The sequence below is a fragment of the Dendrobates tinctorius genome, unplaced genomic scaffold (genome assembly GCF_039654945.1).
Source record: "Dendrobates tinctorius isolate UK_male_01 unplaced genomic scaffold, ASM3965494v1 ptg000040l, whole genome shotgun sequence".
Classification (NCBI taxonomy): domain Eukaryota; kingdom Metazoa; phylum Chordata; class Amphibia; order Anura; family Dendrobatidae; genus Dendrobates; species Dendrobates tinctorius.
This window is the reverse complement of record NW_027361708.1, coordinates 21601876-21890233: the sequence shown is the minus strand read 5'-3', so window position 1 is coordinate 21890233 and position 288358 is coordinate 21601876. Positions and strand designations below refer to the sequence as shown.

General features: G+C 45.4%; 1 protein-coding gene and 1 long non-coding RNA gene across 4 annotated transcripts; one reads left to right on the top strand and one right to left on the bottom strand.

The window, feature by feature from the left end:
• Positions 1–93122: 93122 nt before the first annotated feature.
• Positions 93123–222168, bottom strand: WAPL (WAPL cohesin release factor). 3 transcript variants are annotated; one of them, XM_073574872.1, is made up of 20 exons: positions 221906–222168; positions 210100–210632; positions 201518–202579; positions 201367–201426; positions 183069–183178; positions 179800–179895; positions 178366–178515; positions 166853–166989; positions 163548–163659; positions 163152–163376; positions 160429–160540; positions 141833–141930; positions 138732–138808; positions 138436–138611; positions 138163–138278; positions 122190–122342; positions 112139–112346; positions 111157–111245; positions 110777–110872; positions 93123–100936 (listed from the first exon to the last, which is right to left on the bottom strand). In XM_073574872.1, the coding sequence occupies exons 2-20, from the start codon at positions 210608–210610 to the stop codon at positions 100871–100873; spliced, it is 3654 nt and encodes a 1217-aa protein (XP_073430973.1). In that variant the 5' UTR covers positions 210611–210632; positions 221906–222168; the 3' UTR covers positions 93123–100870. The 3 variants fall into 3 exon arrangements, with proteins under 3 accessions (XP_073430973.1, XP_073430972.1, XP_073430974.1); XM_073574871.1 differs by having other exon boundaries at positions 221932–222168; XM_073574873.1 differs by lacking the exon at positions 201367–201426 and having other exon boundaries at positions 221904–222168.
• Positions 222169–222287: 119 nt separating this feature from the next.
• LOC141088705 (uncharacterized) lies at positions 222288–285413 on the top strand. Its single transcript, XR_012232031.1, has 3 exons — positions 222288–222435; positions 249528–249657; positions 281914–285413. It is a non-coding gene; the product is annotated as an uncharacterized lncRNA (long non-coding RNA).
• Positions 285414–288358: the final 2945 nt, after the last annotated feature.

Genomic DNA, 288358 nt, shown 5'->3' with positions numbered 1-288358 from the left:
GTTCTGCTGTAGTTAATGACAGGTCGACTTGGCCTTGTGTTTTGGATCGTTGTCATGTTGGAACATCCAAGTACATCCCATGCGCAGCTTCCAGACTTATGAGTGCAAATTTGCCTCCAGTATTTGCTGATAACGTTCTGCATTTATCTTTCCTTCAACTTTGACTAAGTTTCCTGTGTGTCTACATGACAGAAAATATCCAAAAGTGACACTATTGTAAAAACTGCACCCCTCAAAGTGTTCAAAACCACATTCAAGAAGCTTATTTACCCTTCAGGTGCTTCGTAGGAAATAATGGAATATGGAAAGAAAGATTGAGCATTTAACTTTTTTTCACAAAAATTTTACTTTAGACACAAATGTATTTATTTTCACAAGGGTAACAGGAGAAAAAGGATTACAAAGTTTGTTGTGCACTTTCTTCTGAGCACGGTAATAATTAGTGGACGCCATGTCGAGTTTGGAAAACCTCTACTATGCCAAAACAGTGGATACCGCTCACAACTGACACCATTTTGGAAACCAGACCCCTCAGGGAACTTACCTAGATGAGTTGTAAGCACCTTGAACCCCAGGTGCCTCACAGAAGTTTATAACGTTGAGCTGTGAAACTAAAGAAATCACATTTTTCTACAAAAAAAATTTATCCCCAAATTTTGCATTTTCACAATCGTAATAGGAGAAATGTCACCAAGCCACAGCATAGCTTGGTAGGGAAGGAGCACCTTTTCACTTTTTGAATGCAAAATTTGCTGGAATAATTAGCAGACCTCATTTTGCGTTTCGAGAGCCGCTGACGTGCCTAAACAGTGGAAATCGGACAGACGTGACACCATTTTGGAAACTAGATTCCTCAGGAAACTTGTCTAGATGTGTGGTGAGTGTCTTTAACTCCCACGTGCTTCACAGAACTTTATAATATTGAGCCGAGAAAATAAAGAAATCATATATTTCTGCAAAAATGTTTTTTTTAGCCTCAAATTTTGTATTTTCACAAGGGTAACAGGAGAAATTGTACCATACAATTTGTTGTTCAATGTCTCCTGACAACTTAGATGCCCAATAAGTGGCCGAAAACTACTGTTTGCAGTGCTGGGAGTGATGCTGGCACGGAGTACCGGGTGTCACCTGTCAGAATCAGCTGACACCCGGCAGCAATCATCCACGCATAGCCTCCTATGCCCAGGAGATTGCCATGACGTATATATACTGCATCGGAAGGGAAGTACTGATTTTTATTTTTCCATTAATAGAGGAGGGTGAAGGCTTGTTTTGCATGGCAGGCTGACAGTTTTATTGATACCAATTTGAGGCACTTATAATATATTATTTTTTTTTGCATTATTTAGGTAGGTATGGTGATGGAGAAACCAAAATTCTGGTGTTTTTTTTCTCTTTACAGCACTTACTGATCAGGCTAATTAATTTTATATTCTGAAAGTTTAGACATTTATTTATTTTATTTGACAATACCAAATAAGTTGATTTTTTATTTATTTATTTTTTCTCACAAAATTAGAATATCATCAAAAATTCAATTTATTTCAGTACTTCAATGCAAGAGTCATTACAAACAGAGTGCGGTGCTAGATAATAACCCGGTCAGAAGGAGCGCAAAGAGAAGGGATGGTGGATTTAAAATCTTCTTTCATTGCATAGTCCACAACGCGTTTCGACAGAATCATCTGTCTTCCTCAGGTAGCAGTACGCAGATTACATAGGGGGCAGGTATTTAAAGGGGCAGTAGCCAATAGGAAATGGTAGGTGATTAATGAGTCATGACAATTAAAAACATAGTGAAATAAGGTAAAAAAAAAGATATATAAAAGATAAAGACAGTTACATAACAGATAAAAAACGAGCCATCACAAATTACTTAAAAACATATAAAAGAAATAAAATAAGATAAAATGCTTCATAATTTTAAAAGTCGTACCAGTGGTGCGAAATTTAAAATGTTGCACCCCATTCAAAATGGATGTGCAACAAAGGAATTTAGGGGTTCTACATGCAAAAAACCCTGGGTCGTGCAGACCTCGGGTGATTGGTGGGGGTGAATGTCTGACGGATTTAGTGCTCGGGGCCACAAAATTACGAAGGGTCCGGTTTTTCCTAAAAATTGTCCTGGGTTATGCCGGTATGTGGGCCGACATAACAGGATCATTCCTCAAAATAAACCAGTATTTCTTTATTAAATTACATATGGAGGCATGAGATTGATTAAAGGTAGTAATTAGGCTCCATTTCACCAAATCCACAGGTTCGGCCTTCTTTTGAGAATCAGTTTTATTTTTACTTCTATTTCTGATTTTCTCAATGCAATCTTTTTGTGAAAAATTGTTAGCCCTAGTAAAGGCATCCTTCAATAATTTTTTAGGATAACCCTTATCTATGAATCGGTCCTCCAAAATGTTGGCCTCTTTTAAAAAATCTATATCATTGGTACAATTCTTGCGTACTCTCCAATATTGCCCGTTGGCAATTTTCAAAATCCATTTAGGGAGATGGCCGCTGGAAAAGTTAAGAGAGCTATCAACATCTACGCTCTTGAAGTAAGTTGATGTTGAAATTTTGCCATGATGATCAACATTGATGATAAGATCCAAGAATTGGATGCCTGTGGTAGATGTATTGGAGGAAAACTTGAGACCTCAAGTATTGTGGTTCAGGGACTGAGTGAATTCATTTGCATCTGACTCCGAACCGGTCCAAATTATAAACAGGTCATCAATAAAACGTCTATATAAGGCTATCTTGCCAGCTGCCAGTGGGGACTGCACAATGAAAACTGACTCAAATGCCCCCATGAACAGATTAGCGTAACTGGGGGAGAATCTAATCCCCATTGCGCAGCCCCTCACCTGGCAGTAGCAGGTCTTCTCAAAGGAAAAGACATTATTATTGAGAACAAATAAGATAGCCTTCTCTAGAAATTCTTTCTGTAGGGAGGGTAAAAGATCATCAGTCGAAAGAAAGTGTTGGATCGCCTCCAAACCCAAATCATGGGGGATATTAGTATAAAGGGCCTGAACATCAAGAGTTATCAAAAGACAATTAGTCAAAGTGGGCAATGAGAGTAAAAGGTCGATTAAATGAGAAGAGTCCTTAAGATATGAGGGTAGATTTAAAACATGCTTTTGTAGAAATAAATCTACGTAATGAGAAAGATTGTGTCACGTCACCGTCAGACTCAGGGACTGCTGTTCCGACCTCGGCCACTGGGAGGCGCCTTGATTCGCTTGTGGGTGATTGTGGTGGCAGAGAAGGGGCTCCTGCGCAAGCATCTGGTGGGCGCAGGCTCTGCTCCTCTGTCAGTCATGAAAGGGGTTGGTGCATCGCCATCTGGCCTGGTTCTGGGGGCAGTCCAAATGAGGTCATCAGACTGTGAGCCTGTGAGGGATAGCCTTATCCTTCAAATACCTTGGGGCCTGTCTTGCAGGCCACCAGAGATAGTTTTGGTTTCCCCAGTTTGCTAGTGTGTTATTTGCTATTGCTGACTCTAACCTTAGCCTGTATTTTGACTCTGCTACTGCCTGCCGATTTTGAACCTCTGTTGCCCTCCTGGTTTAAGACTCTGACCTTGGCCTGGATTTTTACTCTGCTGCTTTCTGGTGACTGTCCTGCTCTGGTCCACTGCTCTTATACAGACAGTTACCTCCTGGGCTCTGCTGTAATTCCAGATCCCTGTATAGGGGTAAAGGGTCTAGGGGTTGCTTGGGGTGCTGTCTCAATTGCAGTCCAGACTCGCACCAGACGGACGTCACATTATCTCTGGCCCAAAAATCATTTTTATATATCCAGCGTATATATAAAAGCATTATCCCTGAACTTTTTTTTTTCTCTCCTGCCTCACTGCCCAAGCTGATTCTTTGGCTAAAAGCACCTGTTACCTGCTTCATTGCACAGCCTGTGGAGGAACACTCCCATTCTCCTACACAAACATGCTGCAGTCTGGAGACCTCAGGGAAAACGCTGGACATCAGAAGTCTTCACTCCCGGGACGTCAACCCCTGGGCAGTTCTGATCATGCCTGCCCCGGGGCCCAGGTACTTGTCGCAGATGTGGCTAAAGTATTTTTACCCATCTCTCTGTCATACCTTAAGAAATCTCTGTGTTTGGAGGCTTATGTGGATAGTGGTTCTGAAGGAAACTTCATGGATTTCCTGGTAGCAAGGAACCTTGGTGTACCACTGCTAAGGCTTAATGCCCATATTAAAACCACTCCAATTAATGGCACATCTATTGTCCAGGGTGGAGTAGAGTTTGTTACTGCAGACATAGCAATGTCAGTGGGGACATTACATGCTGAACATGTGTCATTTTTGGTGATTGATATAATTTATCAGCCGCAGTTATTCTGGGTATGCCATGGTTGCCTAAACATAATCCGGTCATAGACTGGCACCTTGGTGATATTGTGTGCTGGAGCCCACAGTGTCAGGACAAATGTATATCGCTATCGGTGAACCAAGTTAAAATCAAACCTCCCTTTGTACCTTAAGCATTTAGAGATTATGAGGATGTTTTTCCATAGTGGAATCAGAGAAATTACCCCCTCACAGAGGGTACGATTGCCCCATAGACTTGATACCGGATTCTCGTCTCCCAAAGGGGAGAATATTTAATCTCTCTGGTCCAGAGCATCAGGCCATGAAAGACTACATAGCAGACAGTTTACATAAGGGGTTTATTAGACCATCCTCCTCACCTGTTGGAGCTAGGTTCTTTTTTGTGGAAAAAAAATATGGTGGTCTCAGACCTTGCATTGATTACCGTGAGTTAAACGCAATCACTGTAAAAAAAACAGTATCCGCTTCCACTCATCCCTGATCTTTTTACTCAGCTGTTGGAAACCCGTTGGTTTACTAAGCTTGATCTCCGAGGAGCATATAATCTTGTCCGTATAAGAAAGAGATGAGTGGAAGACCGCGTTTAACACACCCCTTGGCCACTTTGAGTACCATGTAATGCCGTTCGGGCTCAGTAACGCACCTGCCGTGTTTCAGAATTTTGTGAACGATATCTTCAGAGACATCTGTGGAGTATATGTATATGTAGTCATTTATTTGGATGACATCCTGATTTACTCTACTGACCTTATGACGCATGTCCAACATGTCTGTTCTGTTCTCCAGAGATTTAGAGAACATTCTCTATTCGCCAAACTAGAGAAATGCGTTTTTATGGCTGATGAGGTACAGTTTCTGGGGTACATTGTCTCAGCTAAAGGGTTTCGCATGGATCCTGCCAAGATCCAACCCATTAAGGAATGGGTACAACCTAAGTCTCTTAAAGCGCTGCAGAGATTCTTAGGGTTCACTAACTATTATCGCAAATTTATTAAAGGGTTTTCGGAGATCGCCAAACCACTCACGGATTTGACCCGGAAAGGGGCGGATGTGGTTAATTGGAAGCCTGAGGCACTTCAGACATTTTCTGTTTTAAAGGAATGCTTCTCCCCTAACCTGATATTGGTGCAGCCTGATCTAGACCGCCCCATTATTGTAGAGGTTGATGCCTCTGAAGTTAGAGTAGGAGCAGTGCTATCGCAAGGCATGGCATCCCTCACTCAACTTCGTCCATGTGCCTTCTTTTCCAGAAAATTCTCTTCCACTGAGAGGAATTATGATATAGGGAATCGGGAATTGTTGACAAGAAAATGGGCCTTCGAGGAATGGCGCCACTTCCTCGAAGGTGCCAAACATAAGATCACCGTGATCACGGATCACAAGAACCTGACCTACTTGGAGTCAGCAAAAAGACTGAATCCTAGACAGGCAAGGTGGGCCTTGTTCTTCTCTAGATTTGATTTTGTGATCACTTTCCGACCAGGTACTAAGAATGTAAGGGCTGATGCCCTCTCGAAGTTTTTGCCCCTCACAGGTCGAGGACTCTGAAACAACTCCAATATTGGCCAACGGGATTGTTGTTTCGGCTGTGTCTTTGGATCTTCTGGAGGAGATCCGTAGATCCCCAGAACAAGCCCCTGACACTTCTCCTCCCCAAAAATTGTTTGTTCCGGCCACATTCCGCCTTCAAGTTCTGAAGGAATCGCATGATTCTGTCCTTGCAGGACATCCAGGTATCAACAACACCATCAGACTGGTGACCAGAAATTTTGGGTGGCCAACTATAGTAAAGGATTGTAAGGACTCTGTACTGGCTTGTGAAATCTGTGCTCGCACTAAATTTCCCCTTAATCGCCCTGCCGACTGGCTCCAGTCTTGCCTACCCCTGAGGGTCCGTGGACTCACATCTCCATGGACTTTATTACTGACCTACCGCTCTCAGAAGGGAAGACGTGTATCTGGGTGGTGGTGGATAGGTTCAGTAAGCAGTGTCATTTTGTTCCTCTGTCTGGACTACCTAATTCCAAAATCTTAAGCAAACTGTTCATTACTCATGTTGGAAGACTGCATGGTGCTCATGTGAATATTGTGTCCGACAGGGGTACCAAGTTCATTTAGAAATTTTGGAGGGCGTTCTGTAAACGGATTAGAATTGAATTGTCCTTCTCCTCTGCCTATCACCCTGAAAGCAATGGTCAAACCAAGCGCACCAACCAAGCTCTTGAACAGTATCTCCGTTGTTATGTGTCTGAGCATCAGTCCGATTGGGTGGAACATCTGCCGTTAGCAGAGTTCGCCCATAACAATCAGTACCAGGAGTCCATCAAGACTACCCCTTTTTTCTGTAATCATGGTCTGCACCCACGCTTTGGTTCATTTTCTGCTAAGATGTCAGAGCTCCCTGGGGTAGAAAGATCCATACATCAGTTAAAAATGATTTGGGCAGAAGTGAACATAAACTTAAAAGGGGCTCATACTAAACAAGCTTCGGCTGCTAACAGATGGTGATCCAAGGGGCCGCACCTGGGAGTTGGAGACAAAGTCTGGCTTTCTACCAGGAATATTAGGCTTAAAGTGCCATCCTCCAAACTAGGTCCCAGGTTCATTGGTCCGTATGAAATTATTGAGGTGATTAACCCAGTAGCCTTTCGTCTGAAACTCCCTCAGTCATTCAAACTGCCAAATGTTTTCCATAAGACCCTCCTCAAATTGTACCGCTCTCCAATTCATCCTGTCCAGTCCCCTCCTCCTCTAGTTTTGGTCGGGGGTGCCTTGGAATACGAAGTCCAGGGTATACTTGACTCCCGCTTAGTGAGAGGATCCGTGCAGTATCTGGTACACTGGAAGGGCTACGGTCCGGAGGAAAGGTCCTGGGTCCCTGCCGGTGACATTCATGCCAAGGGGTTGATCAGGAAATTTCACCTCCTTCACCCTAACAAACCAGTCGCCGTCAGACTCAGGGACTGCTGTTCCAGCCTCGGCCACTGGGAGGTGCCGGACTGTCACATCACCGTCAGACTCAGGGACTGCTGTTCCGGCCTCGGCCACTGGGAGGTGCCGGACTGTCACATCACCGTCAGATGCGGGGACGACTGTTCCTGCCTTGGCCACTGGGAGGCGCCGTGGTTTGCCCGTGGGTGATGGTGCTGGCAGAGAAGGGGCTCTTGCGCAGGCATCTGGTGGGCGCAGGCTCCGCTCCTCTGTCAGTCATGAAGGGGTTGGTGCATCGCCATCTGGCCTGGTTCTGGGGGCGGTCCAAATGAGGTCATCAGACTGTGAGCCTGTGAGGGATAGCCTTATCCTTCAAATACCTTGGGGCCTGTCTTTCAGGCCACCAGAGATAGTCTTGGTTTCCCCAGTTTGCTAGTGTGAGGCTAAGTGCACACGTACCGGAACTCTCGTGGAAATTACCGCGAGAATTCCGGAATTCCAGTCCGCGGGAAAATCGCATTTTAAATTCCCGCGATTTTCCAGCGGAAAAACTAGCATTTTGCAAGCGTATTTAGCTTGCAAAATGCTAGCGTTTTCCAAGCGATCTATAGCATCGCTTGGAGAACTGATTGACAGGTTGGTCACACTCATCAAACATAGTGTTTGACAAGTGTGACCAACTTTTTACTACTGAGGCCGCCTATGCGGCATCAATAGTAAAAGATAGAATGTAAAAAAAAAATAAAAAATACTGTTATTCTTACCTTCCGACGTCCCGCGCATCCGTTCCCAGTAATCCTTTGCGAAAATGCCCGCGATGACGTCCGTTCTCGCGGGATCGCGACGTCTCGCGGTCATTCGAGATGACGTCGTGCGAATGACCGCGAGACTTCGCGATCCCGCGAGATCGGACGCCATCGCAGGCATTTTCTCAAAGGATTACTGGGACCGGGAGCGTGGAGAGAAGCGAGAATGCTGCGCAGGACGTCGGAGGGTGAGAATAACAATATTTTTTATTTTATAATTCTATTTTTTACAGGGATATGGTACCCAAAGCCCGGAGGACAGTCTCCTCTCCTCCGGACCGTGGGTACCATCCGCAATTGTTCTGCTTACTTTCCGCATGTTGTGCACAGCCACATGCGGGAAGGAAGCGGAACAATGCATTCCTATGGGTGCGGGATCGCCTCGATTCCGCAAAATAATGAGCATGCTGCGTTTTTTACTGCGAAGCGATTCCGCCGCGGTAAAAACCGCAGCATTAGCACAGCATTGCGGAATCCCATAGGAATGCATGGGATGCTTATTTTTCGCGTTTTCGCGGCAAAATCGCGCGGTTAAAACCGCCGCGGAAACGCGAAAAAAACGCCACGTGTGAACTCAGCCTGACTCTGACCTTAGCCTGGATTTTGCGTCTGCTACTGCCTGCCGATTTTGTACCTCTGCTGCCCTCCCGGTTAATGACTCTGACTTTGGCCTGGATTTCGACTCTGCTTTAGCCTGCTGATTTTTGTACCTCTTCCGCCCGCCTGGTTTAGACTACGCTTTCGGCCCCGTTAATTTATCCCTTTCTGGCGACCGTCCTGCTCTCGTCCGTTGCTCTTATACAGACAGCTACCTCCTGGGCTCTGCTGTAATTCCAGATCCCTGTATAGGGGTAAAAAAGGTCTCAGGGTTGCTCGGGGTGCTGTCTCAATTGCAGTCCAGACTCGCACCAGACGGACGTCACAAATTGCAAGTGATGGACTTAATCCCTGAAATAATGGGGCGGCCGGGAGGGTTTATGGGGTCTTTATGGATCTTGGGTAAAAAAAAGGTAAGCTAAATTTGGAGATATTAAGAAATCTATACTCCTTCAAGTTTAAAATCCCAAGTGACCTGGCATCTTTAATAAATGTAGTATATTCCGAGAAAATGGAGGATAAAGGGTCATTTGCAAGTTTATCATAGTATTCGGAATCACTTAATAGCCTAAAACCCTAAAACCCTCATAGTTATAACGGTGTCTGTCCATAATGACATAATGCGTTTCTTATAATTATGTCTTTATTTGCTGTAAGGGAATGAAGCGCTATTTTTTCAGCAGGACATAGGTTAGAGGGTTCTTTTTTTACAAACAAAGTGATCTATTTCAAGTGTTTATTTTTGTTAATGTTGATGATTATGGCTTACAGCCAATGAAAACCCAAAAGTCATTATCTCAGTAAATTAGAAAACTTTATAACACCAGCTTGAAAAATTATTTTAAAATCTGAAATGTTGCCCTACTGAAATGAATGTTCAGTAAATGCACTCAATACTTGGTCGGGGCTCCTATTGAATCAATTACTGCATTAATGCGGCGTGGCATAGAGGCGATCAGCCTGTGGAACTGCTGAGGTGTTATGGAAGCCCAGGTTGCTTTGATAGCAGCCTTCAGCTCGTCTGCATTGTTGGGTCTGGCGTCTCTCATCTTCCTCTTGACAATACCCCATAGATTCTCTATGGGATTAAGGTCAGGCAAGTTTGCTGGCCAATCAAAGACAGTGATACTGTTGTTTTTAAACCAGGTATTGGTACTTTTGGCAGTGTGTACAGGTGCTGAGTCCTGCTGCAGAATGAAATTTCCATCTCCAAAAAGTTTGTTGGCAGAGGGAAGCATGAAGTGCTCTAAAATTTTCTCGTAGATGACTGTGCTGACTTTGGTCTTGATAAAGCACAGTGGATCAACACCAGCAGATGACGTTGCTCCCCAAACCATCACTGATTGTGGAGACTTCACACTACACCTCAAGCAGCTTGGATTGTGTGCCTCTCCACTTTTCCTTCAGACTCTAGGACCTTGATTTCCAAATGAAATGCAAAATTTACTTTTATTTGAAAACACCTTGGACCACTAAGCAACAGTCCAGTCCTTTTTTTCCTTGGACCAGTAAGATGTTTCTGGCATTGTCTATTGGTCATGAGTGGCTTGACACAAGGAATGCGACATGTGTAGCCCATGTCCTGGATACGTCTGTGTGTGGTGGCTCTTGAAGCAATCACTCCAGCAGCAGTCTACTCCTTGTGAATCTCCCCCAAATTGTTGAATGGCCTTTTCTTAACAATCCTTTCAAGGTTGCTGTTATCCCGGTTACTTGTGCACTTTTTTCTACCACACTTTTTCTTTCCACTCAACTTTCCATTTCCATTAATATGCTTGGATACAGCACTTTATGAACAGCCAGCTTCTTTAGCAATGACCTTTTGTGGCTTACCCTCCTTGTGGAGTGTGTCAATAACTAACAATACATCTGTCAAGTCAGCAGTCTTCCCCATGATTCTGGAGCCTTCTGAAACAGACTAAGGGACCATTCTAAACTCTTAGGAAGCCTTTGCAGATGTTTTTTGTTAATTATTCTAATTTACTGAGACAATGACTTTTGGGTTTTCATGGGCGGTAAGCCATAATCCTCAACATTAACAGAAATAAATACTTGAAATACATCACTCTGTTTGTAATGACTCTATATAATATATGAGTTTCACTTTTTGTATTGAAGAACTGAAATAAATTAACTTTTTGATGATATTCTAATTTTTTGAGAAGCACGTGTACACGTCATTTCAATATCACACATGCACTTTCAGACACCACTAATTAAAAGGCTTAACCAAGTGCAATTTAATTTTATTTTAACAGCAGACAAAAAGGCAGCAACACTTACCTGCCCAGATTATGGAACAAATGCACTACAGGATGCAGCCAGTGAGGGGTGTTCACACTGTGATGCATTGAGAGTGTGCTGGCCAGCCCGCCTAATAGAAAAGTAGGGGTGTGACTAATAGGCTGTGAACCAGACACTATGCAGTACCCTTGTGTGAACAATGCCCTATTCAACCATTTATTTTGCAATTGTATACTGGGCAGTCACCCCCTCCAGGAATGGGTAGGTGGAGATTGGCTGCTGATCCAGTGTTTTGCACCTGTGTTTCTAACATCTTGCTTTATGAGCTGGATGCACCCTGTAGTGCATTTGTCCCATGATCTGGGTAGGTAAGTGTTGCTGCCTTTTTGTCTGCTGTTTAAATTGAATTTTTGGAGACTTTTTGTCTTCTTTAGTGGCTTTGCTAATTAATGCAATTTAATTTTACTCAAATTTTACAAAAATCCATATTCTAGAGAATACAGATCTTTTGTAGTTTGCTCCTTGTGATTTCAGCAAAATGGAGGCTAGTTGTTGCAGCAATCTTGCTTAACAGTAGAAGGCTGGCAAATGGTTTAAAAGAAATAAAAAATAACACACAGCTCACCCATCTGGTCACCCGCACAGCTGCCTGCCTACTGTCCGTTCTTCTGCACCTTTGTCACGTCGGCTCTGTGGCCCAGTTTTCACTTTAGGCCTAGGTCTCTGGCCACGAGAAAGCCCCATAGTTCATTGCACATGTTCTAGGGCTTACTTGCAGCTGGAAGGAAGTGAACAACAGACCGTGACTTCCGGAAGCAGACCTGGGAGATCACTGCACATGCGTTTTTAACTCTAGTGCCTACTGCAGCCTGAAACACCGGCCTACAGTGAACATTGGGTAGGAAATGCGACATGACAGATGCACGAAGGATCAAACATTGGGCAGGGACCAGCTGGAGTGCACAGACAGGTAAGGGGTAAGGTGAATGTAAGTAGCGTTTTTTTTGTTTTTTACATCTTACATTTATTCTGGTCTGAGACTCCAAGCATAATTGGGACTTGAAAATTTCAGAGGATAACTTCTCTGCAAATCAAATTTCACTGTGCTATGTATGAACAGGTGAATTTGAATTTTACCAGACAAGCTCATCTCCAGTAGAGAGATACTTACAACACTTCCCTGAAGAGCAGCCATAAATGATTGTACAAACTGTTACTCAGACCTCAATAATGGAGCAACATCACTCCCATCACAGCTGTTTGACTGGCAGCTTCTGAAAGGAATAAAGTTCATTGCCACACTTTCTATAAGGCGGCCTGGCACCATCCTAATGCTATTAACCTGCAGATTAACCCTATATCATGTTATCTGACATGACAGGTTCCTTTTAAAAAAAACACAATTGGAAATTATATGTTTACACCATGTCTACACTATCCACTTTCTGCATTGCTCTGGTACATGGGAGCAACCATTATTTTATTACTTTAATTTATCAAAACTTTCCTACCAGTTATTGTCTACAGCTCATTATAGACCTATTTGTCTCCATAGTTACATACTGTAATGAAGACCTGCATAACCTGATTCTATACGCATGTATTTTGCTCTTCCATCTGTCTCCTCTCTTGCCATTGGTATGTGCAAAAGACAACGGGTAAAGATGGAAGACCATAACACAAGACTACCACTACCATGTACAAGTATTAAAGCACTGAGAACACAGTTGCAAAGGTGTACACAGCCAACATATCTTTTTACTAAGTGGCAAACTACATTATAATTAAGGAAAGTTTCCATATGATACAGGGCTGCAGATCCTGAAGTAGGGGAGCCAACAGTCAGAGACACCCTGACTCCTTGTGTAAAAGGCAGTTTATTACCATTTTTGTCTTTCAAGTCATTCAATAAATGACACTTATAGAGCTCAATTACTATATATTAGTCCTGTTATTCTGGGGTTAAAACTATATAGCATCAACTTAAGGTACTGTCACACTAAGCGATATCGCTAGCAATATCGCTATAACTTGTGACGTTATAGCGATATTGCTAGCGATATTGATGTGTCTCATACTTACCTACGACCCGCTCCCCCGCTGGTTATCACTGATCGCGCGAGAACGTCCTGGACCGTTTCTCGTCGTCAGCTTCCTGCGGCGCTTCCTGTGGAGAGACGAGCGACGAGCGTGGAGCCGGGCGGGAGGACGCAGGATCGCCTGGTGTGACAGGTAAGTAGCGACTCCCGTCCCCAGCGATGTCGCTGGTGAGATCTGCCTGTGTGGCAGCTCACTAGAGACCACTTAGCGATGTACCAGCGATCCTGAGGACGTCATATCGCTGGTTGGGATCGCTGGTACATCGCTAAGTGTGACAGTACCTTTAACGAAACAGGAATCCCAGTATAAAACTGCACAATAATGTATTACCATAAAAATATATAGAATCAAAGAAAAAGTATCTTTAATTTTGCTTTTCTGTACATTGTTCCACAAGGACACAAATTAAATAAGTAAAAAAAAGACTTAAAGAAATCAACAAAATCAAAACTTAAAATAAATTCCCTAAAATTACATTTTTTTTCTTTTTATACACTTGCAGCAGCAGAACAGTGAATGAATTACACCAGCCGGGTCAGGCAGTGAAACTGTAGCAGGTGTAGCAGGTTTCACAAAAATAAAGTAGCACATGGATTGAAAATGACCAAGGAGTAAATAGAGTTGGCTCTGTGCACATTGTACTGCTTTTGGCACTGGTGGCCATAATTCTCTTTTGAAACAGAAATTATACCCGCCTATTTCCCCGAAAAGAATAGATCACTACAGTGAGACAGGGTCAACATCAATTTATCTGCATAAGTCTTTGTCAGTGAAGATGTCAGGTTTTATCAGCCTAGATAAAGCATGTTTGATTTTGCTATTAGCTTGAATGGCTTTGTTTTTTACAATGCTAAGGCCAGGAGAGCTTACTTACAGATCTTCCTGTGACAATTTTGCCAACTTGTCAGTGGAAAAAATGCATCTTATACGAAAAATAAAGCACATATAAAAGTACACTAGTACCAGAGTTTATAGCCAGGTAACACAGTAACAAGGCAGAATAAATATGTACAATATATACCGTTATCAAATTTATTCCACCTACAGCCAAGCGTGCATGTATTGTCAACAAGTAACAAGTCGAGGATGGCTATTATACTCCCATAGCGGTACCTTTCCAGTGATGTAAGCATTGCTACTCTCATTGGGTTGATTGGCTCCAGCTCATTAAATAAATGATGTCAGATTGGTCGTCTTATCTGATGTCACTAACTGACTGCAGTGGTCACATGACGCAATAATTTCAAGTCACCTCCCTGGAACAACAGAACTGACATTGCTAGAACGGTGCCGCTGAGGGATATAGGTAATCATTGTTTTTAATTTCAATGATGTGTGAGCAAGTTGCAGGATGCAGTAACAGACCGGAGGCAGAGCAAGGGTTAATGTGGGATTTATTTTAACAGTGGATATTCCACGCAGGGAGGAAAGGGAACAAAACTGATTTGGGCAGGAATTGTTAACACGCAATGAAACAGGTGCAGGCAATTTAAAGGGAAAATTCAGTAATATAACACTTATCAGTCTGACGACGTAAGATTCTGAAATCCTGGATTCAAGCAGTGGCACCAAGGCAATAGTGCACGAGGGGTCCAGCGTCATCCTGAGGAAGAAGGCGCTCCGGGTCCTAGCAGTGACGGTGAATCCTCATTGTCTTGAAGAGGTCCTGGTGGCGACAGCGACTCCTCGCTGTCCTGACGGGGTCCTGGGTCCAAGAAACAAAGCTGAGGTACAGTCACAGTCTCTAACACTGCCAGAGTATGCTGTTACTCAGTAGATGCAAGTGGGTGTATCAGGATTCAGTTCACAGCGGGTCACCTGGCTTTCCGGTTGCAGCACGCATGCATCTATCTCCTGACAGAGAACTTTGTCAATCATAGTCTCTGGTATCAGCGTACACTTCGTTGATCTCCATCAGTAGTCTCTGGGTGAGGGTCTGAGGCCCCTAAAGCTTGGGCCTGCTCCGTTCTGTTGCACGAAGGTCGGAGCCCTGACTATGTCCTTCTGCACACTGCACATTCCTGCCAAGTCTCTCCCTCTTCTGACGCTGCAGCTCCTTTTGTATAGCCGCACCCCCTAACACTGAGTGCAAAGGTCGGTATGGGGTTTTTATCCTTCCCCTATGCAATTTGGGTGACAGCCCCGACAGTTCCGGACCTTCTCCTTACAGATGCATTGCTTAAGCAGTTGTTGTGCAGTAGTTGACACTCCCTTTAAAACATTATATTTCTTGATATGGTGCGTTAAATAAAATGTTTGAAAGCAAAGTTCCTTTTGGCAAGCTCTTTATATATCTAAAGTCATAGCGAGTGCATACATCTTGCATAAATGTTCTTTTCTAATGACAGAAACAAAAAAACAGAACTTTTCTTCAACTACATGTGGAGCCTGACTGGCTGCAATTAGCAAAATTATTTCTTACAACAAGTTTTAATTGAGAGATGTGTTTATCTTCTACCGTATCCTCTCCATGAAGTATTAATAAATCAAGAAAACTTTTCTCAGACACATCTCGCAATTAATGCTATAGTATGCCATACTGTAGCCATGCCACCACTTGCTGTGACTTTCTTTATTATAAAGCCGTCACCCTGATCAAATGGCCTGGATGGAAGACTACTCCAACCCCAGCCTTATATCTCCATAGATGCCAAAGTCACTTGTACTTGCCAGCTCTCCTGAATTATCTGAGAGGCTCCTGAGAAAAGGACCCATCAGTGGTTGCAGCAAACATTAGAAATTAAGATAATTTTCCTCCATTTCATTTGAAAGTGAACCTGCCATTTGTTTAATGCTGCCCAAACCACGAGCAAGATGAAATACAACCTGCCTGTAGCTAGGTAAAACACTCCCTGAAAGACTCAAATTTTTCAGAGAAAATATAATTTAATGAATCAGTTAGGGACTGGATAATTCCATCTCTGTCCTTGGACAACCTTTCTTGACCTTTTTAATCTCCGGCAGCAGTGCTGGAGAAGCTGGCTGGTGGCAATGTCAGACCACTCCAGTCTGCTGTGGTCCACAGCCAGTTTGGGCGCCATGAATCAGGTGACAAATTCCCTTTCAGCTTATGAGATATTTGGAAACACTCAGAATTACTTGTCTTCCTTTAGTATTTGTAGCACAATGTGCCTTTATCTTGGTTAACATTACTTTTATTTTAAGCAAGAACACATAACATAACTAGCCAGGACCTTTAACTGATTTGTGCTGGTTATGACTCAAAAGTATTACTACAAGGAGGGGGGATATTTATGGTTGACAAAATGGGAAGCTCCTCTGGGTGTTTAACCAAAGAGAATAAAATAAATCTGATTTGTGAATCAAACTCACCCATTTAAGTTTGTGGATCCCATTATATACTGTTACTTTTCTTTTTCACTCACTACTGTTTAGTAGAAGCTTGGGAAGCCTCTATCAGTGGTTTTTCTCATACAAGTTTGATGACATATGGATGCTAATAAATGGACACTTGGATCATAAAGAAAAATTGTATTAGCATACTAATGGAAGCGTTTTTTTTTTTTTTTTAGAGAAGAAAAACAACTAATGTTTGAATAAGATAAACAAATGAAACTTGTAATGAGATATACACTCACTGGCCACTTTATTAGGTACACCATGCTAGTAACGGGTTGGACCCCCTTTTGCCTTCAGAACTGCCTCAATTCTTCGTGGCAGAGATTCAACAAGGTGCTGGAAGCATTCCTCAGAGATTTTGGACCATATTGACATGATGGCATCACACAGTTGGCGCAGATTTGTCGGCTGCACATCCCTGATGCGAATCTCCCGTTCCACCACATCCCAAAGATGCTCTATTGGATTGAGATCTGGTGACTGAGGAGGCCATTTGAGTACAGTGAACTCATTGTCATGTTCAAGAAACCAATCTGAGATGAATCGAGCTTTATGACATGGCGCATTATCCTGCTGAAAGTAGCCATCAGATGCCTGTTCTTAGCTGAGAGGAGTGGTACCCAGTGTGGTCTTCTGCTGCTGTAGCCCATCTGCCTCAAAGTTCGACGCACTGTGCGTTCAGAGATGCTCTTCTGCCTACCTTGGTTGTAACGGGTGGCAATTTGAGTCACTGTTGCCTTTCTATCAGCTCGAACCAGTATGCCCATTCTCCTCTGACCTCTGGCATCAACAAGGCATTTCCGGCCACAGAACTGCCGCTCACTGGATTTTTTTTCTTTTTCGGACCATTCTCTGTAAACCCTAGAGATGGTTTTGCGTGAAAATCCCAGTAGATCAGCAGTTTCTGAAATACTCAGACCAGCCCTTCTGGCACCAACAATCATGCCACGTTCAAAGGCACTCAAATCACCTTTCTTCCCCATACTGATGCTCGGTTTGAACTGCAGGAGATTGTCTTGACCATGTCTACATGCCTAAATGCACTGAGTTGCCGCCATGTGATTGGCTGATTAGAAATTAAGTCTTAACACACAGTTGGACAGGTGTACCTAATAAAGTGGCCAGTGAGTGTATATTTACAGCATTAGCCAGCCCTTTACCAAGCCAAGCCTCCCCCAATAGTTTGAAATGCTATTGTCATCAGAGAGTGCTAGATCTACTATACGCTAATAGAGTGAGATTAAGGTTTTAACGCGCACACATATTTCAGCATGGAACTGTAAGCTGCTAAAAAGCCAGAGATTCCAGATGGATGACTACAAGTCCTTATGATGCTATCACCCTTATTTGAAATGAATTTACTAAGTATAGTCTGCATGAATGACTCATTCATGTTTGCACAAAACGCATTCATGATGTAACAAAGAGGCTTTTTTGTTCAAAAGTTACTTATTAAAAATGGTATACAAGGGTTGATAAACTGTAAACTGCTGCTAAAGTCCAATATAGGCTGATTTGCCATCCTACAATTCAGTCCACCATATTCTTTTACAATATTATCATATGAACATGAAACTGTATTGGAAGATAACATTCAGTATGACAGATTAACACTGTCCCATCTGAGAGTAACATGAAATAATGACAGAGACAATGATTCTATTGCTCAGTCACTTAAGACCCCAACACACATTGTACCAACTTAGGCCAATATCAACAGGTTCGTACGAGAGTCTAATGTGCATAGTTGATGAACAGGAAGAACTAAAAATCAATTTTGAATAGTTAATCTTTGTGTTCTCTAGATATTGGAGCAAAGCCAGGTAGAACTGGGTTGATCCTAGAACAGCAGATCTTGATTAGATGCACCTGTCTAGCTTGACTAAGAACAAGGACCTGTGGTCAACAGGTGTGTCAGTCTGCTGGATGTTGAGCAGAGTCAAGAGTGCTGATGGTGAGTCACCAGACAAAATGTGAGCTGTAGCTGCGAGATAGAGCCCCGTCACACATAGCGATCTCGCTAGCGAGATCGCTGCTGAGTCACAAGTTTTGTGACACAACAGCGATCTCACCAGCCTGCCGGTATCGCTGATCACTGCAAGAAACCTCTGGATATTTTTTTCGTCGCTGATCTCCCACTGGCCCTCACACATCGCTGCGTGTGACAGGCGGGAGACCAGCGAGCAGCTGGTAACTAATGTACTCATCGGGTATCCAAGGGACGCGCATCCCTTGGATAACAGATGTGTACGTTAGTTACCAGCGTGTTACAGGTGCCTCCACCTCACGCTGGGGACCAGGAGGCAGCAGGACGCCGCCAGGAGAGGCCGGGGATGCAGGCGCGCCCTCTGCTGGTGGAGGAGTGGAACAGCAGGCACACTTGTCTGCTGCTCCTGGGCTCGCTCCTCACCTCGGCGTCGGCATGCTGATCACTGGTGAATCTGTCTGTGTGACAGCTCACCAGCGATCACATACAGTTGTGGCCAAAAGTATTGACACCCCTGCAATTCTGTCAGATAATACTCAGTTTCTTCCTGAAAATGATTGCAAACACAAATTCTTTGGTATTATTATCTTCAATTAATTTGTCTTAAATGAAAAAACACAAAAAGAATTGTCCTAAAGCCAAATTGGATATAATTCCACACCAAACAAAAAAAAGAGGGTGGACAAAAGTATTGGCACTGTTCGAAAAATCATATGATGCTTCTCTAATTTGTGTAATTAACAGCACCTGTAACTTACCTGTGGCACCTAACAGGTGTTGGCAATAACTAAATCACACTTGCAGCCAGTTGACATGGATTAAAGTTGACTCAACCTCTGTCCTTGTGTGTACCACATTGAGCATGGAGAAAAGAAAGAAGACCAAAGAACTGTCTGAGGACTTGAGAAACCAAATTGTGAGGAAGCATGAGCAATCTCAAGGCTACAAGTCCATCTCCAAAGACCTGAATGTTCCTGTGTCTACCGTGCGCAATGTCATCAAGAAGTTTAAAGCTCATGGCACTGTGGCTAACCTCCCTAGATGTGGACGGAAAAGAAAAATTGACAAGAGATTTCAACGCAAGATTGTGTGGATGTTGGATAAAGAACCTCGACTAACATCCAAACAAGTTCAAGCTTCCCTGCAATCCGAGGGTACAACAGTGTCAACCCATACTATCCGTCAGCGTCTGAATGAAAAGGGACTGTATGGTAGGAGACCCAGGAAGACCCCACTTCTTACCCTGAGACATAAAAAAGCCAGGCTGGAGTTTGCCAAAACTTACCTGAAAAAGCCTAAAACATTTTGGAAGAATGTTCTCTGGTCAGATGAGACAAAAGTAGAGCTTTTTGGGCAAAGGCATCAACATAGAGTTTACAGGAGAAAAAAGAGGCATTCAAAGAAAAGAACATGGTCCCTACAGTCAAACATGGCGGAGGTTCCCTGATGTTTTGGGGTTGCTTTGCTGCCTCTGGCACTGGACTGCTTGACCGTGTGCATGGCATTATGAAGTCTGAAGACTACCAACAAATTTTGCAGCATAATGTAGGGCCCAGTGTGAGAAAGCTGGGTCTCCCTCAGTGGTCATGGGTCTTCCAGCAGGACAGTGACCCAAAACACACTTAAAAAAGCACTAGAAAATGGTTTGAGAGAAAGCACTGGAGACTTCTAAGGTGGCCAGCAATGAGTCCAGACCTAAATCCCATAGAACACCTGTGGAGAGATCTAAAAATGCCAGTTTGGAGAAGGCACCCTTCAAATATCAGGGACCTGGAGCAGTTTGGCAAAGAAGAATGGTCTAAAATTCCAGCAGAGCATTGTAAGAAACTCATTAATGGTTACCGGAAGCAGTTATTTTGACTAAAGGTTGTGCAACCAAGTATTAGGCTGAGGGTGCCAATACGTTTGTCTGGCCCATTTTTGGAGTTTTGTGTGAAATGATCAATGTTTTGCTTTTTGCTTTATTCTCTTTTGTGTTTTTTCATTTAAGACAAATTAAATGAAGATAATAATACCAAAGAATTTGTGATTGCAATCATTTTCAGGAAGAAACTGAGTATTATCTGACAGAATTGCAGGGGTGTCTATACTTTTGGCCACAACTGTAGCGACTTACCAGTGATCCTGACACGTTGATATCGTTGTCTGGTTCGCTGGTAAATCGCTATGTGTGACTCCAGCTTTAGACATGCCAATGTCTAACTCTGAATGGAGATTGCATGGGTCAGCTAGGCAAGATGAGCAACCTGTTTGTTGGAGCTGCAGAATACTGTGTGGAAGCTGCAGTCTGTTTAGTGTGAACTGTGCGCAGAGTTGAACACTTTTGTTTTGAGCTGGTAGTTGCTGAAGCTCAGGTTGAAGGGAACGCCGAGACTGGTGGGATCATGCCTCATCTGTGTATAAAGTTTGCTCTGGGAGAAAGAATTGTAATTTGTTCGTGTGCGCCCGCACTGACATATATGTCCCCGCTGAATGAATTATTTATTTGCTGTTATCACTTTGTGCCCAGAAGAGGCTGTTTTTGTTTTTTTCCCTTGGAGTTTTATGAAAGCAATAGTGGGCAATGAGACAGTACCACATCCTACGTCAACCATACAGCATACTACTGGGAGTTGCCAGTTATAATTTATGCTTGCTTTTGTTCAGTCCGGTTATTCAGCCTCTTTGATCCCTGTTTCATACCTTGACCCGTATTTAGACTGTCCTATTGTCTAATGATACTGTTCCAGTCCATGATCTTCTGGTATTGACACAGCTTTCTAACCATTCGTTCCTACTTGTGCCATTTGCCAGCAACCACTCCATGGACCAAACCCTTCAGTGTAAGTCCAGTACTCTCTGTACAGGGGTTAAAAAGTAGATGCCAGTGCACCCATTGGGATCTACTAAATGGAGCGTCTATCACAAAACCTGTCCATGGAAGACATATTCAGAGCTTCCAGCATTTCACTGACAGTGCTACCTGATAATTAATACAGAGATTGTCATGTTGATTCTTATTTTTTATGTGGCAAATGAATTACTTTTACAAGTTTTCAATCATGTTATTATTGCACTTTTTATTTTTACTTTGTTTTTTTAATCCACCTTCCAAAAGCCAATTCTTAACTTCATAACAGGTGAATGAGGGCTTGTATTTTGTCAAATAAATTACCTTTTTCAGTGGGACTCTGTAATGTTCTGAATAATGGCGGTGTTTGTAAATTTTTGCCATTGGTTTTTAGTTTTACAATTTCGATTTTGTGAATAAGCACCTTAATACTGACACATAGGCCTAAAAAAAAATTAGTCCACACTCTGACTTTCAGTATATTGTCAGTATTTTACATCAGCATCTGTTTACCAAAATCATGAGATGAACAATCAGAGAAAAAGTTTAATTGAAAGACGTCACCACTTCTGCCTTTTTCCCTCACTCCTGGTTTTTGCTTGCAAATACTGATGTAAAATACTGACCAAAAACTAAACATGTGAACATGGGCTTGATTGAACTTTATTTTATCAAATGCACACACTATATAAAAATCATTTTTAAAATGTGAACCATAAGACAATGATCACACATTGTGGCCAAACCAAAGTTTTTTTTGTTAAACTGCAGAAAAACAGTACATTTTTGGAACAAAGGCAGCGTAACCACAGCACGTGAAAGATACAGGGGGGAGAAATTCACTGCACACTCTTATTTCAGGTGATGCAAACTACTTTAATTTCAGTTAAGGCAGACATGTGCAAAATAGAAAGAGGCGCTGGGAGATGTGCGACGAGCAAATTGGACATGTAGACCCTTCCAGGGTCTTTTTAATAATGTCTCATTTACTGCAATGAGTGAGCTAAAAAATCTGAAGCACTTTTGCTGTGACTTTTAATTATGTAAAAAAGAAAAAAAACGCAACAACTTGAAACGCAATATGTGAATTGCAGCTTTGCTGGTCAATTTGCACGCATCATTGAATAAAATATTCATGTGCATAAATGCCAGCAAAAAAACTGCTGCAAAATATAGAATATAATCAATACATAAATATTAAGGTAATGAACAAACACAACACACAATACCACACAGCTAACAAGAAACAGCAGCATCCAGATAACAGAAGTCTTACAGTGGTGACCAAAAGTATTGACACCCCTGCAATTCTGTCAGATAATACTCAGTTTCTTCCTGAAAATGATTGAAAACACAAATTCTTTGGTATTATTATCTTCATTTAATTTGTCTTAAATGAAAAAACACAAAAGAGAGTGAAGCAAAAAGCAAAACATTGATCATTTCACACAAAACTCCAAAAATAGGCCAGACAAAAGTATTGGCACCCTCAGCCTAATACTTGGTTGCACAACCTTTAGCCAAAATAACTGCGACCAACCGCTTCCGGTAACCATCAATGAGTTTCTTACAATGCTCTGCTGGAATTTTAGACCATTCTTGTTTGGTAAACTGCTCCAAGTCCCTGATATTTGAAGGGTGCCTTCTCCAAACTGCCATTTTTAGATCTCTCCACAGGTGTTCTATGGGATTCAGGTCTGGACACCTTAGAAGTCTCCAGTGCTTTCTCTAAAACCATTTTTTAGTGCTTTTTGAAGTGTGTTTTTGGGTCATTGTCCTGCTGGAAGACCCATGACCTCTGAGGGAGACCCAGCTTTCTCACACTGGGCCCTACATTATGCTGCAAAATTTGTTGGTAGTCTTCTGACTTCATAATGCCATGCACACGGTCAAGCAGTCCAGTGTCAGAGGCAGCAAAGCAACCCCAAAACATCATGGAACCTCCGCCATGTTTGACTGTAGGGACCATGTTCTTTTCTTTGAATGCCTCTTTTTTTCTCCTGTAAACTCTATGTTGATGCCTTTGCCCAAAAAGCTCTACTTTTGTCTCATCTGACCAGAGAATATTCTTCCAAAACGTTTTAGGCTTTTTCAGGTAAGTTTTGGCAAACTCCAGCCTGGCTTTTTTATGTCTCGGGATAAGAAGTGGGGTCTTCCTGGGTCTCCTACCATACAGTCCCTTTTCATTCAGACGCCGACGGATAGTACGGGTTGACACTGTTGTACCCTTGGACTGCAGGGCAGCTTGAACTTGTTTGGATGTTAGTCGAGGTTCTTTATCCAACATCTGCACAATCTTGCGTTGAAATCTCTTGTCAATTTTTCTTTTCCGTCCACATCTAGGGAGGTTAGTCACAGTGCCATAGGCTTTAAACTTCATGATGACACTGCGCACGGTAGACACAGGAACATTCAGGTCTTTGGAGATAGACTTGTAGCCTTGAGATTGCTCATTCTTCCTCACAACCTGGTTTCTCAAGTCCTCAGACAGTTCTTTGGTCTTCTTTCTTTTCTCCATGCTCAATGTGGTACACACAAGGACACAGTACAGAGGTTGAGTCAACTTTAATCCATGTCAACTGGCTGCAAGTGTGATTTAGTTATTGCCAACACCTGTTAGGTGCCACAGGTAAGTTTCAGGTGCTGTTAATTACACAAATTAGAGAAGCATCACATGATTTTTCGAACAGTGCCAATACTTTTGTCTACCCTCTTTTTTTTGTTTGGTGTGGAATTATATCCAATTTGGCTTTAGGACAATTCTTTTTGTGTTTTTTCATTTAAGACAAATTAAATGAAGATAATAATACCAAAGAATTTGTGTTTGCAATCATTTTCAGAAAGAAACTGAGTATTATCTGACAGAATTGCAGGGGTGTCAATACTTTTGGCCACAACTGTATGTGTCAGTTTGGCATTTAGAATGAATTCTAACTTTGTTCTACCGGCCAATAAATTAATGGTAATAATTTTATTCAGCAGCAGCAAAATAACTCCAAATATACAGCAATGTCATTAGGAACTATCTTCAGTGTAAAGAAAAACAAGGAGTTGCGGAAGTAATGATATGGCCAGCACAAATCCATGCAGCATCCATGCAGCTCGGTTCCATTTAGAATGGAGTTCTTTCCTACAGCACCTTCCATTCTAGACCGTTCAGTGTTGAGGTGACTAGAATGAAGTTTCTGGAAAGAGAAACTCAAAGGAGCAACTCCATTGTACTGTAGGCAGTTCATCACTGAAACAATTAGAATGAAAGGGATTACAGGAGCTGCTTAAAGAAACTCAGTTCTAGTCATCTCACCACAAAACAGGCTGGTGTGGTTACTGCATGAGGATCCTATAACGTGGTCATAATGAGGAACAGTAATAAGTATTGTAATAGTCTTTTTTTTTCTTAAATATGAATGAAGCAGTAATGTAGGGTACTGAAAGTGTTAGCAGAAGAAATTGTAGAACCACTAGCCAGAATCTTTGAAAATTCCTGGAGAACAGGAGAAGTCCTAGAAGATTAGAGCAGGGAAAATGTTGTCCCTATCTGCAAAAAAGGAAAGAAGATGGAGCCAGGAAATTACAGGCCAGGCCTTACTTCTATACCAGGAGCGATTTTTTAACAAATAAACAGCGTGTATGTAAGTACTTGGATAAGAATAGAGTAGTTAACCAGTGCCAGCATGGGTTGGTAGAACACAAGTCATGTCAGACTAATCTAATTTCCTTCTATGTTGGAATCACTTACTGGGTGGATCAGGGAAATGCGGTAGATATAGTATATTTTGACTTCAGCAAAGCATTTGATAAGGTATCTACCCTTATTGAAAAAAAATGACCAAATGACTAAGTATAGCATTGACAAGGCTACACTTAGGTGGATTCATAAGTGGCTCAGTGATCATACTCAAAGAGTGGTGATAAATGGTGTTTCAAGTTTTATTATAGTTACATAGGTTTATAAAGACCTAGGTCCATCAAGTTCAACCTTTCTTCACCAATTGTTAATTTATTTTGTCACTAAATTAACAATGTTATGTGTATTGAGGAAATCATCCAACCCTTTTTTTAAAAGCTGTTATAGTGGCTGCTATTACTAACTCTTGTGGTAGGGCATTCCACATTCTGACTGCTCTAACTGTAAAAAACCCTTTCCTATTTAGCTGTTGGAGTCACCTTTCTTCCACATGTAATGAGTGCCCCCCTAGTCCTTAGTATGGTCCTTGGAAGGAATAAGTCATGTGCCATTGTTTTGTACTGGCCACACACATATTTATACATATAAATGCGATCCCATCTGAGATGTTTTTTTCTAAGCTAAACAAGCCCAACTTTTTCAACCTCTCATCCCTTGTAATGATCTAGTTGACCACCTTTGAACTGAGTGTCTAATTTCTTTTTTAATCAGATAGTTTTTATTAAAAGTTTTAGAAATGACAGGCATGTACAACTTACAACAACATGTTGTCAAACATTCCCTTCCCCCATAACACCCCCCTCCCTTTGTCCGATGGCATATGGACTGGTACATAGCGAATAAACCCAATTCCATCACACAACCATATCATATGAGAAATGACGATTAGCAACCGACAGGAGACCACCTCCAGGGCCCACTCATTAATCTAGGAGATTTGAGGCAGCCAGGCCGGGAACCTTCAACCATCCCTCCCATATTTTCCCAAAAATATGCGGCACACCCCTCCTGAGGTACACAAACTTTTCCCTATATAATATTTGGTTCAACCTATTAATGTATTCTTTTCTTGAGGGGATTTTGGCAGAAATCCAGTGATAAGCTATCAGCTTTCGGGTCACAAATAGCATTCTGGCCACAGCAATTTTAAGGTATTGATCCCCTCCCACCTCATCAACATAACCCAAAACACAAATCGTGGGGTCCCTGGGAATATCCTGTCCCGTGACCAAGTGTATAAGGCTAAGGACCACGATCCAGAATATTTGCAGGCAAGAGCATGTCCACATCATATGTAAAATGTCCGCATTATCCATCGTGCACCTGGGGCACCTCGAATCCAACCGTAACCCTCTACTGAACAACCATTCGGGAGACCTGTATGTCCTATAGAGGATATATAGCTGAGACAGGCGGCCAGGCTCACTAAGAGACAATCTGGGAATCATCTGTAGAATCGAGTCCCACTGTTCCGCTGATATCGTACCCAGCTGTTGTTCCCACTTTGTCAGTGCACCAATAGGATGCATTGACAGGACCTGTCCAAGTAAGCTACCATACACCATCGAAATCAGTCCCCTGGTGGACCCCTGCATACCAAGCCTATGGACAATGACGTCGTGGTGTACGGTTAGGTCAACTTTTTTGCTCTGCACCATATACGCGTGACGCAGCTGCAAATATTGATAAAACATAGAACGTTGGAGGGGAAATTCCCGTCCCAATTGCTCAAAAGTTTTAAAGACCCCTCCCTCCACCAGCTGCGACACCCACCATATGCCAATCCGCCTAGAGTGAGCAAAGCCTCTGAGCGTTTTCATGCATGGCAAATGCTGATTGTCCCATATGGGGGAGTACTTTGTAAGACCGTGTATTCCTCTCAGCTGCCTCAGCTTATCCCATACCCTAACCATTAGAAGCACCGTAGGGAACCTAAGTGCAAGGGATCGAAATCTACCCGACTCCAGACTCGACACCAGTGATCCCCGCCCCACTAGGAATTGAAGGATCTTCTGACCTCCCACCAAATCCACCAACTCGCCCTCCATTCCTCCCGCTACATGCTGGCATTGGGAAGACAGAAAATAAAGCCATGGGTTGGGCAACGCAAGTCCCCCCTCTTCTTTAGGTTTTTGCAAGTGTTCAAGTTTAATTCTCGCGCCTTGTTTCAGCCAGATGAGCTCTCTAAAAATCATATTAATTTTATGAAACCTGTTCTGGGGAAGCCAGACAGGGGAGTTATGGAGGACATATAAGAGTTGTGGCATAACTACCATCTTCAACAAATTCACTCTTCCCACAACAGAGAGGTGTAACTTTGCCCAGGCCTTAACCTTCTGTTTGATCCTGTCCAACAGCGGAACAAGATTTAGGCTCTCATAGTCTGTCAGCTTATTGGATATTCTTATGCCCAAATATTGGAGGGACGTTGCAACCGGCACACCTACCACACTGCAGGAGCTTGAGTCCAGTGGGAGGAGCGCAGACTTCTCCCAGTTAATAACCAGACCCGAGACCTCCCCAAATGCCCCAAGAAGTGTCATCGTGTTTTGTAATGATCTGTCCGCGTCCGCTAAAAATAATAACAGGTCATCCGCATATAATGCTACCTTCTCCTCATGCTCCCCATACCGGAATCCCTCTATGCCAGCATCCGATCTTATCCTCGAGGCCAATGGCTCCACCGCGAGAGCAAACAGCAGCGGGGATAAAGGGCATCCCTGCCTTGTTCCTCTATGAAGTGAAAAAGGGTCAGACAACTGACCATTAGCCCTCAGCCGAGCACTCGGCTCCGAGTACAAGAGCTTGACCCAGCCAATAAAGCCCGGGCCAAAGCCCATACAGTGAAGCGTCGCCCATAAATAGTCCCACTCCACACTATCAAATGCCTTAGCGGCGTCTAGGGACAGAACCACCCTCTTCCCGGCATTATCAGCCCTCACCTGCATATTCAGGTATAATCTCCTAATATTCATAGCCGTTGATTTGTTGGGCATAAACCCCGTCTGATCGGGGTGTATTAACACAGCTACTACTTTTGAGAGTCGAATGGCCAGGACCTTCGCTAAAAGTTTAATGTCTAGCGTCAACAGGGAGATGGGCCTATACGACGCGGGCAGAGTTGGATCCTTATCCTTCTTCAACAGCACGGCAATAACAGCTTCTCGCATAGACGGTGGGAGAACACCCCGTTCCAAACTATCATTAAACACTGTCAACAGAGCAGGGAGCAACACCGTTCTATACCGTTTGTACACCTCAGCTGGCAACCCATCTACCCCAGGTGCCTTACCATTGGACATGGTTCCCAGAGCCTCCTCCAACTCGTCCAGACTTAGAGGTCTATCTAGAAAGTGTCTGTCCTCAGGAGTCAGCCTTGGGAGATTGGCAGCCTCCAAAAAGGCCCTAGCATGTGAGGAATATAAGTCAGCATAAAAAGTCTCCAGAATTTTTAAAATCCCCGGTGCGTCAGTGAGTAGTCGCCCATTCACATCCTGAAGACCCGCTATAGTCGCAGACCCTCTCTGTGCCGATGTCACGACAGAAAGCAAATGCCCCACACTTTCCCCACTCTCAAAATATTGAGCAGATTGAAACAGCCGTTTTTGCGCCGCCGCCTCTAATGTCTGTTTGGTCACCTTTGACTGCGCCTCCCCCAACCGCTTCCGAGTGGCAGGTGTGCTCTGTGTTGCAAGGGCCCTTTCCGCATCTTCCAGTTCCCTGAATACAAGTTGTGATTTTGCCCCGGAGGCGGTCTTTATTTTAGAAATCTCTCGTATGTACATTCCCCTTAAGTACGCCTTTAAGGCCTCCCAGACGATCCCACTAGAAGTCGAGCCTCTATTAAAACTAAGATATTCCTGCAACTCAGGGATAAAGCCGTTATTCTTATCGATTATCTGCAACCAAAATGGGTTGAGGCGCCAGAGAGGTCTATCACTCCTCCTGTTCCCGCCCCCCCCGAGCATGACTGAAACAGGCGAATGATCAGATACCGTTCGCGCCAGATATTTAACCTCTAAAGTTTTTCCCAGCATAAGATCATCACCCAGGGCCAGATCGATGCGAGACAGGGAGGAGTGAGTAGAGGAGAAGCACGAGAATTGATGGACACCAGGGTTACGGCATCTCCACAAGTCGGTCAAAGCTATCTCCCGCACGAGCACCCCAAATGGCGTAAGATTACCTCCCAGCCTCAAAGGTTCATGGCTACCCCTGTCCCAGTGTGAATCCAGAATATTATTAAAATCTCCCACCACCATATGCGGAACCCCCGGAAAATCTCTCAGAATGGCAAGAACCTTATAGATAACTCTACTGCTATATGGCGGAGGTATATATATAGATATCAACACCAGTGGGGTAGAAAAGATTGTACAAGATAAAAGAACAAATTGCCCCTCTGTGTCCACCACCACCCGGTGACACTTAAATTGAGTCCTGGAGTGAGTCAATATACTAACCCCCCTAGAGTATTGGGAATGAGTAGAGTGAAAGCCCGCCTGTACCCATCTCTTATCCAGGATTCCCAGCGTCTCCTGTGTGAGATGCGTCTCCTGCAAACAAACAACCGCCGGCTTCTGGTCCGTTATGAAGGAGAATATGGCCTGTTGTTTTACCGGCGACTTTAACCCCCTGATATTCCAACTAAGTATCTTAAAGTCAGCCATTATCGTACCATAGCATATTGCCTACCATCTCCCCCCCAGCCGTACCATAGCCAATATTGAAATGTACAAGTATGCCAAAGGACATTTTGAACCTAATCCCTCCCCCCTCCCCCCAAAGAACACCCTCCAACAATTCCTTGGGCTGAACCAAGGGTGCAACAAGTAAGGGTGCTGTCGAACCCTTCCACCCCATTCAGCAGGCGCTTCAGTTCCTTTTCACTACCTGCATTTGACAGGATATAACCCCACAGCACTTTTGCATTTTTCCTTATCCGTATTCAGACCAAGGCCCCATAAGGACCACAAATTCTTAAAAAACAGCATATAACAGAGTAATATAAGAATAAACAAAAATATAACTTCTTAGGCAGTCCATTGCCTCAGGACCGCAGACTTCAACCGCAAGGCTCCATAATAACTGAGCGAGCCAAGATACCATCAGCCACATTCCTGCTCCTTCCCCTCCTTCCTCAACTGTCGCTCGTTAAGGTCCAACCAGTCCACGGCTTCCCTGGGGTCCAGAAAAAAGTGGATTTTATTCCAGGCCTCTACACGCAGTTTAGCCGGAAAAAACATGGAGTACTTGACGCCACAGGCTCTCAGACGCTTCTTGATGTCTGTGAACTTCGCTCTCATCGTCTGAACTTCCGGCGAAAAGTCCGGGTAAAAGGAGACTCTGGATCCTTCTATTGTAAGGTCAGGGTGTTCTCTTGAGTATCTAAGGATAACGTCTCTATCTCTATAATGGAGGATTTTAGCCAGCACAGGTCTTGGTGAATGACCAGGGGGGGGGGCCGAGTCGGGACTCTGTGTGCTCTTTCCACTGCATATAGGTGTGTTAGATTGTCCTCACCTACTTTTTCCTTAAGCCATGTTTCAATGAAGGCAGTAGGATTCTTTCCCTCACAGCGCTCAGGCATGCCCACAATACGAACATTATTCCTTCTGGATCTATTTTCAAGGTCGTCAGTTTTAGCCCAGACAGCTGCCATGTCCTTCTTGAGCTCTGTACAATGCTGTCCTGAGTCAGAGGCCGAATTCTCCACAGCACCCATACGTTTTTCCAGCTGGCTTGTTCTGTCTCTAACACTGTGCAGTTCATGTCGCACAGTCTGCATGGACTCCTGCAGAAAGCCCAGTTGTGTCAGGACATGTGAGATCGCAGTCCCACAGTGCACCACTGCCAGCATTACATCTTTGTTGGTGGGCTCGTCTGGAACTTGTAGTTGCAAGGCTGTGAGGTGCTGCTTATTTCTTTCCACCAGATCACTCCAGCTAGGCTCAGCTCCCTTCCCCCCCTGCACTCTGGCATGGGCAGCCTCCTCCTCCTCCCCCATTCCCGGGCTCATGTCCTCTGCCACAGTCTCCTGGTCCATATCAGAGTCCTGGAGAGACTCCTGCTCTGCCTCGGCCGTGCGGGCAAAGCACTGCAGCCTGGCCGCCACTGCCGTGTTCCTAGCCGCGCTGTCTTCTGCGGCCTCCACTAAGGCGCGCGCTGCGGCGGCGGCGCCATCTTGGCTCCCCGCTCCGGCCTCTCCTGCCACCCTTCTCTGACCTCTTTTCCCCATATCCTGGGGTGAAGCAGCGATCTCCGGTGCCCCGCGGTGTCTACCATCTCCGGTGCAGCCTCCAGGGGTTATACTAGCCGTGCTGTGGGGACGAAACGGCTGGATTAAGCAGGTATATGCGGGAGCTCAGCGGGCACACGTCTTCCTCACATGCCGCTCAGGCCACGCCCCCGGAGTGTCTAATTTCTGAATGTACTTTTCTAAATGTGGAGCTCAAAACTGGATCTCATATTCCAGATATGGCATCACAAACGATTTATAAAGGGGTAACAATACGTTGGGATTGCAGGATTTTATCTCTCTTTACATACAACTTAAAATCTTGTTTGCGTCTGCAGTTGCTGCTTGACATTGAGTACTACTGCTCAGCTAACCAGAATATCCAAGCCCTTCTCCTGTTCTGTAGTCCCAAGTATGGTCCCATGTAATGTATATGCAGCAATAGGATTACTCCGTCCCAGGTGCATTACTCTACATTTATCTAAGTCAAGTGTTTGCCCATTCAGACATCTTATCCAGATCATATTGTAATGTCAGGGTCAGATTTTAATATCCTACATAATTTGGTGTCATCAGCAAAGACTGACACTTTACTCTCAATCCCTTCCCAAAGGTCATTAATCAAGAGGTTAAAAAGAATGGGTCATAGCACACATCCCTGTGGTACCCCACTGCTGACTATATCCCATTTAGAGAATGTACCATTTATGATGACTCTTTGTGTCCTGTTATTTAGCCAATTCCTTACCCATCTGCGTATATAAGGCTATTATGTGGTACAGTATCAAATATCTTTTCAAAGTACAGATAAATCATATCAGCTGCAGTACCAACATTCAAGTTGAGTACCATAAGGGTACCGTTACACCTAGCGATGCACCAGCGATCCCGACTAGCGATATGATGTGGTCAGGATCGCTGGTGCATCGCTAGGTGGTTGCTAGTGAGCTGCCACACAGGCAGATCTCACCAGCGACATCGCTGGGGTCGGGGATCGCTATTTACCTGTCAGACGCGGCGATCCTGCGTCCTCCCGCCCGGCTCCACGCGTCGCTCGTCGGCGCCACAGGAAGCGCTGCAGGAAGTGGCCGACGAGGAATGGTCCAGGAGCTTCTCGCACGAACAGCGATAATCAGCGGGGGAGCCGGTCAGAGGTAAGTATCACATGCAGCGATATCGCTAGCAATATCGCTGCAACGTCACAAAATCGGTAACTTTACAGCGATATTGCTAGCGATATCGCAGTGTGTAACGGGGGCTTTAGACTCTGTCCTGGACCCAGTGTTGTTCAACATTTTTATAAATGATCTAGATAAGGGAACTGAAGGTAAACTAATCAAATTTGCAGATGATGTTAAGTTAAGAAGGTTAGCTAACAGTAGAGAAGACAGAGAAAGGATTCAGAAGGATGTAGATAAGCTTGAACAATGGGCACCAACTAATATAATGGTATTTAACAGGAAGAAATGCAAGATTCTACATTTGGGTAAGAAAAACGAAAATTACATCTACAGAATGGGAGGAATAGAACTAAGCAACAGCACGTGTGAAAATGACTTGGGTATACAAATAGATCACAGACTGCACATGAGTCAACAGTGTGATGCAGCAGCAAAAAAGGCACCACAGTTCTAAGATGTATTAAGAGAAGTATATAGTCCAGATTACATAAAGTAAATATCCCTCTCTACCCCTCCTTGGGCAGGCCTCATCTGAAATACTGTGTTCAGTTCTGGGCACCACATTTTAAAAAAGACATTGAATAACTGGAGCAAGTTCAGAGAAGAGCTACCAGATGGACTGCAAAATATGTTCTACGAGAAATGGCTAAAGGATCTGGGAATGTTTAGTTTGCTAAAAAGAAGGGTAAGAGAAGACTTAATAGCAGTCTACAAATATCTGAAGGGATTTCACAGTGTAGATGGATCATCCTTATTATCATATGCACATAAACACAAAAGAAGCAATAGAATGAAATAGGCAGCCACGAGAAGTTCTCCTTCAATCGAAGTCTTCAAACAAAGGCTGGACATATACCTGTCTGAGTTGGTTTATTGTATCCAACTCTGCATTGAGCAGGGGGTTGGAGATGATGACCCGTGAGATCCTTTCCAACATTCTATGAGATACACAGCATTTTGTAAAGACTTCATGGCTTATAACCCCTTCCCAACATTTGTAGTACATGTATGTCACGATCGGGAAGGACTTCCCAACCCATGCGGTACATGTACATCATGTCAATAATGCAACCACCGCGACCAATTGGAACATGATGCCTTTGTCCCGGGGGGGTGGAGATGCCATCCAGCAGCTACGATCGCTGTGATTAGCTGTTATATCCTAAACAGCCAATCTCGGAGTTGCTCAGTGTTTCAGACAATTAAATTGCCTGAAACACTGATTTCCAGTGATAGGATCGGTGCTGTAAGAGCACTAATCATAGGCTGGTGCCTGGCAACCACTGCGTCACCAGGGCCAGCTCTGATTGTTGCGATTGGTGATGACATCAATAGCACCCAACAGAGCGCACAGGCGTGCTGTGACCTTCAGGTGACCGCCCTGTACTTCCTCATTTTAGCTTGCGTTTTGTGTCTGTGCACCATGCTGGACCTTGTGGTACCATGGAAGCCTGTGGATTGCTGTTGCTGCTGCTACTTGCCTGTGTTCCTGCTTCTGCTGCTGCTGAAGAAGAAAGAGTTCCAGATCCCTCTGTAGGTGGGGGGGCAACCGACAGGGGGGTGGTCCGTTACTGGCCGCAGACAGACTCGAGACAGAGACAGGATTGTGTCCAACAGGTCTTCTTTATTGATCGCTCTCTCCACGACCCACAGCAGCTACGCGACAAACTCCACAGCCTCACTCAACAGCTGCTCGACAACCTCCGCAGCCTCACACCGCAGCTGCTCGACAATCTCCACAGCCTCACACAGTGGCTGCTCGACTCCGTACACAGGCCCGGGTACCTTTACTTTCTTTCGTTGGCAAATGGACGTCCCTCGCGGCTCCTTCACTGTGGCTGCCCTAGGCCTACCACTACAGCGTTTCACCAGTCTGAGTCCGTTCATTTTGTGGTACCCCACGCAGTCTCTGTCTGCGGCCCTTCCTGTCAGGGCCACCCCCATGACCTATTCCAGCTGTCAGTCCCTTCTGGAGCTTCTGCTCTGTTCTCTCTCCTCAGCAGACCTTGCTGTTTCCTGTGCTCCCCTTGCTGACTGACCTTTCCAGAACCTTCTCTCTACCTTTTATAACCTTCCCTTTCTGGTAACTCTGCCCCCCATGACTTGACAGTTTTCTTAGCCAATGGCTGATGTTTAGACCTATCCATACACTCTCCACTGCCCTCTAATGGTCAAACTCTACTATTACACCCTTTCTCTTTACCTCCAGCTGTTTTCCATCTCTCACTATAACAGTCCACCTACAATGCACTACACCCTTTACCCTCCTATTGCAGACAGGTCCGTCTGTCAGTCCACCTTCCCTACACCTCCATGATCCTTGCCTGATCTTTCCCTAATCCATCCTAATCTTTCTTCCCCTCTACCTCTCTCTGCTGCCGAGCGCTAATCATTAATTGGTTGCTGATCAGTATTTGATTGCTCAGTTTTTAGCAGTTTTTTTTTTTCGTGCATCCCGCAGCCGTCAAGCATTGATCAGTGATGCAATTCACTGATCAGCGTCTGTACTTGCTGGTTTCCAGGACTTTTTCATTCCTGCCCATTTTTCTCCCCCCTCCCACTGCCTTTGCACCACCTCCCTGCGTACATCCTGCAGCTGCTGAGCGCTGATCAGTAGTGATGCAAATCACTGGTCCGCACTTGTGCTCGCTGTTTTCCACAACTTTTGTTTTTCTCTAACTATTGTTTATCCCCCCACCCTTTGAACTACCACTGATTAGCACCTGTGCTTGTTTTTGGCAAGGACTTTTTTCCCCTCTCTATTTTGTTTTATCTCCTTTAATCTATAAGTATTTACCTTTGTTTTTTGAAGATGATACTCTTGCGTCCATTCTTAGTCCAGTATGTGCAATTGTGGCTAAAAGAGCTCCTTCAATAGGCAACAAACTTTCACGTAGTTTATTCAATAATTCTTCTAATCAGACATGGCTTAATTTCAAGGGTTTCTTTAGATGCGGTGCACAACGTTGTAAAACTTTCAAACATGCACATCAATGCACCGCTTTTCAAGATTCCCACAACTACCAAAATTACAGTATTAAACAATTTATTAAATGCAACACCGAAAATGTGATTTATATCATTAAATGCACTATTTGCAATATCATGCACATTGGATGCACCTCACGTAAATTAAAAATATGCGTTTTTGAACATGTAAATGTCATCCGTAATGTTAATCATATCGATCGTAATATCTCCTCTTCAGCGAAACATTTCATTACCACTCACCGACGTAACACATTTTTATTTCTTGACACGTGTTTGTTGTTAATCATGTCAGCTGTGTATTTAATCCCATGTTATTGTCATTTTGTACAACCTATGAGAAAGAACAGTCTTGTTCGAAACACATTGCTTGTTCTCCGTTCTGTCTGTCTTGGGACCTACTTTGCAAGACAGTTACTCCATGACAGTTAGTCAGGAGAGGAGTCAGGTAACCCACACTTTGCTGTAATTCCCTTGCCATCCACATTCACCGCCCCATCCCTCCCCCATCACCACTCATACACATCAGCCCCTCTATACTTTCCTCTCCCATGTACAGCTCCCATGCACTTCTCACCTTCCTGAAAAACCTCAGTCCATCTTGCCCAAACACATTCAACAAAAAAACTGCTAACATTTCAAATAACTACCTGCTCTTTATGTTCTTACTCCTACTGATTTCAGGGGACATCTCCCCCAACCCTGGTCCACCATCCTCCAACCTCAACCGCTACCCTACCCAATATCAAAACCAAAATAATCTAATTAACCCCTTTCTGCCATTAGACGTACTATCCCGTCCATGTGCCCTGGGACTTAATTCCCAAGGACGGGATAGTACGTCTAATGCGATCAGCGGCGCCCACGTGGTGAGCGCCACTGATCACGGCCGGGTGTCAGCTGATTATCACAGCTGACACCCGGCACAATGTGTCAGGGGCGGTCACAGACCGCCCCGACACGTTAACCCCTTGTACACTGCGATCAAACACGATCGCGGTGTACCGGGAGTTAAAGGGAAGCATCGGCAGGGAGGGGGCTCCCTCCGTGCTTCCCTGAGCCCCCCACGGCAGCGCAATGTGCAGCGCTGCTGCCGGGGGCTCTTTCTCTACAGGCCCCCGGATCCAAGATAGCGACGGGGGCCTTCGGGGGCCTGTAGGGAGCTGACTTCCTCACTGCCTGCAAAGCGCAGGCATGAGGAAGTCTGCAGAACTGCCTGTGACAGATTGCTGATCAGTCACAGTGATCTGTGATGTGACAGATCAGCGATCTGTCACAGGACAGTGATATCCCACCTGGGACTATGTAATAAAGTAAAAAAAAAAAAAAAAAAAAGTGTAAAAATAATTGCTAAATAAATTAGTAAAAAAAAAAAAAAAAATATTCCCCAATAAATTCATTTTTTGAAAATAAAAAAAAAAACAAAACAATAAAAGTACACATATTTGGTATTGCCGCGTCCGTAGTGACCCGCCCTATAAAACAGTACCATTAGTTAACCCCTGTAGCGAACCCCTTAAAAAATAAAAATAAAAAACAAAGCAAAAAATAATGATTTATTATCATACCACCGAACAAAAAGTGCAATAACACGCGATTAAAAAGACGCATATAAATATCCATGGTACCGCTGAAAACATCATCTTGTCCCGCAAAAAATGAGCCACAACACAGCATCATCTGCAAAAAAATAAAAAAGTTATAGCTCGCAGAATAAAGCGATGCAAAAATAATTATTTTTTATCTAAAATTGTTTTCATTGCAAAAAACCGACAAAACATAAAAAAACGACCTAAATGAGGTATCGCTGTAACCGTACCGACCCAAAGAATAAAACCGCTTTATCAATTTTACCGCACGCGGAACGGTGTAAACGCACCCCCCCAAAAGAAATTCATGAAACGCTGGTTTTTGTTCATTCTGCGTCCCAAAAATCAGATTAAAAAGCGATCAAAAAATGTCACGTGCCCAAAAATGGTACCAATAAAAACGTCAACTCGTCCCGCAAAGAATAAGACCTCACATGACTCGGTGGGTCAAAATACGGAAAAATTATAGCTCTCAATATGTGGTGATGCAAAAACTATTTTTACAATAAAAAGCTTCTTTTAGCGTGCGACAGCGGCCAAACATAAAAACCGCCATAAATAGTAACTCAAACCCCGCGTTATCACCCCCTTAGTTAGGGAAAAATAATAAAATTGAAAAAAAGTATTTATTTCCATTTTCCCATTAGGGTTAGGGTTAGGGCTAGGGTTAGGGTTAGGGCTAGGGTTAGGGCTAGGGTTGGGGCTAGGGTTAGGGTTAGGGGTGTGTTGGGGTTAGGGTTGGAGTTATAATTGGGGGGTTTCCACTGTTTGGGCACATCAGGTGCTCTCCAAATGCAACATGGTGTCTGATCTCAATTCCAGCTAATTCTGCGTTGAAAAAGTCAAACGGTGCTCCTTCCCTTCCAAGCTCTGCCATGCGCCCAAACAGTGTTTTACCCCCACATATAGGGTATCAGCATACTCAGGACAAATTGCAAACAACTTTTGGGATCCAATTTCTCTTGTTACCCTTAGGAAAATAAAAAATTGGGGGCAAAAATATTTTTGTGGAAAAAAATGATTTTTATTTTCACGCCCAGGCGTTATAAACTTCTGTGAAGCACTTGGGGGTTCAAAGTGCTCACCACACATCTAGATAAGTTCCGTGGGGGGTCTAGTTTCCAAAATGGGGTCACTTGTGGGGAGTTTCAATAGTTTAGGTACATCAGGGGCTCTCCAAGCGCACATGACACCCGCAGACCAATCCATCAAAGTCTGCATTCCAAAACGTCACTACTTCCCTTCCGAGCCCCGACATGTGCCCATACAGTAGTTTTCTCCCACATATGAGGTATCAGCGTACTCAGGACAAATTGGACAACAACGTTTGGGGTCCAATTTCTCCTGTTACCCTTGGGAAAATAAAAAAAGGGTACTAAAAGATGATGTTTGTTGAAAAAATACGATATTTTTATTTTCACACCCGGTCCTTATAAACTTCTGTGAAGCACTGGGGGGTCCAATTTCTCCTGTTACCCTTGGGAAAATAAAAAAATTGGAGGCTAATTGATCATGTTTGTGGAAAAAATACGATTTTTTTATTTTCATGCCTGGGCATTATATACTTCTGTGAAGCCCTTGGGGGTTCAAAGTTCTCACCACACATCTAGATAAGTTCCTTAGGGGGTCTAGTTTCCAAAATGGGGTCATTTGTGGGGGGTTTCCACTGTTTAGGTACATTACGGGCTCTCCAAAGGCAACATGACACCCGCAGACCATTCCATCAAAGTCTGCATTCCAAAACGTCAATACTTCCCTTCCGAGCCCCGACGTGTGCCCATACAGTAGTTTTCTCCCACATATGGGGTGTCAGCGTACTCAGGACAAATTGGACAACAACTTTTTGGGTCCAATTTATCCTGTTACCCTTGGGAAAATAAAAAAAATGGGTACTAAAAGATGATGTTTGTTGAAAAAATACGATATTTTTATTTTCACGCCCGGTCGTCATAAACTTCTGTGAAGCACTGGGGGGTTCAAAGTGCTCACCACACATCTAGATAAGTTCCTTAGGGGGTCTAGTTTCCAAAATGGGGTCACTTGTGGTGGGTTTCCACTGTTTAGGTACATCAGGGGCTCTCCAAAAGCAACATGACACCCGCAGACCATTCCATCAAAGTCTGCATTCCAAAACGTCACTACTTCCCTTCCGAGCCCCGACGTGTGTCCATACAGTAGTTTTCTCCCACATATGAGGTATCAGCGTACTCAGGACAAATTGGACAACAACTTTTGGGGTCCAATTTCTCCTTGTACCCTTGGGAAAATGAAAAAATTGGTGAATAAAAGATCATGTTTGTGGAAAAAATACGATTTTTGTATTTTCACGCACGGGCGTTATAAACTTCTGTGAAGCACTGGGGGGTTCAAAGTGCTCACCACACATCTAGATAAGTTCCTTGGGGGGTCTAGTTTCCAAAATGGTGTCATTTATGGGGGGTTTCTATTGTTTTGGTACATCAGGGGCTTTCCAAACGCGACATGGTGTCCGATCTCAATTCCAGCCAAAAACACCAAATGGCTCTGCTTCCCTTCCGAGCTCTGCCATGCGCCCAAATAGTAGTTTACCCCCACATGTGGGGTATCAGCGCACTCAGGACAAATTGCACAATATCTTTTAGGGTCCTGTTACCCTTGGAAAAATAAGAATTGAGGGTGAAAAGATCATTTTTGTGGAAAAAATATGATTTTTTAATTGTACGGCTGTATGTTATAAACTTCTGTGAAGCCCTTGTGGGTTCAAAGTTCTCACCACACATCTAGATAAGTTCCTTGGGGGGTCTAGTTTCCAAAATGGTGTCATTTGTGGGGGGTTTCTACTGTTTTGGTACATCAGGGGCTTTCCAAACGCGACATGGTGTCCGATCTCAATTCCAGCCAAAAACACCAAATGGCTCTGCTTCCCTTCTGAGCTCTGCCGTGCGCCCAAATAGTGGTTTACCCCCACATGTGGGGTATCAGCGCACTCAGGACAAATTGCACAATATCTTTTAGGGTCCTGTTACCCTTGGAAAAATAAGAATTGGGGGTGAAAAGATCATTTTTGTGGAAAAAATATGATTTTTTAATTGTACGGCTGTATGTTATAAACTTCTGTGAAGCCCTTGTAGGTTCAAAGTTCTCACCACATATCTAGATAAGTTCCTTGGGGGGTCTAGTTTCTAAAATATGGTCACTTGGGGGGGTTTCCACTGTTTAGGTACATCAGGGGCTCTCCAAACACGACATGGCGTCCGATCTCAATTCCAGCCAATTTTGCATTGAAAAAGTCAAATGGCGCTCTTTCCCTGCTGAGGTCTGCCATGCGCCGAAACAGTGGTTCCCCCCACATATCAGGTATCGGCGTACTCAGGACAAATTGCACAATAACTTTTGCAGTCCAATTTCTCCTGTTACCCTTGGTAAATTAAAAAAAATTGAACCTGAAGTATTTTTTTAGTAAAGAAAAGTTAAATGTTCATTTTTTTTTAAATATTCAAAAAATTCCTGTGATGCACCTAAAGGGTTAATAAACTTCTTGAATGTGGTTTTGAGCACCTTAAGGGGTGCAGTTTTTAGAATGGTGTCACTTTTGGGTATTTTCTATCATATAGACCCCTCAAAGTGGCTTCAAATGTGATGTGGTCCGTAAAAATAAAATGGTGTTGCAAAAATGAGAAATCGCTGGTCAACTTTTTTTTTAACCCTTATAACTTCCTAGCAAAAAAAATTTTTGGTTTCAAAATTGTGCTGATGTAAAGTAAATGTGGGAAATGTTACTTATTCAGTTTTTTGTGTGCTATATCTCTGTGATTTAAGGGCATAAAAATTCAAAGTTGGAAAATTGCGAAATTTTCAAAATTTTCACCAAATTTCCGTTTTTTTTCACAAATAAACGCAAGTTATTTGAATGAAATTTTACCACTAACATGAAGTACAATATGTCACAAGAAAACATTGTCAGAATCACTGGGATCCATGGAAGCGTTTCAGAGTTATTACCTCATAAAGGGACAGTGGTCAGAATTGTAAAAATTGGCCTGGTCATTAACGTGCAAACCACCCTTGGGGCTTAAGGGATTAATATTACTTTAACTCCTTCATCTTCATCTTTCAATTGTGCCCTATGGAATCCACGGTCTGTATGTAACAAGCTTCCATTCCTGCAAAAGTACTTTCTGAACAACTCTCTTAATCTGTTGGCCCTCACTGAAACCTGGATTCAGGATTCTGACACTGTCTCTCCTGCTGCCATTTCCTATGGTGGCTTACAATTCACTCAATCCCCGAGACCCACAAGCAGACCTGATGGTGGAGTCGGCATACTCCTGTTCCCACAATGCACTTTCCAGGTCATCCCCCCAGTTCCATCACTCTCATTCCCTTCTTTTGAGGTACATACCATCAAGCTCTCCGTCCCCTCTCCCTCAGAGTAGCGGTCATATACCGGCCCCCAGGCTCACCCACTTCCTTGATCACTTTTCAGCCTGGCTGCCGCACTTCATGTCCTCAGAACTACCATCTCTTATCCTGGGAGACTTCAACATCCCCATTAACAGCCCTACTTCCACATCTGCATCCCAGCTTCTATCACTAACCGCTAGAGTTGAGCGACTTTTGGTTTTTTAGGGTCGCGTTTCGTTTCGTGAAACCCGACTTTTCCAAAAGTCGGGTCGAGCAAGATCGTCCGATTATAGGGAAAAGTCGGGGTCGTCCCGAAACACGAAACCCAATGTAAGTCAATGGGGAATAAAAGTCGGCAGTGAGAGGAGGACAGGAAACACACCTACAGTGCCCATTTGAATGCCAAAAGCATCAATTCTTCTTACTTAAGCTTGTCAACCTTAATTAACTTCATAATACAAGTTACGCACTGAAAAATGGGGGTTATTTGGCTAAAGTTGTGGGGGGGGGGGGCTGGCTGCAGGTTTTCATGTGCCCTGGGCGAAAGAGCGCCCCTTTATCACATACCACAACTCATCATGCTCCGATACGGCAGAGAAATAGCGGTATAGTACAATGAAAAATACCTCACTTTTTACATCTCATGACGAGGCCCATCTATTTCTCCATACAGAATCATTGGTCCCATATAATGTTTGAAACAGTATATGATGAGCTCCACATAATGCTACAGTATATGTTGGTCCCCATGGATGAAGCTCCACTGTCTTATGGGCCCAAATAATGCTCCAAACATAATGGGCCCCATTTCTAATGCTCTAGTGTATAATGGGCCCTGTAAATGCTGCTCCAGTGTCTGATGTCCACCTTTGGAATGTTCCAGTGTATGGTGGGCCCCATCTATCATTCTCCAGAGTATAGTGCTCCCCAAAAATTGCTGTCCCAACATTGAAAACAATCAAATAAGTCTCCTCGCTAGGGAATCCCTGTACTTGTCTGGACTCCTCGTCGTCCCCATCTTCCATCTCACTGCACAGTATTTCAACTTTGCAAGTGCTGTGATCCTGGGCAAGCAGGGGGGGCCCACTCGTTGGCGACGGCACTGGCACAGGGCCCCTGATAGTACGGTGGTGTGTCTGATGGCGGGTGGGCCGAACCTGCACTTTCATCTGCAGCTTCCTCTTTGTCACCGTGTAAGATGGAACTGTATATGGGAAGGGTAACCTGAGTTTCATCAGGGTCAGATTCAGGTCGTGTAGCGTGCGAGGGGAATGTAGTGGTCTGGGTCAATGTACCAGCAGATTCATCGAGCAGTGGCTGGGCATCAGTACACTTGTGTCGCCCCCAGGAGTACGGTCGCCACAGTGGCATTACCTTCTTCCTAGGGAGTGTGATGTCATGCTTGGGAGCAACGAAGGATCTCTCTAGCAGGTTAACTGATTGGGCGGCGTTATTCCCACGAGTCATGACCCTCCAAACAGCGTTCATGAAGGCAAAGTGTTTGTTTTACGTGGGCAGTATGGTTGCAAAGCTGAACCTTAAAGGAATGTCCAGAAGGGCACCACCAGGAGTGGAGCCTACGGTTAAATTCGACTCCACCTGGGAAACCTCAACCATGCCAGCTACAGAACAGATGCACACATTGCAAGTTTAATTCCGTTAACGAACGAGACTCCGTCATGCCCCGCGGTCCGAGTCCGGCTTACTAGAGGGACACGTGAGGCTCTGGCACATGAGATTGGCCAATAACTGGTGTGTCATGCCCTTACATGTCCGTGGCTGCATGTGCGCTACACTGAAAAGGCCAGCGTTTGTCGCTTACAGGTGCAGATAACCCATTGAACAACGTTAGTGATGGGGATCACTGATTACAATTATTACCCGCGAACAATGATTTCCCAGTAAGTGCAGGTCAACCGCAGTTCCGGAATTAGGCCTAACCGTCATTCCTGAAAAAATGAAAAACTTACGTGTGCAAACCACAGGTGCTGTAGCTTGCTTAACAGCTCACCAGCCGTTCTCACGCCCAGTATGGATTACACATGATTGCACAAAGGTGAGAAAGGGTACCGTATCCCCAGATAACATGTATGGATAGCGTACACATTCAAAATATATGTCTATACATCAGGAGGCAGGCTCAGACGGTGTTAGGCCCAGTATGGATTGCACGTGATTGCACAAAGGTTAGAAAGGGTACAGTTTCCCCGGATAACATGTATGGATAGCGTACACATTCAAAATATATGTCTCAGGAGGCAGGCTCAGACGGTGTTAGGCCCAGTATGGATTGCACATGATTGCACAAAGGTTAGAAAGGGTACCGTTTCCCCGGATAACATGTATGGATAGCGTACACATTCAAAATATATGTCTCAGGAGGCAGGCTCAGACGGTGTTAGGCCCAGTATGGATTGCACGTGATTGCACAAAGGTTAGAAAGGGTACCGTTTCCCCGGATAACATGTATGGATAGCGTACACATTCAAAATATATGTCTATACATCAGGAGGCAGGCTCAGACGGTGTTAGGCCCAGTATGGATTGCACGTGATTGCACAAAGGTTAGAAAGGGTACCGTTTCCCCGGATAACATGTATGGATAGCGTACACATTCAAAATATGTCTATACATCAGGAGGCAGGCTCAGACGGTGTTAAGCCCAGTATGGATTGCACGTGATTGCACAAAGGTTAGAAAGGGTACCGTTTCCCCGGATAACATGTATGGATAGCGTACACATTCAAAATATATGTCTATACATCAGGAGGCAGGCTCAGACGGTGTTAGGCCCAGTATGGATTGCACGTGATTGAACAAAGGTTAGAAAGGGTACCGTATCCCCAGATAACATGTATGGATAGCGTACACATTCAAAATATATGTCTCAGGAGGCAGGCTCAGACGGTGTTAGGCCCAGTATGGATTGCACGTGATTGCACAAAGGTTAGAAAGGGTACCGTATCCCCAGATAACATGTATGGATAGCGTACACATTCAAAATATATGTCTCAGGAGGCAGGCTCAGACGGTGTTAGGCCCAGTATGGATTGCACGTGATTGCACAAAGGTTAGATAGGGTACCGTTTCCCCGGATAACATGTATGGATAGCGTACACATTCAAAATATATGTCTATACATCAGGAGGCAGGCTCAGACGGTGTTAGGCCCAGTATGGATTGCACGTGATTGCACAAAGGTTAGAAAGGGTACCGTTTCCCCGGATAACATGTATGGATAGCGTACACATTCAAAATATATGTCTATACATCAGGAGGCAGGCTCAGACGGTGTCAGGCACAGTATGGATTTGACGGCCCAGATTACACAGCGGAGGAGCAGGGAGAGGTAAAGATTGCAAATGCTGGGGCCCTGCCCAAGCAAGGGGGGCCCACTCGTGGGCGTCGGTACTGGCACTGGGCCCCTCATAGTACGGCGGTGTGTCTGACGGCGGGTGTGCACCACCACCGTCAGAGACACTTGATTGCACTATGAGGGACCCTGTGCCAGTGCCCGCGCCCAAGAGTCGGCCTACCCACCTGTCCAGGGCAACGGCACTCGCACCGTGTCGTGCGCTAGGTGGTGACCCCAGCCATGGGGGGGGAGGCAGCACAGTTAGGGAGTTTTAGAAAGTGGCATATGTTGATGTTGGACATTCAGCTGATGCAAAAGGCGAAATAGGTGAAGTCCCAGGAAGAGGTGGACCAAAGCAAGCCATTTTTCTGTCACCCTATGTGTCATCAGGGGAAGGTGGGACAAAATCCTTGGAAACCCATGCATGGTTCATTTTAATGAAGGTTAGATCATCCACATTTTGGGTTGACAGACGGGTCCTTTTTTCTGTCAGGATTGATCCAGCTGCACTGAAGACTCTTTCCGATAGCACACTTGCAGCTGGGCAAGCGAGCTCCTGTAAGGCATTTTGGGCCAATTCAGGCCAGGTGTCCAGTTTAGCGGCCCAATAGTCAAAGGGGAATGACCTGTGTGGGATGTGGGGATGTGACTCGCTCAGGTGCAGCGGGAGACAATCAGGAGACCGGTTCTTCCAAAGTTCATGAGGTTTATTTCTGTCATAAACCATAAAACAGCGTATCACCAAAAATAGCCTCTAGCTTAGGCAAACAAAACATAAACCTTTGTGGTTGCAGACTCAGACCGTGAGTCTCAGCACATGCTGGGAGGTGTAGTCCTCCCCACATACAGCTCCCTGGTTCAGGAGCAGGTCACATTATAAGGCTGTAGCCACACCCACGTTCCCAGCAGCTGACTGGTCACATGACTGTGACCTCACCACAGGTCCTTCAAACAAAAACAATAACAATATCTGGTATGCTTTACTTCTGCCTTACATTATGGAGATAAGCCATTTATGAGACACATATCTCCCATCAATTACACGACCCTTAGCCCTGCCACATACCTCCCCCCTCTGCCTAAAGCCGTGGGGCTTGGCACTTTCACCTACCAGGCAAGGGATTCTGGAGAGGGCATCGGCATTCCCATGTAGCTTCCCGGCCCTATGCTCTACATGGAAACTGAAGTCTTGTAGGGCTAAGAACCAGCGGGTGACCCTAGCATTCTTGCCCTTGGTTTCCCTCATCCACCTGAGTGGGGCATGGTTGGATATTAACCTAAACTTCCGTCCCACCAGGTAGTACCGTAATGTGTCCACTGCCCATTTTATGGCCAAACACTCCTTCTCTACAACTGAGTAATTTCTCTCACAAGAAGTCAACTTCCTACTCAAGTAGAGAACAGGATGCTCCTCCCCACGTATCTCTTGGGAAAGGACAGCTCCTACCCCGACATCTGAGGCATCTGTCTGGAGGACAAATTCACGTTTAAAGTCTGGGGCCACCAAAACGGGCTGCTTACAAAGAGCTCCCTTCATTTCTTGGAAGGCTGACTCTGCTTCTTCGGACCAGCTGACCATCACTGACTTTGTCCCTTTAGGCAGATCAGTTAGAGGTGCAGCCATTGTGGCGAAGTTTGGGATAAACCTCCTGTAATATCCCACAATCCCCAGGAAGGCTTTAACTTGCTTCTTTGACAGAGGTCTCGGCCATGTTTGAATTGCCTCCACTTTATTGATTTGTGGTTTGATCTCGCCACGCCCCACTACATATCCGAGGTACTTGGCTTCTTCTCTCCCCAAGGCACACTTCTTCGGGTTTATTGTAAACCCCGCCTCTCTTAGAGCGTCAAACACTGCTTGGACCTTTTCCAGGTGAGTCTCCCAGTCCGGGGTAAAGATGACGATATCATCCAGGTATGCGGCATCGTATAGCTTATGAGGTGCAAGGATTCTATCCATTGCCCTCTGGAAGGTTGCTGGAGCTCCCTGTAGGCCAAATGGCATCCGGACATACTGGAAGCACCCGTCTGGTGTGGAGAATGCCGTCTTCTCCTTGGCTTCCTGTGCCATGGGGATCTGCCAATATCCCTTGGTCAGATCCAAAGTGGTTATGTACCTGGCAGGTCCAAGTCTCTCGATGAGCTCATCAACGCGTGGCATGGGATAAGCGTCGAACTTGGAGACCTCATTCAGCTTCCGGTAATCGTTGCAGAACCTCCATTCACCATCAGGTTTTGGGACCAGGACAATCGGGCTCGACCAGCCGCTCTTGGATTCCTCAATGACCCCGAGCTTCAACATACGCTGCACCTCCTTGGAGATTACCTCTCGCCGGGCCTCAGGAATACGATATGGTTTCACGTTCACCCGCACATGTGGCTCGGTCAGAATTTCGTGCTCCACCACCTTCGTGCACCCCGGCAACTCTGAGAACAGGTCGCGGTTTTTCTGGAGTAACTCCTGGCACTGCTGCTTCTGGGCCTTCGATAGAGTCTCCGCTATGGTAACGGCTCCAACCTCCCCTTCTAGGTTGCCCAGCAAGCACGGAGTTACCGCTGGCTCTCTATCTTGCCACGGCTTGATAAGGTTAACATGGTAAACCTGGTATGGCTTCCGTCTTCCGGGTTGGTGGATCTTGTAGTTTACGTCTCCCAGTTTCTCCACCACCTCATATGGCCCTTGCCACTTGGCCAAGAACTTACTTTCCACCGTCGGTATTAGCACGAGAACTCGGTCTCCCGGATTGAACTGCCTCACTCTGGCTGACCGGTTGTAAACCCTGGCCTGAGCCTCTTGTGCCTGGCGGAGATGTTCTTTAACAATGGGCATCACCTTCGCAACCCTCTGCTGCATCAGTGCCACATGCTCAATGACGCTTCTGTGGGGGGTGACTTCGGCTTCCCAGGTTTCCTTGGCTATATCTAGGAGACCTCGCGGATGCCGGCCGTACAGAAGCTCGAAGGGGGAGAACCCCGTGGAGGCCTGGGGAACTTCACGGATAGAAAACAGTAAACACGGTAAGAGACAATCCCAGTCTCTACCATCTTCCTCTATGACTTTTCTCAGCATGCTCTTCAGGGTCTTGTTAAACCTCTCAACAAGGCCATCTGACTGTGGATGGTACACTGAAGTCCTCAGCTGGGAAATTTGCAAGACTCTGCACAATTCTCTCATCACCTTGCTCATAAAAGGTGTCCCCTGGTCGGTCAGGATCTCCTTCGGCAAACCCGTCCGGGAAAACACATGGACCAGCTCACGGGCTATACTCTTCGCAGAGGAGTTTCTCAGGGGAATGGCCTCAGGATACCGTGTGGCATAGTCCAGGATGACTAATATATACTGATGGCCCCGAGCTGATTTAACTAAGGGACCGACCAAGTCCATGGCAATTCTCTCAAATGGCACCTCAATAATGGGCAGTGGCACAAGAGGGTTCCGAAAATGAGATGTGGGGGCAGTTAACTGACATGTCGGGCAGGACCTGCAATAGTTTACTATTTCCCGGTGACACCCAGGCCAATAGAACCTCTGTACAATCCGTTCCTGGGTTTTTTCCACCCCCAGGTGTCCCCCCAAGATGTGTGAATGGGCCATGTCCAACACTTTTCGTCTATAGGGGCCTGGTACTATTAACTGCTCTGCCACCTCCTCCCTTATTTTCGTGACCCGGTACAACAATTCCCCACTCAACATAAAATGGGGAAACCTTGTGTCTGCTCCCGGCTCTTGTGCAACCCCATTAATGATGGTGACATTGTTAAAGGCTTCCCTTAGTGTGGGGTCCCTATGTTGGGCAGTCCCAAAATTCTCCCCAGCCACCCCTAACTCCGGGATGTCAGGTACAGGGGACCCTTCCTCTTCATCCCCAACAAGGACACATAAAGGGAACTCGTCTGCCTCTGGTGGTGGCGATACCTCAGTGGGGTGGATTGGTTCCCTGCTCTTGCTAGCACACTCAGAACCCATCCCCCACAGATCCCAAAACAGACAGAAATCCCGGCCAATAATTATGGGATGCAACAAGTCTCGAACAACGCCAACTTCATGCGACTCGGTGCCATGCGCCGTTTCAATCTTCACCCTAGCCATAGGGTAGTCCTTTGCATCGCCATGTATGCACCGAACACCAATCTTTTTACCCGGGAGTATGTTTAGAGGAAAACTGGCCCTCACAAGGGTCACCAAGCTCCCGGAGTCCAGAAGCGCCATTACTGCTCGACCGTTCACCTTCACGGGACACGCTTGTGGCCCCTTGTTAGGTAGCGAGTTCACACTGCAAGCTGGATATGCGTAGTATGAACTACGGCGTCCCATGCTGCAGTCCATCTGCTCGGTGGTCTGGGGACAACGGGCCGCTATATGTCCTGGCCCATGACACTTCCAGCAAATAACACCCGAGGGGACCTTGGGCACCGCCTCCCCCGCCCCTTTTGACCTTGGACGCACCACCCCTTTTTGTGACTCCGCCCCCTGCTGGGACCCCCAATATGGAATGGGCTGCTTCCCCAAGGAACCTTCCATCCCCTGGTATCTCTTGACCAGCCCATCCAGTTCATCAGCATTTTGGGGATCACCCTGGGCAACCCAAGTCTGTAGAGGTCTCGGCAGAGAATGCACAAACCGATCCATCACAACTCGCTCTACCATCTGTGCAGGGGAAGCCGACTCTGGCTGCAGCCATTTCTGGACCAGGTGCAACAGGTCAAACATTTGGGAGCGCGGGGGTTTGTCCCGGTGATAGGCCCAGCGATGAACTCGCTGTGCCCTGGTAGTCATTGTTACCCCCAAGCGTGCGAGAATTTCCGCTTTTAATTTGGGATACTCTCTGGCATCTTGTACCGTCAGGTCAAAGTACGCCTTCTGGGGCTCCCCCGTTAGGTAAGGGGCCAGTACCTCCGCCCACCGCTCTGGCTGAAGTTTTTCCCTCTCAGCCACCCTCTCAAACACAGTCAGGAAGGCCTCCACATCATCCTCAGGGGTCATTTTTTGTAATGCGTGTCTTACCGCCTTCTCGACGTCGGTGGCATCAGCCCGACCTGGGGTTGGGGCGCTCGTCCTGCCCTCCTGGATGGCGGTTGCCAGAAGCTGCATCTGCTGCCGTTGTTCCTGCTGGCTCTGCTGGAACTGCTGCCGCTGCTCCTGCTGGCTTTGCTGGATCTGCTGTAACAACAGCTTGTTGGTTTCCTGCTGCAGTGCCTGGGACTGGACCAGGTGTTTCATGAGGTCCTCCATGATTCCAGGCAATGCTTGTTGCCCCGCTGCAAACTTCACCCAGGACATGCAGCAACTGTCTCAAGTCTCTGCTGGGACCGCTGCCCGCATTCTCCACCAATTGTGGGGATGTGACTCGCTCAGGTGCAGCGGGAGACAATCAGGAGACCGGTTCTTCCAAAGTTCATGAGGTTTATTTCTGTCATAAACCATAAAACAGCGTATCACCAAAAATAGCCTCTAGCTTAGGCAAACAAAACATAAACCTTCGTGGTTGCAGACTCAGACCGCGAGTCTCAGCACATGCTGGGAGGTGTAGTCCTCCCCACATACAGCTCCCTGGTTCAGGAGCAGGTCACATTATAAGGCTGTAGCCACACCCACGTTCCCAGCAGCTGACTGGTCACATGACTGTGACCTCACCACAGGTCCTTCAAACAAAAACAATAACAATATCTGGTATGCTTTACTTCTGCCTTACATTATGGAGATAAGCCATTTATGAGACACATATCTCCCATCAATTACACGACCCTTAGCCCTGCCACAGGGAGAACATCGATATGGGAGGAAAAGTAGTTTGTAACCATAGTTGACAACTGCTGTCTCCTGTCACTTTCCATCGATGCAGTATTACCAGTTGTGTGAGCGGTATTTGAAAAAACAGTCCACAACATTGTCATGAAACCCCTGTCTCCAACGCCACTTCTGCTGTGTGCACCACGAACACCTCTGCCAAGCTGCCCCCGGCCCGTACGGCTCGTGTGAGAACCATCTCCGCTGCTGTGTGCTGGGAATGCCTCAAGCAACCGATTTACCAGAGTTGCTTGTTTATTAGCCAATATTAGGTCAAGGTTCTCCTGTGGCATGATGTTTTGTAATTTGCCTTTATAGCGTGGATCCAGGATGCTGGCCAACCAGTAGTCGTCATCGTTCATCATTTTGGCAATGCGGGGGTCCCTTTTTAGGATCCGCAAGGCATAATCTGACATGTGGGCCAATGTTCCCGGTGTCAATGATGCACTGCGAGTGCTGGGTGGAGGAGCACTTTCTGGCAAATCCACATCCCTCCAGTCACGCACAAACCCTGTACCAGACCTTGCCACGCCAACATTTTCACTTGCCCCACGAGATGCATCCTCCTCCCCTAAGTAATCATCCCCATCATCCTCCTCCTCCTCCTCCTCTTCTTCCTCCACCTCGTCCAGGAGAGGTCCCTGAGCAGACAATGGCTGAATGTCATCAAGGATTCCCTCCTCCTCTTCCTCCTCATCAACATTGGCTGCAGACGCCTGCTCCTTAAGGTGCGTCAAAGTTTGCATGAGCAGACGCATAAGTGGGATGCTCATGCTTAGGATGGCGTCGTCTGCGCTTACCAGCCGTGTGCATTCCTCAAAACACTGAAGGACTTTACAGAGGTCTTTCAGCTTCGACCACTGCACACCTGTCAACTCCATGTCTGCTCTCAAAGTGCCTGGCCGTGTATCCTCCCACAAATGCATTATTGCCTGCCTCTGCTCGCACAGCCGCTCCACCATGTGCAGGGTGGAGTTCCACCTTGTTGCAATGTCGATAATGAGGCGGTGGTTGGGAAGGTGGAGCAATCGCTGCAGCTTCTGCATACGAACGGAGTGTACAGGCGACCGGCGGATGTGCGCGCACAGTCTTCGCCCCTTCTGGAGCAGGGCTGTTAACTCCGGATAATTTTTGAGGAAGCACTGCCCCACCAGGTTCAAGGTGTGAGCCAAGCAAGGGATGTGGCTGAGTTTTGAAAGTGCTATGGCTGCCACAAAATTACGGCCGTTATCACTAACTACCTTGCCTGCCTCAAGATGTACACTGCCCAGCCATGACTCAATTTGTCGCTTCAAGTACTCGGCCAGCACCTCGGCGGTGTGTCTGTTGCCCAAACACATCATCTGCAACACAGCCTGCTGACGCTTTCCACTAGCTGCTCGATAGGGGGACACATCGTGTGCAACAGTGGCAGCTGCAGATGGAGTGCTCGTACGACAGCGCTCTGTGGACGAGCTTTCGCTTCTGGAGGAGGAGGAGGAGGGTCGAACGCCTACAGCCAACTGTTTCCTATACCGTGGGCTAGGCAGCACTGTCCCACCACCGCTGTCCCCTGTGGACCCTGCATCCACCACATTAACCCAGTGCGCAGTGATGGACACGTAACGGCCCTGGCCATGCCGACTGGACCATGCATCAGTTGTGAGGTGCACCTTTCCGCTCACTGACTGCTTGAGTGCATGGACAATGCGGTCTTTCACATGATGGTGGAGGGCTGGGATGGCTTTGCGAGAGAAGAAGTGGCGACTGGGTAGGTCATAGCGTGGTACTGCATAGGCCATGAGTTCGCGGAAAGCTGTGCTTTCCACCAACCGAAAGGGCATCATCTCAAACGAGATTAGTTTGGCAATGTGGGCGTTCAAACCCAGTGTACGCGGATGAGAGACTGAGTACTTTCTTGACCTACTCATAGTGTCTGGGAGGGTGAGCTGGACTTGAGAGCTGCATATGGTGGAAGTAGCGGTGGACAGGGCGGACTGAGAGAGGGTTGATGATGGTGATGGAGTTGGTGTTCTTTCTGATGGCCTAGAATCAGTCTTTTGTTGATATAACAGTGGGATTCCCTGACTGCTGTGGCCTTGCAACGACACCTCAACATTTGCTGCTGTGCTAACCGGTGGGCTTACAGTGGGGGAAACAATGTAGCGTTGCTGACTACCTTCGTTGTGATCAGTTGCACATGTGGCACTTGAGGTTTGGTGTTGTGTCCACGCTTGCAAGTGCATGCTGGTTAAATGTCTAAGCATGCAACTGGTATTCAAATTTTTCAGATTTTTCCCTCGGCTAAAGGTCTTTGCGCACTTCTTACAGATAACCTTGGCCTGATCATGAGGATTTTGTTCAAAAAAGTGCCACACTGCACTCTTCCTACTTTGGCAGACATTTTGCGGCCTAGCACGCTGTGATCTTTTGACCCTCTGGACAAGCTGTCCAGCAACTCTTTTGATGTTTGGAACCTGTCTTTGGAGTGCTCCGGGCCTGCCAGATAACAGCTGTTGCGATGTCGATGTCTGCTGTGGATGCTCCTCATCTGAGCTATTGGAAGCAGCACCCTCTTCCCCCAATGGATGCCAATCTGGGTCAACAACTGGGTCATCCATCACCTCCTCTTCTATGTCATGTGCACCTTCCTCTGTGTCACCGTGTATGGTGGTATAGTGTGCGGGAAGGGGCACCTGAGTCTCATCAGGGTCAGAATCTGGCTCTGTACACTGCGAGGACAATGTAGTGCTCTGAGTGAATGTACCAGCAGAATCATCCATCAGCGGCTGTGCATCAGTGCACTCCATGTCAGATTCATCTTGGCCTGGGTAATTCACCATTTCACTTGATAATCCAGGCATGGTATGTGAAAACAGCTCCATGGAGTAATCAGTAGTATGGCCTGCGTCATCCTTCAATCTTGGTTGGGGTGAAGGACACAAGGAAAGGTGTGGTTCATGAACATGAGCCTCCAATGACGACTCAGTGCTTTTACTTTTTACAACTGAAGAAGAGGAGGCGATAGAGCTGGAGGCTGAGTCAGCAATGTAAGACAAAACTTTTTCCTGATGCTCTGGCTTTAAAAGCGGTTTGCCAACTCCTAGAAAACTAAGCGTTCGAGGCCTTATGTAGCCAGACGATGACGCAGGCTCAACACCTCCTGCATTCGGTCCTATTTTGCTCTTGCCACTACCATCAGATCCACCACCAACACCATCATTACCAGCTGCCAACCCCCGCCCAATTCCACGGCCTCTTCCACCAGCCTTCCTCATTTTTGGTAGAAATGTAGACAAAATCCAACAAACTATATAGTAATGTAAAACAAGGTACAAGGTGTCTATAGGACAGGGGAGATTTTGAATTTCTGCAGACACTTGTGGACACTGGACACTTTTGGATTGTGTGAGGCCCACTGATATCTGAGCGCTATGTCACAGGCTCGATGGCACAGCTGTGACCAAAGTGACTAGAGGATAAGGGAGATTTTGAATCTCTGCACACACTTTTGGACACTGGACACTTTACGATTGTGTGAGGCACAATGAATATCTGAGCGCTATGTGACAGGCTCGATGGCACAGCTGCTGTGACCAAAGTGACTAGAGGATAAGGGAGATTTTGAATCTCTGCACACACTTTTGGACACTGGACACTTTTGGATTGTGTGAGGCCCACTGATATCTGAGCGCTATGTGACAGGCTCGATGGCACAGCTGTGACCAAAGTGACTAGAGGATAAGGGAGATTTTGAATCTCTGCACACACTTTTGGACACTGGACATTTTTGGATTGTGTGAGGCCCAATGAATATCTGAGCGCTATGTGACAGGCTCGATGGCACAGCTGCTGTGACCAAAGTGACTAGAGGATAAGGGAGATTTTGAATCTCTGCACACACTTTTGGACACTGGACACTTTTGGATTGTGTGAGGCCCACTGATATCTGAGCGCTATGTCACAGGCTCGATGGCACAGCTGTGACCAAAGTGACTAGAGGATAAGGGAGATTTTGAATCTCTGCACACACTTTTGGACACTGGACACTTTTGGATTGTGTGAGGCCCAATGAATATCTGAGCGCTATGTGACAGGCTCGATGGCACAGCTGTGACCAAAGTGACTAGAGGATAAGGGAGATTTTGAATCTCTGCACACACTTTTGGACACTGGACACTTTTGGATTGTGTGAGGCCCACTGATATCTGAGCGCTATGTCACAGGCTCGATGGCACAGCTGTGACCAAAGTGACTAGAGGATAAGGGAGATTTTGAATCTCTGCACACACTTTTGGACACTGGACACTTTTGGATTGTGTGAGGCCCAATGAATATCTGAGCGCTATGTGACAGGCTCGATGGCACAGCTGCTGTGACCAAAGTGACTAGAGGATAAGGGAGATTTTGAATCTCTGCACACACTTTTGGACACTGGACACTTTTGGATTGTGTGAGGCCCACTGATATCTGAGCGCTATGTGACAGGCTCGATGGCACAGCTGTGACCAAAGTGACTAGAGGATAAGGGAGATTTTGAATCTCTGCACACACTTTTGGACACTGGACACTTTTGGATTGTGTGAGGCCCAATGAATATCTGAGCGCTATGTGACAGGCTCGATGGCACAGCTGTGACAAAAGTGACTAGAGGATAAGGGAGATTGGATTGCTTTTAAAAAAGCAGTTTGCGGAGCAGTGGGTAAACAGCAATGCCAGCCTGTCAGGAAGCCTTAAAAGGCAGCCCAACAACCAACACCACTGATACACCACAATATAGCCTCCCCTTGCACTGCACACACAGTGACTGGTGTGTTGTGCAGGCCAAATCGCTAGCAGCAGAAGCAGTTTTTTTGTCTTCTTCCCTGCCTAACGCTCTCCCTACAGAATCAGCAGCAACCTCTCCCTATACTGAGATCGGCAGAAGTAAGATGGCGGTCGGCGTGCACGCCCTTTTATACCCCCTGTGTTGCCCACCAAAGCAAGCCAATCACTTGCATGCCCTTCTGAAAGATGGTGGTGACCCCTGCCTATGTCATCACGTTGCCCACAGTGTCCGTGGATCCTGATTGGCTGAAAAAGAGCGCAAAACAAACTTTTGAAACGCGACTTTGGCGCGTAAGTCACCGACCTCGTGGCCGACCTCATCCTAGGGTCGGGTTTCGTTTCATGAAACCCGACTTTGCCAAAAGTCGGCGACTTTTGAAATTTTTCGACCCGTTTCACTCAATTCTACTAACCACCTCTCTTGGCCTCTCACAGCTCTCAACCTCTGCGACACACAAAGACGGTAACACCCTTGACCTGGTTTTTGTCCGGCTTTGCTCAATATCCTACTTAAATAACTCACCACTTCCCCTCTCTGACCACAACATTCTCTCCTTCACCATCACAAATCCTCGCCCACCCCAGCACACTCCTACCTATCACACATTCAGAAATCTACAAGCCATTAACCCTCAAACACATTCAGACTCCCTACAATCTTTTCTGTCCCCAATCTCCTCTTTTTCCTGTCCTGATCTGGCTGTTCATCACTACAACAACACTCTTACAACCACCCTTGACCAGGCAGCGCCCCTCACCCTCAGAACCTCCAAACACAGAGTAAAACAGCCCTGGCTCACATTGCAAACTCAATTTCTCCAAAGATGCTCTAGGAGTGCTGAACTCCGATGGAGAAAAACCCGCACACCAGAAGACTTCATCCACTTCAAATTTATGCTAAGAACCTACAACTCTGCCCTTCGCCTCGCCAAACAGACCTACTTCACCAACCTGATCTCCTCTCTAGCCAACAACCCCAAGAAACTTTTTGACACCTATGACTCCCTCCTCAGGCCAAAAGGACAAGCTCCTATATCAGACATTTGTGCAAATGACCTGGCCTCCCATTTTATAGAGAAAATAGATAATATCCGTCAGGAAATCCGCTCCCAACCACCAAGTGCTGTGACTCACATCCCTTCCTGTATCTCCCCTGGCTCACTTTCCACATTTGATCCCATCACAGAAGAAGTCTCCAAACTCCTCTCCTTCTCGCCCAACTGCATGCACTACCGACCCCATTCCCTCACAACTCCTCCAGTCTCTCTCTCCAGTCATCACAACTCACCTAACTACAATCTTTAATCTCTCCCTCTCCTCAGGCATTTTCCCATCCTCCTTCAAACACTATCATTACTCCATTATTAAAGAAACCTGCTCTCGACCCATCCTGCACAAACAACTACAGACCAGTCTCCAATCTCCCCTTCATCTCTAAACTCTTGGAGCGCCTAGTCTACTGCCGCCTTACACGTTACCTCTACACTCACTCCCTCCTAGACCCTTCACAGTCTGGCTTCCGACCCCTACATTCAACTGAAACTGCACTCATCAAAGTGACCAATGACCTTCTGACAGCAAAACGTAACGGTGAACACTCTCTGCTCATTCTTCTCGACCTTTCTGCAGCTTTCGACACTGTTGACCACCGTCTCCAACTCCATAGGCTTCAGTCACTAGGCATTAAGGACACTGCTCTCTCCTGGTTCTCTTCCTATCTCTCTGACCGCTCCTTCAGTGTTTTGTTTGCTGGCTCCTCGTCATCTTCTTTTCCTCTCGCTGTCGGTGTACCTCAGGGCTCAGTCCTTGGCCCCCTTCTCTTCTCTCTCTACACGGCCCCAATTGGACAGACCATCAGCAGATTTGGCTTTCAGTACCATCTTTATGCTGATGATACACAACTATATACGTCATCCCCCGACCTTACCCCCGCTGTTCTACAGAGCGCCAGTGACTGCCTGTCCGCAGTCTCCAACGTCATGTCCGCTCTTTATCTGAAACTTAAACCTCTCAAAAACTGATCTTCTTCTGCTCCCGCCATCTACTAACCTCCCTAAATCTGACATTTCCCTCTCCATGGGTGGCACCATAAAAACACCCCGGCAGCAGGCACGCTGTCTGGGTGTTATGTTTGACACCAACCTCTCCTTGACATCCCATATACAATGTCTTGCCCGCTCTTGCCACCTACACCTAAAGAACATCTCCAGAATTCGCCCTTTCCTCACCATGGAAACAACAAAAACCCTCACTGTAGCATTGATCCACTTCCGCCTGGATTACTGCAACGCTCTATTAATTGGCCTCCCCGTTACTCGACTTTCCCCTCTCCAGTCCATACTTAATGCAGCAGCCAAGGTCATCTACCTGGCTAATTGGTACTCGGACGCGTCTGCTCTTCGCCAGTCCTTACATTGGCTGCCTATTCATTATAGGATCCAATTCAAAGTACTTGTTCTCAGCCACCAAGCTCTCCACAGTGCAGCACCCCCCTACTTCTCCTCCCTCATTTCTGTCTATCAGCCTAGCCGACTGCTGCGCTCTGCAAAAGACTTTCGACTAACCTCTGCACTAATCCGCACCTCCCACTCCCGACTCCAAGACTGTTCCCGCGCTGCGCCAATCCTCTGGAATGCTCTAACACAAGAAATTAGGACTATCCACACTCTGCACAGTTTTAGGCGCTCTCTCAATACACATCTATTCAGAGCAGCCTATCACGTTCACTAAGCAGTCATTTTATGTGCAAGTGTGAGTATGTAGCCCATTCACTATCTCTGTCCCCCAAGTTCTCAAGATGGCTGGACCATCATTGTAAATACATCATTGTAAATACACACCTGTACTTTGTATCTCCCCCACCTCATTGTAGATTGTAAGCTCTCACGAGCAGGGTCGTCTTATTTTACTTTAATTACTGTATTGTTAAAGTTGTTACTTATGACTTGTGTTTTGAAACTGTTAAACTGTAAAGCGCTGCAGAATATGTTGGCGCTACTGTATATAAAGATTATTATTATTATTATTATTATTACTTTTCCATCTTATTTTGGATGAAATAAAGATTTTCGAAGAATTTAACCAGGGGCTGCACACTTCTCCATTTTTTTCTTTTATTTACTTATTTGGTAAATGCATGTACAGTAAGCACTGCACTAATTATCTCACTGACATATTTCTCATTATCCTCAGGTGCCAGCTGGTGAATACTCTCATCAGCAGCAAGAGCAGGCATATGCTATCAGTGAGACCAGGCGTACGCTGATGACAGTAGTAGTCATCAGCCAACTCCTAACCGGCGGTAACTTTTTCACCGCTGGTCACAGCTGCTGGCTCACACTCTGTCACACAGAAGAAGCGCAGCTCTGTCACATAGATGACAGCATAGGAACTGCCAGATGTTTGAGCCCCCCATTTATTTGAATGGGCACGGGTTCGGGATCGAGTTCAGGTACTGCTCTGGTACACAAAGCAAACTTTTTTTATAACATTTGGCTCAACCTGTCAGACCTGAAAATTCAAAGATCCGCCCATCCCTACTAATAGCATGATAATATTTCAGTATAAACAAGCTACTATTCACCCAAGGAACAAGCAAAATGCTTGTTCATCAGGTGAAATCATCTTATGTGCAAAGCAAAAGATCATGTTTCTCAGCATCCAGTGTATACAGGAAACGCACTACTGAGATCAATGGCAGCCTCTTTGCCCTGAGCACTCTACTACAGATCTATCACAGATTGCTCAGTGGACATCTTTTACTTTGGTCTGCCGGTGTTTACAGGTTATTATACGGCCAACAATCGAAAAAAGTTTATCGATTTGTAGTCATGCAGAACCGCTGGTCAGTCCGTGTAAACGGATAATTAAGCCTTTTTCAGACACTCATTTCTAGGGTTTTAAAAAAAAAACGAATCAATTTCTATATGTGTGCTGGATCAGATTTTTATCCAGCTTTGTTGTATAGACTAGGACAGAATCTGTCAAGATAGGTCATTATCATTAATGGCTAGTGCTCCATGCTAACTGATGGAAAACTAGATAATGCCAAATAGTAACATATCCTCTGCTGTACTTCACTATACTGTCTATAGAGGCAATACAGAATGGAAGTGTGTAGAGATATTATGTTTGCCCCTCAGGGAAGTGACCAAAAATAAACTTCTATAGCTACAGGATTTTTTAAAACACCAACAATATTATTTATCTTCTGCAAGCTCAAATCTAATTAATGAGACTAAAATTAAATATAACTCCTTGCACATTTACTTTAACAATACTGAATTTTGACTTAGTTTCAGCTTTTGTTTTATACAGAAATAAAGCACAAAGACCAAGCTGCAGCTGCTCCGTCAGCTTGTGTAACGATAGTCTCTTCCAAGCAGCCATTACATTAGATATTAATACTAATAACCCACACATCTGCACACCCCTGAAAGCTCAGACGTAACTGGCAGTGTAAGTTACTGGCATGTGCAGTTTGTTTGTTTCAAGTTCTTATCCCTAAAGGGACCATTTGGCATCACTTGATTTGAGTCTGTTTGATCTCCACATTTGCTCATCCTTGGCTTTATGCTTGTTCAGCTTGTTAAGCAAATGAAGCCAACCTGTCAAAACCCCCTTATTTGCATCCAAAATAGATCTGCCACCAACAGAGCTTTATATCTGTGCCTAGCACAGTATAATCCCCCTAACGAACAGTAAATGAACTTCAGAAGTGACTGAAAGATGGCCTCTGGCTATATGCTTAGTTTCCAGGAATAGTCACATATAGCTATGACTATCACTAAAAGTTTTACCAATTTCACGTTTCACTGAATTAAAGATGAGTGGATCAGGTAAAAATTGAATTCACCTGTTCCTTTTTTTTCCCCCAGGAAATTCAATTCATGGATAAGCTATTCTCTGGGTATTTAATGTTTGTCATAATGCTCTGGGGTCTCACCAGATCCTAGTGCATAATAATGACAAGATATTTAAAATAAAAAAATTCTTACACTCTCCTCACCACTTACTTTTCCAGCCCCTGTGCACCTCACCACCATCCATCCAGGCCTCGGTGCATCTTCTGATCACCCTCCGCTAATGTTTAAATCCCCAGGCATCTCATGCTGGATTGGGCCTTCCGGCTTTATTGGGGCTGGGGGAGGCTATGCGCATGTGCATGCAAGGTCATGGCACGCATTGTGACCTTTTGTGTGCTTGTGTAGAACCTTCCCAGGTCCTCATTAAAGCCGATGATCCCACCCTAGCATGAAAGACCCAAGGAGATGAGCGTGAATGGAGGCCATCTGAACATGCAACGATTACCGTGTTGGTAACATAGAGGGGCAAGAAATGTAATTATTCAGATATTTTCTTAACATTTTCATGGTTCGGAAAAATGGTGACCAGTGGGTGGCATTTTGCAGATTCTCCACAGAGGCGTATTAAAAAATATCTGCGTTTAGGCATATACCATATGTTTTTTTGTAAAATTTAAACAGAATTTAATTCCACTCTAATATACAGTTGTGGCCAAAAATATTGACACCCCTGCAATTCTGTCAGATAATACTCAGTTTCTCCCTGAAAATGATTGAAAACACAAATTCTTTGGTATTATTATCTTCATTTAATTTGTCTTAAGTGGAAAAACACAGAAGAGAATGAAGCAAAAAGCAAAACATTGATCATTTCACACAAAACTCCAAAAATGGGCCAGACAAAAGTATTAGCACCCTCAGCCTAATACTTGGTTGCACAACCTTTAGCCAAAATAACTGCGACCAACAGCTTCCGGTAACCATCAATGAGTTTCTTACAATGCTCTGCTGGAATTTTAGACCATTGTTCTTTGGCAAACTACTCCAGGTCCCTGATGTTTGAAGGGTGCCTTCTCCAAACTGCCATTTTCAGATCTCTCCACAGGTGTTCTATGGGATTCAGGTCTGGACTCATTGCTGGCCACCTTAGAAGTCTCCAGTGCTTTCTCTCAAACCATTTTCTAGTGCTTTTTGAAGTGTGTTTTGGGTCATTGTCCTGCTGGAAGACCCATGACCCCTGAGGGAGACCCAGCTTTCTCACACTGGGCCCTACATTATGCTGCAAAATTTGTTGGTAGTCTTCAGACTTCATATGCCATGCACACGGTCAAGCAGTCCAGTGCCAGAGGCAGCAAAGCAACCCCAAAACATCAGGGAACCTCCGCCATGTTTGACTGTAGAGACTGTGTTCTTTTCTTTGAATGCCTCTTTTTTTCTCCCATAAACTCTATGTTGATGCCTTTGCCCAAAAAGCTCTACTTTTGTCTCATCTGACCAGAGAACATTCTTCCAAAACGTTTTAGGCTTTTTCAGGTAAGTTTTGGCAAACTCCAGCCTGGCTTTTTTATGTCTCAGGGTAAGAAGTCGGGTCTTCCTGGGTCTCCTACCATACAGTCCCTTTTCATTCAGATGCCGACGGATAGTACGGGTTGACACTGTTGTACCCTCGGACTGCAGGGCGGCTTGAACTTGTTTGGATGTTAGTCGAGGTTCTTTATCCAACATCTGCACAATCTTGCGTTGAAATCTCTTGTCAATTTTTCTTTTCCGTCCATATCTAGGGAGGTTAGCCACAGTGCCATGGGCTTTAAACTTCTTGATGACACTGCGCACGGTAGACACAGGAACATTCAGGTCTTTGGAGATGGACTTGTAGCCTTGAGATTGCTCATACTTCCTCACAATTTGGTTTGTCAAGTCTTCAGACAGTTCTTTGGTCTTCTTTCTTTTCTCCATGCTCAATGTGGTACACACAAGGACACAGGGCAGAGGTTGAGTCAACTTTAATCCATGTCACCTGGCTGCAAGTGTGATTTAGTTATTGCCAACACCTGTTAGGTGCCACAGGTAAGTTACAGGTGCTGTTAATTACACAAATTAGAGAAGCATCAAATGATTTTTCGAACAGTGCCAATACTTTTGTCCACCCTCTTTTTTATGTTTAGTGTGGAATTATATCCAATTTGGCTTTAGGACAATTCTTTTTGTGTTTTTTCATTTAAGACATATTAAATTAAGATAATAATAACAAAGAATTTGTGTTTGCAATCATTTTCAGGAAGAAACTGAGTATTATCTGACAGAATTGCAGGGGTGTCAATACTTTTGGCCACAACTGTATTCACTCATCTCTAATTTTATAACTTTAGTGGCAATTAGCCTTTGGGTTGTTCTCTTTCAAAATATTTGGGTATTCCCATTTCATCTATTGGAAAAACAGGGGTCTTGTGACAACCATTTGTCTTTAATTTTAAACAGTATTCTCATCTCAGGCACCAATGTGGTTCCCAGAGGTAGTTGGGTTAAGGAAACAGCTGAATTGACTGTACTCAGTAGCGTATCGCTAAGGCTAGGTTCACATTAGCATTTGAGTCCGCAGTGTATCATCCGCATCTGCAAAAGCATGTAAAAATGCAAGCAAACGCATGTTTACGCAGCACTTTTTATCCGCATCATCTTACTCATGATGTCAAAAAAAAGCTGCGTTTGCTTGCGTAAGTACTCTTTTTTGCATGCGTTTGGGTTGTTTATGCGCATGCGTTCGATATGGCATCAGACAAAAATGGGCATGTCTCATGGGATTTCTATTTACATTTTGAAAAATGCATGTTTATCGAACGCATGCGTATGCATGTCCTTGTGTACACATGCGTTCCCGTAGACAGTAATGCGTTTTTTTACCACTTCCAAAAATGGACACCGAAAAGCGACGCATGCATACACAGACGCATGCTAACTGATGCAACCGCATGTCCCTGCATACACCATGTTAAAGATAGGTACACATGACGCATGTAGATGAAACACTGTGCACTCAGACGCAAATGTGAAACCAGCCTAATAGCGGCAGGCCACGCGTCCGCTACGGGGCTGGTGAGTTAAGGGGACCCTGTGCCTCCACCATCTCCAGGGCCCACCCACCTGGGAACCCGCATCTTAGATATCGATACAGTTGAAAGCAATGATGGAAGATGGAGCCCTCAGCTTCTGAGCCTGAGCAGCAGGGGAGCAAGGAAAGGGGAGAATTTTTGTTTACTTTTTTTTGTAAATCAATTTGGACCATTATACTGTTTAGAGAGCTATGTGTGGGACCTAAAAGAGTTTGCAGGGCTATGTGGGGGCCAGTATACTGTTCGCAGGGCCGTGTGGCATTAATTATATAGTTTTCAGCGTAATGTGGGGGTCATTATACAGTTTTCAGTTCAGGGCTATATAGTGGCCATGATACAGTTTGCAGGGCTATGTGGAAACATTACATGAGAACTACATGGGGGATCTTTTTGAATTTGCATTACTGTATGGGAACTCTAAAACAGTTTTCAAGGTTATTTGTGGCTATTATACAGTTTGCGGGGCTATGTAGGGGCCATTATGCTATTTGGAGGGCTACGTGGAGGACATTATGCTGTTTGTAGGGCTATGGGTTACCAATATACTATTTGGATGGCTATGTGGGGGCTATTTTGCAGTTTGTAGGACTAGGTGGATGATATTATATTGTTTGATGAGCTATGTGGGATTCTTTATAATGTTTTGGGGGCTATTTGTGGGTCATTGTACTCTCTGGAGATTATGTGTGGGTAATTAGACTGTTTGGAGGGCTATGTGTGGGCCTTTATACTGTTTGGAAGGCTAGTGGCGTCCATTATACTATGTAAGTGTAGGGGGTGGACTGACCCATGGACATGTCTGAGATGGAAAGAATATGTAAAGGATGATGTGCACTATGCTTTATTGTATGTGTATGGTTATCAGCTAGGAATTAGTGCAGGACGACATGTAACCGGGTTTTGGCCATAAGATGGAGACAGAGAGCAGTGAGAAAAGGACTTAATAGTAGGCCTTAGGCTGGGGAAACTGCATAGTCATGGTGGGCGGAATTACGGGACTGAGAAGGGGATTTCCATAATGAGGAGATATAAGGCAGGAGGTTCCCAGGGAAGGACAGACACCCCAGAGGAAGAGAGAAGTGAGAAAGGAGAAAGACAGAAGAGAAAGAGACGGTGACCAGGAGAAGGGGGTGGCCCTGAGAGGAGAGCTGCAGGACGGGACAGCAGTGACTAACGGAGGCCTGGGGTACAGGACGGCTGGACAAGAGTGAGTAGGTGTTGCAGCAGACAGACTTGGACGGGGGAAGCGCTGTGGCCATGGGCCTAACGGCAGCCACAGTGAAGGAACCCAGGGGTCTTTTTGGACAGAAGCTGAAGGAAAGTGACAGGTACTCAGGCCAGGGAGCAGAAGCTGTTGTGTCTGCTGTGGATGTCAAGAGGACACCAAATAAAGTTTGGAGAGAACACCGTGAGCACAACTCAAGATGGTGCTAAGGTTAGGTTCCCAAACCGTTAAAGCAACAAATATGAACCTAGCACTCAACTTAAAGGTATTAGTAAGGCGGTTTATTGTAGTACACGAAAAAAGACGTTTCGGTCAATGTGACCTTCTTCAGTTACGTGTGGTTTATAGATTGTGTAGAGCTTATAGGCATCTATCAGAAAGGACGATGGTGCTTTAGGCATTGAGGAGAATGATCTCTCTAAGGTAATGAGCTTGTCAGTATATAAGAGAGGGGCGGACACCGCATCTGGAGGCACGTTTGCCCCTCTCTTATATACTGACAAGCTCATTACCTTAGAGAGATCATTCTCCTCAATGCCTAAAGCACCATCGTCCTTTCTGATAGATGCCTATAAGCTCTACACAATCTATATACCACATGTAACTGAAGAAGGTCACATTGACCGAAACGTCTTTTTTCATGTACTACAATAAACTGCCTTACAAATACCTTTAAGTTGAGTGCTAGGTTCATATTTGTTACCCAAAAAAATTTGGACCTGATTGAACGGATTTCTGCGTCTGTCTCCCATCTGTTCCAAAGCCGAAAGGGACCACCCCCTGGTCGACACACGTACCTACATAAGGAAAAAAATTCCAGTATCCACAGAAGGTAAAGATATTAAAACATGACTTAATAGTGACAGTAAAAATATCTAAGATCAAAAAAACATAAAAAATAAAATATGATACCGTGTTTGAGGGGCAGTTTTGTTAACGTCATACTTTTTGAGGGCCACGTAAAGGGTATCTTAATACATAGGAATTCTAAGGGGCTTTAATGGGAAGAATATTAATTTGTAAGGGCTGCAAAGTTGATAGATTCTCTTCTGTGACCACTGTGAATATTAATTTATTTATTTATTGTGTGTGGGGAGGGCCCAATTGGAACTTTGGCTATTGGCCACACAATCTCTATGTACACCCCTGACTGTACAATGCTGTTTCCGTATATTCACACAAACATTTCTGCTTTTCAGCAGTTTTTCATTCTTTTTATTAAAGAATTATTATATTGTACTATTAATTAATAATTATCTAAGCTTGTTGCAGTGAACTAGCAAACTTGACCCATTAGGGAACAAAGCATTCAATGTAGTGTGCGTAACTGCCAGAATAATTTTCCACTAAACTGAATCAAACATCAAAACGGAGGTTAAATGCTTAAAGGATGAAAAATGAATGATCCTTTTATCCAATTATGTAAATATACAATATACTTCTAACAGCTGAAACAGCGTATAGCTCGGAGGCAAAAAGACATGCAGCATACATCAGAAAGCCTTGAAAAACTTTCCCTTGATAAATGTCCCTATACTAAGAAAAAATAATACAAAGATTAAAATTAGTTCTCATATGAAAAAGTGGGGGCATACAAGAGTATCCAAAAACTGTTCAAATGGCAAGCTATCAAAAAGGTATATTATAGCATAAGCAACACTAATGCAAATCACTAAACACTTATTGCCTTAAAATAAACCTAAATAGCAATGTGGAAGACAAACCAATTATACACTCACTGGCCACTTTATTAGGTACACCTGTCCAACTGTGTGTTAAGACTTAATTTCTAATCAGCCAATCACATGGCGGCAACTCAGTGCATTTAGGCATGTAGACATGGTCAAGACAATCTCCTGCAGTTCAAACCGAGCATCAGTATGGGGAAGAAAGGTGATTTGAGTGCCTTTGAACGTGGCATGATTGTTGGTGCCAGAAGGGCTGGTCTGAGAATTTCAGAAACTGCTGATCTACTGGGATTTTCACGCACAACCATCTCTAGGGTTTACAGAGAATGGTCCGAAAAAGAAAAAAAATCCAGTGAGCGGCAGTTCTGTGGCCGGAAATGCCATGTTGATGCCAGAGGTCAGAGGAGAATGGGCAGACTGGTTCGAGCTGATAGAAAGGCAACAGTGACTCAAATTGCCACCCGTTACAACCAAGGTAGGCAGAAGAGCATCTCTGAACGCACAGTGCGTCGAACTTTGAGGCAGATGGGCTACAGCAGCAGAAGACCACACTGGGTACCACTCCTCTCAGCTAAGAACAGGAAACTGAGGCTACAATTTGCACAAGCTCATCGAAATTGGACAGTAGAAGATTGGAAAAACGTTGCCTGGTCTGATGAGTCTCGATTTCTGCTGCGACATTCGGATGGTAGGGTCAGAATTTGGCGTAAACAACATGAAAGCATGGATCCATCCTGCCTTGTATCAACGGTTCAGGCTGGTGGTGGTGGTGTCATGATGTGGGGAATTTTTTCTGGGCACTCTTTGGGCCCCTTGGTACCAATTGAGCATCGTTGCAACGCCACAGCCTACCTGAGTATTGTTGCTGACCATGTCCATCCCTTTATGACCACAATGTACCCAACATCTGATGGCTACTTTCAGCAGGATAATGCGCCATGTCATAAAGCTCGAATCATCTCAGATTGGTTTCTTGAACATGACAATGAGTTTACTGTACTCAAATGGCCTCCTCAGTCACCAGATCTCAATCCAATAGAGCATCTTTGGGATGTGGTGGAACGGGAGATTCGCATCAGGGATGTGCAGCCGACAAATCTGCGCCAACTGTGTGATGCCATCATGTCAATATGGTCCAAAATCTCTGAGGAATGCTTCCAGCACCTTGTTGAATCTCTGCCACGAAGAATTGAGGCAGTTCTGAAGGCAAAAGGGGGTCCAACCCCTTACTAGCATGGTGTACCTAATAAAGTGGCCAGTGAGTGTATATTGATATACCAAAAAAATTCCTCCCCAAAATAGCATGCACTATGTCACTACCAATGGCACACCAGTATGTTCACAATTACATTAGGTTATTCGACACCAAGACATGGTGGAGGATTTATCAGGATGGGCAGGAGGCTACAACTTCCAGGAAGGAACCGTCAACCTGAAATTCCTGGTACACAGCCACACAAAGTCATTCACATACAGGTCTGGACCTGGCACGCATTTACTGGCAATCAAACATTTATACTGTACTTGTCTCCCCTAACCCTGTATGGGACAGGTAATGGTGAAACAGGGCCAAATGGATGGGTATGCAGTACTTTAGAACTTGCGAAAACATTGCAGGTAGACACTTGTTCAACCACATTCCGATGCAACCCCGGCCACCAAAAACACCTAAAAAAGGAGGTCGGCTGTTGCCTTTCCACTTGGGTGGCCAGCAAATACAGAGTTATGAGATTCTCTAATTACTTAGTGGTGCAATTAAGATGGCACAAATAACCTCTCTGAAGGGCAGTGTACAAAGTTGAGATGCCTACCCCCTTCTCCCCTTCTGCAAATTGGGGCAGGGTCCTCCAAGTCAGACAAAAATACCAGAAAGGACCCTGTAGATACAGCAGAAGGGGAAATGTTTAGGCAGTTATCATGACAGTAATCTCCGCACTTTACAATCTCTCTGGATTGCCAATCCACAGTTGGATTATGCTTCACCAACCAGGGCAAACCCAGAACCATTGGAGTGTGGGGAACCTTCAAGACATAACAAGGGATTATTACATAATGCGAATACCCCCACCTTCAGTCTTACGTTATGAACAATTTGTGTCAGTGCTCTCTGTGCAAGAGGTGCTGAGTTGATGGAGCAAATAGGAATAGGTTTAGCCAAGTTACTGTAGAGCAGACAAAACCATGAGTTCTAGCAAACTCAGTATCCACCATACTGACTCCAGCTCCACTGTCTACAAACACAGAAATTTTTTCAGACCCACTCTCTAGCATCACCTCTCCTGTCAGGTCAAAATGAGACAAAAGCTCAAAGTTTCCAAGGGTTAATCATGTCTCTTCTTGCTTTGGGAATGCCGGACATGCCCCAATAAAATGTTCCTTCTTCCCTCAAACAAAACACACACCCTTTTTCTTGCAAATGTCAGGGAAACATGCAACGTGAATGCACCTCCCAACTGTATGGGTTCCTCTAAGTAAGCAAGTATAAGTTCACCCCCGGACCTTTCCTCCAAAACCTGTATCTTGTCCAGGAAAGAGGGTTCAGAAGCAGGTGGTCTTTCCCCCCTCTCCCTCAGGCATCTATCCACCTGAATAGCCAAGGAAATGACAGCCTCCAAAGACACAGGAGTTTCATACACTGCTAATGCATCCTTTTACCTTTCAATGAAGCCCTGAAGGAATTGGCTTCTGAGAGTCGGGTCATTCCATTTAGTATCAGTAGACCACCTGCAGAATTCAGAGCTATACTTCACTACTGACTGATTCACTTGCTGAATTCAACGCAGCCTGGATTCAGCCAAGGAAATACGGACAGTATCAAAATAGATCAGGGCTAGGGCCCTGTTAAAAATCTGCCACGGACTGCAGGCACATAGAATCCTGTGGTAGAGAAAACACCCAGGACTGAAGTTTCCCCTGCAACAGTGAAATAACAATTCCCACTCATTGTTCCTCATCTCCAGAGGATTAAGGACGCAGTTTAAAATCCAATTTGCATGCCTCCTTAAACACAAAAAGCTTGTCCCTATCCCCAGCAAATATGTCCGCCAGGGCAATTTTAGGTTCAAGCTGGACCCCCCCCTACCTACAACGTCCCCAACATTAGGAGCCTGCAACCGCTGCCATCGCTGCTGGATCTCAGAACGAAGGTCAGTCACCTCCTGTTACAACCACTGCAGCAGCTCTGCCAGCAAAGCAATGGGATCCATAAACCCAGCAAAAGGAGAAAAAAACCCAAACAGAAAAAAACACTTTTTTTTTCCTTTTTACAAATGTGAACACTGGGTGATAATGTCACACACAGTATAGGTCAGACTAAGTTCAACACAAAGGGAGAAGGGAAGGGGAACAAAACACTAGGGAAGGGGGGATTGGAGACCCCTAGACAGAACTAACGTCACCCTGTCTATCCTACCATCCCTATTATTGCCGAGCAGGATACCTAATCCCTTTGTGACCCTGGCGATAAGCCCTGCATCGGGAAGGACAGGATGAGTGCTAGTCAATCCCAGTAATACTAAAGACAGCACGGATAAATTAAACTAGTTTGCAAATCAAACAACTGAGACCTTCTACAGACAGATGCAGTGCAGTGGTCTGTACCCTCTGACACATCCGTGACATATATAAACTTACTGTGCCCTTTCTACCAACCTAAAAATAATCTTTGCCAGTAGTATGTGTATAGAAAGAAACAGGAAAAGCCTAGTGTTACTCTTCTTCCATAGATATTTTGACTGTTAATTGTTAGTTAAAATGTAGATTAAGCGATCAAAAGAAGTTTTGGTTTGTAGCTTGAAACATTACATCTATAGATGTTCTGTATAATAATTTGTAATCATTTTAGATGTTTAATTCTTTTGCACATTCTGACATAACTGTATGACAGAGTCACAGTGCGGGGGCATATAGAGGTATCTAGAGCCAAACTAGCTCCACAGCTGGCAGATGTCAGCTTTGTCTTCAACTGTCATCTGCCTGTTATAGCTACAGTTTATCCATGTAAATGCCGCTGTCAATCACTGACAGCAACATTTAAATGGGGCGATGCACTCATGCAAAGGCTCCCATCAGTCCCCCTGCAACATGACTGAAATTGCTAATGGATTACCAGGCATCTGGTGACATGGTGAAGGCTCATATTGCTGCCATGTTGGTCCTTCTAAGAAGCCAAAATTCTTGCTGGGTTTCATAGGAACATGTCAATTTAACTAGATATGCTGCTAGAAAAGTAAAAACAAAGTTTTAAGAAGCAAAAAAAAATATAAAAGTTGACATTAACCCTCCAGTTTAGTAATTAAAAAAATACATATATATTTTATAATGTCCATAAATATTTTATTTAACAAAATATAAAACAACAATAAGTGATTTAAACGTCATGTGCAAAATGGTATTGTAACGAATGGAAGCGGAGGCAGAGATGGTGAAGTTCACATTCGTTTTTTATTTTTAAAGCGGAACCTTGGGACCACGGTCCGGGGGGTTCCGAAGGGGGCGTGACTAGTGAGCCCCGGGTACCCATAGTAAAGTCCCTCAGAAAGGACCGGAATGGAATACCCAGAGGACACAGGTACTACCTCCAGTTAGACCCCGGACACGTGGCAGCTGTCCCAACGGGACCAAAAGGGATAACAGGAATAATAGCAGAGTCCGTAATGAGACGGGTCCTGGATCCGGGTAGTTGGTAGATAGCAGGCTCCAGAAACCTTGTCACAGTCCTCGGACTCGGTTGGCTGTTGGAGGAACGGGATGGCGTTTGCACAGATGATTGCCGAGATAGCCAGGGTTATCAGGATACAGATATTCTGTGGAGACAGCATGAGAGAAGGCACAGAGACTGCTATGCAGTGCATACAGATTAGTAACAGAACCGGATGTAGCAATGATTGATACTCGTTGCTCCAGCACTCTGCCTATGGAGGAGAGGCCAGAAATAGCAGCCAGTGTGCTGCCATTGGATAATTACCCATTTTGAAAAATGCACGCTGTCCCTTTAAGAAGCCAGGGGAGCGCGCGTGTGCCCTAATAGTTTTAGCTGAAGACCTGCAGACGGGATGCCAGGAGGTGGGGGAAGGGCAGAGAGCTGAACGCTGAGAAGCAGCATGGGACACACATGGAGCCGGCTGCTGCACAGGGACAGCGTGCAAGGCATGAGGTGAGTGCCCTGAATGGGGGGCAGAGGCAAACCGGGGTGCAGAGCCAGGACAGGGACCGGGTGTAACAGGTATCAGTAAAAAATTTCATAAAAGCGAGGAAAAAACAAGCCTCTAATCAGGTTCATTAATGGAAAAATAAAAAAAAAGTGATTAGTCACTGAAACTGGCCACAAAATTATTATTGTATACAAGTATTTAGTTTTTTTTTTTTCAATCATTAAAATAAATTTTAAAAAAACTTCCGAATTTGGTTTCACTGCAATAGTACTGATGTGGAGAATCATATTCTCAGGTAATTTTTACACAATGAATACCAAAAAACAATGGCAGACCTCTGTTTTCATACAATTTCACCACACATACTGAAAAACTGAGAAAAAAATCTCTATTACAACATTAATAGTAACCTGTCGCCAGCAAAAAGTGCCATTAACCTGTAGATATGGGGTTAATCTGCACATTAATAGCATTACTAACCTGCCCGGTGCATGCTCCTAGCCGACCACTGCGGGGAGAAAATGAACTTTATTCCTCCTGGTAGCGTTCGGTTTCAGTCAAGGGGGCGGTGCCAGCTCTGGTTCAGTCACTGCTGTTAGTATACGGAATGGCGCTGTAATAACACCTCCATCTCTGACTGACAATGACTCTGCATTGAGTCCGGCTGTCAGTCAGAGCCGGGGGCGTGCTTACAACTGCCTCTCTGTATACTCGGAGCAATGACTGAACCTGCATCGGTGCCGCCTCTGTCCATGACTGCTGGGGAGAATAAAGCTCATTTTCTCCCTGGAGTATTCAGCGAAGTGCAGGCGCCGGGCAGCTTAATAACACTATTAACCTGCAGATTAGGCTGGTTTCACATTCGCGCTTTTTAAGCGCACGCACGGCCGGGGGTAGCTCCGCCCCCGAGCCGGCTCTCTGCCCGGCGTGCCCGCCCCTTCCTTGTAGCGCCGCCTCCTAGCGCACAGCGGCGCCTGCGATCGGCGCACCCTATCTTTAGCATAGGGTGCGCAGATCGTGCGCAGGCCATGCGCTAGTTGCGCTTTGACCTGCGCTGCGCACTTTTGACGGTGCGCCGTGCGCGCCAAAATCAAACTTTTCGGATTTTGGCGCGCACGGCGCACCGTCAAAAGTACGCAGCGCAGGTCAAAGCGCAACTAGCGCACGATCTGCGCACCCTATGCTAAAGATAGGGTGCGCCGATCGCAGGCGCCGCTGTGCGCTAGGAGGCGCTACAAGGAAGGGGCGGGCACGCCGGGCAGAGAGCCGGCTCGGGGGCGGAGCTACCCCCGGCCGTGCGTGCGCTTAAAAAGCGCGAATGTGAAACCAGCCTTATACCCATATCTGCCAGTTAATAGAGCTTTTACTGGTGACAGGTTCCCTTTTAGCAAATTAAAACTTCACCTTGTCCCCCCAAAAAACAAGCCCTTTTATGACTACAACAATGGAAAAATTTAAAAAAGTTATTACTCTCGGTAAAGGAGGAAAATTAGCCCAAAGGGTTAAGAAAACACAAGGACTATTGTTGGACATTAGTTATTTCTTCATTTAAGTTTATACTTAGCTGTTGCAACCGTTTTCTTCCTACTCCACCAAGATGTGTGGGTCGGTGAGCTGAACTATTTTCTTTTTGCTTATTATACCATTAAAAAAAACATACCACATACAGTGGAATCTGCTACCAACTTTTAACCCCTTGACGACCAATGGACATATTTGTCCCATGGTTGTAAACTGCATCCAAAGCAGTTCAATAAACTTTCAGTCCTCAAAGGGAAAAGCACCTCCACCGTATGAAATACGACTTTATGAAGTCAAAATTATTATAGCTATCCAAATCCTTTTGACTCTTTGGGTAACTGATCCAATTAGACTGAAAGTTATCGGATTAATGTCTGTTTGATTCCTGGGGAGCATTAAATTCTCATTGAATGAACTTCTTTAATAATCCGGACTTTCTTTCTCAATGACACATTATCCACGCTTCCTCCCTTGATCTTCCATGCCTCTTCAGTTTTAACCTCTTTCACATATTCCCTCCACACGTGTTCTTTTATTTCCAGCTTGCCACTTTGATGAATCTTATTCGCGCTGCCAAATTATACACAAAAGAAATATTTGCAAGGTTTTTGCAAATATATATTTTTTTTTTACAAAATGAACCCAAAATATTTAAAAGGAACTATTCATTGCAAAGACACATTCAAGAGCAATGGCAAATCCTCTCTTAACACCAACCAGGTCAACCTTTCCACAATTGGCTCAAAGAATAAGCGACCATTGGGTTGCCTGGAATGTTTGGAAGGCAGAAACGACGGGGACACCTGCAACTATTAACAGAACGCAACACAAAAAGGAAAAATCAGAAGCTGATTTCAATATTTTCATTAAAGACTATGAGAATAGTTCCTTTGGGAAAACGGAAGAATGTAATTATGGCATGCAAGTCCAGAGAGATCATACATCTCATTTGTTTCCAGATCATTATACTGAATTTGCAGTGAAGACTTGTGATACATTAAAATTACAGACTGGATTTCCAAGGAGTCAAAAGAATCTTCTTTCAGCAAAGCTCAAGATGAACCGTCGACTGGCAGCTAACGCAAGGGAAAGGAGGAGGATGCTGGCACTGAATGTGGCATTCGATAGACTCAGAAGTGTCATTCCAATGAGTGAGAATGGAAAGAAGCTGTCGAAATCTGAAACACTCCAGATGGCAAAGATATACATCACTATGCTCAGCACCTTGATCCAGAGAAGAGCAAGTAGCAGTCCACAAGACGACAGACACAGGGAAAGCATGAGCTTGAAACTGTAAGTTATAGTTGGTAACTAAGAACTGTGCAAATGATATGACCACACAGTTAAGGAATTTGCTCAGAAGACCTTGTGGGGGCATCCCAACACATTAGGAGACCCCAATCAGAGGACAACAAAACATCCGGACTCCTTATCTATGAATTGGTCCAATATTTATGTTTCTCCCTCTCCCATAATCATAGTTCTGCTTCACGTCACTTGTCTCATCTATTGCATTTTTTCTGTGCTTTATTGTGCATAAATATGTGACTCTTCAGATTTTGTATTAGTCTATGCCTGATGAAGAGACCTGAGTAGTCTCAAAAGCTTGCAACTTGTTACCATCTTTTCAGTTAGCCATTAAAAGGTATCAACCACTGAGGACTCTCAATTCTGAATATTTTTCTATTTACTGGCTAACACGGTACAACAATATACATCTTTCCTGTAATGATATGACCAGTGTGCGATTTCTAAGTATAGCTATAAGTAGGACGTGGTGCATCTTTGTACTGTATATTTGTGTTTTGTTACTAATCTGATTTTTTTCATCATTGAATATTATGATTTTTAGACTGCTGATGCTCCACTCATTAGTTTATTTAGTCTGCTTCCAAAATATTAACCTGAAAGCTAAATAAATTCAAGTCTACAATTCAATGTGATTATTTTGAATATATTGGCACCTGTGAGCATCACACAAGTAGGGAACTAATTAGTGTTCGTGTAGACATAGCTTTTGGGCTGTGGTTTTTTAATGTGTGGCCAAGAACTAAATAACGAAAAAAAACCGTCTGGGAATTGCGGTTGTTCTGCTGTTGTCAATGATGAAACTCATGAAAACTAGTGAACCAAACCACAGTGACTGTTGGTAAAACCACGTGAGCTCGACTGTGTTAGTATGGAATGTTGTTCATTTAGTTGGTAACAGATATTCACTCTGTTTCAGCCATTGTTGCTGTGGTGTTGTGCCCATGGGTTTGTGTGGTCATCCACACTCCAGAGTCATGGGGACTTTGCATTGCAGTGTGGGCACTGTGGGGAACCAGGTCGCTCCCCTGCTGTTGCACCTCTTAATAAATTTGGCCCATATTTCAGCTGCTGTCCGCCACTGTATAAAATTCAGTCCAGTTGGGGACTGTATCGCACTTCTGTTATAATTTATGCTACTATTATAAAATTATGATCAACTTGAAATTTGTCCAGCACGTTTGGTCGTGCCCCCTCACTAATCTTTATGCACTTTTCAAAAAGTTGCCGGAGCTGGCCTGGACTAATGTAAAATTGCAAAATTTCCCACAATGTGCTTTTCAGCCATGTTTATGAAATGTCATATTTTGACATCCCTAGTGATATGACAAAATCTAGGCAACAAAACTTAACTATTAATTTCAACTACCACAAATGTATAATAGCGTGTACTGTCTGATAAAATTGTCATAAAATAGACTCCCAAAACGCATCGTAAAATGAAATAGGACTGACATACAAAAAGCCAGTAAATATAGATGTGGTTAAGTAAAAAGAAAGGAAATGAAGCAGCACAAGTTTCAAAAAATAATAGCATGCATCAGTCTACTGGTTACAGCCCAATAACAATAGCATCTACAAATAAAAGAAAGATAGGCAGCGCTGAGTAGAGGTATAAAAAGTGCAAAAAAAACAAACTTTTTGTCAATTCATGTGTGCAGTGGCAAAGTTTTGGTTCCAAAGTGCCTTTGTCAAGCGATTCATGTAGTGAAAAAGATATATATGTATATGTAAAGGTAAGCATAACAGCATGAAGCAATGAATCAATAAAGTGCATTTACAATATTATGGAGGATTATAATATCACCATGAAGCATAACGTGATGTAAAATATACATTGATACAGTGCAAAAACTACACATCATAACTAGAAAAGTATATATAAAGAGCATAACACTAATTTTTTTTTAAGCACAAACGCAGATCTACTATATAATTGTCTAATTCTGTCTGTCTGTAATGGAAATCCCACCTCGCTGATTGGTTGCGGCCTAACTGCCACGACCAATCAGCGACAGTTGCTTAGTCTTCAAGGCAACACAGCTGCATTGCTTATTGTACAGGCACATTACAGTCGTTAAAGGCATCGCTGCTGCATCGCTCATTATACAGGCACAGTCCTGTACATATTCTGGAGTACAATACAGTGGGGCAAAAAAGTATTTAGTCAGTCAGCAATAGTGCAAGTTCCACCACTTAAAAAGATGAGAGGCGTCTGTAATTTACATCATAGGTAGACCTCAACTATGGGAGACAAACTGAGAAAAAAAAATCCAGAAAATCACATTGTCTGTTTTTTTTTCATTTTATTTGCATATTATGGTGGAAAATAAGTATTTGGTCAGAAACAAAATTTCATCTCAATACTTTGTGATATATCCTTTGTTGGCAATGACAGAGGTCAAACGTTTTCTGTAAGTCTTCACAAGGTTGCCACACACTGTTGTTGGTATGTTGGCCCATTCCTCCATGCAGATCTCCTCTAGAGAAGTGATGTTTTTGGCTTTTCGCTTGGCAACACGGACTTTCAACTCCCTCCAAAGGTTTTCTATAGGGTTGAGATCTGGAGACTGGCTAGGCCACTCCAGGACCTTGAAATGCTTCTTACGAAGCCACTCCTTCGTTGCCCTGGCGGTGTGCTTTGGATCATTGTCATGTTGAAAGACCCAGCCACGTTTCATATTCAATGCCCTTGCTGATGGAAGGAGGTTTGCACTCAAAATCTCACGATACATGGCCCCATTCATTCTTTCATGTACCCGGATCAGTCGTCCTGGCCCCTTTGCAGAGAAACAGCCCCAAAGCATGATGTTTCCACCACCATGCTTTACAGTAGGTATGGTGTTTGATGGATGCAACTCAGTATTCTTTTTCCTCCAAACACGACAAGTTGTGTTTCTACCAAACAGTTCCAGTTTGGTTTCATCAGACCATAGGACATTCTCCCAAAACTCCTCTGGATCATCCAAATGCTCTCTAGCAAACTTCATTGCTCCCACAGTTGATTTCTTCACTCCAAGTTGGTTGGCTATTGCAGATTCAGTCTTCCCAGCCTGGTGCAGGGCTACAATTTTGTTTCTGGTGTCCTTTGACAGCTCTTTGGTCTTCACCATAGTGGAGTTTGGAGTCAGACTGTTTGAGGGTGTGCACAGGTGTCTTTTTATACTGATAACAAGTTTAAACAGGTGCCATTACTACAGGTAATGAGTGGAGGAAAGAGGAGACTCTTAAAGAAGAAGTTACAGGTCTGTGAGAGCCAGAAATCTTGATTGCTTGTTTCTGACCAAATACTTATTTTCCACCATAATATGCAAATAAAATGATAAAAAAACAGACAGTGATTTTCTGGATTTTTTTTTCTCAGTTTGTCTCCCATAGTTGAGGTCTACCTATGATGTAAATTACAGACGCCTCTCATCTTTTTAAGTGGTGGAACTTGCACTATTGCTGACTGACTAAATACTTTTTTGCCCCACTGTACATTAGGTAACAGCAGAACAGCGACTGCAGCTCTGGATGTAACTGGAGTACAATACATTAGGTAAGAGCAGAACAGTGTCTGCAGCTCTGGGTGTAACTTGAGTACAATACATTTCGTAAGATCTGAACAGTGACTGCAGCTCTGGCTGTAACAGGAGTATAATACATTAGGTAAGAGCAGAACGGTGACTGCAGCTCTGGGTGTAACTGGAGTACAATACATTAGGTAACAGCAGAACAGTGACTGCATCTCTGGCTGTAACTGGAGTACAATACATTGGGTAACAGCAGAACAGTGACAGCAGCTCTGGGTGTAGCAGGAGTATAATACACTAGATGGTGGCCCGATTCTATCGCATCGGGTATTCTAGAGTCTCTGTTAAAATAAAAAATAGTTATATACTCACCTTCCGACGGCCCCCGGATTCTGTCCCGCCTCTCACCACGCTCCCGGCATCTTCCGGTCCCAGTAACGCTTAGCAAGAAGGGCAGGAGATGACGTCACTCTCACGTGAGCGCGCCGTCATCAGCGGTGTTTCGCGCTAAGCATTACTGGGACCAGAAGATTCCGGGAACGTGGTGAGCGGAGAGAAAGAGTCCGGGGGCCGTCGGAAGGTGAGCATATCTCTGTTTTATTTTAACAGAGACTCTAGAATACCCGATGTGATAGAATCAGGCCACCATCTAGTGTATTATAATTAATAAAGTGGCTCACCAATCAAAAAAAAAAAAAAAGAAGAAACAATATATGAATGAGCCACCCACTGCAGTGTCTTAATAAGCTGTGAGACACACATTTTGCAGAAGAAGAAACTACACTTGTAGCAGGGAACCCATCTGAGGTGAGTTACACACCATCTCTGCGGCACATGCACGTACTATGATCCCAGTGTCGTCATAGTGTCAGGCAGGGCCGGGCTGGGACTAAAGATCAGCCCTGATGTTTGAAGGTGCTGAGGCCTACTTGTCCCATGGTGAATGTGTAATACCTTTGTACACTTGTAGATTACAAGAACATGACTACAGTTGTGGCCAAAAGTATTGACACCCCTGCAATTCTGTCAGATAATACTCAATTTCTTCCTGAAAATGATTGCACACACGAATTCTTTGGTATTATCTTAATTTAATTTGTCTTAAATGAAAAAACACAAAAAGAATTGTCCTAAAGCCAAATTGGATATAATTCCACACTAAACATAAAAAAGAGGGTGGACAAAAGTATTGGCACTGTTCAAAAAATCATGTGATGCTTCTCTAATTTGTGTAATTAGCAGCACCTGTAACTTACCTGTGGCACCTAACATGTGTTGGCAATAAGTAAATCACACTTGCAGCCAGTTGACATGGATTAAAGTTGACTCACCCTCTGTCCTGTGTCCTTGTGTGTACCACATTGAGCATGGAGAAAAGAAAGAAGACCAAAGGACTTGAGAAACCAAATTGTGAGGAAGCATGAGCAATCTCAAGGCTACAAGTCCATCTCCAAAGACCTGAATGTTCCTGTGTCTACCGTGCGCAGTGTCATCAAGAAGTTTAAAGCACATGGCACTGTGGCTAACCTCCCTAGATGTGGACGGAAAAGAAAAATTGACAAGAGATTTCAACACAAGATTGTGCGTATGTTGGATAAAGAACCTCGACTAACATCCAAACAAGTTCAAGCTGCCCTGCAGTCCGAGGGTACAACAGTGTCAACCCGTACTATCAGTCGGCGTCTGAATGAAAAGGGACTGTATGGTAAGAGACCCAGGAAGACCCCACTTCTTACCCCGAGACATAAAAAAGCCAGGCTGGAGTTTGCCAAAACTTACCTGAAAAAGCCTAAAATGTTTTGTAAGAATGTTCTCTGGTCAGATGAGACAAAAGTAGAGCTTTTTGGGCAAAGGCATCAACATAGAGTTTACAGGAGAAAAAAAAGAGGCAAAGAAAAGAACACGGTCCCTACAGTCAAACATGGCGGAGGTTCCCTGATGTTTTGGGGTTGCTTTGCTGCCTCTGGCACTGGACTGCTTGACCGTGTGCATGGCATTATGAAGTCTGAAGACTACCAACAAATTTTGCAGCATAATGTAGGGCCCAGTGTGAGAAAGCTGGGTCTCCCTCAGAGGTCATGGGTCTTCCAGCAGGACAATGACCCAAAACACACTTCAAAAAGCACTAGAAAATGGTTTGAGAGAAAGCACTGGAGACTTCTAAGGTGGCCAGCAATGAGTCTAGACCTGAATCCCATAGAACACCTGTGGAGAGATCTAAAAATGGCAGTTTGGAGAAGGCACCCTTGAAATATCAGGGACCTGGAGCAGTTTGCCAAAGAAGAATGGTCTAAAATTCCAGCAGGGCAATTTAAGAAACTCATTGATGGTTACCGGAAGCGGTTGGTCGCAGTTATTTTGGCTAAAGGTTGTGCAACCAAGTATTAGGCTGAGGGTATCAATACTTTTGTCTGGCCCATTTTTGGAGTTTTGTGTGAAATGATCAATGTTTTGCTTTTTGCTTCATTCTCTTTTGTGTTGTTTTATTTAAGACAAATTAAATGAAGATAATAATACCAAAGAATTTGTGTTTGCAATCACTTTCAGGAAGAAACTGAGTATTATCTGACAGAATTGCAGGGGTGTCAATACTTTTGGCCACAACTGTATATAACGTATAGTCACAGCTGCATCCAAGATTACAGCTGTCTGATTTATTGCTCTTAAGGGCCTGTCACACTAAGCGATATCGCTAGCAATATCGCTATAACTTGTGACGTTATAGTGATATTGCTAGCGATATCGCTGTGTGTAATACTTACCTACAACCCGCTCCCGCGCTGGTTATCGCTGGTCGCGCAAGAACGTCCAGGACTGTTTCTCGTCGTCAGCTTCCTGCTGTGACGACGAGCAACGCGTGGAGCCGGGCGGGAGGACGTAGGATCGCCTGGTGTGACAGGTAAGTAGCGACCCCAGACCCCAGCGATGTCGCTGGTGAGATATGCCTGTGTGGCAGCTCACTAGCGACCACTTAGCGATGCACCAGCGATCCTGACAGCGTCATATCGCTGGTCGGGATCGCTGGTATATCGCTAAGTGTGACAGTACCTTTAGTTGCATGACCCATTTTACATACAGAGGGTCACGTAAAGTAGATAAGGAAGAGGTTGCTGCTCTCTCCATAGTGCTGTGGCCTCTTCATATAGCTGATGGGCAGGGAAGCAAAGAGTCAGATTCCCTTTGAGCTAATATCGATGACCTATTCTACAGATAGGCGATCAATTTCAAGTCCTTGATGAGCTCTTTAAAGGTCAGAGTATTTAATAAAATATAATTGAATGTGAGCCACCCCAGAATCCAAAAAAATCTTTTTATTGTTTTACAAAGTATTAAATTAACGTTAAAAGCAGAACAGTTGCAAAGAAATATGTTTAGTGCAATGAAAATTAAAGCAGTGTTTTGTTTTTTTTATTTTACCATTATAGCAGTCACAGTAATCTATGATCCCTGACCCTAGTCTTGTACTCACCAGCCGCTGTCATCATCTGTTCTCAGGGCCGCTCCAGTAGGTCTGCAGCAGTTTATGACCTGCCAGATGTATACAGTGTTTGTTGGGTAAGCCGTAGGTCACTACTCAATGTAAGTCTATGAGAGCCAGAAGGAGGCCAGAACGGAGCTCTCATGGATTTACACTGAGATCTTGTTATCTTAACCTCTGTCTTACGGTCAGTTCAAAGTTTCGTTCAGAAGATGGCACCGTGGGAATGGAGCGGTGCCGGATAGAGCTGAAGATGGCGGCTGATAAGCGTAATACTAGGAGAAAAGAACTTCAGTAGCACCACTTCAGTGCTGAAAAAAAAGAAACACTTGAGTGATGCTTTAATGTAGCGTACCAATAGATATAACTGACATGTTATCTATTTTCAGCCAATACAATTGTGACAATACCAAATTTATATACCTTTATTATGTACAATTTTTTAATGAAATATTTTTTTTCTCACCGATTTCTGAGACCCATAGCTGTGTGTTTTTTTGGAGAGGGGAGGAATGGGGTCAGGAAGCTGTAGCTCTCACTGGTGCTAATTTTGAGAACATACCACTTACGGTATGTGCAAATTACATTTTTGGGGGCAAATCCTACCATGGAAGCTGTTATGAAAAATACTCAAATGAATGTATGCATTTCTAAAGGAAAAATGACTCACTGTGCACATGTTCAAGCTTTTGAGCATCTTTTAATCTTTTCAGGTTTCTAAAAGCACCAAGTGGTTAAAAGAAGTGATCGGTCCATTCCTCTGGTGTTTTCCACTCGGAAGATGCTCTTTACTTTACAAAGCAAGTGGAGTACAATAAGGAGGTTCAGAAGATGCCTTAACGTCTTTGATAGCATTTTACCACCACCTTTGCTTAAAAACTAAAGCGGTTTCCTCAATATTCAATGGTGTGAAGAAAAACACAAGGAAAATTACATTAAAAAAGTTGTGACAAAAAAACAAACAAAAAAGCACTTAATAAAACGAAGGTGGCCAAAACCATAGGAAAAATGCCCAGGAAACATCTGCAAAACTGTCATGGTCTGCCTGGAATTTCTGTTACGGTCATTCTAGGGTTAATCCTATGTGGCCTCTTTGGTTTGGGGAGGGCTACTGGTGCTATGCTTGTTGTCAGTGATACGTTAGTTCCTGGATGAGTAGCTGATCCTTGTATACCTGTGTATATTGTCTGCGTCTTGTACGATTGCTCTGTGTATGACCCGGTCTGTTTCACATTTGATATTCGTCTGCTGATTCTGTACTTTCTGTGTTACTCTTAGTTCTACCCCGGCTATGTCCCTGACTTCCCATCCGCCTGTTCCCCTGGTACCGCGTTGCTCTCTCTGGCTTCTGACTCCCGGCTTGCTTCTTACCACTCTATGTGTTACCCGCTTGTTACTGCGCTGCCCTCTAGTATGACCTCAGCTTTACTGACTATTATCCCAGCTCTGCTGGGTCCAACTATCCCTGCTAGGAGTTTGAGACCTAGCTCCGCCCCCAGTCACTCCCCCAGTGGTCACGTGTTTCAGGTCCTGTTCCTCCTGCAGCACACTTCCAGCTATGTTCACATTCCACTGCAGGAGTCCTCAGTTTTCCCCAGCACCTGTTTGGACATACGTACAGTCTCTGGTGGTGAGTCTGATACGGTGTCCATTACAAAAACAACATAAAAGATGGTTCAGGATAAAAATGCCATTGTTTTCAGCATCTTCAGCTTTAAAAATTGCTTAATGATGAGCTGAGATCTCAATCTGCACATGCGCCGCCTACGGAGCCATTTTATTGAAGACTGCTAGATGATCGATATGAACATGTGCCAATACCGGATCCATGTTACTGAAGTCCGTTGCAAGGTGAATGTGTGCAAGCGCCGCTCGCTGTTAGGGCCGCGTCGGTGCAAAATTTTAAAGAGTAACAAGATACTCACATCAGAGACAGCTTAGGGGCCAGAGCAAAGCAAAAAACCTTACCCAAAGTCCTCTCCCACAAGCCTGAACAACCAGGCTACAGATTTTTAGACAGAAGGTACCTATTAAACCAGTAGGACAGCGCCTTTATGCTCATACATTTAACTTTAACATCCCTGATCCTGATGACAGGTTCAACATTTTCTTCCTATTTTATTTCTCTAAAACCTAGGTGCGTCTCATTGTCCAGTGCGTCTTATAGTCCAAAAGTATTAAGTTACGTACCGGTAACGGTATTTTTTGGAAGCCCATGACAGCACCACGAGAGAGGGGATCCGCCCTTTAGGAACAGGAAACCTACAGATACAAAAAGGGCGGCACCTCTCCCACGCATCAGTTGGATTACAGAGCTTGAGAGGCTACCATGGTTAGTACACAACATATAATATATACAACCTATCTACCCTATTTACCAGAAATATTTTTATACCATCTCCCACATACAGTAAACTGTGGACAATCATCTAAAGGAGTGCACCCCTATATGTGAACAAGGGAGGGAACTAAGGGTGCTTTCATGGGCTTCCGAAAAATACCGTTACCAGTACGTAACTTAATACTTTATTCGGACTCCCATGACAGCACCACGAGAGAATTACAGAGATGTAAACTAACTTAGGGAGGGACTACAGCCTGCAGCACCCTTAGCCCAAAGGTGAGATCTGAGGAGGCACCCATGTCTAACCGGTAGTGGTTAAAAAAGGTGGAAGGAGATGACCAGGTGGCCACCTTACATATCTGATCAATTGACACTCCAGATCTTTCTGCCCAAGATGATGCCATGGCACGAGTGGAATGCGCCCTCAGGTTCTGCGGAGCCGGACCTCCACCTGCTGTGTAGGCAAGAGAGATAGCCTCCCTAATCCACCTTGCTAATGTGCGTTTCGATACCCTACAACCTTTCCTGGGACCTTGGAAGGATAGGAATAATGCATTCTCCTTCTTCCAAGGATCCGTGGCTGCTAAATATTTCAGTAAGCATCTCCTAATATCTAATGCCTGAAGTTTTTGCTCCTTAGGGTTGGTCGGATTAGGGAGGAAGGAAGGCAGAACTATCTCTTGTGTCCTGTGAAATTGTGATGCTACCTTGGGAAGGTATGCTGGATCTAGCCTTAGGATTACTCTATCCTGTAAGAACTCTGTGTAAGGGGGCAATCTGGAAAGTGCCTGTATGTCGCTCACTCTACGTGCGGATGTTTTCGCTACTAGAAATGCTGCCTTAAGAGATATAATCTTTAATGAGGCAGAATCCAAAGGTTCAAACGGACTTTCTGTCATGGCTGTAAGGACTAAGTTTAAGTCCCAAGGCACACATCTGTCTTTGTGTATGGGTCTCGATCTAGCCGCCGCTTTGATGAACCTTGCTACCCAATAGTTATTGGCAATATCACAGGTAAACAAGGCTCCTAAGGCTGAAACCTGTACTTTTAATGTACTTGTGGAGAGACCCAATTCGAGACCCTTCTGGAGAAACTCCAGAATATGTTTCGTGGGAATTCCGTCTCTGACATCAAACTGAAAGGTGGACAGGAATCGCTTCCAGGTCCTAGCATAGATGTTAGTGGTAGTCAGTTTTCTGCTTTTTAGGAGGGTATCAATTAAATTCTTGGAGAACCCTCTATGCTTTAATAGTGTCCTCTCAAACACCACGCCGTCAAATGGAGTCCCGCTACTTGCGGGTGGCTGACTGGCCCCTGGTAGAGGAGATCCGGAAGGTTTGGCAGTACCCAGGGATCGCATACCGACATGGTTCTCAACCATGCGAACCAGGTCCTCCTGGGCCAGAATGGGGCAATTAATGACTCTTGCCCGATCTTCCTTACTACCAGAGGTAGAAGATTTAATGGTAGGAAGGCGTATGCCAGAGAAAAGTTCCATCTTATCAGGAGGGCATCCACTGCCAGTGGATTTTCCCTGGGATTCAGAGAGCAGAACGATTTTTCTTTTCTGTTTTCTCTGGTGGCAAAGAGGTCTACCTCTGGCTGACCCCATCTGCTGACAATCTGGTGGTAAATATCCCTGTTCAAAGCCCATTCTCCTTGCTTTAGAGCCTTGCGGCTTAGAAAGTCTGCCTTCACGTTGTCTTTCCCTTTGATGTGGAGGGCTATTAAAGATAGAAAACTTTCCTCTGCTATCTGAAGGAGACGTTCTGCTATCCGCATCAGGGCGTTGGAGCGGGTTCCACCTTGGTGGTTGACATATGCTACCGCTACCTGGTTGTCCGAGAGTATCCTCACGTGATGGCCCTGTAGGTACATAATGAGTCTTTTGACTGCCCGCTCTATCGCCAATAGCTCTCTCTGGTTGGATGAGATCTCAGCATCAGAATCCCAATGTCCCTGTACCACTATGTTCCCCATATGGGCCCCCCAACCGAACGGACTAGCGTCTGTGGTTATAATACGGGTTATCTGCGTTACCCAGGGCACCCCTTAGGCTAGGTTCTTGTCATCGAGCCACCATCTAAGCGACGTAACAGCTGAGGGGCTTAGCAACACTCGACCCTGTAAGGAGCCTCCCAAGGCTCTGCTATTAACCAGGACGTCCTTCTGAAGGGCTCTAGTATGGAATTGTGCCCCCCTGACTGCTGGGATGCATGAGGTTAGAGAGCCTAACAGGGACATGGCCTGTCTGAGGGTCATAGAAGGATTATCAATCGCCCGAAGAACCTGCTGCTGTATGTTTTTCAATTTATCCAATGGTAATAGACACTGCTGAGTTTCTGAGTTTAATAGTAAGCCTAGAAACTTCTGTATCTTTAAGGGCTGGAGTCGGGATTTTCGTAGTTAAATATCCACCCGAGGTTTTCTAACCTTGATTTAGCTCTTTCTATCTGGGATATACAATGGCCCACTGATTTTCCCACAATCAAAAAATCATCTAAATATGGAACAATTAAGATGTCCACTTCCCGTAAATGAGCCATAACCTCGGCCACTATTTTTGTAAATACCCGGGGCGCTGCTGAGAGACCAAAGGGAAGGGCTCTATACTGATAATGACGGACTGTGCCGTCTACTGAAACTGCCACTCTCAGGTACTGCTGGAAATATGCATGGATAGGTACATGATAGTACGCATCTTTCAAATCTATGACTGCCATAAAACACCCTTTAAACAATATTTTTATTGTTGTATTGATGGACTCCATCTTAAAAGTACGATTAACCAAAAACTTATTAAGGGAACGTAGATTAATAATCGTCCTAAATGTCTTATCAGGTTTTTGGATCAGGAATAAGGGAGAGTAGAACCCTCTTCCTCTCTCAGAATCTGGAACCTCTATCAGGACGTTTTTCTGGCAAAGGCTTAAGACCTCCGCTTCTAAAGCTGCTTGTTCGAGGGGTGAAGATCTTAAAGGAGTTGATTTAAAGGTATCCCGCGGGACCTGGGTAAACTCCAATCTAAGCCCGGTGGATATTACCTTGCGCACCCAGTCACTATTTGTAATCTGTAACCATGCCGGGAGGAAGGATGACAGTCTACCCCCCACGGGAATTTCTAGTCATTGATTTTGTCTCTTTTGATCTCTCGACGAGCGTCTGAACATGTAGCCCGTACCTCTTCTCCTTCTATCTTCCCATCTGGGACGGTCTCTAATAGAAGAATTGCGCCTTCTCCCCTGACCGAATCTCCTTCTACCAAATGGACGTCGGTAGGACGCAGACCAGAGATTTGGGAATTTTTTCTTGTCGTCCCCAGCTTTCTTAAGCAGTTCGTCTAGGGCTGCGCCGAACAAATATTCACCTTCACACGGAATAGCACAGAGCTTCGCCCTGGACTGAATGTCCCCCTGCCAGCACTTCAGCCACAGGGCTCTACGAGCCGCATTAGAAAGACCTGCTGCCCTGGCGGCCATTCTTACTGCATCCGCTGAGGCATCTGCTAAGAATGCTGCTCCCTCTTGGATTGTTGGTAGGGCCCCAAGAATTGTTTGCCTCGATGTACCCTGTTTTAATTGTGACTCCAACTGGTCCAACCAGACCATCATGGACCTGGCCGTGCATGTTGATGCCATTGCTGGTCTTAAGGACCCGGCAGCCATTTCCCAGGTATTCTTAAGGAAGGTATCTGCCCTCCTGTCTAGGGGATCTTTAAGGGATCCCATGTCCTCAAATGGTAGCGAGGATCTTTTCGATGCCTTTGCAATGGCTGCATCTAATTTGGGGGCCTTGTCCCAAGTATTTACTGCCGGATCGTTGAAGGGATATCTGAGGGCTGGTGGTAGCGACCCTCTCTTATCCGTTTTTTTCCACTCTCTGTGGATCAGATCCTGGATCTTCTGATTTAATGGGAAGACTCTACGCTTCCTCTGCTCCAGGCCCCCGAACATGACATCCTGCATGGATAACTGGGGCTTAGGCTCCTCTACTTCCATTGTCCCTCTGACTGCTTTGACCAGCCTGTCTACTCGGTCAAGTGGCAGACAAAACCGCCCAGATTCCTCTTCTCCTGAGGACGAGGGAGATGAAGCCTGAGAGTCTCTACTTCTTCTCCATTCTGCCGAGGAATCGGACTCCACCGGGACCCCGCCCCTTGGACTTTCCGGCTGGGACAAAGACTTTAGGGTTTCCCTCATTTCTGCCCTATGTCCCTTAAACTCGCCGCTACCGCGGGCGACTCTTCGGCCACTGTCTGCTGAATACAGGGGGGCACAATTTTTTGGGGCATGAGTCAGGTAATGGGCATGCACAGAGCGCGCATTCCCTGTGTTTAGTTTTACTTGTAGCCTTCTTCCCCTAGAATAAAAAAAACACAGAAGGGGGGTCCCGTCACTGAGTGAACTTTCACGAAGATCACTTACCAGTGCCACAATCAAGTAGCGGAGAATGAGGGGGATTCTTCTCAGTCGATGCTCCTTGCCTAGAGTTTTTATGACTGGATTGGTCACTTCATCCTGCACGATCCTGTCACGGGACTCTTTCTTTTTCTGCTTGACCTGCCGAAGGTCATCCAGGGGCGGCAGTGATGCTTGTCACTGTTGCCACCGTTGCTGCTGCCGCTGCTCCTGATCGCTCTCCATTACTGCTCGCAATAATGTGGCAAAGGCAAGGCACCCTGCCAGGGTCCTGCCTATATACCCCTCCTCCGGACAGCAGTATTCCTGCCGCGCCCCTCCCCCCTTAATAGGGCTCCCTTCCCCAGCTGGCGCCGCACCTGGCCGGAGAGCCGACGCTCATCGGCGTTTTCGATGGGCGCCGCCATCTTGGTTTTCTCGCGCCTGCGCAGTGGCGCCGCTGACCCGGAAGCGCATCCTCCGCCCGCCCCCTGACGTCACCGCGACCCCGACGTGACCGGAAGTCACGCGGGACGCCCGGGCGCTCCGGAATGTAGCGAACCCCGGTCTCAGCACCCCGGCCCCCGATACCACCGCACTTGCGCCGCCGGAGTCGGGAGCCCCCGGGGGGGCATACTTACCGGCGGCGGCCTTACCCTGGAGATGGACCTCCTCCGGACGCCGCTCCCTGCTGCTTACGCCACCGCCGTGCCACCCATCCTGGGCCACCGTGGCATCCTCCAGGAGCTCCACACCAGGCCGAGGTAGGAGACCCCCTCGCTACCTGTCTCGGCCGGCCGGCCTGGGATCCGGTTCTCTGTAGGATCCCGTCCCCTCAGGAACAGGAAACCAACTCATGCGTGGGAGAGGTGCCGCCCTTTTTTTATCTGTAGGTTTCCTGTTCCTAAAGGGCGGATCCCCTCTCTCGTGGTGCTGTCATGGGAGTCCGAATAAATATACATTACATAGGAAATTAGGATAATTGTCACCTGTTTGGTATAATTGGTTACTCATACACTTAACTATAACCCCACAAAATCTGTGACTGTGTGCAAGTGTACCTGGAAGAATTTATGCTGTTTTGAAGGCAAAGTGTGGTCACACCAGATACTGATTTGACTTCTATTTCTATTTTATTCAGACACTTGCATTTTGTTAATTCAGAATAATAAACTATTAAATAGCGTTGTGTGGATTCATTTGGGGGACTTCGGTCCATTAGCCATGTCTGTAGTCTCTGTCCTCCAGATGGGAGCCTCACAAATCTCTTACCTTCCAGAATCCCCGTAACGGCTCTTGATTAGACAGGGCTCGCTTGACTGCATCTGTGTGTCACACCATAATAATGATGTTACACAAGCTCAAATAATCAATTTTCAGGGATCCCAGAATGTCAGAGATTCGTCTCTCAGTCAGCAGCCAAAGTCTACTGACCTTGCGGATGGACCAAAGTTCCATGAATTGATTCACCACTATTAACACTTCTATTTTTGAAAGTATTAGCAGCAAATTATATCCCCCAAAAACAAAAACGTTGCATTTTGAAATTCCAAGTACCCAAACATTCTTTTCCCTGACATCATCTGCCAAGGTCAAGTCGACAGGTCCCGTTGAAATTGGCAAGTTTGGTTGACTTTTCTCTAGTTCACAAGGGAACTGACGTCAACTGTAGGGGGATGGCTTATAATGAGAACAATTTGTTTTGCTAATTGGGGTCCATGACCATATTGTCCTGATTAGTAGTAGAGAGCTGGACAGGAAGCATTTTTTCAGGGACCTATAATGAAGCAGAGGGGTAGAAGAGAGGACACAAAGACATACAATGAACTGAGGAAAGAGGACACAGGAGAGAGACTGGTAATGAATTGATGAGCGGGGGAGAGGACACATGACATGGATTTCAAATTAATGGGGGGGTCAAAGGACACAGGATATGGACATGTACTGAATAGGGGGTAGGAGGAAAGATACAGAACAAGACTTTTTAATTAAATGGAGAGGTGACTAAGAGGACACAAGATAGTAACTTGCAATCAAATGTAGCTAGAAAGGAAGCAGGACATAGACTCTTAATGATATGTGGAGTGGGAGAGAAGGCGAGCAATTTGTAATGAATTGGGTGTGGGAGAGAACATAGGCCAGGAACTTGTTATTTGTGGCAAGAGAAGCAATGGAAAGGGACATATAATGTATTTGTTGAAGTTGAAGACACAGGATTTGAATTTTAAATGAATTGTTTGGGGAAAAAGAGTAAATAGCACAAGAATTTGTAACGAATTGGGGGGGGGGGGGGGAGTCAATGTGACTAATTTTTATTTATCGAGTGGTGGACAAATGACTAATTATAGTAAATGGGGAGCGCATCTCTGGTTTATCATTTTATATTTTGAACAGTGCTTGGCTGATTGTATATTATTGGTGTGTACATATTTGTATTCAGGGGAGCAGTATGGAGGATGTTTTTTATTCAGGAAGCAACTGTATATAATCAATAAATGTAATTTATTTTCAGGGCCATAATCAGTGTTGAAAAAACAAATTATGGCTAAGAGAAGATGTTACAGCAATACTACAGAAATCTTGAAAAGATAATCTGGTGAGAAGCCATGATGACTGGCGTTTGGGAAACACTGCTCTAAGGCTGGTTTCACACTTGCATCTTTTTGCGCTTTTTTTAGCGCAAAAAAATGCATGCGTTTTTTCCCCTATACTTTAACATGGGTGCGCATACACATGCGTTTGTACGCGTTTGTATGCATGCTTTTTTTGCAGTGTGCGCTCGGGCATCCTGTTGCATTTTTTGTGCGTCCGACTTGCCCCCAAAAACGCATGCGCACGCAATGCGTTTTTTTTTACAGCAAAACACCCATTAAAGTCTATGGGTGCGCATACGTGCGCATTGTAATGCGCACGTATGCACAAAAAAACATGCGTTTTTTTAAAAAAACACACCAAAACCCGCAAAAAAACGCACAAACGCATGATGCGTTTTTTTCATGCGTTTGTGTGCACAAAAAAAGCAAGTGTGAAAGTAGCCTAAAGCGTGCAGTTTCCAGCATTGAGTGACTTATGAATTTCCATTGCGTTGCACTTAACCCTTTAATGATCGTCGATACGCCTTCTAACGCGACTGAAAATGGCCTTAATCCTCAGCGCTGCTTTTACACAGTGCTGAAAATACAGTGAATTGCACCTCCCAGCAGGCAAAAATCCCACGAGTGATAACTGCATGTGATAACTGACACCCTGCACCTTTGACTCCACTGGTTTTGGAACCGATGGAGGCTGGGGCTCCATCTGGTTTTGCCCAAATTTTGCCTCTGATTGCTTATTTTCTGGCACCGCTTGGTTTATGCGCACCTGCAGTACATCTCTTCCTTCCTCACAGATTACACGCTGTGCCCGGACAAGACAACATCAGTTAGTACGTACAGAAAAAGAGACAGTCGCTCCATATCTGCACTTTGCCACAAACCCAAAAGTCATTATCGCAATAAATTAGAATACTTTATAAGACCAACTTGCAAAAATTATTTTAAATTGCGAAATGTTGGCCTACTGAAATGTATGTTCAGTAAATTAACTAAATACTTGGTCGGGGCTCCTTTTGCATCAATTACTGCATCAATGCGGTGTGGCATGGAGGCGATCAGCCTGTGGCACTGCTGAGGTGTTATGGAAGCCCAGGTGGTTGCTTTGATAGCAGCCTTCAGATCGTCTGCATTGTTGGGTCTGGTGTCTTTCATCTTCCTCTTGACAATACCCCCACTCTATGAGGTTAAGGTCAGGCGAGTTTGCTGGCCAATCAAGCACAGTGATACTGTTGTTTTTAAACCAAGTCCTGCCGGAGAATTAAATTTCCATCTCCAAAAAGCTTGTCGGCAGAGGGAAGCATGAAGTGCTCTAAAATTTCCTGGTAGACGACTGCGCTGACTTTAGTCTTGATAAAACACAGTGGACCTACACCAGCAGATGACATGGCTCCCCAAACCATCACTGATTGTGGACACTTCACACTAGACCTCAAGCAGCTTGGATTGTGCGCCTCTCCACTCTTCCTCCAGACTCTGGGACCTTGATTTCCAAATGAAATGGAAAATTTACTTTTATCTGAAAACAAGACCTTGGACCACTGAGCAACAGTCCAGTTCTTTTTCCCCTTGGGTGACAAACAGATGTGTGAAACAGGCCTTAAATGCTTAAGGAGTCTTTGCAGGTGTTTTTTGTTAATTATTCTAGTTTACTGAGATAATGACTTTTGGGTTTTCATTGGCTGTAAACCGTAATCATCATCATTAACAGAAATAAACACTGGAAATAGATCACTCTGTTTGTAATGACTCTATATATCAGTTTAACTTTTTGTATTGAAGAACTGAAATAAATTTACTTTTTGATGATATTCTAATATTGTGAGAAGCACCTGTATATGTGCAGCGGAATGCAGTATATGCTCATGCATCTATCCATATGTGTGTGCATACACATATCCACACCTTTCCTTGTGTTCTTTTTTTGCCTCTCTCCTCCTCAGGGATGTTTTCGTTTCTTCCCCTCTTTGGGGATATCTCAATGATTGCATCACTGTATTTTATACAATATTTTGATCTCCCCTGACATTAGGTACATATACAATTTTCTGTGATAACATACTGGCTTGTTTTTTCCTTAATTATGGAACTTATTATAAATTACAAGTTGTAATGATTGCTTTTTTTTCCATTGTTGAACAATGTAATTCTTCATTTGGATTATTGTATTTATATAAATGTATGTGTTATACCACCACCATAACATATTGAAGGTATTACATGTTTACAGTTAGGTCCATATATATTTGGACAGAGACATTTTTCTAATTTTGGTTCTATACATTACCACAATGAATTTTAAACAAAACAATTCAGATGCAGTTGAAGTACAGACTTACAGCTTTCATTTGAGGGTATCCACTTTTTATGATTTTAGCGCAAAAAGCATGCGTTTTTTCCCTATACTTTAACATGGGTGCGCATACACATGGGTTTGTATGCGCATGCGTTTTTTTTGTAGTGTGCGCTCGGGCGCACAAAATGCATCCTGTTGCCGGTTTCCAAGGTTTCCGCGGCTCCTGTATACCCGATGTTTACATTAGAAACCAGCGTCGCTGATCCTGATCGCTGGGGCTGTCTATGCGACAGCTCACCAGCGATCAGCCTAACAATGTCTCAGCGATCCCATCATGTCGGATCGTTGGGACATCGTTATGTGTAACGGGGGCTTTAGACGAGTAAAACAAAAACATTTTTTACTCACGTAAAAGGAAAGACTTGAAAAATAAGGCTGTGAAAGTAAGGAGTTAAAATAATGACAACAAATTAAGTACTGAAAGTAGCAATTTTATTTGAGTTAAAATTATTTACAAAAAAACCCAAAGACATACTTCATGAAACTGGTACAAACTTGATTTTATTTTCCTGCCATTGGCTTTTGCTCCAAAGATCACAGCTGAGAAATACTGTATAAAATAAAAATAGGATTGGATTCAGAAAAGTACTCTAACATTCTAGTCTCCAATGGCTTGTATTTACAGAAATATATACACCGGCAAAAAGAAAAAAAAATTGTTTCAAACGTAACTTGAAAGAAGGTTTTAACTACCCTTAAAGCAAAATCTTTCATGGGGATATTCAGCAAACCAAAGTTCGGCGATTAACAAAATGGTTCTCAGCTCAAACCTTCAAATCAGAGACTGCAGCTAGCATCAGCCAATGTGCCAGAGCACATCCTCAGAGTTCGGGCTCGGTCAGACGAGTGTATTCTATGTACGCCATGGGAAAATCGGCTAGCACATGCACAGCATACTGATCAATGGTCTTGAAGAAGGATGGTCAAATGAGAGAAAAAAAAAAAAAAAGGATCCCATACCGATAGTCTGTAGGGCATCCGATCTTTAGGATATATTGCAATTGTTAAAATAAGAAACTCTATTTGGTCTTGCATTTTTTTTTTAAATGTTGTTGTATAAAACGAATGCCAAACTAACATTGAAGGAATATGAACATGAAAATAGTTTTTTTTTTTTATTGGTGAAAATTGAGAGATTTTCCTACGCTCATCTGACCCGACTTGAAGAAAAATGTAAAGTATAAACAACTGAGTAAACACAAAGTGAACAGATTTACTGCTGTTGCTTAAAAGGCATCCATCCGCAGGATTCCACCCCAACTATATACATGCGGACGTAGCTCTTTCAAGTCCAGCAACATATATACATTGCCGGTCCCATTTCTCCATTACGTAAAAATCAGCATTTGAATGATATGTACATGAGGCTGAAGTGCTTTCATTGTGTGAAAGCTCTTCCCAAGCCTCAATCACTTTGGCTGTACTCCAGGTCTAGCATTGCCTCTGCTGTGTGACTTACAATGGAGGAGTGGTCGTCAGGTGGCAGTGTTTGGCAGGGAATAGAACTGGAGTGACAGAGGCATACGAAAAGCTTCTACAAACTGAGAGCACTTCAGCCTCATTTAAACTTGGTGTTCTCAGTAACAGAGGAATTAATCTGCCATGTAAAGCTACTGATGGTCTTGTCTTTGAAAGTGCTACATGTGCATATAAACAGTTTGGAGCGTGAGATCCTGTTGATGGATTCCCTTTAAGACAAGTTCAACCTTTTCTTACGCAGGTTAACATAAGTGGGCGCCCTCTGTCATGTCAGGTGAACATCTACACTAATAGCTTAGAATAAAATTTGTTTTGTTTGAATCAGAATGTGTTAAAGAAAAAAGTCCTTACATCGATGAACAAAAAAGGTTTAAAACTCCTCTAACAACCATGCCAAGCATTTAAGTGATTAATAGCCAAAAAAAAGAGAAGTCAACAGAGATGAAAATAGGAAAAAAAATGGTGAAAGGTTACAGGATTTTTAACCTACAGTCGAATAACTCAGAATTCGATTAAGGAATAAAATAAAATTTGATGCCAAAGACATTCATGTATTGCATGCATTAAAATGGCTCTTCGTCTCTGTATAGCTTGTGATAACATACAGGGGTGGTCCCGGATTACATGGCTGCTTTTCTTGTAGGAAATAGCGCCACCTGTGGCCATGGGTTGTATGAAGTGAATGGAGCAGAACTACAGCGAGTTGTCAGAATTAAGCTCTCTCTTAGGCCAGTTTCACACGTCAGTGTCTCCAGTATGTGCGAGGACAGTTTTCTCATGTACCGGAGACACTGACACACACAGACCCATTCAAAAGAATGGGTCTATGCACATGTCAGCGTGTTTTCATCCGTAAACACTGGTTGCAAAACGTGTCAAACATGCGCACACGGAGAACAGTGCACACTGTCCTCTGTGTACATGGACGGAAGTAGCGCTACTGTAAGCCGCTAGTCGCCGGTGGCAGGTGCTGAACGTGGCTGTCATCCATTCTCCCCTGCTCTACCGGCGAGCAGAGGGGAATGAATGAATGAAAAACTGACGTGCTGTGATCTCAGGACCATCGGAGAATGCAAGTTATGAGGTCATGGCAGTTCAGGCTCTGACACAGGACCGTCTGAGAATACAAGTGATGAGGTCACTGAGGTCACAGCAGATCAGTTTTTCATTCATTCTCCTCTGCTCGCACTGATCGTGGCAGAGCAGGGGAGAATGGATGACAGCGGCTTCAGCACCAGCCACTGGGGAACAACGGCTTACAGTAGCGCTACTTCCCCGGCGGCCGTCCGTGTGGTCCTCATAGGCACGCTGTTGCCACACGTAGTACACACACGGACACGTATATTTCTGGTACCGGTTATTCCGGTACCGGTAATATCAGGACGTGTAAAACTGACCTGAAAGTAACCATGTTTTTTCTAATTCAGGCATGACTCTACAATGAACCTGCTGCAATGTTGCCAAGAATGAAACCATTCTCACACAGGAGGCAAATGTCCAGTGAAAAACCCACAAAATAAAGTCAGCATTGCATATCAAGTGAATTATTAGTTGTACTGAATTTTTTGTTCTGCTTTGAGTGCCTCCGTTCAAGGATAAAGGTTGATGAGATTGTCTGAGAGAAAAGAAAGTCGGCTTATTTTTTCCAGAAATAGCACCACACATGTCCAAGGGCTGAGACTGGTACTGAAACTCCGCATCAATCAAGTGGTCCAGAGGGAAGTAACTGTACCTAACACAGAAACTACAGTAATGCAGAAGTTAAAGGGGTTTAGAAAAGGCTCAGAAAGGGCAAAGACTAAAATAATTAAGAAAAAAAACCTGAAGACTGACCAACAAATCCCTGTTGCTCCAGTACAGGGAATAGGTAAAGCCAGTAATTGCCTTTCATTTTTGGTTTACAAAATCTTGAATATTTAGCAAAATAAGAAAATAAAAATACTTGCATATTTTAATTTTCAGTCCTTCCCTAAATGCCATTTAAAAGAAAGACAAAGTATTGGATGGGATTTTGAACATGGACTATTATTAATGTAAACCATCCATCTTTGGGTCAGTATGTGCAAGCCAAAACCAGGAATAGGTGACAAATATACAAGTGGTGACGTTTCTATTATACTTTTCCTCTGATTGCTTTTGGCTTACAAATACTCATGTAAGAAACGCAAATACTGAACGTGTGAACATGGATGAATTGTGGAAATAAAAAAGGATTATGTTTTTGCATCTTTTGTTATAAAGTAGCTCCATTAGGGTCATCTACACATATTCAGGATTGTCAGGATTTCAGCCAAGAGTCGGCACCCAAATCCAGACCGAATCTGTCGATATTCCAGTTGATGCAAGCAAATGAGGTATTTCACCAAACTGCAATAGGGGTAATCTAAATGCAGAGCTGCTGCAATATCTTCAGGAAAAAATGTAAGTGTGCATTTTTCACTTGCCTACAGCAAAATTGACAAGTATGAATGAAGAATAAAGGAACACACCAGCAAAAAACCTCATACACCAAGTCATGCCGTGCCCTCTAGGGAGATCCACCAAAGAAGCCATGCTGCGCAGAGTAAGCGAAGAGCAACTTTACTGCCATATTCAGGCTCTTGTTCACACTTCTGTCAAAGGGATCTGGAGTGTTTTTGGAGTCACAAACGCAAAAACCCAAATAGCACCCATTAAAGAGTGCGACAGAATCTTCTGGAATACAACAGAAAATGAACTTGACTTCGCACAATTTTACACAGAAAGGGTGAACATCGCTTGTAGATAAATGTATGCCAGAAAGAAAACTTTTTTTTTTTTAGGCAAACTGGACCTCGGTGTTAATTTTGTAAACCGCTATGGAAAAATTAAAGATGTGATTTGATGTTGCTTTAAGCAACAAGCTCAGTTCTTGTTGGACTTCATAATTGAGACTCATACAACTGTGGCTTATTTCCTTGTGTATATGAATGAGTGAGATTTCCAGGCTGAAGTGCAGATTGACAAACCTTGAGTGTGTGTAAACTGCACACTGTCAAGATTCCACTATTATCAGCTCGTGTGATCCTCATGTGACAGCAAGAATGCATTCTGCATACCAGTGATCACTTACCGACGAACCTCTCATACACTTCATTCAATGGAACTCCGAGTAGAAAGAAGAGAAGCTAGTCTGCACGTGACAAAAATTAGACCAATCACATTCTAGAGGTCACCAGAACCAGTTACGCTGAAAAGAGTGAAAGACTGACAGTGTGTACACCACCGTCAGGATTCCATAATCTGCGTGTGTACTACATGAAATCTTCATTTGGTGGTCTGCCGTCAGAGACTGGAGATCTCTTAGAGAGTTCTCAGGATTATTTTTTGATTGCCTAAATTTTGAAAGAACAGAACTGAGCCATATTAATCTGCCCAATCACTCATGATGAACAATAAAGGTGCTGCTTTATTTTGCTGATCAATGTGTATTTCCTAATCCTTCCCTTATTATAGGCATACCCCAAGGATAAGCTAAGCAATCATTTATAATGGAATTTAATGCCCATTTCGGACGTCCAAAATGCCTGTAAGTTGGTCCCGTAAAATAGACCCTAGTGTACAACTTTATGATGTGATCTGGAAAAAGAGGTCTTATCGTATTTTATGCTGCGATAAGAAAAAAAAAAAAAAGCTTAAAAAAAAGATGCTTTACAACATCTTTTATCAAAGTTGGCCAAGTTAGAATCTTCGTTGTAGGTCCCAATACTATAGGAGGAATACCGTATTATTTGGACGGTAAGATGCACTTTAAAAAAAAAAAAAAATGTGTGACACTCAAGTCTGGAGGCAGCTTCCTATGATGAAGTTGATGAAGGAGAAGGCTAACACAGCGTCCTTCCCGATTAAAAGAACTTTGCTGCAATACAGTTAGCTTTCCTTCAACCCGAAGCTAATCAGTCTGATTGGTGCAGGGCAGGAGAGAAAGCTACCTGAACCTGCATAACACTAAAGATGCAAGGATGCCACAGATCTTGACTAGCCAAGGGCATTGCTGGAAGGAACTTAAAGATCTGATTGTGTATACACAGAGTGTGTGCTGCAGCAGAGGTGTGCGAGTGTGTATGGTCATGTACCAAAGCTGTGTGGGCGCTGCAGAGGGTACATCTGCAGCAGAGGTGTGAGAGCGCGTGTATGGTGATCTACCAAAGCTGTGTGCATGCACGCTGCAGAGTGTACATAATATGCCAGCTAGCTGTAAAGCAATATGTCAGCGTTTCTCTGTAGCATGTGCATTGAACACAAATCTGTTGCACCTCTATTGTAGACTAATGCATTAAAACAAGCGTTGACTCATCAACTGCTTTACAAAATTTTAAACTGGAAGGAAAAAGGTTTTTCCTTCATTTTCTGCAGTCTAAACTCTTATAGTAAGACGCGTCCTATAGTCTGAAAAATACAGTAGGCAGCAATTTCCCTCAATATATCAGGAGATCTGACAATGTATTTTAATACTACAATGATAAGCCGTTACCGGAGCAGCTGCTTTTTTCAGAGAAAAGTCAAATATTCATGTTCATGATGAAAAGACACCTGGAAAAGCACTATAGCAAACTAAAGAAATGCTAATAAGACAGGTCAATAGCAATATGTGCAACGTTTTCTTAATTATCATACTAATTCCATCAGAATTTAAGACTGTGGCGGGAAAAATAACCCCAATGACGTTTCGAATACGGAGAATAAATAAAAAAGTGACCACAAAGAAATAGGTTTCACCATCCTTTCCATGGTTGAAAAATTTTAAAGGTAAGGTTTCTCAGAATTGTGTGAATTAGGCCATGGCTTTGGAATAAGCCGAAACTCAGTCTAGACCTGTTTATGTACAAATGGACCAAGTCATTCCTTTTAAATAAAATGTGGGGGAAATTCCAACATGTATACAAAGCCGCTCTTTGGAAATTTAGACTTGCCTTCTTGCATCTCCAAAAGTATGAGAAACCTACATCCTCCATTTACTCTTTTTTTTCTGTAAAGAGTACAATCATGGGCAAGAGTGCAATATTTGTGGATTCTACAAATAGTCTCAAAATCAATATATCATATTAACATTTTTCACATAAATATTGCTAAGAAACGCAACCAAAAATGAATTTTATACACTTGAACTACATTGCTTCACTACCTTAATTGACTTTTTATTTTTTTTTTTTTTTTTTTTAGACAAAAGGCAGAGTTGCAGTTTGGCTGTTAACTATATGGCTTAAGTGCTCCTCATTACAAAGTCCTCCTGTAATGGGCAGCTGTACCCCAGCAGAGATTGGGAGTCATTCGTTATGCATACACAGTCTACAACAACAGCAGAACATTCATCCAAGATCTAAGTTCTTCTCAATGTTTAACCTCGCATACATGATCCTCACACCTCAAGTTATCAAAAACTCTCTTGCTCTGAGCGTGCAGGGACCTTTGCAAGTGGTGACGTTTCGTGTTATAGAGTGCCTGTTCTTTTCGCCTGTTGGCAAAAAGTTTAAGACATAACTGAAAGGTGCGACAAACTTGTGCATTTCAGCACAACGTTTAAGAGTCTGAAAATTGGGTTAGAGACCCTTTTGCGCGGCTGAAGGCATTTTTTTTCCTTGACACGCAAAGCTTTGCAGGTTATTGTGGCTGGTACAGAGGAACAAGGAAAAAAATGCTCCCTGAAAGTAAAGTAAGGGCACATGCCTTTTCATTTACATTAGTCCAAGATGACACCTGAGATGGACCAACTGAAAATAGAAAAATAGATCCAGACTGTGTCCATTTTGTACTTCTGAGCTTGGGACAATAGTATATCCTGACTAGCGCTCTGGCACACTCCATTCAGCCTACCTTTGCCTTCTGGCCGCCTACTATAACATTTGGTGCTGCACAGCTTTAAAAATTTGACAACAGAACTGCTTTAAAGGTATCCAATAAATCTTAAATTAAGAATAAATGGGGTGCAGGAGGGGGTTAAAGTGGATATATACAGAAAATACATTTCTGGAACAAAGTGTTATGATTGGAAGCATCTAGTACAAAAGAGTAAGCAAAATAGCCAAGGAACAATATCTGTTAACAGTATCCTTAAAAAGTTTTACATAACTCTTAACATTTTGGAAGCATTGAAAGCCTATCACAAAGCAAAAACTGGAAAAAAAAAAAAAAAAAAAAAAAAAAAAAAAAAAAAGGAAAAAGCAGCCTTCTGTCCAGAAATAACTCTCAAGCATTGTTTGGACTCACACCAGTTGAGATGGCATTGTACCTGGCTGGCATGTGATGCAGTACTTCCACAGTAAAACAGCAGTTGCACGATCAGCAGCAAATTAATCTTTGCAAGTTTACATTTCTTTCTTTTAACTGGCCATCATCGAACTTATCCAGAGGAAATAAATAAAAAAAACAATTTCACTCTGCACAGAACTCCAATGCTGTGATGAGTAAAACAGTCATGGTTTTATTCATCTATATAACTACTTCTGGCCCTTAGATTTCAAATCCTGCATCTTCGGCTGCAACCTGGTTGAAGTGGCAAACTCGAGCTCAAAAAGACGGCTAAAAGGGAGTCCCGCTTGCCGTTTCAATGTAAGTCGCACAGAAAATTGCGCTCAGTGCATCTTGATGGACTCTTAAACATGACTTGTTCCTTTTGTAGAAGGAGTTTATCCAGCATTATTAAGTTTGTCAATGTAGATACCTAGCAGTGTTCCAAATACTCAATCACTCTGGAGATTGACTTCTGCCCTGTTGTTCCCACTGCACACTAAAAAACAAAAGAAAGTAAAAACTAAAATTCTTACATTCAAAGTCAGAAGTTGAAAGCACAAAGATTGCCTACAAGCCTAATTCAAAGGCATATGAGGGTATGACTCTGTATACATTTCTGAATGGTACTGCAGTGACACGAGCTGATCTGGTGAGGTTACACACCGGCCAACATGTGAGCACGTCAAACTGTATGAATATTAACCATACCTGCTGATCGTGCACACGTCTCGCAAGTGTGAGGGACTGTAATGTTGTTGCAGGTAGCAATTACTTGACTTTTTTTTTTTGTTTGTTTTATTATGGGCTTAAAAACTTCATCCTGGATGAACTCTTTAAGTCTTATGTGATATTCTGAGCACATATGCTTCATATGCATTTGGCATCCATATTAGGCTTCTTTTACACTTACCGTTTTTTTTGCCGGCCGTATTGTTGGAATTTTTATGGACCACAAAAAAAACTTACGGATCGCAGTTTTTCATGTTTCTAAGGCTGGTTTCACACTAACTTTTTTTGCGCTGCGAGCGCATACATGCACATGCGCAATGCCCCTATGTTTAACATGGGTGCGCATTGTCTAGCGTTTGTATGCGTTTTTGTGAGCATGCGTTTTTTGCAGTGTGCGCCTATGCGTGCCGGACGCACCCTGTCGCATTTTTGGTGCGCCCAACCTGTGTGAAAAAAACGCATGCGCACGAAATGCGCAAAAAAAAAACCACATTATGCGCACGTCAGCGTTTAAAAACACATGCGTTTTTAGAGTCAAAATGGTTAACAGGCATGAGCAAAAAATAAGCAAACACATACAAAACGCTTGATGCGTTTTTGTATGCGTTTGCACTGCGCACGGAGCGCAGCGCAAAAAACGCTAGTGTGAAAGTAGCCTAATACTATGGAAATAGTATTGAAACAAAAAAACGGCGTTCGCAAAACCGGAAGTGATGGTGCACCGCAAAAACATCCAACTTCCGTTTGTTTTTGCGGCCCCATTGATTTTCAATGGAGGCCGTGTCCGTACACAGTGTGAAAGCTCAAGCAGGACCAATCTTTCTTCACGGCCGCAAACACGGCCCTCATGGCCATACGGCATACGCCGAACTGTGGAATTTTTTCGGGCCGATTATGCGGCCCCATAGAAATCTATTGGAGACGCAAAAACGGCCCGCAAAAACACTAAGTGTAAAAAACGCCTTAGAGGTTTCTTTTTTTTTGCTAACTATTGATGGAACAATAGTGATGAGCGAATGTGCTCAGATAAGGTGTTATTCGAGCATGCTTGGGTGCTAACCGGGTGTCTTCGGCATGCTCAAGAAATGTGTTTGAGTTCCTGCGCATGCATGGCTAGGGGCTTGTTTGTTAGGCAATCCCTAATCCAGACGCAGGGACTAACATATTTTTCAATCATGCCAAAGTCACTCTGTTAGCACCCGACCATGCTTGGAAAAAATGTTATCTGAGCACACATTCGCTCGTCACTATTGAACAACACTTAGGCAAAGAAATCAATTCTAATTTTAAATTATGAAAGAAAAAAAAACTGGGTTCTTGAAGTATTGCAAAAAGTGAAATTTTGCTCTCCGTTTTAAGATCCCAAACACCCACTTCACAGTCTTGAAAGGTTTTAACTCTTCAAATAGTGGAAGCAAAGTTTTCAGGATCATTATTTTAAAATCAAAGGATTTAATGGGCTGTAGTCTAACGGATAATTACAATGATAAAGTCCAGGTTTCACTGGAGATTAAACTTAAAGAAGCACGGTCGACAAAAATGTTAAGCCCCTAAACCTTTCCAAATTGGTCAGTAATGTAGTGCAGCTGTACTTAATTACTTACTAATTGCGGTCTTCACCAGTTTCCAGCTCTTATATCTGGCGGAGACCCAATGTAAACATTTAGTGAAGCTAAACAGCACAGCGCCATACAATGTGTAGTGGCCGCTGCCAGGTACTGCAGATCAGCACCTATTCTTTCTCTAGTTACCTTCCATGACAGCCATATCAGAGGATGTCTCCCCGCCCTAAAGTGGGACAGGAAATGCACAAGAGGTTAAATAACCCTCCCCTTCCTGCTACCTCCAGTGCTTTTCCTGTCCCCTATGGGGCATGAAGAGGTTCGATAGTGCTGCCGTGGTCGGCGACCGGAGGCACTATGTTGGTTACCTGAAGCCGGGCGGCCGACGGTCGGGCGCTCCGCTCTCCTCCATGTGATGGCTGCTCCTGTCTCCGTTTCGTCGAGACTTGGGACCCCTGTCAGCCTCTCCTGCGCCCCTTTGCGGGGTAAAGCGAGGCGGTGATGTGCGACCGGGGTCCTGTGAGAGCTCCCCGGCGTCCTCCTCCCCATGCGGCAGGCGCACCGAAAGTGACGGAGGGACCGGCGCCGAACTTCCGGTTTGGCCTCCCTCCTGCGTTCCCGGATGGAACGCTTATACGGCCGGTATGCCTGGGCCGCCATTAGCGTCTCGGGCCCCCGTAGTGGCTCTGACCCCCAGCGTCTCACTGACCGGCCGCTAAACAAGAGGCTGGACTGGGTCAAGGGGGCAGAGCCAACAACCCCGGACAGGGTGGGGGAACGGGACGGCCGCTGCAGACTCAACTACGAGGAGGGGTGATTACAATGACCCCCACCTGTGGACCAGGTTAGGAGGAGCACGGAACATGCTGATGGACCTCGGTTATTAAAAACCTGGTCTGGGTGCGTCCAGGTAAGGCCATTTCTGTACTGGTTACTGTGACAGAATATTTAGAAAATTAGGAAGGGGAAAGGGAAATTTGTGCTCACCAAAATAGTCCTGTAAGCCGGTCATGCCTAGGGATCAAATGGCTGACAACCATGTGTTGCAAACATGAAGCGAGAAGGAAGATCCGGCACTGGAGACTTAATAAAATCCACGATAAGTTTTATTCACATAATTTCATGATAAAACCATAAAGGGGAAAACAGACCCCCCACGCCTGACGCGTTTCGAACCTTACACCAGGTTCTTCCTCAGAGACATGAAACAAAACAGTTCACAAAATGATTATAAACATTCCTAATCAGCAGAGGGACTCCACATATGTGTATAATCAAAGAGGCAGACAACTAAGCCCTCAAATCACTGGTGGAGTCACTCCCTTGCAAGAAGAAAGAAAAAAAAAAAAAAAAAAAAAAGGAGAAGACCAATACAACAATGGACAAGACATAGAATAAATAAAAACATGTGCAATACACACGTATAAATGCATAAATACATAGCAACTATCAAATGACAAACAAAAAAAAAAAAAAAAAAAAAACCCCCCAAAAAACAGCAAAAATCTCAGCACTCAATAGAAATACATAAGATCATTTCTATAATTTAGACCTTGCGGATATCGTGCATCAAGCGCAAGTATCCAGAAGGCTTCCCGACAGTGTAGTAAATGTTCCCAGTCACCCCCTCTGGGGGGTTTCAATACCCGTTCTATTCCCTTAACTTTAAGACTGCATAAGTTACCCTTGTGTATTTCAAGGAAATGTTTGGACAAGCCAGACACATTCCTACGACTGGACATAGACTCTGGATTAGAAGCGGTGATGTGCTCACTTAGTCTCCTCTTCAGGCTGCGTGTGGTACAGCCAATGTAATATAAACTGCATAATGTGCACTCTGCCATATACACTAAGTGTGTGGTGTTAGTTCATGTAGGTTTTAATTTTGTAGGTTTGTTGTGTACTAAAATTAACAAATCTATCTGTAATATCCATATAGCGGCACAAATCACACAATTTTTCACCACACTTATAATTGCCCAAGTAATTTAACCACGTAGGTTTAGTGCAATCAGACAAATACAATGAGGGGGACAAAAAATGACTCAAATTTTTAGCTCTCTTTGGAACACACCTATGTCCACCAGCCAATATCTGCGATAAGACTGGATCTTGATGCAGTCTTATCGCAGATATTGGCTGGTGGACATAGGTGTGTTCCAAAGAGAGCTAAAAATTTGAGTCATTTTTTGTCCCCCTCATTGTATTTGTCTGATTGCACTAAACCTACGTGGTTAAATTACTTGGGCAATTATAAGTGTGGAGAAAAATTGTGTGGTTTGTGCCGCTATATGGATATTACAGATAGATTTGTTAATTTTAGTACACAACAAACCTACAAAATTAAAACCTACATGAACTGTAACACCACACACTTAGTGTATATGGCAGAGTGCACATTATGCAGTTTATATTACATTGGCTGTACCACACGCAGCCTAAAGAGGAGACTAAGTGAGCACATCACCGCTTCTAATCCAGAGTCTATGTCCAGTCGTAGGAATGTGTCTGGCTTGTCCAAACATTTCCTTGAAATACACAAGGGTAACTTATGCAGTCTTAAAGTTAAGGGAATAGAACGGGTATTGAAACCCCCCAGAGGGGGTGACTGGGAACATTTACTACACTGTCGGGAAGCCTTCTGGATACTTGCGCTTGATGCACGATATCCGCAAGGTCTAAATTATAGAAATGATCTTATGTATTTCTATTGAGTGCTGAGATTTTTGCTGTTTTTTTTTTTGGGGTTTTTTTTTTGTTTGTCATTTGATAGTTGCTATGTATTTATGCATTTATACGTGTGTATTGCACATGTTTTTATTTATTCTATGTCTTGTCCATTGTTGTATTGGTCTTTTCCTTTTTTTTTTTTTTTTTTTCTTCTTTCTTCTTGCAAGGGAGTGACTCCACCAGTGATTTGAGGGCTTAGTTGTCTGCCTCTTTGATTATACACATATGTGGAGTCCCTCTGCTGATTAGGAATGTTTATAATCATTTTGTGAACTGTTTTGTTTCATGTCTCTGAGGAAGAACCTGGTGTAAGGTTCGAAACGCGTCAGGCGTGGGGGGTCTGTTTTCCCCTTTATGGTTTTATCATGAAATTATGTGAATAAAACTTATCGTGGATTTTATTAAGTCTCCAGTGCCGGATCTTCCTTCTCTCTTCATGTTTACTGTGACAGACTGACCATGGACTGCGATAAGCCCTCACGATCTGCTTCTGCGGTGCCCAGCGTTCACCCTCCTACTTTAAGTAGCGGGGTGGGTCCCCCTTTATTCTGTCCAAGTGGTCCCTGAGGTGACTTAGTATGCCTTCTCTCTGTTTTAGGGAGACAAGGCCCCTGACCCTATAAAGAAACCGAGCCGCAAGTGTGTGTGTGTGTGTGATACCTCTAACTCAGAGGATGCATGGGAAAATGAGAGTTCACTTCCACCCCCAAACACGATAAAAAATACTACTTCTCGTCTGAGGACATGGGGGATTTAGTTAGTATGGTAAGGGGCACTATGGGATTGGAGGAGGAAGTGGAATGCTCTATTCAGGATGAAATGTTTGGGGGACTGAAGCCCAAAGACCAAAAGGGGTTTCCCATTCACGAAAACATCCGAAACCTGGTTATGCAGGAATGGGCCCTCCCCGAGAAAGGGCTTAGTGTCCCCTCAGATCTGAGGAATCGGTTTCCTTTAGAGGGAGACTGCACCCAGTGGGAGGTCCCTAAAGTGGACGTGCAGGTGTTCAGGGTGACAGAACGGCTCTTCCATTCGAAGATTCATCTCAGCTCAAGGATCGGAAAACGGAGAGCCTGCTCAGGAAATCCTGGGATGTCTCCACAACGCTGCTTAAGGCCAATATAGTCTCTACGTGTGTAGCCAGGTCCCTATTTCGCTGGCAGCGTACACTAGAAGACCACCTCACTCAAGGGACCTCCAGGGAATAAATCCTTGACTCTCTTCCCCTATTACAAAAAGCAACAGGGTTCCTAGCTGATGCTTCTGCGGAATCCATACGAGTAGCAGCAAAGTCTGCGGTCCTCTCCAACTCAGCCAGAAGAACACTGTGGCTGAAATCTTGGGGAGGAGACTTTACATCAAAAACAAAGCTCTGTGCGATTCCCTTCCAGCGGAATTATGTATTTGGCCCAACTCTGGAGGACATCCTGGAGAAAGCAACGGATAAGAAGAAATCGCTTCCAGAACAAAAGAAACGATTTTTTCGTCCCCCCCCGTGACCAGCCCTCCCAGAGAGATTTCAAAGGGAAGGGCAAAACGGGCCGGTGGAGTTATCCGAAAGGAGGTAAGGGCAGAAATATTCTGGCCCCCCAACAACAACCAAACCCTACTGACAAACAATGACAGTATTCCGGTCGGGGGCCGACACTTGAATTTCATAGATCAATGGCAGTCCATAACCTCAAACCAATGGGTTCTTCGCACCATTCGCGACGGACTGAGATCGGAATTCGAGAGTCCTCCCCCCTCAATGCCTGAGAATAACCTCCCTACAGGCGCACCTCCAAAGATCCTTGCTGTCAGACATAAAAACACTTCTGCAAGCAAGAGCGATCTCCCCAGTTCCACAACAGGAGATCGGCAGAGGCCACTACTCTCGCCTCTTCGTGATTGTAAAACCCTCAGGGAAGCACAGGGTTATAATAAACCTAAAGCCCTTGAACCGAGTGGTGAAGTACAGACGATTCAAGATAAAGTCGGTCAAAGTAGCAATCCCCCTCATAGGACAAAATTGGGTGATGGCCACTATAGACCTGAAGGACGCTTACTATCACGTCCCGATTCATCCAGACCACAGGAGATTTCTCAGGTTTGCGGTGTTCCAGGGGTCCCAGGTCAACCACTACCAGTTCAATGTCCTGCCGTTCGGGGTGTTATCAGCCCCTCGAGTGTTTACCAAGGTGATGGCAGAAGCAATGATGTTCATTCGCCAGCAGGGGATCTGCATTATCCCATACCTAGACGACCTTCTGATAATAGCTCCATCCATATCTCGCCTGAATCAGGACGTAGAGAATCTCTGGAAATTTTACAGTCCTTGTGCTGGATTCCCAACCTGGAAAAATCAGACCTTCATCCCTCTGCAAGGAAAAAGTTCTTGGGGATACTCCTGGACTCAGAAAAGCGAACATCTTTTCTACCCAGGGAACGACAGCTCGACCTCGTTCAGAGAGTCTCCAAGTTCAGAGACCAGAGGGCACCAACCCTGAGAGACTCAATGTCCATCCTAGGTTCGCTTACAGCATGCATCCAAGACATTTCCTGGGCTCAAGCCCATACTCGGATCCTTCAGTCATATGTACTCCGATGCTCAAAGAGATGTCAGAATACACTGACCAAGAGAACCCCTCTTCCAGTTCATGTGAAGGTGTCCCTCCTATGGTGGCTGAACTACCAGAATCTCCAGCGGGGTGTCAGCTGGGATCAGCTCCCCCTGAAAATCATCACCACAAACGCCAGTCAGAGAGGCTGGGGTGCTATAGTGGAGAAGTCACACTTCCAGGGGATATGGCCCCAGAGGTCAGAGCCAGCTACTCAAATGTGAGAGAACTGAAAGCTTTAGAAGAAGCGCTGAAGGGAGCGTCAACCCTTATCCAAAACCATCATGTACGTATCTACTCAGACAACATGACTACAGTGTCCTACATCCATCACCAAGGAGGCACAAAATCCTTCAACCTAAAATGGGTGGCTGCAAGAATTTTTTCTTGAACAGAGAAACATCTAAGGGCATTGGACAATATGGAGGCAGACTTCCTCAGCAGGAAGGATGTTCATCCTGGGGAATGGAGCCTAGACCAGACAGTTTTTTTCGTCTCTGGTGACAAGGTGGGGAAATCTCGATGTGGACCTTTTTGCCAGCGGTCAAAACGCAAAGGTGGAAACGTTTTTTTCCCTCAGTCCCATCGATGGAGCGTGGGAAGTAAGATGCCTTCTCCCATCCATGGCAGTTCGATCTGGCTTACGCCTTCCCCCCAATTCCCATGATAGCGAGAACACTGCAGAAGATACGGGCAGAGCAAGTCACTACAATCCTAGTAGCTCCCTTGTGGCCAGGGAGAAGTTGGTACTGAGCCCTACAAAACATGGCTCAGGAAGGTCCAATACTTCTGCCCCAGAGGGCCAATCTCCTTCACCAGGGCCCTCTACTGCACCCAGACACGCACAAAATGAACCTTGTGGCCTGGCTACTGAAGCCGGAATTCTAAGGGCTAAAGGCCTATCTGAAAAGGTAATCCAAACTCTACAGAAGAGTAGGAAACCAGTGACTTAACGCCATTTACGGGAAGGTTTGGAAGAAGTTCTCATCTTGGTGTTCCCCAAATGCTCCAGATCCCTTCCATCCAAGTATCACACAGATCTTAAGAGTTTCTTCAAGATGGCCTAGATCTGGGGCTCACACCTAGTACCTTAAAGTTCCAGGTGTCAGCCCTTAGTTCATTCTACGACGAAGATCTGGCAAACCATCGATGGATCAAGCGATTCATAACCTCAACATCTAGGATCCGTCCCAGACTCCGTAGTCAGGTCCCCCCGGGACTTGAACCTAGTCCTCAGGGGCTTGACCAGGGAGCCGTTTGAACCACTGCCTTCCACGACACTGAAAAACAACGCTAAAAACGGTGTTCCTGGTGGCAATTAATACCGCAAGGCACATAGGAGAATTGCAGGCACTTTCAATACAGGAGCCATATTTAACCATCACGGAGGACAGCATCATCCTGAGGTTGGATCCCTCCTTTATGCCTAAGGTAGTCTCAAACTTCCATAGGTTCCAAGACATTGTACTGCCTTCCTTCTGTGCAAACCCCTCCAACAGGAAAGAAGAAGCCTTTCACACCCTCGATGTCCGTAGAGTAGTTCTCTTCTACCGCCAGCAGACAGAGTTGGAGGATTGACCAGAATTTATTCATTCAAATTTCCGGTGGGAATAAAGGCAAAAAGGCAGCAAAAAATACAATCACGAATTGGATCAAGCAAGCTATCATCCTCACCTACGCGGTACAGAACGTTCCTCCTCCTACGTCTCTAAAAGCCCACTCTACTCGATCAGTATCAACATCGTGGGCAGAAAGAGGGAAAGCATCTTCTGAGCAGATATGCAGAGCCGCCACCTGGTCATCTATCCATACATTCACCAGACATTATAGACTAAATTTCAACAGGGATTTAACGTTTGGCAGACGTGTTCTGCAGGCTGTTGTCCCTCCCTAAGAAATTAGTTGTTGATATTCCTCCGATATGGCTGTCGTGGAAGGTGACTAGAGAAAATAGAATTAGTCCTACCGGTAATTCGGTTTCTAGTAACCTTCCACGACAGCACTATTTTCCCTCCCTATCTAATGCTTACTGGACGATTCCTGCTCTTTGGTGGTAACTATACATGCTAGTGTGTACAGAAAAACACTGGAGGTAGCAGGAAGGGGAGGGTTATTTAACCTCTTGTGCATTTCGTGTCCCCCTTTAGGGAGGGGAGACATCCTCCGATATGGTTGTCGTGGAAGGTTCCTAGAAACTGAATTACCGGTAAGACATTCTATTTTTTTATTTTTTTTTAAAGGAGTTGCGATTCTTATTTATCAAATAGGCGCTGATCTGCAGTACCCGGCAGCAGCTGCTACACATTGTACGGAGATGTACTGTTCAGCTCTACTGTTACATACAGTTGTTGAGTGCAGGTCATAACATTTGATAGGTGGGGAGACTGTCTGATAAGTCAAAAACATATGCCATGCTTTGACAACCCCTTTAAAAGTATGTTGAAGGGTGGAGAGTGCAACCATTTTTCTAATTTTGAGATGTAAGCTGTTTTTTGGTATGCATCTATTCAGACTAGTTCTTGATGTGCCGTAATTTTTTTTGTTATTTGAAGGGTGGAGAGGGTTTGGTACTAATAATGACTACAAAAGTTACAGGAATAATCAAGCGAAACTTAGACACAAGGATTATCAACCTACTTCTAAACTAGATGTACATAGGCAATTGCCAATATATCTAACAAGATGATGTGTTAAATAGGAAAATATGTTACTTACTGTAAGATTCATGAAACTGAGAAACTTCTTCAGCATCTCAGTCATTATTGAGAAGTCTCCATTGGGTAAATGACTCCGTACAGTAGTCACATTGATCTAAAAGACACCAATTGTTTTAAAAGAACTGCATCAGTACTGAGCTGAATACTAAACACCATTTGTGAAGCAAGGGATTATTTTCTAATTTATGCAATCGGAGATGAATGTTAGTGTATTGAACTGATGAAGTAAGAACTTCACAAGGACTCCAGTTCCCCTGATGAACTTTGATATTTGAATTAGCTTGCACACAAATAGGAGAAAATGGATGACATTCCTAGAGAACACAAGGATATACCATTACATGCACAAAAACGCTAGAAGTAGAATTATGCACTGACCGGACTTTCCTGACAGAGACAGCCCAAAAGCAAAGCTGTGTAGGAGGCAACGATGCAATCTTCCATGTGCTTGCCTGCATGCTGAAGAGCTGCAAGTAAAACATACCAGTAAGTGTTAGATTAAACTACAACCCAATGATAAAAAAAAAGCATAAACTGTATATACTCAAGTAAAAGCTGAGTTTTTCAGCACATTTTTTGTGGTGAAAAAGTCCCCTGAGCTTATACTCGAGCGAGGGTCCCAGAAGACGGAGAGGGAGCGGCAGCGGGTTACAAGAGGCAGGAGCCGGCTGCTGCGCCTTAAGCCTGTGCCTGCTGCTAAAGAGTAATGAATATTCAACTGCGCTCGCAGAGAATATTAATTTCTCTTTATCAGCACGCACACGTGATCGCCCCGCCACCTCAGCTGCTGGCATCAGAACAAGAGGCTGCGAGGGACCACAGGGACAGTAAGTAGAACGGTTTATTTTTTTATGTTTTTCTGATGGGGGCCATGCATACCAGGATATGGATGAGGGGACAATGCATACCAGGCCTACACTCGAGTCAATAAGTTTTCAAAGTTTTTCGTGGTAAAATTAGGTGCCTCGGCTTAAAATCGGGTTGGCTTATACTCGAGTATATACACTAGTTACATTGTCATCTAAAATTAAAAGGTGATTTAAAAACAATTTTTGGTTAATGGGGTAAAATTATATTAAATGGGTAATCTCAAGTTTGGAAGTTTTCCAGGGAATACAGTATAACTTGCTGGTCTTCGGCAATGCTCATAAGAATGCACAACGTCATATCCCAATGAACTCTTCCTGGCGATGGTGTTGGGGCCAGTAGAGAATGGGGGACAACACAAATAGATTCCATAAAATCTACTTTTATAGTCTAGTAAGGAGGTAAAACCTGGTTAGAAACAAGAGCGCAGATGTAACCTAAGATGTGTATTACACCACTGCTCTATAATGGTTTTCATATCAGTAGTTGTTACCTTTATTAAGGTCAAGTTCTTCTTCCTCTTCTTCCTTCTTTGGAGGTTCTTCTGTATTTGGACTCTTTTCTGCAGACACCCACTGGATCTCTCCTCCGGTCTCCTGCCACTCACCACTCTTGTCATGCTGCGCTGTAGGGACTTCTTTGATCAGCTCATCGGTCTGACTTTCCGCTAACAGAGCCGCTTTCTCTCTCTCCAAGAAAAGCTTAATAAGAGAATCATTACATCCATTAGTTTCATTTTTTAAGTTACAAACTACTAAATACTGCAAAAAAAAAAATAAAATTAAAAATTCCAAACTATTTCATGTTGACTCCGCTAGATCTACAAAGTAGGCCATTTATATGGATACACCTGGGTGGGCCATGTATATGGATACACCTAAATAAAACGGGAATGGTGATATCAACTTCCTGTTTGTGTCACATTAGTATATGGAAGGGGGAAAACTTTTCAAGATGGGTGGTGACCATGGCGGCCATTTTGAAGTCGGCCATTTTGGATGCAACTTTATAAATAGCCCACCCAGGTGTATCCATATAAATGACCCACCCTGTATTGTGCAAGAGCATGGTGTACAGAGTTCATTTTATTAGGTTATTTATTTGAATATACAGAAGTATTGGGACCAAATTATTCTTTGACAAAGGGGACATCTTAAACTTGTGATATATAAAACAAGTAATGTCACAGTTTACTTATTAGTTTGGATTTTGTTTACAGCGTGTTGGCCTAGCTTGTCGGCCACCTCTACAGTCTGAATGCTTGCAAGCTTTTTAGTGTTGCTCTGTACCTGACGGATAGCTGGATATAGCCAGCTTCAGAGCCAGGGTGCGCTGAAGACAAAGCTGCCTATGCCGATAACATCGGAGGAGGGCACAGTTCAGGTCAGCAGCACGACTATGCACCTGGTCCTGACTGTCAACTGGAGCTGTTTAAATGGCTAGTACAGAGACCCACAAAGAATACAATTAAGACTGGCATGCAGGAATAGATGGATTTTTGGTTCTTACCGTAAAATCTCTTTCTTGGAGCCTTCATTGGGGGACACAGAATACCATGGGTGTATGCTGATGCTGCTAGGAGGCTGACACTATGCAAAACAAGAACATTAGCTCCTCCCCGGCAGTATACACCCACCGACAGGCACTAGGCACCTCAGTTGGTGCAAAAGCAGTAGGAGAAGCAACGGAAACTCTCTAAACATATGTACCAACCCAACAGGGGACTCAAAGACCCAACACGGTACAATTTAAACAGGGAGGGTGCTGTGTCCCCCAATGAAGGCTCCAAGAAAGAGATTTTACGGTAAGAACCAAAAATCCATCTTTCTTTATCGCCTTATTGGGGGACACAGAATACCATGGGACGTTCCAAAGCAGTCCCAAGGGCGGGAACAGCAATAAGGAACGAAAGAACAGAAAAGGCTTAGGTCGGCCGGTGCGCCACCGCCGCCTGCAGAACCTTCCTACCAACAACCGCATCAGACGAGGCCTGGGTATGAACCCTGTAGAACCTCGCAAATGTGTGCAAGGACGACCAGGTCGCGGCCCTGCAAAGTTGCAGAGCCGAAGCCTGGTGTCGAACGGCCCACGAAGCTGCCACAGCCCGGGTGGAGTGAGCTCTCACTCCCGGAGAGGGCCGTTTTTCCTGAAGTCGGTATGCTTCCTGAATGGTAGAACGAATCCAGCGAGCAATCGTGGATTTGGATGCCGGAAGCCCTTTCCTGTGACCTTCAGAGATGACCAGCAATGAATCGGATTGACGAAGTGAAGCGGTCCTAGCGAGGTAGACACGCAAGGCTCTAACAACATCCAGCTTGTGGAGTGACCTCTCAAGAGGGTGAGAAGGAGCCGGACAAAACGATGGAAGAACGATATCCTCGTTGATGTGAAAGGAGGAAACCACCTTTGGCAGGAAGGAAGGAACGGGCCTGAGGACGACTTTATCCTGATGGAGCACCAGATAAGGAGAACGGCATGACAAGGCCGCTAACTCAGAAACTCTTCTGATGGATGTAATGGCGATCAAAAAGGTCACCTTCCATGACAAAAGCGACAAAGGAATGTCCTGGATGGGCTCAAACGGCGCCTTTTGGAGAGCGCCAAGAACGAGATTGAGATCCCACGGTTCTATTGGTGAATGATGAGGAGGAGCCACATGAGCGACTCCTTGGAGGAACGTCTTAACCTGCGGTAAGGAAGCGAGCTCTCTTTGAAAGAGGATAGACAAGGCAGAAACCTGGCCTTTCAGGGTACTGAGAGACAGACCCGAATCTAAGCCAGACTGGAGAAAACCCAGTATGGACGGGATGGAAAAAGCCATTGGAAAAACTTTTTTATCGTCGCACCAACGGAAAAAAGCCTTCCAACACCTGTGGTAAATGCGGGAAGAGGCTGGCTTCCTGGCTTTGATCATCGTCTGAATCACCTGACTGGAAAAACCTGATTCTCTTAGAATTGCGGCCTCAACGGCCATGCCGTTAAATTCAGAGACCGAGAATTCTCGTGGTAAAGGGGGCCTTGCGAGAGAAGATCCGGACGGACTGGAAGTCTCGAGGGAACGTCCGCGAGCATGTTCACCAGTTCCGCATACCAAGGCCGTCTCGGCCAGTCTGGAGCCACAAGAATTACTGGAACGCCTTCCGATTTTATCTTCTTGACCACTCTTGGGATCAAGGCAAGAGGTGGAAAAAGATAAGGGAGTTGGAACTGGGACCACGGAATTACTAGGGCATCGCAAGCGACGGCTAGAGGATCCCTGGACCTGGCTACGAAGCGCGGAACTTTGTGGTTCATCCGAGATGCCATAAGTCGACGTCCGGAGAACCCCAGCACTTGCATATCTGATCGAAGACTGAGGGATGGAGAGACCATTCGCCTGACGCTAGGCCTTGACGACTCAGAAAGTCGGCTGCCCAGTTTTCCACCCCTGGAATGTGCACGGCGGAGATTGCTGGGACGAAACGTTCCGCCCAGCGCAGAATCCTGGCCACTTCTGACATGACTTGGTGGCTGCGCGTGCCGCCCTGATGGTTTATGTACTCCACAGCCGTGGCGTTGTCCGACTGAATGCGGATCGGCTTGCCGACGAGAAGGGGTTGCCAGCGAAGAAGGGCCAGAAAGATTGCTCTGATCTCGAGCAGATTGATAGGAAGAAGAGCTTCCTGAGGGTTCCAGTGTCCTTGAGCCGTCCTCTGATGAAAAACCGCTCCCCAACCCAGGAGGCTGGCTTCGGTGGTGATGACTTGCCACCGAAGCGGGAGGAAGCACCTCCCTTGTAGGACTGATGTAGACATCGTCCACCAAGTGAGGGATTGCCTCACTTTGAGGGGGAGAAGGATTGGCCGGTCTAAGGACCTCGTCGTCTTGTCCCAGGCTGAAAGGAGGGACAGCTGAAGAGGACGAAGGTGGAACTGTGCAAAGGGCACTGCTTCCAAGGAAGCTACCATCTTCCCCAGAATTTTCATGCAGAATCGAAGGGGAATGGGCGTTGGTCGTTTGAGGGCTCGAATCCCTTTGAACAGAGCCGCAAATTTCTCCCTCGGAAGAAACACCCGGGCCAGGTTCGTGTCGAACTCCATGCCTAAAAAGGTTAGACGCTGAGTGGGGCTGAGGACGGACTTTTCTTTGTTGACTAACCATCCGAGACGGTCGAGAGTATCCAGAGTTATCTGAAGACTTAGGAGACAGTCTTGACGGGACGAGCCCTTGATTAAGAGATCGTCCAGATAAGGAATGATGAGAATCCCTCTGGATCGAAGGATGGCCATGACCGTCGCCATCACTTTCGTGAAAACACGGGGAGCGGAGGCTAGGCCGAAAGGGAGAGCCGTGAACTGGTAATGATCGTCCTGAATCGCAAATCTGAGATATTTCTGATGTTGCAAGCAAACAGGGATGTGAAGATAGGCATCCTGTATGTCCACAGAGCAGAGGAATTCTCCGGGTTCCATTGAGGCTATCACCGATCGAAGGGACTCCATTTTGAAGTGAAGAATCTTCACGTGGCGATTGAGCAATTTGAGGTCCAGGATTGGCCGCAGGGAACCGTCTTTCTTCGGGACTACGAAGAGGTTTGAGTAGAACCCTGAAAACCGTTCGTCTGAGGGAACGGGAACAATCACTCCGGCGGAAAGAAGGGAGGAGACGGCCTGAAAGAATCCTGGAATGTGGGACCGTTGTCTTGGAGGACGAGAAAGGAAAAAACGCCTGTCTGGCGGGGGAAGAAAATTCGATCTTGTAACCGGATGCGATGATTTCTCTGACCCAAGCGTCATCGACAACCGACAGCCAAGCGTCCACGAAAAAGGAAAGTCTGCCTCCCACCCTGGAAAAATTTCCAGGTGGGGGTGCCCCGTCACTTGGAGGCAAACCTACCGGAACGGGCACCTGAGGACCTGGAGTATTGTCCTCTAGATCTCCAGCGGGGAGCGGGTTTGTAAGAAGGTTTCTTCTGCTCTCGCTCCCTAGAAGCGGAAGGACGCTCTTGCTGGACAGATCTCTCTGTGGACGAGAACGGACGAAAGGGCCTAAAGGGCCGAAAACCCTTTCTATTAAAGAAGCGTCTTGGTCGAGACTGGGGGAGAGAAGTACTTTTACCCCCAGTGGCATCGGAAATTATTTGATCCAGTTTGGCCCCAAAGAGCCTAGAACCATGGAAGGGCAGATTGGTGAGCGACTTTTTGAGGTGGTATCCGCATTCCATGACTTTAGCCAAAGAACTCGGCGTACAGCTACTATATTGCTGTTAGCCCTAGCTACACAACCGGCCGCATCTAAGGAGGCGGCTAAAAGGTATTTACCCGCGTGATTAATTTGATCTGCCAGATCTGCCAGCTCGTCCTGGGGAGCTGCCGCTAAGATGCCCCTGCGAAGAATTTTTGCCCAAGCCGAAATGACTTTAGCTACCCAGGAGGAGGCGAAAATAGGGCAGAGGGAGGCACCGGAGGCCTCAAAGATAGACTTCGCCAAAGATTCTAACTGCCTGTCCGTCGGATCCTTAAGCGATGCACCGTCTGGAAGGGACAGAACTGTCTTAGAGGCTATGCGAGAAACGGGAGGGTCCACTTCAGGGGCTTTGGTCCATTTAGAAAGCAAATCAGCCTCAAATGGGTACAAAACATCCAAATACCTGCGGCCCGAAAAACGTTGCTCAGGGTGCTCCCAATGTTTGGCTAGAGTAGTATCAAACTCGTAGTGGTTTGGAAAAGTTTTAGATGGAGGTTTTGACCGTTTAAATGGGACAGAACATTCCTGAGGAAGGGGCTTGTCCTGCTTAATCTCCAGGGTTTGGAAGATGGCTGAAAGAAGAGTATCGACCATACTTCGTGTTTTAGACATGTCATCTGCTTCTGAACTAGATCCTGATTGTGGATCGTCGTCTGACCCAAGGTCGTCCACTGAAGGAGACGGACCCCTGGGTGAAGCAGACGGGCCTAGCGAACTGGAAGACGAGCACGATAGGAGACGCTTCCTGGACATCCTATTCGGCCTGTCCCTCTGAAGGTCGCGGTCAGGAGCGGACGACTCACCCTGAGAGGCGTTCGGAGCAGCGGTGGCTGAAGATAGCTGAGGCAAACGTTCTAGGACCTGGACCAGGGACTGAGAAACTTTGGTCAGATCGGATACCGACAGACATGGCTACGGCCCATTCTGGGAGAGGAGAAGTGCCCCCATCACGGGGATCTGTGTGCTCCTGAGAGGCCGACATAGCTGAAGGACTGCAGGACGGGCAGAAAGGAGATGGCTGACCTGAAGCCCACTTCCTTTTACAGCGCGCACAGGCGTAATGAGTAGCGGTGGGCCTGAAACAGAGATCCCCTGCAGGGTTGGGCATAAGGAAAACTGCGCTGAATGTCCGCGGAAATTGGGGAAAGAACTGCGGAGGAGGGCTAATATCTCTGCATAGAGCAGAGCCTACCTAGTTCCGGCGAGCAGCAGAAACGCTGAAGTGTCCCCCAAGCAGCGCAGAAAAGCAGGACCGAAGAACAGGAAATGCCTGATGAGGTGAGCGGTGGGCGGAGCTTAGCGGCTGAGCCACAATTGGAGCAGAGATGAAGGAAGGGGATGAGGAGCCCAGTGATGGGCTAAAAAAGGCGCGAGGAAAGCGCGCTCAGAAAGAGGAGGAGGCGCTCTGAGAGCGGGCAACAAAGTGAAAGTGAAAGTAAAAAACCAGCGCCGCAGCCCTGTGATTAAAACGCCCAGGAGGAGAAAAGAAAGTCCCTGTAATGGAGGTACTGGCGCGCAGGAGAGATGTGGGAAAACATGGCCAGCTATGAAAACAGGGAGTGAAAAACCCCTGTATTCAGCCTTGTAATATGAGTGGAGAGGCGCGTGGCTGGTGAGAGCGGCGCCCGACAGGCAGGGAGAGGGGCGGGAAATTCAAATCCTGGTGATGTCCAGTTACCCACCAATGTGCCCTTTGGGGATGCTGCGGGCTGGAGGGATCGTTCAGGCACCTACCTGAAGTCCCTGAAGAGGATGACCACAGGGGCCTCTCACTAGGGTAGTGGCCGCTGTCCTCTGTACCCGCTTTCTGTAGAAGACGGCATTAACCTCTTGATGGCGAGGGGAATCTTGCGATCGCCGTCTTCCTCTCAGCCCTGTCCCGAGAGAGGGGTGAGGAGGGGGATTTTTGGCAAGGACCAGCCACCTGTCCGCATCCCATAGCACCCGGAGGTGATATGGGACAAAGTCCTGCCATCGCACTGAGAGTTGCGATGTGGGATCACCACACTGCTCGCTCAGCCGCCTGATATGGGAAAGCAGAGTGAATTTTCACCCTGTTTCCCGACTTGAATCTGCAAAATAAAAGACAAGAGAATTAAAAAGTTCACACTAGAACACCTAAAGAAAGAAAAGGTTAATTGCGGATCTGGGAAGATCCCGGTCCGCCTCCTACAGACACTAAGCACAAACTGAGGTGCCTAGTGCCTGTCGGTGGGTGTATACTGCCGGGGAGGAGCTAATGTTCTTGTTTTGCATAGTGTCAGCCTCCTAGCAGCAGCAGCATACACCCATGGTATTCTGTGTCCCCCAATAAGGCGATAAGGAAAATATGCTACCAACTCATTAACCCACTTCACCCCTGAGCGTGTTTTCACCTTTTTTGACCAGTGTCACTTTATGAGGTAATAACTCTTCCACATATCCCAGTGATTCTGAGAACATATTTTTTCCTGACATTGCACTTTATATATTAGTGGTAATAATAACAATAATAATAATAATCTTTATGGTAAAATGGTAAATTTAGGTTGAAATATTTTGCATTTACTTGTGAAAATATCGGAATTTTGGTGAAAATTTTGCAATTTTCAAACCTTCAATTTTTATATACTTAAACCAATTGACCCATGTTGCACAAAATTTATGAACAACATTTCTCACGTCTACTTTACATCAGCATCGTTTTTGAAACACACCCGATACCTGCGGTTTTGGCTTACTCATTGCTTTCTATGGGTGAAAAAATGCTGCAAAAAGCACGGAAAAAATAACCCCGATAGAAGTGACATGCTGCATTTTGCAAAAACACAGCAGTTTTCCAAATCAGTAAGAGAAGAAAAACAACTGTATACATGAGATTTCTGAAATATCATAGCTTTTGCTAGTACTGTAAAACGCAGCAGATATGCAACATGTGAAAATGTCTGAACCTAGAAATACCCCGTATGTGGCTGTACAGTACTCCTCAGTCACATGGCGAGACTCGGGAGGGACAAAGCATAATTTGATTCTAAGAACAAATTATTGTAGAAGAGTTTGCAGACTCCATATAGAGAGCCCCTAGGTGGCAGAAGAGCAGAATACCCCCCTCATGTGACCCCATTTTCTGGGAATATATCTACAGGTGTAGTGACCATTTTGACTCCATGAGTATTTTCCAGAAACAAGCAGCAGTGGATGTTGCTGAGTGAAGACTGCAAATCTGCCATTGCAGTGCTCAGTACATTACGCCCAGCTCATGTTTCTGGAGACATGCACCTGTAAATTAGGCAGGCTTTCATCACTATTGAAATGCCAAACGTGGATGCCAAGTGCAGTTAAGGCACATTGTGGGGCTCTGAAGGGAGGAGTGTATTAAGATTTGGGAGCACAGAATTCGCTGGATTTTTTTTTTTTTTGGGGGGGGGGGGGGGATTTGCGAGGAGCCATCGCACTTTTCCAGAACCTTTGTACTACCAGTAACATAGAAGCCCCCTATATCTCCATGGATGGTTGTCAGACCTGAGCAGGAACTTGCATTTTTTGGGGGATTGAGTTGAAGCTTTTATTGCTAACATTTTACATAACATTTGGGATCACAATTATCCTGCACTCAACGCTGAGCACTTACATCAAGATCTAAATGACACGATTCAGGTAAAACCCCAGATCCATTCCCTATAGTCTGGCAGCAGAGTTACTCTGGGCTCCATCTGGCCTCTGTTCAGCGATGTCCTTTTCATAGGTGCACAAAACTGTGGCAGAAAGTCCATTTATGCACGCTTAAAAAAGACAAATACTGCCAGGTCACAGGCCAAACAGCATCCACAGTGCCTCCATCTGCCTCATTAAACTGAATCTTCCGCTGCAAGTTCTGTCTGAATCACGTATTTCAGAGGTTTACACGGAAACCCCATGTGAGAACTTAGTGTAGAGCAGAGGATGTGCGCCAAGCTTTACTGCAATCTTTGGGAGGCACAATGAACAGGTGAAAAATTGGTTTCATATTTTTTTATGCTGTTCCTCGTGCGGTATAAGTGATTAGGCAACTTTATTCTTTGGGCTGGTGTGCTTACAGCGATACCAGATTTATATAGTTTATGTTTGGCTGTTGTCACACAAAAAGGCGCTTTTTTTTTTTGCAAAGCAAAGTTTTTGCATCCCCATATTTTGAGCGTTATAATTTTTCTATATTTCTGCCAACAGGGCTTGTGCTTTGCGGAACGAGCTGTCTTTTTTTATTGGTAGCAATTTCAGTCACATAACGTTTTTGGATTCCTTTCTATTTCGTTTTTTGGGAGAACATTGATTGGTCAGTGCGATTACAGCGATATCACATTTATATGGCCGGGAGAACTACAATACCCAGAGAGATTAGCAAAATTAGGATTATTTAGTCTAGAAAAAAAACGACTGAGGGGCGATCTAATAACCATGTATAAGTATATAAGGGGACAAAACAAATATCTCTCCAAGGATCTATTTATACCAAGGAATGGTCACAAAAGGGCATTCTCTGCATCTGGAGGAGAGAAGGTTTTTCCACCAACATAGAAGAGGATTCTTTACTGTTAGGGCAGTGAGAATCTGGAATTCCTTGTCTGAGGAGGTGGTGATGGCGAACTTAGTCGAGGGGTTCAAGAGAGGCCTGGATTGCCTCTGGGGGCAGGCACTGGTACCCACGAGAGGTAATCTTTGCACTATTGTTCTTCAATAGTCCGATTTTTATTGCGTCAGTGTTTAGAAATCGTTTTATACCAAGAAATTTAACTATTGTCTGTTGACGCAAACTTATGTGTAGTATATTAGTCTATGCATTGCCTATGTAGAACGTGGTGGGTTTCCATTGCCATTTTTTTGTTTTCCCACTTTTTAAGTATTTTGTCTTTGTTCTGATTATTTTGTTAATAAAATTTTGTATTTTTAATGATTTATGGTTCCTGTGTACCTTTTTTCTTCTTTTGATTTACCAGAAATCTGGTGTAAAGACTTTGATGTATTGGGGCCGGAGAATTTCATTGCTGCATACACACCTCAGTTTAAAAACGGATTTGTGTGTCCAGCCAGTGAGGCTCCGAGAATGTCATTCTCATCCATTCTGCACAGAGGAAAACAGAAGACATACATTGCACTTCACTGTTTCATGCATTATTCACTGATCCATTGCTAAGAGTCAATGAATAATTAGCTCAGACAGTCTTCCAGTTTCACTTTTTAAATATGGAGAAAAAAACAAATGCAGCACAAGAAAAAACAGATGTAAAAATAGACACAGATGTGTGACTGTAGCCAAGTACTAATTTGGCCAAAAGCGGAGCTATAGAGTGAGCAGCTCTTACCTGAACCAATGCATGCACTGCACCAATGTGCCTGGTTTCTACGGTTAACTCTTCCCCCTCTCCAGAATCATACGATTGTATAGTCTCCATATTAACAAGGCAGTGCCGGTTTCTAGCACTGTACTCCACCAAGTTGATCAATAAACCCAAGCCCTGAAATTTTAAAGGAAACAAAGAAAAGTTAATTTGTAAGAATCTAACACTCCCCTTAAGCAAACAAATGCTGTTTTTGGATTATTTTACTACAAACTATGTATTTTACGTGATAAACATCGTACAAGGAGCGTTAACCATCTCCTAATCTTGGATATACTAGTACATTCTAATTGGAAAGATGATCCCACAAATGGACAGCACAATTATGGCAAAGCCTTGGTTTAAGTAACATCCTGAGCCACTGATTCCTACTTTTGTGGCATAATCAGGAATCCAATTTGACACCTCCAGCCTCACAGAAATTGACTTTTTCAAAGTGTTTTTCTCTGAGGATTTTGTAAATCTCATGGTGTCCCAGACAAATCTGGACGCTTGCCAATTTTTATCACAAAATCCCACTGCATTATTTTCCAACTGGACTCCTGTAGGCGCCGTAGAAATTATGATGTCTTGGGGCCTGGTTCTTCACATGGAGATAGTGAAGAAGACACAAATTTGGCAATGTTGGATTGTTGACTTTTTTTTTTTTACAACACTCGACTTTTCCCCATTGTTATGGCCCGGACACACTGAGGTCATCCACAAATTTTTGCATTACAATGATGATACAAAAAGTCCTCCCTGAGATGACCTCAACTTTGACCGACCTTTCAAAGTCCGGCCAGTCATCGACCAGTTCAGCAACAAGTTTGCTGATGTGTATGTTCCCCCATGGAGGAGTCACTAATACATTTCAAGGGGAGGCTTAAATTCAGGCAATACCTGCACAGTAAGAGAGCCAGGTATAGAAATAAGCGTTACAAACTAAGTGCCTCACGGTACACCCACAAGTTTAAGGTTTATGAAAGGATGGACACCTGGATTCAACTTCCTGAATGTCCCCCTGCTTCTAACAGAGTGGGAAAGTTGTGTGGGATTTGGTGCGGTTTCATGACTTTCATACTTACCTTGTGACATCTGTCATTCAGCTGTTCTCCCCTTCTGTTTGGTTTAAGGCACCTTTTTAGAACATTTGCATATGATTTTATGTTGAGACAATAAAATATTTATAAACTATATCCTTAAGGCTAAGTGCACACGTACTGGAACTCTCGTGGAAAATACAGCGAGAATTCCGGAATTCCAGTCCGCGGGAAAATCGCATTTTAAATTCCCGCGATTTTCCCGCGGAAAAACTAGCATTTTGCAAGCGTATTTAGCTTGCAAAATGCTAGCGTTTTCCAAGCAATCTGTAGCATCGCTTGGAGAACTGATTGACAGGTTGGTCACACTCATCAAACATAGTGTTTGACGAGTGTGACCAACTTTTTACTACTGAGGCCGCCTATGCAGCATCAGTAGTAAAAGATAGAATGTAAAAAAAAAAATAAAAAATGGTGTTATTCTTACCTTCCGACGTCCCGAGCAGCCGTTCCCAGTAATCCTTTGCGAAAATGCCCGTGATGACGTCCGTTCTCGCAGGATCGCGATGTGTCGCGGTCATTCGCGATGACGTCGCGCGAATGACCGCGAGACTTCGCGATCCCGCGAGAACGGACGCCATCGCGGGCATTTTCGCAAAGGACTACTGGGAACGAGAGCGTGAAGAGAAGCGGGAAGACTGCGCGGGACGTCGGAGGGTGAGAATAACAATATTTTTTTTTTTAAATTCTATTTTTTACAGGGATATGGTACCCAAAGCCCGGAGGACAGTCTCCTCTTCTCCGGACCGTGGGTACCATCCGCAAATGTTCTGCTTACTTTCCGCATGGTGTGCACAGCCACATGCGGGAAGTAAGCGGAACAATGCATTCCTATGGGTGCGGGATCGCCGCGATTCCGCAAATTAATGAGCATGCTGCGGTTTTTACCGCTAAGCGATTCCGCCGCGGTAAAAACCGCAGCATTAGCACAGCATTGCGGAATCCCATAGGAATGCATGGGATGCTTATTTTTCGCGTTTTCGCGGCAAAATCGCGCGGTTAAAACCGCCGCGGAAACGCGAAAAAAACGCCACGTGTGAACTCAGCCTTAAGAATTACACTTTCTAATCTACACACGGCTCATGTTGTGTGATCTCTTTGGTTTCTACTGTTATGGAATGTTGCCAAGCTTCTTTCTGGTGTATGACTATCAGGTATAATGTCATAAAAATTAAACACAATTACTTAGTTTTGAAAAATTTCCGTAAAAAAATTATATATATATATATATATATATATATATATATTTTCGGAACTTAACATAAACGATATCTAACTAAATTTACCGCTAACAAGGTATAATGTGTCAAAAAACCCGTCAGAAACACAGATTATAAGAAGACTTCTAAAGTCATTAAGTGACATGTTAATGACTTGAAAATTGCATGTCAGACAGGGGTTAAACACTGTCATTTCAGGTTAAGCATTCTGTTGAGTGTGTACGTACACGCAGAATAACTATTTTTGGCTATTAAAAGCCTTGTATCCTGCATTACTAAATAGTTTCCCCTCTGAAGGCTCCAACTACAATTTTTAGTGTTCTCTGAACTAGTGAGAGGAGACCACCTGCTGTAATAGCTCACACCCACCGTACACAGAGAGTGTAGCTGTGAACTCTACACTGCAGCAAGCTGAAGGGAACCTGTGCGCTCCAACACAACCCTAAAAACACCCACAATGCAACCTTTAATACACTTTCAAACAAGCTACTTTTAGCGGCCTATTCTTTTATAACCATAAAATTGTAGTTTGGTACAGAGAGTGACCAGTCAAGAGGGTACTGTTTTCCCCTGACTAATCATCCACTAATCATGTTATCACACCCCATGATTTGCAAAAGCAGTTTCACTATTGCTGAAACTGTTTGACGTCACTTGCGGGGGCAGTGCTGGTCTTTGCTTGCTCGTTCTATCTTTACACTCTCTTGCCGGCTCGTCACTTCTCATCAGAGACGGCGAGGGAGCACATTGTCACCCCACTGAGAATAAAAGCAGAGATATTCCTAGCAAATTATGCTAATAATAATCAAAAATAAGTATAAAGCCCCCGTTACACACTGCGATATCGCTAGCAATATCGCTGTAAAGTTACCGATTTTGTGACGTTGCAGCGATATTGCTACATGTGATACTTACCTCTGACCGGCTCCCCCGCTGATTATCGCTGTTCGTGCGAGAAGCTCCTGGACCATTCCTCGTCGGCCACTTCCTGCAGCGCTTCCTGTGGCACCGACGAGCGATGCGTGGAGCCGGGCGGGAGGACGCAGGATCGCCGCGTCTGACAGGTAAGTAAAGTTCCCTGTCCCCTGCGATGTCGCTTGTGAGATCTTCCTGAGTGGCAGCTCACTAGCGACCACCCAGCGATTCACCAGCGATCCTGACCGCGTCATATCGCTGGTCGGGATCGCTGGTGAGTCGCTAGGTGTAACGGTACCCTAAGTCCAGTGGGACAAAGTTTTCTAGCATCCAAATAGGACTGTATAAAAAGCTGTTCTACGCTACAAAAGAGAGAGGATATAAGAAGAGGCGTAACATGAACAATAAAACAGGATTTTTGGGTTGCTTACCGTAAAATCTGTTTCTCGGAGCCTTCATTGGGGGACACAGAGACCTTGGGTGTATGCTGCTGCCACTAGGAGGCTGACACTATGCACAAAAAAAGATAGCTCCTCCTCCGCAGTGTACACCCCACCGACCGGCAGAGAAATCCTCAGTTAGTGAGAAAGCAGTAGGAGAAGTAACAGAATAGGTTGACAACATAAACAACTCAACTGTAACCATTCAACCAAAGTAAGAACAGGAGCTGTAAGACATGGGAGGGTGCTGTGTCCCCCAATGAAGGCTCCGAGAAACAGATTTTACGGTAAGCAACCCAAAAATCCTGTTTTCTCGTTCGCCTTATTGGGGGACACAGAGACCTTGGGACGTCCCAAAGCAGTCCCTGGGGTGGGAAACAAACTTCCATCAGGCCAGCGGACTCACCACCGCGGCCTGCAGAATCCGTCTACCTAGGCTGGCGTCCGCCGAAGCGTAGGTGTAGAATTTCACAAACGTGTGAACCGATGACCATGTTGCAGCTTTGCAAAGCTGCAGTGCGGAAGCTCTGTGGCGCACCGCCCAGGAGGCACCCACTGCTCGAGTAGAGTGGGCCCTGATACCCGGAGGGGCTCCGCGACGCTTAACACGGTAAGCTTTCAGGATAGCCGATCTGATCCAGCGAGCAATGGTGGCTTTTGACGCCGGGTGACCTTTCCGCGCTCCATCAGGGATAATGAAAAGAGACTCTGTCTTTCGCAAGGAAGTCGTCCTAGACAGATAGACTCTTACCGCCCTAACCAGGTCCAGCTTGTTCAAGGACCGCTCTCGGGGATGAGTTGGATTCGGACAAAAGGACGGTAGCACGATATCCTCGTTGAGGTGAAACGAGGACACCACCTTCGGAAGGAACGAGGGCGGAGGCCGCAGAACTACCTTATCCTGGTGGAGAACCAGAAAGGGAGAGCGGCACGAAAGAGCTGCCAATTCCGACACGCTCCGGATGGAGGTGATGGCCACCAGAAAGGCTACCTTCCAAGAAAGGAGAGAAAGGGAAATATCCCTGAGGGGTTCAAAGGGCGGACCTTGCAGAACCTCAAGAACCAGATTAAGATCCCATGGATCCACGGGCACCCGGTACGGCGGGACCGTGTGAGCCACGCCCTGAAGAAAGGTCTTAACCTGAGGACGGGAAGCCAACGTTTTCTGAAACAGAATGGACAGCGCCGAAACTTGACCCTTCAGGGAACTGAGGGCAAGCCCCGCATCCAATCCTGCCTGAAGAAACGCTAGGACTGAAGGGAGCGAAAAGGACATGGGCGCGACGTCATTGGTCTCACACCAAGTGAAATAGGCCTTCCAAGTACGGTAGTAAATCTTGGAAGATGATGGCTTTCTGGCTCGGATCATGGTCTGAATTACCTGGTCGGAAAATCCTGCTCGTTTCAGAACCTCGGTCTCAACAGCCACGCCGTTAAATTGAGCGGCCGAGAATTGGGGTGGCAAATCGGACCCTGAGACAGCAGATCTGTTCTGTCTGGAAGCTTCCAGGGGGCGTCCGCGAGAAGGTTGACAATGTCCGCGAACCAAGACCTTCTGGGCCAATTCGGGGCGATGAGAATGACCGGAAGTCCTTCTGCCTTGATCTTCAAAAGCTTGGGAAGAAGAGGCAGAGGAGGGAACAGGTAGGGAAGTTCGAACTGGGACCAAGGAACGGCCAGGGCGTCGGCGCCCACTGCCAGAGGGTCCCGAGACCTGGACACGAATTGTGGGACTTTCCTGTTGAGGCGAGACGCCATGAGGTCTACATCCGGGGTTCCCCACCGAAGGCAGAGCAGATGAAACACTTCCGGATGTAGGGACCATTCTCCCGCCGCGAGACCCTCGCGGCTGAGAAAATCGGCGGCCCAGTTGTCTACGCCGGGAATGTGAACCGCGGAAATTGTCGGGACGGAAATCTCCGCCCAACGAAGAATCTTGGACACCTCCTCCAGGGCTGAAACACTCCGTGTTCCCCCTTGGCGGTTGACATATGCCACCGCTGTGGCGTTGTCTGTCTGAATCCGTACCGGCAGTCCCTTGAGGAGCCTTTCCCAGTGGACCAGAGCAAGATGGATCGCTCGAATCTCCAGAACGTTGATCGGTAGCGCTGATTGCCGATCCGACCATCGACCCTGAACAGTGTGGTTGCGGAACACAGCACCCCAACCGAGGAGACTGGCATCTGTGGTTACTATCTGCCAGTGAATGGGAAGGAAGGATCGGCCCGATAGAATGAGAGGTGACGACAACCACCAGTTGAGAGACCGCTTGATCCGGTAAGAAAGATGGACAGGGCGATCCAGGGACCGAGGCGACCTGTTCCACTTCGACAGAATGGCCTGCTGGAGAGGCCTGGCGTGAAATTGGGCAAAGGGAACTGCCTCTATCGCCGCGACCATCTTTCCCAGGACCCTCATGGCTGTACGGAGGGATGGGAATCGCGAGGTCTGCAGCGATCGTACTTCCTGCTGCAGAGAGAATCTTTTCTTGTGGGAGAAAGACCCTTGACCGACGAGTGTCGAACAGAAGACCTAGAAAGACCAGGCATTGGGTAGGAACCAGACAGGACTTTTTCCTGTTGACGATCCACCCGAAATTGGAAAGAGTGTCTAGGATGATTGACAAACTTTGGTGAGCCTGTTGGAATGAGGGAGCCTTGGTCAGAATATCGTCTAGGTAAGGGAAAAGAACGAGGCCTCTGACTCTCAACAAGGCCATCAACGCAGCCATGATCTTCGTGAAGACTCTGGGAGCGGTGGCAAGACCGAAGGGCAGTGCGACAAACTGGTAGTGGTGCTGTCGAATCGCAAAGCGCAGGAACTTCTGATGTCCGGAGAAAATTGGAACGTGTAAATAGGCATCTTGGATGTGTATTGAGCACATGAATTCCTGCTCCTCCATGGAGGCGATGACCGAGCGAAGCGACTCCATGCGGAAGTGGCGAAGGCGGACCCTTTTGTTGAGCAGCTTGAGATCCAAGATGGGTCGAACTGCGCCGTCTTTTTTCGGCACTACAAACAGGTTCGAGTAGAACCCCGTGAAGCGCTCTGATTCGGGAACGGGCACAATCACCCCGGAACTGAGGAGAGCGGCGATAGCTGTAGAGAACCCAGGGATCAAGGCTGGATCCTTTGGAGGCCGGGATTCGAAGAAACGATCCCGTGGGAGAGACACGAACTCTATCTTGTATCCTGAGGATACGACCTCCCTGACCCAGGCGTCCTCCACGGCGGCCAGCCAAACGTCCCTGAAGGAAAGAAGTCGACCTACCAATTGGAAAGGACCCTCGCGTGCCCGATGATAGTCATGCTGAAGTAGACCGTCCAGATCTAGATCTGGACGGTCTGCCCTGGGAGGAGTGGGGTCGCCAGGAAGGAGTGGGTCTGAAGGAAACTTTCCTTCTCTCCTGGCGAGCCTGCGGTCTCTGTTGGCTGGAGGAGTTGTCCGCCGTATTGAAACGGCGGAAAGTCCGAAAGGGTCGAAACTGACGCCTTAGTGGGGGTCTGCGAGGCTTGGACTGAGGGAGGAGTGAACTCGTGCCTCCGGTGGCGTCCTTAATAATCTGGTCCAATTGGGACCCAAAGAGGCGCACCCCCTGAAAAGGCAGGTTAGTGAGGGACTTTTTAGAAGACAAGTCCGCTTGCCATGCCTTTAGCCAAAGTGTACGTCGAATTGCAATAACGTTGCTTGACGCCTGAACTGCACAGGATGCAGCATCCATGGAAGGGGAGAGAAGATAGTCCCCAGCATGGGAGATCTGATTGGCGAGATTGGCCAAATACTCCGGTTGCGCCTTATCTAAGATGCCCTGCCGAAGGTCGTCTGCCCACGTGGCTATGGTCTTTGCTGTCCAGGATGAAGCAAAGATTGGACACACCGCCGCTGAAGCCGCTTCAAAGGCAGACTTCGCCAGGGATTCTATAATCCTGTCATTAGAATCCTTTAGGGACGCCACGCCTGAAAGCGGGAGAACCGTGTTATTGGATAGCCTGGACACGGGCGGATCGACCGAGGGAGAGGCCGACCAGTTGTCCGTGAGCTCCTTAGCAAATGGGTAGAGTATGCCGAGACGTTTTCCTCTTTGAAAGCGTCTGGTCGGATCCTCTCTTTCCTTGGTAAAAATTTTCCCAAACTGGGAATGGAAAGGAAAAACCCTGGAGGGAGTTTCTGCCCGTCTGAACGAAACCTCCTGATCTGAGGATTTCGCAGTGGAGTCAGCAATATCGAAGGTATGATGGATCGCAGCAATGAGGTCCTGCACTGTGACCTTCATGCTTGCATCCTGGTCTGAATCCAGCTCTAAAATCCCCTCAGATGACCTGTCCGAAAGCGCTTCCCCTGACTCGGGAGAGGAGGCCCGAGAGGGAGACTGGTGAGAAGGGCTATGCGGTGAGATGGGACTAGGAGAGGATTCCGGCTGGGAATCTTGCCTGGGTCTTTTGCGACTACCGCTGGCTGATTCAGATGGAACAATTTGGGGCCTGCTTGGCCCTGCTGAAGAGTCCAGGGGCAACTTATCAAGAACGGCCACCAGGGACTGAGACACCCTGGTGAGGTCTGCCACTGATTGAGATAGCGAGGAGGCCCAGCCAGGCATGGGGGGCTCACTCTCACCTGGGGCCGCAGATGGCTCCTGGACGGCGTCAGGCTGAATTGGATTGCTACAATCCAGGCAGAGGGGAGTGGACTGGCCTGAGGGAAGTTTGCGATTGCACGAAGAACATGCAAAGTACTTGACTAAAGTGCAGGGGGGGGCGGTAGAGCGGGTACGATCAGACTTAGACATAGTGAAAAGCTGAGGTAATGCCGGAAGGTTGGGGGACAGAGGGTGGAGAAGGGTCAGTCTGCAGTGCAGAGCTACTCACGGTCCGGTGTCCCCAGAAGCGATGCTCTGCGACCTGTCAGTGGATGCAGGTCAGCGCGAAATCCGGCCGACAGACCACCTGAAAAACCAGCTGGAGAAGATGCTGTCCAGTGAGGAGCTGGTGCCCGGCTAACAGGCTGGGAAAATGGCGCCGTCCTGAGAAAAAGCGCGCCTTAGGAGAGGAGGGAGGGCGGAGCACCACGCAGGGTTAACAATTCACCGCCCTCTAGCCAATAACAGGCTGGGCAGGTGAAGGACAGGCGGTGGGAGGGCCTGGGAAGAGCGGGAGAGAAGCCCGCTTAGAAGAAAGGGGCGGGGGGCGTGGCCGCGGCGCAGCGGTAGGCCCGAACTGAAGCCGGGGCCTAAATTAGTTGCGGCGGCCGCCTGTCAGCAGGGGGTCGGCGCGGAGGTCCGAAAAGGTGGGACGCCGCAGTCTCAAGTCGCTCCCCATGGGAAAAAACCCTGTTCCCAGAAAGGGGGGAAGGAAGGGGGGGGGGGGATGCCCAGCAACATTGAGCTGCCTATAGCCTTGTGGCGACTGCGAGCGACCGCAGCGCCTACCCCTGTGACCATTGAAGAGGTGACCGTCGGGAATGGGCAGCCAGGTAAATAAATATGAAGCCGGGGCCTAATACTCACCCATCCACGATCCGTTACCTGTCTGAAGAAGACTTGCGTCTCATCCAACCGACAGGCTCTGGTAGGCGAGTGGGAGGGAGACTGGCGACAAGGACCCCTGGAGTCGCTGGCACGTCTTGGTGTCGGCGTCCGTCTGGCTGGTCCTGCCGCGGAGAACTGCAAGGATACCGGGTGGCAGTACACGCCGTACTTGCAGACTCCATGTGGGAGTACAGATGTGACTTTTCACTCTGTATCCCTCCGTAGAACCTGAAAAGGAACGACGCACGACGAGGTAGATATGGGTCTAATAAAAGACCCGTGTCCACCTCCTACTGACACTAAGCTAAACTGAGGATTTCTCTGCCGGTCGGTGGGGTGTACACTGCGGAGGAGGAGCTATCTTTTTTTTGTGCATAGTGTCAGCCTCCTAGTGGCAGCAGCATACACCCAAGGTCTCTGTGTCCCCCAATAAGGCGAACGAGAAAATTACATTATTATGTCTTTTACGTAATTTAAAACACAAACGCCAATATAGTGTAAGGTGAAGAGTTAAAGAAAATAAGTGGCACCACAAGACGGAAGGCAAGAGCAAGATGTAATGCTAATAGACAATGTAGTCAAATAATGAAAATGCACAAATCAGTATCAACATAAATAAGACTTGGATCTAGAGACTAGAAAAAAACAAAACATAGGTTATTGACTATATTCCCATAACCCTCAAAATTACGGCTAAAGTGCCTGCAATACACATTGGATAGAACACTGGAACATAGATGTGAAGACCAAAGTATCCTACATTGATGTAATGAATATAATAAACATATCTTACCTCACACCATGCAATGGAGTCACTTCCCCTATGCGCGTTTCGGCGTCGTGCCTTCACCTTGCACCATATTGGCATTTTTTTAAACAATGTTTGTCTTTTAAATTATTTCTAATAAAATATTGTAATTTTATTGTTCATCTTACGCCTCTTCTTATATGCTCCCACTCAGAAGAATGTGCACTATGTGACAAGATCCTACTGACATCACGAAACAATCACTGACCTCAGGGAGACCAGTCAAAGAAAACACTGCGGCAGCCGACAAAGGCGCTCAATCAGTGAAATCCTAGGTGCAATGCTCCCTGGGAAATACAAATATGCAAATAAAGTCCGTGGAGCCTCATTTAAGAGTCTCAAACATGGGACTAGCCAGATCTTCCTCCAGGGAAGGACCCAGCCAAGGAGTGGCTCCTTTCGGAAACAACCATTACCACGATACTAAGTGGCCCTTTAAGTCAATATCCAGCTCTTTACGAGTTTACAGATATGACAAGGGAAATACCAAGGCCAGGTATCAATCCACAGACAGCTGTTTCGGGGTGTTGCCCCTCATCAGTGTGGAGTAGGATTCTGCCTAGGTGGGAGCAATGCCTAGTAGACCAACATCACGAAACAATCACTGACATCAGGGAGACCAGTCAAAGAAAACACTGCGGCAGCCTGGAGGAAGATCTGGCTAGTCCCGTGTTTGAGACTCTTAAATGAGGCTCCACGGACTTTATTTGCAAGATCCTACTGAGCATGTCAGAACTGGCAACCAACACATGCTTAAATATACAGATTCAATACTAAAAGTAAATATTAGTTTTGTACCACTCCTTTAAAAACCAAAACAACAACAACAAAAAAAACCTATATACCTGTTTGGCATTGCCGTAATTGTAGTGACGTGGATAATCATGTTAACAGCACAATAGACGTTGCAAAAAACAAAACCTAAAAATCCTATGCGCTTTCTACGCAATTTCACCACACTTGGAATTTTTTTCCTATTTTCCAGTACACTGAACGGTAAAATGAAAAGTAATCAAAACTACAACTCGTCATTCAATAGTCAAGCCCTCATATGGCAATGTGGATGAAAAAAACAAAACAAAAGTAATGGCTCTTCAAAGAGGAGAAAATACAGAAAATCCCTTGGAAGTTGATAAATTCCTTTATACATGCTTTTTCCTCTCACGGGGGGGGGGGGGGGGGGACGCAATTAATAAGTTTACTATGGTTTCATAAGATGGCTGCAGACATATCCGAAGCACAGACAAGTTTGGGTTGTGTCAGTACAGTAAGCTGCACACTTATGAGAGCCCTCCAGCCTTATAGTTCTGCTCGCTATGAAGAGACACAGGGGAGATGTGTGCACATCACAGCTCAGATACCATATCAGCTGCCTCCATACACAGCAGACATCAGAAGTGGTGAGGAGGAGGGCCGAGATAAAGGCTGCGGTGGGAGACATAGTTTGCTACTGCTACTAACCGCAGCATTTCTTGACCCTGTTAACGGTGAGTAAACGCTGCGGGTTGGACGCTGTGTACATCCGCAGTGCCTAACCCGCAATGGACAGATGTTACAGCATAGAGGATGGGATTTCAAGAAATCCCATGCCCACTATGCGTGCACCGATGCCTGCGAATTACCCGTGAAGATGGACATGCAGTGCGCCTTTCCAGAACGCAGCATGTCAATTTATCTTGCGGAGACGTGTATTGGACACGGTGATTCCGCACAGTTCAATGAACACAAGTGGAATCACCCGAGTTCAAAAGTCAGTGATTTGGACGCAGCAGCCTTAGAAAACGGTTTCCTACCGGGGCCTGCCTCTCAGCCCTCCTCCTCCATGACCCACACATTCACCACCAGCTTCACTTATGTCCCTCATAGCCATCACACAGTTCTGCAGCTCTCTGTCCTGACACAATCTCTCCAGCTATGCTCTGGATGGGCCATTATCATAAACCTAATAAACAGGAAGAGATTACCGTATATACAGCAATTAGAAGTATTTGTAATAATGTGTTTTCTTTTTTCCCCAATTAAGTCACTTTATTTCCCAGAAAAGCTCATTAATGCTTCCAAGCAGTTTTAATTCTGTAGCTTCATAGAAATATGATGCCTCAGAATAAAGTCCCCAACTGTAGCAGTGAAAACAGGCAAAATACTAAAGCGTTTAAAGGGCTGCTGAGACTGGACAACAATATGCAAACAAGAGAAGAAAAAAAACCGATGATCTCTCATTGTGTGCAAAACGGCAGTCATCCCTCTTATGCACCTGTACACTACTGCAACCAGGCAATAAAAACACGTATTATGGTAGAGAGTGCAGTGTTTCCCGCTTTGAAGCTTCATAAAACTGGACAGTTGAGAAGGATTATAGCCTGGTGACAAGCTAATTAAGCCTTGGTAACACTGGGAGGCTGTGTACCCGTTTTTTAAGCGTTTTTTTTCACATCTAAGCATTTTTACCAGCAAAAACGCTTAAAAATGCTTACAAGAAGCATCCCATTCATTTTAATGAATTCCGCACTTTTTGTGCATATTGATGCGTTTTTTTCAGCAAAAAAAACGCAGCATGCTCATTAATTTCGCGGAAAAATCTGCATTTGTAACTATATTCTATGAGACTGGGGATGCTCCGGAAAAAAACGCATAAAAAACGTGCAAAAAACGTGTTTCCTGGGAAGGAGTCCGGTTTTTAGTCATGAATATTCTGCATACGTGGGTACATAGCCTAAAGCAGAATGTATTCCTAGGTTTTGTTAACCCAGACAGGAAACATGTCACAAATCAAAAATCGATGCTCCTGTCATGTAATCACACCGATGGGTTGTCATGATAGCCGGGTGTCTGCAGAAGACCACCGTGCCTGTCATTATGATACTAAGAATGCCAGCTTCTGACCGGTGTTCACAGGAGATCGTAATTTCTGCTATGTGTAGCACAGGCGATTGGATGATCGCAGCTTTAAGTTTCCCAAGGAGACTACTCACAATACAGTGAAAAAGAAAAAAAACAAAACTTTAAAAACAAGAAAAAAAAAAAGCGAATTAGAAAAAAAGTTCAAACCACCCCCACTTTTGCTGCACTGTAAATAAAAGAATAATACTGTATATACTCGTGTATAAGCCGAGTTTTTCAGTACATTTTTTTTTCCAGCAAAGATCCCCTTCAGCATTTACACAAGTCAAAGTCCCACTTACTTGTTCTCCGCTGCAGCGCATGTGTTTCCGGATCTCTCCTGGTCATCTGCACGCACCTGCAGCCTCTGTCAGTGTTCCGGTGACTGCCGACAGGGCTGGTGAGCGGAGTTAGCACCGAGGCAAGTGCTGGGGTCTTGAGCAGGCAGGGACACTGGCAGGCAATGGGGGCCAGGTGCCTGTGCCGCCATTTGCTCAGGCCCCCCGTACTTGCAATATTCACCTCTCCCCATTCCACTGCTGCGATGTCTTCCGCGTCCTCTGACTGTGACGTTAAGGTCAGAGGGCGCGATGATGTGTTTAGTGTGCGCCCTCTGCCTGAACAGTCAGCGACGAGAGGCGAGTATTTCATTTCATTTTTTTGTTCATTATTTGGGCATCTTACAGGGCCCATCATAAACTTTATGGAGCATTATATGGGGTGTATATTGTATGGAACATCTTATGGGGCCCATCGTGACCTTTATGGAGCTTTATATGGGGCGTATTTTGTATGAAGCATCTTATGGGGCCCATCTTGAACTTTATGGAGCATTATATGGGGCCCATCTTGAACTTTATGGAGCATTATATGGGGCCCATCTTGAACTTTATGGAGCATATTATGGGGCGTATTTTGTATGGAGCATTTACCAGTAGCTGCTGCATTTCCCACTCTAGGCTTATACTCGAGTCAATAAGTTTTCCCAGTTTTTTGTGGTAAACTTCGTTGCATCGGTTTATACTCGGGTCTGCTTATACTCTTGTATATATGGTACACATATTTGGTATTGCTGCATTCAGAAAAATGCAATCAAAATCTAAAAGTAAATTACCGTATATACTCGGGTATAAACCGAGATTTTCAGCCCATTTTTTTGGGCTGAAAGTCCCCCTCTCGGCTTATACGCAAGTCATATACCGGGGGTCGGCCGGGGAGGGGGGAGTGTCAGAGATCATACTGACCCCCCCTGGTGCGGTCTCTTCAGCCCCCTGCTTGTACCATGTTCTCGGCGCTGCTGTTCTTCCTGCGTTCAGCGGTCACATGGTACCGCTCATTAAAGTCATGAATATGCGCATATACATGACTTTAATGAGCGGCACCATGTGACCGCTGAACGCAGGAAAAGCAATGGCGCCGAGAACATGGAACAAGCAGGAGGGTTGCAGAGACCTGCGTCAGGAGGGGATGAGTATGACAGGGTGAGCCATATTCACCTGTCCCCGTTCCACCACTGCGCATCGCTCTGCTGTCTTGCGTCCTCTGGCAGTGACGTTCAGGTCAGAGGGTGCGATGACAGTTAGTGCTCGCCCTCTGCCTGAACAGTCACTACAGAGCCGGCAACGCTGATGAGCAGCAGCGGCAGCATATGGGGCATAATCTATGGAGCATCATATAGGGCATAAACTATGGAGCATCTTATAGGGCATTTTATGGGGTTATAATCTATGGGGCATTCCATGGGGGTATAATCTATGGGGCATAATCTATAGAGCATCATATGGGGCATAATCTATAGAGAATCCTATGGGGCATCTTATGGGGGCATAATCTATGGAGCATCTTATGGGGCCATAACCTTTATGGAGCAGCATATGGGGCATATTATTCTATGGAGTATCTTATGGGGCCACTATTAACCTTTGTGCAGCATTACATTGGGTGTATTTTGTATGGAGCATCATATGGGGCCCATCATGAACTGTATGGCGCATTATATGGGGCATATTTTTTTGTATGGAGCATCCTATGGAGCCATCATGAATTGTATGGAGCATTATATGGGGCTCCTGATTCAATATGGATATTCAAAAACATTTAACAACTGATGTCTCAATTTTACTTTTATTGGGATCTATTTTTATTTTTGAAATGTACCAGTAACTGCTGCATTTTCCACCCTAGGCTTATACGCGAGTCAATAAGTTTTCCCAGTTTTTTTGTGGCAAAATTAGGGGGGGGTCGGCTTATACTCGGGTCAGCTTATACACGAGTATAAAAGGTAATCAGATCAGTAAATGGTTTAACGAGAAAAAAAAAACAAAAACGCCAGAATTACTTTTTTTGGACGCCACAACACTGCAATAAAAGGCGATCGAAACACTGTATGTACTTAGACATGGTATCAATAAAAACGTCAGCTCAGGACGCAAAAGATGCCAAAAAATGAAACCTCTATGGGTCTCTGAAAATTAGCGATAAACGCAAAAACTTTTTTTTTTTCATACAAATTTCGGAATTTTTTTTTCACAACTTAAAAACTATACATGTTTGGTATCTGCGTGCTCATACTGACCTGGATAATCATATTTCCAGATAAGTTTTAACATATAGTGAACATGTTAAATAAAAAAAAACAAAAAACAATTGTGGAATTGCACTTTTTTTTTGTTAATTTTCACCACACTTGATTTTTTTTCTTTCACATTTTCCAAGTACACTATATGGTAAAATTAATGGTGCCATTCAAAACTACAGCTCGTCCTGCTAAAAAAAGAAGCTCTCAAGGCTGTTACAGAAATATAATAAAAAAAAGTTATGGCTCTTGGAAGTAGGGGAGGAAAAAAATGAAAAAACAAAAAAAAGGGCAAATGGTCATTGCGTGAAGGAGGTTAAAAAAATATGTAAGCAAAATAAACGCACAACTACCCATTAGATTAACGCAGTCAGAAAAAGCTTAATTGCCACTTGTGTATTGTGCAATATGTCACAGATGCTTCAATATAATAAATTCTAAGTAATCCATTACAGCACTAATTTGCTGTTTCACTGATAGATAGAAACTTACCAAAACTCTAATGTCAAATCTCTGTTCTTGAGGTAGGTATTTTGGAACTTGAAGAACACAGTTCATTGCAGTGCTTATTAGATTGTCCTGCTCACCAGTCTTGGTGCTGCCCCATTCTGCAGAACACAAAAATATCATTAGCTTTATTACTGTAAAAACTACTTACCATCACACAGAGCGAGCGCCTACTAAGCACACGCACTACACTGTCAGCACTGTCACAGTGTCGCTCCTACAGCTCTCGTGATGGATGCAGATGGTGCGTGTTCATACCATTATCATGTGTTAAATTAAGCAGCACGCCAATGATGGCCCTCATACAGGACTCCACGGCTTTGCCAACGAGACCGCCCGTACTGTGGTGTATAAGCGACTTGTTGTAAGGAATGCAGATGCTCTCTTCAGCTCGGTTATATCTCTGGATGAACTCCTCACAGTGTCTAAGCGCTCTGCACAAAGAGAAAAGAAATCCTAATGCAATCACAAAACCCCCTTTCACGTAACACCCGACCCCACATGATCTCACTGGACATGGCAAATATGAGATGAAATGTAATAGGTGTACTTACTTTGCAGAGGAGACAATGAGCTGGGAGTCTTTGTATGCAATCAGGTAGCTCTGGTTTTCTGGATTATGTACAGTTACCTGAGAATAGCATAAAACATATCAATGAGGACCTGTCTAGCAAGTAGTAGTCTTTTTGAAAAACTTTAATGCATTGAAAAAAAAAAAAAAAAAAAAATATTGAGATATAAATGTGCAAAATGTAAAACACCAATACATAAGCAATAGTGCTAATAAGTGTCTTCGGCTTGCTCAAATATTATGATCGAGTCCCCACGGCTGCATGTCTCAACTGCTCAACAGCCGCAACACATGCAGGGATTTCCTAACCACCGGGCAATCCCTGCATGTCAACAGCCGCGACACATGCAGTCACAGGGACTCGAACATATTGTTCAAGCACGCAGAAGATACCCTTAGCACACGAACATGCCCGGATAACACCTTATATGAGCCAGCTCACCCATCATTAATAAGCAACATGGTTCCTTACTTCTTGGTAAAAGCAGAATTTCTCTACACTACACATTTTGTCAATGTGTTGGATTACTGGAAATATTAAGCCAGTGAAATTCACACATATATGTTTAAAGAAGTTCTCAGGTAATAGAAAAAAAAGAATATAGAACTAAAGGAAATGTCAAATAAATTTCTAAATACTTTTAATACACAAAAGAATATTTTGCCTAGACAATCAGTATTGTATTAAAATAGCTGCCACCTTGTTACACTAATACAAACCTGTTCTAGAAAATTAGGACAAGAGCCTGTGAGCATGTGCAGTAAGAAGCTCAGCCCCTTCATGTGTAGGAAGATGGGATACAGTGAATATTCTCATGTAATTCTGAAGACATGAGTGGTGCTGTGGTAAGAAGAGGCTGGTCATATTGCTATCTACCATGTGTATCTGATCTAATACTGGAGCTACCAGGAGTGCCGAGATAAGAAAAGGCCACTCACACTGATGTCCGCCATATCTATCTGATCTAATCCTCGAGATTCCATGGGTGCTGAGGTAAGAAGAGGTTGCTCACACTGCTGTCCACCCTGTATGTCTGATCTAATACTGGAGATACCATGGGTGCTGAGGTAAGAAGCTGCTCACAACGCTGTCCGCCACATCTATCTGATCTAATACTGGAGATACCAGAGTGGTGAGATAAGAAGAGGTTGCTCACACTGCTGTTCACCCTGTATTTTTGATCCAATACTGGAGATACCAGTTATGAAGAGGTAAGAAGAGAGGCTGCTCAGACTGCTGTCCACCCTGTATGTCTGATCTAATACTAGAGATACCAGGAGTGCTGAGGTAAGAAGAGACTGCTCACACTGCTGCCCAACCTGTCTGATCTAATACTGGAGATACCAGGGCTACTGAGGTAATTAGAGGCTGCTCACATTGCTGTCCACCATGTATATCTGATCTAATACTAGAGACACCAGGAATGCAGATAACAGATTAGTGGTTTGATTTGTGGGACTCCAGGTCAGTGGCACCTGGCAGCTAGACGGTAGGCCCACAAATCTTTTACCTTCCAGTGATCCCGATTCCAGCCACATGTCAATAACTGGACTGCTTGTTGTAATTGTGATATTTTTTTTTTATTGGAGGACTAGTATACATGCTGCAAGGTAGGGCAGCATATTCATAAGTTAGTATAAGCCCGGCCCCACCACTGATAGGCAGCTTTCTGTGTAAACTGTGAACAGGCAGAAAGCGGCCAATCAGTGGTGTGGATTGGATAATACAGAGCACAGCTTTCAGAGAACTGGTAGATCTACAACAGGTAAAATGCTTTAACAAAACTGCAGCAACCAGTAAAGTAAGTGACACATTGCAGGAAAAAGGGTCTCTGCTCCTACAGTATGCTGCTGTTAGGTGGAATAATAAAAACCTAGTGACAGATTTCTTTTAACCATATAAATATTTTGTCATTTGTGCTGTCACTGTCCATCATGCCCTGATAGAACTTTTCTGTACATTTCACTGTACACCAGTTATAAATCTTGTAATAATGAAACTTTATGAATAGAGCAGTAAAAGTGCAAAGCTTCTGGAGAACAATCTCAAAAAAATAGGAAGTTAAAGTAAACCTGAGTAAACCCAAATCCCTTTTCAATTTCCTGGATTAATGCTTTCATTTTCTTCACGTAATCATCAAGGGTGTATAGACATACAATATTAACATTAAAAGGGTCAATTCTAAAATTTTAGGGAACTTCACGTAGCCACATAGGAACATGCAAAATTGTGCCCGTATGGTGAGAATGAGAGTCTAGGGGCCCATGTTGATTTATTGGGGTCCAGAATGCACCAGCTGTAGACGTGGAGGAACAAAAACTTAAAGTAGGGCCATATAGAGCAAGTGAATTTTTCTAACCACCCATTGTGTGACTGCATGCCTGATATGCATTCCTTCTCTCCGCAGGCACAGCCAGAGGTCTCAAAGATCTTGGGCTACATTCACATGTGCATTTGTAGATTGTGTGACTATTCTGGTTCACCAACGAAAAAATGGAATTTATTTCCAAAGAGGGTCCGTTTCATAACTGATGCAAGTGGAAGCAGACAGCCCCATTAATTATTATGGGATCCGTCTGGGTTCAGTTGTGTGTCTGCATTTTGATTGGGAAACAAGAAAAAGTGCATCATGGAGAATTTTTTATTTTCCTCATTGTTCATCAATAACAAGACATCATCCAGCTTGTGACTATAACTCAAATGTTGAATCAGGAGTTCTTCATCACAGCTGTGTCCGGCGTAGCCTCAAACCCTACCTCCTAATTCAAGAATGACTGGAATTAGGAGGAAACTTACAAAAGTCGCCCATCCACAGACTAATGTTGGCCAAACTTGCCAACATCGACGAGTTTGATGACAGTCTAATGGGAAAGGGAGCCCCGAACAATTTATCGGCAGCAGAAATATCAAAATAGCTTGTCTGATTTCGTATTGTCCCTCAGATCCACTGACAGACACGTTTCCACGTTTGACCACCAAGTTTGGCATTTGTGCATCTTGGCAACAATATGAAACAAATTTTACAGAATTCACCAGATCCACACAACACACTGCTCATAATGCATTTATATAAAGTTACTTACACTCTCCAAAACTCTTAAGCATCTTTCAGCTCCCCACAAAACTGCAACTAATATTTCCTGATCTTCATCACTGTCGAGATGATTCACACATTCTTTAACTGTCAGGGAGAAAAATGTTACTGCTGTGTTCTAGTCAAGGACATGTAACATATCTATGTTTATGTCATAGCGCAATAGCAGAAGACATCAGTGGGTTTATGAAAACCAGAAAATGGGATTCTCCAGGTGCCATCCATGCCCCTTGGCTAAAAAGAATATATTCAAACAGGACAGATTAGTTGGAGAAATTTCTAGCCACTGAAAACCAGTCCCATCCATCTGTCATGCTGTTCTGTAAGCCTCGCTCAGATAAACACAACAGCTAAAGAAATCCTACATTAGGGATTATGCTATCTGTAGAGTGGGATATGGGGATATTGAGTGGAAGTGTTGGATACAAGCTGACATAATGCTGAAGGGTATGAGCACAACGCATCTCTATCAGGTGGACTCCGCCTGAAAAAGCGATAAAAAGCAACTATAGAGAATAGAGATAACGCACAGCAATGTGAAAGTGACATTGCTGTTCTCATGTTCGTTTTATTCACTTTTTATCTGCTTCAGGCTTAGGGTGCTTTCACACTGCGCTTTTCTCCACGTTCATGGGTCCCGTTGGGGATTGCATCCAAACCTCCCTGCAATACGGGATTCGGGACCATCGACTATAACAGTGCTGGCAGATTGACCTTGCCCTCTGATGTGCATCATTTTCGGGCGTATACGCCTACTGGAGGCAGACACTTCGACGTAGCAGACTGCACCTGAGTGTCCACCTCCAGTAGAAATAAAAGCACGAAAACTATGAGCGTCAGGGCACACGTTCGCTCTGTTGGCTCCATTATAGTATTTGGCCGCGTCAGGGAATGCATCCGAATCCCGTATTGAGGGGGGATTCAGACGCAATCCCCGACAGGAGACATGAACGAGGAGAAAAGCGCAATGTAAAAGCACCCCAACACAGGCTGATCCCACTTCAGATGTACATAAAACAATCAATAATAGACTGCTCTGTGTGCATAGGCTGACATTCTCAGCAGCACCACGCCAGTTTAAACAGCTCACCGATGAAAAAGCGCTTTGCTCGTTTGTTGGGGCATAAGCAACCAGTTTAGCCTGTATGATAAATCATAAAACACTATGTTCCTAAGAACCCTCAGTCATGATCATGCTGCATTATGTACAGTAAAGCATATTGTCTTCAATATCTGGTCAGTGGGACCCCATCTATCGGCAGCCCTTCTCATCAGCTGTAAATGTTGAAGAGGGTAATGCCCGCACATCAGTCTGATACTGATGGCATATTCTAAGCCTAAACCAATCATTTTTATAAGTCTGGATAATGGGATTTGTGTTTCTCACAGTAGAACCATTTTCTCATCTACTTCATTAGGGGATACTGGATACCATAGGGGGTATAGCACAAGGAGGCAGACAGTAAATAGTTACTGTTTGCTCCTCTCACCACCTATAGTCTCCATCTCATATTGCTCAAAATAGGTTATTAATTTGTTAAGCGGTCCTTCGCAATACACCGGCCAAGTTTTGTCCACTTTGGTAGAGTTTGCCATGACTGGCAGAAAACGGCCAAATCATGACATTTTTGCACAATTTTGAGGGGTGCAAAAGTTTAACAACATTTTAAGGTATTTCATGCCAGAAAACTTTTGAAAACGCTGACGAATTGGGCCCTAAGAGTTAATAAACTACATAGAATTAAAATGATCCAAATGACTGAAAAACAAAGATGTACCAAAAACCCAAATTACTGCTAACGAAATTCCTAATGTGTTAACCCTTTCATCCCGAAGCCTGTTTTCACCTTCCTGACAGGGCCAATTTTTACAATTCTGATCACTGTCACTTTATGAGGTCATAACTCTGGAACGCTGAAATAAATTCCACTGATTCGGAGAATGTTTTCTCGTGACATATTGCACTTCATGACAGTGTTAAAAATGTCTATGATATGACTTGCGTTTATTTGTGAAAAAATTGGAAATTTGGCCAAGAATTTTGCAATTTTCAAACTTTTAATTTTTGTGCCCTTAAATCAGACATTTATGTCACAAAAAATAGTTAATAAATAACATTTCCTACATGCCTACTTTACATCAGCACAAATTTTGAAAAAAAATTTGTTAGGAAGCTAAAAAGGCTAAAAGTTGACCAGCGATTTCTCATTTTTACAACAAAATGTACAAAGCTTTTTTTTATGGACCTCCTCACATTTGAAGTCACTTTGAGGGGTCTATATGATAGAAAATAGCAAAAAGTGACACCATTCTAAAAACTGCACAACTCAAGGTGCTCAAAACCACATTCAAGAAGTTTATTAACCCTTCAGATGCCTTACAGGAATTAATGGAATGTGAAAAGAAAAAAAACTTTTTCACCAAATTTTTTTATTTTTTTTTTACTTTCGCAAAGGTAACAGGAGAAAATGGACCAAACAATTTGTTGTGCAATTTCTCCTGAGCTTGCCCATGTACCATTTTTATTTACATTCGTCTTTTTGATTGCGCTTTATTGCACTTTTTGTTCAGCGGTATGATAAAGCATTGTTTTTTGGATCTTTTTTTACGGTGTTCACTGAAGGGGTTAAGTAGTGGGACAGTTTTATAGAGCGGATCATTATCGATGCGGCGAGACCAAATATGTACTTTTACTGCTTATTTTATTTACATAAACATTTTTAATGGAAAAATATTTTTCTTTTTTTGTTTGCTCTTTATTTGGAGATTTTTAAAAAAAAATAGGGATTTTTGTGTACTCACCGTAAAATCCTTTTCTCCGAGCCAATCATTGGTGGACACAGACAGTGGGTGTTATGCTGCTTGCCACTAGGAGGACACTAAGTAAACACAGAAAAGAGTTAACTCCTCCCTCCTCTGCAGTATACATCCTCTCGCTGGCTGGGAATTCCCAGTTCGGTGAAAAAAGCAGTAGGAGCATTAAACGAATGACAATAATCATAACTATCAAAACCTAAAAATGCTACAGTGAGCCAATAGGCCAAACAGGGTGGGTGCTGTGTCCCCCCAATGATTGGCTTGGAGAAAAGGATTTTACGATGAGTACACAAAAATCCCTATTTCTCCTACGCCTCATTGGGGGACACAGACAGTGGGACGTCCTAAAGCAGTCCCTGGGTGGGGAGCATACATCTGCCAATACCCCATGTACCACTGGCTTAACACTGGTACTGTCGATTGCAGGATGCATCTGCCAAGAGCTGCAACAACAGAGGCCTGAGCATGAATTTGGTAATGTTTTGTAAAGGTATGCAGGCTGGACTAAGTCGCTGCATTGCAGACAGGCCTGAGAATGAATTTGGTAATGTTTTGTAAAGGTATGCAGGCTGGACTAAGTCTCAGCGTTGAAGACCTGTTCTGCCGACGCCTGGTGCCGAATGGTCAAAGAGGCGCCCACTGAGCGGATAGAATGCGCCTGAATCCCTGCTGGGACAGGTGTGTCCAGGACACGGTAGGATTCCTGAATAGCCAAGCAAATCCACCTGGCTAGCGTGGTTTTTGAAGCGGCTAGACCCTTCCTATGCCCCTGTGGAAGTACGAACAGGGCATCTGTCCGTGAGATGTCCCGTCTCAGAGCCCTGACCACATCGAGGGTGTGGAAGGCCCTCTCAATGCAATGGACTACAGCCGGACAGAAGGAAGGCCAAACAATTTCTTCATTGAGATGAAAAGACGACCCGACTTTGGGCAGGAACGTCCTGACAGCTGCCTCGTCCTGATGAAAATTCAGGAATGGAGGACGGCAGGACAGGGCTGCTAATTCAGAATCTTGTGTAACTGACGTAATTGCCGCTAGAAAGACCGCCTTCCAAGACAGAATAGCTAGTGGTACGTCCTGCAGTGGTTCGAAAAGAGCATCCTGTAAGGTTCCGAGAACCAAGTTAAAGTCCCATGATTCCAATGGCAATTAAAATATAGAGGCACCACCTGGGAGACTCTCTGAATGAATGTCTTGATCTGAAGTCCAGTGGCAATTTTGCATTTGATTAGCATGGACAAGAATGATATCTGGCCCTTGAGCAAGTTAAGCGCGAGACCTGATGTTAATCCGGATTGTAGGAATTCCAATATGGAAAGAATAGAAAACACCAGTGGGGATCGACCATGGTCCTTGCACCACGAGAAGAAGGTTCTCCAGGTGCGGTGATAAGTGCGCATGGACACGAGCTTCATAACACTAATCATGGTGGAGATCACATCGGGGAAAAACAGCCTGTGCTAAAAACCAGGATTCAATGGCCACGCTGTCAAAGACAGGGCCCCGGAGTTCTGGTGGTAAATCGGGCCCTATGAGAGTAAATCCATGCGATCTGGAAGTCGCCAGGGAATGCCAGCGACTAGTTGTACTAGTTCTGCATACCATGGCCGGCGCGACCACTAGGATCACTGGTATTCCCTCTGCTCTAATTTTCTTGATGACCCTCGGGAGCAAGGGAAGAATGCATGGGAACCGGAGCCACGGCAGAACTAGGGTGTCCGCTCGGATGGCGCATGGTTCGCGCGATCGGGTAATGAATCGAGGAACCCTGTTGTTTAGACTTTAGGCCATATGATCCACATCCGGAGTCCCCCAGCGATGGCACATCTGTTGAAAAAACTTCCGGATGAAGAGACCACTCTCCTGAGGCAAGGTCTTGGCGACAGAGAAAAACCACCGCCCAATTGTCCACACCCGGGGTGTGGATTGCCGAGATGGGCGAATGGTTGGTCTTGGCCCATAGGAGGATGTGACTCACTTCGTGCATGTCCATCCTGCTCCGAGTACCCCCCTGACGGTTGATATACACCACAGCCGTGGCGTTGATGGATTGTATCCTGATGAGGTGACCTGCGAGGAGATGGTGGAAACTCAGAAGAGCTAATTTTATCGCTCGAATGTCCAAGATGTTTATGGGGAGACAGGACTCTCGAATTAACCAACGACCCTGTGCCGTGTGGTGACGAAGAAAAAAACGCACATCACAGCCTAGGAGACTGGCGTTGATGGTGATATACAAGGGTTAATGGTTTGCCTTTAAATGCCTTTAATTCTTCAATTGCCTTTTGCCTTTCATTACTAGAATTTATTCTTAGACGCAGCAGTTTTGCCTGTCTCCTCTTCAAGGAAACTATGCTTATCATCATATGTTCTCAATAGTCAGCCACAACGTGTTCTGGGTACATGGTAAACAAGGTATGACCCTGGGTAAACAGTGGGGGGCCACATGAGCTCCATAGAATTACATATTGTTGTAAATGGTATAAAAAAGATTGCCTTGTGTTTCATTACATCAGATAAAGTGATTTGCCCACGACCTGTGTGTGCAGTCTCCTTGGTCTCCAAGCGCATGTAAATTAAGGGTGTAAACTCCTAATTTGGCCTCACTGGTGATCTAGCATATCTGACTCTGGGTCAGAACGTAAACAGCTACGTACTGGGCGTACTGGGAGAAAGAACGTCCCTTAACTCAGGAAGGATTTCAGTGTCCCCAGCTTGGGGGGCTCGTCTGACCCGCAAGGACAGAAGGAACTGGTGGTCCAGGGAGAACAGGTTCTTGTCCCAAGTTAACAGCAACGCATGTTGTAAAGGGCAGAAATGGAACTGTGCGAATGGGACCGCTCCCTTCGCTGCTACCATGTTTCCAAGAACTATCGTGCTGAAAACGTATGGAGTGAGAAACCGGTAGGGAAATAGTTTGCGCTGCCTGTTGTAAGGCTCGGGCCTTTTCTGGAGTGAGAATGACAAACCCGCAGAAAGAGTCCAAGATCAATTCAAAAAGGAAATCTTCTGGACCAGTGTTGGGGAAGACTTTTCGAAGTTCATCTTCTGACCCAGGCGAGAAAGTGTATTAATTTACTGTGATATCCACGGATTTCTCGCAGGCTGGGAGGGATGGACCCTTGATCAGCAGGTCATCCAGATACTGCCGTACCACCACTCCCCGAGCGTGGAGAATGGCCATGAGAGCCGCCATGCCCTTGGTATAGACCCTGGGGGTGGTGGCGAGACCGAAGGGCAAGGCAACGAACTATAAGTGTTCTTCTCGAATTGCAAAACGCATGAACTGCTGGATGATAGGGACTCTCCCTTTTGCATGGAGGCGACACCGATCGGAGGAATTCCATTCGGAATCGCTGTACTTTGACAAACTGATTTAACAGCTTGAGGTCCAGTATGGACCGCATCGTTCCTTCCTTCTTTGGAACCACAAAGAAAGGTTTGAATAAAAAAACGCTGAACCATTCGTCTTGAGGGACCGGAAGGATGACTCCGTCCCTTTGCGGCGCATGAACGGCTCGAAGGAAGGCTGTGACTGAATGACAGCAGACGGCCGCCTACTTTGTCGGTGTCTGCCGGATACCACAAGTCATTGAGTAGAGGATCTATGGCAAGGTTCCCCAACTCCAGTCAAGGCCCACCAACAGGTCATGTTTTCAGGATTTCCTTAGTATTGCCAAGGTGATAATTGCATCACCTGTGCAATACAAAGGAAATCCTGAAAACATGATCTGTTGGTGGGCCTTGAGGACTGGAGTTGGGGAACCCTAATCAATGGGATCTGCTTCCTTAGATCCAGATGCTGTCGGCCTGGGTTTCCAAGAGTGGTTTAGTCTGTGAGAGACCTGGGAACCTCTGTCTCCACGCGAGGACCGACCTGATCCGGAAGAGAAGGTTGTGGAGGACCAGCTGGAGCTGTAGCGAAAAAGGTCGAAAAAACGAGTCGGCTGTTGATTCCAAAAACGGCCGGGCAGCCCCTTGTTGGGGAAGAAACCTACTCTTCCCCCCGGAAGTGTCAGAAATGAGCTGGTCTAGTTTCTTGACCAAACAGGCGACCAGTTTGATATGGCAGAGAGGTCTCTGGAGGCGGAATCTGCCCGCCAGTCGCATAGCCATAGGGCTCTTCTGGATGGAGACTGCATTAGCGGTTGCCTTAGCAGCGCAATTAGCAGCATCTAAAGAGGCGTCTACTGCAAAATCCCCTGCAATTATCTGCTTGGCGACACTGGTTGTCTCTGGCGGATTGCTATCTTGGAAGGCAGTAATTAAGACTTCTGCCCAAGTGGCCATTGCCTTAGCCACTCAAGTTGCCACGAAAGATGGGAAAAAAAGCCGCTCCTGAAGCTCCAAAAACTGAACTGGCGAGGTAGCCAATTTGACAATCAAAGGGGTTTCTGACTGAAGAACCCTCAGAAACGGATTGAAGCGTTTTAGGAGCAAGGCACAATACAGGAGGATCCACCGAGGGAGACTGTAACCAATCCTTCATTAGATCTGGAGTAAAGGGGTATTTAGCCTCAATAGGCTTTTGCCCTGTGAACAGCTTATGTGGTCGGTTCCTACGTTTCTAGACAATGTCCTTCAACTCCAGATGGCTGTGAAATACCCTGTGTGTACACGTTTAGTCTAAAGGCCCTTTTACATTTAGCGATGCACCAGCGATCCAACCAGCGATCCGACCCGGTCAGGATCGCTGGTGCATCGCTAAATGATCGCTAGTGAGCTTTCATACAGAAAGATCTCACAGCGATGCAGCAGCGACGCAGCGCACGATACTCACCTTTCACACACAGCGATACTGCGTCCTCCCGCCCGCCTCCATGCGTCGCTGGACGTCACAGCAGGAAGTCTCAGCAGGAAGCAGACGACGAGAAATGGAGCCGGACATTCTCGCGCGATCAGCGAAGGACAGCGGGGGGAGCCGGTCGCTGGTAAGTATCACACATAGCGATATCGCTAGCAATATCGCTATAACGTCACAAAACCAGTGACATTTTAGCGATATTGCTAGCGATATTGCTTAGTGTAAAACCCCCTTTAGAGATAATGTATTCCGGAGCAGGAATATTCTCGTTTAATGTCAGAAACTTGTTGACTGTCAGAGAATCAAGCGATTCATGGACACTTGGGGAATTCTGAGGTACTGACAGGTCAGAGTCGAATTCGGAGACATGTTCTCTGCCAACATTAGGAGAGGGAGAGCGAGAGACAAAACTCGCCGATGCTGAATCACGAGCGTGACTAGGGGACGTGTCATGGGTCCGCTTTCTAGAGACCTGAGGATCCCTTGAACGAGCATGGCCCCTGCTGGCGGATGGTTCCCGGCCACCGCCAAAGCCCTCCTCGGGTGGTAAAGACGCGTTCTGACTTAAAGGAGGATTCCCGGAGGAGTCTACAGCCTTAGTCAGTAACTCCACAGACCGTGACAAGGACGCAGCCCACTCAGGGGAACTAAACGCAGGGAGCACATTGCAGTGGCGGCGGTTGGCATTTTAGCACAAGCCGGGTCGCAATCCGTGCATAGCGGATTAGTCTGGGTACTGGGCAAGGCAGTCTTGCAATAGGTACCAGCGGTAGAGAACGCGGTGCGCTTCTTATTAGCCCCCCTTTTTTTTTTTGCTTCCTTAGACTGAGACATAGGGCCCGTGAAAGGGTTACAAGCAAAGCCTGGGCTGCAGCTGCAGGGAATGTGCAGCGGAGGGGTTAAGATTTTCTTTGAGAGCAGATGCAACTTACCCGCGGTCCTGACGTTGTGTCCCTGGGAGGAATATCGGTGGCCCTGTAGCATCACCAGGTGTTATCCCCGCAGCCGTCACAGAGCCCGAGGAACAGAGAAGGGGTTAAGGACAAGGCTCCCGAGACTAGCAAGGGCGCCTCTCGTACAGAACGAGAGGCGCCAAAGACGTGGGTGGCGGCGCTAACAGTGGGCGACGCTAGTAGGCCGAAAAGCCGGGGACTAAATTTTTGGGCATACCCGCGGCGAGCACCGGGTGAAGGGGGGAGCCGCGACGGGGCGCCGGTATGCCGCAGCTGAGACTCGGTCAGCACTTCTCCCAGGGACCAGGACCCGACCCCATACCTCCAATCCGATGCTCGCTCCGTCTGCGCTGTCTAGGAGCCTGCAGGTTTCATCCCATCTCAGATCCTGAGGTAAAAAAGCTCACGGGTGATGTAGCAGAGCCGGAGAGGTTGTTACAGGGGTATTGCTCAATCGATCCACCCTATGGGCAGGGGGACGGAGAGCTATGGGGCTGATTCAGGGCATCCGAAAAGCGCTGGTCAAATCTCCGTGCGCTTGCCCTCTTATCTGTGAGGGGTACCGGGACCCTAAGGGAACCATTGCCAGAAGAATCAGTTCCAGTTGTCGCAGGAAAGTGTACGGGGAGGTATACTCCGCGTGCTTGCCTGTTGTTGGGTCAGAGGAGAGCGGGCCATAGAAAGGAACCATCGCCCCCCTCACTCCGTTAATTAAAAAATAAAAATTTTAAAAAAAACTCAAAAAAAAAATAAAAACGGTGCGGTCTGAAGCCGGACCCAAATGCCTCCTACAGACACTAAGCAAGAACTGGGGAATTCCCAGCCAGCGAGAGGGTTTATACTGCAGGGGAGAAGTTAACTTTTTTCTGTGTTTACTTAGTGTCCTCCTAGTGGCAAGCAGCATAACACCCACTGTCTGTCTCCCAATGAGGTGTAGGAGAAAATATTTTTACACTTAATATTTTTTCTTTTTTCACTTTTTTTTACATTGTCCCAGGATGGGACATTACTGTTTACTGTATAGGATCAGATCACTGATCAGATGCGCTGCAATGATTCTGCACTGCAGAGCATCGGAGCAGCATCTGACAGGCAGGGAAGGAGGCGTCTCAGGTCCTGCTCTGAACCACCTTCCATGAAGGACCCCGCGACCATCTTGCGGCTGGAGGTCCCCATGGAGACCATCAGGACAATGTAATTCCATTGTGTTGTACAGATGGAAGCGCGTCAGGAAACCCATTCCCTGCGCGATGCTCCTCAATGTCACTTTCAATACGGACCGCAGATTCAGAGGGATTAAGGTTATGTGCCCACGTAGCGTTTTTCAAGCGTTTTTTTTCCTGAGCAGAAACGCATGCCCTTGCCAGGGAAAACGCATGTGCTTTTTGACACTCGTTTTTGACGCGATTGTCAAGCGTTTTGACATGCGTTTTCCTATGCGTTTTTGCAATTACAGTGTATGTATGCGGAATCGCATGCAATTCTGCACAATTAATGAACATGCTGCGTTTTTTCCGCTAAGCGTTTCCGCAGCGGAAAAAAACGCACCATTAGCACAACATGTGCGTTTTCCATTCTATTACATTAGATGCTTTTCTTAAGCATTTCCGCAGCAGAAACACTTGTCTAAAAGCGCTGCGGAAACGCTAAAAAAACGCAATGTGGGCACACAGCCTAAACGTCCACGATTGGTGCTAGCACAGATCGTGAGCATTGATATGGGGAGTCAGGGTGTCAACTCTCATATAGAGCTAACACCCACACCCAATCACCGCGGCGATCAGTGTGAGGCCATGTGATCGAGGCGCTGTACATATACTGCTGTTTGCGGGAACGCAGCTTCCTCAGAGAAGTATAGAAGTATATGTACGGCACATGTCGGGAAGGGGTTTAAAGAAACGCTAAGGCTATGTGCCCACGTAGCGTTTTTTAAACGCTCAGGAAACGGGTTCTCCTTCCCAGAAAACGCGCGTTTTTTTCCCGCAAAAAAACGCGCGGTTTTTCCCGCACGTCTTTTGGACTATAGGAGATAGCCAAAAACGCGGACCTAAGCGGAAATTAATGAACATGCTGTGTTTTTTACCGCTAAGCATTTCCTTAGCGGTAAAAAACGCATCCATTGCCACAAAAAGGCCAAAATGCATTTAAATGAATGGGATGCATCTTTTAAGCGTTTTTGAAGTGGTTTGACCCCGAAAAACGCATCAAAAACGCTTAAAAAAACGCTACGTGGGCACACAGCCTAAAGGGGAAGGTGTCTGCCACATGGACTGACTATTCAAATTGACTTGAGAATCGAAAAGGACAGGCTGTATTTACAGTGTGCTAGCAGTGGGGGCACGTCATTCTACGAACCCATTGGCGTACCTGTAACGTGTGCCAAGGGTCTTCTGACGACCCCTGTGCCTGTCATGACTATACTCCTAAGAAAGCCTGCCCGATGCTTGCGTTCATAGGAGACCATGATTTCTGCTATATGCAGCAATAGTATACTGTGGCATTGCTGTATATATGGTCAGAGGTTCAAATACAATGAAAAGAAATATGCTCAATAAATTATAAAACATTCAACTCACCCCTTAATTCCTCCATTAAAAAAGAGGTAAATAAAAAATTAAACATTTAGTATTGCTGTGTTCATAAGAGCGTGATCTATCAAAATTTGGAATTAATTCAATCGGGAAACTGAAGTGAGAGGGAAAAAAAATTCTAAATACCAGAATTGTGATTTGTAGGCCACCGCAACAACACAAAAACATAAGAGGTGATCAAAATACGGTATCTATCCAAAAATGATATTAATAAAACCATCGGCTCGGGACGCAACAAGCCCTCACATAACTCCATTTTCTGAAAATTGAAAACGTTACAGCACTCGAAAAAATGGCGTCAAAAGCATTTTTTTTTTTCAAACTTCTAAATTGTTTTTTTCACCACTTTAATAAAAACAAAAAGTAGGTTTGGTATCGCTGTAATCGTAATGACCTGGAGAATTATAGGGCCAGGTAATTTTTACAGTGAAATGACAACTGTAAATAAAATAAAAAAAAAAAAAAATAGTACATCTCACGATAAAATGTATATTGTCATGGAAAGTAAAAACAGAATGATCAAAAACAGAAAATCGCATAGTCGGGAATGGGTTTAAAAATACAACCAGGGCTGTGGAGTCGGAGTCGGAGTCGTGGAGTCGGAGTCGGTGCTCATTTTGGTGGAGTCGGAGTTGGAGTCGGTATAAAATGGACCGACTCCGACTCCTAAAATATATAATAAATTGGGTACAGTAGTTCAATGCAGAATGTGCTGAATATTTTTTCATAGGAATTTGGGAAGTTATGAAATGTCCTATAAATGACTGTTCTATTCCTGATCTAAGGCTACATTCACACACAGCGTTTTTCCTGTGTTTTTTGAGGATACGTTTTTCAGCTGCAAAAGCAGATCATCTTTTTAAAAAACTGCATCACCTGAAAGGTTTTTGAGCTAATAGATAATGTTTTCAATAGCAAAAGCAGATTAGAAATCTGCTCTATCTATCCATATCTGTCTATCCATATCGTATCTGTACCAAAAAGAATGAAAACCGGGTAGTACACCAATATATATTCTGTTCTATCTAAATATCTTGATTATTGGATCATAAAAATGATTAAATGTCTGAGGTTCACATTGTACTACAATAAATTTTTCACTTAAATATAAGCAATATGTGTAGGAGTCGGAGTCGGAGTCGTGGAGTCGGTGTAAGGGAAATTGAGGAGTCGGAGTCGCAGGTTTGGCTTACCGACTCCACAGCCCTACAACTACATCAAAGTCCTGGTAAAGTTATTGAGTAGAAAGGCATACGCTATATATTATCTCCGAAGTATAATAGAATTCCATTTTCTCCTTCGTCTCATTGGGGGACACAGGTACTGTGGGTGTATGCTACCGCCATCTGGAGGCTGACACTAAGTAAACAACACAAGGTTAGCTCCTCCGCCGCTGCATACACCCTTGGCCCGATTGCGGGCGGAAACCAGGTTTTATGCTTAGTGTCCTTTGGAGGCACATGTGTCTGGTTTTCTCCAGACTTTTTTTTTTTTCTCCTTTTTCTCTTCCATGAAGATAAGACAGGGGCGACGGACCCTATTTAAAGGGTGCGATCTCCCTAAACCAACAACGGGCGAGCACGTGTTGAGTATCGTCTCCACGCATCCTTCAGCGCAACGTGGGACATAGTATAGTTTCCCCTCAGACTTTTTTTTTTGCTATGAAGATTAGACAGGGGCAACGGATCCTATTGAAAGGGTCCGATTTCCCCAAACCATCAACGGGCGAGCACGTGCGAGTATCCCTCCACGTATCCTCTCCTGCGACGTGGGACACGATGCCGGACCTAGCCCTGACCACCCCTAGGTATTGAAACCATGGGCTGTACAGAGGCACAAGACTAGTCCGTGCGGCCCCCACTGCTCCACCAACGCTAGACGGCGGTGCTGCAAGGCGGCGGATGGTCCTTCTCCTCAGCCTTGTAAGGCGGATGGAGTTAGGGTGCCTGCACCGTCCTGGATCCCACCCCCCTGTCCCTTCTATCTGATCGGAGAAGTTGGCTGCCAGATGGTATGGATGAGATGGCCAGGGAGGGCCCTGTGGCGTCCAGAGGGTCGGAGCCCTTATCTTCAAGCGGTCAGCAGTAGCTGACAGGAGTCCCGGCATAGGCCCCCGCCTCTTCCCTTCCCCAGCCCCCCAGCAGTCCCTCACGCGTTACTGCAGCGGAGGCGGCACGCCGCGTCTGACGCCAGTAGGACACCGTCTCCAGCCTAAGCGGCGCCCCCGCAGCCACCCCCGTCGCGGCCTGGCATCAAAAATCCAGCCCGCGGCGTCGGCCAGTGGTAGGCCGCGGCCCGGAAGTCCCGCCCTCCTGGCGCGACGTCACTTCCGGTGGCCCGCCCTCTGGAGCCTGGGCGGACGCCGGATAAATTGAGGCCCCGACTTCGCTTCAGGGTAGGCCGCGACCAGGAAAGAGCTGTTGGGCCGCCATCAGCAGGACTGTGCACGGCAGGAGAGCACGTGTGGGGGACACAGGATCGGGTAAGTGCGCTGCGAGAGGCACGCTACGGCAGCCAGGGGTGCTCCCCCTCCCCCCACAGCCCCTAGCAGATTGAGGCTGGGCGGATACAATATGGCTGGAAAAGGGAAGATGCACACATTCCTATACACTGCATGCATCGCCTGTAGGGCCTCATTTCTGCGGGCGCAGAGCAATAAATTATGCGAAGCCTGCGACTCCGAACGCGCCCGGGAGCCCTCCCCTGCAACCGAGCCCAGGGATTCAAATCCTCCGGAATGGGCCTTATCGCCATCGCAGTCTATGGCGTCGCTTACAAAGGCGATCGAGTCTCTTCACGCCCCAGATAGGGGGCAAGGATAGTGGCTCGCCGATCTGGGAGGGGTCCTCCACCTCACAAGAACCTCCGGCCTGCAGGGGCCGCTCTCATTCCAGGCAGGCGCAAAAGAAACGAACCCACATGCCGTCTCCTGACCCATCCGGTGCTTCGGCATCTGTGAGTTCGGCATCACGCTCGCCTTCATCAGTTGTCGGGACTCAAACGAGCCCCTTGACCTAGATACCCCAGGGTGTGGGGAAACAGTTGACAGCCTCATTGATGCTGTTAATCAGACTCTGGGAGTTGAAGATGACGTCACCTTGGCCTCAGGCCATAAGGTATCCTTTAAGCGGGATAAGCGACCGCATAGAGTGTTTGGCTCTAACCCAGAGTTTGAGGACGTAGTGCAGCGTCACAGGGAACGGCCAGATAGGCGTTTCTCAGGACAGAAGACGATAGAGGCAAGATATCCGTTTGCTCCAGAGCTCTGTAAGAAATGAGCAGAATCCCCAGTAGTGGATCCACCAGTGTCACACTTGGCCTCGAAATCCTTGTTATCTGTACCTAGCGGTTCTTCTATCAAGGACCCCATTGATTGGCTCATAGAAAGTTTAGCGCGCTCAGTTTTTGAAGCATCAGGATCAGCACTCTCTCCCTCATTCGCGGCAACGTGGGTAGCCAAGGCCATGATGTCTTGGTCAGAATCATTGAACAATGTCTTGCACGATAGACACGCCTACAGAGGTATCAGAGATCGAGAGTCAAATCGCTATGGCTGGTGACTACTTAATCAACGATTCCTTGGATGCGGCCAATTGTGTGGCGCTTGCGGCCGCAAATGCGGTAGCCATTAGGAGGGCCCTATGGTTAAGGACATGGCGGGCCGATTCAATTTCCAAGAAGTCGTTGACTTCCCTGACTTATCAGGGTGGCCGCCTGTTCGGAGAAAAATTAGACCAACTAATCTCCTATGCTACAGGAGGAAAAAGCAGCTTCCTCCCGCAACGAAGGGTCAAGCAGCCGTTTCGCCAAGCTCAGGCACGGTTTCGGGCCTTTCGCAACCCCGAGTGGACGGCAGCGGCCAGCTCTGCCGCTCCAGGTCGCCCCAACCAGGATAGGGAGCGACAGGTCTCATATAGAGCCAACCCATTGGGCAGAAGGCAGGCTCGTCAGCCCAGGGAGAGCTTCAGCTAAATGACTCGGAGTACCTTTTAGGCGACATCAGCAGAGTAGGCGGCCGCCTGCTCCACTTTCGCCATGTCTGGGTCGCGGTAGCACACGACTCATGGGTGGCGGAATTGGTGTCCTCAGGGTACAAGATAGAGTTTATCAAATATCCCCCAAAACGATTTTTTCTGTCCCGACTTCCCAAAGTGGAGCCCCGGGCAAGGGCGTTACTAGGGGCCATCAATTCACTCCAGCGCAACAGTTATTGTTCCCGTACCAGAGCACGAGAAGGCTCAGGGGTTTTATTCCAATCTGTTCGCGGTCCCCAAAAAAGACAGGACAGTCAGGCCGGTGTTGGACCTGAAGCTCCTGAACAAGTTCATCAAGGTCAAACATTTCCGAATGGAATCTCTCCGTTCAGTTATATCGGCCATGGGCCAAGGAGAATACTTGGCCTCTATCGACATCCAGGATGCCTACCTGCACATCCCCATTTTTCCTCCGCACCAGAGGTTTCTGCGGTTCGCCATCAATGGCCGACATTTCCAATTTGCAGCACTGCCCTTCGGGCTAGCCACTGCCCCCAGAGTGTTCACAAAGGTAATGGCGGTCGTGATGGCCGTCTTCCACTCTCGGGGCATAGTCGTCTTACCATACTTGGACGACCTTTTGGTGAAGGGCCCCTCATTTTGGGCATGCGAGGAGAATGTCAGCATCACGCTGGATACCCTCTCCCGCTTGGTCAACAGGAAGAAGTCATCCCTTGTCCCAGCCCAGAGAATTTCCTTTTTAAGGATGATCTTCGACACCTCCAGAGGGTTGGTAATTCTCCCCCCAAGACAAAGCCCTAGCGCTCCGGCAAGGAGTCCAGAAGCTTCTATAGCCAGTTCCGCACACCATTTGGTTTGGGATGAGGGTACTAGGGAAGATGGTGGCAGCAATAGAAGCAATTCCGTCTGCCCAATTTCATCTTCGCCCCCTACAGCATGCCCTCTTGTCAGCCTGGGACAAGAACCCATTCACGCTCGATCATCAGTGATGGCTATCCTCGCAGGTCAGGCAGTCGCTAAGGTGGTGGACGATCAGGTCCTCCCTTCTTCAGGGGTAACCCTTTCCCCAGGATCAGTGGCTAGTGATCACAACCGACACCAGCCTCCTCAGCTGGGGAGCAGTGTTCCGCCACCACACGGCCCAGGGGAAATGGTGCAAAAGGAAGCACGGCTTCTGATCAACTTATTGGAAATAAGAGCGGTCCGGCGGGCACTGCAACATTTTCAGCATCTTCAAGCAGGACGTCCCATCCGGATTCAATCGGACAACGCTACGGCGGTAGCTTACGTAAATCATCAAGGGGTCATGCACAGCAGGGCAACCATGCGCAAGTTAGGACACGTGCTTTGTTGGGCCGAGAGAAACCATTCGGTAATATCGGCAGTCCATATCCCGGGCGTGGAAAATTGGACGGCAGACTTCCTCAGCCGGCAGAATGTCACGTCGGGGGAATGGTCTCTGCACCCCGAGGTCTTCCAGCAGATTTGCCAACGTTGGGGAACACTGGATGTGGATCTGATGGCCTCCAGGATGAACACCAAGGTGCCCGTGTTCGTCGCTCGGGATCCAAGAGCGATCACCGTGGATGCGTTGGTTCTGCCATGGAACCAGTTTCGCCTTCCTTACTTGTTTCCCTCGCTGCCGCTGCTCTCGAGGGTCATCAAGAAGATCAAAACAGAAGGGGTTCCAGCAATTCTGCTGGCCCCAGACTGGCCCCGTCGGGCTTGGTACGCAGATCTAGTGAAGCTGCTCGCCGACATCCCATGGCGGCTACCAGAGCGCCCAGATCTACTGGCCCAGGGCCCGATCTTCCACCCGAACTCAGGGGCCCTGTGTTTGACGGCATGGCCGTTGAATCTTGGATTCTGACCCAGGCTGGGTTCAGCCGCAATGTAGTAGCTACAATGATTAGCGCCCGGAAGGCTACATCGGCGAAGATTTACCATCACACCTGGAAAGTCTTCTTTGCTTGGTGTCGAGATCGTTTTTCCCCACTGACATTTTCGATTCCCAACATCTTGGCCTTTCTCCAGTCAGGCCTAGACTCAGGTTTGGCCCCGAGCTCCCTTAGGAGGCAGATATCGGCGTTGTCCATCCTTTTCCAGCGAAGGATTGCTGCCAATATGCAAGTGAGGACTTTCGTCCAGGGAGTCTCCCACTTGGTACTGCCCTATAAGGTGCCCCTGGACATCTGGGACCTTAACCTGGTCCTGAATGTTCTGCAGGAAGTCCCTTTTGAACCACTACAAGATATTTCTTTGTCATACCTTTCCCGGAAAGTAGTGTTCTTGGTAGCGATAACTTCCTTTAGCCGAGTCTCTGAGATGGCGGCCTTGTCTTGCCGAGCACCGTTTCTCACCTTCTACAAGGATAAGGTGGTGCTCAGACCAGCGCCCCCCTTTCTGCCGAAGGTCGTGTCCTCTTTCCACATTAATGAGGAGATTGTCTTGCCCTCGTTTTGTCCAGCGCCAGCACATCACGTGGAAAAAGCTCTTCACACGTTAGACCTGGTGAGAGCTCTCAGGAGGTACGTGGCGTGGACGGCACCCTTTCGTCAGACGGACACGCTGTTCATGCTCCCCGAAGGGCGCAGGAAGGGACTCGCAGCCTCAAAATCGACCATAGCCAGATGGTCTAACTATTCAGGAGGCCTACCGCATCAGGAGTGCCCCGGTTCCAGCAGGGATCAGAGCACACTCTACTCGGGTAGTGGGCGCCTCTTGGGCGTTTCGGCACCAGGCTTCGACGGAACAGGTGTGCAAGGCAGCGACCTGGTCCAGCCTGCACACGTTTACTAAACATTACAGTGTCCATACTCCGGCTTCGTCAGATGCGAGCCTAGGTAGAAGGATTCTCCAAGCAGCGGTGGCACACCTTTAAACAGGAGGTGCATGTGGCTTGGATTGGTGAGTCAACTTCCCACCCAGGGACTGCTTTAGGACGTCCCATAGTACCTGTGTCCCCCAATGAGACGAAGGAGAAACATGGATTTTTGTGAAAACTCACCGTAAAATCCTTTTCTCTGAGACGCTCATTGGGGGACACACCACCCACCCTGTTAACCAAGTTAGCTCTGGTTTACTTAATGTGCATTTTTTGTTGATGTCAGGGTGGATCTTTTCCAGACATATTGTTATCTGCATTTAGGGCTGTTTTTCGTTATTCTCCTACTGCTTTTGCACTAAATTGGTTTCCGCCCGCAATCGGGGCGAGGGTGTATGCGGTGGAGGAGGAGCTAACCTTGTGTTGTTTACTTAGTGTCAGCCTCCAGATAGCGGTAGCATACACCCACAATACCTGTGTCCCGACAGTACCTGTGTCCCCCAATGAGCGTCTCGGAGAAAAGGATTTTACGGTGAGTTCTCACAAAACTCCATGTTTCTGTAACTTGGTTTCTCTACCCAATCATTTTATCAAACATACCTTTATCTACAATATGGTCCAGTCCGCCTAAAAGTCTAAGCTCTTCTTTAAACCAATCTCCTGCACGCTTGGAGGTCAAAGATAACAAAGTCTCCATAGCTAGATGGCCAGTCTGAAAAGCAAGAATAAAGATTATATACCTAAAATATAAACTAACCTATAGCAGACGCTCATCATGGTGGCTTACAGAATGTAATATTCATCATAAGCGATCACTACCAACAACCAACTGGGTAGAAACACACCAGCTATGATGCTTCATGATGTGTATATTTAAGTGTTAGATTGCGTAGGTGTAAAAGGTTTCCTTTTTTTGGGATTTCTGGAGAACAAGCCTTCCTGGAGACTTGTTCTTCCGAAAAGAGGGAATAATAGGAAGCATTTAAGGAAAACAGGATGGATGAACACAGAACTTAAGCACATGTTAAAAAGGATGAAAGAAATGTTTATAAAATGGAAAGAGGGAGGCATATCTAAAGAAGACTATAATGCTGTCTGCAGAGGCTGCAGGGCACGAATCAGATTATCTAAAGCTGACAATGAATTGAGGCTTTTAAGAGACATCAAAAGCAATAATAAAGAATTTTGGGCATATGTCAAAAGTAAAAGAAAAGTCAAAGATGCTATAGGATTTTTACAGGATGAAAATGATGAAATGGTAAGACAGGATGTTGAGAAGGCCGAACTTTTAAATTCCTATTTTGCATCTGTTTTCTCTCAGAAAGGAAATGTAACATCAACTGTTCTTCACTGTCCTATTAAGGGAATAGAAGAATCCAGGATATCAATAAGCAGAAAGCTAGTGAGGGAACACTTAGCTAAACTAAATGAATTCAAGTCTCCAGGTCCAGATGAATTACACCCCAGAGTTCTGAAGGAGATAGCAGAAGAAATTTTTGAACCCCTCTCCATAATCTTTGAAAATTCGTGGAGAACAGAAGAAGTCCCAGAAGACTGGAGAAGAGAAAATGTTGTTCCTATCTTCAAAAAGGGGAAGAAGGTGGACCCAGGCAACTATAGGCCGGTGAGTCTGACTTCTATACCAGGAAAGATCTTTGAACAAATTATTAAACAACATGTATGTCAATACCTGGATAAGAATGAAGTGATTAAACAGAGTCAGCATGGGTTTGTAACTAATAAGTCATGTCAGACTAACTTAATTTCCTTCTATGACGGAATCACTGATTGGGTGGATCAAGGAAATGCTGTAGATATAGTATATCTTGACTTCAGCAAAGCATTTGACAAAGCATCTCACACAATCCTTATTGAAAAAATTACTACGTATGGAATGGACAAGGCAACTGTTAGGTGGATTCATAAGTGGCTTAGTGATCGGACCCAAAGAGTGGTAGTAAATGGCTGCACATCCAGTCGGAAGAATGTCTCAAGTGGGGTACCACAGGGCTCTGTCCTGGGTCCTGTAATGTTCAACATCTTTATCAAAGATTTAGATGAAGGAATTGAGGGTCAACTGATTAAATTTGCTTATGACACAAAGCTAGGAGGGATAGCTAATACTAGAGAAGAGAGAGGATTCAGAAAGATATAAATATGGGCAGCACGGTGGCTCAGTGGTTAGCGCTGCAGCCTTGCAGCGCTGGGGTCCTGGGTTCGAATCCCACGAAGGACAACATCTGCAAGGAGTTTGTATGTTCTCCTCGTGTTTGCGTGGGTTTCCTCCGGGTACTCCGGTTTCATCCCACACTCCAAAGACATACTGACAGGGAATTTAGATTGTGAGCCCCATTGGGGACAGTGATAAAAAAAATGTGTGCAAACTGTAAAGCGCTGAGGAATGTTAGTGCTATATAAAAAAAATAAATAAAAATAAAAAGATATAAAACTGGAGCAGTGGGCAGTAACTAAAAGAATGTTTTTTAACAGGGAAAAATGCAAAGTACTACATCTGGGCAATAAAAATGAAAAAAGCATATACAGAATGGGAGGAATAGGGCTAAACAACAGCACTCCTATACTAATAGATCACAGACTGAATATGAGTCAACAGTGTGATGCAGCAGCAAAAAGGCAAATGCAATTCTAGGATGTATTAACAGAAGCATAGAGTCTAGATCACGTGAAGTCATTATTGCCCTCTACTCCTCTTTGGTCAGACCTCATCTGGAATACTGTGTCCAGTTTTGGGCACCACATTTTAAAAAAGACATCAGCAAACTAGAGCAAGTTCAGAAAAGAGTGACGGGTCTGCAAACCCTGTCTTATGATGAAAGGTTGCAGGATTTGGGAATGTTTAGCTTGCAGAAGAGAAGACTGAGAGACTTAATAGCTGTCTACAAATATCTCAAGGGCTGTCACATTGTAGAAGGATCTCATTTGCGCAAGGAAAGACTAGAAGCAATGGGATGAAACTGAATGGGAGGAGACACAGATTAGACATTAGAAAAAACTTTTTGACAGTTAGAGTGATCAATGAGTGGAACAGGCTGCCACGAGAGGTGGTGAGTTCTCCTTCAATAGAAGTCTTCAAACAGAGGGTGGACAGACATCTCTCTGGGATGATTTGGCAAATCCTGCTTTGAGCAGGGGGTTGGACCAGATAGCCCAGAAGGTCCCTTCCAACTCTACGATTCTATGAAATTCCATGAAACCTGACTGAACTGCTGTCAACTCTGTCTAGACCCAGACGTATGTGCAGCATATGGTGACTCCTATTAAACAGCAGCTAAATAGACTAACACAGCAAAGACACAGCTTACCGTGATGTTTTCCAAGTCTAGATGTTTGTTGTGCACGGTTTCACAGAGCTTCCTAATTTTCTCTTTTATTTTGTTCATATCTTTCTCATTCATATGCCTGGTGGTGGTATCTTGCTCCATTTCTAGAAGTCTGATCATAAGGTCTAGACTTGCTCGGTCGAGGTCCATGTTTAAGCGGTCTCTGCTGAGTATGTACATGAGTGCAGCGGTACAAAGTGCTAAATTCTGATGAGAGAATAATAATTCAAAATAAAAAAATAAAACTAACACACGTTAACAGCAGAATAGCACTAAACTCAACTATGGACTGTACCAGAGTCAGTGCTGCTGTGATTACTAGACAATTGCATCTACAGATGCATAGACTGGTTCAATGCTATCAATAAGCTAACATACCGGGTGATGCTGACTGTCATCCAGTGTTTTAAAGACCATGGCTACCATCCCATGTGCTCGCAGGTGCATTCGGAAACTTGGCATTGCACACTTAGTTGCCAAGCTGATAACACTGAAATAGAAGACATTTTGTATAAAAACACTTCTTAACCAATAATGTGATGTAAAGAAAATGGAATATGCCACTGCAATCTAAAGTGAAAAACATAAATCATAAAGCATGCCTTTTGTGATCGTGTAATAAAAGCAAAACTTAATCCAGTCATCATTATATATCACTTTTTAGGACCTCAATTAGAACGGCAAAGCAAAACAAGAGGGCCATATCCAATTACACCTTAAAAGGACACTATGAACGAAACACCACATTGCACATGTTGGAGAGCCAACTTATCAAAAGTCGATGGAAGGTATTGATTTCAGAGGATGCCACGTAATGCCCAATTTCCAGGGCAGAATTCAGCAACAAGCCAAATTGGAGATAGTAACTGATCGAGAAGGTAAAATATCAGCAGCGCACTCCCACCACATTTCTCTTCTCTTTCGCTATAGCTACAGCATTCTGTAATGCTGTAGATAAGCCCCCGATGTAACCTGAAAGATAAGAAAAAAAAAAGAGTTAGATTACACTCACTGGGGGGCTGTCCGGTCTTGAGCTGATTGGTGTAGCGGTCCGGTGCCTCCCTTCTTCTAACAGTGACATCTTCTTTGCTGCCTGTCGTGGCTATTGTGCAGGCGCACTGCTCTGCCCTGTTGAGTGCAGAGCAGAATACTGAAGTACGCAGGCACTGGATCTCTCCCAGCGCCTGCGCACTGCAAGACTCTGCTGCGTAGGAGCCACGACAGGCAGCAAAGAAGAAGACATCACCGTTAGAAGATGGGAGGCACCGGACGGGACGGCGACACCCATCAGACCGGACGCCAGGGTGAGTATAATCTAACTCTTTTTTTCTTATCTTTCAGGTCACATCGGGGGGGGGGGGGGGGGGGGGGGCTTATCTACGGCATTGCAGAATACTGTAGATAATCCCTTGATGTCGGTGCCAGCAGCTGATAGGCGAAAAATAGGGTGCTAGATTCCCTTTAAGTTATCACATACACATAAGAAGGGGATAAATGCTTGACCAGGGGAACTCTGAAGAGTTTAAGTAGGAATTGAGCAGCGTTAACGCATGTGCATGATCTGTCAATAGTAAACTAATTAACCCGAATAATAAAAGCCATAAAGAGAAAAATCCAAAAGCCAGATATGATGTTGTACTATGTCCCCTCACCCCCCAAAAAAAAGATCAAGAAAAATAAAAAAAAAAAAAAACTTTAAAAGTCTCAGAAAACAGAGAAAATTTATTTTTAACTCGTTTCCAATCACACTGAAAAAGAAAAAAAAAAAAAACGTACACAATTTGGGTATTGCTGTAATGCAATTATTGCAGTAGAAACATCCAAAAGAAATAAACCAACAAGCCATTATAGGGCTATGTCTAATGAAAGAAAATTATGGTTCTTAGAAGGAGAGGAAAAAAAAACAATGAAACGCAAAATAATGAAAAAACCCTCACGTAGTGGAGAAAGCGTTAATACTACATAGATTCCCACCTAGAACACATGGATAGAAGTATGTGGACATCTACACAGCCTTCACGGACATGCCATTGCAAAACCATAGAAATTTAAGAAGTTGTCTACTACTTGGACAACTTCTTGTAATACCCCTCGCTTGGCCCCCATAAAATAATAAAGTTAATACTCACCTCCCTCCCATGCTGGTGCCGTTCCTGGGGTGTCGGCACTCTCTGGGGCTCCCGTTCTATTACTGTGAAACGTGACGCTGGAGCCCAATCAGCACTGGCGTCACTGACCCTGCTTCCTGTCAAGTTGAGCAAGAAGAAAAAGTCAGAGCAGCTGCAGCCCGGACTTCATCTCCATGTTCGATTTGTCCGAAGGCAGGGACAGTGAAGCCTCCGCTGATTGCGTGCTGGAGTCACAACAACCCAACGAGAGACCTGGAGGGGAGAGAGTGCTGACAACGCGGGAACGGCGCTGGCAAGAGAGGCGAGTGTAAGCTTTATTTTATGGGGGGGGTCAAACATTTTGATCAATAAGGGGTTCTAGTAGCGGACAACCCCTTTAACAGGAACCCCTCTTGTAGCCATGGCGAGTCTTCCCATGAGATTCTGGCATCCGTCTGTAGGGATAGGACCCCATGCAGCTAATAGAGCACCTGTGAGGTCAGTCACTGATGTTGGAGAAGGATTGAATGGCATTCATTGTTAACACAGCAAAAAAGGGCAGCAGTATTTACCTGCCCAGGTCTCACAACTAATGCAGCAAACCCATGTAGTAAAGATGGCGGCAACACCAGTACAAAATACTGATGAGACAACCACTCACAACCTACCAATTCATGGAGGGGTTGATTGCTTAGTATTGGCTTCAGTAGCTTGCTGGTCACACACAGGTAATGCACATTGTCTGGCTAACAGCCTATCAGGGACACCCATACTATTAGATAAGGTGGACTGCCCAGAACTAAGTGCACCCCATGAGAACAGACATCTTAAAATGGTGGGCTTGGCTGCACCCTGAAAAATTATGTGCAAAAAATATACATATGAGGTATTGGTTGATATTCTGGCCAGATATGCAAGCTCGCAAACCCATATCAAGGGTTGTCACACTTGCGATTCCCAACACTAAAATTAGAAGCAAACCCACAAAAAGAGGAATAAAAAATCCTCTAAAAATTTTTGTGGTGTTAATGCGCGAATTTTTAGAGGATTTTTTTTATCACTTCTTTTGTGGCTTTGCTTTGAATTCTGGCATTCAGTGGTCCTAATATGCTCAGGCTGTCCTAGTTACTCCACAAATCACGTCTTTATGGACTTCACTTTGTCTTCAGATGACCAATCATACTGAACCAGGAAAAGGCAAACCTCTTCAGCAAGTATGATCAGGAGTCTAGTGGTACTGCTCTCCATAGTAGACCAGCCAGCGGTCAGCAGTGCAGTGACGTGCGGCGTCTTCAGCTCGATGGAGACTGATATTATGTAACTCTACAGTGACTTACGTAGTAAAGAAGCTGAAGTTTATGTGCCATACACTTCAGCACTCGGAGGCTTTTTCTGACTTCGCACAGTCTACTGGTCCTAGCTGAGCCATAACCTCTCGCATTTCACACTAGTAGCACTTACATTCTGTATGGGAACCAAATGATCAGTAGGAACACATATACATTGCCAGATTACTTACAATGTGTGTAACCCCAGAGAGCTGCCTGTATAATTCCAGTTGCAGCTTCATCTCACCTAAGGCATCTTGTGTTTATGGGTTGATTACTCTTCAATCCACTCAGCAGATACTCGATATCATCCGTAAACTCCTGATTTTCACCAAACTCCACCACATCATTGAAGTGCTTCACATGTTGGACAACTGTGTACAGCTGAAAGAAAATACATGTATAAGATTCTTGGTGCTGACCATAAGGATTGTAAAAATTCACTGTAGCTCACTCATTAAAGGGAACCGGTCAGCAGGATTGTGCACAGTAACCAGGTCGGCGCCATTATACTGATTATTACAATGATACCTTGGTTGAAGAAATCCGTCTTGTGGTTGTTTAATGTTTAATTTTCAGTTTATGAGTTTCTCGTGCTCTGGGGCAGCTTGTGGGGGAGGGGTTTTTACGTGGTTATCTGCTTACATATTCATCTGTATGGCTTATGACAGGTCTCTGATCCCTCAGGGACCTGCCCCCTATTTTACATACTGGATATATGTTTTGGACAAAAAAAAGGTTTCACATTCAGCAGGCAGGCGCTGTAGCATGACCGAATCTATAATTTCCATGTCATTATTTTAGTTGGTGGTACACATGTATTCAGAAAAAAATATATCTCTCAAAATGGCACTGGCCACGCTTGCAAAGTAGCGTCTATCGGCGATCCGATAGATACTACTGTGCAGGCACCGTCGCAGCCATTTTGTTAGAGGAAAAAAAAAATGGCCTCCACCAAGATGACGCCAATAGATGATACTGAGCAGGTGCCGCCAGTCACCTTGGTGGAAAACAGGATTTTGGGTACTCACAGTAAAATCTGTTTCACGGAGTCTTCATTGGGGGACACAGGAAACCATGGGTGTATGCTGCTGCCACTAGGAGGTTGACATTATGCAAAAAAAGAGTTAGCTCCTCCCCAGCAGTATATACCCACCAACTGGCAGAAAGCTAATCAGTTAGTGAGAAAGCAGTAGGAGAAGCAGAAAAACATAACAGAAGAAACTTAGCAGATGACAAGAGTCTGAAAACAACATTAAACAAGGGCGGGTGCGGTGTCCCCCAATGAAAACTCCGAGAAACAGATTTTACGGTGAGTACCCAAAATCCTGTTTTCTCTCTCATTTCATTGAGGGACACAGGAAACCATTGGACGTCCCAAAGCAGTCCCAAGTGTGGTTAGAACTATAGTACCCTCAAGTCAGAGCTCAGGCCACTGCAGCTTGCAGGACCTTTCTACCAAGGTTCGCATCTGATGAAGCATGAGTGTGAACCCTGTAGAACTTGGTGAAAGTATGAATTGAGGCCCATGTGGCAGCTTTGCAGAGCTGTGATGCCGACACCTGATGGCGAACTGCCCAAGAGGCCCCCACCGAACGCGTGGAGTGTGCTGTAATCCTCAGTGGACGTGCCCTACCTCTTAGACGGTAAGCTTCCAGAACGGTGGAGCGGATCCATCGAACAATGGTAGAACAGGTCGCAGGAAGGCCCCTTCGTGAACCCTCTGGGATAATGAACAGTGAATCTGAGCGACGGAAAGGCTCAGTCCTGGACAGATAAATGCATAGAGCTCTTACCAGATACAGATTGTGCAATGATTGCTCTCGGGGGTGAGACAGAGATGGACAAAAGGATGGGAGCACAATGTCCTCGTTCAGATGAAAACCGGAAACCAACTTGGGCAGAAAGGATGGGACAGGACGTAGGACCACCTTGTCCTGGTGAAAAATCATGTAAGGTGACCGACAAGAGAGCGCCACTAGATCAGAAACACATCCGATTGAAGTGATAGTAACTAGAAAAGCGACTTTCCAGGAAAGGAGTGTGGGAGAGATCTCATTAAGTGGTTCAAAAGGAGACTGCTGTAATACGTCGAGTACCAAATTAAGATCCCAGGTATCCACTGGAGGCTGGTAGGGAGGAACAGAGTAAGCAACTCCCTGGATGAAAGTCTTGAGCTGTCGGCGAAAAGCCATATTCTTTTGAAACAGTACTGACAGAGCCGAAACCTGTCCCTTAATAGTACTAAGTAACATACGGGACTATAGACCTGACTGTAGGAAGGACAAGATGGATGGGAGATGAAAACTCATCGGGGCGGTTTGGGGAACTTGACACCAATGGAAGTATGCTTTCCATGTTCTGTGGTAAATCCGGGAAGACGAAGGCTTCCTTGCTTTGATCATAGTTCCGATGACCTGGTCAGAGAAACCTACTGATCTCATAACCGCGGCTTCAACAGCCATGCCGTTGAATTGAGCGACAGAGCTCTGGTGGAAGAGGGGCCCCGGCGACAAAAGGTCTGGGCGATCCGGAAGTCTCCATGACGTGTCCGCTAGAAGGTTGACCAACTCAGCGTACCAGGGTCGTCGTGGCCAATCTGGGGCGATGAGGATGATGGGAATTCCCTCCACTTTGATCTTTTTGACCACCCTGTGGATTACTGGTAGGGGTGGAAATAGGTACGGAAGGGAGAACTATGCCCAAGATATCGCTAGCGCATCGAATCCGATTGCTAGCGGGTCGGGGGACCTGGACACAGACTGCGGTTGAGTCTGGATGCCATTAGGTTGACATCAGGAGTCCCCCATTTGAGGAAGATCCTGTGAAAGGCAGACTGGTTCAGAGACCATTCGCCTGCAGCAAGGCCTTCTCGGCTGAGAAAATCTGCCGCCCAATTGTCGACTCCTGTTACGTGCACCGCCGAGATTGCTGGAACATTCTGCTCAGCCCGGGACAAGATCTGAGCGACCTCCAACATCACTTTGCGACTTCGAGTTTCTCCTTGGTGGTTGATGTACGGGCGTTGTCGGACTGGACTCGAATCGAACATCCATGGAGGAGCTCCTGCCAATGTAGCAGGGAAAAAAATATTGCTCGGAGTTCCAGAATGTTGATGGGGAGGGAAGATTCGTGAGCTGACCACCGACCCTGGACCGTCAAGTCTTGGAATACTGCTCCCCAGCTGAGGAGACTGGCATCCGTCGTTACCATCTTCCAGTGAGGGCGAAGGAAGGACCTCCCGAGATGAATTGACTGTGAACGCTCCCACCATAGCAGATACTGTTTTATCCGTGGTGGGATTGAGACCACCCGATCCAGGGAGTGGATTGATTTGTCCCATCTTGACAGAAGGAAGAGCTGGAGAGGGCGCGTGTGAAACTGGGAAAATGGAACTGCTTCCATTGAAGCAACCATCTTGCCAAGTACGCTCAAGCAGAAGCGAAGGGAACCTCTGAGAGACCGAACTCCACGCATGAGAGCTAGGGATTATTCCTTAGGTAGAAAGACCCTTGCTTGAGCGGTGTTGAAGAGCACTCCCGAAAACATAAGTCGTTCGACCGGGCTCAGATAGGACTTTGCGGTGTTGACAATCCAACCCATCTGAGTGAGAGCGTCCAGGGCGATTTGCAGACTTTCCTGACATTCCACTGGCGTTGCGGCCTTGATGAAGATGTCATCTAAATAGGGAATGACTAGGATGCCCCTGCTGCGAAAGATGGCCATCACTGTCGCCATCACCTTGGTAAAAACTGAGGGCAGTGGCTAATCTGAACAGCAGTGCCGTGAACTGGAAGTGAAGCCCCTTGAATGGCGAAACGAAGTAATCTCTGGAGCGGGTGAAAGATGGGAATGTGCACGAAATGGATACCTGGCGTTGGCATTTCCCTTGTCATATCTGTAAACTCGTAAAGAGCTGGATATTGACTTAAAGGGCCACTTAATATGATGGTAATGGTGGTTTCCGAAAGGAGCCACTCACTCCTTGGCTGGGTCCTTCCCTGGAGGAAGATCTGGCTAGTCCCATGTTTGAGACTCTTAAATGAGGCTCCACGGACTTTATTTGCATATTCGTATTTCCCAGGGAGCAATGCACCTAGGATTTCACTGATTGAGCGCCTTTGCCGGCTGCCGCAGTGTTTTCTTTGACTGGTCTCCCTGAGGTCAGTGATTGTTTCGTGATATTTTGTAACCGTAGGAGACGACATCTGGTATCCAGGCATCGTCGAATATGGAAAGCCACTCGTCCCGAAACAGGAGGATATGACTGCCCACCCTGAAAGGCTTCCCAGATGGGGGCGACCCGTCATGCTGATGAGAATTTGCCGGTGCCTGACCAAGGGGGCCGGCGTTGGGTAGGTCTTGAGCGCCAGGTCGGAGCTGGCTTAAAGGAGGGTCCTTTCCTCTGTTGATGCACCGGAGACTTGTCCTGTCGAGGGTTACTGTTTGGTTGAAACCTCAGAAAGGAGCGAAAGGGAGCTGTGCGACTGGGCATATGTTTGTGGTAGAGACGTACTTTTCCCTCCAGTGGCAATGGAAATTATCTTGTCCAGCTCTTCTCCAAATAGGCAAGAACCGTGAAAGGGAAGACCTGTGAGGGACTTTTTTGAAGCGGAGTCCGTGTTCCAGGCTTTAAACCACAGAACCCTGTGGATAGAAATGATGTTGCCGGCTGCTATGGTTGAACAGGCGGCTGCAGCGAGCAAGGGACGCGGACAAAAGGTATTTTCCCACGTGGCCTATTTGGTCCGCCAGATCTGCTAGCTCGTCGGCTGGAGCCCCGGCAGCGATACCTTGGCTGAGATGCTTCATCCAGGCGGAGACAGCCTTGGCCACCTGAAGTAGCGGCGAAGGACGGGCAGAGGGAAAAACCCGCGGCCTCAAAGGCGGACTTAGCCAGAGACTCGATGAGTCTGTCAGAGGGCTCCTTTAAAGCGGAACTGTCCAACAGAGGAAGCAGAGTCTTTGTGGCCAGCCGGGAGACGGAAGGCGACACTGCCCACTTGTTAAACAGGTCAGATTGAAAAGGATACAGGACGCTCATGCGTTTTCTTCTCTGGAAATGCTTGTCTGGATGTTGCCATTCTACTGCGACGGTCCTGTTGAACTCATCGTGGTTGGCAAAGACACGGGAAGGGCGCTTTGTTTTCCTGAAAGACACAGTCTGTTCAGAAGGAGAGAACTCAGTCTTTTATATCAAGAGTCTCATTAATAGCGACAATTAAATTATCCACCACGTCACGCAATTTGGAGACCTGTGCTGAGTTCAGATCTGAATCTCACTCAGAATGGGGGTCTGAGGCTGGTTTCACATTTGCGTTTTTTAGCGCTGGAAAAAAACGCATATGTGCGCATGCGTTTTTTCCCCTATATTTAACATGGGTGCGCATACCTGCGCGCTTGTAAGCGCATGTATGCGATTTTCATGCGCTGCGTTTTTTTGGGGTGTGCGTTGGTATTTTCCAGACGCAGCATGTTGCATTTTTTGGCCCTGCAAAAAAGCGCATGCGCACATATGCGCACGTTTTGCGCTAAAAATGGCCATTATAGCCTATGGATGCGCATATGTGCGCACTGGCATGCTCATGTATGCGTTTTTTTGCATATGCGTTTTTTTTTTTTAACCATGGAATTTAGGGGTTTGGGTTAGAGTTAGGGTTAGTTAAGGGGGTTTAGGGTTAGGGGTTTGGGTCAGGGTTAGGGTTAAGTATGGTTTGGTTAAGGGTTAGGGTCAGGGTTAGGATTAGGGTTAAGTATGGTTTGGTTAAGGGTTAGGGTCAGGGTTAGGGTCAGGGTTAGGGTTAAGTATGGTTTTGTTAAGGGTTAGGGTCAGGGTTAGGGTCAGGATTAGGGTTAAGTATGGTTTGGTTAAGGGTTAGGGTCAGGGTTAGGGTTAAGTATGGTTTTGTTAAGGGTTAGGGTCAGGGTTAGGGTCAGGATTAGGGTTAAGTATGGTTTGGTTAAGGGTTAGGGTCAGGGTTAGGGTCAGGGTTAGGGTTAAGTATGGTTTTGTTAAGGGTTAGGGTCAGGGTTAGGGTCAGGATTAGGGTTAAGTATGGTTTGGTTAAGGGTTAGGGTCAGGGTTAGGGTTAAGTATGGTTTTGTTAAGGGTTAGGGTCAGGGTTAGGGTCAGGATTAGGGTTAAGTATGGTTTGGTTAAGGGTTAGGGTCAGGGTTATGGTCAGGGTCAGGGTTAAGTATGGTTTTGTTAAGGGTTAGGGTCAGGGTTAGGGTCAGGGTTAGGGTTAGTTAGGGTTTAGGGTTTGGGTTAGGGTTAAGTATGATTTGGTTAAGGGTTAGGGTCAGGGTTAGGGTTAGGGTCAGGGTTAGGGTCAGGGTTAGTAAAGTCATGGTTTGGGTTAGTGTGAGGGGCCACCTAATGTTGGAAAAAAACGCAAACGCGGTAAAAACGCACTAAAAACGCATACAAACGCATAAAAACGCTGCGTTTTTTTCATGCATGCTCATAAAAATGCTTGAAAAAAACGCAGCAGTTGTATGCTTTTGTATGCGTTTTTTCAATGCGTTTTTTTGCGGGAAAAACGCGCTGCAAAAAAAAGCAAGTGTGAAACTAGCCTGACTCTAGTGCCTCTGGAGCATCAGATGGAGGAGACAGGGAAGCTGGTGTCCTGGAAGGCAGTGATGGAGATGATGAGCTGGATGGTGGAGCAATGCAGGCACGCTTTTTTGAGGATCTGGACCTCCTGTAAGGAAAATCACTTTGGGTATGCGAGGGGTTAGTATCCGAAGCATCAAAGGGGGGTAGCTGAGACACGCCAGCAGGTGCAGGATTAGGAAGCCATTCCAGAACCGAGACCAAAGTGTGAGATACCTCACCCACTCAGGAGGGGGCGCACTCTCGTTGCGAGCAGTGGGGGACTCTTGGGAAGACATATTAGACAAGCTGCAATTCTGATAGAGAGGCGAGGTCTATCCAGAGGGTAACTTCTTATTGTAGGTGGAACATGCAAAGTGTACTACAATGGGAGGAGGGTGGGAGTGAGGCTCCCTACGGTAAGGCATAGAAAGAGAGAAGTACCATATGTGCCAGGGTCTACCTGCCAGAGATGAGACCCGACCCCCCAGTGACAGAGTGTACAGACCAGGATCCTGGTCGGAGCAAAGGACAGGGGAGCTGCAGGATATATAGGGTGGAGACCAGGGGCTGCTGGTAAGCTGCTGCTATGAGAAAAGGCTACAGAGCGTGCTGAAATCCAAGAACTGTGTGGCAGGCTGCAGCGACGTGGCAGGCTGCTGAGCGGCCTGGAAATGGCGTCCAATTGTGGGAGAAGCCTGAATGGCGTGAATATTTTGCGCTCTATGTGGCCGGAGGAAGGGGGGAGCAGGCGCCGGGATATGCTGAGGCGCGCTGCTGTGAAGAGAAACAGGGGGCGGGGAAGACTAAATTTACACTCTGGAGCTGCATGGGGATGGTACGGAAGACGCTGCGGGAGACCGAAGAGACACGAAAGAAGGAGCCCTAGAGAGGATATATGCTACTATTCCCTGGTCAGGACCCCTTAAATATGCTCGATATATTAGAGCATACTATTACATTTTTTTTTTTTTTTTTAATTGGAGACCCCGGCTGCCGCTTACATGTCCTGAAGAAACCACATCACTCTTCACAGAAACTGACGCTGGGAGATGCTGCAAGACGGACTTGCGTGCAGACCTCTGGACACCACCGGTAACCATAGGGTACTCTTGCTTTCACACCTCTGGGCCACTGAGATAACATCGGGGGCCACCAGGTACCGATTCAGTCTTCCTACCCCTGGGCAACCAGCTATGAAGGGCGGGCTGCGCAGGGGGGTATTGGCAAGGACCAGTCCCCATCTTCGGTCCTGCGGATGCCCCAAACACACTTGAAGTGTTAGGAGGCATGGGGTCCTGCCTGGCAGACACGAGATGGTACAGTAAGTGACAAAATCCCACACTGTGCTCCCGGTCTCTAGGGGGAGAAGCTAAAACTGTATTAGCTTTCTGCTTCTGCCAGTTGGTGGGTATACACTGCTGGGGAGGAGCTAACTTTTTTTGCATAATGTCAACCTCATAGTGGCAGAAGCATACACCCATGGTTTCCTGTGTCCCCCAATGAAGTGAGAGAGAAACAATTTTTTTGTCCTCTAGAAAAAAAAGAGCGGGAGTTGCTAGCGCGGCCGGCGCCATTTTGAGAGAGAACTTTTTTTTAATGTTTTCTCAATACATATATATCATCAAATAAAAATAATCATGCTACGTGACAATTTTTTTTCTTTTCTTAACATATTCAGTACGTAAAACAGGCAACAGGTCAGTGAGGGATCAGTGACCTGTCATAAGCCATACAGATGAATATGTAAGCAGAGCAATACATGAAGACCCCCCCACAGGCCGCCCCGGAGTGCGAGAATCTCATTAACTGAAATTTACAAATATAGATTAAACAACCACAAGACGGCTTTCATTAAGCAAGGTATTATTTTAATCAATTAATCCTGCTGACAGGTTCCTTTTAACAGCAATAGAGTAGTGTCATGCTTCTTATTCCTATGACAAAACCCCACTGTCTGGGATGTGAGCAAACATACTGGTATAAACCCAAACCAAAAAATTACTGACTGATGTCAGGCTGGCTAGTACGCTGTGTAGACAACCAATGTAAGGAGGCTGCCTTTACTACTGGGATGAAGACTTTTTCTGTATATAGATTTGAATAAAGCAGAGGTACATAATTTTACATAATGCCCTTTCAATCATTAATAAGGGTTAAATCATTTAGGTTTACATGTCTGCCCATTTCTGAGATGGACAAGAAAGGTGAAAATACTGATTACATGCTTAAAAAAAAATGAAAAGAAAAAGCACATTACATCTTCATAGTCCCATACCACGCCCGTCCTTATAGTCACAGATACAGAGCTAGCTTCCTAACTTTAATGTCAAAAAGTGAACTGTGTTGTGAATTCTCTCTCTGGCTTCCCTCTGGTGATTACTGAAGGTAGTGGAGCTGGTCAGATTGACAGAGGGGTTGCGACTAGAGTTGAGCGACTTTGGTCGGATCGGGTTTCATGAAACAAAATTTGTTTCAGATGAAACTGGTCCGACTAGGGCAAAAAAAAAGGAGTTTCGTCCGAAACCCGACCCCAATGCAAGTCGATGGGAAATAAAAGTCGGCATTGAGTGGATGAATGTCACCGCCCATATGTTACTGCACGTGCCAGTTTGTTTTGTCCCCTTTTATATAGGTCTCTTTTTGCTTTGCTTTCAGAATATACCAGAGTGCTGATATAGTGGGGGCGAAGTCGTGTGACTTCAGTGTTTTTGTGCATCAGACGTGTTGGCCTTTTTGAAGGCTTTTTTGCGTGATTGCAGACAGTGTCTTTCCTTTCCTGTCCTGCCTAGGCAGTGTGGGCCCCATCGTTTGCTCAGTCTATTTGTCTGCCTGCGTTTGTGTTTTCATCTTGTCTCACCGACAATATATGTTTGGGGCTATCTATTCCTTTGGGGTCTGCTCCGGGGCAGTTTAGATTTCCCCGTTCTTGCTTTAGGCTTAGTTAGCTCTCCGGCTGTGCCGAGGCGTCTATGATCATCGTAGGCACGCTCCACGGCTACTGCTAGTTGTGTGGACAGGATCAGGGGTCTGCATCCGCTTAGTTACCAACCTCTCTGGTTTTCTGTGGCTTAGGTTGAGCCTGCTATCCTCCTCGGTGCCCAATCATAACAGAACTGGCTCTTAAAGTGAAAGAAATAGAACTTGCTGATATTACCTCTGCAAAAGAGCATCGCCTTGGTCCCCATCATTAAAGCAACGAGGCAAGCTCAGGTGACCGTCATGAATTCCCGCACTTTATTATTATATGAGCAGAGGCTGGAGATCATCATCAGGTCTTATGCAGTAATACAACTTAATGCACTTTATCTTGCCAGAATCCACGATCATGACTCTGGTGTTTCTATTCTTGATGCACTTTATGGAATGCAGCTGTCAGAATTTACCATTGGGGTTGTGTTACAAATCATTAAGGAATTCGTAGCAGCGCTAGGTCTGCTGAAATGTAATTTTTTTTCCTTTTGTTCCAGCAACAATATGCAGAAAAAAAAACGAACTTCTTCCCAGGAAAACGTGCAGGTTTTTTTGCGTTTTGATCCACGTTTTTGCATGTTTTTTTCGCATTTTTCCCGCGCGAAATTCAAGCACTTTCCAAGCAATTTGAAGCATCGCTTGGAATGTGATTGACAAGTTGGTCTCGCGATAATGTAACAGTCGCTATTCCTCGCAAGATCGCTACAGCATCACAAGACCGCAACGTCATCAAAGGTCTCGCAAGGCATTACTGGGAACGGAAGCATCTGAGGCCCGGGAAGGCTGCGCGGGACACCGGAAGGTGAATATAACCCGATTTTTTACAGGGATATGGTTACCCAGGGCCTGGAAGACAGTCTCCTCCACACAGTGGGTACCATCCGCACATGAGCAGCTCACTTTGTGCATGGTGGGCATAGCCACATGCGGGAAGTAATCGGATCTCATGCATTCCTATGGGTGCGGAATCACAGCAATTCTTTTCGGAATTGCGGTGATTCCGCAAAAAGAATGAGCATGCTGCGTTTTTTTCCGCGATACGATTCCGCCGCGGAAAAATTCGCAGCATTAGCACAGCATGTGCAGAATGCCATAGGAATGCATGAATGCGTTCTGTGTTTAAGCGTTTTTGCGGGAAAAACGCTTAAAAATCGCAACGTGTCAGTCTTGCTAGCAGTTCTTTTAGGCTGGTCAGCTGATGCTTGTTGGTAACCACTCCCACCTACCTTTTAATAATCACATGACCCATCAGCTGATCGACAGTTCATCTTCTATGCAGACCAGCTAGGGGTGTGGAGTTCTCTTGTGACGATGGTGTTGCAGCTGTTTGAGTTCTTAGGATTTGTTTCCACGGTCAGTAAACGCTGTGGACTGGATGCTGCGTACAGCCACAGCGGCCAGATGTTACAGCATAGTGGACACCCACGGCAACCCTGCGTATATGCACATGCAGCACGTCATTCCATAAAGCAGCATGTCTATTTATCTTGCGGAGATGCTCCGCAAGATAAATATCTCAGTGCAGTGAATAGGATGCGGTGATTCCACATGGTTCAATGAACACATGCGGAATCACCGCGTGTACAAAAGCCGGCAGGACTTTGGACAGAGCGGACATGTGCTGCGTCCAAAGCGTTGCCGTTAAGGACCATGGAAACATACCCTTATTCATGGTGCGGTTTGATCTTTTGCTAGCATCTCCGCAAGAGAAATGGACATGCTGCCGTCCTGAAAGACACATCGCATGCCAGTGTCTGCGAGTGATCCGCAGGCGACTATGCACGCATAGTTAACATGGGATTTCTAGAAATCTCATCCACTATGCTGTCACAGCTTTCAGTTGTAGGTTTGACCCTGCATAAACACACAGCCTCAAACCGGCAGCAGTTCCTGATCATGGGCACATACCCTTAGGGTCATGATAAACTATTGTAGAGTGCAAGAATATCATGGTTCCATGGGTTATAAGTATTTCAATAAAGCAACAGTTTTAAAACTCAAATTTTTCCACTTTTATAATTTATCAATGTGGAAAAGGGACTACAGAGATGTAGCAGTCGCCAAAAGTGACGCCGATAATGCAGCAGTGTATTTTACATTAGCACATTGCCACTAATCGTACAGTGCGCTATATGCTCCCAAAAAACTGTCAAAAGGTGATCAGTGCAGAAAGGAAAGCAGAGAACACTCACCTCCTTGTGCTCCTTCCTGCATTTCAGCGCAGTTACAATGTCTTGATACGGCTGGGTCGGGATAGTCACAGTTTTAATAACTTTAGGAGGAGGAGCAGGTGCTTTGAAAACACCATCATCTTTTGGAGTTGAAGTCTCAGATGGCTTTGCCTGCAGACAGAGAAATAATACATACATAAAAAAGAGCAAATACAAACTATGAAAGTGGCAAATACAAGCACAAAACTAAAAGTATGGAGATTTTTTTGGGTGAGGCTGTAGTTAGACTGCTCCTTGCATGCCGACCGGTCACCCAGAGAGGCCAAAGCGGCGATGTCACTGGCTGTGCCTTTGCTATAGACAACATTTCAGAAGGGCACAAGGAGTAAAGTAATATTACTGGGGGACCAGTAACACCAGAGAATTAATCAGACTTGCCATTTTTTTAACTCTACTTGAGAGTTAAGAGCTCATATCTCTTGTTCTGAGGACACTCAAGACGAATAACCCTGATGAACACTTAATTAGGGGCAGTGACTTTTTAAGTTGACAAGTGATAAAGTCTTTCAGGATTTGATAAAATGAATCATAATTACATTGTATTACAAAAAGAAACCTAAGAGAGTAGTTACACCTAGCGATGCACCAGCGATCCCGACCAGCGATATGACGTGGTCAGGATCGCTGGTACATCGCTAGGTGGTCGCTAGTGAGCTGCCACACAGGCAGATCTCACCAGCGACATCGCAGGGGACGGGGATCGCTACTTACCTGTCAGACGTGGCGATCCTGCGTCCTCCCGCCCGGCTCCACGCGTCGCTCGTCGTCACAGCAGGAAGCGCCACAGGAAGTGGCCGACGAGGAATGGTCCAGGAGCTTCTCGTGCGATCAGCGATAACCAGCGGGGGAGCCGGTCGGAGGTAAGTATCACATGCAGCGATATCGCTAGTAATATCGCTGCAACGTCACAAAATCGGTGACTTTACAGCGATATTGCTAGCGATATCGCAGTGTGTAACGGGGGCTTAAGACTTCTCAGAAGCAGGCAAAAAGCAGAGAACTGCCAACAGATCAGCATTTTTTTGTGACTAATGAAGTGTGGATGGCGGAAGTGTCACCGGTCATGCCGAAAAGTCCTGGTCTCAGCTGTGATAAACCCAAAAGCTGCCAAGTGGTTCTACATGCACAAACCTCTTTCACTGAGGGGTGCTGAATGGAAAAGAGCAGTCTAGCAAAACAGGTCTTGACAGGTCTGACACTAGAAGCACTGGAATGCACACAGCTCTGGAAATTTCAAGTTATATTTGGATAAATGCCCGGTTAACTAACAGAAGACGCAAAAAAATGAACGACAGTGTCAAAACTGCAGAATGTACTGTAACTTGTTGAAGGCTTGATGACATAAGAACTCCCCCAATATCCCCCACACGCTTTCACAAGTTGGCCTTTACTTACAGGTGCAGACTGTACTTTGGACCCAGGCACAGAAGGAAGCTCTTCTGCCTCCGGATGGTTCCAGTGTCTCGCATTGTAGACCGCTTTTGTTGGAGACTAGGAACAGAGAATAATTACATAATGAAATACAGGCTTTTCTCTAATAGATGGTAAATGTGTATCAATTCACTAATAAATTCCTGGAATAAACCTCTGCAGAGCAAACCCCTTACTTTGATTCTGGAACCACAGCATGTGATTTCTACATAGGCCATAAAGATTCATAGACATTTTCCATATGTAGATTTGCTGCAGAATATTTTTCCTTGCTAATTTGCAGCCATGGAAAGGTGAAACAAACCCCTGATGCTCCTGTTGTAAAGGTGGCCTGGAGTGCCTTTAGGTATCTCTACCTGGTCCCTAGCAATAACATCTCATCACATGTTGCCACTGCAGCCCTCATGTGGGAATCCATCACCGGACATTTAGAGCAGGGTTCCCCAACTCCAGTCCTCAAGGCCCACCAACAGATCATGTTTTCAGGATTTCCTTAGTAATGCTCAGGTGATAATTGCTTCACCTGTGAAATACAAAGGAAATCCTGAAAACATGATCTGTTGGTGGGCCTTGAGGACTGGAGTTGGGGAACCCTGATTTAGAGGACCGTGCTACCATTACCGTGTTAGCGGAGTATGCAGGCTATTTTACATTTATCTGCATTTTCTTTATTCTGGATTTCAGTTTCCCAGAGCCAAGTGCATAACATTGAGGATTTGTTACTGATTTTCACAAACACAAGGCAGAGGACACATTTTCTACAGGATGTAATCCACACGTGGCATCAGATACAGAGACAGTTTTTCACTGGTGAGTTTTAGGTCTCACAACACACAGCAGTCTTTTACAGACATTAATAAAACATTTCTGATCTCCAGCTTGGGGGGTAAAATCATCCAAAGGACATTGTCAGGAAACAACTAGATGCCAAAGCCTATCCTGCAATTCCTGGGCAGGGTTTACATCAATGGGAAGGTACAATCTAAAAAGTTTAGCAGCAGTTAGTCATCATATAATGGGGTATTCTGGCATGACCAAAACTCAGGCGTGATAAATTGGAGTTATTAAGGTTGTGACACTCTCGCTGATCACTACAGGAATGGGGCAAAGGCAACTCACTGACTACGCACCAGTTTGTCACCTACAGACAGTATATGACTTAACTCCGGATTTCATTCATAGGGTAGATTGTCCGAGATGCAGTCACGTGGTCTCGCACAGCTGTTCCGCTAACTACAACTCACCACATCTAGTAGGTGCCTAAGAAAACGATATCTGATATGGGCGTGGAGGGAGGTGAATACTCTTTCCCTTAAGTAGCTGGCACATGTGACCGCCCAGCCGCTGGCACCGGAACAAGACGCTGCGAGGGAGTGTAGTAAAGGTAAGTAAGATGCTTTTTTTTTGTTTGTTTTTTATGCTTTTCTGATGGGGGCCACGCAGACCAGGCTGGACGCGAGGGGGGTCACGAATACCCAGCTTATACTCGAGTCAATAAGTTTTTCCATTTTTTTTTTGTGGCAAAATCAGATGCCTCGGCTTATACTCGAGTATATACAGAAATATTAAGTAGTGATGAGCAAAAGTGCCCGTGTAAGGTGTTATCCAAGCATACCAACAGTGTCTTCGACAAGCTCCCATAAATATGCATGTGTCCCCAGAGTCTGTTCAACAGCTGCAACACATGCAAGGATTGCTTAACAAATACAATCCATGTATATGTTGCAGCTGTCAAACAAGCAGGCACAGAGACAAACATTTTTTTCGAGTACGCCGAAGTCACTCTGTTAGCACACGAGCATGCTCCTAAGTTTTTGAAACCACAAAGAGACTTGGTATGAACATATACTCCTACTGACATTTGGGAGGGAGACGGAACCAATAAAGAGGATCTCAACAAATGTATTACTTTTCTAAGCCATTCACCGTACGGAACAAGTGACAATTTTATTCTTTGATACCAGCGATACCAGATTCATATGTTAGTTTTTGCTACTTTATTTCTACAAAGGAATTTAAAAAGATCTTTTTTTACATTGCCATATTTTGAGGGGTTACTACTTTTTTTTCCTCTTACTTTTTAGATAACAGCTGTGTGAAGCATTGTTTTTACAGAGAACTTGGACGTTTCTATTGGTTCCAATTAGAGCAACACAACATTTTTTTTTACTGTTTTTTATTCAGATTTTTCTTAATTTATTTTTAATAATTTTTTCTTAGCCCCACTATGGGACTTGCATATCTTCCACTTTGCTGACCTGATACAATGCAACACTCCTGTACTACAGGCAGCAAAGCTGTCAGAATTCCGCAGACAAACTGTTAAACCCTGCTTTTGGCAGGGCCGAAGTCCCTGAGGCCAGCCATCACTTGGCCTTAAGGTACTGTCACACTTAGCGATGCACCAGCGATCCCGACCAGCGCTATGACGCGGTCAGGATCGCTGGTGCATTGCTAAGTGGTCGCTAGTGAGCTGCCACACAGGCAGATCTCACCAGCGACATAGCAGGGGTCGGAGGTCATTACTTACCTGTCAGACGAGGCGATCCTGACGTCCTCCCGGCCGCCTCCTCGCGTCGCTCGTCGGCGCCACAGGAAGCCCAGCAGGAAGCTGACGACGAGAAACGGCCCAGGACGTTCTCGCGCGATCAGCGATAACCAGCGGGGGAGCCGGTCGGCGGTAAGTATCAGACATAGCGATATCGCTAGCGATATCGCTATAACGTCACAAAATCCAGTGACGTTATAGCGATATCGCTTAGTGTGACAGGCCTTAAGGCATGCCATAGCAACAATCCGTACCCAGCAATGGCCTTGAAGATGCCAATATAGATACCATGGTTGATACTGACATCTAAGGGGGTTAAACAACTGCAAATGGTGCTAGTACCAATCGGATAAATGTAGCATACTACCGCTGACACCCTCTCTATCTGCACCTGTAGGGGGCGCTTTACACTTATACCTCGGTGTTGTAAAACGGCACCACTAAGGAAAAATAAGGAGCATCAGCAATCATTAAAAGGCTAAAGCTCCAGCAAGCTCTGTCCCCTTTCTTTGCACATATTAATCTTCATATCCAATTTAAAGGGACTGAGCTCCAAAACCTGAAGAGTACATGAGGAAGCTTTTAACAAATCGACTGATGCTATGGCAGAATAGGTTATTTAACACAAGTTTTAAGAGCATTTATTATAATAAATAAAGCAAGAAATAAGCGCTAAAATATTTACCCGTTTTGGTCCACTGAATATTTTCCGGGCAGCATCCTTATTTTTGTCTCCTTGTCTACTAGCCGGTTTTTTAAAGACATCAGGTACAGCATATGGATCATCGAGAAAGTCTAAATCATTCATAAAAGGAAAGAACATTACAATCAGAAATAATATCACAGATCATTGAGAAAAATCAATAGTTTCCAGAAAAATCACATTTTCCACACAAACTTATTTGTTTTCACCATTTTGCCACAGATTACACTGAACTTTTGTTCTTTTTAACCCCATCCTGGAAAATGACGTAACCGTACATCAAGACCATTAATGCTTTCCTGCAATGCAACAAACCATTACTTCTCAGGCATGAGCTCAGAAGTTGTGCGATAGTGGGGGGATTCCAACAGTGTTTATTGGAGCAAGGAAAACTAACCATGAACTCTGTGCCTGCCATAACCCTCAGCCAGATTTCGCCAGGTGCGGGGGACATACAAGGTTACCGTCAGTCAAATAATGACATGTAGTACTGATTATTGTCTAACCTAAGTTGTCCGAAGTATTATCAAAGTAATAATTTAAGAAAATAAAAAATAATATATCACATGATTAAGTTCCCTTCCGGGACCAGTGAGTCTGGTAAAACAAAAACAAACAAAAAAAAAAAAAAAAAAGTGTGTCTCACAATATAGGTAGAATAAAAAAAGATTTTTACTTTTTTACTAAAAAAAAATGCATCTTGTGCAAAAATAGTTAAAAATAACCCCGCCCCCCCGAAAAAAAAAAGGAAAACCTTGATGTATAAAGATAAAAATTATACCCAGGAAGCCTTAATACAGATAAGGTGGAAGAAAATTGTGAAAAACTTCGTATTTACAAAATAATAAAGAGCTGAAAACTAGTTTCTGTACGGACCTACAGAATAGAATGCAAGAAAACTGTAGCAATTAAGGCTGCGTTCACAAGTTGCGCGTTTTCGCGGCGTTTTTTAACGCACGATTTTACCGTGAAAGCGCAACAGCATCCCATGTAATCCTATGGGATTCTGCAATGCTGCACTAATGCTGCGGATTTTCCCACGGCGGAATCGCATCGCGGAAAAATCCACAGCATGCTCATTATTTTGCGGAACCGCGGCGATTCCGCCCACATAGGAATACATTGTTCTGCTTACTTTCCGCATGTGGCTGTGCCCACCATGCGAAACGAAAGCAGAACATTTGCGGATGGTACCCACGGTCCGGAGGAGAGGAGACTGTCCTCCGGGCTCTGGGTACCATATCCCTGTAAAAAATAGAATTAAAATAAAAAAAAAAATAAAAATAAAAAAAGCGGGTTATATTCACCTTCCGACATCCCGCGCAGTGTCCCCAGGCTTCAGCGATACACGCGGCAGGTCCTGTTCCCAGTAATGCATTGTGATAATGACCTTTGCTGACGTTGTGGTCTCGCGATACTGTAGCGGTATTGTGAGACCGCGACGTCTTCAAAGGTCATTGCCGCAATGCATCACTGGGAAAAACTAGCATTTTGCAAGCATAATTAGCTTGCAGAATTGCTAGCTTTTTCCAAGCGATCTGTAGCATCGCTTGGAGAACTGATTGACAGGTTGGTCACACTCGTCAAACATAGTGTTTGACGAGTGTGACCAACTTTTTACTATTGAGGCTGCCTATGCGGCATCAATAGTAAAAGATAGGATGTAAAAAAACAATAAATAAAAAAAAAATATTGTTATTCTTACCTTACGGCGTCCCGCGCAGCCTTCCCGCTTCTCTCCACGCACCCGATCCCAGTAATCCTTTGAGAGAATTACCGCGATGACGTCCGTTCTCGCGGGATCGCGACCATTCGCGATGACGTGGCGTGAATGACCGCGAGACTTCGCGATCCCGTGAGAACGGACGTCATCGCTCACAAAGGCTTACTGGGACTGGGACCGGGAGCGTGGAGAGGCGCGGGAAGGCAGCGCGGGACGTCGGACGGGGAGAACAACAATATTTTTTATTTTAAATTCTATTTTTTACAGGGATATGGTACCCAAAGTCTGGAGGACAGTCTCCTCTCCTCCGGACCGTGGGTACCATCCTGCAAATGTTCTGCTTACTTTTCGCATGGTGTGCACAGCCACATGCAGAAAGTAAGCAGAACAATGCATTCCTATGGATGCGTGATCGCCGCGATTCCGCAAAATTAATGAGCATGCTGCGTTTTTTACCGCAAAGCGATTCCGCCGCGGTAAAAACCGCAGCATTAGCACAGCATTGCGGAATCCCATAGGAATGCATGGGATGCTTATTTTTCGCGTTTTCGCAGCAAAATCGCGCAGTTAAAACCGCTGCGAAAACGCGAAAAAACCGCCACGTGTGAACATAGCCTAAGCATTAAAAGGAATGGGTCAGCTAAAAAAAAAAAAAGATAGATATATATATATATCTCAACAATTGAAATAAAGCATTTTTTTTCTTTTAAACATTACATTTTATAATGATATAAAATATAAATTTTACATGTAAAGCGCCATGGAATAAATGGTGCAATAATAATGACGATAACAATGAATTAAAAAGGTTTGACATTTTCCACTTTTAAACACTAGGGGGAACAGCAACTAAAATTTGCCATGATAACCTAAGAGCGCTACTAACTCATTACGACTGCAGTAAATGTGGCTGGGATCTGCTCACATGTCTGATGTCACTCCTCCCTCCGCTTCTGGGCATTTACAAAAGGATAAGGGAGGAGGAGTTTAGGATAACGGTGCGGAGACATTTGCTGGTGACTGCAAAGTAAAACACATATGTAGACAGTGTCACCGAAGATGGCTGCCAGGGCTGAATGTGTAAGCTAGTGCTGCTCGCTGTATCGTGTGCGGAGATTCGTCTGGGGTCACAAAAGGATTACCCTCACGTTCAGTGGCTCAGTCAGGACTTATGTCCAAAGCCTTGTAAAACGGAATTTGGGAATATGCACCGACAGGTCACTCGCTATAATGATGCAGACGCAGTCAGTGTGCTCTGTCGTGCATCATTTTCGGCTGTATACGCCTAGTTGAGGAAGGCAGCAAGACGTAGTTAACTTGCTACGTTCTGCCTGATAAGGCCTGTTTCACACATCAGTTTTTCACCATCAGTCAAAATCTGCCGTTTTGGAAAAAAAACGGATCCGCCATTTTTCTTTTCGGATCCGTTTTTTCCCCCATTGACTTTCATTATCGGCGGATTTTGACTGATGGCCGTCCGTAGCATCCGCATGTTTGCGGATCCAACAATATTTTGGCGTCCGCTGACCTGACCGAACGGAGCATGTAACGTTTTTTCTCCCTCCGGATCCGCTATTCTGTGTTTTAACCCGCAATTCTGTCTGGCTGCTGGATAAAACTCTCTCTCTCTCTCTTTACCTCTCGAGCGAAATCCCCCACATCACGGCTGCTGCTCCCGTATGTCCATCGCAGCTATTCATCTCACGGCCCCGACATAGCCGGCTCCCGCGAGATCACGGCCGCTCCCGGAGAACACTACATCACCGGTATTTTTTTTTCATTTTTTCCCAGGCGCGGTTCCTTTAAATTTTCACAATCGGCAGATCCGTACATCCGCCGATCCTCTGCCACATGTTTCTGTCAGTCCGCCTGCGGATCAGTTTTCCGCTATTTTGGTGGATTTGGACTGACAGAAAAAACTGAAGTGTGAAAAAGGCCTAAGACACTTTTTGTGCAGAAAAATATGCTGCAAATACTCAACGTGTGCACATAGCCTAAAACTACTTCTCAGAAGCGCTGGATTTTACAGCAGATTCAAGTGACGTCGGTGCAACTAGTAAAATTAGAATTCTGTGCACGTAGATGCTCGTGACTGAAGGAAAACGAAGCACACCCCTATGACTAAACAAGAAGGTACGATCTTATATAAACTACCTTTTGGATATGATTACCGTGCTGTCTTAATGAAAAAAACGTGTTCGTGATGCACACTGCATCACTAACAACGCACTGGGGACAGTTTAGATACTAAAAATGGCATGACAGGTTCCCGTTAAGTAAGAGGCCACTCTAACCAAACAACATGAAGACCAAGGAGATCGCCAAACAAGTCAGGGACAAAGTGGTTGAGAAGCACAAGTCAGGGTTGGGTTAGAAAAAAAAATCTCAATCTCTGATGATCCCCTGGAGCACCATCAAATCCATTAACATTAAATAGAACATGGTACCATAACAAACCTGCCAGGAGACGGTCACCACCAAAACTCTCAGCCCAGGCATGGAAGGCATTAATCAGAGAGGCAGCATGGAGACCAAAAGGTAACCCTGAAGGAGCTGCAGAGTTCCCAAGTAAAGAATGGAGTATCTGTCCATACGACCACAATAAGCCATACTCTCTGTAGAGGTGGCCTTTATGGAAGCCTGCACAGAAAAAAGTCTTTACTTACCACAAAAATTGTAAGGCTCATTTTGAGTTTGCCAAAAGACAAGTGGGAGACTCCCCAAATCTATGGAGGATGGTGCTGTGGTCAGATGAGACAAAAATTTAAACTTTTTGGCCACCAAAGTAAATGACATGTCTGACGCCAAATCAACACAGCTCATCACTCTAATAACACAATACCCAAAGTAAAACATGGTGGTGGCAGCATCATGCTGTGGGGATATTTTTTGGCAGCATATACAGGGAAAATGGTTCTAGTCGAGAGGAAGATGGATGGTGCAAAATGAGGGCTGTGGAGTCGGAGTCGGTGCTCATTTTGGTGGAGTCGGAGTTGGAGTCGGTATAAAATGGACCGACTCCTAAAATATATAATAAATTGGGTACAGTAGTTCAATGCAGAATGTGCTGAATATTTTTTCATAGGAATTTGGGAAAGTTATGAAATGCCCTATAAATGGCTGTTCTATTCCTGATCTAAGGCTACATTCACACACAGCATTTTTGCTGCGTTTTTTGTGGATACGTTTTTTCAGCTGCAAAAGCCGATCAGATTTTTAAAAAACCGCATCACCTGAAAGGTTTTTGAGCTCATAGATAATGTTTTCAATATCAAAAGCAGATTAGAAATCTGCTCTATCCATTTATCCATATCTGTCTCCATATCTTATCTGTACCAAAAGAATGAAAGCTGGGTAGCACACAGACTAAGGGTGGTTTCACATTAGCGCTTTTTAAGCGCACGCACGGCCGGGGGTAGCTCCGCCCCCGAGCCGGCTCTCTGCCCGGCGTGCCCGCCCCTTGCTTGTAGCGCCGCCTCCTAGCGCACAGCGGCGCCTGCGATCGGCGCACCCTATCTTTTAGTTTGATTTTGGCGCGCACGGCGCACCGTCAAAAGTGCGCAGCGCAGGTCAAAGCGCAACTAGCGCACGGCCTGCGCACGATCTGCGCACCCTATGCTAAAGATAGGGTGCGCCGATCGCAGGCGCCGCTGTGCGCTAGGAGGCGGCGCTACAAGCAAGGGGCGGGCACGCCGGGCAGAGAGCCGGCTCGGGGGCGGAGCTACCCCCGTCCGTGCGTGCGCTTAAAAAGCGCTAATGTGAAACCACCCCAACACTTCCTGCCAGGCAAAGGAGGAGGAAAGAGCGTCTCAAACATCATTAACAAGATGTTTTGTAAGTGACAAAGTTACTGTAACAATGACAGCAGATATGTCTAAAAGACAGCTCATACAGCTTGTTGTGAAGGACGGTGTACCATTAACATTATTTGCACGACCAGCTTTTACAGCTCTTAATGGAGAAATGGCCCCCAAACTTGGTGTTTCTCTGGAAAGAGAAAGTGTTAGAAAATTAGTGATTGAAGAAGCCCTTAAACAAAAGGAAGATCTTAAAAAGACTCTCAAAAGACGCTTCATGTTTCTTAAAATGGATGCCTGCACACGTCACAGAGTGAACTATTTTGCCATCAATGTTCGATATGTTTGTGACAACAAAAATTGTTACCAACACGCTGGCAGTAAAAGATACTAAAGCTCATCACAGCAGCCAGTTTCTCCAGGCCTTAGTGGAAAAAGTTCTGCAAGACTACGAACTCAAAAAAGAACAGGTTCTTGCTATTGTAACGGACAACGCTTCAAACATAAGTACAATTACACTGATGAATGAGAGTAATGAACAACAGCTAGAGGAACATTTAGGATTCAGTATGTTTGAGATGGAAGGCCACAGTGCTGTTCATGTAACTGAGGAACAAACCGAAATATTACTACAGAAGAACAGCAAAATTATACTGTAGAAATAGATGATCTTGTTGAAGCTGCTTCAAAACATTTTCCTATTCATCACATGCGCTGTGTTGTGCACACGCTGCAGCTGGCAATAAGAGATAGTCTGCAAGAGGGACATGCTGGAAATCTGATTGGAAAAGTGAGGAAATTGGTTATTGCCGCCAGAACCCCTAAAATTGATTCCATCTTGAAGAGACGTGCTGGAAAAGGGCAATTGTGGATCAACTAAAACCGTTTCTTATAGATATGGCGAACCCTCAGGTAACCCTAAATGAAGGTCAATGGACACAGGTGGCTGAAATGAAGGAATTGCTTAAACACCCATTTACTGTGACTAAAAAAGCTGAGGATTTAACTCCTGGCATTTTCATGAGGGAGCGGAAGAACTTGCTATTTTGCGGTTTATTCGCAGATGGCATTTCTGCTTCAATGAAACGGAGAGAGACACAGCTATTGGAAAATAAAATTTTTCTGGCAGCTGTTTATGTGGACCCAAGTCATCGTATATTGCTTGATGATCAACAGCTTACTAAAGGAAAAGAAGCTCTGACTGAGGTAGCAGTTAGGAAGAGTGGCCTACAGGAGGCCTGCCAGGCGCAAGAGGACTCGGGTCCTGACAGCGCTACTGCTGCCATATCTTCATCCTCATCAGATGAGGAGTTTGACTTTGACAAGTATTTGTATGACATGGAGCAGGCAAAGCGTTGCCGCACAGAAAAAGATTTCACTCTGTCTTCTATAGCAAGCAGATTGACCATATTTCAGCAAAATGTTTCACTTGTTCTCAAAGAAATAGAAAAATTCAACCGTTCATCAAAACTGACTGGGCAGGAGGCAATTCCTTTATACCCGGAAATTGTTAGAGATGTTGCCCATGTGGTTACGGCTTTGCCTCCAACCCAAGTTACTGTAGAGAGGTTGTTCTCTAGCCTTAAAATTATTAGGTCAGATTTGAGGTCATCTATGAAGGAAGATCTGATGGAGGCAATTCTATTTCTTAGAACAAATTCATAGACTGCACAAATGTTATGTAGTATGTTTTTGTTGAAAACTGTTTCTTGCCACTTATAGTTTATTACATAGTGTTATATAGACACACACAATATATATTTATTCGATATTACATAGTGTATTACATGTTTACAATTTATTACAGTTTTTTGTGTTCTAAAGTTGTATTCCAATAAATATTATGTTCTATCTAAATATCTTGATTATTGTATTATAAAAATGATTTAATTTCTGATGTTCACATTGTACTAGAATAAATTTTTCACTTAAATATAAGCAATATATGTGGGAGTCGGAGTCGTGGAGTCGGTGTAAGGGAAATTGAGGAGTCAGAGTCGCAGGTTTGGCTTACCGACTCCACAGCCCTGATAGGGGCAGTGCACAAGGAGAAGGGGGCCTAGAACCAATCCTTGAGGAACCCCAACAGTAAGGGGAAGGTGAGAGGAGGAGGAACCGGCAAAAGATACAGTAAAGGAGCGGTCAGAGATAGGAGAACCAGGAGAGAACGGTGTCCTTGAGGCCAATGGAACGGAGGATAGTGAGGAGGAGCTGATGATCCACAGTGTCGAATGCTGCAGAGAGATCCAAGAGAATTATCATGGAGTAATGACCATTTGATTTAGCCGTTAGAAGATCATTAGAGACTTTAGTGAGGGCAGTTTCAGTAGAGTGTAAAGAGCGGAAACCGGATTGGAGAGGGTCGAGAAGAGTTATCAAAGAGATAGCGGATAAGACGGGAGTGGACCAGGCGTTCCAGGAGTTTAGAGATGAAGGGAAGATTAGAGACAGGTCTATAGTTAGCGGCACAGTTTTGGTTGAGGGATGGTTTTTTAAGTAGTGGATGTATGATGGCATGCTTAAATGAGGGAAAGATACCAGAAGAGAGTGGTTAAATATTTTAGTTAGGTGAGGGGTGACAGCAGGGGAAAGGGACTGGATGGGATGTGACGGAAATGGGTCACTGGTGCAAGTGGTTGGGCGAGAAGATGCAAGGAGCCTGCTTACTTCTTCTTCTGTGACTGGTTCAAAATCTGAGAGTGAGCTAGATGCAGTGGGGGAGGGGACAGTGCATGGTATGAGGTGATTGGGAGATAATTTCCTGTCGAATCTGGTCAATTTTTTATTTGACGTAATTGGCCAGATCGTCAGCTCGAAGCTCCGTGGTTGGGGCCTGTACTCTTGGGTTGAGTAGAGAATGAAAAGTGTCAAAGAGACGTTTCGGGTTATTGGACAGTGAGGTGATGAGGGTGTTGAAATAAGTTTGTTTGGAGAGGTGAAGGGCAGTGTTGTATGTTCTAAGCATAAACTTATAGTGGATGAAATCTTCATGTAGACTGGATTTTCTCCTCAGATGTTCGGCGCGCCTGGAGCACCGCTGCAGGAAACGTGTTTGCAGGGTGTGCCAGGGTTGTCGCCATCTGTGTTGTGGTGTTCTATTTATAGGGGGTGCAAATTCATCCAGGGCACTTTGAAGTGTTTCATTGTAATGCTTCAATGCAGAATCAGGACATGAGAGGGAGGAGATAGGGGCCAATGAAGACTGCAAGTTCTTCATAAGTTCCTGGGTGTTAATGGCCTGTATGTTTCTATAAGTATGGACAGTGGGGGTGACCTGAGCACCCTGGCAGTTCTTGATAGAGAATGAAAGAAGATTGTGGTCAGAGAGCGGGAGAGGGGAGTTTGCAAAATCATCCACTGCACAAAGCCGAGAGAAGACTAAGTCGAGGGAGTTTCCGTCTTCATGCGTTGGAGAATTAGTAAGCTGCGAAAGGCCAAACGAGGAGGTTAGAGATAAAAGGTGAGTAGCAGATGGGGAGAGGGGAAGAGAAATGGGGATGTTGAAATCTCCCATGACGAGGGTAGGGATGTCACAGGAGAAAAAATGTGGAAGCCAAGTGGCAAAATAATCCAGGAACTGATGGGAGGGGCCAGGAGGACGATACCCCACCGCCACTCACATGGAGAAGGGGGTGTAGAGTCTGACAGCATGGACGTCAAAAGAAGGGAAGACTAGTGAGGGTAGTTGAGGGATAACCTGAGAGGTACATTTTGGTGATAGGAGCAGACCAACGCCTCCACCTGCTCTACTGTCTCATCTTGGGGTATGAGCGAGCCAGTGATCGGATGTGGGTGCAAAGGAAAGCTCAGAGTCAAGTATGACCCCAAGACAGCAGGTATGTTGCTGGGGAGTAATAGTGGAACCACACACAAAAATGAAGAAAATAGAAAAAAATCCAGCTTCTCGTGAAGATAAAATTTCCAATTTTTATTCAAAGCTTTGATAAAGATCGTATGTAGCGATCGAAACGCGTCGCTTATGTCTCTCCTGTCTGAGCTGATGCTGTCCTGAGGAACAATTGTTTTATATCCATGCTGGAATAAAAATTGGAAATTTTATCTTCACGAGGAGCTGGATTTTTTCTATTTTAAGAAAATAAATTGCCAACAATGGAGAAATATTGATCATTTAATGGACACAGAATGGTTAGATTTTGGCAAGACAAGTTTTGTCGGCCACAGAAAGTAATGCGATATTCAAACAAATATACGTTGCATAACATTGGTGAATGAAGTTGTGGTGTTATTAGAGTCATATTTAATATTTTGTGTGACTTCCATGAGCTTGAAGGACTGCATCCATGCAGTTCAACAAAGATTCATACAATTTATTAATGAAGTCATCAGGAATAGCAGAGTTCATCTAGATTCTTTGGTTTCGTCTTCCAAGCTTCCTCTTTCATCCTACCACTAACAAGCTCAATGATGTTCATGTCTGGTTACTGGGCTGGCCAGTCCTTGAGCACCTTGATCTTTTTTTGCCTGGAGGAACTTTGTTGTAGAAATAGATGTATGAGATGGAGCACCATCCTGCTGCAGAATTTGACCCCTTTTATGATTTGGAATATGCTTAGCTACTTACCGGTAGCAATGTTTTTCAGGAGCCCATGACAGCACGACGAGAGAGGGGATCCGCCATTCAGGGACAGGAAACCTACAGACATAAAAAGGGCAGCCCTCTCTCCCGCCTCAGTTGGATTACAGGGCATGAGAGGACCTCACTGGTTAGTAGCAATTTATATATCTATACACATCCAAACTAAATATGCTTCACCCCCGGGACTAAGGCCTAACTCATGAAAGAAAGGTGCCAGTCCATACGTAAAAAAAGGGAGGGAATGCAAAGGTGCTGTCATGGGCTCCTGAAAAACACCGCTACCGGTAAGTAGCTAAGCATTTATTCTGTCGCCATGACAGCCCCACGAGAGATTTGCAGAGATAAAAAGAGCTTAGGGTGGGACAGCTGCCTCAAGCACCTTTCTCCCAAACGAGAGATTGGAGGAATCACGTAAATCCAATCTACAGAGGTTAAAGAACGTGGATGGAGAGGCCCACGTAGCTGCCTTACATGTCCTCAATGGATATTTCCGACCTTTCTGCCCAGGATGTTGCCACGGCCCGAGTGGAGTGTGCTCCTATACCTTCCGGGATTTCCGCACCACCTGTTGTATAAACCAAAGAAATTGCCTCCCTAATCCACCTGGCTGAAGTGTTTTTGGACACTCTAAGTCCTTTCTTAACTCCCTGAAAGGATACAAATAGAGAATTGTCTTTTCCACATGGATCTGCGGCCGAAACATAACTAAGGAGACACCTTCTTACATCTAGGGAATGAAGTTTTTTCCTCTGACCGGCTAGCAGGATTTGGGCAGAAGGAGGGAAGGACTCTCTCTAGTAATCTGTGAAACTCTGAAGCAACCTTGGGCAGATACAAGGGGTTTGGTTTTAGTACGACTCGGTTTTCCCTAAGCTGAGTATTCGGGGAAGTCTAGAGAGCCAGCAGATCACTAACCCTCCTAGCAGACGTTAGCGCAACCAGCAGGGCAGTTTTGAAGGATAGGATTCTAATGGGGGCAGAATCAATAGGCTCAAACGGGACTACTGTTAAAGCTGATAGCACCAGGTTCAGATCCCATGGAACTAGCTTCTTTTTAATGGTGGGCCTGGACCTAGCCGCTGCTTTTATGAATCTGGCTAGCCCGTAATTGCCTGCTAGATTACATTTGTATAGTGCCCCTAGGGTCAAAACATGGACTCTAAGCGTATTCGTAGCTAGACTCATCTCTAAGCCCTTCTGCATGAATTCCAATATCTGGTTAATGCAAATTGTATTGACCAACCTCCACCCCCGAGGTCGACAAGAATTTTTTCCCCAAATTCTGACATATTTGTTGTGGAAGGTTTTCTGCTTTTCAATAGGGTGTTGAGTAGCCCTCAAGAGAAGCCCTACCCACTCAGTAGTGCCCCTTCAAATTGCAAGCCGCTAAGTGCCGATTGGACACTCGCGGATGGAATACTGGATCTTGGGAGAGGAGATACGGGAGCTCCAGCAGAATCCATGGCAGAGTCACAGCCCTCTTCCTCAGCCAAGGAAACCAGTCTTCTGGGCCAGAATGGGGCTATCAGGATTATGCGAGCCCTGTCTTCTCGAATCTTCCCCAGAACTATCAGTATTAGATTCAGTGGGAGGGAAGGCGTAGGCCAGGCCGAAGATCCACGAGATTAGGAGCGCCCACTGCGTACGGGTTTTCTCTGGGATCCAAACAACAAAACTGATGTAGTTGTCTTTTTTGTTGGCAAAACAAGTCTATTTCTGGGGACCCCCACATGTGCACGATCTGTTTGAATATGGCCCCATTCATTATCCACTCGTTTGAGCTTGTTGCGGCTCAGGAAATCAGCCATGATATTGTGTTTCCCTTTTATATGGAGGGGTGTAAGGGCTAGTAAATGAACCTCGGCTATCTGATTGTCTGAGAGAAGCCTGACGTGTCGGCCCTGCAGGGACATAAGGAAACTACTTAGGGCCCGCTCCACAGCTAAAAGCTCTTTTAGATTAGACGAGTAATCTTGCTCAAATGGTGTCCATACCCTCTGGACCCACATATCCCCCATATGCGCTCCCCAGCTCCTGGGACTAGCATCTGTGGTTATGACTCAGGAGATGTGATTCACCCAGGAAACCCCTCTACGCAGGTATGGCATGTGTGTCCACCATCGTAGTGATTGTACTGATTCAGAGGATAATGTAAATTTTATCTCTAGGTGACCTTCTAGCCGACAAGTGTTGTGCCACACGTCCCACTGTAGGGTTCTGGTGTGGTATTGGGCCCAGAGAGCCGTGGGTATACATGAAGTGAGTGAGCCTAGTAGTGTCATTGCCCGCCTTAGAGTGACCAAACGGTTATGAATTGCCCTGAGTGTTTGTCGCGAAATACTGTCCACGTTTGGCTCCGGTAACCGACATTCTTGTATCTTGGAATCTAGGACAAGGCCAAGGAACTTCTGCACTTCCAGGGGCTGCAACCGTGATTTTTTTGAAATTTATAATCCATCCCAACTCTTGAAGGCTGGATATTACTTTTCCTAATTGTGCGGTGCAATGTGATTCCGCATGTCCCACAATTGGCAGATCGTCTAAATAAGGGGTCATAAGAATATCCTGTTCGTGTAAATGTGCCATAACTTCTGACATTATCTTAGTAAAAACTCGGGGTGCAACAGCAACCCCAAAGGGAAGTGCTTTGAATTGGAAATGGCTTACTATTCCACCTAATGAAACCGCTACTCTTAGAAACTGCTGGTGGTCTGCGTGTATCGGGATGAGATAGTAAGCGTCAATAAGGTCTAAGACCACCCGGAAACATCCATTGAATAATAGCTTTATGGCAGATTTAACTGACTCCATCTTGAAGGAGCGAATTAAAATAAATTTATTGAGGCCTTTGAGATTTATGATAGTACGGAAGGAGCCATCTGGCTTCTTTACCAAAAAAGAGGGGGGGGGGGGTAGAATCCCCTTTGTACCTCTGGAACTTCCACCAGGACTCCCATCTGCTGAATTTCCCGGACCTCAGACTCCAGCGCCACTTGTTCTGTAGATGAAGAACGAACGGGAGTCAAAATAAATATGTTATTAGGTGTTTTCTCAGAACTCAAATTTTAGCCCCATCTTAATGATGCTCCGAATCCAATGGCTATTTGAAATATTTGTCCAAACCAGATAGAAGTGTAAAAGCCTGCCTCCGACCTGGTCCGTCCGTCATTGCGGCCTTCTGCGGTCACGGGAGGAATTGAACATATATCCTCTACCTTTCCTCCTGCTGCTGTCGTATCTGGTTCTCTCCTTATTCGACCTTCTTCGGTCGAACCACCTTCTATTTGAGTCCCACCTGAATGGGGGTCTTCCCAAGTAAGGGAACCGTTTTTTGCCATCGCTCGCTTTTTCCAGTAACTCGTCTAGCACGGAGCCAAATAGATGTCCCCTTCACAAGGGACATTCCTGGCCAACACTTCAGCTCTAAGGCTCTGTGGGCAGCATTAGACCGGGCCGCCGATCTGGTCGCTAGTTTTACAGAGACCGCTGATGCGTCTGAAAGAAAACGCCGCTGCACACAGGATCATAGGAAGGGAGGATAACATATGTTCCCTAGGAACCTTGTCCTTGAGCTGTTCCTCTAGGCGGTCTAGTCACACCATCAGAGACCGGGTTGTACCTCCTTTTAAATGCTGGCGGAAGAAACCCTTTCTTTCGGGCTTTTTCCATTCCCGAGTAATCAGGGAATTTATTTTTATCAATGACTGGAAAGGATCTACGAGTCTTCCCGTCTAGTACTTAAACATAAGATCCTGCATTGATCTTTCTGACTGGGGCTCCTCAATCCCCATAGTACTGATCACTGCTTTCACCAGCCGATTTATCTGGTCGAGCGGGAAGCATGAGACCTCCGCTGGCCTCTGAAGACAACAAAGATGAAGGGGACGAATCTGATTTTATTACCAGAGTCGCTCCCTGAACCTGAAATCAGGAGCCCGCGTTATACCTTCGTAACCCGTCTTCCCTATGGTAGGGCTTTATCTGTACCCCTGTCTCCTGTCTCACCAACTACCTCAGAGTGGTGGTCAGGTCTGGAGTCTCTTCCGCTACTAAGTTCTGAATGCACAGTCTGCACAGCCTCTTCTCGTGGCCATCAGGGAGTGGAACCCCACACTCAGCACACTCCCTGTGTTTGGTTTTTGCAGAACCTAAAGGGAGACAATATATCGTCAAATGAACTTTCACCGAGATCACTTACCCACGGTCTGTGAGTGGTACCGTAATCTGAGGGGAGTCCTTCCCAGCCGATGATGTGTCTCTGTGGCCTGAGGACTTGCCGAACTTAGACTTCTGACTGGACTTAGCTCCTGTAAGGCGGTTACTGTCACTAGACCGCTGTTGGGAAGCTGATCCATAGGGCTTCTCAGAGAGAAGCTGCTGCGGGTGTACCCCGAATGCTGCTGCTGTTGTGCTGCGGTGAGTCCATTATATGGAATGGACCTGTCTGCGGGGGGTCCCCCTGGACACCATTGCAGCCCCTTTAAATAGCCAGCCTCCCCCAATGGTACCCACCCCGGCTGGGGCCAGCAGGCGAATCCAGGTGGCCTGCCCGGTACTGTAATGTGCGCTGGGAACGCCTCCTCCGCCCGCCCCCCCCAGATCGCGCCCTCGCAAGACGACGCCCGTTCACCGAGCCACATCCCCCCTGCAGGCGTCCGCCCGGCCTTGTGTAGCGGAAGAGAACCGGCGCCGCAGCCCCCACAGCGCACGCCTGGCCGCGTCATCAGGGGCCGCCCCCTTCCGTCGCGTTACTTCGGCCGCGACCTGACGGCGGCGGGCAGACGCAGACTGCAACCGCCGCCTCCACCACACAGCGAGAGCTCCGCACGGCCGTCAACACCCTCGAGAGGCAGGAGCACCCGCCCCGGACGCCGGCACAGACCCGAGGAAGAAAAAGGTCCCCCCCCCCCGCGTGTGTATACTCACCGGTACGCGCGGCCGATGGGCCCCTTAAAGCCAAACCCCCATGGAGGGTGCTTTGTCCAGCTGCCGCCTCACCAGCAGTCCCCCTGCCATGGGTGCCTCCAGGACACCGTACAGGCCGAAGCAGGGGCCCTCCCGCTGCCTGAGTCGACCAGCCAGGCCTGGGAACATCTTCAGTCTTCTGCAGGTATGTCTGAAGAGGCTTCCCTGTCAGGAACAGGAAACTAACTGAGGTGGGAGAGAGGGCCGCCCTTTTTATGTCTGTAGGTTTCCTGTCCCTGAAGGGCGGATCCCCTCTCTCTCGTGGTGCTGTCATGGCGACTGAATAAATAAGAGGTAGCTAATACTTCTTGATATTTTAGGCTATTGATTTTGCCTTCCATCTTGCAAATGTTTTGCACACCCCCATACTGAATGTAACCCCAGATCATGATCTTTCCACCACCAAATTTAACTGTTTTCTGGGTGTATTTTGGATCCATATGGGCTCCAGTAGGTCTCCTGCAGTATTTGCGGCGGCTTTGGTGTAATTCTACTGAAGAGAAAACCACCTTCTGCCACTTTTCCAGCGTCCATCTATTTAGCAGGCTGTGGGACTTTGCAAATGCCACACGGTTTTTTATTTGCCTTTTGTTTAGTGCTGGCTTCTGGGCACTGATTCGACCATGGAGGACATTTTGAGACAGAATCCTACAAACTGTTCTAGTTGACACAGGGACTTGAGGTGACCAGGCCTGTTGGAGCTCTGCTGCAGTGAAAGAGGGGCTTGCTTTGGATTTTCTAACCAACAAATGTTCCTCCTGAGCAGTTGTCTTGCAGGGTCTGCTGGATCTGGGCTTGTCAAACACATCTCCAGTCTCTTCGAATCTTTTTTTTGGTTCTTTGTACTTGACGCTGAGACACATTAAAGGTGCCAGCCACCTCTGCAGTGGATCTGGTATTAAGCTTCTTGATAATCCAGGTTTTGGTCGCAGGGTGGATTTTTGGCATGTTGTCAGAGCTCAAGTTGCAGCTCAAGTGAAGGTCTGGGGTGCTGGGTTTCTTTTTATACACACCCACTAATTAACCAATCATTTCCTGAGCACAGGTGAGGATGTAAACTAGGATTGGGTGCATTATAGGACCAGGCGATAAAACTTTTGTCTTGCCAAAATCTGACCATTGTGTGTCCAGTAAATGATCAATATTTCTGCATTGATGGCAATTTATTTTCTTAAGTTAAACTACATTTCGGAGGGTTTCAGCTTTCAAAAGAATAATTTATACAACCAATGGATGAATTTAACGTCAGGTTATAAGCTTTTATTTACATAACATGGATAAGCAACAACTTCTATCAGGGAGTGTATAGTAAGCGGCACAGTTTTGGTTGAGGGATTTTTGTAAAGTAATGGCTGTATGATGGAATGCTTAACTGTGGAGGGAAAGATATTGGAAGAGAGAGAGGTTGAATATTTTTGTTAGGTGAGCGGTGACAGCAGGGGAAAGGGACTGGAGGAGATATGATGGAATGGGGTCACTGGTGCAAGTGATCAGAGAGTGAGATATATGCAGTGGGGGAGGGAGGACAATGCATGGCATGAGGGAATTGGGAGATAATTTCCTGTCGGCTATGGACAATTTTTTCTTTGAAATAATTGGCCAGATCGTCAGCACGGAGATCTGAGGTTGGGGCCTGCACTCTTGGGTTGAGTAGGGAATGAAAAGTGCCAGATGTTTTGGGTTATTGGTTAGTGAGGTGATGAGGGTGTTGAAATAGGTTTGTTTGGAGAGGTGAAGAGCAGTGTTGTATGTTTTAAGCATAAACCTATAATGGATGAAATCTTTGGGTAGACTGGATTTTTTCCAGACGTTCTGCGCACCTGGAGCACCGCTGCAGGAAACGGGCAGGAAACTATACAAACCTGCAGGAAACAATATAATTTTCCTCTATGTTCATTGGAGGTCCATTAATATAGTAGGTTATACTGTTGCGAGGATGTTGGCTAAGTTGCAAATTATTCCATATTCAATAAAATTTGATATATGATGCTTAGTAAAAACAAAATTTGGTGGAGCTGGTCCTTTATTAAACAAATTGGCCACTGCTTGGACTTCTTCTGATACCCCACGCTTGGCCCCGATAAAACAATGAAGCTTATTCTCATCTCCTGTGCAGGCACCATTCCCGCAGTTTAGGCACTTGCTCTCCCCAGGGCTGCTGTTGTGACATGTGATGCCGACGCCAAATCAGCACTGGCGTTACTGTACCCGCCTCCTGTTGAATTGAGCAGGAAGAGGAAGTCCGAGACTAGCTGCAGACCGGACTTCCTATTCATGTCCTATTTGCCCAAAGGCAGGGACAGTGACGCCTGCGATGATAGAGCGTCGGTGTCACATGACACAACACGGCACAAGAGCCCCGGGGAGAGCGAGTGGCGACACTACTGGAGTGGCGCCAGCACAGGAGGTGAGTATAAGCTTACTTTATCGGCGCCAAACATTTTGATAAAGGGGCATGTCCTAGTACTGGACACCCACTTTAAAGCTGCTTATTCCTGGTAAAGAATACAGGGTATCGATTCCACTATGTGCATAAAGGTAGGAGGTAAAACTCAGCACCCCCCCCCAAGAGAAAGTGACATGTAGGGGATATTAAACACGCACTGCATGATAGATGTAGCAGATTCTACAAAAATTAAAAAATAAAAATAAACAGTGCACATGAGAGTTCTATAAATCCCATCCACTTTGGTGGAATTGTAAGACTTTTTTGCACAATGAAAATAGAAAACATCAAAAACTCATTGTGATAACATCAGATTTTCTGTTGTGCTTGTGTTCTGTGGGAACGTAAGGAAAAAGCTCTTCTGCTTCTGTGAAGTCACATAATTCATCTTGATGTAAATGAAACAAGTGCTTTCTTTCCAGGAATGTTCTGTACATCGAGACGCATACAAATAATGAATAGTGCAGCAGGGCGTATGGCTAACCAACCGCAGTCCATCCTTTAATGTGGAACTGTTACTACAAAGTGCATGTAGCAGTTTTCAATAATCTGGAGCAATACACAACTAATGTTAAATTTCCATTTCTCCAGATTTTTCACTTATGCTTCAATATGAAGCTAACCGTTTACTTAGAGGAGGATTATATGACCACTCACCCTTAAAAAAAATATATAGGAAAGAAGGATAACAGAAGAGCTGTAGCCCACCACCTTTCCATGGATGTGCGTATACCTACTAACGAGTCACTTACCTTGGGCTTGGTCAGGAAGAGGACTACAACTGTGGCTGCTTTGAGTGCCGAGTGGCTTCTCTGTAAAATGTTGTGCAAAACGTGCAGTTTTTGTTCATTAAATTTATACAAGGTCATTTTACATACATTATTTTAGTTTCCAAATACTTACCGATATCATTTGAAGACTGTATACTCTGCAAATTAGTAATGACTCCGAAGCTAGGAGAAATGGACTCTGATGGCATCATTATACCTTTAGCCTTCTTTTTTGATTTCCTCTCTCTAGGAGGCCATTCATCTTCATCCTCATCATCACTTTCACTCAAGTCATCAAACCCGAAATATTTAATTCTATAGCTTGATTGCCCAAAAGGTTTAGACCCACCATCACCACCAGTTCCATCATCCTGTTCGTCAAACCCAAAAAACTCCAACTTGGCATCCTTCTTAGATTTTGTATTTCCCGGGCGAAACCTTGTGGTGGTTTTCGCGGATGCCAAATCAGCTTTCTTTCGAAGACGCCCTGCCTCCCCTAAATCTGTAGAAGGGCTTGAAGTAAACTCATCCATACTCCGCTCCATGCTATCCTGTATGGTAACGTTACATACTGAGAGACACGATGGATGGAGCACGGTGTAATCTCTAGTCCGACCAGTGGGTCTAGTACCACTGCTTTTATTCACAGCATTCGCCTTGTCTGACGCACTGTTAGATTTGCCACTGTTATAACTTGAACCATCTAACAGTTTATCAAAATTTGAAGACCCCTGGGAAGATTTAGCTTTGTTAGACCTACAATATGTCCTACAGTTACCAAGCTTCACGCCGCCTTGGAGAACTTCTTCACTCATTTGCTCCTCAGGGTTGGCCAGTTGTTCGTTAGGCTGAATGTAGTCATCTTCATCCCTTGGACTACCTGCACCCAAACATAACTCAATCTCTGGGGTTTCTGAAATTTGTTGAGTCAGATCGTCCCAGTCAATCAATTCAAATTTCTGTGTTTCTCCAGTAAGAACTTTCTGTACTGGAAAATCTGATTTTTTTACAGAATCCAGATCCCAGTCATCTGTGTCAGTGGTGAAACTAGAGAGTATTGACTCCACAGGCTTTTTGCTACTGTTACAAGATTTTGAGGAAACTCCAAAATGTAGCAAATCAAAAGTTTTCTTGCTGTCATATTCACTCTGAGTGCTGAAATTATTTATGTCTTCTATGAAACTCTGTGCATTACCTGATGAAAAGGAAGACAAATCATGAAAAACAATAGATTTCAGAGTATGACTTTATACCCCTAGAGTTCTTTTGTTCCTATGGGGCCAAGGACTTAATAGTTAGTTGCTGACTTCCGGCCTGTGCTGCCCTATGCCGATCTCTCCCGGTTCAGTGCGGTCATGTACTGCTCCTGTCGGCAATTCTCCAGCTTCCTGGTAGCAACACCCCATCAACAGAGCAGAAGTCAACAGAGCAATTCTGTGTCGTCACAGGAAGCAGGAGAGTCGTCTACAGGAGAGGTCAGTGATTGCACCGAGCCAAGAGATCGGGGTACGGCAAAACAATCGTGCAGTTAACGGGGCTGTCACCCCATTTTTGGCCTATAACCTGCAGCCACCGCCATCAGGGGCTTATCTACAGCATTCTATAATGCCGTAGATAAGCCCCCGATGTAACCTGAAAGATAAGAAAAAAAGAGAGTTAGATTATACTCACCCTGGCGTTCGGGCCAGTCCAGCGCCTCCCATCTTCGCACAATGATGTCCTCCTCCTTGCTTCTCGCTCGGCTCCTGCACAGGCGTACTTTATCTGCCCTGTTGAGGGCAGAGTAAAGTACTGCAGTGCGCAGGCGCTGGGAAAGGTCAGAGAGTACGCCTGCGCCGGATCCGAGGGAGGAGCAAGGAGGAGGACATCATCGTATGAAGATGGGAGGCACCGGACCGCGACACCCACCGCACCCAACCACCCCCCCCCTCCCCCGGTTTCATTGCTGTATGCAGAATGCTGTAGTTAAGCCCCGGATGGCAGTGGCCGCAGCTTATAGGGCTAAAATGAGGTGACAGTTCCCTTTGACTACCTGCTGGCAACTTCTTAGTCAGAAAGGGATAAAAAAAAAAAAAAAAAAAAGTCGACCCCTTTAAAAAAAGGATTTATCACAATATTTTTTACTTTAAACTGTATATCTGTAAAAATGGGTAGAGGGGCTGCTAAATTATATTTTTTCTCACTATATAGCATTGGGGAGATGAGAGTATATTTAACCCCTTTCTGACATCAGACGTAATATTCTGTCCATGTGACCTGGGGCTATTTGACCAGGGATGAAATATTACGTCATCACGATCGGCCGCGCACACGGGGGCTGCACGGGCGATCGCCGCTGGGTGTCAGCTAATTCTGACAGCTGACACCTGGCACTGGGTGCCAGGAGAGGTCAGACCGCTTCCGGGACTTTAACCCCCGAAATGCTGTGATCGAACACAATCGCATCATTTCAGGAGCTGTCAGAGAACTGACAACCCCTCTGTCTTTGGATCAGAGACCTCGTGGGGTGACGCAGTGTTCCGATTGTGGCCATGATGACCCGATGTCATCATAACGACATCTGGGTCGCCAGAGGCAAGAAACTTGCTGATCATGCGCAGTGCATGATCAGCAAGTCCCGCTGTCAGTGCAGAGCTGACAGCTTCTATGGCATGGCGATGCTGATTCATCTCCATGCTATAGAAGCGATCAGCCTGCAAAAAATGATTGTCCCACAGTGGGACAAAGTAAAAAAGCTAGAAAAAACTAAAAAAAAAAAAAAAAAGTTTCCAAATAATTGTAAAAATATTTTTTTTAAAAAAAATCAACATATATTCTATCTCTAAATAAATATTTGAATGAAAAAAGAATCTAAAAGTACACATATTTGTTATTGTTGCGTCCGCAACAACCCAACCCTATAAAACTCTTCCACAGGTTAACCCCTTTAGTCAACACCATAAAAAAATAAAAAACAAGGCAAAAAAAAAAAAAAAACTTTATCATCATACCGCCGAACAAAAAGTGGAATAACATGCTATCAAAAAGGTGCTATCGGGGATCTCACCGCAGCTCAGCCCGGCTGGGAACGGAGCCTCAATAACCAGAGGTAACCACTATGACATCACCCCCGGTTACTGAAACCGCGTTCCCAGGAGCTTATTCACTAGTTTCTTAGCCTGGACGGTCGTATCTTGGCACCGTCCAGGTTTTAAACTAATTATCCCCCAGACATGGATTATGGAGTGGGACAGAACGACAGACAGGTATATTGTTTTTTAATATTAGTTTTATTACAGGAGAACTGCGTTTTATTTCTAACAAAAGACTTTACTCTGACTACATTTTTATTTACCATGTACCTATGGGATAAGTAATGCATAGGTGTCTTATAGACGGCTCTAAATTACTAAGCCATGGGCTTATTGTCTTCTGACAATACAAAGGTGACATCAACCCCACAAATATGAACCCCACTTGCCACCGCTACAGGGCAAGTGGGAAGAGCCGGACAAAGCGCCAGAATTGGTGCATCTAATAGAAGTTACTTTTATGGTCAGTTGTGGGCTGCTATTTTTAGGCTGGGGGGGGATCAATATCCATGGCCCCTTACCAGACTGAAAATACCTGCGTCCAGCTGCGAGCTTTAGCAAGGCTGGTGGTCACACAATTTTATTTATTTAAATAATTAAAAGAAAAAGCATCGGGACCCCTCTATTCTTGATAACCAACCTTGCTGATGCAGGCGGCGGCTGATGAATACACCCCATCAGTCACTCCTTCTGTCACTGTTATAAGCAGCATCAGGGGTAGGCTGATAGGAGTAATAGTCCCATCAGCCGCTGGCTGCTGTCTCTTTTATCACTTAAATGTAACTCATCATTCTCCCCTGCTCACACCAATCGCCGGCAGAGCAGGGAAGAATGATGAGAGCAGTGTTCAGCACCCGGCGCCGGGGAACATCGCTTACTGTAACGCTTCTTCCCCGGCACCGATGCATTGTCACAAGGAAGACATCAGTGCGTTATGAAAATGCACGTGTGCGGGACGTTTTGTGGCCCGTGATGACATTAACAAACCGACATGTCAGTTTTTCTTGCCCACGGACACACGGTCCGTAGAAACACACCGACATGTGCACAGACCCATTCACTTGAATAGGCAAATAGCGCTCCATTCCTCCTGAGTCTCTCCGTATGACTAAGTAGTATTGTACAGCCACATATGGGGTTTTGCCACGCTCAGTAAAAATTGTGGGACAAATTTTGGTGCCATTTTTACCCACTTCTTGTGTGAAAATGTAAAATCTTTGGCCAAAACAAAATTTTGGTGGTAAAAATGTAGTTATTTTGTCTTCAATGCCCAATGGTATAAAGTTCTGTGACACCCCCATGGTGTCAATATGATCACTGCACCCCTAGATGAATTCATTGAGAGATACAGTTCATAAAATGGGATCACCTATGGGGGGGGGGGGTTCTGCTGTTCTGACACCTCATGGGCTCTCCCAGTGCGTCATGGCACCTGCAAACCATAAGGCTATGTGTTCACATTGAGGAAATGCTACGGAAATGTCTGCATTTCCGCAGCTCCCCGACGCAAGTAAAACGCATGCGGAATTCCCATGCGTTTTCCTGCAAAACACAAGCATTTTGCAAGCGTTTTTAGCTTTTAGAATGCTTGCACTTTTTCAAGCAATTTGAAGCATCGCTTGGAAAAGTGAATGACAGGTTGGTCACACTTGTCAAGCATAGTGCTTGACAAGTGTGACCAACTTTTTACTATTGATGCTGCCTATGTAGCATAAATAGTAAAAGATAGAATGTTAAAAATTAAAAAAAAAAAAAAAAAAAAAAAAAAAGATATACTTGCCCTCCGTTGGCCCCCAGAATCCTCCCAGCCCTCGTGGCGCTGCCAGCAACTTCCGTTCCCAGGGATGCATTGCACGAATGACCTCTGAAGACGTAGCGGTCATTCGCACAATGCATCCCTGGGAACGGAAGTTGCCGGCAGCACGAGGGCCGGGAGGATTCTGGGGGTCGACGGAGGGCAACTATATCTCCATTTTTTTATTATTTTTAACAGGAATATGGTACCAGGGCATGGAGGAGAGTATCTGAAAAATGCTATTCTGACTTTATATGGGGAAAATAAACTGTTACCGTCCCCCCTTGGTTGAAGGGAAATTTATATATAAAGTTTAAAAATGTTTTAATTGGCCCGTCTGACCTTTTTACTGATGAATACAGTTTAATATAAAAAAAAAAAAAAAAAAAAAAAAAATTGTGAAAGGCTCCATTTAAGGTTAATAATGTTTATGTACTATTTAATTACATGGAAATTATTAAACTTCATCTAATCTAGAAAACTTCAAATAGCATCTTAGCATAAGTAGTAGGCATAATTGCCGCTGACACATAATGAGTCATGTTAGTTATAGGCATTTCCATGAACGGCCATGCTCTTTACTCATGCTCAGAACACGTTAACGTGAAGATAATAATTAGTTTTTAGGATTCAATGAAACATCCCAATAAACGGCTTATACTGCTATGGAGAAGATCACGGGTAGGAACTTTCTTAAAAAAAAACATCTATAGCTCACAGTCTACTTTTTAACCAGGTCTGGACCGGGCAATTTACCCTCAATTCCTAACCAGGGACACTTTTTTTTTTTATATACATGCAGTTTCAAGAGCCGTAGCATTTTTCTCACTTGGATATTCAACTAATTTTTACATACTTTTACATATTTTTTCAGATATACATGGGGCCTCAATGTTATGCTGTATTTCTACTCAATGGGCAAAATTCTGATATAAATGACTGAGAAGTTAGAAGATTTCCAAGCAACAATTTTTTTTGCTAATTTTGAAGTTTTCATGCCAGTTTTGCCCAACACTGCCAAAAACGAGAGCGCTGGGGCATTCCTTACAACACTGACTGGAGCAAGATTTGGGGTGCAGCACACGGAGGCGCACGCCACTCATCAGACGCTCCCAATTCAATAAGGGGCGTATCAACATAGCTTTTAGGGACAATTTTTTTTTTTTTCTAGCACACATTTGGGATTTACTAAAAATGCTGCACCGTTTGCCTTCTATAGCCGCATGGGGTATTGCTGGTTGCAGAAGGAGTTCACGGGAACCTGTCAGCGAATTTACGCTGCCCGAGTCAGACATTGGGCTATTACTGCCGCCACACAGATTCTACGCCATCAATGCTGCGGCATTTCGGACCATAAGACGCACCCCAATTTTCAGTAGGAAAATAGGGAAAAAAAAAAATAATGTGTCAAATGGGGGTCCGTCTTACAGTCCGAATTCAGCTTACTTGGGAAGGGATCCGGCACAGGTGGAGAAGTAGTCACAGGGGTCATTCAGTGGTCCAGGCTCGTGCGGTGGCGGCTCTGTGCTGGGGCAAGGGCAGCTGTGCTGGGGCAGCTGTGCTGGGGCAGGGGCAGCTGTGCTGGGGCAGGGGCAGGTGGGCTCTGCGGTGGTGGCAGCGGGCGGCGCTCTGCGTGCGGTGGTGGCAGCGGGCTGTGCTCCGCCGGCATTTCTTCGCAGCCCGGAGGCCTCCGCACTTCCCTTGCTGGCCGCCGCCATGTTGCGGTGGCCTCCGGGAGCATGGACGCCGGAAAGATGGCCGCCGGTCCGGGTACGGCGCATGCGCGGGATCAGATCTCGTCCCGAGATCTCGGGGGACGAGATTCAAATCTCGGCAACGAGATCTCGTCCCCAGAGATCTCGGGATGAGATCTGAAGCTGCGCATGCGCCGTCCCGGACCGGCAGCCATCTTTCTGGCGTCCATGCTCCCGAAGGCCACCGCAACATGGCGGCGGCCAGCAAGGGAGGTGCGGAGGCCTCCGGGCTGCGAAGAAATGCCGGCAGACCCGCCGCCCCTGCACCGAAGCACAGCCCGCTGCCACCACCGCACCGCAGAGCCCCGCCCGCTGCCACCAGCCAGAAGGTTAGGTACAGTGTATTGCGACCATAAGACGCACCCCCCACTTTCCCCCAAAATTTTTTGGGGAAAAAGTGCGTCTTATGGTCGGAAAAATACGGTACATCTTTTCTTTAATATCAGCATTACAGTATACTATATTTTAATTATTGCTCAACCCTCTAAGGAACGGGCGATTTTTCGCTTTCGTGTTTTCCTCTCCTTCCAAGGGCCATAACATTTTTGTATATTTCCACCTACATAGCCATAACAGGACTTGTTTTTTTGCGGGACGAGTTGTACTTTTGAATGACACCATTCATATTACCATATCATGTAATGAAAAAAATGGGAAAAAAAAAACCCAAGTAATGTGATATTATGAAAAAACATGCAAATTAACATTTGTTTTTTGGAGGGTTTTGTTTATTTGTATGGCGTTCATAATGCAGGAAGAGTCATCTGGAAATATATGATTTTCCAGATCAGATGGAGATTAACACACAGTGCTGTGCAAATTAATTGGGACAAAGCATTTTTTTAAGTAAAATCTTAAGTTGGCTCCCAGTCAGTGATTCAAACCAGTTTTAACTGCTTTGAACAGGTGTGAGTGCCTGTCCAAAGCAGCTAAAACTGGTTTGAATCACTGACTGAGAACCAACTTAAGATTTTACTTTAAAAAATGCTTTGTCCCAATTAATTTGCACAGCACTGTAGCTGATTGGTGATGGTAGCGGGTGGCGGACCCCCACTAATATAGATGACCTGCCCTGAAGTTAGCGACATCTTGTGATTACACAACTCCATTAAAGGTCAGGGAAAACGGTTAGACCTAGCCCTACAGTGTGTCATTGCAGGAGTTGGCTCGAGGAGCCTGCACTAGGGCTAGGCCTAGTGTCAGGGTTTTCAGTGACTCGAGATGGCCATACATATTAGAAAGAAGTAGGTTTATAGTTGGACAACCCATCACTGCATACACAACATACATACATATCAGTCCATATAGCCCAAACTAGCCTGGCAGATTTGATGAAACAACGAGGGAGAATCAATTCACTCTTTCTGGGAAAGTTCTTTTATGGACAAGTGATAACAACATTGTTCATTAGTAAATCTCACCCAGAAGAAAAGTAGTTTTAGCTGACATTTTCTGTTCTTTTATCAATCTTCAGCAACTATTTTGACTTTGTTATTTTCCAAGGAAGTGCTCGTGACCAATAAAATTAGCTAGAACAACTAGTATATCGCCAACATGGAAACTGGGACACTTGAGTAGAGCCCTTCATTTAAGTTCTCTATTAGATAAATCAGGGAACTGCCAAGAGTTCATGGTATAAAAAAAATTAGTCTACGCACACTAAGAAAGAAGCATTATGTAATACTAGAAATGAGGGTTCACAGGACACTCTAACTGATGCCTCATGGGTCGGAGTTGCTATACCAGACATAACCCATAGTCAGGGGTGGAGCTGTTTGTGAAAAGTAACAGCCATGATTTTCTAGTCCTCGACAACCCCTTAATTAAGCTGTTAGGAAAACCCACCTAAGGCTGGTTTCACATGTAGGACATTTGTGATCCGAATATGGACTATAATGTTGGGACCATCAATGAGTGTCCTGTTCTGAACTCAATGCATATAATGAGGCTGTTGCATTCAGGTCATGAAACCTGCAGCCGGCCAGGACATCATGTCCCATACTCCGACATGTGAAACCGACCGGCCTCAGCATTACAGAAGTTATCAAACAAGTTTTGACATATTTATGTCAGAAAACTATGAATACAAGATTACCTGTGATGGTTTTCTTAGGTGAGCTTAGATGTTTATTATCTTCAGTAATCTTGTTTACATTTTTTTCTTTCAATCCATGTAATGTATTGTCAAAAGAGACCAATTTGTATGACACAGTGGATTCTGATGCAATGGGATGATCCGTTCTGCTGTTTGCATCTAGCTCAGGGGTGATATTCTCCGATCCTGTTGCGCCAAAACGTTCTGGTGATTGTTGTGGGGCACTCTTAGGCTGCGAGATGTTTTTCGATGTCACTGGTTTTGACTCTTCATCGCTATCAAATCCAAAAGGATCCTCCGCCATGTCCTCATCGTCGTCAACTTTGGTTCGCTTTGGGAGGTCTGCAATATCTGGTTTGTGATTCTGCCTCTTCTGTCCTACTTTGGCCACAAATGTGGTCTCTCCCCATTTTGTACTAAGAGTGGTTCGCTTATTGGAGAACACTTCGTCAAACTTGGAGCTTCCATTTCCACCTTTGCGGCTGTACGTTTTCCCAAATCTGGATGTCATGTTGAAGCCTGTTTCATATTCTCTGTGGTCAAAGAAAAAACAAATGCTGGCATTAAAACTTTGAACATCAGAAAGTTACTATTAATAAGAATTCTTAATGAAGTCACGATTAGACATAATATAAAAACCACTGGCTGGGGAAGGGAGGAACATTGATCATCTTGTTACGATGGCATTGGCCAAGTTGTGGGATATTAGACAACAACTGAACAGGCAGTTCTGGAAGTCCATGTTGTTTGAAGCAGGAAGAATGGGCAAACATAAGGATCAAAGCAACTGTGAATAGAGCCAATTTGTGACAGATAAGGTCCCCATGTCCTCCAATCCACCAGGATTCAGCTGGGTGTGATTAAACTCTCTCCCTAACCAGCACTGTAAAACAATTAAAAAAGCATATATAACCTCCGCTTCTCCTATGCTAATGAGGGCTTTGAATAGTCGACGGGGCATTCGCTCCCCCAGACTAAGTCAGCCCTCTTTCCATGTTATCACACCCTTGTGGGCATGATGACAATTTGTACAAGCCAGTATCATCGCCAGCTTATGCAAATCTGCACACACATGCCACTCATTTCGGCAGCGTCACTATAAGTCTCTGAAACCGGGTGTATGCTTCCCCGCATCAGAGACGCGAACTGCGCATGACCAAAAGCCATCTTCTGAACTTCCGGACATGCGCAGTGCACGTCTATGAAGCCGGGAAGCATACACCCGGTTTCAGAGACGTAGAGTGACGCTGCCGAAATGAGCAGCGCGTGTGAGCAAATCTGCATAAGAGGCGATGATGCCGGCTTGTGCAAATTATGTTATCACGTCCACAAGTGCGTAGAAACATGGAAAGAGAACTGACTAGTCTGGAGCAACTAACGCCCCGTCGACTAGTCAAAGCCCTTACTGGCACCTAGGAAAAGATTTTTTAAAGCATTTAACTGAATTATATTAAAAGTTAAATGGAATCTGTCAGCAGGATCAACAGAAAAAGCTGAAGAAAATGATATCTTGATATTAACAATACAATGTCTTATCCCAAATTTGTAAAAGAGCTGTTTATGGAACAACATAGATCCCCCTGAATATCTGCCTCCAGAGTGTGTTATAAATGAAAGAGGACAGTACTGGAGTGAGAATGACTGATAGTCTGCTCTCCTCATCTACATGTCTCACACTGCTCACTTCTTCAGAGAGAGATTTTGTGTGCCAGAAAGGCTTTTGGGGTTAAATTAAACAAATAGAAATGATTCCGGACACGCTCAGTTGCAAAAAAACGGAATCCGGCGACGGATCCGTCTTTTGACGGACAGCGACAGATCCTGCGCCCATAGGCTTCCATTATAGCCAACGACGGATGGCACTGGATCCGTCGCTGTCCGACTTTTCGACGTACACAAAAAAATGTTCCTATGTCTGTTGTTTCCAGCCAACGGACACAGAATTTCCGACGGATCCGTTGAAAGACTGATGAAACGTGTGGTGATCCGTCGCAATCCGTCACTAATACGAGTCCATGAGAAAAAAACGGATCCAGCAGCATCATTTGCTGGATCCGTTTTTTTTTTCACAAAACAACGGATTGTGACTGATGGCAAAAAACTGATGTGTGAAGGAGGCCTTAGGAGAGTTGATCCTACTGACAGATTCTCTTTCACACTGGCTATAACAAAATACATGCTGACCCCTGTCCACTACCAAAAGTGGCTACCAGGGGCACATGAGCTTCAGCAGGGAAGGCTGGAGTAATGAAAGACAGTGTAGCATGATGAATAACTATTTACATGACTTGAATGACTGTGCATATCGATTATCTGGGCAAGAGGTGGCACCAGGATGAACTACAGGAAGACAGACTGATAAAGGCAGCGTGATGCTATGGGCAGTGGTCTACTCCATTCCTTAGTACTGCACAGGTCACAGAACCGATGGCAATGTCTGATGCTATGATAATAATTCCATCACCTGTGTAATACCAAGGGAATCCTGAAATATGTGGAGGGCTGTAGTTTGGGAAACACTGGTCTACTGGAAGACCTGGCACATTTATGCAGAGCAGTTAGTTACAAAATAGCCACCCCATTGTTACAGATCAAGGGCACACCATCATGTTAACAGTGGCTTCTTTCAGTAGAGTGACACTGACACTATAAAAAGGGCCCATGCATGGTGTGAAGGATATGACAAAAGAGCTCAAGGTGTTGAAGGTGTTGAGTTTGTCTCCAAATTGAAAGTTCTCAAAAGATTGAGCATCTGTCAGATGTAGTGAATAAACAAGTCAAATCCACAAATCCCCTCCTTACAACTTAAACATAAAGCTGTTGTTCCCCTTGGCAAGTAAACTCATGATGAAGGGGGCTGGCTCAGGTCAATATCCAAGTTACATGCCTTCTCGGTTACACAGCTGATGACAAGACAGAGAATGGGGCTGGCTTATGTAATGAACTAAGTGACCCTCTTCATGCACACCCGCACACACAGAGGGGAGAGTGTGTGGGAAGGGGGATCTCTGACAAAATTTGGAATTCAAGCCAAGAGGGTCTGCAGCCAGCACATAGGTGCACATTTCATACATAAGATTATTCCCAACATCCTTAAAAAAGCTGACAAATTGTTGTTCTGACTATTAAAAGTTAAGGCACGATATATTAGTAAGGTTAATTCACTTCAATTTGCAAAGATAGAGACAAGTTTTTATGTCCATTTTACTACACCTTTAAGGATCTAATTCTAAGGTCTTGTCGCCAGAACTTGCAGGGTTGCTGTTAGAGCTCTTGTGGAGCCCATGCCTTGATGGAAGGCAGCACAATAGGGCCCTGCAGAATATTAGGAGTGGATAGTAATATAAGGCTGATCGCCAAATGATTATCACATGATATCTATAGGCTGCTGTTAGCTCCTCCATAAGAAAATGAATAAGGCGAAGAATGCTTTATAGAGAACTTGACATGTAGCCGCCGCCATGCCCCGCTGTGCCCCTGCCGCATCCCAGCCCATTTCACTGGAGCTGGCCAAATCTGGCGTGAAAATGCCAAGTTGCAAAATTTATGACAAGCACCAAGCCAAACTAAAATATACATTTTTTATTTTTTTCTGTGTACACAGATTAACCACATAAAAAGATGACCTGTCCTATTCTTGTCGGTTATATGGACAAAAAAAAAGTGACCATTCAGGTGAATTGGTCTGTGAAAAGAAAGGCATATGACAGGAAAACTTGTCAGAGATGGTTAAAGAAAAACAGACCAAAAAGTGATCAAGTACAGTTTGAAGAACAGTCCGGTTCTTGGATGGAAATAACGTTTCAAACTCTGAAATAAACCTCTTGAGTTTGTCACGCTTGTCCTCATGCCCCATACTCAGCCCTTACCCATGTTCCCATGTTTGTCATACAGCAATACTGGGGATATTCTATTACTCGGGTTCAGGTCTCTTTCAGGTGTCAGTGTTTATTGCACATGTTCTATCCATGCCCGCACAGAAAAGAGAAGAACCCAAGATATATAGCCCAGCAGTCTGCACAGAGACCTGTCCTATTCTGATCCCATTTATAGATCAAAATTGTCCTTTTTAATTCAGTGGACCTTTAAAAAAAAAAAAAAAAAAACCAGACGGCTGCTGCAAAAATGGCGTCCGTGAGCGTAGTGTGGTCCCTTTTTTACTGTCTAATGGGTAAGAAAAGCTTAGAAAGCTTTATTTTTCGAATACAAATAAAAGGATGCCACAATGATAAAAATGTATGAAAACTGGATCCAACATGCTGATAAAAAGATGTTCTGTATATTATGCTACACATGAAACAGAAACTGATGTCTACAGAACTTCTAAATCAGTATACAGGAAATGTGTCATCTTTGCCTTTGTACAGGACATCAGGTAAAAGACAGTGCTGGTAATTCTTACAAAAAAAAAAAAAAAGAGAAAGCCCAGAGATCATTATCAGCACAATACATTTTCGTAGCACGCCCTTTATTGGAGAATTATCAGCTCATGTCATCTCCAGACCTGCACTCCGACTATCCTCCAGGGTGGTCTGTGTGTCAGGCTGGATGCACGCCTATAAACACACTAATCCTTACCTCACATTCTATACTGGGGCAAAGAAACATTTTCCCTGAACTCCTCCTCTCCAATGCAAAAAGCAACAAAGGGACATTCCCAGGTGCCTCTTAAGGCCCGGTTACACACAACAATATTGTGAATGATATCATTGCAACGTCACCAGTTTGGTGACGTTGGTGCGATGTAGAAACGACATCTTTGCGTGTGACACGTAGCAACGATCAATGATCAGTTGGCTGATCGTTAATCGTTGCCTAATGGTCTGGGCCATAAATCTATCGTTGGTCTCCCGCTGGGCAGCACACATCGCTGCATGTGACAGCGAGAGACCAATGATCAGCGAGCTCCCAGCGCCATATAGCAGACGCTGGGAGCTGGTATCCAGGGTAAATAGCGGGTAACTAAGCGGCGTGTGGCGCTTAGATACCCGCTGTTTACCCTGGATACCAGCATTCTCGCTGGTCCTGATCGCTGGTGAGTCTGCCTATGTGACAGCTCACCAGCGATCAGCTATGTCCCAGCAATCCCATCCACGTCGGATCGTTGGTGGGATCGCTGGGACATTGAAGCGTGTAACGGGGCCCTTACCTGAGAGCCTTCCAGACACGGCTCTGGCACTATCTAGAGTCGGACAGTAATCACTAATCCACTAAATGTATCTGTGACCACTGGGGGTCCGACCACCGGGAGATCTGCTGATCATGACAACGGTGGCTCAAAAAGCCTCAGTGTTAACGGGATGGAAGTCTGTAGGGGAGATCATCATGTTAAAGTCACTTTCTATAGGCCCAAAAGAAACAGCTGAGAATTTAGGAAAAATAATGCGTTATACTAAAAGTTAACCATAGATATTAGAAAAAGCTGTGCAAAGTGATAACTAATCTAATATATGTGGTATATACCAACTATAACAAGGAGGAAGGATTGTCACGCTGGATTTCAATGTGTCCGATCCTTTGCTATACCAGAAGTTAATGTTATACAGTATAGACCAAAAGTTTGGACACACCTTCTCATTCAAAGAGATTTCTTTATTTTCATGACTATGAAAATTGTAGATTCACTCTGAAGGCATCAAAACTATGAATTAACACATGTGGAATTATATAATTGACAAAAAAGTGTGAAACAACTGAAAATATGTCTTATATTCTAGGATCTTCAAAGTAGCCACCTTTTGCTTTGATTACTGCTTTGCACACTCTTGGCATTCTCTTGATGAGCTTCAAGAGGTAGTCACCAGAAATGGTCTGCCAACAGTCTTGAAGGAGTTCCCAGAGATGATTAGCACTTGCTGGCCCTTTTGCCTTCACTCTGCGATCCAGCTCACCCCAAACCATCTCGATTGGGTTCAGGTCTGGTGACTGTGGAGGCCAGGTCATCTGGCGTAGCACCCCATCACTCTCCTTCTTGGTCAAATAGCCCTTACACAGCCTGTTGGTGTGTTTGGGGTCATTGTCCTGTTGAAAAATAAATGATGGTCCAACTAAACACAAACCGGATGGAATAGCATGCCGCTGCAAGATGCTGTGGTAGCCATGCTGGTTCAGTATGCCTTCAATTTTGAATAAATCCCCAACAGTGTCAAAGCACCCCCACACCATCACACCTCCTCCTCCATGCTTCACGGTGGGAACCAGGCATGTAGAGTCCATCCGTTCACCTTTTCTGCGTCGCACAAAGACACGGCGGTTGGAACCAAAGATCTCAAATTTGGACTCATCAGACCAAAGCACAGATTTCCACTGGTCTAATGTCCATTCCTTGTGTTCTTTAGCCAAAACAAGTCTCTCCTGCTTGTTGCCTGTCCTTAGCAGTGGTTTCCTAGCAGCTATTTTACCATGAAGGCCTGCTGCACAAAGTCTCCTCCTAACAGTTGTTGTAGAGATGTGTCTGCTGCTAGAACTCTGTGTGGCATTGACCTGGTCTCCAATCTGAGCTGCTGTTAACCCGCGATTTCTGAGGCTGGTGACTCGGATGAACTTATCCTCCGCAACAGAGGTGACTCTTGGTCTTTTTTTCCTGGGGCGGTCTTCATGTGAGCCAGTTTCTTTGTAGCAGTTGATGGTTTTTGCCACTGCACTTGGGGACACATTCAAAGTTTTCCCAATTTTTCAGACTGACTGACCTTCATTTCTTAAACTAATGATGGCCACTCGTTTTTCTTTACTTAGCTGCTTTTTTCTTGCCATAATACAAATTCTAACAGTCTATTCAGTAGAACTATCAGCTGTGTATCCACCAGACTTCTGCAAAACACAACTGATGGTCCCAACCCCATTTATAAGGCAAGAAATCCCACTTATTAAACCTGACAGGGTACACCTGTGAAGTGAAAACCATTTCCGGTGACTACCTCTTGAAGCTCATCAAGAGAATGCCACGAGTGTGCAAAGCAATAACCTAGAATATAAGACATATTTCAGTTGTTTCACACTTTTTTGTTAATTATATAATTCCACATGTGTTAATTTATAGTTTTGATGCCTTCAGAGTGAATCTACAATTTTCATAGTAATGAAAATAAAGAAAACTCTTTGAATGAGGTGTGTCCAAACTTTTGGTCTGTACTGTATATGCATATAAGTTTGTGGAGCCACCAGCCAAATGTCTGTGTGTAGGGAAATACCATTACTTAGATACCAGAAATAACGAGCATCCACATGACACTTCATATAGCAACAAAGCTTCTCCTGGACCCTCATGCACACATGGATCAGACCAGCGCTCACATTTACATCTATGGGAGGCTACTCAGAGGATGTAGATATGGAGCATCTTCAGTCTTACTGCAAAGCTTCACTGCCAGGTAAAATACAAGACTGACAGGCGGCCATGAAAATGAAGGCCATTATGTAATAGGAATTATGGTTATGTTTTGTTTCCATATTATCAAGGTAATCATTCTTCATACCAAGGGCAGGGTCATCTCCCCTCTATATCAGTCTGTGATTGTTAGTTTGTTTACTCTAAGTGATATCTGTAATTTGTATGTAACCCCTTCTCATGTACAGCACCATGGAATGAATGGTGCTATATAAATAAATAATATTAATACCTTTATGTTGGTTTTACCTAAACAAAAATCATAAGCGACATTGGATATTGACATTTAAAGGGAACCCGTCGCTCGATTCATGCTGCCAGAACCACGGACAGCAGGAACCATACACTGGCTAGGGATATAAGATGGGAAAGCTTTACTCTGATACGCTGCCATGTTTTGGAGTAAACGTAGGCTGAAAAGATGGAGACTCGGGGCCTGGACGATTCAGTAAGGTGTTTGATGGCAGTTTTCTCACATAAAACATCTTAAGTTGTAATATCATTGCACAACTGGGAAGTTATGCAAAATATTGCGACATTTGACATCATGATGCCAGTTTTGGGCAGCTATGTCAAATGAGGCAGAGCATGGGCAGGATGATGCTATGCCTGCCGATCAAATTCATGGATTTAGTGATTTAAGGAGTCCAGAAATACACACCAGTCCCTGGCTGGAGTACACTTCCAGGCCAGGTAAGTGTGCCTAAATCATTAATCAGTGGGAACTTCTCAGTGAATTAGGCGCATTGTACTCCAAACAAGCCCCTTCACTCTGACTGACGTAAGCAACACCGAACTTAAAGGGAGTTCTTCAGCACATAATGACTGTTCAAACCAAGCATAGGTGCTCAGTGCACCCTTGGTGTAGGCTAAGGGTATGTGCACATGTTGCCGATTCTGATGTGGAATTTTCCATGCAGAGTTTGCTAAAACGGCAGGTAAAATGACCTGCATTTTACCTGCAGGTTTACTGTGAATTTTCTGCAGTTTTTGTGCGGATTTCCCCTGCGGATTCCTATAATAGAGCAGGTGTAAAAAAGCAGCTGATCGGCACAAAAGTAGTGACATGCTGCAGTTTTGAATTCGCAGCAAATCTGCACGGAAAAAAACGCAGCATGTGCACTGCGTTTTTTATTTCAATACACTAGAATGGTGCTGTACATCACTTGCAGTTCTGCTGCGTATCCGCAGGGCCAAATCCGCTGTGGATCCGCAGCAGAATCCGCAACGTGTTAACATACCTAAACAATTCAGTGAACCCAGAGACTTGTTTTCTCTCCATCTCTGCCCTTTTCTAGCTCTATAATGCCAGAACTGTCAATCAAGACACTGAGGTGTAAAGGTGCACCTAAAGGAAACCAGTCATGTAAAATAAAACTAGTAACCTGCAGATATGGAGTTAATCTGCAGGTTAATAGAATTCTTGACACCAGGCGACCCCACTGCCGGGAGAAAGTAAGACTTTATTTTGCCTGGCAGCCTCGCTATTTCAGTCAGAGGGGTGGCAACAGCACAGTTTCAATCACCGCTGAGTGCACAGAGAGGTGGCTGTACCTGCCCCTCCGGCACGGATTGACAGCTGGCCCTAATGCTGAGCCTGACGCAGCTACCTGCAGATTAACCCCACAGCTGTAGGTTTAGAGTGTTAGTTTAGATGACAGGTTCCCGTTAACTCTCTGGCCATGCCAAGATGTACTGAGTGCATGCACTTGGTTTAAACAGTCGTTCTGTTACAAAAGATTCCCTTTAATGAACCGTCCTCTGTCTTGGATGAGTAGTCCAAGGTAGGTCCCTGATTACTTGTCCAAATCCCGATCTACCTGATTCACAGGTCTCTACCATGTGTGTACAAAAGAATATTCAGTCGCAGGGCTATGGAGTTGGTATGAAAAGGTCCGACTCCTAAAATATATAATACATTGGGTTCAGTAGTAGAATGCAGGATGTGCTGTAAACGTTTTCATAAGACTTTGGGAAAGTTATGAAATGTCCTATAAATGTCTGTTCTGTTCCTGATCTAAGGATCTCTGCTTTTAGTCGAGATGTATCTGTGCTGCACTTTATGTACATGCTCAGTAGTGATCTGGAGTCGGAGCCGTCCACGGCCTTGGTCAGTCCACTGGAGTGGGATGAGGTAAGTTAGGGATGGCATTAGACTAGTCAGGTTTCTCATAGTCCCTGACCGGCTTTTCAAAATGTTTATTCTACAATGCTGCATTGTTTCCAGGTAAGAAATACGTGTGTGCAGTCACACAGCCAACCTCGTATTCAAGCTGCCCGGGGTTTAGGAGCAAGAATCTAATGGTAGGTTCCCTTTAGAACGCATGTCCCTGGTTAGGCAAAAGGTGTTTACAAAAGAGAATCTCTTTTGCTCCATGTCAAAAACAAACTCCTCTCCAATGACCACACTGATGGAAATGACCTGAAGATGAACAATTACCCAAACCAACGATCCCTTGTATTGAGTCACCAAGATGGCTGCTGTCAAAAACTTCACAGGTTCTCTGATCATAATGCATGCCATACAGATAAATGAAACTAGCCCAGCTGTACATGTAGTTTACTGCCAACCTAAAGCTGCGTAATAAAAACCATGATTGATGGCTGAAGCTGGTCGTACACATTAATAGAGTAATGTAATCTTTCAGGTTCCCAATACATTATAACCCATATCTCTGGGCTCCCCTGCGCCCATCACTCCTTCTCTGATGGCTTCAATGTGGACCATTCAGAGTCCTAGACCCTCAGATCTCCCAGATCATGGGTAACAGATTCCCAATAGTAGCACAAATACTACAAACACAAACCATAGCAATGTGGTAACCACGGATTGGCTTTATCATCCTTCCTACAATGCCCCCAGTTTCTACAAAAGCTCTGACCGTCCTGTGATTGACCATTCATTCCACATGTAGTGAAGGGATCAGCTGCTATTGGACTGAGCTCCAAGCAACCAAATAAAATGTATAAAGTACTGAGGAGCCATGCTGAGAAACTCAGCGGAACTAATCTTAGGCAGTGCATAAACCTCCCGCCACGTACCAACGCCACAGACAGCGTACAAGCATGCAGTACTAGCCACCAAAGCAGCAACAGCTGGAAGCCGTCAATGACGCACCCTGTACACTCGAGATTGTTGCCCAGCGTTGGCGCATGACATGCTTACGTGGGACAGTCACAAATCAGCTTCCGGTGACGAAGGCTGCCACCACTTTCTGCCCTATGCATGTCACGCCTGTCAGTATCATACACATACAGCCTGATGCACAGCGGATGCCTGGCTTTTGGGATTTGCTTTCTAGCCCACAGCCATGAGCTCACCATTCATTAGAACATTTACCAGCGGCCTCAGGGACCACACTGCTCGACATCCCAGTATGTACTGGTCTTTAACTGTAAGTTATAAGGAAAGGCCATAGTCCAAATAGTGAACCAAGGATCAAGCTGGCAGGTTACATCCCACCCAAAACAGAGACAGCTCACAACCTGGGGGCCACTGATAGCAGATGCCCATCCACCAAGTTACAAGTAACTCATCCTGTCTGATGGGCGGCAGATAAAAGGCAGAACAGTCATTTCAGCACTATTATATACAGTACACGCACAATGAGACCGGCATAACAAGCATGGCATCACCTTGTTATGTCTATAGGACAGGTGCAGTCCCATAGGGGAGTACCCTCTTATGACAGGGGTGGGCCACCCATCCACCTGACAGATAACTGTCCAAATGCTGGGACCTGCACCAGACAGATCAGGGCACATATCCCGCAGTGCACCCCCTCTTTCCCTCTGGGGAAGTTTCAGAGTGGCACTGGCAGTCTAATGTGCCTCGTTCTGCGGGTGCCGACGGTCAGATCCCAGTGTTCACAGATCTCTGTAGAGTGGATGGGTAATAACCTGTGTCTGTCTGTTCTGGGGTCCCCCTATCATAACCATTCTGGGGTCTCCTCAGAAATACATGGGCAGGCTGAGATCTGATCCCCTGCACTGGTGGCTGAAAACACCCAGATGTCACTGAATCGGGACACGTCCATGGTACAGAGGAAACGGAGAACATAAGGCCGTCAGAATTGTGGGACAGACGACGGTAACGTGAGGGCAGCTCTATCGTGATCTCGCTGCTCTGGTGACACCGGATGTGATGGCGACAAGAGCGCCGCCCGCACCATGGCGGGGGTCTCCCCAGCACCGCCGGCCCAGCGCTCTGCGGGAGCCTGAAGTTGGTCCCGAGGCCTCCGGAAAGTTTCCTGCTCCTCCGCAGGCCGCACTCAGCCGCAGAAAACTTCCGCACAACTCGGCCACGGGCGCTAGGCCGCACGGCTCCGGCCCACTGACACAGCCGAGGGAGAGCCGCGTCCCCCGGGAGCCAGGCATGCGGGCTCTGCCACCTCCAACCCACCGGGGGAGAACTCACACGCTCTAATCCCTGGGGCTCCACTCACAGCTCGGCGTCACTCTCCTCCGGCAGCCGGTCTCCCCGGGCCGCGTCCTCCTCCGCTCCCCGGCAGACGGGCGGCAAAAATAATAAAAATAAAACCCAGAAGAAATGTCCGGCTGTTATTATTTAAACAGGGCCCGGGAACATCCCTCCGCCATTTGCCCCCCTTCCGTCACTACGCTCACACAGCGCCCGGCCGGCCAATCAACGAGCGCCTTACTCAGCCACTAGCCAGCAGGGGCCAGTGCGCATGCGCTCCCAAGGGCGGCGACCATGTAGTGACGCATAACTACACGAAACCAATAGGCTGATCGCTAGTGCGGAAGTTGCGGGGCATTATGGGAACAGTAGTTTTCGCTAATGTTTCCATCTGTTGCCTATTCTACCGTATAGCCAGGAGTAAAGCGCGGAAGGATGTTAGGAGTCTATGGAGCCGTGCGATGCGGTCACAGCTGTGCAGTCACCGGGACGGGCTGTAATGGGAGTTGTCACAGCTGTGTGACAGGAGGTAAAGGACGTGGGGTCGGATGGGCTGATGTCCTCCGGGACTGTATGTATATAGACCATAGAGGAGGCGGGTCCATATACTGTAGGGGGCGACACTCGCGCACGTTTCAACAGTGGAAGCCTGCGAAGAGGGAGAAGTACAGCAGCGCCCACAATGAGGAGTGTCCTAGTGACGCTGCAGTGTTCTTCCTACACAGGGTGACGGCCCTTCATTATCCCACGCAGTCTGCTACTGTCACAGTATGATTCCCCCACACACAGCATAATTCCCCCCCCCCCCCACAGTCCCCCTCCCACACAGCATAATTCCCCCACAGTCCCCCTCCCACACAGCATAATTCCCCCACAGTCCCCCTCCCACACAGCATAATTCCCCCACAGTCCCCCCCCCACACAGCATAATTCCCCCACAGTCCCCCCCCCCACACAGCATAATTCCCCAACATCCCCCCCCACAGTCCCCACACACAGCATAATTCCCCCACAGTCCCCCCACACGGCATAATTCCCCCACAGTCCCCCCCCCACACAGCATAATTCCCCCACAGTCCCCCCCCCACACAGCATAATTCCCCCACAGTCCCCCCCCCACACAGCATAATTCCCCCACAGTCCCCACACACGGCATAATTCCCCCACAGTCCCCCCACACGGCATAATTCCCCCACAGTCCCCCCCCCCACACAGCATAATTCCCCCACAGTCCCCACACACGGCATAATTCCCCCACAGTCCCCACACACGGCATAATTCCCCCACAGTCCCCACACACGGCATAATTCCCCCACAGTCCCCCCCCCCACACACAGCATAATTCCCCCACAGACGTTATGATGCTTACAGTGTCCCGAACACACAGAATGATTCCTCCACACACAGCATAATTCCCCACACACGGCATAATTCCCCCACAGTCCCCACACACGGCATAATTCCCCAACATTCCCCCACAGTCCCCACACACGGCATAATTCCCCCACAGTCCCCACACACGGCATAATTCCCCCACAGTCCCCACACACGGCATAATTCCCCAACATTCCCCCACAGTCCCCACACACAGAGCATAATTCCCTCACAGTCTTGCCACACACAGCAGAATTCCCCCACAGTCTTGCCACACACAGCAGAATTCCCCCACAGTCTTGCCACACACAGCAGAATTCCCCCACAGTCTTGCCACACACACAGCAGAATTCCCCCACAGTCTTGCCACACACACAGCAGAATTCCCCCACAGTCTTGCCACACACACAGCAGAATTCCCCCACAGTCTTGCCACACACACAGCAGAATTCCCCCACAGTCTTGCCACACACACAGCAGAATTCCCCCACAGTCTTGCCACACACACAGCAGAATTCCCCCACAGTCTTGCCACACACAGCAGAATTCCCCCACAGTCTTGCCACACACACAGCAGAATTCCCCCACAGTCTTGCCACACACACAGCAGAATTCCCCCACAGTCTTGCCACACACACAGCAGAATTCCCCCACAGTCTTGCCACACACACAGCAGAATTCCCCCACAGTCTTGCCACACACACAGCAGAATTCCCCCACAGTCTTGCCACACACACAGCAGAATTCCCCCACAGTCTTGCCACACACACAGCAGAATTCCCCCACAGTCTTGCCACACACACAGCAGAATTCCCCCACAGTCTTGCCACACACACAGCAGAATTCCCCCACAGTCTTGCCACACACACAGCAGAATTCCCCCACAGTCTTGCCACACACACAGCAGAATTCCCCCACAGTCTTGCCACACACACAGCAGAATTCCCCCACAGTCTTGCCACACACACAGCAGAATTCCCCCACAGTCTTGCCACACACACAGCAGAATTCCCCCACAGTCTTGCCACACACACAGCAGAATTCCCCCACAGTCTTGCCACACACACAGCAGAATTCCCCCACAGTCTTGCCACACACACAGCAGAAATCCCCCACAGTCTTGCCACACACACAGCAGAAATCCCCCACAGTCTTGCCACACACACAGCAGAATTCCCCCACAGTCTTGCCACACACACAGCAGAATTCCCCCACAGTCTTGCCACACACACAGCAGAATTCCCCCACAGTCTTGCCACACACACAGCAGAATTCCCCCACAGTCTTGCCACACACACAGCAGAATTCCCCCACAGTCTTGCCACACACACAGCAGAATTCCCCCACAGTCTTGCCACACACACAGCAGAATTCCCCCACAGTCTTGCCACACACACAGCAGAATTCCCCCACAGTCTTGCCACACACACAGCAGAATTCCCCCACAGTCTTGCCACACACACAGCAGAATTCCCCCACAGTCTTGCCACACACACAGCAGAATTCCCCCACAGTCTTGCCACACACACAGCAGAATTCCCCCACAGTCTTGCCACACACACAGCAGAATTCCCCCACAGTCTTGCCACACACACAGCAGAATTCCCCCACAGTCTTGCCACACACACAGCAGAATTCCCCCACAGTCTTGCCACACACACAGCAGAATTCCCCCACAGTCTTGCCACACACACAGCAGAATTCCCCCACAGTCTTGCCACACACACAGCAGAATTCCCCCACAGTCTTGCCACACACACAGCAGAATTCCCCCACAGTCTTGCCACACACACAGCAGAATTCCCCCACAGTCTTGCCACACACACAGCAGAATTCCCCCACAGTCTTGCCACACACACAGCAGAATTCCCCCACAGTCTTGCCACACACACAGCAGAATTCCCCCACAGTCTTGCCACACACACAGCAGAATTCCCCCACAGTCTTGCCACACACACAGCAGAATTCCCCCACAGTCTTGCCACACACACAGCAGAATTCCCCCACAGTCTTGCCACACACACAGCAGAATTCCCCCACAGTCTTGCCACACACACAGCAGAATTCCCCCACAGTCTTGCCACACACACAGCAGAATTCCCCCACAGTCTTGCCACACACACAGCAGAATTCCCCCACAGTCTTGCCACACACACAGCAGAATTCCCCCACAGTCTTGCCACACACACAGCAGAATTCCCCCACAGTCTTGCCACACACACAGCAGAATTCCCCCACAGTCTTGCCACACACACAGCAGAATTCCCCCACAGTCTTGCCACACACACAGCAGAATTCCCCCACAGTCTTGCCACACACACAGCAGAATTCCCCCACAGTCTTGCCACACACACAGCAGAATTCCCCCACAGTCTTGCCACACACACAGCAGAATTCCCCCACAGTCTTGCCACACACACAGCAGAATTCCCCCACAGTCTTCCCACACACACAGCAGAATTCCCCCACACACAGCAGAATTCCCCCACACTCTCCCCACACACAGCAGAATTTCCCCACAGTCTCCTCACACATAGCATAATTTCCCCACAGTCTCCTCACACATAGCATAATTTCCCCACAGTCTCCCCACACACAGCATAATTTCCCCACACACAGCATAATTTCCCCACACTCTCCCCACACACAGCATAATTTCCCCACAGTCTCCCCACACACAGCAGAATTTCCCCACAGTCTCCCCACACACAGCAGAATTTCCCCACAGTCTCCCCACACACAGCAGAATTTCCCCACAGTCTCCCCACACACAGCAGAATTTCCCCACAGTCTCCCCACACACAGCAGAATTTCCCCACAGTCTCCCCACACACAGCAGAATTTCCCCACAGTCTCCCCACACACAGCAGAATTTCCCCACAGTCTCCCCACACACAGCAGAATTTCCCCACAGTCTCCCCACACACAGCAGAATTTCCCCACAGTCTCCCCACACACAGCAGAATTTCCCCACAGTCTCCCCACACACAGCAGAATTTCCCCACAGTCTCCCCACACACAGCAGAATTTCCCCACAGTCTCCCCACACACAGCAGAATTTCCCCACAGTCTCCCCACACCCAGAATAATTCCCCAGCATTCCCGCCACACACACCATAATTCCCTCACAGTCCCCACACACAGCATAATTCCCCCACAGTCCCCACACACAGCATAATTCCCCCACAGTCCCCACACACAGCATTATTCCCCCACAGTCCCCTGTTGTGAGTTCATTTTCCCCTTCGTCACTGGGGTCTGGTGAACTCCCTATTCTGGTGAAGGAAGGTAGTAAGCCTGATTATCAGGCACCTGAGTCTAATGAGGATGACTGGCTGAGTGGAGTCACAGACTGGATATAAGGCTGCCGACGCCCTTCTGCCCTGCGGGTGTTTTCTCTGTGGATTTCTTGGACTCCAGTCTGATTCCTGCTCCCTAAAGCTAAGTTTTCTGTTTTGGCTGTTAGCCTTTTGTTATGTTTTTTGTTTTCCTTGCTTTTCAGTATTCTGCCATCCCCTGCTGGGGTGAGCTGAATCTCCTTTTTCCTGTAGCTCTGTCTTCAGTATATTCCTGAGTGCTGACATAGCTTTTTGAAGCCTAGCGTCTTCAGGGCCTTTTTCACTGTCAGTTTGTTGGCTCTTATTTTCATAGGGTTTTTCACGGATTGCAGACAGCAGCCTTCCTGCCCTTTTCTATCAAGTTAGCTTGGGCCCCTCTTTGCTCAGTCTATCTTTCTGTCTGTGTTAGTATTTTCATCTTGCTTCACTGTCATTATATGTTGGGGGCTGCCTTTTGCTTTGGGGTCTGCTCTGGGGCAGTTTAGATTTCCCCTTTCTTTCTTTAGGCCTATTTAATTCTCCGGCTGTGATCGAGGGGTCTAGGGCATCGTAGGAACCCCCCACGGCTACTGCTAGTTGTGTTGATAGGTTCAGGGGTCTGCAATCCGATAGCTGCCAACTTCTCTGGTTTTCTGGACTTAGCTAGCATTTCTGTTTTTGCCTCCTACGGTGACTCAATCATAACAGTTCCCCCACAGTCCCCACACACACACACGGCATAATTTCCCCACAGTCCCCCCACACACACACACGGCATAATTTCCCCACAGTCCCCCCACACACACACACGGCATAATTTCCCCACAGTCCCCCCACACACACACACGGCATAATTTCCCCACAGTCCCCCCACACACACACACACACGGCATAATTTCCCCACAGTCCCCCCACACACACACACACACGGCATAATTTCCCCACAGTCCCCCCACACACACACACACACGGCATAATTTCCCCACAGTCCCCCCACACACACACACACACGGCATAATTTCCCCACAGTCCCCCCACACACACACACACGGCATAATTTCCCCACAGTCCCCCCACACACACACACACGGCATAATTTCCCCACAGTCCCCCCACACACACACACACGGCATAATTTCCCCACAGTCCCCCCACACACACACACACGGCATAATTTCCCCACAGTCCCCCCACACACACGGCATAATTTCCCCACAGTCCCCCCACACACACGGCATAATTTCCCCACAGTCCCCCCACACACACGGCATAATTTCCCCACAGTCCCCCCACACACACGGCATAATTTCCCCACAGTCCCCCCACACACACACACACGGCATAATTTCCCCACAGTCCCCCCACACACACACACACGGCATAATTTCCCCACAGTCCCCCCACACACACACACACGGCATAATTTCCCCACAGTCCCCCCACACACACACACACGGCATAATTTCCCCACAGTCCCCCCACACACACACACACGGCATAATTTCCCCACAGTCCCCCCACACACACACACACGGCATAATTTCCCCACAGTCCCCCCACACACACACACACGGCATAATTTCCCCACAGTCCCCCCACACACACACACACGGCATAATTTCCCCACAGTCCCCCCACACACACACACACGGCATAATTTCCCCACAGTCCCCCCACACACACACACACGGCATAATTTCCCCACAGTCCCCCCACACACACACACGGCATAATTTCCCCACAGTCCCCCCACACACACACACGGCATAATTTCCCCACAGTCCCCCCACACACACACACGGCATAATTTCCCCACACACACACATTATTATTATTTATTGTTCTATTATTATTTATTGTTCTAGCGCCATTTATTCCATGGCGCTTTACATGTGAGGAGCGGTATACATAAAAACAAGTACAATAATCTTAAACAATACAAGTCATAACTGGTACAGGAGGAGAGAGGACCCTGCCCGCGAGGGCTCACAATCTTCAAGGGATGGGTGATAATACAGGGTAGAGCTGGTCGTGCAGCGGTTTGGTCGATCGGTGGTTACTGCAGGTTATAGGCTTGTCGGAAGAGGTGGGTCTTCAGGCTCTTTTTGAAGGTTTCGATGGTAGGTGAGAGTCTGATATGTTGTGGTAGAGAGTTCCAGAGTAGGGGTGATGCGCGAGAGAAATCTTGTATGCGATTGTGGGAAGAGGAGATAAGACGGGAGTAGAGAAGGAGATCTTGTGAGGATCGGAGGTTGCATGCAGGAAAGTACCGGGAGACGAGGTCACAGATGTATGGAGGAGACAAGTTGTGGATGGCTTTGTATGTCATGGTTAGGGTTTTGTAATGGAGTCTCTGGGCAATTGGGAGCCAGTGAAGGGATTGACAGAGGGGAGAAGCTGGGGAATAGCGGGGGGACAGGTGGATTAGTCGGGCAGCTGAGTTTAGAATAGATTGGAGGGGTGCGAGAGTGTTTGAGGGGAGGCCACAGAGCATGAGGTTGCAGTAGTCAAGGCGAGAGATGATGAGGGCATGGACTAGGGTTTTTGCAGATTCTTGGGTGAGGAATGAACGGATGCGTGAAATATTTTTGAGTTGAAGTCGGCAGGAAGTGGAAAGGGTTTGGATATGTGGTTTGAAGGAGAGATCAGCGTCAAGGATTACTCCGAGGCAGCGAGCTTGTGGGACTGGGGAGAGTGGGCAGTTATTTACTGTAATTGATAGGTAGGTTCGTAGGGGGGGTCACGTGAGATGGGGGAAAGATGATGAATTCTGTTTTGTCCATGTTGAGTTTCAGATATCTAGTGGAGAAGAAGGATGAAATAGTGGACAGACATTGAGGGATTCTGGTTAGTAGGGAGGTGATATCTGGTCCAGAGATGTAGATCTGTGTGTCATCAGCATAAAGATGATACTGAAAGCCATGAGATTCTATGAGCTGTCCCAGGCCAAAGGTGTAAATAGAGAACTGCAGGGGCCCAAGGACTGAACCTTGTGGGACTCCGACAGATAGGGGGCGAGGTGAGGAGGTGGTGTGTGAGTGGGAGACGCTGAATGTCCGGTCTGTTAGGTATGATGAGATCCAGGAGAGGGCCAAGTCTGTGATGCCGAGGGATGAGAGGGTCTGTAATAATAGGGAATGGTCCACTGTGTCAAAGGCAGCCGACAGGTCCAGGAGGAGGAGGACAGAGTAGTGTCGCTTGCTCTTGGCAGTTAAGAGGTCATTGGTGACCTTAGTAAGGGCAGTTTCAGTGGAGTGGTGTGACCGGAAGCCAGATTGTAAGCGGTCGAAGAGGGAGCAAGAAGAGAGATGGGAGGACAGTTCAAGGTAGACGTGTTGTTCCAGTAGCTTGGAGGCGTATGGGAGAAGTGATATAGGGCGATAGCTAGATACAGAGGATGGGTCAAGAGAGGGCTTTTTGAGGATAGGTGTGATGGAGGCATGTTTAAAGCTTGAGGGGAAAACACCAGTTGTTAGTGATAGGTTGAAGAGATGGGTTAGGGTTGGGATGAAGACTGTGGTGAGGTTTGGGATGAAGTGGGATGGGATCGGGTCGAGTGCACAGGTGGTGAGATGTGATCTTGAGAGTAGAGTGGAGAGTCGATCTTCTGTAATGGTGGAGAAGTTGGTTTTGAAGGTGGAGGGCTGGGAAGTCGGGAGGAAGGGCTCTGGGGGTTGTTGACCAAAACTGTCCCTGATGTTATCAATTTTCTGCTTGAAAAATGAGGCAAAGTCTTCAGCTGAGATGAGTGGGGAGGGAGGAGGTGCTGGGGGGCGGAGGAGAGAATTGAAGGTGTTGAATAACTGTTTAGGGTTGTGAGACAGGGAGGATATGAGAGATGAGAAGTAGGTTTGTTTAGCTGTGGCGAGTGTGGTCTTGAAAGTAGTGAGGGACTGTTTGAATGCGATGAAGTGCTCGTTGGAGTGGGATCTTTTCCATCTGCGCTCAGCAGCCCTGGAAGCTCGCCTCAGCTCTTTGGTCAGGCTGGTGTGCCAGGGCTGTCTGTTGATTTTGCGAGTTTTGGTATGTGTAAGTGGGGCAGCGGATTCCAAAGCTACAGATATTGTGTATGGCATGGCATAATGTCCCCACACACACACGGCATAATTTCCCCACACACACACACACGGCATAATTTCCCCACACACACACACACGGCATAATTTCCCCACACACACACACACACACATGGCATAATTTCCCCCCACACACACATACATGGCATAATTTCCCCCCCCACACACACACACATGGCATAATTTCCCCACACACACACACACACACACACACGGCATAATTTCCCCACACACACACACACACACACATGGCATAATTTCCCCACACACACGGCATAATTTCCCCCCACACACACACACACGGCATAATTTCCCCACACACACACCCACACACACGGCATAATTTCCCCACACACACACGGCATAATTTCCCCACAGTCCCCACACACACACACGGCATAATTTCCCCACACACACACACATGGCATAATTTCCCCACACACACACACATGGCATAATTTCCCCACACACACACACATGGCATAATTTCCACACACACACACACATGGCATAATTTCCACACACACACACACATGGCATAATTTCCACACACACACACACACATGGCATAATTTCCACACACACACACACATGGCATAATTTCCACACACACACACACATGGCATAATTTCCCCACACACACACACACATGGCATAATTTCCCCACACACACACACACATGGCATAATTTCCCCACACACACACACACATGGCATAATTTCCCCACACACACACACACATGGCATAATTTCCCCACACACACACATGGCATAATTTCCCCACACACACACACACATGGCATAATTTCCCCACACACACACACACATGGCATAATTTCCCCACACACACATGGCATAATTTCCCCACACACACACACACATGGCATAATTTCCCCACACACACATGGCATAATTTCCCCACACACACACACACACACACACACACGGCATAATTTCCCCACACACACACACACGGCATAATTTCCCCACACACACACACACACACACACACACACACACACGGCATAATTTCCCCACACACACACACACACACACACGGCATAATTTCCCCACACACACACATGGCATAATTTCCCCACACACACACATGGCATAATTTCCCCACACACACACATGGCATAATTTCCCCACACACACACATGGCATAATTTCCCCACACACACACATGGCATAATTTCCCCACACACACACACACACATGGCATAATTTCCACACACACACACACACACACACACACACACACACACACGGCATAATTTCCACACACACACACACGGCATAATTTCCCCACACACACACACATGGCATAATTTCCCCACACACACACATGGCATAATTTCCCCACAGTCCCCACACACACGGCATAATTTCCCCACAGTCCCCACACACACGGCATAATTTCCCCACAGTCCCCACACACACGGCATAATTTCCCCACAGTCCCCACACACACGGCATAATTTCCCCACAGTCCCCACACACACGGCATAATTTCCCCACACACACACGGCATAATTTCCCCACACACACACGGCATAATTTCCCCACACACACACACACGGCATAATTTCCCCACACACACACACACACACACACGGCATAATTTCCCCACACACACACACACACACACGGCATAATTTCCCCACACACACACACACACACACGGCATAATTTCCCCACACACACACACACGGCATAATTTCCCCACACACACACACACGGCATAATTTCCCCACACACACACACACACACGGCATAATTTCCCCACACACACACACACACGGCATAATTTCCCCACACACACACACACACGGCATAATTTCCCCACACACACACACACACACACACACACACACGGCATAATTTCCACACACACACACACGGCATAATTTCCACACACACACACACACACACACACACACACACACACACACACGGCATAATTTCCACACACACACGGCATAATTTCCCCACACACACACACACACACGGCATAATTTCCCCACACACACACACACACACACACACACACACACACACACACACACACAGCATAATTTACACACACACACACAGCATAATTTCCACACACACACACACACACACACAGCATAATTTCCCCACACACACACACGGCATAATTTCCACACACACACACACGGCATAATTTTCACACACACACACACACGGCATAATTTCCACACACACACACACACACACACACACAGCATAATTTCCACACACACACACACACACACACACACACACGGCATAATTTCCTCACACACACACACACACACACACACACACGGCATAATTTCCCCACACACACACACACACACGGCATAATTTCCCCACACACACACACACACGGCATAATTTCCCCACACACACACACGGCATAATTTCCCCACACACGGCATAATTTCCCCACACACACACACACACACACACACACACACACACACACACACACACACACGGCATAATTTCCCCACACACACACACACACACGGCATAATTTCCCCACACACACACACACACACGGCATAATTTCCCCACACACACACACACGGCATAATTTCCCCACACACACGGCATAATTTCCCCACACACACGGCATAATTTCCACACACACACGGCATAATTTCCCCACACACACGGCATAATTTCCCCACACACACGGCATAATTTCCCCACACACACGGCATAATTTCCCCACACACACGGCATAATTTCCCCACACACACACACACACACGGAATAATTTCCCCACACACACGGCATAATTTCCACACACACACACACACACACACACACACACACACACACACACGGCATAATTTCCACACACACACACACACGGCATAATTTCCACACACACACACACGGCATAATTTCCACACACACACACATGGCATAATTTCCCCACACACACACATGGCATAATTTCCCCACACACACACACAGACTGCATAATTTCCCCACACACACACGGCATAATTTCCCCACAGTCCCCACACACGCGGCAAAGTTCACCCCCCTCAGTCCCCACACACAGCACAGTGAGAGCCAGAGAGGAGATCAAGGTGACAGTTGCATAGTGAGCGAAGAAATTGAGGTGATGGCATAGGCTGTGTTCACACACAGCGTTTTTTTAGCGGTTTTTACCGCGGTTTTCACTATAAAACCGCTAAAAATAAGCTGCACAGTCATTTCTATGCATTTTGCACTTTGTGTGCACATTGATGCGTTTTTTTTACCGCGAAAAAACCGCATCGCGGTAAAAACCGCAGCATGCACATTAATTTTGCGTTTTTTTTCCGCGGTTTAGGCTTCTCCCATGCTTTTAGAAACCGCTGCGGTAAAAAACGCATCAAAAACGCGCAAAAACCACCGCAGAAAAATAGGTGCAGTTTCTGGGAAGGGATTCAGGTTTTTGTGCAGAAATTTTCTGCAACGTGTGCACTTACCCATAGTGAGAGAGAAGCAATTCAGCCGAGAGCCATCAGCATGAATGGTTATGGTTCAGCTACAATCCCACTTGTATACGAATGCACTTCTTTATACTCTAAGACATAGGAGCAGCTGCGTGCACTGATATCTTCTGTGAGCTACTGCTAAAAGTAGCTTGTCGCTGCATGGGGAGATTGAAGAATTGTTTATGGCACAGCAGAACTGGTTTGCAGTGGTAGAGAAGTAGAATGTCACTAAATACAATTTGGGGAGAGTGATTCAATGACTTTATTCTTCAGATCGGTGCGATTACAGTGATACCAGGGTTTTGTTATGTTTGACTGCTGGCACAAACACAAAAATGCTTTTTTTTTTTTTTTTTTGCATCGCCATATTGAGAGATATAATTTTTCCATATTTAGGCTGACATAGTCATGTGATAGTTTTTGTGGGACAAGTTGACATTTTTATTGGTACCATTTTCAGTCACATGACATTTTTTGATAGCTTTCTATTCCGATTTTTGTGGAGGCAGATTGAACAAAAACTAGCAATTCAGGAATTGGTTTTTTTCCCCATTCTGCATGTGGTAAAATTGATAAGGCAGCTTTATTCTTCGGGTCAGTACCATTACAGCGATGCCACATTTTATAGCATTTTTTATGTTTTGCCACCTTTACACAATAAAAACTTTTTATAGAAAAATAATTATTTTTGCATCACTTTATTCTGCGAGCTATAACTTTTTTTATTTTTCCACTGATGGAGCTGTATGGCGGCTCGTTTTTTGAGAGACAAGATGGTAAAACACAGATAGCTGCTACTTGCGCAGGTGGGGCAGGAGACGTTTTAAAATTTATTTTTTTTTTTTTTACTATCTGACTATCATCAAGCACAGTTATTAGGACAGGAAATATGCACCTGCCTGCAGAAGGGTTTCTTTTTTCTTCAGTATGTACAGATATTCATTATGCAAACTAGGGGGCAGGTCAGTGAGGGATCAGTGACCTCTCAGCAATCTGCATTATGAATACCTAATCAGAGCACCACATGAAGACCCCCCCCACAGGCCGCCCCAGAGCACCAAAATCTCATTAACTCAAAACTGAAAATAAAGACTAAAACAATCACAAGACGGATTCCATCAACCAAGGTATCATTGTAATCAGTATAATGGTGCCAACCTGACACTGTGTGTAGGTTACTGTGCACAATCCTGCTGACAGGTTCTCAAGTGATTTCTTGATTGAGAACAGGGAAAGCAGTAATCAGGCCTCCGTGTGCCAAATAAATTTGAAAGTAGCTTCACAAAGATGTGGTAAATGGAGGACAGTATAGTCCTCCATACAGTATTATGGGAACCACATAGGGTTCCATAGAGAATAATGAGTCCCATATATTGCTCCATACAGAATAATGAACCCCATATATTGCTCCATACAGTATAATGAACCCCATATATTCCTCAGTACAGAATAATTGAGCCCCATATATTGCTCCATACATAATGGGCCCCATATATTGCTCCATACATAATGAGCTCCATATACTGTTCCATAAAGTACATGATGGGCCGTATATAATGCTCCATACAGAATGGGCCCCATATATTTCTCCATATATAATGGGCTCCATGTAATGTTCAATACATTATAGGATGGACACCATACAGTATAATGTGTTCCATACAATGCTCAATATAGCATATGATGGGCCCCATATATTGCTATATACAAAATGGGCCCCATATAATGTTCCATACAGAATAGGCCCCATATAATGACCCTTACAGTATGTGATGGGCCCTATATATTGCTCCAAACAGAATGGGCCCCATATAATGCTCCATATATTATGGGCCCTATATGATGGTCCCTATATATTACTCCAAACATAAGAAATGGAATACCTTTCCTTGCTGGCTGCTGCTCTGCTCCAAACTCCTCAGCATCGCCATCTTCTGGCTCTCTGCACTGTGACTGTTCAGGCAGACATGATGTAATTGCACCCTCTAAAACGTCACAATCAGGAGATGTGGAAAATGCCGCAGCGGAGGAACAGGGAGAGGTAAGTATTTCAAGTGCCAGGGCCCTGAGCAAGCGGCAGGGGGGCCCACTTGGGAGCACAGGTATCAGGTACCCATAGCTTGCCAGTGTCCCCGATGGCGAGTGGGCCCCCCCGCCTGCTCAAGGCTACGGCACTTGCCCGAGTGCGCTGAGTGCTGAACCGGCCCTGGGATGGGGGCAATCACTTTTTCACACATGGCCCTGTAAGGTTGGATTTCTTTTTCCCTTAATAATAAACAACTTCATTTAAAAACTGCATTTTGTGCTTATTTGTCTGATTTTTGTCTAATATTTAAATTTGATTATCTGAAACATTTAAGCGTGACAAACATGCAAAAGAATAAGAAATCAGGAACGGGGGCAAATACTTTTTTACACAACTGTGTTTCTTTCTTCCTATTTAACAAGTGGTTAAGTTCTGTGTTCATCCATCCTGGTCTCGTTAAATGCCTCCAACTCTTCGTTCTTTTTGGGATTGTCACCACTTGCGCATTTAGCATAATCTCCCACCCTTCTTGGACATTTCTGTCCTTTCGAACATCCAGCCAGTGCATGACTTAACTAACTCGGGCCTGCAGGACTGACAGGCTATAAAACATTGCAATACTTTATACCAGCGAACAGACTGCAAAAAGTGGAAGTGCCATAGTGGAACTAAGTAAAAAATAAAAAGTTCTAAATTTTTTTTTTTAATCACAATATAATAAAAAAAATTAAAATATATTGTACCTATAAATATAGATTTTTTTTTTTTTTTATAGAAAAAAAATTAAAAAAGTTACACATTTGTTATCTCCACGTCTGGAATGACCCGACCTATAAGGCTGTGTGCCCACATTGTGTTTTTTAAGCGATTTTCGGCGCAAAAACGCTTAAACTCATACTGAACGCACCACATGCATTCCTATGGCATTCCGCACATGCTGTGCTAATGATGCGTTTTCTCTGCGGCGGAATCGCATCGCGGAAAAAAATGCAGCATGTTCATTCTTTTTGCGGAATCGCCGTGATTCTGCAAAGAATTGCCGCGATACCCCACCCATAGGAATGCATGAGATCCGCTTACTTCCCGCATGTGGCTATGCCTACCATGCGCAAAGTGAGCGGCTCATGTGCGGATGGTACCCAGGGTCTGGAGGAGAGGAGATTCTCCTCCCGGCCCTGTGTACCATATCCCTGTAAAAAAAAGAATTAAAAATAAAAAATCGGGTTATATTCACCTTCTGGCGTCCCCCGCAGCCTTCCCGGGCCTCAGCGATGCTCGCGTTCCCAGTAATGCCTTGCAAGTCCTTTGATGATGTCACGGTCCCGCGATACTGTAGCGGTCCCTATTCCTCACGAGACCGCTACATTAACGCGAGACCTCATGTCATCAATGGTCTCGCAAGGCATTACTGGGAACGGGAGCATCGCTGAGGCCCGGAAAAAGGCTGCGCGGTACGTCGGAAGTGAGAATATCAGGATTTTTTATTTTTTTAGTATTTTTAACATTCTATCTTTTACTATTGATGCCGCATAGGCAGCATCAATAGTAAAAAGTTGGTCACACTTGTCAGACACTATGTTTGACGAGTGTGACCAACCTGTCAATTACATTCCAAGCGACGCTTCAAATCGCTTGGAAAGTGCTTGAATTCCGCACGCGAAAATCGCGGGAAAAACGTGATAACCACGAAAAAAATTGCGCGGAAAAAAACGCGCGTTTTCTGGGATGGAGTCCGGTTTCAGGTGTCGGGTTTTAAACGCTACGTGGGCACATAGCCTAAAACTGTCCGACTAGTTAACCCCTTCTTTGAACATCATAGAAAACAAAGTGAGGCAAAACACAATGCTTTAGTATCGTACCACTGAACAAAAAGAAATAAAACGCAATCAAAAAGACAAATGTAAATAAAAATGGTATATCTGAAATCGTCATCTTGTACCGCAAAAACAAGCTGCCATACAGTTCCATCAGTGGAAAAAAAAAGTTATAGTTCTCAAAATAAAGCAATGCAAAAATGATTATTTTTTTCTATAAAATATTTTTGTGTTAAAGCGCCAAAACACAAGGAATAAAGCTGCCTTATCAATTTTACCACATGCGGAACGGCATTAAAAAAAATCCTGAATTGTTGGCTTTTTTCATTTTGCCTCTCCTATGTCAGAATAGAAAGTCATCAAAAAATGTCATATGCCTGAAAATAGTACCAATAAATATGTCAATCGTCCCTCAAAAAACATGCCCTCACATGGCACTGTCAGCAGAAATATGGAAAAATTGTAGCTCTCAAAATTTGGTGATGCAAAAATTAGTTTTGCAATAAAAAGGATTTTTAGTGTGTGACAACAGCCAAACAGGAAAAAAAAACTATATAAATCTGGTATAGCTGTAATCACACCAATCCAAAGAATAAAGTCGTCTACTTATACTGCACAAGGAAAGGTGTAAAACATAAATAAAAACCAATTCTTCACCTGCTGTTGATTTTTTTCATTTTGCCTCCTAAAGATTACAGTAAGGCCCGGCTCACATTTATCCTGAACTCTACGCTGAGTGCTTACACCGGGATTCCTTGTAAATCTCTGAAATACATGATTCAGATGGCTCCCTCGATAGAAGATTCCCTATAATAAGGCAGATTGAGGCACTGTGGATGCTGTATGGCAGCCTGTGATGTGGAGCTGTCCGTCTTTTTAGGCGTGCGTGCATAAAAGAGTGATCGGCCACACTTTTGAGCATAACATACAACATACTGGTGATTACAACGAAATGGGGACTTCAATGGCAATTTTAACTCTGCAACATCCACTGCTCCAGTTCCAGAAACATAGTGTCAAAATCATCACTACACCTATAAATTCCCAAAGGGGTATAATTTCCAAACAGGTCACTTGAGGGGGGATTCCGCTCTTCTAGCACTTAGGGGCTCTGTATAAGGAGTCTGCAAACTATTCTAGTAAAAATAGTGCTCCATTCCTCCCGAGTCTTGCCATGTGGCTAAGCAGCACTGTACAGTCACATATGGGGTATTTCTGCATTCAGCAGAAATTGTGGAACAAATTTTGGTGCCATTTTTGACCCTTTCCCCTTGTGAAAATGTAAAATCTTGGACTAAAACTACATTTTTGTTGTAAAAATGTAAATTTATTTTTTCTTCAATGGTGTAAAATTCTGTGACACACCTGTGTTGTCAACATGATAATTGCACCCATAGATTAATTCATCGAGAAGTATAGTTTGTATAATGACGTCATTTATGGGGAGTTCTTCTGTTCTGGCACCTCAGGGACTCTGCCAATGTGACAAGGCACCCTCAAACCAATCCAGCAAAATCTGAACTCTAATATGGCGCTTCTTCCCTTCTGACCTTTCCACTGTTTTCCACCACATATGAGGTATCAGTGTACTCAGGAGAAATTGCACAACAATTTATGGGGTCTATATTGCCTTTTATCTTTGTGAAAATGAAAAATGTTTGACTTTTTTTAAATTTCCACGGCTCTACGTTATAAACATTTGTGAATCACCTGGGGATTCAAGGTGCTCACCACACATCTAGTTACATTCCTTGAGGGGGGTATAGTTTCCAAAATGGGATCACTTTTGGGAGGTTTCCACTGTATAGGCACATCACGGGCTCTCCAACCGCGATATGACAAATGTAGTTTATATCACTCCTTCCAAACAGTAGTTTCCCTCATATACTGGGTATCGGCATACCCAGGAGAAAATTCACAACAAACTTTGTTCCGTTTCACCTGTTGCACTTGTAAAAATCCAAAATTTGGGGCTAAAAAACATTTTTGTGGGAAAGATTGATTTTTTCCTATTTTCACTGTTCAATGTTATAAATGTCTGTGAAGCACCTGGGGGTTCAAGGTGCTCACCACACATCTAGATAAGTTCCCTGAGGGCTTGAGGTGCATAGTTTCCAAAATGGTATCACTTGTGGGCCGTTTACACTTTTTAGGCATATCATGGGCTCTCCAAACGTGACATGGTGTTCACTAGTCATTCCAGCAAACTTTGCATTCAAAAAGTCAAATGGCGCTTCTTCCCTTCCAAGCTGTGCCGTATTCTCAAACAGAGGTTTTCTGCACATATGGGGTATCAGCATGTACAGGAGAAATTGCACAGCAAATTTTGGGGTCCATTTTTACCCATTACCCTTGTGAAAATAAATACGGTAAGTTGGGTCTGAATTTAAATTTTGTGAGAAAAGTTAAATGTTAATGTTTTCCTTTCACATTCTATTAATTATTGTGAAGCACCTGAAGGTTTTAATAAGCTTCTTGAGTGTTGTTTTGAACACCATGACATGTGTCATTTTTAGAACGGTGTCACTTTTCAGTATTTCCTGTCTTATAGGCCTCTAAAAGTCACTTCAAATGTAATGTGGTTCTTAACCCCTTTCTGCCATATGACGTACTATCCCGTCCATGTGCCCTGGGACTTAATTCCCAAGGACAGGATAGTACATCATAGCGATCAGCGGCGCCCCCCCGGGGGGAGCGCCGCTGTTCCTGCCAGGTGTCAGCTGATTACAGCTGACACCCGGCACATTGACCCCTGGCACACTGCAATCAAACATGATTGCAGTGTACCGGGGGCATAGGAGAGGAGCGTGCAGGAAGGGGGCTCCCTCCGTGCTTCCCTGCGACCCTCGGAGCGACGCGATGTGCTGCGTCACTCCGAGGGTCTCCTCTCTGCAGGCCCCCGGATCCAATATGGCCGCGGGGGCCTGCAGAGAGGCAGCTTTCACAGGAAGCCTGCAGCAGCGCCTGTCAGATCAAAAAAAAATTCTCCATTTTTTTTTTTTTTTTTTTTTTTTTTTTTTTTTTTAGTAAATAAAAAAGAAAACGATAAAAATGCACATATTTATCGCCGCGTCCGTAACGAAGCGCCCTATAAAACTATCCCACTAGTTAACACCTTTAGTTAACCCCTTAAAAAACACGAAGCAAAAAACAATGCTTTATCATACCACCGAACAAGAAAGTGCAATAACGCGCGATCAAAAAAAAAAAAGAATATAAATAAACATGGTACCGCTGAAAACGTCATCTTGTCCCGCCAAAAAAAACCCACCATACAGCGTCATCAGCAAAAAAATAAAGTTATAGCTCGCAGAATAAAGCGATGCAAAAATAATTATTTTTTATATAAAATTGTTTTCATTGCATAAAAGTGCCAAACATAAAAAAAGACAAATGAGGTATCTCTGTCATCGTACTGACCCGAAGAATAAAACCGCTGTATCAATTTTACCACACGCGGAACGGTGTAAAATAAATTCATGAAACGCTGGTTTTTGTTCATTCTGCGTCCCAAAAATCGGAATAAAAAGCGATCAAAAAATGTCAAGTGCCCGAAAATGATACCAATAAAAACGTCAACTTGTCCCGCAAAAAATAAGACTTCACATGACTAGGTCAAAATATGGAAAAACTAAAGCTCTCAAAATGTGGCGATGCAAAAACATTTTTTTTTTTTTTTTTTAACAATAAAAAGCGTCTTTTAGCGTGCCACTGCTGCCAAACATAAAAACCCGCCATTAATAGTAAATCAAACCCCCCCTTTATCACCCCCTTAGGGTTAGGGTTGGAGATAGAATTGGGGGGTTTCCACTGTTTAATCACATCAGGGGCTCTCCAAACGCAACATGGCGTCTGATCTCAATTCCAGCTAATTCTGCGTTGAAAAAGTCAAACGGTGCTCCCAGGGGCTGGCTGGCAAATTTTAGCCTGGGGGGCAAGCACAATGCAGTGGCCCACTGTGACGTGGGCTGCTTCCCATCTTAAGGTTTGGTCTCCTGTAGTAGCACTTGAGTATAGCACATGTGCGACAGAGGTACACCTTCTAACAACCCATTTCATAAAAATGGTTGAGGAACAACAAGGGTGTGTGCACACGTTGCAGATTCTTCTGCAGATTTTTCTGCGCAGATTTGTCCAAATCTTATCTGCAGATTTAGTGCGGTTTGACACCTGTCATCGAATCTGCACAAAGAATTGACATGCTGCGGTTTTGAAACTGCAGCAAATCCGCGCAGAAAAATCTGCAACGTGTACACTGCGTTTTTCTTTTTACATAGACTAAAATGGTACTGTACAACGCAGCAGAATCCGCAACGTGTGCACACACTTTAAATACTTATCAATAGAAAAAGGCTCTGTTAGTGTATCACCACCAAAAACATAAGTGCTCAATTAAGCGTGTCAGCCAGGGGTCCACAACATATCATAAATTGATATGACATGTCAGTAGTTTATAGAATAAAAGAGCAATTTACATTTTACTCAAAAATACAAAGAGAAAAATCAGATGAACTGAATATTTGAAAGTGGTCTCTTGATTTTTGCCAGAGCTGTATATACTGTATATATATTCTTTACAATCAGCTATAGTGTGCTATGCGCTACAGTATTGAAGCACCCTCAGGGTTAGCATCCATTTGTTAAATAGGGATAATATTGGACGTGGACACCACTTACGGCAAGGCGCAGGCACTGGGCAGCAGGGACTGGAGTAGGAGTGGTACTCAGACTGGCCTGTGGGCTGTGGCACACTGTAACCTAGAGGGTCACAGCCACATTATAGAGGGTCACATATTACAGAGGTTGAAATCCACATTACAGAGTGTCACATCCACATTACAGAGCAGACCTCGGCAAAGTGCGACACGGGAGCCACATCTGGAACGAGACAGCTGTGAGGCTGGAAATCAGAGGTCCACGGGCTGCACGATGCCTGCCTGGCCTCTCGCTGTTTCCATGTGTGCCATGGCGCTGCTGACTCCTTTGGGGGAGGAGGGGCCTCCGGCCACTTCCTCCATCAGTGTGTGAAACAGCTGACACGATGAAATGACGTAATCGCGTCAGCTGTTTTCTCCGGAGAGTCCGCACATCGGAGGAAGGAGAGAAGCACAGTGACAGGGAACGGGATGAGGTCAGTATGTGGTGTTTTTTTTCCTTATGTGTATGGGCCATTTGGGTGGGCATGAAGAGGCTATGCTGATGACATGGTGCTGCACACCTGGGGTGGGTGACGACATGGTGCTGCACACCTGGGGTGGGTGACGACATGGTGCTGCACACCTGGGGTGGGTGACGACATGGTGCTGCACACCTGGGGTGGGTGACGACATGGTGCTGCACACCTGGGGTGGGTGACGACATGGTGCTGCACACCTGGGGTGACATGAGCGGGTCATATGGTGCTGCTGCTGCACATGGTGTATATAGTGAGGCTGTGTGGGGCTAATGCTGTATATATAGGGAGGCTGTGTGGGGCTCATGCAGTATATGGGGAGGCTGTGTGGGGCTCATGCCGCTTATGGGGTAGGCTGTGTGGGGCTCATGCAGTATATAGGGAGGCTGTGTGGGGCTAATGCAGTATATGGGGAGGCTGTGTGGGGCTCATGCAGTGTAGATGGGGAGGCTGTGTGGGGCTCATGCAGTGTAGATGGGGAGGCTGTGTGAGGCTCATGCAGTGTAGATGGGGAGGCTGTGTGGGGCTCATGCAGTGTAGATGGGGAGGCTGTGTGGGGCTCATGCAGTGTAGATGGGGAGGCTGTGTGGGGCTCATGCAGTGTAGATGGGGAGGCTGTGTGGGGCTCATGCAGTGTAGATGGGGAGGCTGTGTGGGGCTCATGCAGTGTAGATGGGGAGGCTGTGTGGGGCTCATGCAGTGTAGATGGGGAGGCTGTGTGGGGCTCATGCAGTGTAGATGGGGAGGCTGTGTGGGGCTCATGCAGTGTAGATGGGGAGGCTGTGTGGGGCTCATGCCGTATATAAGGGGCTGATGGGGGGCTTATACAATATACTGAAGGGGCTGTGCTCGGGTCCAAGTGATATATAGGGGGATGTTGGCATTCATAATTCTGCTCAATATACAATTCTGATGCAATTAATATTACTAAAATTATCAATAATATAATAATTATAAAATATCAATATTAATATTGAGAAGAATTAATTTTGGCCTGTTGGTTCGACCCTCCACGACAGTCATGGTCTCTCATGTGGCCCCTCAGGAAAATTAATTGCCCACCCCTGTTATAGAGGGTCACAACTACATTATAGTTGGTCACATCCTCATTACAGTGGGTCACATCCACAATATAGAGGGTCAGAAACACTATAGACGGTCACATCCACATTTTAGAGGGTCACATGATGTGGTCCTCTAAAATGTGGATGTGACCCTCTAAAATGTGGATGTGACCCTGTGTAAGGGGGATGTCGCCCTCTAAAATGTGGAGAAAGAACAGAGAAGGAGAGGAAAGAAAGAACAGAGAGAAAAAGAAAACAGAGAAAGATTAGAAAGAGAAAGAAAGAACAGAGTGAGAAAGGAAGAGGGGAAAGAAAGAACAGAGAGAAACAAACAGAAAAAGAAAGATTCTCTAAAGATACTATAGCAGACCGGCTCCCATTGTAATGCCCACCTGAGCCTCCCGGTGCAGGACATATCAAGGCCGACATCCCCGAGTCCAAGGCGATCCCGCTGTCCGCGCTGTTGTCGGAGGACACAGTGATGGATCTGAAGCATTCCCTGAAATGCCTCTATGGTTCCATCACAATCTCCTCCCGAAATTACACACGGCTCTGCTCCGCTCTGTACGCACATGACTCAGCTCCGTACACTTTCTACACACAGGGCTCTGCTCAATACACTTCGTACAAACGTGACTCCGCTCCGTACACATGCGGGTCTGCTCCATACACATGCGGCTCAACTCCGTACACACACGGCTCTGCTCCGCACTGTAAACACATGGCTCAGCTCTGTACACTTTCTCCACACGGCTCTGCTCAATACACCGCTCCGCACATCTCATACACATGTGGCTCCGCTCCATACACCCCGTACACACGCGGCTCAGCTCCATATACTTCCTACACACGGCTCCGCTCCGTACACCTCGTACACTCGCGGCTCCACTCCGTACACCCTGTACACACACGGCTCTGCTCCTGTCCGTACACACACGGCTCAGCTCCGTATACTTTCTACACACGCGGCTCCGCTCCGTACACCTCGTGCACACGCGGCTCCGCTCCGTACACCTCGTGCACACGCGGCTCCGCTCCGTACACCTCGTGCACACGCGGCTCCGCTCCGTACACCTCGTGCACACGCGGCTCCGCTCCGTACACCTCGTGCACACGCGGCGCCGCTCCGTACACCTCGTGCACACGCGGCGCCGCTCCGTACACCTCGTGCACACGCGGCGCCGCTCCGTACACCTCGTGCACACGCGGCGCCGCTCCGTACACCTCGTGCACACGCGGCGCCGCTCCGTACACCTCGTGCACACGCGGCGCCGCTCCGTACACCTCGTGCACACGCGGCGCCGCTCCGTACACCTCGTGCACACGCGGCGCCGCTCCGTACACCTTGTAAACCCCTCCTGACCTCAGACATACATTTGCCCTCATCCAGCACGATGACAAGCCGCACAGCAGAGTCCTCAGTCCTGCATACGCTGAGGGCTCTCATCATGTGACCCCCCTGACTCCTCCCCTCCTGTGACCTCATCACAGGTCCTGTGCACTGTACAGTGTACACAGAAAAGATTGAAGAACAACATAGTGGCTGGGCGCAGAATGTAACAGTGGGCCGCTCCCCCCCCCCCCAGCCAGTGTAGTAGCTACCTACTGCTCCACTTCTAGTGCATTTCTGGCTGCCACGGCAACGTGGTCTCAGCCTGCAGGCAGTGCAGTGACTGAGTCCCACCCACCGGCCCTGAGCTGTTTCTTCTGCTCTGTGTGTGGCCGCCCGCTCACTCTCCTCTCTACTACCGCAGGCCATGGCCATGTTTTCAATCATGTAATGGACACACTGATTACGGAGCGGGTGCTCCTTCCCTTCCAAGCTCTGCCATGCGCCCAAACAGTGGTTCACCCCCACATATGGGGTATCAGCCTACTCAGGACAAATTGCACAACAACTTTTGGGGTCCAATTTCTCCTGTTACCCTTGGGAAAATAAAAAATTGGGGGAAAAATATTTGTGGAAGAAAATATGATTTTTTTTATTTTTATGGCTCTACGTTATAAACTTCTGTGAAGCACTTGGGGGTTCAAAGTGCTCACCACACATCTAGATAAGTTCGTTGGTGGTTCTAGTTTTTAAAATGGGGTCACTTGTGGGGGGTTTCCACAGTTTAGGCACATCAGCGGCTCTCCAAATGCGACATGACACCTGTAGACCATTCCATCAAAGTCTGCATTCCAAAACGTCACTACTTCCCTTCCGAGCCCCGATGTTTGCCCATACAGTAGTTTTCTCTCACATATGGGGTATCAGCGTACTCAGGACAAATTGAACAACAACTTTTGGGGTCCAATTTCTCCTGTTACCGTTGGGAAAATAAAAAAATTGGGGACTAAAAGATCATGTTTGTGGAAAAATATGATTTTTTTTTTTTTATTTTCATGCCCGGGCATTATAAACTTCTGTGAAGCACTTGGGGGTTCAAAGTGCTCACCACACATCTAGATAAGTTCTTTGGGGGTCTAGTTTCCAAAATGGGGTCACTTGTGGGGGGTTTCCACTGTTCAGGCACATCAGAAGCTCTCCAAACGCGACATGGCGCCCGATCTCAATTCCAGCCAATTTTGTGTCAAACGGCACTCCTTCCCTTCTGAGCTCTGCCATGTGCCCAAACAGTGGTTTACCCCCACATGTGGGGTATTAGCGTACTCAGGACAAATTGCACAATAACTTTGGGGTCCTGTTTCCCTTGGGAAAATAAAAATTGGGTTGAAAAGATCATTTTTGTGGCAAAAATGATTTTTTAATTTTACTGCTGTACATTTTTAACTTATGTGAAGCCCTTGGGGGTTCAAAGTTCTGACCACACATCTAGATAAATTTCTTGGGGGTCTAGTTTCCAAAATGGTGTCATTTGTGGGGGGTTTCCACTGTTTAGGCACATCAAGGGCTCTCCAAACCTGACATGGTGTCCGATCTAAATTCCAGCCAATTTTCCATTGAAAAAGTCAAACGGCGCTTCTTCCCTTCTGAGCTCTGCCATGCGCCGAAACAGTGGTTCCCCCACATATCAGGTATCAGCATACTGAGGACAAATTGCACAATGACTTTTGCAGTCCAATTTCTCCTGTTGCCTTTGGTGAAATAAAAAAAAATTGGACCTGAAGTAATTTTTTTGTGAAAAAAAGTTAAATGTTCATTTTTTTAAACATTTAAAAAATTCTTGTGAAGCACCTGAAGGGTTAATATCTTGAATGTGGTTTTGAGCACCTTGAGGAGTGCAGTTTTTAGAATTGTGTCACTTTTGGGTATTTTCTATCATGTAGACCCCTCAAAATGACTTCAAATGTGATGTGGTCCCTAAAAAAAATGATGTTGTAAAAATGAGACATTGCTGATTAACTTTTAAACCCTTATAACTTCCTAATGAAAAAAATGTTGGTTCCAAAATTGTGCTGATGTAAAGTAAACATGTGGGAAATGTTACTTATTAAGTATATTGTGTGCCATATCTCTGTGATTTAAGGGCATAAACATTAAAAGTTGGAAAATTGCAAAATTTTCACCAAATTTCTGTTTTTTTCACAAATACACGCAAGTTATATGAATGAAATTTTACCACTATCATGAAGTACAATATGTCACGAGAAAACCGTGTCAGAATCACCAGGATCCATGGAAGCATTCCAGAGTTATTACCTCATAAAGGGACAGTGGCCAGAATTTTAAAAATTGGCCCGGTCATTAACATGCAAACCACCCTTAGGGGTAAAGGGGTTAAAAAAAAAAAAAAAACAAGAAATAGGTGCTGAAAAGATTTTGGAGGCAAAGATTTTTGGATGCAAAGAACTAGTTTTGATAAAGCAGCACAAGATTTTTGTATTATTACACCACCATAGGCTTATATATAGAAGTTTTTTTTATGAAAAGATACCTGCTATCAGAACCAAGTGAGTGTAGCTGGATTTAAAAAGTGCCTAAATCACCTCTTTATCCCCCCCAAAAAACACATATGAAGGAAGCTGCTAATAATTCTAATGCCCACTAGATGGCAAAACTTTATCAAAGGAGGTAAAATCCTAAGTGCTTACAAGTAGAGATGAGCGAATTTGTTTGGATTTTGTCCCCGAATCTGATTTTGAGATATTCGAGCCTTATTCGAACGATATTCATGCCGAATGTATGTCTTGTAATCTGTTCCGAACATATTCAGTAATTTCTACTCCCATTGACTCTAATGACGTTCGGCTATGTTCAACGAATTTTGCAAAAACAATATTCAAATCTCATCGTATTCGGAGCCGAATCCGAAAAAATTTGCTCATCTCTACAAGCAAGACAACCATGAGGTCTGTTTCCAAGTGCATGGGAGAAAATTGAAAGTTTGTTCTAAAGATAAGAAAAAATATATACATTTACGTAGCCATAGTAACTTGAAAGCATATGCTAAAAAAGGGCTCAAGATTGAACAATAAAGCCAAGGGTAAAGTAGATTTAATATACCTGTATGGTCTGCCACTTTGAAAGTTGATAAATCCATCTATGGTACTTTCTTTTTTTGACAACATTTTACTCAATTAACCACCTCTAAAGTTCTTTGTGACAATGTCAATCCCTCTGATCTTTAAGAGATGGGGATTGCATTTATGATTTTTTTTTTTAAATGGGAAGTGTTTTTAAAGTGGAGTCATCGGTGGCATTTTTGGCTTTTTCAATTTCCAAGCAATGTTCCCTCATCCTCACCTTAGTCTCCCTGCTGGTTAAACTAAAATAGATTTTTTTTTTTTTTTACAGGGACATTCAGTTTGTTAGATGACAACTTTATTTGTGCAAGTGATGTATTTTCAGATCTCATAGATTTTGGAACCGTCAAAATTCTTAAAACTCATTGGTTTCACCAAATTGGCACAAGCTTTACAAAGCCCACAGGAAAAGAATCCACTATTCTCACTGCGTATTTCATGGGTGCTTCCCTTAGGATCATAATGGCTATCAGCCAAGAGGTCTCAAAAATTGGGGACCGCTTTGCCACAATAGATGGTGTAGATGTTAACACTTTTTTTTAAAATGGGATCTGTGAGTACGATTTTTCAATGTCTTCCAATAATTTCTTTGAAATTGCCCCATTGATTGTGGGAATTGTTGATTATTCGTACCGGATTGGGAGTAGTTGATGAACTCAGTGATTGATTTTTATATAATAGAGAATTGTGCCTGGCATTTTTCGCTCTTTGGAAGTCTTTTTTGATGGTTTTGTGGCTATACCCTCTTTCTTTAAACCGTTCAGTGAGTTCTCTCGATTGAGCCTTGAATTCACTTTCTTCTGAACAGATTCTTCTCACTAACGCAGTGTGGGGTGTAGCACGCAAGCATCCCATAAGCAAAGCATCACAGAAGCTAAGCATCAAGAAAACGACAGTTATCCATGGCAAGGAATTAACATTCATCTCTCTTCACACAGGTAATCAACTGATCCACCCTGCATGTATTCACTCCATTCACTGTTAGCAAGCAGCCTGAATGGTACAACTCTCCACCTCTACTGGCTGTCATTTCTGCTGCAATATATCTGTCAGAGACACCGCACTACACTTGCTCATAGAGCCAGTGCACATGTCCTGAGTACAGAAGCAGTGCTAAGAGTTACCTGGGGAGCAGGGCAGCAGAGGTGACAAAGCGTGCTACAAGCTAATAGTGTCAGGGTCCAGTCAGCGCTGGAAAGTAAAGAGGCACGGGACCTGCGGACACTGAAAATGAGCAAGCTTGCACAGGACCTATGGTCATGTGACTGCAAGGGGGCGGGGCTTAGCGTCAGAGAAGCCAGAGAACTCAGATTATGGCAAAGCAGAAGTCATGCACAGTACAGTCCAGCAGACCAGCAAGGTACAGGAGGGATAAACAGATGGGAGGTCAGACAAAGCAAAAGGTCATACACAAGATATCAGTACAGTACCAGGGAGGAGACAGAGCGGATAATCAGGGCCAAGCAGAGATCAAAACCAAAAAGACATAGGAGGTACCAGGCAGAATCCAAAGCGATATCCAGGGAACAGACCGAGTCATACACAGAGAATCAAGTAACCAGAACACAGCACTAACACACTCGGGTCACCACACAATGCCAAGGGCGAAAGTTCAACTGACAGGGATGGGAGCATCCTGAGGCTATAAGAAGCCTCCCCAGAACCAGGTAGAGGCCACAATCATAGCCCCAGGTGTGCAGGTAATCCTGCACCGGGATCACAACCTTTAACCCCAGAAATGCCAGTCATCAGCACTGGTTCCAGACATTAACCCCACGTGTGCGAGTCAAACCCGCACTGAGATCATGACAATATCCAAATGGTAATCAACTGATCCACCCTGCATGTATTCACTCCACTGTTAGCAAGCAGCCTGAATGGTGCAACTCCCCACCTCTGCTGGCTGGCTGGCTGTCTTCTGCTGCTTTAACATTTTGCAACATATTTTAATGTGCCTGCTAAAGCTTTGGTATAATTCATTTGTTGCACTGTATTTAATACTTCTTTATATCCGTGACTGGGGCCTCTCTAGATCTTATCAGGTGGAAGGTACTATAGCATATAGATGCAGCCTGGTCTAGTGCCTTTGATCATCTAACCACCCCCTGGTGTGCTGGCCCCAGCTGCCAAATGATCCCAAACCAGCTCCCCCAATCCCTCTCTCCTGACCCTGTAGTGTGGCCTATATATGTAGTAGTTCCTAAGGGGAAGCACGCAGTGTGGGGTGCAGCACACAAGCATCCCATAAGCAAAGCATCAAAAAAACGGCAGTTAATCAGAGCAGGAGTCAGGTAACCCACACTTTGCGCTCCCCTTTAACCATGTGCTTTATTTCTATCCTCCTGTGCTCCCTTGCCATCCACCTTGACCACCCCATCGCCCCTCTATCACAACTCATGCACATCAACCCCTCTATACTTTCCTCTCCAATGTACAGCTCCTATGCACTCCTCACCTTCATGAGAAACCTCAGCCCATCTTGCCCAAACAGCGCAGAAAAAAAACTACTTACAATTCCAATGACTATTTTCTCTTTATCTTCCTACTCCTACTGATTTCAGGGGACATCTCCCCCAACCCTGGACCACCATCCCCCAACCTTAACCCCCTACCCTACCTCATATCGAAACCATAATAATCTTATTAATATTACTTGCACTCCCTCATCTCCATCTTTTAATTGTGCCCTCTGGAATCCACGGTCTGTTTGTAACAAGCTTCCTTTCCTGCACAACTTCTTTCTGAACAACTCTCTTAATCTGTTGGCCCTCTCTGAAACCTGGATTCAGAATTCTGACACTCTCTCCTGCTGCCATTTCCTGGTGGCTTACAATTTTCTCATTCCCCGAGACCCACAAACAGACATGGTGGTGGAGTCAGCATACTCCTGTCCCCACAATGCACTTTCCAGGTCATTCCCCCTGTTCCATCACTCATATTCCCTTCTTTTGAGGTCCACACCATCAGGCTCTTCCGTCCCCTCTCCCTCAGAGTAGCGGTCATCCCACCCACTTCCTTGACCACTTTTCAGACTGGCTGCAGCACTTCATGTCCTCAGAACTACCAACTATTATCCTGGGAGACTTCAACATCCCCATTAACAGCCCTACTTCCACATCTGCATCCTAGCTTCTATCACTAACCACCTCTCTAGGCCTCTTGCAGCATTCAACCTCTGAGACACACAAGGACGGTAACACCCTTGATCTGGTCTTTGTCAGGCTCTGTTCAATCTCCCACCTAAATAACTCACCGCTTCCACTCTCTGACCACAACATTCTCTCCTTCATGCTCACAAATCCTCGCCCACCCCAGCTTACTCCTACCTACCACACAGTCAGAAATCTACAAGCCATTAACCCTCAGACAATTTCAGACTCCCTACACTCATCACTGTCCCCAATCTCCTCTTTTTCCTGTCCGGATCTGGCTGTTCATCACTACAACAACACTCTTACAAGCACCCTTGACCAAGTAGCTCCCCTCACCCTCAGAACCTCCAAGCACAGAGTAAAACAGCCCTGGCTCACATCGCAATCTCAACTTCTCCAGCGATGCTCTAGGAGTGCTGAACGCCTATGGAGAAAAACCCGCACACCAGAAGACTTCATCCACTTCAAATTTATGTTAAGAACCTATAATGCTGCCCTTCACCTCGCCAAACAGACCTACTTCACCACCCTGATCTCACTAGCCAACAACCCCAAGAAACTTTTTGACACCTTTCACTCAGGCCGAAAGCACAAGCCCCTATCACAGACATTTGTGCTGTTGACCTGGCCTCCCACTTTACAGAAAAAATAGATAATATTCTTCAAGAAACCTGCTCCCAACCACCAAGTTCTGTGACTCCCATCTCTTCCTGCATCTCCCCTGGCTCACTTTCCACATTTGATCCTATCACAGAAGAAGTCGTCTCCAGACTCCTCTCTTCCTCTTGTCCGACCACATGCACTACCGACCCCATTCCCTCACATCTCCTCCAGTCGTCACAACTCGCCTAACTGCAATCTTTAATCTCTCCCTCTCGGGCATTTTCCCATCCTCCTTCAAACACGCCATCGTTACTCCATTACTAAAGAAACCCACTCTCGACCCATCCTGCACAAACTACAGACCAGTCTCCAATCTCCCCTTCATCTCTAAGCTTTAGGAGCGCCTAGTTTACTCCCGCCTTACCCGTTACCTCTCCACTCACTCCCTTCTAGACCCTTCACAGTCCAGCTTCCGCCCCTACATTCAACTGAAACTGCACTCATCAAAGTGACAAATGACCTTCTGACAGTAAAGCGTTATGGTGACCACTCTCTGCTCATTCTTCTCGACCTATCTGCAGCTTTCGACACGACCACCATCTCCTACTCTCTAGGATCCAATCACTAGGCATTAAGGACACTGCTCTCTCCTGTTTCTCTTCCTATCTTTCTGACCGCTCCTTCAGTGTTTTGTTCTCTGGCTCCATGTCATCTCCTCTTCCTCTCACTGTCGGGGTACCTCAGGGCTCAGTCCTTGGCCCCCTTCTCTTCTCTCTCTACACAGCCCCAATTGGACAGACCATCAGCAGATTTCACTTTCAGTATCATCTTTATGCTGATGACACACAACTATATACGTCATTCCCCGACCTTACCCCCGCTGTACTACTGAAAGCCAGTGACTGTCTGTCTGCAGTCTCCAACATCATGTCCGCTCTCTATCTGAAACTCAACCTCTTCAAAACTGAGCTACTTCTGCTCCCGCCATCTACTAACCTCCCTAAATCTGACATTTCCCTCTCTGTGGGTGGCACCACAATAACACCCCGGCAGCAGACGCGGTGTCTGGGTGTTAAGTTTGACACCAATCTCTCCTTCACATCCCATATACAATCTCTTGCCCGCTCTTGCCACTTACACCTAAAGGACATCTCTAAAATCCGCCCTTTTCTCACCATGGAAACAACAAAAACCCTCACTGTAGCATTGATCCACTCCCACCTGGATTACTGCAACGCTCTATTAATTGGCCTCCCCGTTACTAGACTATCCCTTCTCCAGTCCATACTTATTGCAGCAGCCAGGGTCATCTATCTGGCTAATCGGTACTCGGACACGTCCGCTCTTTACCAGTCCTTACATTGGCTTCCCATTCATTATAGGATCCAATTCAAAGTACTTGTTCTCACCCAGAAAGCTCTCCACAGTGCAGCACCCCCCTACATCTCCTCCCTCATTTCTGTCTATCGGCCTAACCGACCGCTGCGCTCTGCAAACGACTTTCAACTAACCTCTGCACTAATCCGTACCTCCCACTCCCGACTCCAAGACTTCTCCCGTGCTGCGCCAATCCTCTGGAATGCTCTACCCCAAGAAATTAGGACTATCCATAATTTGCATAGTTTCAGGCGCTCCCTCAAAACACATTTGTTCAGAGCGGCCTATCACATTCACTAATATAAGTCATTCTATGTGTAAGTGTGCATGTGTAGCCCATTCACTCCATCCATCCCTCACTCCCTCAAGATGGCTGGACCATCATTGGAAATACACCATTGTAAATACACACCTGTACTTTGTGTCTCCCCCACCTCATTGTAGATTGTTAGCTCTCACGAGCAGGGTCGTCTTATTTTGCTTTAATTATTGTATTGTTAACGTTGTTACTTATGACTTGTGTTTTGAAACTGTTAAACTGTAAAGCGCTGCGGAATCTGTTGGCGCTATATAAATAAGGATTATTATTATTCTCACCCTCAAAAATTGACCTATTGGAATCCCTTGGATTGTTGAATGAGGGTGTGAGGAGGTCACATGGAGTAGAGAGTTTGCTGCCGTGGGTTTCCTATACATTGTTGTAATCAATCTGCCATCTCGATCAGCTGTAATTAATCCAATAATTCAATGCATCTACTGTATTTATACGACAATTTTATGTTGAAATCTTTATTGTTTAAATGAGCCCCCCCGCAGCACTGGAGCCCCCCTGTAGTGCGAAAACAAAAATGACTATTTTGAGTGGCTATTTTGAGTCCATATTGAAATATATAGAATGAATTCTGTATATTACATAGCTGCATTTCTAGTTAGACATTAACAGTTAAAGACAAACAATACAGTGACACCATCTTGAGAACTGTTGTTTCACAAACAGTTCTATGTTTATCTATATTTGTTGTTTATCATTGTAAAACATTAAGGTTTACTTAATGTTTGTCTGTGGTAGTTTTATCTAAATCCATTGTGGCTTTTATATTCTGAGGGTTTACAACCCATTGTCTGATGATGCCATGTTATGTTAGTTTCATCCAACCTTGATAACTGGCCACTTGAGGGGTTTGATAAAACTAGTATTACACATAAGTGTAAATTTACTATATAAGACCAAAGAAACACGACTTAGGCAGAAGCAACAACTTGGACACCTGTACACATGTACAGTGTTGATACCTGCATAATTGGGGACGCCTATGCAGTGTTGTGAATCTCCCAGGGGTTCTCTGTCTTGGCGTTGCTTCTCTGATATTCCAGACGGATGATGTTTAAAAGCCTCTTGGTGATTGATGATGTGAGTATACTGTATATAGTTAACCTTTATATATACTTAATCATTATATGTATTCAATCTTTATATGTACTTAACCTTTGTATGTTAAAATACACAAGTGTATGCAATCATACTATCAATCATACTATTCCTTTAATTTTGTACCTTGAAATAAAATTGCGTTATATCGCAAGCAGTAGCCTTCTTTAAAGCCATATCCGAACCTTAGTGTTATAAACTTGGCAATACAACCCCACAACACCAGAGCCCCCCACAGCACAGGACACCCCTGCAGCACAGGACACCCCTGCAGCACAGGACACCCCTGCAGCACAGGACACCCCTGCAGCACAGGACACCCGCACACCCCCTCATCCCAGTCTGCGGTCTGCAGCAACGTTCCAATACTGCCTCCTCCAGCAGCGGTGCTGGGACCCCGCTTCAACGCAGCCACCACCCCCGGAAAGCAATAAGACACATGGATTATAAGAAGCACCACTATTTTATTAAAATAAGTTTTTTTCCTATTTTTCTCCTCAAAATTTGAGGTGCGTCTTGTAATCCGGAGCGTTTTATAATCCGAAAAATTCGGTATGTCAGCTTTCATTCACTTCAATAGGAGCCAAGCTGCTGTACCTAAGACAGAAGAGGGGACATTTATGCCGCAGACAGTATGCTGATTTTTCAGCATAGTAAAGCATCAATTCAATGATTTTTCTGCCAGGCGACATTTTGTTTTACATGTGATTGTCGGAACAATTTTCAGACTTTTCACATATACAAATAAAATTTGTTACAGAATAAAAATACAACATTAAATCTCCTTACCTGCTAATATTCTGAAAATAGACATCTGACATATGATCAAAATGACACTCATCACTATATGCACACAGGTATCTTCATGCAACTTGGAGCAAAGTGAAAGTTTTGGTAAATGTATAAAAATTGATGTTTCTCGTTGAAAATGAAGCCCAAACAGAAAATTAGATACACTACACCTTCTTTAGGATTGGTCCAATAACTAAAATATCCTTTTAATATACTAATCTTTATACCAGAACCAAATTTATAATTAGCTTTATTAAACAATATCTTAAACTATTCCCTATCTAGCTAATCCCTAAACACTAGAGTTGAGCGAAACGGGTCGGTCATATTCAAAAGTCGGCGACCTTTGCTGAAGTCGGGTTTCATGAAACGACCAGAGCGCCAAAGTCACGTTTCAAAAGATGCTTCCAGTGCCCTTTCTCAGCCAATGATGGAGGACGCACACTGTGGGCAAAGCGATGACATGGGCATCAGTCACCACCATCTTTGAGAAGGACATGCAAGTGATTTGCTTGCTTTGTGTGGCGTCACAGGGGCTATAAAAGGGCATGCACACCGACCGCCATCTTACTTCTGCTGATCTTAGCATAGGGAGAGCTGCTGCTGATTCTGTAGGGAAAAACTGCTTCTGCGTTAGGCAGGGAAAAACTGCTTCTGCTGTTAGCGATTTCCACTTATAACACAACACTTTGTGTGCAGTGACAGGGGAGGCTCTATTTTTGTGCATCAGCTCTGTTGGTTATTAGGCTGCCTTATAAGGCTCCCTGCATTGCTGTTTGCACACTACTGTGCATACTGCTTTTTTAAAAGCAAAAATACTTTTCTTCCTCTTTTCTGCACAGTTACCAAGCGTTCATTTTTCCACCATTTTGTGTGTGCAGCAGTCCTGCTTATTAGGCTGCCTGAGTCCATACTTGGACTGAGAGCATCATTGTCAGCGTCCTCAAATCTCTAGTGAGATCCAAATTCTCACAAATCCTATAGACACCCTCCACCTTGTCATACACCATCCAATTTCAGCCTGTTACATTGAGGTGTAATCTCTCCTGTGCCTGAGACAATAGTTCAGCGTCCTCAAATCTCTAGTGAGATCCAAATTCTCACCAATCCTATAGACCAGGGGTCCCCAACAACCGGTCCGCGGCCCAGGACCAGGCCATGGCAGTTCTGTTGCCGGTCCGTGGAGCCACGGCTCAGAATGCTGGACACAAGGGGAGCCGGTGGCTGTAGCACTGTAGTGACAGCTGCAACCGCTGGCTTCCAGAAGACATCGATATTCACCCTCAGTTCCTGCATCCCTGTCAGGCATGGCAGCTTCATCCAGTGCTCAGCGGTCACGTAGTACCGCTCATTAAGGTCATGAATATGGATGCAACTCCTCTCCCATAGGCATGGCATCCATATTCATGACCTTAATGAGTGGTACTACGTGACCGCTCTGCACAGGAAGAAGCTGACGCACCAGGATAGAGAGGCAGGGAAATTCAGCGATGGTGTGAGAGTAAGTAAGATGGGGAGGATGGGGGAGCCCAGCCATGCATACATGGATGGGAGCAGAGCCATGGATACGAGGGTGGGAGCGGAGCCATGGATACGAGGGTGGGAGCGGAGCCATGGATACGAGGGTGGGAGCGGAGCCATGGATACGAGGGTGGGAGCGGAGCCATGGATACGAGGGTGGGAGTGGAGCTATGTATACAAGGATGGGAGGATGGGAGCAGAGCCATGTATACAAGGTATAAAAGCAGAGCCATGTATACAAGGATGGGAGGGTGGGAGCGGAGCCATGTATACAGGCTATATGTATACATGTATATCCTGAGATTGCCACAAAAGCACTGAAAACTCTGCTTCCATTTCCAACATCCTATCTGTGTGAAACTGGATTTTCTGCAATGACAGCAGCAAAAACGAGATTACGGAGTAGACTGGACATAAGGAGCACACTTTGGGTGCCGCTGTCTCCCATCACCCCTAGATGGGACCATCTTGTTGCAGGAAAACAAGCCCAGTGCTCCCACTGATACAGGGAAACAAGCCCGGTACTCCCACTCATTTAAAACCTATGGTGAGTTGAGTCACATTCACATTATAAATGTTATAATTAAATGATAAGTATGCACTACTAAACTTCAACCTTTTTCATAGCTCCGCCCCTGCCACACCTCCATCCCCACCCTGCCGGGCCATGGAAGAATGGTCTTGCTTGAAGCCGGTCCCTGGTGAAAAAAAGGTTGGGGAACACTGCTATAGTGAGATCCAAATTCTCACCAATACTATAGACACCCTCCACCTTGTTATACACCATCCAATTTCAGCCTGTTACATTGAGGTGTAATCTCTCCTGGGCATGAGACAATAGTTCAGCGTCCTCAAATCTCTAGTGAGATTCAAATTCTCAACAATCCTATAGACACCCTCCACCTTGTCATACACCATCCAATTTCAGCCTGTTACATTGAGGTGTAATCTCTCCTGGGCCTGAGACAATAGTTCTGCGTCCTCAAATCTATAGTGAGATTCAAATTCTCACCAATAGTAGATACACCTACCTTGTTTTACAGTACCATATAGCTGTGGCATTTTGGGTACATTTTCACAAAAATGAGGAAGTATGGTGGAAGACGCCATGGAAGTGAACGGGGGTTGCCAGCTGGTCCCGATGGTGGTGGTGTTGCATCTGTTGGTAGTGGCAAAAGCACAATAGCACCTAAGGCAGGAGGTGTTGAGCCTGCGTCATCGTCTGGCTCCACAAGGCCTCAAAGGCTCTCTTTTCTGGGAGTAGGTAAACCACTTTTGAAGCCGGAGCTTCAGGAGCAAGTTTTGGCTTACATTGCTGACACAGCCTCCAGCTCTCTCACCTCCTCTTCTGAAGTTTCAAAAAATAAAAGCACTGAGTCGTCAGTGGAGGCTCCTGGTCAGGAACAACACCTTTCCTTGTATCCTTCACCCCTACCAAAAGTGAAGGATGTGGCAGGCCACACTACTGATTACTACATGGAGCTCTTTTCATATACCATGCCTGGGTTAGCAAGTCAAATCGTGAATTCCCCAGTCCAAGATGAATCTGACATGGAGTGTGGGTGGCCAGCCAGGGCAGTGGGGTTAATCGGTACCGGGTCGGTGTCTCAGAGGGATTTGTCACGTTGGTAGTGATGATGACCCATTCCGTGGCCCTGGGTGTCCATGCAAAGGGGTGAATAATGTTTATAGGTGAATGATGTGTGATGCCACCTGTGGGTTCTGATCAGATTGACCCGCGCTGCAGTGTCGCTTCACTGGGACAGATGTTGTGGTGCAGCTAAGATGTAGAAGCCCTGCACAGGTAGGGCCGTAGTCGCAGGGCAGATGAATGAGTTGGTAGATGATGTGCAGTGCAGGATGTAGCAGAGCTGTGCACCAGGCGCAGGAGGAAGATGACAGACACAGTTGTGCAGTTCCTTTACCTGTACTTGGTAAGTGCCGTCAAGGACCCAGAGTACAGATGGAGAAGGAGTTGGTCAGCCTGGAAGCAAATTTGGAATTCTCTCTGCAGATAGGTAGTGTGGCCTCCGTTGTAGCGCTTATCTGAGGTACTCGCAGTACTGAGTTCACTGAAGTTCCCCCTGTTGACTCTCTTTTGGAACTTTCTCATATGGCAGGCAGCCATAGCCTTTTCCTTCTGGCTCACACACGTTGCTGCTGGGGCCTCCGAGCCTTAGTTGGGAACGGAGCATTTACAGCTGCCACTTCCTCCGGTTTCTGCTGCAGGACCGTCAGTGTCCCTACAAACTCGGAGACCGGAATCCCGACCATGCGCTTCAGCTAGGAGTGAGCCTTAACTCTGCTCATCCTCCAGCTCCCCTTCACAGACTGCCCTAACTTACCTCCTCCCGACCACAGAGAGCAGCTCCTCAGCAGTCAGGTTCAGAGGTCTCCCTGCTGGCCTGGAGTGGGAACTGTGTTGTGTGTTGGTTTAACTGCTAGAGAGATCCTTCGTTGCTCCCAAGCATGACATCACACTCCCTAGGAGGTAGGTAATGCCACTCTGGCGACCGTACTCCTGGGGAGGCCACAAGTGCACTGATGCCCAGCCACTGCTAGATGATTCTGCTGGTACATTGACCCAGACCACTACATTCCCCTCGCACTCTACACAGCCAGACTCTGACCCTGATGAAACTCAGGTTCCCCTTCCCGCATACTATACCACCTTACACGGTGACAAAGAGGAAGGTGCAGATGAAAGTGCAGGTTCCTTGAGCAGGTGGGGGGGCTTACTCATGGACGACGGCCCTGGCACAGGACCCCTCATAGTACGCAAAAGTGTCTCTGCCGGTGGGAGGGCAAAAGTGGCTCTGCCGGTGGGAGGGCCCACCCGCCTTCAGACACCGCCGTACTATGAGGGGGCCTGTGCCAGTGCCGTCGCCAACGTGGGCCCCCCCTACTTGCTCAGGATCACAGCACTTGCAAAGTTGAAATACTTGCCTCTCCCTGCTCCACCACCGTGACATCTTCCGTGTTTCCAGACAGTGACATTCTGGTCAGAGAGCGCGATGACATCACGTCTGTACTCCCTCTGCCTAAACAGTCCAAGTGCAGTGAGATGGAAGATGAGGACAACGAGGAGTCCAGACTAGCACAGGGATTCCCTAGCGAGGAGACATTTGTTTTCAAGTTTGGGAGCAATTTTTGAGGAGCACTATACTCTGGTGAATGATATATGGGGCCCACCATACACTGGAGCATTCCAAAGGTGGACATCAGACACTGGAGCAGCATTTACAGGGCCCATTATGCACTGGAGCATAAGAAATGGGGCTCATTATATATGGATCATTATTTGGGCCCATAACACAGTGGAGCTTCATCCATGGGGACCAACATATACTGTAGCATTATGTGGAGCTCATCATATACTGTTTCAAACATTATATGGGACCAATGATTCTGTATGGAGAAATATACGGGCCTCATTACTCTGTATAGCGCACTATGCGGTGGTCATAATACTGTATGGAGTACTATACTGTCCGTTTTTGGAGCTATTGGAGAATTTAAAATGGATATCAGTCATGAGATGTAAGAAGTGAAGTATTTTTCATTGTACTATACCGCTATTTCTCTGCCGTATCAGAGGATCATGAATTGTGGCATGTGTTAAGAGCCCAGTGACACTCTTTGGCCCAGGGCCCACGAAAATCTGGAGCCAGTCCTACCCCCCCCCACAGCTTTAGCCAAATAACCCCCAGTTTTCAATGCCTAACTATTATTATAAAGTAAATTAAGGTTGACAAGCTTAAGTAATAAGAATTGATGTTTTTGGCATTAAAATGGGCATTGTAGGTGTGTTTCCTGTCCTCCACTCCCTGCTGACCTTGGTTCCCCGTAGACTTGCATTGGGTTTCGTGTTTCAGTCGGCCTTCGACTTTTCACGATAATCAGCCGATTTCGTTCAACCCGACTTGTGAGAGAGTCAGGTTTCATGAAACCCGACTCGACCTAAAAAAAGGCAAAGTCGCTCATCTCTACTAAACATGTGTTTTGCTTCACTTTCTGTACGGTTTCGTTTAAGAGGAGTCTCAAACGTGATGCTACAGGAAGCCGGGGCTGCTCTCACTCCCAAGGTCCATTACCCCTCCTGGTGTGGGGCGTCATGATGGCGCAGACGCTGCACTTACAAGTTTCTTTCTTCACCTATGCGCCTGTCCCCCGGTTGTCACTGTGCTGAAAGCTGGCGGATACAGGCACAGCGGAGGTAGTGATTTTTTTTTAATCAAATTGCTCCTTGCCAGGGAGCCAAGAGGTAGCTCCCAAGGTAGGTGTCTATCCTTGTCTACCTGTAGTCCTGGGTCTAAGCTATCTTGAGCCCTCCATGCACAGAAATGTTGTGCTTAGCTGATTGATCCTGTGTTCTCTATGAGAGAGACATGACTTAGCTCCCTATACAATAGTATCAGCCATAGATAATCCGACATACCGTATCCTTCTAACCCCCAACATCATCTGTCAAGGGAAGGTTGGGATGCTCATACTATATAGGTTGTCGCACAATCCTGCCAATATAAAACACAGTAAATCAATATGTAAACTGAGGGCATTCCACTGGGGGCCAAGGAGGATTTCAAGAAGTTTATTAGGAAGTTTTACAAATATTAGGGGCACTCTAAAATTTGAAAGTAGACAAAGCTTGCAAACCAGCTATTGGCTGTGTTCACACACAGCGTTTTTTTAGCTGTTTTTACCGTGGTTTTCACTATAAAACCGCTATAAAACCGCTAAAAATAAGCTGCACAGCCATTTCTATGCATTTTTGACTTTTTGTGCACATTGATGCGTTTTTTACCGCGAAAAAAACGCATCGCGCTAAAAAACGGATCATGCACATTAATTCTGCGGATTTTTCCGTGGTTTAGGCTTCTCCCATGCTTTTAGAAACCGCTGCGGAAAAAAACGCATCAAAACCGCGCAAAAAACGCCGCGGGAAAAATAGGTGCGGTTTCTGGGAAGGGATTCTGGTTTTTGAGCAGAAATTTTCTGCAACGTGTGCACTTAGCCTTAGTATTTTCCTGTGTGAGGAATCACCACGATCGGGGACATAATTGAAAACTGTTTGATCTACCAATATAATTCCTGTTTGCAAGGATAAATGCTCTGCATATGAATAACAATCAATTACATCATTTCAGATATCAGCATGTGACTATAATAATTCAGCTTGTGTCCTAAGTACCAGGGAGTAAAGGCTTCTTTCACACATCAGTTTTTTGGTGTCAGTCGCAATCCAGCAGTTTTGGAAAAAAAACGGATCCGTTGCCGGGAGTGAAAAACTGATGCGACGGATCCGTTTTCTTGCTGGATCCAACTGCCCTACTTGGTAATAATTGGAGCATGCTCAGTTTAAAAAAAAACTAATCCGTCGCTGGATTCTGTCATTTGACGGACAGTGACAGATCCTGCACCCATAGGCTTCCATTATAGCCAACAACGAACGGCGCTGGATCGACGGAGACAAAAAACGTTACTTTGTCCGTCGTCTCTGCCTGACGGACAAACAATTTCCGACGGATCCAGTGAACGACGGACCAAAAGTGAGGCAATCCATCGCTAATACAAGTCTATGAGAAAAAAACGGATCCAGCGGCATCAGTCGCAGGATCCGTTTTTTTTTTTTTTTTTTTCAAAAAACAACAGATTGCAACTGATGGAAACAAAACTGATGTGTGAATGGGGCCTAATAAGTACACCTGAAATTGAGCTTCAGTGGTCTACAGTGACATCTAGTGGCAAAATGCCACAGGTGCAAGAAAAAATGTACCAGATGTGGGTTTATCTAATGATGATAACACCAGAGAATACATGCTTCTTTTTGTTCACTCGTAAAAGTTGTTCTTATGTGTAAACAGTGCTGCTTGAAAGTTTGTGAACCTGTAAAACTTTCCATAATGTCTGTATAAATTTCACCTAAAACCACATCAGATTTTCACATAAATCATAAAAAAGTAAAAAAAAAATAGAACCAAGTAAAACAAATGAGTTATCAGTATTAGACGTTATCATTTTTTAAAAAAAATAATAAATGATTTAGTATCACACGTGTGTAAGTAGCAAAATTATATGAACCTTTGCTTTCAGTATCTAGTGTGACCACAGTGTGCATCTAAACATCTCCAGTATATATTGATCAGTTTCGCACATCGGGTGGAGGAATTTTAGCCCATTCCACCTTATAAAACATCTTCATCTCTGTTTTGTTAAGTTTTCTCCCATGAGTTACTCGCTGTAGGCCCTTACACAACATTTCTTTAGGATTATGGTCAGGACTTTGATTTGGCCGTTACAAACTTAAATTTTATTCTTCTTTAACCATTATTTTGTCGAACAATGTTTTGGGTTTTGTCTTGCTGCATAATCCACATTCTCTTCTGCTTCATCTCATGGATAGATGTCCTGACATTTTCCTTTAGGATTTTCTGATATAATTCACAATTCATTGTTTCATCAATGATGGCAAACCATCCTGGCAAAGGTGCAGCAAGACAATCATCACCACCGTGTGTCACAGGTGCTATGAGGTTTTTATGGTTTATAGGTGTGTGTGTGTGTGTGTATATATATCTATAATAATAAATGCCCTAACCAGCTTCCGGTTGTAACAACTTCCGTCCAGTTGTAACCGGTGACGTCACCACACACACACGCACATGTTAACCCTCAACACACCACACCGCCTCAACACACTCCTCTCACCTTTCACCTCCACTCATGTCCACTCACTCTTTCACTCCACATACGTTCCTTTCTCTCACTCCGTTTCTCATACTCACACCGTCATCGTCGCTGCCCCGACATCTTCCTCCGCCGCCGCGATCCAGGATCCAGACGTTCTCCAGGCCGCCGACATGTTCTTGCGGGACGCCATCTTGAATGTCGTGAAGTCCCGCGAGATTCAAGATGGCGTCGCCGCAACAATATGTCGCTGGCGTGGACGACATCGGGATCCAAAAAGATGGCGTCGGCGAAATCTCGTGAGATTACGCCGACGCCATTTTGGATCCCGATGTCGTCCATGCCAGCGACATGTTGTTGCAGCGACGCCATCTTGAATATCGCGGGACTTCACGACATCCAAGATGGCGTCCCGCAAGAATATGTCGCTGGCGTGGGCGACATCGGGATCCAAAATGGCGTCGGCGTAATCTCGCGAGATTTCGCCGACGCCATCTTTTTGGATCCCGATGTCGTCCACGCCAGCGACATGTTGTTGCGGCGACGCTATCTTGAATATCGCGGGATTTCACGAAATCCAAGATGGCGTCCCGCAAGAACATGTCAGCGGCCTGGAGAAAGTCTGGATCCTGGATCGTGGCGGCGGAGGAAGATGTCGGGGCAGCGACGATGACGGTGTGAGTATGAGAAACGGAGTGAGAGAAAGGAACGTATGTGGAGTGAAAGAGTGAGTGGACATGAGTAGAGGTGAAAGGTGAGAGGAGTGTGTGTTGAGGCGGTGTGGTGTGTTGAGGGTTAACATGGCAAGAGGTGTTAACGACGTCGGCCAAATCTCGCGAGATTTCGCCGACGCCATCATGCATTCGTGAAATTGCATCATTTACCTCACGCCGACTTGCTGTGCGGACGCTTGGCATTGCCTGTACCACCATAACTACTGCTGCCTTGGTCCTATGCCTGTTTACTGCCGGTGTCTAATTACTGGACCAATTTGCCTGTACCGCCATAACTACTGCTGCCTTGCTCCTCTGCCGGTGTCTAATTACAGGACCAATTTGCCTATACCGCCATAACTACTGCCTTTGTCCTCTGCCGGTGTCTAATTACAGGGCCAATTTGCCTATACTGCCATAACTACTGCTGCCTTTGTCCTCTGCCAGTGTCTAATTACAGGGCCAATTTGCCTCTATCGCCATAACTACTGCTGCCTTGCTTCTCTGCCGGTGTCTAATTACAGGGCCAATTTGCCTCTACCGCCATAACTACTGCTGCCTTGCTTCTCTGCCGGTGTCTAATTACAGGGCCAATTTGCCTCTACCGCCATAACTACTGCTGCCTTGCTCTTCTGCCGGTGTCTAATTACAGGGCCAATTTGCCTCTACCGCCATAACTACTGCTGCATTGCTCCTCTGCTGGTGTCTAATTACAGGGCCAATTTGCCAATACCGCCATAACTACTGCTGCCTTGCTCCTCTGCCGGTGTCTAATTACAGGGCCAATTTGCCTCTACCGCCATAAGTACTGCTGCGTTGGTCATCTGCCTGTTTACTGCCGGTGTCTAATTACAAGGCCAATTTGCCTCTACCGCCATAACTACTGCTGCCTTGCTTCTCTGCCGGTGTCTAATTACAGGGCCAATTTGCCTCTACCGCCATAACTACTGCTGCCTTGCTCTTCTGCCGGTGTCTAATTACAGGGCCAATTTGCCTCTACCGCCATAACTACTGCTGCATTGCTCCTCTGCTGGTGTCTAATTACAGGGCCAATTTGCCAATACCGCCATAACTACTGCTGCCTTGCTCCTCTGCCGGTGTCTAATTACAGGGCCAATTTGCCTCTACCGCCATAAGTACTGCTGCCTTGCTCCTCTGACTGTTCACTGCCTGTGTCTAATTACAGGGCCAATTTGCCTCTACCGCCATAACTACTGCTGCCTTGCTCCTCTGCCGGTGTCTAATTACAGGGCCAATTTGCCTCTACCGCCATAACTACTGCTGCCTTGCTCCTCTGCCGGTGTCTAATTACAGGGCCAATTTGCCTCTACCGCCATAACTACTGCTGCCTTGCTCCTCTGCCGGTGTCTAACTACAGGGCCAATTTGCCACTACCACTTCATAACTACTGCTGGGCAATTACAGGGTCAATTAGTATCTGTTTACTCTACAATACTCCAGGACGCCGTCTTCACTGCCAGATAACTGCCAAATAGACTCCTTTACCTGTGCCAACATGAGTCATAACAAAAAGTATGCCAATGCCAGTGAAAGGAAAGCAGCTTTAGCACTACGACAAAAACAACGCCGTGCTAATGAGACTCCTGAGGAAAAACACCATCGCCTTGAGAAGATTAAGGCTTATAAACGCCGTCGCCTCACACACGAATCCCCTAACTCTAAATCCATAAGATTGGCTGAAGAAGCCTCTGCACGCCGTCACCGCCGACAACAGACGGCCTCTTCCTCATCATTATTATTAGACTCACAACAGGATGCTTCCACATCAGCATGTGGAACAATTTACTGCTACACTTCATCCCATATGCCGTTCACTGACATAACTAATCAGCAATCTGTTTCTGCCCTATCAATACCACCATTCAATACCAACGCACAGTTTCTTCACATACAAGCTGCAGTTAGCCCGCAGAAAGTGCAACCAAGACAAATATACGTTGGTCTCAAAACTAGGCGAACCCCATCGGTTGGACATGCACTTCTACTACAACCTCACATTTTCACTAATGATGAAAATAGTATTACCGTACACAGCTGTGGTGACATGACCCATGTATGTGAGCATTGCGAAGCTTTGCATTTTGTAGCAGAGATACCTTCTGATAACAACTTTACGCTCTGCTGTCAGAAGGGTAAAGTCCATGTACCCATACTACAATATCCTGATGTCTTTACACGTTTTCTGAAAGGGCAAAGTGAATTTAGCAAAAGTTTCATGGATAATATTCGAAGTATTAACAGTTCCTTTGCTTTTGCCTCCATGGGTGCAAATATTTCACCACCTCCTGGATATGGCCCATACTGTTTCTGCATACATGGCCAGATCTATCATAGAACTGGAACACTACATCCCTCAGATGACCAGCAACGCGCATTTGCCCAACTTTACATTCTCGATACCACTACCGCAAACGAACAACGCTTACGATGTAAAGAAAATCAAAAATGTCATCCTACATTGATGAACATTATTGCCCTTCAAATCCAAACTATTAATCCTTTTGTGGAAGCTTATCAAATGTTACGTGATGTGGAAGAACAAGAAAAAATTAAATCTCTACAAAACGGAACTGTCATGCCAAACATCACTATGGCTATTAAACAAGATCGTACTCAAGACCCTCGACGCTACAATAATCCCACTGTCAGTGAAGTAGCAGTCGTGTTTCAAAATGACAATGGTGAGCCACCTTTCAATAGAGACATATTAATTCATTTAAAACCTGATCCCCATAACCCTTTAGCTCCAAAAACACAACAAATTAGTATTCTCCATAGCAATTTGGATGCCCTCCTCTATCCAATATTTTTCCCTTATGGAGACCAAGGATGGCATGATGGACTGAAACAACAAGGCAAAAGTTCGAGGAGGATCACTCAACTCCAATACTATTGCTATATGTTATCTGTCAGAAATTACTTTAATCCACTCCTCAATGGTGGTAAGCTAACACAGCATTATTTAGTAGATGCTTATGTCAAAATCGAAGCTAATCGCCTACATTACATCCGCAAACACCAAAAAGATTTAAAAGTGGAGGATTACTGCCTCCTTCAAGAACATCTACTCAAAAAATCGGTTCAAAAGGGCATCCCTATTGGGAAAACCGTCATTTTACCATCTTCTTTTGAAGGCAGTCCAAGAAACATGCAGCAGCGCTACCAGGATGCTATGGCTATTGTTACAAAGTATGGTCGACCAGATCTATTTATCACCATGACATGTAATCCTAAGTGGAATGAGATTACTACACATTTAGAACCGTGGCAGCGTGTTGAACACAGACCAGACTTGGTTGCACGTGTCTTTAAAATTAAACTGGAATCCCTCTTAAAAGACATTAGCAGTGGATTATTTGGAAACGTCACTGCAATGGTCCATGTCATTGAATTTCAGAAGCGTGGTCTCCCACACGCTCATATTTTAATTATTCTTGACAGCCTGTCTAAATTGCGGACATAGACAATATAGTCTGGGCTGAAATACCTGATGAAACAATCTACCCTCAGCTCCATAACATTGTTCTTCAACACATGATTCATGGTCCCTGTGGAGAACACAATCCTAATTCTCCCTGTATGGATCTTGGAAAGTGTAGCAAAGGTTTCCCAAAACAAAACCAACCATATACCATCAAAGAAAAGGATGGCTATCCCACTTACCGCAGACCCATTGGCAAAACATATGAACACCATTCTAAGACGATTGACAATTCATGGGTAGTTCCATATAACCCATTTTTACTCACCAAATACAAGTGCCATATTAATGTAGAAATATGTGCTTCCATTCAAAGTGTAAAATATTTATTTAAATACGTTTACAAAGGACATGACAAAGCCAACCTTGAAATTTCCCAAAATAACATCCAACATGATGAAACACACCAATTTACGGATACCAGATATGTTAGTGCACCTGAGGCTGCATGGCGGATATTTGCTTTTCCTATGCATAAACAATCTCATGCCATCATTCGCCTAGCCGTACATCTGCCTAATTCTCAACCACTCTATTTTCATGAGAATGACTCTGCAGACAACATCCATCAAAAGCTCAATTCCAATTCTACACTTATGGCGTATTTCAACCTTAATAAGATCGACCACAATGCACATAACTATTTCTACCACGAAATTCCAGAACACTACGTTTGGAAACAAGGCTCATGGGAACAAAGAAAACGAGGGGGTCTCACAGTTATTGGAAGAATGTATACTGTTAGTGTGAAAGACCAAGAACGCTATTATTTACGTTTGTTGTTACTGCATGTAAAAGCTGCTACCAGTTTTGACAGCATTAAAACCGTCAATGGAGTTATGCATGAAACCTTTAAGGATGCTGCGTTAGCACTTGGATTATTATTCGATGATAGCATCTGGAGACATACTTTAACAGATGCTTGCATTCTTAACATGCCTTCCCAACTTAGAGACATGTTTGCTTATATCTGTATTTTTGGCCCCCCCAGTAATCCACTTGAATTGTGGAATGAATTTAAGGACCATTTTTTACAAGACTATTGTCATACATACCACAGCAACACTGAAGAGTGTATCGATTGTGAAGGATATGCTATGAAAGATGTCCAAGATGTCCTCATAGTCCATGGAAAAACTTTTGCTGATTATAATTTACCACGCCCAGCAAAAAATATTAAACAACTCCTTAAACAATATGATAAGGATTATGAGTTAAAAAAAGCTGCAGAGATGAAAGAAACTCTTAATCAGGAGCAACTTTTTGCCTATGATGTCATTACTGAAGCTTTACAAAATAGCAGTTTAATACCAAAGTGCTTTTTTCTCGATGGACCTGGTGGCAGTGGAAAGACCTACCTATACCATCTACTTACACATCATTTAAGAGGACAAGGAGAAATTGTGTCACCTGCAGCAACTACAGGAATAGCATCTAACTTGATACAAGGAGGCCGAACAATCCACTCTCTATATGGCATACCTATTCCGATCAACGAAACATCTGTTTCCAGGATTAAAAACGATACAAATGCAGGAAAACATTTACAGAGTACAAAACTTTTTATTATTGATGAGTGCACTATGGTCCAAAAACATGCATTGAATGTGATAGATAGACTTCTACGTGACATCATGACAACAAATGTTGCTGAAAAAAATAAAACACCATTTGGAGGTAAAGTTATTGTTCTTGGAGGAGACTTCAGACAATGTCTTCCCGTCATCGCTCATGGAACAAGAATAGACATTGTAGATTCCTGCATTAAATATTCAGAACATTGGCAACATTTTACCAGACTACCGCAAACTAACAACATGCGCTCCACTGATCCTGAATACAGCACTTGGTTGCTTAAACTTGGAAATGGTGAGCTGTCTAATGAACATAACCTTGGAGAGGATGTCATTGAAATTCCTCCAGACATGCTTTGCACTGGCTCTATAGTAACCGAGATCTTTGGAGACCATATTTGCATTGATGTTAATGACCAACAAAGCCTCGACACTGCTGCATCACATGCTATACTATGTCCGAAAAATGATGACGTCGATTTTCTGAACTGTAAAGTAATGGATCGCATTAGTGGTGATTATACTGTATATACAAGTGATGATTCTGTCGATGCTGATGAGGCAGAGGAATGTGAAAACTACCTAGTTGAATTTTTAAACTCTCTGACACCATCAGGAATGCCATCACATCTCTTAAAACTTAAAATTGGCACCATTGTGATGCTATTAAGAAACCTAAACACCAAGAAAGGTCTCTGCAATGGCACTCGCCTCATTGTCATTGCCTTACTCCGCAACATCATACAGGCTAAAGTGATTACTGGCTCAGCTGAAGGAGACATTGTGTTTATTCCACGCATCGATTTGTGTCCTTCAGAAACTGGGTTACCTTTTAAATTAAAACGTCGACAGTTCCTCTAAAACCTGCTTTTGCTATGACCATTAACAAATCCCAAGGACAGACCCTCAATCGAGTTGGAATTTTTTTGCCCGAACCTGTATTTGCCCCTGGACAATTGTATGTTGCAACGTTAGGGTCAAAGTGGTGGATACACCACTTCAAGGACAATTGCTACCTAATAGCCCAAAAATCTTCACTAGAAATGTCGTTTACAAAAATGTCTTACTTTAAACTATTTAAGTTGGTCCTGGAATTGATAGATATATAGATATATAAATAATAGTTACATTCTAAATAGATATAGATAATAGACTTCTAAGACTTCTATACATAGCTTGATATATGTTATATATATATAAATATTTTAAGCAGATAGATATATCTTACACTAATTATCTCTTTCACATATATGTCATAGACATATTTAAATCCATAAAAATATACATAGGTATAGGTATATATAGATTAAAAAAAAAAGGCAAAAACAAAAAAAATTTAGACAAACATACGTAGATTTCAACTACATAGCTAACACATACCTACATAACTTAGGTAATAATTAATTTTTTATTTATTAATAGAGTACTATTATTTCAATAGCACTTTACATACATCAGTAATACTGTCCTTCTTGAGGCTCACTATGTAAATATCTTATCCACATAAAAACATAGGTGTGATACATCTATCTACTATAATAAATGCGCTAAGCAGCTTCCGGGTTATAACAACTTCCGTCCAGTAGTAACTGGTGATGTCACAGCACACCTCTTGCCATGTTAACCCTCAACACACCACTCCTCCTCAACACACTCCTGTCACCTTTCACTATCTCCACTAACGTCCAGTCGCAGGATTTTAGAATACTCAAGATGGCGTGGCCGCAAGAACATGTCGCCGGCGTGGACAACGTCGGGATTTAGGATGGCGCCGGTGGAAGAAGATGTCGGGGATCGTGGAGCAGCGATGATGACGGTGTGAGTATGAGAGACAGAGTGAGAGAAAGGGTCGTATGTGGAGTGAAAGAGTGAGTGGAGATGGTGAAAGGTGAGAGGAGTGTGTGTTGAGGCGGTGTGGTGTGTTCAGGAGGAGTGTGTGTTGAGGGTTCACATGGCAAGAGATGTGTCACTATCCTCCCGATGCGATAGCATCGGGCCTTAATCTACTATAATAAATGCGCTAAGCAGCTTCCAGGTTGTAACAACTTCCGTCCAGTTGTAACTGGTGACGTCACAGCACACCTCTTGCCATGTTAACCCTCAACACACCACTCCTCAACACACACTCCTCTCACCTTTCATTATCTCCACTAATGTCCACTCACAGGATTTCAGAATACTCAAGATGGCATGGCCGCAAGAACATGTCGCCGGCGTGGACAACGTCGGGATCCAGGATGGCGCCGGCGGAAGAAGATGTCGGGGATCATGGAGCAGCGACGATGACAGTGTGAGTATGAGAGACGGAGTGAGAAAAAGGGTCGTATGTGGAGTGAAAGAGTGAGTGGATGTGAGTGGAGATGGTGAAAGGTGAGAGGAGTGTATGTTGAGGAGATGTGTGTGTATTGAGGGTTATCATGGCAAGAGGTGTGTCACTATCCTCTCGATGCGATAGCATCGGGCCTTAATCTAGTGTATGTATGTATGTATATATATATATCTATATATCTATATATATATATATATATATATATATATATATATACACCTATATATATATATATATATATATCTATATATATATATCATTTTAAAAAAAAAAAACCTTGTAACAGAAAAAACAGCCTTTCTGGTTCAAAAGAAAGTAAACAGTTCATACACAGTCCTGCCCAGCACTTCTGGGACAACGCATGTGGCAGCTCTCATAGGAGCTTCAGTATAAAGACTTCCTTCCTCCACACAACACAGACAGAGGAAAAAAAACTGGCTGGACATTTAAATCCCTCCAACCACATTTTGGAGGTGGAGATATGGTGGGTAGGTGTCCCGCCCATCTCTGACCTACTCACCATAAAATATAACAACTGGATTGCTTTCGGCACATCATGCTGGAGAAAACACTTATGGCTTTCAGATCACTCAGGATAGCAACCTTTGTGACATATATCTCCCCTCATGTACGGCACCAGTGACTCTGTCACATATTCCCCTCTCTGCCAAAAGGATGGGGCTTTGGCACCTTTGGACACGAAACCGGGAATTCGGGAGAGGGCATCTGCATTCCCGTGTAGCTTCCCAGGCCTATGTTCTACGTGGAACCTGAAATCCTGGAGGTCTAAGAACCAAATAGTCACCCGGGCATTCTTACCCTGTTTCTCCCTTAACCATCTCAGAGGGGCACGATCGGACACGAGTTTGAACCTCTGACCTAGTAGATAATACCTCAATGTATCCACTACCCATTTTATGGCTAGACATTCTTTCTCCACAATGGCGTAATTTTTCTCTTATGAGGAGAGCTTCCAGCTCAGATATATATGATGGGATGCTCTTCCCCATTTATCTCCTGAGACAGCATGTCTCCCAACCCGGCTTCTGAGGCATCCATCTGTACCACAAACTCCTTGCTGAAGTTTGGTGCGACCAGAAGTGTATGTTTACACAGAGCCTGTTTCAGCTCCTGTAATGCCATCTCTGTGTCAGCAGTCCATTTAACTATGGTCGACTTAGTCAATGGTGCGGCGATTATAGCAAAACTTGGGATGAACTGCCGATAATATTCCACAATTCCAAGAAATGCCCTCACTTGCTTTTTGGAAAGCGGTTGCGCCCACTTCTGAATCAACTCGATCTTATTTACCTGCGGTTTAATTTTGCCCCTTCCAACGACATAGCTTAGGTACTTGACCTCTTCCTTCCCTATGGCACACTATTTTGGATTTATGGTGAACCCTGCACTTGTTAAAGCATCCAGAACCAACTGTGCCTTTGGCAGATGACTACCCTGTGAGATTCCCCTGATGATCATATTCTCTGGAACAGTCAAGTCTCTGCTATTCTAAAAAAATAAAGATTATTATTCTCACACTGAACTATGCTATGCCCAGCTGTGAGGGATTTGACCCCCCTTCCTCTTCTTAGCCTGTCAGCTGCAGCTTTGTATTCTCTCACTAGCAGCCTGTAACATGAGACCACTGGCTTCCTGCCTCATGGCAGGGGGTCCCTTTTGTCTCTTCTACCACTTGCAGCTACTTTCATAGACAATACTGGGGATCTAATCATTTGGTCATAAAATGCGGCATGTATATGGTAAAAACACAAAAACTACATTTCTGCGTTGTGCGCCAACCCATCTTCCTAGCCCATGTTTTTCATGGTCCAAGCACCAACAGAACCCGAGAAATGGATTTCTCTTGAACTGTGTGAAATAATTAGTCCATGTTTGGTCTTGAATTATCGCCAGCGACGAGCTGGAAAAGATGATGCTATATGCGCTTCTATACGCGGTACCCTCGGCGAGATCCGACTATTATCAGTGTTCAGAAGCAAAATTGCAACTTAGAGACAGGGGGAGGACCCGGATAACTCAGCCACTTCAGTGATGTTACTAGCCCAAAGCTATAAGGTATTGTCCCCTAACTGCCCATTCATTCTAGTCTGGGATGCAGTGCCAGTAGATCTGAAATGAGTGATGACATGTGGCTCTTCCTCCCCGCATGGTTCTGCCTGAAATGATCTAAGCAATATGTAAGTTATCTCTGCTTTTAAATCCCTTTTATTTGCAATCGTATTGTACATATTTTATTTGTCTCATCTTGTAAAAACCTTTTTATCTTCTGTGAACACTGCCCTTCTTTTGGGACTAAACTATAAGATTTATTAGTTCAGTCTCTTTGCTCTGTGACAAATTAATGCGCCTATAAGCTAATTACGCTACTGATTTGGGTTTGCTTTGAACCCCTCTATTAATTTTAAATATTAATCAGAGAAATCTGAAGCTGGTGGCAGCGAAGTGTGTTTTGGTTTTATAATTCCCTCGCTGCAGCGTGCCTAACTGCCAGTCCACAGTGAGCGGCCCGTCCGGCGACCAATTATCCCAGGTGTAGTTCCCTGACTGACCAGAGGATAAGGGGGGCACAAGAGAGCTGCAAGTTCCAAAGGGGAACTGGAAAATGGAATATACATAAATCCCGACAGCTTGTAACATGTTGTGGGATAACTAAAATAAACCCTCCCTGAGGTAAATTGTTAGGGCAAGACTAGCTTGCTGTTTTTTATAACATGGTGCCAGCGGTGGGATAACTAAGATAAGCCCCCTTTGCCTGTAATAGCCGTGTGCGGCAAAAGGTCACATCCCCTGGTCCGTGACATATTGGTGGTACCAGGTGGGATCGTGACATACCCCAATCGGGGCTAAAAACAGCAATATCATCGAGTTACCCTGCGGTATACTTCTAATGCGGAGCCAGGATCCTATCCATCGCCCTCTGGAAGATGGCTGGGGCCCCCTGCAAACCGAAGGGCATCCTGTTGTATTGAAAACACCCATCAGGGGTTGAGAAGGCTGTCTTCTCCTTGGCACTCTGGGCCATGGGAATCTGCCAATAGCCTTTCGTCAGGTCCAGGGTTGTAATGTAACTTGCGGGTCCAAGTCTCTCAATGAGTTAGTCCACACGAGGCATCTGGTATGCATCAAAACGACAGACTTCATTCAGATTGCGGTAGTTGTTGCAAAACCGCCACTCACCGTCCGGCTTCGGTATGAGGATCATGGGACTCGACCATTCACTTTTTGACTCCTGAGGTTTACCATCCTCTTCACCTCATTGGATATCACCTCTCTCAGTGCTTCTGGAATTCTATAGTGCTTGAGGTTCACCTTTACCTGCAGTTCTGTCAACACGTCATGCTCGACCACCTGCGTATGCCCTGGCAACTCTGAGAATAGGTCCCAGTTGAGCTGCAACAGCTCCCGACACTATAGGCTCTGGGCCGGCGTCAGAGTCTCTGCAATGGTGACATCGTCCATGGTGACTTTGGGACTGGCTCCCAGGCAAGGGGTGTCCAGTGATTCTCAGTCTCATCAGGGTTTTAGCAAGTTCACATGATAGACCTGGTGCGGCTTCCTTTGCCCCGGCTGGTGTACCTTTTAATTAACTTCACACACTTTTTCCAGCACCTTGTATGGGACTTGCCACTTGGCTAGGAACTTGCTCTCCATCATGGGGATATGCACCAGCACGCGGTCCCCTCGCTTGCCCTGCCTCAGCCTCACTGATTGGTTATACACCCTTGCCTGTGCTTTCTGTGCCTGAAGAAGATGCTCCTTCATGATGGGCATCACTTTCCCCATTCTCTCCTGCAGCTGGGTGACATGCTCAATGATGCTCCGGTGTGGCGTGACCTCAGCTTCCCATATTTCCTTGACGATGTCCAGGAGCCCTCGCAGATGTCGGCCACACATGGGGTCGAACGGCAAGAAGCCAGTAGAGGCCTGGGGAACTTTCCTGATGTAGAAGAGTGGAAACGGAAGCAGGTATTCCCAGTCTCGACCGACCTTCTCAATGACCTTTTTGAGCATGGGTTTCAAGGTTTTATTGAAGCATTCTACTAGTCCGTCGATCTGTGGATGGTACACTGAGGATCGCAGCTGGGCAATCTGGAGGACCCAACAGAGTTCTTTCATTACCTTGCTGATGAGGGCGCTTCCATATCTGTCAATCTCCTTCAGCAGGCCCGTCCTAGCAAAAATACGGACAAGTTCCCAGATGATACTTTAAACCAAAGAGATCCTTGGGATAATGCTTCAGGGTGCCGGGTCGCATAGTCCATCACCACTAGAATATATTTGTGCCCTTGCGCAGACTTAACTAGGGGACATACTAGGTCCATGGCAATTCGCTCGAACGCGATCTCTATTACCGGTAACGGGACCTGAAGACTTTGGAAGTGAGAAGAGGGAGCGGTTATCTGGCAGGTGATGCAAGACCTACAATAATTCAGGAACTACAGCCAATAGAACCTCTGCGATATTCTCTCCTGTGTTTTCTCCACCCCCACATGTCCCCCCAAAACATGTGAATGGGCCATGTCTAGCAGTCTCCGCTGGTATGGCCCTGCTCCACTATTTCATCTCCCCTCAAAGTAGTCACTTGATGCAACAATTCCCTATTGACTGGAAACTGTGGGTACCTGGTGTCAGCCCCCGGCTCTTGCGCAACCCCATCAATCACAGACACATTTTCAAAGGCCCCTTTTAGGGTAAGATCCTGCATTTAAGCAGTGCTGAAATTTTTCCCAGAAACCCCCAGCTCAGGAACCTTGGCCTCAATGGTCACCGGTTCGTAATCCTCACCAGCTAGGACACTCAAGGGGAACTCCTCCACTTCCGACTGTGACAGGGATTGATCAGGGTTGCGCTGGCTCATGCCTAAAACACTGGACACCCCTGCTTTCCCCCACAAGTCCCAAAACGGGCTGAAGTCCCGCCCGATTATCATGGGGTGTAGTAAGTCTCTGACTAACCCAACCTCATGGAACTCTGTTCCACGTCTCATTTTAATGAACACTCTAGCCACAGGGGTAGTCTTTGGCATCCCCATGGATACAGCAGACACCTACATGTTTCCCTGTGATCAACTGGCGCGGAAGCGTGGCCCTTATCAGGATCATCAAACTTCTGGAGTCCAAGAGTTCTGACACCAGTACTTCATTAATGGTCACGGGACATGACTGCAGACCCTTTCTGGGCTGACAGTCCACACTGCAGACTGGGTAGGCATAATATGAGCAGTGCCTGCCTAGGCTACAGTCCATCTGCCCGGAGGACACAGGGCAGGGGGCAACTATGTGTCCAGACCTGTTGCATTTCCAGAAGATCAGGTCTTTACCAGCAGTCTTTGGTAGCCCCTCAGCGGCTCCTGGGGACCTCAAACTCCCTCCAGTGGTGGCTCTGTTACCACTGTTTTGGGACTCAGGCTCCCACTGGGTACCCCAGTATGGAGATGTACCACCCCCCGGCTTCCTTAGGGACCTCTCGACCACGGGGTCCACCAAGTCATCCGCATTCTGTGGATCTCCCTGGGCAACTCAGGTCTGCACTGACCTGTGGAGGGAGTGAATAAAGTGGTCCATGACCACCCACTCGACCATCTGGGCTGGAGTGGAGGACTCCAGCTGCAACCATTTATGGACCAAATGCAACAAGTCCAAATATTTGTGAGCTGTGAGGTTTATTTTCATAATTAGCCTAGCGATGAACCCTATGGGCTCTGACAGATATAGTGACCCATTCAAACTCATTTGTGTTATCTTCCGTGAATGTTATCAGGACAAAATCACCAGGGCATGTGAACTTTTAATCAGGGTCATTTGCATGTTTTGGGTTGTCATTATGATTTAAAAAAAAGAAAACACAGTAGTTTGACAATAAATGACTTCACCCAACCACTAACCATGAGTGGAGAAAAAGTTTTGATGTTATCATTCATATTCTTTGAAAAAAGGCTAAGAAAGCAAAAATTCTGCCAGGGTATGTAAACCATTGAGCACAACTGTACATTGCTAGAAACCTTTGAAGCTCAAATTATTCAAACAGCAACCCTAGGCAGCTTTGCATTGAACATGCAGAAACATAGAGAACTGCACAATTTGCACCTAATCGCTTCCTAAATGATACTAACTATATATACTCACTATATATTTGTAAAAAGGATACAATAATGATATGGAACAGAGATGAATCGGTACATCTACTATCACTACATCCCCTGCCAAATAATAAATAATTATAATAATCTTTATATAGCGCCAACATATTCCACAGCGCTTTACAGCTGAACAGTTTCAAACTCAACAGTCATAAGTAATAACGTTAACAATAAATAATTAAAGCGAAATAAGACGACCCTGCTCGTGGGAGCTTACAATCTACAATGAGGTGGGGGCAATACAAAGCACAGGTTTGTATTTACAATGATAGTCCAGCCATCTTCAGGGGGTGGGGGATAGATGGAGATAGTGAATGGGTTACACACACACAAGCATAAAATGACTTTGATTACTGAATGTGATAGGCTGCTCTGAACAAATGTGTTTTGAGCGAGCGCCTAAAACTATGCAAATTGTGGATGGTCCTAATATCTTGGGGTAGAGCATTTCAGAGGATTGGCGCAGCACAGGAGAAGTCTTGGAGTCGGGAGTGGGAGGTACAGATTAGGGCAGAGGTTAGTCGAAAGTCATTTGCAGAGCGCAGTGGTCGGTTGGGCCGATAGACAGAAATGAGGGAGGAGATGTAAGATGAGTATGCCCTTACACACACGTTAAAGATATCTTCACACTCTATTTGTCTGCCAGCGCTCTTAAATATGTTTTTTTCTTGCAATTTTTCCAAGTTTTTAATGCTGTTTTTAATTAATTTATTTTAGTACATGCATTTTTGTCAGACTTTAGTTGTGTTTTTAGCATGACAAGTCATGTACTTCATTACTAATGTGATTCCTGATTACTAGTAGAATTCGTAGTGTTAAAAATGCAAGCGAACCACAGATCTCATTAGCAAATGTGTTTTTTTTAAAGGGGAAAAACGAGGCCTATGGATGAAAAATACCGCAAAGTGGCAATACCTATACCTAGATTATGTCATAACATAAATGTCACGGTCCTGTTAGGGTTGGCGTGCAGTCACCGCTGAGCAAGGACTCACCCACACTGCAGAGGGGCCCGGGGTCAGACACGGCTGGATAGTTCAGGCAAACAGGACCTGGAGAAGCTGAAGACAGTGAGCAGTGAAGGACCTACAGACATGTGACTGAAAGGGGGCAGGGCTTAGCGTCCTGCTGCCAGAGATAAGCAAAATACTATACAGGAATACTCAAAGTCAGACAAACCGGGTCATACACAGAGATAACAGTAAAGTACCAGGGTTGAGACAGAATGGATAGTCGGGGACAGGCAGTGGTCAAAGGCAAACAGACATAGAAGGTACCAAGCAGAATCCAACAAGCAGTGTCCAGAGAACAAGCAGAGTCGTACACCAAGTTATCAGGCTAGCAAGAACACAGCACAAACACACTCAGGGGTCAACACACTCTGCCAAGGGCGAAAGTATAACTGACGGGATAGGAGCTTCCTGAGGCCATAAGAAGCCTTCCCAGAACCAGGGAGAGGCCACAATAATGAGCCCCAGGTGTGCAGGTAAGCCTGCACTGGGATCTTAACCCCAGAAGTGCCAGACTTCAGCACTGGTTCCAGACCTTAACCCCATATGTGCGAGTCAAACCCGCACTGAGATCATGACAATAAAACAAACACTGCCTACATCATATTTTTCTTTAGTCTTCCAGCCAACTTTTGACTACAGTGTTATTTTTTCCTTAAAAAAAAGAGAAATGTGTATCAACCCAAACCAGTCAAATCAGAACTGCAGTCATGTATGCGATCCGGTCCAGCGCATCCCATCTTCTAACGGTGATGTCCTCTTCTTTGCCTCTCCCGGCATCTGTGCACTGCAGGACTCTGCTCTGCCCTCAATAGGGTAGAGCAGTGCGCCTGCGTAGGAGCCACCACTGGAATCAAAGAAGAGGATGTCACCGTTAGAAGTTGGGAGGCGCCGGACTGGACCGCGACACCCATTGGACCAAAACCAGACCCGGACCGCCCCTGGGTGAGTATAATATAACTCATTTTTCTTATCTTTCAGGTTACATCGGGGGCTTATCTACAGCATTACAGAATGCTGTAGATATACCCCTGATGGCGGTGCCTGCAGCTGATAGTCGAAAAAATAGGTGACAGAGTCCCTTTAAAGAGAAATTGAAAATGAATTGTGAAATTCTAAACAATGATGTTCCTACCATTCAACAATGGAGGAGAGCAGGGTGTCAAGAGGACACTTTCACAACCTTTAGGCTGAGTTCACACGTGGCGTTTTTTCGCGTTTCCGCGGCGGTTTTAACTGCGCAATTTTGCCGCAGAAACGTGAAAAATAAGCATCCCATGCATTCCTATGGGATTCCGCAGTGCTGTGCTAATGCTGTGGTGTTTACCGCGGCGGAATCGCTTTGCGGTAAAAAACGCAGCATGCTCATTAATTTCGCGGAATCACGGCGATCCCACACCCATAGGAATGCATTGTTCTGCTTACTTTCCGCATGTGGCTGTGCACACCATGCGAAAAGTAAACAGAACGTTTGCGGATGGTACCCACGGTCCGGAGGAGAGAAGACTGTCCTCCAGGCTTTGGGTACCATATCCCTGTAAAAAATAGAATTTAAAATAAAAAATATTGTTATTCTCACCTTCTGGTGTCCCGCGCAGCGTTCCCGCCTCGCTCCCGTTCCCAGTAAGCCTTTGCGAGTGATGATGTCCGTTCTCGTGGGATTGTGAAGTCTCGCGGTCATTCGCGCGACGTCATCGCGAATGACCGCGAGACGTCAAGATCCCGCGAGAACAGACATCATCGCGGTAATTGTCTCAAAGGATTACTGGGACCGGGAGCGTGGAGAGAGGTGGGAAGGCTGCGCGGGACGTCGGAAGGTGAGAATAACAATTTTTTTTTTTAATTATTTTTTACATTCTATCTTTTACTTTTGATGCCGTATAGGCGGCCTCAATAGTAAAAAGTTGGTCACACTCGTCAAACACTAGGACAAGTTGGCCACACTCGTCAAACAATCAGTTCTCCAAGCGATGCTCCAGATCTAATTCTGCAAGCTAATTACGCTTGCAAAATGCTAGTTTTTCCGCGGGAAAATCGCGGGAATTTAAAATGCGATTTTCCCGCGGAATGGAATTCCGGAATTCTTGCGGTAATTTCCGCGTGAGTTCCGCTATGTGTGAACCCAGCCTTAAAATGATTTTTGCACCCTAGTTTGTAAATGGAATATGACTAATGACGGTGGAAATATAATATAGATTATTCACACAGTCAACCTTAGCGAATGGTGTTTTACATGATTATATGCACATCAGCACAGTGAATAGTTTTCATCTCTTTTAGATCTAGCAAGTATTAACCAAGATAAATAAGTCTTATTTCACAATCTTTAACCTCTTGTTTTTAAGATGCAAAATGTGCACCTGATCAGCATACCAAGTAGAAAGCGCAAGCTAAAAGATGCTCCTAGTTAAATACACCAGCATGAGAAATCCCACAGAAGTTGGAAGGACTAATTAGAAGAACTGGACTTGGTCCAGAAAAGCAAGTGTTTGTAAAGAATAACAATTCTCGAACAGAAGGAGACATCACGGGACAAATTCCTTGGCAAATTTAAGCCATCTGGAAAACTCTGAATGCTATAAAATTCAGAAAATAAACATTATTTTCATTTTGTGATTATTTGTTTGACAAATTTATATTCCTGTTATGCATACCTGCAACTCTTGTGTAAATTTTTTTACTTACTTAAGATGATGAAAATGTTTAAAGAAATTGTGCAAATGTGGTAAGGAATGCTATACAACCTACAAACTAAGGCTTTCTCAATATTAGCCCCTTCATGACTGGGCGATTTTCAGTTTTCTTTTTTTCCTCTCCCTTCTCCCAAGAGCCATAACCTTTTTAATTTTTCCATCCACATAACCATATGAGGACTTGTTTTATGCAGGACGCGTTCTACTTTTGAATGACACCAATCATTTTTTTAATTTCCTGCTGTAAAGCGGGGAAAAAAACAATTTGCTTTGAAATTGCAAAAAAAAATGCAATTCTATTTTTTTTATTTACCACATTCACTACATGGTAAAACTCATCTGGTTATATGATTCTCCAAGTCAGTATGTTTACACAGGTTTTGATCATGTATAGTTCTTTTTTAAGTGGTGAAAAAAATTGGACATTTGTAAAAGAAAAATTTTTTGCTTGTGTTGCCATTTTCTGAGACCCAATACATTTAAAATTTTAGGGATATGTGGCTGGCTGTGTGAGTGCTTATTTTTTAGTGCTGAGCTGATATTTTTCCTGACACCATTTTGGATATTCTCATTACGCCGTTTACCAATCAGATTAAATTATTTTATATTTTGATAGATTGGACTTTTATGAAAGCAGCGATACCAAATATGATTTTTTTTTTTTTTTTTAATGGGGCAAAAGGAGGTTGATTTGAACATTATTTTTTTTTAGTGTTTTCATATTTTTAACACGTAGTATGCCGCTCCCGTGACACGACATGAAGCGGCCTACATCATATACCACAGACTAACACCTCGACGTTTCCCTAGTGATGTGATATCATAAGGTCCAAGGTCCAGACACGCCCCCTTAAACGGGGTTACGGCTAGACATCGGATATCATGCTGGCATATAGTTTAAGAGACGCTCACCTACACCACTTTGTGTAGCGCCATTTAGCTAGTGATGACAGTCGCCATTTCCATAGCGCTACATTCTTCCACATATAGTTCCCACAGAAATCCGGTAAGCCAGTATAACCTCTCACTTTGTTCCCACATCCTATTTACCTGGTTTCTTTTTCTTTTCTCTTCTCTCTGCTCATTACTCTTTCTTTGTTCAGTTTGTCTCTTTATAAGGCATGGTTTTCGCAGCGTCGTCTTACAGACTTAAATATATAAATGTTCATATATACACTACCGTTCAAAAGTTTAGGATCACTTAGAAATTTCCTTATTTTTTAAAGAAAAGCACAGTTTTTTCCAATGAAGCTAACATTAAATGATTCAGAAATACACTCTATACATTGTTAATGTGGTAAATGACTATTCTAGCTGCAAACATCTGGTTTGTAATGCAATATCACTCCAGTGTTCTTATGGTACTTTGTGTTTGCTAACTGTGTAAGATGGCTAATGGATGGTTAGAATACCCTTGAAAACCCTTGTGCAAGTATGTTAGCACAGCTGAAAACAGTTTGGCTGATTAGAGAAACTATAAACCTGACCTACCTTTGAGCTAGTTGAGAATCTGGAGCATTACATTTGTTGGTTTCATTAAACTCTCAAAATGGCCAGAAAAAAGAACTTTCATGTGAAATTCGAGTATATTCTTGTTCTTAGAAATGAAGGCTATTCCATGCGAGAAATTGCCAAGAAACTGAAGATTTCCTGCAACCTTGTGTACTACTCCCTTCGAGGAGAGAACAAACAGGCTCTAACCAGAGTAGAAAGAGAAGTGGGAGACCCCGCTGCACAACTAAGCAACAAGACAAGTACATTAGAGTCTGTAGTTTGAGAAATCGACACCTCACAGGTCCTCAACTGGCAGCTTCATTAAATAGTACACGCAAAACGCCAGTGTCAACAGTGACGAGGCGACTCGGGGATGCTGGCCTTCAGGGTAGAGTGGCAAAGAAAAAGCCATATCTGAGAATGGTTAATAAAAGGAAAAGATTAATATGGGCAAAAGAACACACACTGGACAGAGGAAGATTGGTAAAAAGTATTATGGGCAGACGAATTCAAGTTTGAGGTGTTTGGATCACACAGAAGAACATTTGTTAGATGCAGAACAACTGAAAAGATGCTGGAAGAGTGCCTGACGCCATCTGTCAAGCATGGTGGAAGTAATGTGATGGTCTGGGGTTGCTTTGGTGCTGGTAAAGTGGGAGATGTGTACAAGGTAAAAGGGATTTTGAATAAGTAAGGCTATCACTCCATTTTGCAACACCATGCCATACCCTGTGGACAGCGCTTGATTGGAACCAATTTCATCCTGCAACAAGACAATGACCCAAAGCACACCTCCAAATTATGCAAGCACTATTTAGGGAAGAAGCAGGTACCAGATCTCATCCCCATTGAGCTGCTGTGGGTGCAGCATGACTGTATGGTACGCAAAAAGTGCCCATCAAGCAAAACCGACTTGTGGGAGGGGCTTCTGGATGCATGGGGTGAAATTTCTCCAGATTAACTCCGCAAATTAACTGCTAGAATGCCAAAGGTCTGCAATACTGTAAGTGCTGCAAAGGGAGCATTCTTTGACGAAAGCGAAGTTTGAAGGAGAAAATGTATTATTTCAAATAAAAATCTTTTTTTCGAACATTGTCAATGTCTGGACTAGATTTTAAATTCATTTGGCAACTCATTTGATTGATAAAAGTATGAGTTTTCATGGAAAACACAAAATTGTGTGACCCCAAACTTTTGAATGGTAGTGTACATTTACCTCCTTACCAGGCACCTTTCCTGTTATTGTATGCTATGTTATTTTACTGATAGTGCTGCCATCCATTGTACATATTAGGAACTTGAACCTGCTGCTTTTTGCTTGTTACCTAAATATTAATATATCCATAAACCAGCACATATTTTCTGCGTTACCTATATCTATTCATCTTTCTGAATTAGGCCCTTTAGTCAGGGCTCATTTTCTTACAGATCCTTGGACCATAGCATCCATAGTATGTAGTACTGTATAGTGCTGTGCATTTGTTTATCTTGTAAAAATTATTTTGTTCTATATATTAACATGTAACTATTTTGCCACTTATACACGGTATTCTATGTCTCATACAGCAACATTCTGATGAAGGTCCGGATTCAGGGACAAAATGATAATTTACCTTATGTTTTTGGATTGCATGAATAAAATTTTCATCATATCATTAGTGTCAAGTCTTCATACACTTTTGTTACGGTTTGAACCCTACTTGGACATCATCTGATTCATGGAGTAAAGTACAGTGATTTGCAAAAGTATTCACCTCCCCCTTGACTTTTTACCAATTTTTTACATTACAATGCATGTTTCGAATTTTTATAGTCTGATTTGTGTGTGATACATCAGCGCTAAATAGTTTAACTTAGTGAAGTGTGTTCTGCCCTCTGATATAAGGCAGTCTGTCTTGTGTTAGGCTGGTTTCACATTTGCGTTTTTTAGCGCTGGAAAAAAACGCTAACCTGCGCATGCGTTTTTTCCCCTATATTTAACATGGGTGCGCATACCTGCGCGCTTGTAAGCGCATGTATGCGATTTTCATGCGCTGCGTTTTTTTGGGGTGTGCGATTGGATTTTCCAGACGCATCATGTTGCATTTTTTGGCCCTGCAAAAAAGCGCATGCGCACATATGCGCACGTTTTGCGCTAAAAATGGCCATTATAGCCTATGGATGCGCATATGTGCGCACTGGCATGCTCATGTAAGCGTTTTTTTGCATATGCGTTTTTTTTTTTTAACCATGGAATTTAGGGGTTTGAGTTAGAGTTAGGGTTAGTTAAGGGGGTTTAGGGTTAGGGTTAGGGTCAGGGTTAGGGTTGGGTTTTGGGTCAGGGTTAGGGTTTAGTATGGTTTGGTTAAGGGTTAGGGTCAGGATTAGGGTTAAGTATGGTTTTGTTAAGGGTTAGGGTCAGGGTTAGGGTCAGGGTTAGGGTCAGGGTTAGGGTTAAGTATGGTTTTGTTAAGGATTAGGGTCATGGTTAGGGTCAGGATTAGGGTTAAGTATGGTTTTGTTAAGGGTTAGGGTCAGGGTCAGGGTTAGGGTCAGGGTTAGGGTTAAGTATGGTTTTGTTAAGGATTAGGGTTAGGGTCAGGATTAGGGTTAAGTATGGTTTTGTTAAGGGTTAGGGTCAGGGTTAGGGTCAGGGTTAGGGTCAGGGTTAGGGTTAGGGTCAGGGTCAGGGTTAAGTATGGTTTTGTTAAGGGTTAGGGTTAGGGTCAGGGTTAGGGTTAGGGTCAGGGTTAGGGTTAGGGTCAGGGTTAGGTTCAGGGTTAGGGTCAGGGTTAGGGTTAGGGTTAGGGTTAGTTAGGGTTTAGGGTTTGGGTTAGGGTCAGGGTTAGGGTCAGGGTTAGGGTTAGGGTCAGGGTTAGGGTTAGTAAAGTCATGGTTTGGGTAGTGTGAGGGGCCACCTAAAAATGTTGGAAAAAAACGCAAACGCGGTAAAAACGCGCTAAAAACGCATACAAACGCATAAAAACGCTGCGTTTTTTTCATGCATGCTCATAAAAATGCTTGAAAAAAACGCAGCAGTTGTATGCTTATGTATGCGTTTTTTCAATGCGTTTTTTTGCGGGAAAAACGCGCTGCAAAAAAAAGCAAGTGTGAAACTAGCCTTATGTGCTCTGAATAAAGCAATATGTTTATTTTCTGCTGGGTTAATTATAGCACCATCTAGTGGTGGCTGAATTTATAGCAGTGTTTTTTGATAGCATTATATAGTCTGTGCCTTTAACAGAAGCAATGCACTATGGGATTGAGGCAGTGCTTTCTGGGAAGGAAGCAATGTATTCTGGGAAGAAGATGGGCCATTTTGCTTCTGTGTATATCATAGGATGCACGTGTTTACCTGTCCTCTATCTTAATTCTCCAACTTGAATTTGTTATCTGGGTAAATAGCATATCTGGTAAGCTCAATCTTTCCTACAATGCAGTGTGTGTGCAGAGAGCTTTATTAGCTGCATTCAGGAGATGTAATTAGACACCTGTGTTTTTCTATGTAGATTGCATCACACTAAATGCTTCCTGTATCTGTGTTAACTGTGTGATCATCTGCCCAATACTTATGCATGTCATTGTATTCTTTACAGTTTTACCGCACATGTTCTATACTCTTCACAAATAAACAAGTTAGACTACAGAGAACAGTCTGCTTATTTTGGAAGACAGAGCTGTGGTTTATACTGTATGCTGGATTGCACATCTTGTCAGCATGCCTGAAGGCAGAATAAAGTGAGAAAAATATAGGCAACAATTAAATTTATGTGATAAAATAAATACAAATTGGCATGTGCATATGTATTCACACCTTTTGCTATGAAGCCCCTAAAAATTTCTGGTGCCATCAATTACCTTCATAAGTCACATACTTAGTGAAAGGAGGTCCACATGTGCGCAGTCTACGCTATATACTTGAATATAAGCCAACCCGAGTATAAGCCGAGGCCCCTAATTTTGCCACAAAAAAATGGGAAAACTTATTGACTCGAGTATAAGCCTAGGGTGGGTATGCAGCAGCTACTGGTAAATTTAAAAATTAAAAATCGATCCCAATAAAAGTAAACTTAATTGAGATATCAGTAGATTAGATGTTTTTGAATATCCATATTGAATCAGGAGCCCAATATAATGCTCCATACAGTTCATGATGGACCCCATAAGATGCTCCATACAAAATATATGCCCCATATAATGCTGCACATAGGATAATGATGGCCCCATAAGATGCTCCATACAAATTATGCCCCATATAATGCTGCACAAAGGATAATGGTGGTCCTATAAGATGCTCCATACAAAATATGCCCCATATAATGCTGCACATCACTGCAGAGGGACCCAGAAGACAGAGCGGCGCACAGCGATGAAGCGGAGACCAGTAAATATTGCCAGTGCCAGGGGCCTGAGCCAGCGGCGACATCGGCACCTGACCCCCCATAGTGCACAAGCGTCCTTGCCTGCTCAGGACACCGGCACCTGGCCCCTAGCGATGAGAGGTGAGTATGTAATTTTTTTTTTAATCGCAGGGACCGTGACTCGCATGTAAGCCGAGGGGGTCTTTTTCAGCCCAAAAAGGGGGCTGAAATACTCGGCTTATACTCGAGTATATACGGTAAGT

Coding starts and splice junctions, on each gene's coding strand:
- WAPL (XM_073574872.1), bottom strand. CDS start 210,610: ATGACATCCAGATTTGGGAAAACGTACAGCCGCAAAGGTGGAAATGGA. Junction 183,179..201,366: donor TCTTCCTGACCAAGCCCAAG/GTAAGTGACTCG, acceptor TGAATGATTTAG/ACTTTCTCGATGATCCATAT. Junction 111,246..112,138: donor AGAACTTGACCTTAATAAAG/GTAACAACTACT, acceptor TTTTACTTGCAG/CTCTTCAGCATGCAGGCAAG.